We start from the raw sequence: 266,470 nt of genomic DNA on the forward strand, positions 1-266,470 counted from the left end.
ATTTTTGAATGAATGAATCTAAAACTACTCCAGAAAAATCAAAATTTCAAACAAATAAACTTTCTTCTCCAACGTCATTTTTTAGATCAAATCTTGATTTGAGATTTTGCTTTTGTGTGTATATATATATATATATATATATATATATATATATATATATATATATATATATATATATGTACATGGCCCTCCAGTCATGGTGTTGAAAGATCCGTCACTTAATTCATTTAAAAAAACAGAACATGCAAGCTCCAGAAGGGTCCACTGAAACATTTTCCTACCAGAAAAAATATAAAAAATCAAGTATGTGTCATTTCTAACACGTTTAGGTCTCCACGTTTGTATATTAGGATCAGTATAGCCGTATAGGTACATTTTCCTTCCAACTAAAATGATGCTGAAAAGTACCGCCAAAACCATCCTAGCTAGCTTGTGTCTTTATATATATATATATCGGCCTTCAATTTTTGGAGCTGATGGGTTGAAATAATCTTTTGATGACCATAAAAAGTATCAAATGTACGTGTAATATAAGCTATTTGACGGACGTTGTTGCGTCATGGGTAGAAAAAAAAATGAATATCCAAGTTTCATGACATATTTTTATATAAAAAATATTAAGTATAAATTAAAAAATAATAATAAAGTTCAATCTCCAACTAAGTCGATGTTTGAAAATAAAATAAAATAAATCTATTTAAAAAAAAACCATAAAAAATCTCCGAGTAAATTTAGGTCAATTTAAAATATCCATAAACCAAGTTGTGAGGCCAGAATTATTTCATAGAAAAAAAATCACAAATTTTAATGCTCAACAAATTTATTATCCAAAGATAAAATAAAAAATAAAAACTCATAAAATTAGTAATCAAATGAATAATAACTAAATTTAACATCTAAATTAATTTCGGAACCCATTTTGGGTTTTGGAGAGTTTCAAGCATATAAATCAAGGTGAGGTAAGAAAAAAAAATGACTTGCTAGAGCCAAACCAAAACCCCTCCATCAATACATGCTATACATGGAGGTAGATCACGGTGATTTTATTCAAATCACACCAAGGAATTGGATGCCTTAGGTTGTCGCGTGCACCAACAAAGTGCAGTTGCTTCTCCCATGCTTTTCACAATTTTTCCCTTTTTGTTCATTTCAATCCCTGAATTAGCAAGTTTTGATTTCATTACTAAAATTTTAATTGTTTTAAATATTCAATGAAATAGAATTTGTTTTTTTATTTTTAGAGAATAATATAGATCATATCTTTTGACTTCACCTGACAGTTTAAGTTATTGGGTTGAAATGGTTCTTTAATGTGGCATCAGAACCTTGATGACCGAGCGATCACGAGTTCGAATCTTACTATTCTCATTTTCAATTTCATCTCTTATTATTTTATTTTATTTTTATGCCAAACTTGATCCTTATTCGTTTTTTTTTTGTTTTAAATCCTTTTTTTAAAATTAGTTTTATTGTTTTAATTTTGTCCTTCGATATATATTTAATTGATTGAGAATCAGAATTCGTAAATTTTTTTAATACGATAATTTATGTCTCATGACCTGAGTCACGAGTGTAAAATGTTAACTCGAATTGATATTGGTCTTTTTTTCTTTTCTTTATAATGATTTTCTTTTTTAATTTCATCATTTAATATTGAATTTATTAATGATTGAGCTTCCTTGTTTTTTTATTTTCTTTCTATAAGGATAATCCAGCCTAATGCATAGTGTCGTGAATTTTTCATGCTAACTCAGATTGGCTTAGAGCTTTTACATTATTTTATTTCATTCTATTTTATTTAAAATTTTATCCCTTTTCTTTTAATTGCTTTTTTTATAGATGGATATTCTTTTTTCAATTTCATCATTCAGTATTGGACTAGTGAATAAATGGGTTTTTTAATTTTTATGTTGTCATGATCTTGGTCTCATGACCCGGATCACGAGTATGAAATATTAATCCGGATTGTTATCGGTTTTTTTTACATCAATTTTTTTATTTCATCTTTCAACATTAGATTTATTGAATATTTCGCTTTTTTATTTTTTATGATTTTACTTTCTATGAAGATATATAGTCCAGCCGCATAACCTCTGTCGTGAGTTTATAATGTTAACTTGAATTAACTCGTAACTTTTATATCATTTTATTTTATTTGATTTTCATATCAAATTTAGTCATTAGTTTTTTTTATCATTTTTTTAAATTGATTTATTTTTTGAATTTTATCATTCAATATTATATTATTAATAATTAAGTTTTATAATTTTTTTTATAACACGAATCAAGGATATGAAATATAAACTAGGATTGACATCAGTATATTTACTTTATTTACTACCATTGCTCTTTTAACTATATAATTAAATTAAACTATTTTATTAAAGTAAATAGAATGTATGACTGAAATCCTGTATTTTCTTTATGCTTTAAAACATGACAGCGACACTTAAGCATTATTCTTTTTCGAAGTGAAGAAAAAATAGACTCGGCCAGCGGTATCGTATTATATAAGACGTGTCTCTTAGATGTTCGCTAAAAATTAAATACGTGACACTTTAGGCTCAGAGGTAAGGCGCCGAAATGTCTAGCTAAATAGCGGGAATGATCTCATCCAAAGATTCACCTGTCATTTTCGGCCAATATTTCTGGTTTGGCTGAAGCCATAAAGGATAATTAGGCCAGCTTCGATTTTCTTGCATTAATTATATTTATGGTTCAGTTTTGACTCCTGTAGACTGATGAACTACGAGTCACTCCCCAATTATTTCCAGTCGCTAGGAGGGTTAGACACCACGATTGTACTCTAATTTGACATGGCAGCCATATATAGGAATGGATTAGGAGGTTTTGGCGCCTTTTCTGACTACCAGCAAAAGAGCACTAATGTCGTTGTCATGTCAATATTCATCAATCTCTTCAAGCTTCACAATATTCAAAGAATACTGTTGTTTTTCTTTATTATTGATTAGGATATTTGAAAATAAGCCAATCGAATTTATAAATAAATTGATTTATTTTCAATGTATTCATAATAAATTTATTATCAATGTGTCTGGGGAAAAAAATGATATATTTTCAAAAATCACTGTTGCTTTCACGATATGTAGCCACAATTATTGCGTGGAAGAAAAATTAGGCCCGTATTGCGCTTTCTTATCAAAACCCAAAAAAAGAAGAAGAAGAAGCAGGCAACCATTGTGCGCTGTAATGTTTCGAAGATAGTATTTGATATCATGATAGTCAATATTTTTAGTTTATAAATATATTAAAATAATATTTTTTATTTTTAAAAATTTGAAGTAAAATAAAATTATATTCCAGAAAAATACTGTGTCACCGTAAAAATAAACCCCGGGCATTAACGTAAAATTAATGGCGCGTCAAGAAACTCTTAACGTGCTATCCATCTCAGCATTAAATTGTCCGATTGGACACCCAAACTCTGTCTGTCAGTATGTGCTCAATGAAGTGTGACGAGTAAATTTGCTAAAGCATGCAGCACCGACAGATGCACCTGTCACGCGTCAGAGGAGGGGGAATTTGAGAATATGCTCAGTCCAGTTCCTGCACAAAATAAAGCTCGGGGATTCTAGAACGGTACTCCCTACCGGTTGGTGGCATATCAAGATCGTCATCCACCACCTAAAAATCGGCTTGCCGGATTCCCAAGCCTGGTCCAGTAAGAAATGAGAAAGGTGGATTTAAACCCTACTCAACAACTTGAGGGGTTTGAGGCTGTGAAGATTATGTATGTTTACCAGAACTGTGCCACTTCTATAGTCATATTAGATACCGCGATTTTATTGATAAAGAAAGGGATTAACAATTCATAAAATGAGAACACTACAACTCAAGATTTACGCATTAAACTATTTGAGCTCTTTATCAGTACTGTTACTACAACGTCGAATGTACCTTGAATTGATATTGGTATATATATATGTTGTATTAATTTAGAGATATGGTGGGAGGACAGTGAAAGCATGGTAGAGAAGGAGAGAAAACTCCGTTAAACTTCCATCTAGAAGTAGAATACGATGTGCTAGGAGAGATGGGTGGGCAGGTGGCCATTGGGTTCCAAGAATAACACAGGGACTACCTCGAGAGTTGAGAAAAAGAGCGAAATTTTCCTTCAGTCTTGGCAAACAGGCTAGGCATGCATCCTTTAATTCAGCAGTGGGAACATTGACCCGGCCGTAAAGTATCAACTCCATCAAGGCATAAAGCAACCACTGCACGTGCTCTATGGACTTGCAGAGTTTAAAGTTTGAATACTACAAATTAACCAAACCTTATATTATTTTTTTTCTTCTTTTTATGAACGATGGATACTCGAGGAGAGGGACCTCTATTAATATATTTCACGTGATACACGTTCTTTTTTTTCTTTTTTTTTAATTTACTGCTCAGTTTAATATTGTTCTTCTTCTTTTTGGCTGACAGTGAAGTCACCGCCTTCCTCATTTACTTGGAGGACCGATCGAGTACCATAATGGCCACTCCGTGTCTCCTGATGGAACCAGCATAATTAACAAGATGATAAAAACTAAAGGTTCATTTGCAAATCGTAGGTGGTTTTTGACATGAAACAGAAAATAGTTCCTAATTAATCATTTCTGAGCATACCTAAAGTTGCCCTTTTTGTCGTGAAAAGGTAGGCATGCTTATCAAGATCGTTTCTTTCATGGTTTTTTAATGTTACAATTAGAGCTAAATCTTGTTCCATCGGTGACCTTTTGGAGTGTGCTTAGGTATGATTCCAAATGGGGCTAGCTTGATAGTTGAGAAGTATCTAATTAATTAACTTTTGTCTCAAGGTTTCTCTCCTTTTATTGTTTCTGAGAAACACCGATTAATTAGGTGTATTCATACAAATTGATTAGTTACAATTAGCTATGTTGTTTAGTACTCGATCGTATAATTTAGTAGAAAATGACATGAATAACCATCCATTATTACTTGATCATGAGGTGATTCCAGGGTAGGTTCCATTACCATTACAGGCATTGATGTATTAATGAAATTTATTAATTAATTTAATTTTTGAAGGATATATAGATAAGTTGATTGTACAATTAAATTCAAGTCATGTTTTACACCCACGTATATTTAGAAATATCCAACCGCGTTTATTTTTAACGTGTTTATACTAATTAAGGTTGTGTTTATTTTTAGAAAATAGTTTTTTTTGTTTTAGTTTTCATCTCTAGTTTTTTTTCTCTTTTTGCTTTTTTTTAAATATTGGCATGAAAAGTTTTTAAAAAAAAACGTTTATTTGAGTACAAATTTTTAAAAATTAAAAACAAGGATTTTGAAAGATATATAGATAAGTTTTTCTTGTAGATAATTTGGAAAACAACTATTTGATGTTTTTCAGTTTTATAGAAATTTAAAAAAAAACCTGTGTTTTTTTTAACATAAAAGTTTATTTTAACACTTTTAGCTATTTTATTTCCTAACAAATTTTCACTGATAAGCACAGCCTAGATGTCTTTTCCTACTTTGCATTTTCTTGCAATTAAAATTTAAAAATACTAAATAGAAAGGAGACACTACGCACCCCTTTTTGGTTGGTTATTATTCTATTTCGCTTTTCTAATCATTTTATTTATTTATTTATTAACAGATAGTGTAATATTTATTATTATCTTCTCGATGTCGTACGCTTGTCGCTTTTCACTGGATCCGGAATGGCAGGCAATTTGCTAATTTTTTATTACATAAAGAAATGATGTTTCCAGAATATAAGAAATCTGAAGAAAACAACAAATGACCCTCCAAAAAAATGTACATATCCAATTACATTGCCCATACTCGAATATGATAGGCCCTTCGTGTGGAGTTGATGACATCATCACAAGTCTTAGCTGTTAAGTGTTTCCAGAATATAACCCTAGCTTCCAGTAATTATCTGTTTGGGAGATTATAGTGTTTTTTGTGTTAAAATATATTAAAATAATATTTTTTTATATTTTAAAAATTATTTTCAATATTAACATATTAAAATGATTCAAAATATAAAAAAATAAATTTTTATTGAACGTGGTTTGTTCCGCGTTCCCAAACGGTGCCTAAGTATTTAAGGTTATAGTAGTTTATGTTTTTTTTTGTTATTTTTTTAAAATGTATTTTTTTAGTATTTATTGATGATTTTTAATATGCTATATTAAAAATAAAAAAATCTAAAAATTTTAATATAATTTTATAAAATATCATGTATTACAGTACCCAACAAAAAAAAAGGAAATTACCCCTCCAAGAACCCAAAAAGAACTGGATAATGGTCTACAAGGCATTCCAATTACCAACTCTGTTTTTCATGAATTCAATTAATTATTAGAGACACTCTAATATATGCTCTGAATATGTCTTTGGTATTTTCATTTAGATATATTGAATTCAAGGAATTAAAATTCTACTTGCAAACCACTACCTGCTCGGACGTGACTGCAAGTATTCTGCAGTTTGCCTAGATAAGCAGGGAAACAAGTTGCAAGACTGAGAGTAATTGCCATTTGTTAGTATATATGTTATATACTGAATCGAGTACTGTACTTATTTATGTAACATATATAATCTTATTTATAAAAGCAATCTTTATATTTAATATATTGATTTTTTATTAATAAGTGTAGAGTAAAGATAAAAATTTTAGGATAAAAGTGTTCAAAAAATATTATAAAGTAATTATAATTATAAAAAAATTTAAAATATTGTTATTAAATATTCATAATCAATACTTTATTAAAATATAACATTAATTTATAGCCCTAGGACCGGTAAAGGGATACCATGTCAAATTTGAATTTTTCTTGAAATCTTGAAATTAATGAATTCCCATATTTAACACTTTGATCACAATTGTTGTTAATGATGCCAAGATCTAAATCAAAATTCATATTGTGAATTTCATCAAAATCTTCAACCAATTCATTATTTCTTCCATCTTCATTGTCATGATTTTTAAGATATTACAGGGACAATTATCTTCTTCCTTAAAGTTCACGCCAAAGAAAATTAATTACCTCTCTTAATTTCTTTATTTTGCCACTAGTCTCGAGATTTCTCAATTTTTTAGCATGATACTGCACATGGTATGCTCTAATGGGTCAGTATACCTGATTTGATCATAGTCATTCTTCCAAATCAATTGAGAAAGTTCGGCAAAAGATTTTCCATGCCTTTGGATGAGGTGTTGTGGGAAAAATCATGCTTATTTTTCTTAAGTTAACATTTTATGGAATGACTCCTTTTCTCTATCATAAATCTTATTCTCATCATCGCAATCCTCTTGTTGAACATTATAAATGATTCTTTTCCTCTATACAAATCTTAATAATTTTTTTATGTTTTTCGCAATCGAGGAAACTATATGTAAAAAAAGTTGAAGGGATGGTTGGGTGGCCTGTAAGGCAGTCCAACTACCAAACTTTATTTATTATGAATTCAATTGACTATTGGAGACACTCTTATAATATATGCTCTAACTATATATTCTTGGTATTTTGTTTTTAATGAATTAACTTAAAAGAATTACAAATCCACTTGCAAACCCCAACCTAAACGTGGTTGCAAGTCTACAGTCTGCCCAAATAAGCTAGGAATTAAACAAGTTGCAAGGCTGATTAATTGCTAATTCCTACTGTTTTAATGTCAATCCTACTTTCTGACGTCTATTTGCAGTTAAGTATTGATCAGAAATGAAATTAAGCGACATGCGATGTGAAAAGTAATTAAGATTGCAGACTTGAGACTTGAAGGGAACCTTGAGAGGACGAGCTCTGAGGGCTGCTTGGAGATTGCCAGTAAGTCTTTCAGTCCAAACAAATCGCCAACATTTAATTTTCTTCCAAAATTACCAAATGATGAAACGAAGATTATCCAAGATCCTAATTGTTAGACATATATAAAAATAAAAAATATATATTTTAAAAAACTTAATTTATAATTTAATTTAAGAACTTGATTCATCTTAAGCGATGAACAAAATGTCAGCTGACAAATAAATCAAAGCAGAAAGCGCACCCAAATATTGCTGATGCCACACACCCTACACAACAGCATTCCAAAATTGGCTTTATTAATCCTTATCCAAACCGGCATATAATTAGGAGAAAATTTTCTGATATTTCAGTTAATTGCACGCTCTCACGGGTTCAACAATGAACAGATTTGTAAACTATTAATTAGCAATCTTTGCAGGTGATCAGAATAAAAATGTATCGAGCCAAAGACCCTTGAATTGTCACTGTTTTCCTCGGATTTGAAATTAAAATGATACTGCGGATAGAAAAGAAAATTTACTCCCCATCTAAACTAACACGTCAAGGATTTAGCAAGTCGGACGAGAATCCACAGCTTGCAAATAAGAAAAAGTCGCACAAACTGGTACGCTAACAAAAAGGGATTTGCCGACTACTTGTTTCAAACTTTCAATCATGTAATTGCTTGAAATTAACTTCATAATGCTTAGGACAGCGATAGAAAAGAACGACAAAGAAATCGAACAGCGATTCTTTTTTAGTGGTGAGAACTTTACCACGAATAGCATTCTAAAGGAAGCATGTCGACTATGTACCTCGCCTAAGATGCGAACTAACCTGTTTTTTTATTAAAATTTAAAGTTTTTTTTATTTTAAATTAATTTTATTTTAATTTTTTTAAATTATTTTTATATGTTGGTGTTAAAAATAAAAAATATATTATTTTAAAATAAAAAAATATTTTTAAAAAATTATATATCATACTATCAACCACCCCGAGTCCATTGACACCAGGAGCAAACCGATTGGTGTAATGATAATTTTCGTGCTGATCAAATGTTTAGCCAATGAGACAGCCGCCATGTCCACTGATGAGTGCATGCATATACTAGAAAAGTTACTGAATTGACAAGACACCGTCATCGAATATTAATTGAACTTGACTTGGAATTAACCTTAATGCTGAAAAATGTTTCATCAATCTCCTTTTCTAAAGTGCGTGTCATTTAGTATTATATTATCGCTTGAAAATGAACAATCACAGCAAATCACAGATGGACACGTACGTCTTGGGGAGGGGGGGAGGCCAGAACTTGGTCATATCGGAACGTTAAAACACATAAATCTTGGTTTGTTTCTCTCTCTTAACCTTCACTGTGCCGAGTTTTTAAAACTTGTAACCAGTGAAAATGAGAGAAGTGAGATATTTTAATCTTTCTGAGTGACAAGGACCTCTGGCTTCTCGATTAGGTCAAAAGGTTAAACCTCTTTCGAATCTTTCTCTTCATCAATATCTGAAGTAACTGAGTATTTATCCATTGGGATGGGACAAAGAAATGAAATTAAGGCATTGGGCTTGTTTACGTAGAACAGCTTTAGGTGGCCCCAGCCCAGAAAAAGCTGAGCCGAATTACCCATATAATTCATGTCTTCTGCGCCGTGCCTGAACATGCAAGCATGGTATTTGGGTGCGGAGAGGAACGACGGAGCAACCATACACGAGCGATGTGCCTGATGGCAAGATTCAAGTTAGGAGGGCTAGTCATGGTACAGCCATGGTAGCGAGTTCCCCTTGGCAATCCAATGGCTCTATTGTTCAAACTTTTATTGTCGGTTCCAAGTTGAAACACTGAATTATGGCTTAAGCTATCTCCTCTTCTTTTTTTGTATTGAAGTCATAGTACGGCTAAGTGCTGTCCCTCGACAGCAGCAAAATTTCAAAAAGGTCAGTAAACAACAAATCAAACACAGTAACTATAAAACTATTTTTTTTCACTTGTCTGGTATGATAATTTACCTATCTTGGAATGTCTATAAATTAAGCGATGATCAATGATGTGATTAACGAAATGGTGCATCTGTTAAAGTGGGATTTTGGATTCAATTAACCTTAAACAATTATTAGAATATAGACATGGTTGATAAACTTTCTCGATGATTATGTGCTCTAAAGTGGGGGTAAGAAAAATCATATACAATGCATGAAATCATGTCAATTACTGAACCAATAAAATAATAAATCTGATATACAATAGTCACGATGTGATATCATATTAAATTTATATGTGAGATTTTTTTCAAAAATATCATTTCATGCTTTATTGACTCAAATGTTTTTTGATTGGCAAGTTACCATGATTTAATCCACAATAGTCTGCATGAGTTGATATTCCACTTTAATGTTTTTTACATGCTTTTCCAAAAGATTTCTTAGGTTTATCATGTTCCAACGAAGTGACAGAAAAAAAGAAATATATATATATATATATATATATATATATATATATATATATATATATATATATATATATGTATATATAAAGAAGCACAATTTGAAGCTGGCCTGCTCTCAACATGCCCCTGATCCAGTGCTAACGAGCTGACTTCTTTTGTTGTTTACTGCCTACATGGAAAGAGAGTGATTAGAGACGTCTTGGAAACCTAATCCAGATAACAGCTGCTGATATCCAATGGCCGGGCCACCATAGTATGTAGGCGTTGGGCCCATATTGCGTCATCTAATGGATGCACACGGGCCACTGATCCGGTGCTTGTCGGGCGGACTGTGGCTGCAAATCTTTTACTGCATGTAAGTGCGTGAGGTTGGAATTATTTTTAAAATATTTTTTATTTTAAAATATATTAATATGTATATTTTTTATTTTTTAAAAAGTTATTTTTCAAATAAGCATATTAAAATAATTTAAAATATAAAAAAATATTAATTAAAAAAAAAAAAAATTTTTTAAAAACACAGGTTAACCTGTATTTCTAAATGTTAGTCGGCAAGAGAAGTTTTTTATTTTAATTCTAACTGGCCTTTTGAATTTTTTTTCTTTGTTCTTTTTAATCCTTTTGCTTTTTTTTATATAATCTTATTATTTAATACTAAATTTTTAGTTAATTTTATGATTGATTATGAATTGATTTTATATTTTTTTTATAATATAACATAAAAAAATTAATTCAACTCATTATAGTCCACAACTCGGGTTACATGCTTCTTTGGCTTTATTTTTGTTTCAACTCGGTGAAATCTATAACTCGAATTGCAAGTTTTTTAGGTTGGTTAAGATAAATAAGGCTTGTTTCTTTTTATAATTTGATGTTTTTTTTTTAAACTTACTAAGTAAATAAAATTACATTGAAGGAACTTTTATGTTATTTAATTTAAAATTCAGGTTAGGTAAATAATCAGGTTATAATTTTTTAAATTTAAGATATCATACCAAATTTAATGATAATTTTAAAAAACTTGTTACGATTTAGATATTATTTTTTACTGTACAGAACATTTAGATCCAACAAGTCACAAAAATAAACTAGTTACACGCTAAATAATTTTAGGACACAAATTTTTATATGGCTAGTTTTCCTCTCTCTCTCTCTCTCTCTCTCTCTCTCTCTATATATATATATATATATATATATATATATATATATAAAAAAAAAAAAAAAACTAATTTTCTATTTAACATTACAATATAACTTTGTTTTCTTCATGTATCATTTTTAAATTTCTACGTTCTTCGTCTACTTCCCTGAGCTGTCAACACTTTTTACTCTGGAAATCTTTTATACGGAAATAAGGCGTCTTCCATGAACTCAATGACTGCGAAATAATGGAAAAGGGAACTTTCATTCTTTATCGTACTATATAAGTAACTTTTATCATTTTGATGTAATAATATTAAAAATGATTTTTATCATACTATATCAGTAACTTTGAGCACTGGAAATCGTTCAACCATATGCCTGGTTAATATTACTGTGATTTTAACTGTTTTTAGTTTAAGAATAATATTTAGCCACTACCTAATTTGTTTTAAAATCAAATTAGGTGTCATTTAAAAAAGTTCCTTTTTAAAACAAAATAGAGTGATCAACAATACATATATTTAGGCTAGTAACTCAACCAATCAATCATAAATAACATATCAATCCACGATGCATGAAACACCTAGGTTAATTAAAGATTTTTCTTTTGAAAAAACATAATTTCAGGTTTTTAAAATTTTTTATCCAAACAACCTTTTTTCCATTATAAAACTAAAATGATATTATTTTATGATAAAATTAGATGGACTTGTAGACTTGCAAGTTGACCCAACAAATTTATGATCCTTACCTTAAATTAGGTCAAACCTCATGCTAGGTTTGATAGGTACGATTCTACATAGTTATCTTTTAAATATATATTTTTTTTATCATTGATGTTATAATCTAATTTTTTATTTTGATTTTGATTTTTATAAAATAGAAGGAAAATAAAATGGAATTATTTTCTGATATTTGATAGTTGAATGAAAAATAAGTTGGAAAACACTTTCTAGTTTTTTGTTATGTCAGGAAAAATGAGTTAGAAAATAACTTCTTAACATTTTATTTTCTCAAGTTTATTAAAATAATAATAAAAAAATCTTACAAAATTAAAAAGTTGAACGAGGATGAAATTGAAAAAAAATATAATTTCATAAATTATCTCAAATAAAAATAATAATAATCAAAATAATAGAAATCAAATCTAAAAAAATAAAATAAAAATGAAAGATGAAGAAATTAAAATAATAATAATTAACATTTCATGAATTATTTCAAATAAATCAAGTAACAATTAAAAGAACGAGGACCAAATTTGATAGATAAAAAATTTCAATAAGAAAATGATAAGGGAAAAGAAAATAACAATTATAAAAATAAGGACTAAAGTTAATATTAAAATGAATTTTTAAGAGATGAAATTGAAAAATAAATATTTAAAACAAAATATATATAATAATCAAAAGTTTAAGGACCAAATTTGATATAATCAACAAATAATATGACATTTCTAAATTTTCACAACTTCCGAAAAGTGTTTTCCGTTGACCAACTTTCTTAATGACAAACAAACACATGAAAGTTTAGAAAATGATTTCCCGAAAACTACTTTCCGGGAAATAAACATGGCCTTGGAATGAATAAAAAAAATTCTGAGATTTGAGTCAAAACAACACAAATTGATAGTTTTAAGAGTTAATCAAGTTGAAATCATAATTTTGAAAGTTAATTTTGGTAGGAATGGAAAGAAATGACAAGTTTGGGGACTTAATGAAACTTTGAATGGGTTTTAATTAATGATACCAGGAGCTTAATTGAAGAATTGATAATTTTAAAAACTTAATTGAGCTTAAAATTAATTTAATTAATGAAATCTAGTTTAATTGAATAACTAATAAGTACGGGGACTTAATTAAACTTTGAATTAGTTAATTAATCAAATTAAGGCTTAATTGAATAAATATTTAAAAACTAGGGCTGATTAAGAATTAAATTAATTAAATTAGAAAAAAAAAGGCTATCTTATAAATAGCACTGAAGTATAGGGGTCTAATTATAATTCACCTAGGAGTATCATTATAAATGTTGAAACTCAAGGACCACATTGAAAATTGTCGTTCCCAACCTGAAACGACGCCATTTAAAATGTATCGTTCTTTTCATAGTTTTGAAACCCGGCCTGACAGGTAGATCCAGGACCTGACCAATCGAGGCTGAAACCGGGTCGAATTGAAAGAAAAATAGGAGAAGAAAAACCTGGTTGACCCTTGTTAAAAATTCAGTTGTAACCCATTGATTTTTATTTTTTTTTATCAAAATAATATTATTTTAATTTTTTTTTAAAAAAAAATTGATCTAAACAACCTGGTGATCCGATCAAAACTCCAAACAGCGTGTTGGATTGGGCCGGATTTGAAAAGGTTACTTCTTCTTCTTCCTCTGGAAGCTGAGGACGCCACCTGCAAAAAGGAAATTCTGCCACACAACCCCAACAAGGCAATGACATGAAGACCAAAGGCCGGACCCCGTTTCAGCCGACGTCCCTCCCCAGCCACGAGATCGCTAGCAGGCCGAGGAAACCGCCACCAACATTCCGGCATGGGCACGACTGTTGGTGCCCCAATCCGACCGAAGCACAATGTTCCCAGGCGTTATCATGGTCCTGGGGATATAAGCAGCAGGGAAGCCTATAAAAGGCAGAGGAAAAGGCAGGAAAACAAAGGGGGAGGGATTTTTTCTGACGAGAAACAGAACGAAAAGGAGAGAAAATAAAGGGCACAAAACAGGGGGAAGACACAGAGAGGATAGAGAGACCGAGAGAGAGAGAAACCAAAAACAAAAAAAAAAGAGACAAGAAATGAAACAAGAGGTCACAGGGAAGACGAACGAGGGGAAGAGCAGAAGGAAAGCTCTCCAACGCTACGCCATCATCTTCAAGCTGCGGCATCCGGTTGCAGTGAGTGCTTCGGTTTCCCTCTCTTCACAATTTAATTAACCAACGACTGTAGCACGGTGATTGAGCTCACACACGCCAGCGGGAAAGACAGCCCAACCGGTTACTGGTCTGAACCAGTAACCGGGCCGGGCTGGTTGGATCAGGCCCAGACCCCTAAAATAAACCCCAAAAAATAAGTGGGCCCGACCCATCTTACCCAGACTATGTTTATCAAGGGTATATTTAACAAAACACACCCTTATATCTTATTCATGTGTTTTATTCTATATTTTGATATGTGGTCAAACAAAGCTCCTTTTATATCATAAAATTCTTGAAAATATTTAGGACCTGTGTTGATTTTTTTGTGAGCCCCTCACGCTTAATTTTTTTCCCCTACTGCTGGCCATTTCTGTTAAATGTACACATGTTAAGGAATGCTTCTTCTTCTTTGTTTAAAAAGAGCAAATAATAAAAAGGATAAAAAAACATAAAAAAGTTGTTTTTTTCTTCACTAAAAATCCAAATTTTACGAACTTATTTATTGGCGTTAAAATCATGAATATCGTATTTTTTGAGTTGTACAATATTTGTCAACACCGGAGTTAAAAATATTTGTGATAAATGTTTACGATGCTAAAGTCGGGAATATTATATAAAGAATAAAAAAAGAAAAACAATTTTTTAATAATTTTAGACAAGACTAGCAATGCGGTCTGCTTCGGGTAGTACACTTAAAGGGTGATAACATATTTCATTTTATATAATCAGTTTCGTACTATAGAATCTCTGATATTAGGTGGTGACTTCTTGAACTATACGTTTATTCTTAAAGAACAATATGTCATATAATCTATTCTTTTCTAATTAAAATTTTTTAATTGATTGCTGCAATATTCCGGGTGTGACAATCGATTTTACTAAAATTGCTTGTCCGTATATATCTTCATCCTATATAGTTTTCTAAACTAGAGAATCACTTTCATAAAAAAAAACATGCATATTTATTATATGGAATTAACAAGTAACAGATTATTTAATATAAATAAAATATTTTTAGTATATTATAGTATTTATTGGTCACTTAACATCTCAAAAGCACTACAAAATAACCTAACTAAATAATATTTAGTTGTCTTAAACATTTATAAATACATCATGATTTTTTTCATTCCATATCAAAGCATCTAATAACATAATGATGCATTAAAGAGAAAGCTAAAACACATGAAAAAAATATTATATAAATAACTTTGTTTTTGTTTAATGTGGATTGTAATAGTGAATAATTTTTTTTCAAAAAAACTCAGAATAAATTGTTTTTTTAAAGGTAAAATGATCTTTTAAATTGGTTCATTCGTCATTTTAGAATTATTAAAGGGTATTTAAGTATTTTCATCATTTTTTTATTTGTCATGACATGACTTTTATATTTTTTTTACTATATTTCAACGCATGAGCATCATTTTTACACAAAAGAAAAATAGTTTGGTCTCGCGGAAATGCGAATACCAAGTCTAGTTTGTAATTAAAAAAGGAATCAATAAAAGAAAATAAAAAGATGAACAAGTAATCATAAAGAATACTTTCACAGCCTTGGTGATAGATTTTGACAACTTTTACTCTTTTTGTGGGGTCTTCATCCTGTCTCGCGAGAATGTGAACCAAACACATCCTCCACCACGAGATGTAACTGGACCACTTCACCTGCCTCTCAGTCCTCCAAAAAACACAAAATCTTCCCTTTCTCCACGTGCTTACCAACCTAGTGAGTGTGGGATTTGGAATGCTATCAAGTGATTTTATAAAAATGCTTTTTTATTTTTAATATTATCAAATTAAAATAAAAAAAAAAACCAAAAACTCATTAATTTAATGTTTTTTAAACAAAAAATAATTTGAAAAACATTTTAAATATTAAATCACAAAAACAAACATTACTTCATATTTACCAACAACTACACGAGCTAACACAAACATTAAACATTTGATATTATGGTAACTTCTATTTTTTACATGATTATATATATATATATATATATATATATATATATATATATATATATATAAAAGAACAACTTGGTTAGGCCAAATAACTTCTGCTTTCTACAAGGGTCTCATACATAATCATGTTTCAAACTTTGATTTTGTAAAAGTTAAAATAATATGTTTTTCATTTATAAATACTTGTTTTTTTAATTTATTTCACACATAAAAATTCATTTAATAGTAATTTGTTCCAAGCATATAATTTTTTAAATTCAATTTCTTAAACCACAATTAATATGTAGTGTTTAATTACAATTATGAGATAGAAAAAACAAAAACAACGGAGATAAAATGTGTTTGGTTGAAGAAACAAAGACAAAAATAAACAAAAAAAACTGTCTCTAAAATAATTTTGGAGTCAATTTATGTACTTTCAAAATAGAAAGTACAAAGAGAGCATGTCTTCGGAGACAATATTTATTATTTTATAAAATATCATTGTAAAAAACAACTCTTAAATTAAAAATTATTTAACTCAGGCATGTAAAGATAAAAATGATTTTTATCATAGTTTTTAAACTCAATTTTGGGGTCAAATCGAGGCAAGATCCAAGGCACGAGTGAGGTTGATCGTTGGCCTAAGTCAATATAAGGACAAAAAATAATTATTATCATATTTTTAAAATACGTCTTAGAGGTTGACTCCGGGTAAAACCCAAGTCACATGTTAAAAGAGTCAACTTGAGTCAATATAAAATAAAAGTAATTATTATTATAGTTTTAAAACTTTATTTAGGGTTCAACCCGAAGTAATACCAGGGTCACGGATTAAAAGATTCAATCGGGCTAATGTAAGAATAAAAATTGTTGTTATCATAGTTTTAAAAACTCGATTTTAAGGTCAACCTGGACATGACTTAAGTCACGGGTCGTGAGAGTTAACATAGGTTGACCCAAGTCAATGCATGAATAAAAATGATTATTATCATAATTTTAAAACTTACTTTGAGAGTCGACTCAAGATAAGGTTTAGGTTACAGGTCAGGATGGTTATCTTGGCTAACCACATTTTAAAAAATAATAATTAAAGCAACCTTGTCCTGACCAATTTTTTTCTTCAAAAAGTTCAGAGGTTTTTGGTTCGTGTTTTATTCTAAGTTGATTTATGTTTTTAAACGAGTCAAATCGAGTCAATCATTCTTTTATTTTTTAAAACTCGGATCGGTCTTGTTCTTGGATCAACCCGTCGAGTTAGCTTTAGTTTTGTAACAAAAGTTATTATAATATTATTAATTTTAACACTCGATATAAAATAAAGTGTGTGTATATATATAATTAATTTTTTAAATATACAAATTTAACAACAATATATATTAAAAATAAAATAAAATTTTGTATATTTTATTTTATTATATATATCACTATCCAACAAAATTTTATTTTCTATCTTATAATTTTATTTTCTATCTCTTTTACTATCTCATCTTTACTATCTTTATTTTTTATTTTGTTACGGACTAACCACTCTCGACATAAAAGTTTAAACCTACATTAAGAGCTCGTTTGGCTCTGTGACTGCAGCTACGTTTTATTTAAAACGCAGTTCGCAGTTGTTTGGTTAAGAAAAAACATTAATTTACTGTTCACTAGGCCCCACTTAATTTATGCGTTAGAAATGCAGGAAAGGAAAAACAACCATTTCTTAGTTCTTACCTTTTTTTTTCACTGTTCATGTTAATTACACTGTTCAATGGAGAGTGCAATTAACATGAACAGTGTATAGAATGTGTTTGGTATTGTGGTAGCGGTCGTGGTTATGGTTTGAAAAAAGTTGTTTTATAAAAAGTATTTTTAGTTGAGGTTAGTTTGGAAAAATATATGTTTGGTTAAAACTGTGGTTGAAATTGAGGTTAAACAAAAAATAGTTTAATGTGTTTGGTTAAAAAATACTTTTCAAATTGAGGTTATAAAAAAATTAAAAAAGATATATATTAATTTTGATGGTTTTTAATTTAAATATTGTAAATTTAAGTACAACTATTACATTATTAAATAAATAATACTTTATGTCAAATATTTTTTATTGTTCCATTAACTTATTTATAATTTCATCACGTATGAAATTCATCCAATAAGAATTTCAATTTTCATGGTTTTTTAACCATGCAACAAAATCAGGTAAAATATCATTAAAAATAAAATTGGAATTGTGATCAAATTCTGCAAATACTATGTTATCATACAATCTAATTCTAATTTATATAGTGTTATTGAATAATATTAAATAATATTTTTTCATGTCACACACAATTAAAAAAATATTTTCAATGGGTCAGACGGGTCCAATGCACATTGGAGACATTGTTAACGTGAATAGTGCCAAGTGAATTAATTCACTGGGCACTGTTCACTTCAATATTCTTTCTTCCATGTTTCAGATCTTTCTTTCACCACTAAAAGTTGGGAATATTAGAAGAAGCATCACTGAAGATCTCCTCAGCAGTCCGGAGCAACAAATCACGGGTTGACTAGTAAGCATCATTTTTTTTACTGTCACTCTCGCTCTCATCCGTGCTCAATTCTCCCTTAATTTTCTCGTCAGAACTATCCACCTCCATGCATGATAATCTCTTCGAATCAAAAGGAGTTTTCCTGCGTTGACGAGCCTTAGCCCTTTTCTCCATATCCATCCGTTTCTGTAAGTTGATATCTCTGCCAAATTCATCTAACTTTACTGGCAGATTTGCTTGATCTTTCAAGGCAACTAATGCAGTTGCTGCAACACTTTTCTTGAAGTGAACAGGCGGAGTGAATTAATTCCATCTGTACTGTTCACTTGAATAGTGCAGAGTGAATTAATTATCTCTACACAAACGCTAAGGAAAAAGCAGATAAATATTGCTTTCAGCGAACCGGCGTTTGAAACGTTAATTCTAGTGGGTCCTATGCACAGTAAACAACGTTTCTCATTTTACCAAACGATATGTTTCCGTGGTTTGCTTTAAACGCAGAAGCAACCACGGAAACAAACACGTTCATAGTGTACATTGTTTATGTGAACAGTGCAAAACAATTGTACTGTTCATTCAAGAATAGTGAACAATGCAATTCTCTTGTACTGTTCACTTGTCTGCGTGAAATTTTTTTTTGGTGTGTTATTTTTTCTAGTGTGTTATTTTTTTAACAGTTTTTTTTAAAAACTAGTTTATAATGAATTTTATACCTGATAATATTTTATCTAATTTTATTATATGCTAAAAATATTATGAAGACTGTAGTTTTTATCGGATGTATATGTAATGGAATTGTAAATGGTTTCATGGAATAATAAAAAATATTTTATATAAAGTATGATTTATTTCATAATATAATAGCAATAGTTAAATCTATAATATTTAAATTAAAAATCATCAGTATTAATATTTTTTTTAAAATTATTTTATAACCTCAATTTTAAAAACATTTTTAACTAAACACATTAAATTATTTTTTCTTTAACTTCAATCTCAACTACAATTTTAACCAAATATCTATTTTTTTAAACCAATCTCAACTAAAAATATTTTTTATAAAACAACTTTTTATAAACCATAACAACAACAACTATCCCAATACCAAACCCATTATTGAAGAAAATCGCAAACGAAAACGAAACCAAGAAAAAACACAGTGATATAAATTGAAGTTAGAACCAAAAACCCGTCGTCACACACGTACGCCCCCACTCGCTCTAAGCTCGGGACCTCAGCTCTCTCACTTTTCTCAAGAGCCGTCATTCCAGAGAGAGATGCAGAGTCTGGCTATTCGTTAAATTAATAAAAGCAAAATTAATATCCGACCCGGCACCCGATTGATTGCCGGAGAATCCGAGATCTTTTTAATTCACAGAGTTGATTAATTAGGGTTCTCTTTTGGTGATTGAACGATGGCATCGGAGGATGTGAAGACGAGCGAATCGGCTGTGACTACCATTGTCAATTTGGCGGAGGAAGCTAAGCTTGCTAGAGAAGGAGTCAAAGCTCCTAGCCATGCAATTCTCAGTATCTGCAAGTCTCTTGTTGCCGGTGGTGTAGCTGGTGGAGTGTGAGTTTTCATTTCCTTTTTAGCCATTATTATTTATTTAGTTTCATTGCTTCTTTTTTTTGCAATAATGTGAATGGATTTAATATTATTTGAGTAGTTGTAAAGGAATTGTTGTAGTAGGTAGAAGCTGGAAATTGGAGCTTCTTTCTTGTGCTAATTATTTATTGAAAACCATCCTTTTCAGTAATTTTTTTCAATTTTCAATTTTAGTGAAAATATTTGAGGAGAAATGGAAATGATAAAAAAAATGAAGTTTCTAAAAGAGATCAGTCTATACGAAGCAGCAAGGACACAAAAAGCTGTGACACTGTCACGTGTTAGGATTTGAAAGTTTGGTTTTCAAGAATGTTAAGAAATTAGAAATATTACAAATTTGATGATTTTGTGTTTTGGTTAACGACAGACATCAAACCAGCATAAAACTTGCAATACTGTAGATGCACTAGTCTCTACCTTTTCTATGATATTTCTCGAGCAATGAGTTGTTCCTCTTTGTTCCACTTCAAATGCAGTGAATGTGGAAAATTAAGTCGTAATTAGAATATCTATTTCAAATCCATTATTTTTTTTTCTAGTTTTGTTCAGGACTTGTGTCGCACTTATATCTAATTTGTTTTGTTTTGCAAATAAATGACTGGTTTCTTTTACACTTGCAAGATGGTTTTTGTTTTTATCATGTATGGTGGTATAGATGTTGTGTAGGTTTTGTTACCACAGGGTTACCCTTGAATGTGTGTGTGTGTGTGTGTGTGGAGACCAGCAGGGTTTGTGTGTGGATTACCCTTGAATGCATGTGTGTGCACCATTTATGATTTTTGCTGTTTCTGGTGCTGCTACATTGAATTTTCTCCAACTGAGATGATTGCGTGTGTGTTCAGGTCTCGCACTGCTGTTGCTCCCCTGGAGAGGTTGAAAATATTGCTACAGGTTAGATCTCCCATTGTTTTTCATCCATTGAATATGATTTTATTCACATCCATTGGAGCACGTGCTCACAAGTAAATTTTGCATTGATTAATTCCTATGATTTGCAGGTTCAAAATCCACACAACATAAAATACAATGGAACAATTCAAGGGTTAAAATACATATGGAGAACTGAGGGTTTTCGTGGATTGTTCAAAGGAAACGGTACCAACTGTGCTCGTATAGTCCCAAATTCAGCAGTCAAGTTCTTCAGCTATGAGCAAGCTTCTAAGTATGATTCTTTGAAAATTTTAATTCTATTGGTCTTAAAAAATGTATAGATCTGTAATACATGGAAGGGCAACTTGCTGTTGTTCTTAATGATCCTCATTATGCTTTGATCCATCAAAGCGAAAGAAATTATTATGTCTGTTCCACCGATGAATACATTGTGGATATGATTTTGACTGCTGGTAAACACATGAGCTGTGCAAATGGTTTAGAATTGATTGCACACTGGGAGAAAATGCATTTAGGCATTTTATTCTCTTTATCATCAATATATTTACAGGAGACTGATTTTTTCTACTCACACACACTTATTACAGAGTAAGCCCATCATGCTTACTTCTGTTACTGTCGAGATTTGGGCTGACATGCTCTTGTGCATATTGTGCCTTTTGGCTTGGAGTGTGGTTGGGCTTCATTGTCAATTTCTGGACCAATCTCCTCCAAAATGGCCTAAGCCATTTGGTGGTTGGTTCCTTAAGACATTTAGTGCTTTGCTTTCTTCATTTCTATTGGTGTGGGATTTTTAGTTTCCAACAGTTACACCATACTGCTTGTTCCAGGTGTTAACCTGCATCTCATTCTTCAAACATTTGAAACCACCTCCGTTCATGATTCTTAATTTATGCAAAATCCACTTGTGGAGTTTTTTTCTTATGCTGATGGGTCCTTTATACTTTATGACAGGGGAATATTGTCTCTCTATCAACAGCAAACTGGCAACGGTATGTTAATCTTTGTCATCCATCACTTTGTTTTAGAAATTCTTTGTGCATTTACATTACAGTCAACAGATATTTTCCAAAGTTTTATATCGGGCCAGAAATTTTTTATTCAGATTAGGCAGCCTGCCAGGATTATATTGTTCATTAATCGTTACTAATAAAATATAGTTCCTTTACATGTCCATCTAGTTTCAGATCAATGTAATGAAAAACAGAGTTTGGAGATTTGGTTTGCCTTATTAGTGATTTTGAATATAGAAGTCATCTTTCATATCTGTTTTCTGTTGGTATTCTCACATATATGCCACTCAATAGAGAAAACGTGAGCTATCTGAGACCTTCTCTTGTTGTTCCTGCAGAGGATGCTCAGCTCACTCCTCTTTTACGCCTTGGAGCTGGAGCATGTGCAGGAATTATAGCCATGTCTGCAACTTATCCCATGGATATGGTACGAGGCAGGCTAACTGTACAGGTATGATCACCGAGGTTCCATTGGAAAAGCCCTGGGGAAAGGATTTTTCCCTTTGTTGTATATGCTAAAAAATATTTTACTTTGATTTCAAGCCACAGGAATGCATTTTATATCTATGTAATAAGGCACGGAAATAAATTTACACCAATAAAATAATTTCTTGGAACAAATCAGAACTCATTTTTTTTAACGTGCCCTACTATTTTCTGTGACTATTTGGGGTTCTCTGCATCGGGTTTGCCACATAAGGTTTTATTTTTTCATTGTCTCATCTTTGCAGACTGATAAATCTCCTTATCAATACAGAGGAATGTTTCACGCACTTTCAACCGTGCTCCGGCAAGAAGGCCCACGGGCTCTGTACAAGGGCTGGCTTCCTTCTGTCATTGGAGTTGTAAGTCATTAGTTGCCAAATAACACTGCATATTAACATTCTCAATCTGTGAGGATAGCATAGAGAGAGATAGAGGAAAGGCCATCCATTGGTTGTTTTGTTCCCCTGAATAATTGTGTTACTTCTGGCTAGCAAGGAGATGTTATTTGAGATCTTTTTCTATAATAGGCAGCACCCTTTTCTTGGTTATCCTTTTTGACAGATCATTTCTATTATTCTATTGTAGAGTTTCTTTCTCTCTTATGTTGTCATTCCTCATAAAATGCTTGTTCTTTTGAGGTTTTATTTCTAAAAAGATACCCTTTTAAGGTATCTTTTTTATTGTATTTTGGCTCACATATATTTTAATTTCATGCAACTGATGATCTGGTATGTTCTTTTCTTTGTCTAAAGTTGGAAAGTAAAGACATTACTTTGTCTATCATGATTTATACGCCTGCATATACCACAGATATTTGTATTTCACACTTAGATGGAAAGACTATTTTGAGTCTCTTGATTTAATGATTTAAGTATGCAATCTTCTTTATACTTGGTATTATTAGCACTAGATGAGAGAATGTGGGAGCTATGTGTTGCTAAGATCAAGTTTTACTTGTGCAACTATGATGTATGCTTTGGCTTCACTCTCCCCTTCTCTCTTTCATTTCTCTTATACTTTTCAAAGGATCTTTAGGGCTTAATGCATTTAGCATTGTGTTCTTATGTTGTTTGGTGATATGTGGGAAGACAGCCCCCATTCTCCCATTTCTTTGAATGTCATCTTTGCTGGTACTGTTAATATCACTCATCAGATCTCTTATGTGACCTGAGGATCAAATTGGTTTCTTTAACCCTTTACTTATTATGCTTGTTGGCAGGTTCCATATGTGGGTCTCAACTTTGCAGTTTATGAATCTCTGAAGGACTGGTTGGTTAAAGCTAGACCATTTGGACTAGTGGAAGATTCTGAATTGAGTGTGACTACAAGGCTAGCTTGTGGGGCTGCTGCAGGGACCATTGGCCAAACTGTTGCTTATCCTCTTGATGTTATTCGCCGACGGATGCAAATGGTGGGATGGAAAGATGCTGCTTCCATTGTCACTGGTGATGGGAGGAGCAAGGCCCCACTTGAGTATAATGGCATGATTGACACATTCAGGAAAACTGTTCGGCATGAGGGCTTTGGAGCATTATACAAGGGTTTGGTACCCAATTCAGTGAAGGTGAGTCATTCTATTTTCAGTGTTTCATTCGCATATAACTTTCAGGATCGCCTTAAATTCACCTGATCATCGTTTCCTAAAAGTAGGATTTAGCAAGGATGGGAAGACAGCCAATGTTGGCTGTTAGTTGCATAGGGCTTTCATGTTATCTTGTGGCATTTTCCCCTCTCACAAATCTTGGTATCTTGAGAATCAGTGTCAAGCATCTAAAATTCTTTTCATGCTCTACTATATGGAATTGTTGCGGGGCTGCCAAATCATGAATCGCAACCCACCACATTTTTTTGTTTTGCCAATTAGGATTGGTTGGTTGGTTCTGGAGTAACTGATTTGCTTTGATCCTACTAAATAAGGATTTATGTCTGAATGCCTTGATAAACAGAATAATTGCCACCATAGTCATTAGTAGCATAAGTGACAATGATAGCCATATCAATTAATACGTCTGTTTTGCAAACATTTTACTGGAGTTCTGAATGACATGTTTACACATTTAGTTAAGCTATTTAAATCAATCCTAGAACAGGCATAGTTTAGATTTTTTTAATCTTCTTCAAGTTCAATGCAGCTTTGTTCTGTGCATGTATTGCTATTTTTTTCTTGAAATTTTGTAAGAGCTCGCATTCCATTTAATTTCTTCTTTCCTTTTCAGGTAGTCCCATCTATAGCAATTGCATTTGTGACATACGAGATGGTGAAAGACATTTTAGGAGTTGAAATCAGAATATCAGACTGAAGTCTTGGGGTCCTGCCTGATATTTGCTGAACCAGTGTGGTATTTTTGTAGGCAGGGGCACACAGAGAAGGTAAACTAGGAATTTTTTTTCCAGCTCTCTTACAAACAAGCGAGTTTAGAAACATGTCTGAGCCTGTGTTTATGTATCATTTTCCCTCGTTTCCTTTCTTTGTTTCCTTGAGAACAAGCTTAGCCTTGAGCTTCTCATTCATATGATGTGTCAATAAAGCATGTTGATGGGACAACTCATGATTTTCAATTGTACGCCGCTTCATAAGAGCTGAAAGCATCTTCTGTGGCTTGCTCTGCACTCACTGGCCATTAATTGAACTCCCCCCTATCTTTTGTGTGCATACATGGATGGCAACGATCCTCAAACAATGCTAAAATTGTACTTGCGTTATGTCTGGTGTTGCTAACAGCGTGCCTTAAGCTTTAGGTGCAAAAATCAAAGTGCTGTGGTATCTTAGGCAAAGCTCCTTCACCTACATGCACTCTAGCATGCGCCTTGGGCACCTAGGACTTATTCAAGAGAGGTGTTTTTTTGTGCCTAGATTGAAATGTTTCTTCTATTATTATTAAATTTTCTTGAGATTTTATTTTTCTAATTTTGTTTTGTTGTGGACCATATAATCATATCAATAGGATTGATGATGTTTTGCGGAATATTAGATACATTATGATTTTAAAAAATTACCCGGTTCACATTGAATTTGGATGTGCAATCGTTGTGCAAAATCATAATTGTGCTGATTATGTTAAGCCAGATGCACGCCTAACAGCTCGTGATCATGTCTAAGCAGATGCCTTCTGTTAAAAAGACTTGCGCGCGTAAGTATGCATGTAGCCTACACCTGCTAGGATAAGAATCCGGCATATTATTGATTTATGATAAGTTGACGGCTATTGAAGTAACGCTTGACAGCAATACCAGGAGAACTATAACAATTGTTTAGCGTGAAGAACCCAGGAGGATGTTTATTTCATTGTTCCTGGCGGATTTTTTCACTCTCATTGCTCCTGATACCTATCTCCTCAAATTCTTCTGCCACGCCTGCACATAAAAGGAATGTTTCATCAATGTCTTTTTAGATAAAGGCGGCTTAGAAAGAATGGATTCTATTAGTAGAGAGAACCCAAATGGCTCTTTGAAGCCTGGTCTTGAACCACAAATGGGCTGAGCCGTTTGCAATTTACTACAGCAGACAGGATTCATGAGTTGAGTCCAGAACAAGACCTAACTGCTCTGTTAAGGTCCGATCATTGATCGATCAGAAGCGCGGCGAAGTGAAAGCCCACGTTTTGTGTCCGCCAAGGGAACCTGGTGGCACGTGCGAGCCGCTAAGTAGGGCCCACGACATGAAGGCCCTACCTCGCGAAATTATATGCCACTAGTTCTCTTCCAATCCTGTGGACGTGTCGTCGCTAACTACCTCAAGTTCAAAGCACGGAAAATCGCGTATGCATAGCTGATGCCACTCTCTTTTACAGAAATTACAAGAAACACTCTCTCTCACTTGTCGCAATAATCACATTGGAATGGCATGTTGAGTAAATAATCGGTAACATCAGAGCGTTTACTAAAAACATAAAAAGAAATCCAAACGAGTGAATAAAAAAATATTAACAATATCTGAGTATCATATAATAAAAGGGCTAATTGGCTGGGAACTTAACTTAGCGACAATCTAAACAAACCAGACTCCATATAGAAATCCACTTGTCTGTGTATACTATACTATATTATTGTTATTATTATTATAAATACTAATAAAAAATTTCAAAAAAATATTGGCCAGAGAATTTGAAACGAGAGAGATTCTTTGAAAAAAATATCTAATATTTATTCACTGTACAATGCTATTCACATAATCTTAATTGATTAATGTTTTCATGTTATTTTCCAAAAATAAATATATACACATACATATACATATATATATATATATTTTTTTTTTCTTTCTTTCTTTCTTATAAACTTTAATTAATGAGAATTTAATTATGGCTTTTCTATTTCTGGAAATTGTTATTTAGAATCTCACTATGACGTAGAAAAAACGGTGAAATTCCCTCATATTCTTGCATTGGAAGATATTTACGTTTCATATCAGGTAAGTCCACCTCTCCACAGTTCTCCAGTGTTGGCATTTTTTTAAGACTGAAATCTTTTGCCTCTTTCGTTGGTAATTCGGATTTTTTTTATTTATTGCTTGCTGGAATTTGGTTGCTTTAAGGTTAACAGTTTTAATTTTGATGTTGCAGAGAAAAATTCTGGAATGTTTCTTTCTTCTTCTTCTTATTTTTAAAAATTTTTTGAAATCCAAAACTTCTTATTAGAGTATTTTATTCTGCTTATGCAGAATTGGAAGTGTTCGTGGTGTAAGCTAATGTGTCTAAGCATGATGTTACTTAATTGTGAAGATTATAGGTTTTTTATTCTAAGTTCTAGTTTGGTGTTCTTGAGCAGTACTTTTTTTTTGTGCTTCTGTTTGTGATTGAATTGCAGGGCACCACTCTTTTTGTGTGCACAATTGATGACCTAATTTCACTTTTAAAGTCTGCATGTGACCAAGTGATGAATTTGGAGTTTAGGATTGAGCTGTGATCACTTCATGTTTGATTTGTTTGAATGATTCGATTGTTTTTTGAGATTCCTATCACACTGTTATTTTCCATGAAAAACAAAATCAAGTACGCGTCCATCATCTTTGTGTGATATGCAGCGAAATTGTATATGTTTTGTTTAATGAAACTTGTTTTTCCACAGTATGGACCAAGTTGCAGAGGAGCTGGTTGCAAATGATGTACATGGGAATGCAGACCTTCAAGCAAAAGGCTATGATCCCTTGACGCTAGAACCTCGCAATGCTTTGGGATCACCAATAATGTGTGCATCCACGAGGAGTGATTGGGCGGAGAGCTCCATCACTGATTATATGGATACAAGCAGAATGGAGGAAAAGGACTTAAGTAGAAGTGCAATAACTTTGGCGGAAGCTGAACCCCCTTGCAGTATCCTTTGCTCTGTGAAGGATAGTGGGCATGTGGTTGAAAAATTGACAGTGGGAAACTATTGGACTTCACATCAAGCTTTAGGTCGAAGCCTAGACAGTAACAGGCAACACAGATGGCAAAATATATATCAATTCGTAAATGGATCAAGAGATAAGGCTCCACATAGTGATTATGTGCACGAAGACAAGGAAAAACTGCTATCAAGAGCTGGAAAGCAGTTGATGAAAATGCGTTCTGATCTGTGGAGTGGCTTGAAACCTTTGTCGACGAAGCAAATTGGTCATGACAGCAAAGCAATTTCTCCACATGCGAGGGCTAGTGACAAGAGGGTTGTATCAAGCATTATACTGCCCAATGGGGATGCTTCCTTGAAGACCTCATCCATGCCTGGCTTTTCTCAGCCACCGCTGAAGAAAGTCTTTAAAGGAAAGGGCGTTCTCTGCAGAAACCAAGAAGCTCTCCCTGAATGTGGGGGTGCCGATGCTGGCCCTATTGATGGAAAACTGGATTATGCAAGGAAAGTTGCTTCTGATGCACTAGTGAGATCAAGTTCCAATAACGATAAGAATAGGGTTGATAGGTCTTGTCCTGAATCCTTACATGAAGGGATCAGTTTGAGAGAGTGGCTGAAACCTGGGCATTGTCGAAGAGATAAAGTTGAAAGCCTGCTGATATTTAAGCAAACTGTGGAGTTGGTGGATTTAGCACACTCTCAAGGAGTTGCCTTTCAAGACTTACGTCCATCCTGTTTTAATTTATTGCCATCAAATCGGGTCATTTACACCGGTTCTTCTACCAAGACAGAACAAGGGGTTCCTATACCCTGTGCTTCTGTTAAGAAAAGGCCACTGGAGCAAGTTGCGGGTTCCTATTGTAGTTTAGTTCCAAAGAAGCAAAGATTGGGTGAAGAAACAAAATCACTTCAACAGCAGTCTCGGTATAGCTCTAGTTCTGGGTTTGGGACAAAGCCAATGGATGGAAATAATATTCATGAAACTGGTGCACAAGACTCTAGATTTGTGGAACTTCAGTCTCAGAAGCATTCTAATTACCAAAGTTCATGTATGGAAACAAGGCAACTGTCTTTTTCTTTAACTTTACAATCGGAAGAAAAATGGTATAGAAGTCCAGAACTGCTGAATGGAGGACCTATCACCCTTTCATCAAATATCTATAACCTAGGGGTCCTGCTTTTTGAGGTGACAAGATCTGGATTTTAACTTCGCATGCTGTTATTGAAATTCATTATGTGTCTTGCTGCTTAGCACACTAAATCAAATTTATGATTTTTTTAGCATGCCAGAAAATAATAGCTCAACTAAAACTGATTCCTAGTCTTGACGCTCTTGGAAAGTAGTTTTTTGAATATGTAGTAACTATTATCCTTTTTGTGATGCGTTAGAGCTTTTATTTAAACTATTTCAGTTTAGAAACTAGTCATTCTGTCATCTATAATTGCTGAGCAATATTTGTCATCATACTCTTACATAGATGAGGAAAGAATTACTTCCCATACATAAAAGTACTCCTGCTTAGTAGTTGAGCCAAAAGCCTATCCTTTCAATCTAATGTTTCTGTTGCTAGCAGTTGCTCAGCAGGTTTGAGTCATTTGAGGAAAATTCTGCGGTGATGCTGGATTTGCGTGATCGGATTCTACCACCAAGTTTTCTTTCAGAAAATCCAAGGGAAGCTGGCTTTTGTCTTTGGCTTCTTCACCCTGAACCTTCGTCTCGTCCAACAGCTAGGTATATAACCATGTCAGTATTTGATTTATCTACTGCCTTCTACTATAACTGTTAAATTGTAATGTTCTTTAATCTCAGTGATGTTATTATTTCAAGGATCTGTGTTGTTATTGTTGCAATAGATGATTCATTGAACATCGGTGATTATGAACAGGCCTGAGAGAAGTGGAGATGTATTTCCGTATTCCTTTTCTTTAGTAGCCTTCCTGGTCCTAGCATAAACCAATCCACTTCTTTTTAGTATTTTTGTAGTGGTGCCACTTTTATGCCATACCGAGCATCATTGGCAACTAATTATGGGGATCGACATGGTGAACTTGAGCCGTTTCTTCAATGGTGGCTTAGATTCTAGTTCAGCTATAATCATTCATTTGGATAGAGTTGCTGAGGTCAGCATGTAGTTCTATACATTATTGGGCTTCTTATGATTACAGTTGAATGCCAACTAAAGAGAGCAAGGGGATCTACTCATAACAATTAAGCTCTGTGTATCTAACTGCTTGTTTACATTGATAACTGATGTGTTTCTTATGCTTTTTATGTTCCTATTCCTATGTAACCCAAGATATAGCAGGTATAGCTTAAGTTATGAGATCTTTTGTGATGATCACAATCGACAAGTAAAGAAAAATCATTAAATATTATTTCAATAGCCGACTTCAATGATTCAGAAGAAGATTAAAGCTCAATATTTGTTACTTTTTAATCTTTATTTATTGTTCCTTTGGAGCCTGATGGGTTGGTTAATCTTCAACAAGGGCTTGTTTTTGCTATCTTTTTTCCAAAGTGGATTCTGTTATTTCTGCCAAACAAACATGTCCTTCCATTACGATGCCTTTTAGTCATTCTTGGTTTAATAACCTATACAACTCTAGCTGCCAGCAGTATACTGTTCGTTCTGTTTCATGTAGATTGTCAAACAACTGTGATGCATCATAATGATACATTAGTTTCTGTATGTTTTAGTATGTGAACATGTTTAAACATGATGCGTTTCAAAGTCCTCTATTTGGTGTGCAACAGGGAAATCCTGCAGTCTGAATTACTATGTCGATCCGGGGAACTATCTTCCGGGAACAATGTATCAACAGCTCCTGACAATGATGATACTGAACCGGGGCTGTTGCATCATTTTCTAAGCTTATTGAAAGAACAAAAGCAGAAACATGAGGCAAAGTTGCTTGTAGATATTGAATGCTTAGAAGAAGATATCAAAGAGGTTGAGAAAAGGCATTTATTGAGAACACCCAAAATTGTTTCTGAGATACAAGAGAGATGCCTCGATTCAAGAGAACAGGACCTGTATCCTGGTTCAGTTGCTATTTCTAGTTCGTTTTCAGTATCAAAGAAGAATGAGGCAAGGTTGAGCAGAAATATTAACCAAATCAAGAATGCCTACTTCAATATGAGATCTCAAATCCGCCATACTTCTTCTGCCCCTCCCTCTGATAAAGACTTGCTCAAGAACCGAGATAGTTTGCCTGCAGTTCAGTATAACAGAGAGGACTCAAACACAAATCAGAGATCAGATGATCCCCTTGGAGCCTTTTTTGAAGGTCTCTGCAAGTTTGCTAGTTATAGCAGGTTTGAGGTGTGTGGATCACTCAAAAATGGAGATTTTATGAGCTCCACAAATGTAGTTTGTACTTTGAGTTTTGATCGTGACGAGGATTATATTGCTGCTGCTGGTGTATCAAAGAAAATCAAGGTTTTTGAGTTTGGTGCACTTTTAAATGACTCCATAGATATCCATTATCCCACGGTTGAGATGTCAAACAAATCTAAGATCAGTTCTGTATGCTGGAACAATTACATCAAGAACTATTTGGCTTCAACTGACTATGATGGTGTGGTTCAGGTCTGTAGTCTTCGAAAAGTATTTACCAGTTGAGCATTCAATTTTCTCTTGCATCCTTCATGATATCTTATCATGTTTTGATAAATACACATCGCGCTGTTAATAATGAATATCATACTTTCCTTGTGGATTATTGTCTATGTGAAATCAGTAGCTTGAATTTATTTACCATTTTGGGTTGGAAGGCATGAATTTTGATTTGTTTTTGGAGTTGGTTTGATAATTTTGCTCTAGTTATCCTCATCTTCAGAAGAATAATGCTAGTTCATGTCTTAAGTGTTGGAGATATATTACAGCATTATTTCACAATTAGGAGCATATTTTCAAACTATGCATTACCTTATGCCCTGCAATTGCAATTGTTTGGTAGTCAATTTAAGGATATATTTATCATTGTCATATAGGTTTTATGTAAATGAAAAATAAAAAGTCCTGTCACCTGTTTGACCTTTAAATTACTGTATTCATCTGGGGATGCTATGCAAGTTACCATGGTTCGTATTTTTATGCTCATCATCTTTTCCCTTTATAAATGGTTTATGGCATTATGTGAAATTGCATGGATGGTTTCAGATGTGGGATGCAGGCACGGGTCAAATATTCTCCCAATACACAGAGCACCAAAAGAGGGCTTGGTCTGTAGACTTCTCTCTGGCTGATCCTATGATGTTTGCGAGTGGAAGTGATGACTGTTCTGTGAAATTATGGAGCATTAATGAGGCATGTTTTCTCCTCTATCATTCAATGTCTGGCCCTATTGCATCATCGATTTCATGGCACCAGCTTGCATAGCTATTTTCTCATAGCTTTCCATGTGCACCCCCACACGTTCACATATGGGGGAGTAGAAAGTAGTAGTTGTTTTCTGTCTCAATGCATGTGTCTAGAGGAATGTTTTCTGTCTGAATTATCAATTTGGTGAATCAACAGGGGAGATTTTCTTGGTCAAACTTACAGGCTGGATTGTTAGTTTGATAATTCTTTCATAACTTAAATGCTTATCCAATTGCCTTTTTGCTGACTGGGGCATCAAATCCAGGCATTCAGATTTGTTCAGTCTTTCCTGATTCTAACCACCTCATGTTCTTGCATTGAAGTTTGGATTATGTTCATTTATAAAGCTGTCAGAAAAATTTGACTATAAGTATTTTGCAGAGAAGTTCTTTTGGTACCATTGGGAACCCTGCCAACGTCTGCTGTGTTCAGTTCTCTCCCTCCTCTACTAATTTATTGGTTTTTGGATCTGCTGACTATAAGGTCTACTGCTATGATCTTCGGCATACTAAGATCCCTTGGTGCACATTAGCTGGCCATGGAAAAACTGTTAGCTATGTGAAATTTTTAGATTCAGAGACCCTTGTTTCTGCATCCACAGACAATACTCTGAAGCTTTGGGATCTCAACAAAACTAGCTCTACTGGCGTGTCCTCTAGTGCTTGCAGTTTGACCTTTGGTGGTCACACTAACGAAAAGGTTGCAATAACTAGTACTGATGTATTATAAGTTTGAACATCTACGATTTGTGTAGTTCTAACTGTTAAAAATTATGCTTCAGAATTTTGTAGGTTTGTCTGCACTGGATGGATACATAGCATGTGGTTCAGAAACCAACGAGGTAAAGCCATTTAATCTAAACAGAAACATAAATTTGAAAAATACTTTTTATCATTGTTCTTTGGTATAGCCTTCCCTACATTTGATTGATCCTGCTTAGTTGGCTGTGCTCATATGAAGCATACTAATAGCTTGGTTCCATTCTGATTCCTAGTGATCATAAATGAAGAAATTCCTGGTCAAAACGTTCCAATAATGAATTTATATTTTTTGTTTGGGTATATGGTTCTATACTTTTGTATCAAAATATATTGTCTCTGCACATATTACCCCTTTCAATAGCGCTCCAGTGCTTTTCTTTTTTGCCTGATTTTGCTTCCCATGGAATACGCGAGCCATCTTTCCAGTGTTGATTGATTTTGCGGAGTTCCCAGAGAAGATATACTACGTACTAAAAATTTGCTGCACTAAAAATAGAGCATGCTTGGAATAAGATGTTCCTTGTTCCTGCGATGAGGCATGGCCTAACTGGTAGCTACACCTCTCCTTCACAGAGGAAGTCCTAAGCTCGAATATGCCCCTCCTCAAAAGTATTGAATTATGAGAAGAAGAATGACAAAGGAAATTTGTGAAATGGACTGGGTGTTTGCATTTTATCCATCACATATTATGCACATGACTCATCAGATATCTATTGAATCATAATTGAATAAGAAAAACTGTGTTCTGCAGCACTTCCAAGATTTCTTTCCTTTGAAAACTGTGGGAGGAGTACATGTCATCCTGCACTCTTTCTCGTTTTTCTTTGCTTTCCAGAATTCTGTCGATATTTTCAACTCTTCATAAATTCCCCACCCCATCCACTATATATATATATATATATAGCAGAACTAAAATAAAATAATGAAAAGAGTGGATATCTGAAATCTTAACCATTCCCAGTTGTCTCTCTCTCTCTCAGGTTTATTGTTATTATAGATCTCTGCCAATGCCAATTACTTCTCACAAATTTGGATGTGTTGATCCTGTCTCTGGAAACGAGATTGTTGATGGTAGTGGACAATTTGTTTCAAGTGTGTGTTGGCGACGGAAATCGAATATGGTTGTTGCCGCCAACTCAAGTGGAAATATGAAGGTGTTAGGGATGGTGTGAGGGAGGTGCTGAAAAGGTGCGCATGTTCTACTTTCATCCAGGGAACTTGCTGTTTTGTGAGCATTTCTTATTTGAATGTCAGTATCAAAAACTGCCATGTGCCTTCTTGGGGTATTAGTTGGAAGCTGAAACCTGAATGGGTCAGAGTTGGAAATGGAGCTGTTCTCAACTGAAGTGACTTTGTCTCGTATATTCTCCGCAAATAATCATTAATCAACAATGGCACGGATCATACTAGTTTTTAGCTAAGCCTGTGGCGGAGTTTAATGGGTTCAAAACTCCTGACGAATTCAGCAAGAAATGTATGTAGCTGTTACATGACCAGGGTTTTGATCTGCACTCTGTTAAAAAATCGGAGGCCAAGTAAAAGATTATTCGACTGAGAGATTAAGCGAGTCCTCAAATCATTGAAATAGATCTTTGAAACAAGTTGATTTTGAAGGTTAATTTGAATAAGAAATTTTAATGGAGTTCATATTCATGTAATCATTTGACTGTTGGACTGACGTTAAATGATTGAAACTCGAAATTTGAGAAAGGCTCATTGTTATGGATTGCTTCTGGGAACTGTAAATTTATACGCCCAAGCGTGCGGTCTTTTATTGAGTGAGGCACATATGGAAGAAACAACCTGTTTTTTATACGGCTATTGTCTAGTATGATTAATTTAATTATGTTCATGCTAATAATATACTCAGCCTATCAAGTTTTGCATGTACCTGTAATTTTATCCTGACGAGACCACCCTGCTGCATGGATTTACTACTGGAAGTGTGATGAACTTTCAGCTTTATTTCTAGTTATTTTTCAATTTTCAGAGAACAAGCATTTATGCCAACGGAGATATAACTTGTGTAAACTACTAATGAATAGAGCGTCAGTAAGATTTCTATTGATGATTCTGCTCCTAAATGAGATTGGAAGCTCACTCATTACAACTGATAAGATGTGCCACTAGGATCACAGGAAAGTCATTACATGAAGTTAAATCTCCTGAGACAGGAGGCGAGGTTGTGGATTATATCAAGTCGCTCGTCACTCCTCCCAGCTGTCTACGAAGAGGGGGGCAGTCAGTGCAAGTTACAACGCTGTTATGCTGACAGACTTCTTTTCAGCTTTATCTGCAGATATGTTTTTTTTATGATTATTTGAAAGCCATACTAAACCTCATCTTCCAACAAAGCAATGATCCGGTATGTTCTGTCTAGGAGATCTCTGAATCTGATGCATGACCAGAAGATGTTCTTCTGGGTCTTGGACTGATCATCATCAACTGGCTTTCTGAACCTGTCCTTAAACTACGCGTGCACTGCAGTTGGGGAGGTCTTGAACGGCCTTTTGGTGTTCCTATATGAACAGACCACAGGATACTAGTAAACCAGAACTTAACCCTTGTCTATAAACAATTATGTGATATATCATAAGATAATCAGCAAAGACCTGATTATAAGAAGCTAGAGTTACCTGATTGTTTGATGGTTTTCACATCTGACAATCTCTTCGATATTGAAGGTCTTCTGGCCATAGTTTCAGCTATTGACAACCTTCTTTCATTAGGAGACGGGCAGGAAGGGGATGGGCAGGAAGGGGATGGGCATGGATCATCTAGGATGGCAGAATTTTCATCCCCACTATATGAGGCTTTATCGCTCCCTGATTCTGAAGTTTCTTTCTGAGTTGTTCTTGCTTTCTCTTTTTCAACAACTCTGTAAACAAACATTTGAAATGGAATTTGTGCTACCATTGATGATTCTGCTGTATCCCAAGAAGGGAATTTCCTTAAGAGCTTCGTCTCCATGTCTCCGTAGTCTATCACTGGCATTGGCGGCTCTGGTTCTTTATTATAATCAGGGTTCATAATAAGGAAGCGTTTTACATAGCGAAGGATCCTACATATGGATGAGAAGCTTGGACGTTGATTTGGGTCCGTATGCCAACATCTCTTTGTCAAGTTAGTAACATATTTTGGTGAATAAAATGGAAATAGAGGCCTCTCTCCAGCTAGGATGTTTCGGCTCATGTTGTCTCCTTGAAGATGGCTATCCTCAAATGGAACTTTCCCAGTCAAAAGTTGAAAGCAAACCATTCCAAAACTGTACACATCAGCTTTTTCTGTGTATTTAGAATTCTTTTCACTTCCTGTCTGTTCTTTCTCTTCCAAAATTTCTGGAGCATACCAGATGAATGAGAGGGTTTCGTTCTGGTTTGATGAGTTTTTTGGAGTGAAGTTCTTGATTGAAGAGAGCCCGAAACCCGAAACCTTAGCGTGCAGGTACCCTTCTGAGGTGATGTTTCTTGGTTTAACAAGAATGTTAGAAGGGTTCAAATTACCATGGTAGATTTCCTTTGAGTGGAGATATTCCATTCCTCTGGAAATTTGAAGCATAAGATCAACCGCAATGGGAAGAGAGAATGGAATGCGCTTTCTTGGGCCACAGGTTTCTCTGATGCAGCTGCAGAGGTCCCTAGTCATTAGTTCCATGACTAGAAAACACTCTTTCTTTTCCTCGTCAGTGAACCCACAAAAGAATTGCAATATATTCGGGTGGGAAAGGGATAACAATGAAGAAATCTCAGGAAATAGGGGCTCAATGTCTCCAAAAAAGTGTCTCAAGGCAAGGCTTTCACCCAGCCATAGTATCTCCTTGTACTGACTCCCACTCCCAAGGCGTCTCCTTACACTGTAGTCCTTGGACCGTACTAAGATTGAACATGGTAAGAGTTTCCCATTTACTGGCTCCGATCCTTCCAAGTTTTTCAATAGAATATCTGTAAGTTGCCGCTCTTGCTTTGTCGAGCCTGACATCTTCTTTTCCAGGATTTTGTTTAGGAGCACCCACCTGTCTTCTTTCCAAACTGTATTATACCGATTGCAAAGTTCCTGAGAAATAAGATACTGCTTTGCAAACTTCCACTGGAAAAGTCGGGGATCTTTCCATTCCTTCTGATATTTGTTCGAGTACACAAGTCTCTTCTTCTGTATCTCATCCTGATCTAATCCAGAAAATTCTCCAGCAATTTCGATTGATTCAATGACAACAGGGATACATGATAATAAGTTATGGATGTAAAACTCAACGCAATACGAGTTCTGATAGAGGGTAATGGCTTTGGCCCACCAATCCTTGGTTTCCAGGCACTGCTTGATGTAACCTTCTCCTTCTTTGAATATTCTATAAATCTGTCTCAATGGCTGTTCAAGTATTCTCCATTTCACGTTCTTCTCTTCAAATTTCAGGTTTTGTCTCATCTCTTCAGCTATTGAATCATATGCAAAACTGAATACATCAAGCAACAGACAGCATTGTCGTGGATTGATTTGTATATTGTCGCGAAACACCATCAATGCCTTCAAACTTCCGAGTACCTCTCCAATCTGCCTAAACTGCTCCATTCTGAAACTAATTAAAATTCGAAATATCTGCAAATGGGGTGTTGAGATTTAATATTATGCTCAAGCAAGAACTGAAAAACAAGAAGAAAGTTATCGGAACATAAACTTGAATTACATCAATATGAAGCAAATTGATATGACTTGCCAGATAAAAATGGAACAAATAGAAAATGTATAGCCCCTTCCAAGACCGAAAAACCAAAGTCCCGGAACATATTACAGGTTATTGATAAATCGAAGAAAATTGGCTGAATCCCCAAGAATTCCCACAAACTCAACCCGGAAGAACATCAGCAAAAATCATAGATTTCCTCCATCAACAACAAAGATAATCTAAAACATACCAATTAAGCTATTCTAAAACCAGACAAAATGGATAAAGACCATGTAAAATGTATTATCGCATAGGTAGTGGAATTTTCAGGAAAAAGGTGGCAACAAGATTGTTCTATAGCTGAATCAAGAATCACCAGATCGAAAGAATGAAAGAAAAGGAATATTTTCCCAGGAAAATTGGGTTCAGTTAAGGGAAGCTGTTAGAAAGGGGACAACAACACTTTTGTTAATGGTTGTACGGCCTTCTTGTGTACGGTCAATTTGTTCAAAAACTTTCCCGCAATCTTCGACCTCTGAAGCTCTAAATAGAACCCGCTACAAGTTTGTAATTTCTCCCTAATTAATGTGCTCAAAATCAATTTAAGTGTGGTTCAATAAAAAATCCTCCAATTATTATTTTTTTGTACGAGTGCGTTTTTTTTTTCAAGTCTTTTTTTTCTATAAACAATCTTAAAAGATTTAAAAAAAAAATAAAAAGCAAAAAAAATAATTTTTTTTATTTATAACATATTGTTATTAATATTACCACTACTATATCACCTCATCACTATCATTGCATCTGCTATTTGGTGTTTGTTTGAAAGTATAATTGCGGTTGTTTTTTAAAGTACTTTTCGTGCAGAAATGTATTAAAATAATATTTTTTTATTTTTTAAAATTTTTTTTAGATTAAAGCATCAAATTAAATGATCCAAAACATAAAAAAACTAATTTTTATTTTTTTTAAAAAAAATATGGGTTGGCTGGCAATATTTTTTAAATATTTAAGTATGTATAAGAGTGTTTTTCCACGCATTATGTTAAAAATAAATAAAAAGCTTAAAAAAAAACAAACAATAACACTTAAAATAGTTTTTGATTTTCTAAAAACAGAAAATGTTATCGAAACATGATTAATTGTTAACCCATTTATTAAGCTAGGTTTGTAATTTGTTAATCAACTTAGAGAAGAAAGTCAACGGGGCTCCTTGACCAATATTGTAAAACAGTAATGCAAACACTTCACAGCTCACCGTTTTTGCTCATATATCATTAGCTGGAGAGGCCTTAATTCTATTGGCACCCTGGTAGATCCAAAATGAAAGTTTGTGTTCAACGTGAGCCTCCGTCACATTCCAAATATCCAGGGGTGTTCCCTTCGAAAAATCTGAAGTTTTTATTTAATAATTATCATCTTTTATCTCTTCTAAATTTATTTCTTCAGGGTTTTTTTTCTTTTTTTTTTTTACGAAATGAAGGAGACAGAAAAGCCAAGCACCAGGGCGTTTGCGAGCGAACACGGCCCCGCAAATGTCACCGAGCAGCAAACTAGGAAGAGGATGATTAGAAACAAACCCTAAAGCCCCATGAAAAAGGGCTTTACTGGATCTAATTTGTGATTTTTCAAAACATTTCCTTAAGAATATCATGTATTGAATGACTGGGTCCATCCAATTCAACGGATGAAATTATTCAAAAAAAAAAAAGATTTTGCAAAGGGTTTTCCGGTAAAATTAGCATCATTTCTTTTTCCAAAATAAAAACAAAATCCTTATTTGCATGTTTTCAAGATTTAATTAACATGATAAAAATAAGGAAATTTCATAAATAAAAAACATCAATTGAAAAAAAATATTTTAATTAGTAAACACAATTTAAGAAAGTTCCAAGTAAACCAAAAAATTTTCCACGTATAAATATGTGTTGAGCCTTGGTGTTGTTAATTTTCGGGTTAACTACAATAATACCCTTAAACTATATAGCGTGTTTATAATGTTTCGCTTTCCCAATTGGTTGAATCAATTTCACTCTTAACATTGTTTGATAATTTTAATGTTACCCTTTCGTACATATTCCATTGAAATAGTTAATTTTTCTTGTTATATATAGTACATGTGACACGCATAATATGACAAAATAATCTCTTGAGAAGGAAAATAATATATAAACAATTGAGAAAGGAAAGAAAACTTCAATCCATTACGCATAATTTTTGTTTTTATTAAATGATTTTCGTAGTAGATTTTTTTTTTTTGGGTATGTGCAGCATGTTCTTTTAAAAGAAGATGCCGAACCATTTTTTAACGAAATATATAGGGACGGAAGAGCAATATTAATATTTTTAGATAACATTAATGATAAATTTCTCCAATCCGTGGATAAAAGATAACATTATTGTTAGTGAGTGTGAACGTACGGGACATTTTTATAGTTAACCCTCACTTGATTTTTCCTTAAGTTCTTAACCAGAGGCAATATGTTGAGTTTTGTTACGCATGAAGAGAACACATGGACAGAAGAGAACAGAGTATGTATGGAAAGGTGTTCAAGAGGGCAGGGAGATCAAGGAGAAGCATGCGCTTGAGCAAAGTATAAGAAAATGCTGAAGAAAATGCTGAGCAAAGTATAAGAAAATGATCAAGGAGTCAGGTTTTGAGTTTGTTTTTTAAATATTATTAGTCTGAGTAGTACAAATTTTAGAGTTATTATAGATTCATCTAGTTATTAATTTTAAAGTTTTAAAAAATTAATTAAAATATATGTAAGTTGGTGGACACCGTGGCTTAAAAAAAAAGAAAAGAAAATGCAGGGCATGAATTAATGTGAACAACTTGAGAGATTGGAGTAATGGAAAAACGACTGTATATTTAATTATATGATCTTCCACTGGATTTTGGGTCAGAACGTTTGCCTGGTATTGCAGCCACCTATCGACAGCCGTGTACAAGAAGTTAGCCACCATGTGTGGTGTATATTCCTTTCTGGTTCTTCCAAACTCTTGACAGCCAGTTATTTTACCTGTAGATGTGCTAGCTAATAATACAATGGGCCACTATAATGTGTATAGTTTCCTGCTCGTAGTGAATGCCTGCTTGATCAATAATTAATGCAGTTGCAGCCATGTCTGATTTTTATAGAGAGGAGATGATGTGTGGTGGAGAGGATTTCGAGACATAGGAGAGTTATTGCAATCCATCTAATCTACCTTAAGTTTGTGGATTTAATCAATCAATGAAAAAGTCTTGAGGAAGATCAAATCAAGCATTGATTTAATCAAGCTATCTTGGCCATCGTAATGGAGCCATCGCCATTAATGTGGTTGATGGGATTCACTTGTTGTCTTGGTGGTATAAGAAAGTTTAAGTAAGAATATATATATATATATATAGGTTTTCCATACCAGAAAATACAAAACCTACATTAATTTTACTCAAGTACTCCATTAATCCATTTGATTTTCTTGGTGAATTAAAACAATTACTCTAGCTAGAGTTTTTAGATAAAAGAATGCTTTAGTATTTTGGATGGAAATTATTATCCAAAGTCTTTATATTCGATATTATATTTATATTATTTAAATTACATTTACGATTATATTATATTACATGACATGAATTACACACATGCAATATTCAATTATTTATTATTGCTGCTGCAATCTTTAATTATGTGAATTTCTTTTGGGGTTGGCTAGATACCAATATATATATATATATGATGGGTTTTTTGGAAAGAAGATTTTTGGCCAGGGGGTTTTGGTAAATTTTTATTTCATCTCAAGATTTTCTTCTACACAAGACAGATTGTTAATATTTCAAGGGAGGGATAAGAGAAATCTACATCTAAAAACGATCCTCTTATACGAAATTAATTGATTTGTTGCATTGATTGAATCAGTTGGTGATCTGAGGGTGGAAATCCACGTATGCTTTAGCTGCTTTAACTCCTTAATCTGGTGATTTGTTCAAAGAAAAACAAAGTTGCAAAGATTAGCGTGTAATTGAGGACTAATGCTGATGTCTTCAAGCCTGTTTTTGTGCATTAATTATTCTAAAGGAAGGTAAGGCCTCGCTCACAAATAACCAGTGACTGGCCCTTGAAATGAACAATTCAATATATTTCAATTTGTCTTTTGACACTTTTTTTTTTTTTGATTTACATGGGGTGTTCGGGCCAACTTACGCGCACCACGACTATTTCCCACAGCCCGCTGGACATCCTGCAAGCCCAGGAGTAGGTAAGGCACCGCGAGGGTGACAGGCGTACACATAGAGGATCGAACCCGGGACGGAAGCGAAACAAATCACACGAATTGATCACAGCAGTTAAACCCTCAAGTACTGGATACACACGAGAGCTCGAACCAGAGCTCGAATCAGGACACTCAGGAAGCCACTGAGCTACAAGCCTCGTGTGTGTCTTTTGACACTTTTGATTGGCTGGGATATATATTGGTTTAAACGTTAGCGTTTCACGTACTGCTTCCAAATGCCTATTCGCTGTGGAAGTGTGCACGGCACTTTATTTATTTATTTATTTATTTATTTTATCAGGTTGAAGTGGGTCTCAGTACTTCAGTCAGACGCCGGCAAATTCGGTAAGTATAATGAAGGAGCCTTCTAAATTATTATTATCATGTATATTCCTCTTGCTTTTTACTTAATTGTAACTTAATTTTAAAAAAATTTAAAAACACTATTTTAATATATTTGTAATTTAAAAATATTTTCAAAAAACACATTTCAGACGTGCCTGGGCCACATCTGTAGCCTTACAGAAGACTTGGGGATTCTCCATAAATCTACTTTTCCTGAAATTTAAATAAGCCGCAGCTCGGAAGTCACAAAGCAATTATCATTGTTTTCTCACCGATAAATATTGCAACGTTACCCTACCTCGATGATGTCGTCTGGGTCCCTCGCATTCCACAATCTCTCATTAAAACCTCTATAAAAGCCACCAGCATTATACAACTAACTTGCATATTTGGCCAAGTAACTCTAGCGCATAGAAGTTGTTAGGCAAAATATAAGTGGAGGTGGAATGGAGTCAGTGCAGAGGCCAACTTCGAACATCGGCAATGGACCAAATGGGCAGCACACAAAGGAGCGGTGTGGGAGCTTTCAGATGCCACTGCACTACCCAAGACACACCCGAGCCGAATATGAGACCATGCAAGAATGGAAACTTGATTGCCTGCTCAGAGAGTATGGGTTGCCCATCACTGGGGATGTTGAACAGAAAAGAAAGTATGCCATGGGAGCTTTTCTTTGGTCCCGTTAGACTTCTAGTTTATGCTTTGGGGGCGGTCTTTGGAACAGTGTGCTGGCTGTGTAATGAACATTTAGTAGAATAACGTGGGTGTTATTATGTAATCTCTTAATTTCTCTTTTGTTGTGCGATGAACCATCACTATGATCTCCGTTCGGGTACGAGAGATATGGAAATTATTGTCTTGCACTCTTTTATTCCATTTTTTGGGGTCAAAATCACACTTTCACCCCTTGATCTTGTGACAAATGTTTGTCTTATTCCTAGTGTTTTAAATTTGGTCTATTTACATCAAAAATTGTTAAAATTTGGTCAGTTGATCCCAATCAATAATTGCCATGAATTATATAGTTATGAATAGACTGAATCAAACTTTTTCTAAGAAGTCCCAGCAACAGCTTCAACATTGCGATCTTCACCATCCAGCCAGGGTGATTTAGTGGATGCAGAGGTAAAGAGGACGCATGAACAATATTACTGTATGCAGAGGAAATTTTCCAAAAAAAAACGTTTAATTGAGCAACTATTTGTTTATAGCTAGGTTAGGTTAGCAATGAATTCATAATTTATTATTCTTGATAAAGCTAAAAAAAAACAGAAAAAAATTAAAATTTCTTAAAAAATATTTTATATTGATAAAAACTAGTGCCAACTACTTATGTTTTTTGTGATGGTCAGACATCATCTGAATAGGCACAAAGTAATATGTATAATAAAAATTCTAGACATATATAAACACAATAATGTTAAATATTTACTCTCAAGTGAAATTATTTTCATTAATTATGTAAATTCAAAGGAAATATTGTGGATCCACTAACCAAAAGTTTATTGAGAAAACTTGTATATAATTCATCAAAAGCAATGGACTTAAAGCCTTTAAAATATGAAAGAGTATGATAATAATAACCATACCTAGTTGATTGAAGATTTCAAGATCTAGGTTCAAATGAAAAACTAAATTATATAACATTTTTTATAGCACCAAGAAATTATGATTTTCTACTTATTTCTATGATGAAATAATTGTTAATTGTAGAGTGATAAAGGGTAGCATAAGCTATTAATGATTTTCATATCTTAGTACACTAAATAGAGTATAGTAGAATAATCTAAATGAAATGTTATATACATGAATGAAAAATATGGTTATTTCTTTGAGAATTTCGATAAAAACTCGATTCTCTAAAGTGCTCATGATTTCAAGAGTTATTCAGGGTCAAAATAAAGACAAAAGTGATAACCAAAAGAAATTAATCTCTATATAGAGAACTATATGAATACTATTATCTTGGTTTACATAAAAAAAAATATTATTTAGTAAAGTAAATCCGATATTATTTCACCAAGAAAGATTTAAAGCCAAAAGCTACATCACTACCAGAAAATCGATAATTACAAACGAAAATACCGAGGGAATATTTTCGTTGGTAAATTGCCGATGAATTTTACCGACGGAAATATTCCATCGGTATTTACCAAGGGAATTACAATGGGAAAAAAATAATTAAAACAAAACAAAAAAATGACGACGTGGCATTTTTACCAATGAAATTACGGACGGAATTTATTCCGTCGGTAATTCCGCCAGAAAAATCATTAGTAAACTGTTAATACTATTCATAATGTTAATTACAAAGGGAATCACTAACGGAACATTTCATCGGTATTTTACAGAGAGCTCTGGAACCATTCACTTTCCAATTGCACTGTTAATTATTGTTCTTTACAGATAAAATCACTGACGGATTGAAAAGTCGTCGATGTTATTTGACGGTTTTCTGAAAAATTTAATTTAAATTAAATATTACAGACAGAATCACCAACAGATTAAAAAGTCGTCAGTGATATTTGGCGGTTTCTAAAAATTTTTGATTAAATTCAAAATTTAAATTAAATATTACAGACAAAATCACCAACAGAATGATTAAAAATATTAATATTTAATTATCTATCGGTAAAACCGTCAGTAAACACCCGAATAAAAAGCCTAAAATCCCTAATTTCACAACAGAATCGTCTTCTTTCTTCTTCTTCTTCTTCTTCTTCTCTTCTCTCCTCAACTCCTTCTCTTCTCTTCCATGCTCAAGTATGTTTTCTTCTTCTTCTTTTTCTTATCTTCTCTCCTCAACTCCCTTCTCTTCTTCTCCATGCTCAGGTATGTCTTCTTCTCCTTTCTTATTTTTTTCTTCTTGTTTTTTTTAATTAGTATGCTTTACGAATTTATTTTTTTCTCTTCTTAACTTTACTTGCAACTACATTAAGGTAAAAAAAAATTCTTCTTTCGTGTTTTTTTAACTATATTTGTTTTTTATTTTATTTTTAATTGTTTTTGTTCAATAATTGTATGAATGTTGTTGTAGGATTTTTTTTTTCATATGAGATCAATTTTTAGTTGATTTATTTATAGGATTTTTAATTTTTTTTCATATGAATTTATTTTTTCGTGTTATTTATTTGTTGCAATTTTTTTGAGTTGATTTTCTTCTTTTTTCCAAGCATATTGAGTATTATAGAGTGTTGATTAATATCAATTTAATTATTTTTTAGTTTTGTAATATATATATTTTTTAAATAATTACCAATGGAATTACATACAGTTTGTTTCCGAGGAAATTACCGACGGAATGAAATATTTTTTTTGCTCGCTTTTTTTGTCAGCAAATTCATCAGTAATAATATTTTTTTTATTACCAATAGACTTACCGACAAACAAAAAATTACCTACAAAAGATTCACTGACGGAGACTTTCCGTTGGTAATTTTTTTATCAACAAAATGGTAGTGCAAATACCGATGAAAAATCTGTTGGTAAATCTAAAGATTTTGGTAGTGCATATCCTCATGTAGTAAGTAACCAAATTATTATCTCTTAACAAATCTTTGAGTCATTTTCAAACTAGTGAGATAGTTTTTATTTATGTGAGGGGTTGTTGGAAATTTATTTTAATTAAATAAATTATGGATGGATGGGAAACTAATCTCAAAGAACCCTTTATTTTTCTAGATTTAATTCTTAATTTATGGTGGCTAATTAAATGTTGATAATGGTAGGAATTAATTCTTTAATCTTTTAGCTTACAGGATTCACATAAAAATAGGAGTGAAGGAAGAGTTTCTAACTTGAATTTTTTAGATTTTACACACTCATCCTCACCTCGTTTTTAGTGTTTTTCTTCTCCCTTTTATGCTTTGATTTTGCTCCAAAATCCAGAGCTTAGTATGCGTGCTGGTATTATATAATGTTAAGAGATGTTTGAGTTATATAATCTTTGATTCAAATGCCTTATTTAGAAGTACATCTAAAAAAAAATGGTAGTATTGGAATATTGAGAGGTATATTGTGAACATCGTAGTTACACAAGTGAGGAGCAATAAAACCTTAAGGACACAATATTCATCGTTAATAACAACAAAAAATTCATTACTTTAAGTATTTCAAAAATTAAATATCCTTCTTGTTTTAATTTAAGTATAATTGATTTTATTATTAATATTCAAGCTAGTTTTTTATATATATTATTGCGAATTTAAATATATACTTAGTATGCATGCTTGTATTATATTATTAGTTTTGTGTTGAAAGCAATTCATGAGTAATGCTTTTATATGCTTATAGATTTAAACTTATTTAAATTCTAAATTTTTTTAAAAATCTTTCATATAGTTAACATGACTTGTTATAATAAACTAAACATCTTGAACAAAAAAGGAAGCGTGTCATGGTAGCTTTTCTTTGGCATAGTTGGACTTCTAGATTATGATATTAATAACTATCATATATTTGTGATATTGTAATGTTATGGGTTACATCACATACCTGTTGATTTGTTTTTGTCTAGCTTGGAATGCTATTAATTGCAAAGGCATGATGTCTTATGGTAGGAGTAAGTAATTAATAAATTAATTAATTTACGACGCTTGGGAAATGAATTTAGTCGTTAGATAATGTGTGAGGTCAGCCTTTGGACCAGTGTGCTGGGGAATCATGACGTTTAGTAGAATAATGTGGGTGTTATTCTGTGATCTCTCTCTCTTTTGTAGTGTGATCAACAATCATTGTGATCTCCGTTTGGGCATGAGAGAGATGGAAATTATTGTCCTACACTCCATTTTTTTTGTCAAAATCACACTTTCACCCCTTGATTTTGTGAAAAATGTTAGTCTCATCCCTTGTGTTTCAAAATTGTTAAGATTTTTGTCGGTTAATCCCAATCTATAACTGCCATGGATTATATTGTTATAAATAGACCGAATTGTTGCTTAAGAAAATATGAGTACCGGGTCAAAGATTTTCTAAGAAATTCCAGCAGCTTCAAATTATTATTTTTTTCATCTATTCATGACATTTTGAAATTCTGATGTCAAAAATAAATTAAAAAATATTATTTTAATATATTTTTAATAGAAAAACAACAATATCAGATAATATTTAAAAAATATAAGGGTAAGATTTGATTTTCTCTAAAATAATTGTTCTTGATAGCCTTATCGTCATTAGATATTGAATAAAGTAAGATAGCATCGATCATTCAAGTAAATGAAAAGGAAGGTCATTGATAAAAATACAGAGAGTTACTCGATCGAGGCTTTGCTTATGTATCAGTTAATATTCTTAGATAAATGAGTCGACAAATTAAGTTTCACTTTGCATGGTAGGATCAATAAACCATCCATGTAAAGTCCGTGGAGTGATAGAGAATCGGCTCGTGTTATAAAAAGCCAAAAAGGGACTCTGGACGTATTTTGCTTAGCAAATATATTTTTTTATTTGCACCCTTTAGCAGATTTTATCAGGCGTAAAAAAAATATATTAGTTTTGTCAGCTGTCATGGATAATATATATATATAAAAACCCATCATTGATACTAATATATAGCTAATTTTTATTTTTAAAAAAACCGAAATACTACAATTTGTTTTTTCTTTCGTTAAATACTACAAATTTTTTTTATGGTCATGGTTAAATACCGCACACAAATTAAATGCTTGATTAATTATAATTATAGGTTAACTGAAGTCTACCTGCTTTCCTTTATTTTCTTTTAAGAGATGGATTATCTTTCGTTTTTGTTTTTATGTTTTGTTACAATAAATATATTGATTTTACATCCATATTCCATATGCGATGTCTCTTTTATTTTTATGTCCAAACACGTGGAGAGGAAAACTAGAAACCCGCTATACCTATTAACACATGTTATAAGGGATTGGCTTTTCATAATATAAGGGATCTTTAAAAAAATTTAGGATTTTTTTAATAAAAAATTATTTTTAATTTTATCTTTTAATATTGGATATATTGGGTATAGGGCTTCATAATTATTTTTATTTGTTTTCTATGAAATTTTTTCGGTCTCATAATCCGAGTTGTAAATTTTACGGGTTAGTCGTGTTGACTTTAATTATTTTTTTATTTTTTTAATTAATTATTTCTCAACTCCATCCTTCAGCACTGAGCTGTTCGAGAATTAGACTTTGTAATTATTTTTTTATATGAGAATATCATGGTCTTATGACCCGGGCCACGAGTTTTGCGGATTATCTAGGCTGACTTGGGTTTTTTTTTTGTCATTTTTTAATTGAATACTCTTTTTTTTTTTAATTTTATCCTTCAACACTAGGTTGATTGAAAATTTATATTTATATTTTTTCTTTTTTTTATAAAGTTATCTTAGTCTCCTGACCTAAGTTTGACAGGTTAATCCTAGTTGACTCAGGTAATTTTTTTTATTTGATTTTTTTCAATTTAATCCTTTGATATTTAGTTGATTGAGAATTAAGTTTTATAAAAAAAAATTATTTACTTTCTATGAGATTATCACAGTCTTATGACCTAAGTCGCAGGTTAGGCCAGTTGTGTCAGGTTTTTTGTTCCTTTTAGTTATTTTTTTTAATTTAATCCTTTAATATTAATTTATTGGGAATTAGATTTCATAATTTATTTTAATTTTCACTCTATAAGGTTATTACGATCTCATGACTTGAGTCATGGGTTTGGCCAGTTGATTTTTTTGTGTCTTTTTTATTATAAACTTGCAATCATAACATAAAGTAGTATATATATAAAGCAAATAATAAATTATACATAAGATATTAAAACTAACTTCTAGTATGCATACCAAAGCATATATTTTCATCAATTTTATATTTTTCCAATTTATTTTGGTTTTTTATGTTATTAAAAAAAGAAGAAAAAAAAGGAGAAGCAGGTAAGATGGACAAGTTTGATTATAAAATAAAGCATAAAGAAAAACAAGTAAATTGAGATTTTGCGACGCTTATCAAGGGATTATATAGTTATTTTATATACTATAAGGATTAATGAATTAATTTTGGCAAACCATAAGATTTTTTAGTTTTTACGGTGTTGTGGAAATATAATCAACGAGTAAAGCTATTTTTATAAGAAAATAAATAAGAATAGATCATAATAAAAATACAAACCATCCAATCACACAAAATCAATGAGAGAATTAGTGGTTGCTTCCACCAATCTAATGGCTTATAACTTGTTTATTTATTGATTTTTGCACGTGAAGTATTATTAATAACTAATTTCCTTGGCAAATAAATGAGTAGAGAATTTAGGAATATTCAGTACAATCTAGCCGGCGTAAAGACATTGAATTAATTAATGTACCTAATTCCACCATATTGTCACCAGTTCCGGAAACGCACTCTGGTTGAATACGGCTCCCCGGGATATGTCTGGGAACGCAGATCTATCTGTTTTTAAAATGTTTTTTAAATTATTTTTTAATTTTCTGATGTAAATAATTAAAAAAATTAAAAATATATTATCTTAATATATTTTTAATTAAGAATTACATTGCACTGTATTATAAACACACAGCTAGACGTGCTTACGTCTCCTAGGCCATAGACTTGGGACTTCTCCATAATTCTAATTTTCCTGAAATTTAAATAAACCCCAACTCACAAGTCACAGGGCAATCAGCATTGTTTTCTCAACAATGAATATTGCAGCATTACCCTACCTCGACGACGTCTGGGTCCCTTGCGTTCCACAGTCTCTCATTAACCTCTATAAAAACCACCACCTTTCTACAACTAACTTGCATATCTGGCCAAGTAACTCTAGCGCAAAATATGAGTGAAGGTGGAATGGAGTCAGTGCAGAGGCCAACTTCAAACAGAGGCAATAAAGGACAAAATGGGCAGCACGAAAAGGAGCAGAGTGGGAGCTTTCAGATGCCACTGCACTACCCAAGATACACCAGAGACGACTATGAGACCATGCAAGAATGGAAACTTGATTGCCTGCTCAGAGAGTATGGGTTGCCCATCACTGGGGATGTTGAAGAGAAAAGGAAGTATGCCATGGGAGCTTTTCTTTGGTCCCGTTAGACTGCTAGTTTATGTTTTGTGGTCGGTCTTCGGACCAGTGTGCTGGCTGTGTAATGAACATTTAGTAGAATAACGTGGGTGTTATTATGTAATCTCTTAATTTCTCTTTTGTTGTGCGATGAACCATCACTGTGATCTTCGTTTGGGCACGAGAGATGGAAATAATTGTCTTGCGCTCTTTTATTCCATTTTTTTTTGTCAAAATCACACTTTCTTCACCCCTTCATCTTGTGACAAATGTTTTTCTAATCCCTCGTGTTTTAAAATTTGGTCTATTTACATCAAAATTGTTAAAATATTGGTCAGTTGATCCCAATCAATAATTGCCATGAATTATATCGTTATAAATAGACTGAATTGCTGCTTAAGAAAATACGAGAACTGAATCAAACTTTTTCTAAAAAGTCCCAGTAGCTTCAACGTTGCGATCTTCACTATCCGACCACCAACAAGGTGATTTAGTGGATGCTGAGGTGATGAGGAGACATGAACAATATTACTGTATGTAGAGGAAAATTTCCAAAAAAATGTTTAATTGAGCACCTATATCCTTAAAAGATGCAATTTTATCCTTTCTAATAGCATTATTGGTTTGAGCTAATTAACCAAAATTTTATTAATTTTGATGCCAATTTGTCCAAATTAAAAAAAACAAGGGCAAAATTACTACGTGCCACAAACACAAGGGACAAATAATTGATTGTTTCTAAAATAAAGTAAGATGGCATCGATTATTAAAGCTAATTAAAGCATCTATTCAACATAATTTTTGGATTAAACAGAAATCTATATCAAACATATAAACTAACAATTTTTTTTTAGTTTAATGTGGGTGTCCGGACCAACTTACACACACCTCGACTAATCTCATGGGCCTTGAAGTTAACGACCATGTAAGTCTTCAGTGGCCATCATATGAGTAACCACAGAGCTCGAACCTGAGACCATAGAGAGAATAAATCTCTTGATCCCAGACAACTTCTTACTTATACATCTAATTGTTAAACCAAATACTTTCAATTCATTAAACATCCATTAAGCATTCTTGATTAATCCATTTTACAATTTCATAGAATTTATTGTATTTAATTATTCATACAAATACTATTTAAATCTTTTTAACTTTATACACTTTTCATATAGAAAAACTTTAATCAATTCAAAATCTTTTTAAATAAAATTAATTCATAATTTTTGACCTTGAAATCTAGACAATAGAATAAAACTTCAATCTTTTAAGATCATTTTGTTTCACTTCCTTCTAGTGATTTTCACGTTTGTTCTCTCTAAATTATTTGATATTTACATAGCAAAGTCAAATATCTATAGGTTTTATCTTTTTTATCTTTTTTTGAGTTATACATGTTTATCAAATTATTTTAAATGTCCAATCTACCTCTCAATCATAAATAATCATAATTATTTATACAAGGGCAATTAATATCAATATCCTTTCAACCAAAACTTTTCAGGATATTACAGTAGAAACCCACCATTTCTATATTAGAACATGTTATATATATATATATATTTGTGTGTGTGTGTATTCATCATTCACTTGATTAATGGTAATATTAAATTTTTAAAAAATCAAGACAAATAAAATGTTTTTCTCATCATGAATAAACAAGGCGAATGTATTTTTTCAAACCAAGGAAAAACAGGGGAATGCACAGTCATAACTTGACATTCTCTTCTCATTTAAAATTTTAAATCTTGTTTATTAATGATTGTAATAATAGATTTTCTACTTTACCTTCATTAACTAAAAAATTTTGCATGTCACTCAAAGGTTGCATGTTTTTTTTGCATGGTTCATTAATAATTATAAAATTAACTAAGGATATCTTGGTCTTTTGAAAAACAATTACGTGGTTTAATTATTTAAATGACTTTAAAAACAAAAAGAAATTTAAAAAACCTAAACCTGGGAAAAGTATTGCAAATATACCTTAATTTATTATGAACTATAACAGTGAATTTACTATTTTTCCCTTCTCAACCAAAAAACTTTGCATGTTTTTTTAAAGTGATGTGATTTTTTCATAAAATTCATTGGCTATTATAAGATTAATAAGAAGCATCTTGGTCTTCTTAAACTTTTTTGTATAGTATAAATACTTAAATGTCTTTAAAAAAATAAACACCTTAGGGGTGTTTTTGATATTTGATATTTTATAACACAATAAAATGACTCTTTTGCTATTAAAATCAAAATTTTCTAACATTGCCTCCAAGCTCTAGTTCATACTTTCCCTTTTTATTATTATTATTATTATTGTCATGTAATCTCAAGGGCAGTTTGTTCCTTTAATAAATATAAAAAAAACAAAAAAAAAAGATGGCATGTTCGTTGAACACGTACGCCATCAAAGAAACCATCCTATCATGTTTAAAAAGTGCATGTTACGACTTGTGACAATAACAAAAATGACATTTCTTGGTGTTTTTTGATTGGTCATGGCAAGGCCTGTCTCTCTAGACATCATGTGTGGCGTAATTCCCTTTGGTTGGCTGCCAATTGGCTTCCCCTCCTTTTTTTTCTCTATCATCCGCAATTTTTGCACTATTTTTCTAAACTTTCATAGCAGCTTTTTAATTTATTTTTTTATTAGATTTAATATTTATTTTTTCAATTACTTTATTTAATTTTAATTATTTTAATTTTTTTTATTTCACCATCCTTAAATTTTTTAATCTATTATATTTGGTTTTTATTCTTTTGATTGCCATGTATTTTATCTGAGTTTTTTACGATTTCATCCTTCATTTTTTATTGCTATTTCTTTGTTTTGACAAATCTTTTAAATTGATGTTTTTTTTAATTTCATCATTCAACATTAAATTAAGCTTCTTGTTTAAGCTCAAGTTTAGAATCTAACGAGCTATGAATTTGAAAGATTAACCCGAGGTTTAGGAAATTCATCTGTACTTTTTTTTTAAGCTTGTGTTTTTTCAGTTTTATCTCTTATCATTTGATTTAATTGAAGATTGAGATCCATTAATATTTTTATTTGTTATCTATAAGATTTTTTGTTAATTTTAAAAATGACACATGTTATTCTGGATCTTTTTATTTGTTGTTTTTTTGTTAAATTTGTCTTTTAAAAACAATTATTTTTTAACAAAATCAAATAAATTGCTTAAATATAAATATAATGTACTCATTTTATAATATTTTATTTGGTTTTTATCGGAGTTGTTGCTCAGCTGCATGTGCGATTTCTTTCTTTATTTAGCCTAAAAAAACCACTTTTTTGTTATTTAACTTTTAAAAAAAAGGCCATTTCTTTTTTGTCCCGCGCTCTTGTCCTATTTGTTCCTTTTTAAATTGTTTTTATTTGATAAAAAATAAATATCCAACGTCATTGATTGTTGCGTGACTAATGAAAAATAACTTAATAAATAAAAAAGTTTTTGTTCAGCAGGATGAATGATCCATATCCCGGGAACAATAGGTTGACTTGGTTCACTCTTGTCTTTTTTTCACCTGGTATTTTTATTTTTAATTTCTCTTTTTGATAAGATGCGGTGGGTCATGCATCTTCTGGCTTGATTATTATTTTTTTTAAAAAAAAATTAATGCATTTTCAGCCCCGAGAAGTGTTAAAACAAAAAAAGAAGTGCAAAAATTACAAAAGTAAAATAGTAAATTCATGTTTTTATTGCTGCTTTTAGTAATGGATTCTACCACTAAAAGTAAATAACAACAAAAACAAATATACATTTAAAACACACATGGAACCTACTCAGGCCCAATCAAAATTCGCTAAAAAACCCCCTGGTATTAAGCCCATACAGTGAACCAGGCCCCTGAGCTTATGCTACGCATAGGACGCACATTAGCATCCGCTCCTGGCCGGCAGTCCAGCGAGGGAGTTGCTGCTTCACTTCAGTGTATAAAAGCATTGATATTAAGCGCACGCACATCCAAAATTTCGGGGATTCCCTTTTTCCCTCAAATTTTTTTCATTGCATCTTTTCAAAATCCTCTCCGCGCCAGATTCATCTCTCACATTTCCATCTCTCTCTCCGTTGATCTCAAAACCCTAATTTTCCCGAGAAAATAAGAAAAAGAGACTAAAAATGCCGAGAGAGATAATCACGCTGCAAGTAGGACAATGCGGGAACCAGATCGGCATGGAGTTCTGGAAACAGCTTTGCCTCGAACACGGCATCAACAAAGATGGCATTCTCGAAGATTTCGCTACTCAGGTAGGTCTTCTATTCTCACTCTTTATCTTTTGAAAGATTGTATTCTATTGTCTTGACCTAAATCAGGGAATTTAACTGTCTGCTTTTTATTGTTTTCCTTTTTCTGCTGTTTATTTGGAAATGTAAAATAAAAATATATAATCTGTGAACTCTAAGATGATAGTATTAATAGGATTTCGATCAATGTCTATTTGTTGAATTTGGTGTGATTCAGGGAGGTGATAGGAAAGATGTGTTTTTCTACCAAGCGGATGATCAGCACTACATACCACGAGCATTACTAATTGATTTGGAGCCTAGGGTCATCAATGGAATTCAAAACAGTGAATATCGAAATCTTTACAATCATGAGAACATCTTTGTTTCGGATCATGGTGGTGGTGCAGGAAATAATTGGGCCAGTGGATATCATCAGGTTTGTTGCCTGGCTGTCCCATGTGCTAGATAATTTGATTTCTTTCTTTTGGGATATTCAGGGTAAAAATGTTCTTACCTTTTTTAGAGTTTGGCAGTTAGGTTCTTAATGTCATCAACTGATTTTTGTATGATTTCTGTTTTCTTTATTTGTTACCGGTCAGGGAAAGGGTGTTGAAGAGGATATAATGGACATGATTGATAGAGAGGCAGATGGAAGTGATAGTCTTGAGGGTTTTGTTCTGTGCCATTCAATTGCTGGAGGAACAGGCTCAGGTTGCTTTACTTGTCAATTTGTCATTGCCTTTTCTTGTCTATTAAAGTTCTGAAGTTTTGATGCATTTGTGTAGTACTCTCACACAAACTGTATTACCGATATTTTTTGTTAGAATCTGACAAGTGGTCATGATTTAAATACTTGAATTAACACAGTTCTGGTAAGCGTAGATTGGTTCGAAGTTAGATTGCTCTTGGTTTATAATAGATAATTTGTGAACTGTACTTGATAATATTGTGGCCACTGGTCACATAATCATAATGGCTGCACAATATGTGAACTTATTGTTGCTAATATATGATGGAACCCAGATAGAGCTCCTAGTTTCTGGTTTGCTTACTTCTTGAGTGTCTGTGTTATGTATTGAAGGTATGGGCTCGTATCTGCTGGAGACTTTAAATGATCGCTATAGCAAAAAGCTGGTCCAGACATACAGTGTATTTCCTAACCAGATGGAGACGAGTGATGTGGTAGTCCAACCCTATAACTCACTTTTAACACTCAAGAGACTGACTCTAAATGCAGATTGTGTTGTTGTTCTGGACAATACTGCACTGAATAGAATTGCTGTTGAGCGCCTACATTTGTCAACTCCCACATTTGCTCAAACAAACTCTTTGGTATCTACTGTTATGTCTGCTAGCACAACTACTCTGCGGTATCCAGGATATATGAACAATGACTTGGTTGGTCTTCTTGCATCTTTAATTCCAACACCAAGATGCCATTTTCTTATGACTGGATATACACCACTCACAGTGGAGCGTCAGGTAAGATTCGAACTTGATTTCTTTATGGTTCTATTTAATTTGTTCGATAATAATACTGTTTCATTAGGAGTCTTATAATTGATTATGTGAAAAATGAGAGTCTCAGTTAATCGAAAATTAGAATCTCTTCAGTAGTTTTATGGATTTTGGTGAGACATAGTTGGATTATTTCAGATACACCAATTAGCAGCTCCATCAAATTATATTATTTTGGTTTGTCATTTCTTTATATATTTTCACTTGGCATGCTTATGCTCTTAAAGGAGGATTTGCTGATGATCTGATGCAAATAATCTCATGGCAGGCTAATGTGATTCGTAAAACTACTGTACTGGATGTTATGAGAAGACTTCTGCAGGTGAGAAATTTCATTCCTTATTGTTTAACCAAAGTGTAGTTAGGTATCAAACTGACCCTTTTTTTTTCAGACCAAGAATATCATGGTTTCCTCTTATGCACGAACAAAAGAAGCTAGTCAAGCAAAATACATTTCGATATTGAATATTATTCAGGGAGAAGTCGACCCTACTCAGGTAATAATTTCTTATAGTTTATGAACCTGTTAGAAGTCGCTTACTGTAGAAGACTGCTTGAAAAGATGAATGAACTTGTTAAGTTAATCACCATGAGGGCAGCACATTTGGGAAGTCAACCCTTAGCTGCTTCCATTTTTTTCTCTCCATGGCTGCCTCATAATTTGGCTTTAGTTATGTGATACTTTAGTTTCAGTAAGTTGGCTTTTTGTTAGGTCAGCCCAGCTATGGTGTCAGTGTGTTGATCCTGTTGTATCTTTTAGCTTTGTCTAGGGTCCCTTTGTGCTTGTTACATGGTTTTGCATATCATTACATGGAGAGGCTGCTATTAATTGAGTTGGCTTTTTGCATATCATAAGCGCAAGCAGTTTTTTCTTTTTGCACACAAGCAAATTCATCTATATTGCATTGCCTACTCTTTTATCAGGTTCATGAAAGTTTGCAGAGGATTCGTGAAAGGAAGCTTGTTAACTTTATTGAGTGGGGCCCTGCAAGTATACAGGTCTTTTCCTATAGTACAATGAATAAAACCTTTTTCTTCATTCCATTTACTCTTTTCCTCTTCTAATCAGATTATAATATCTGCTCATGTTATATTTTTTCCCTTTCTTTTTGAAGGTTGCTTTGTCTAGAAAGTCTCCTTATGTTCAAACTGCGCACAGGGTAGGAACAAAATCTGTGCCCTTACTTTCTCTGTTTTGGTTTATTTTTCATTAAAATCTTACGAAAAACATAAATCTTTGTAGAGATTATGTTATTCAGTTTCATATGTCAAATTTGAAGATGTTGAATTTCCAGTGTAATGTTTAGTGTAACTTGAATGTTATGCAAATTTTGTGAAAGAATAAATGAGCAAACTGCATTTGTAGGTAAGTGGTCTCATGCTAGCAAGCCACACTAGCATCCGCCACCTCTTCAGCAAATGTTTGAGCCAGTATGAGAAGCTGAGAAAAAAGCAAGCTTTTCTTGATAACTATCGAAAATTTCCGATGTTTGCTGTAAGTTGCCTTCCTCATGTTTCTCACATGCCTCTGGTCAGTTGTCAATACATGGATTATACTATACATTCCCTGTTTTATCTTCAGCTAGTAATCATGAAAAAGGAACCCATCTTTTAGATCAGAAACATTATGGTTTTATTGTTCATAATGCTCCATTTCAGATGAGCAACATGATTTTGTTAATCTCCACTAGCCCTTTTTGGCTGGAGTGTAGGATGCTTCGAGATAAGGTGCACTAGCTTTGTAGACTGCTTTTTTATTATCTGTTGCAAAATGTTTTTTCAGGACAATGATCTTTCTGAATTCGATGAATCACGGGACATAATTGAGAGTTTAGTTGATGAATACAAAGCCTGTGAGTCCCCAGATTACATAAAATGGGGAATGGAGGTATATGACTACTGGCCCTGACTTTCCCCAGATTACATCTTATCTGTACGCTGCTGATTTTATGTTATATTGCAGGATCCGGACAACCTTTTAACAGAAGAAGGTAATGCTAAAGGAACAGTGGATCCAAAATTGGCAATTTGAATTACCAAGTAAGTTAAAAAGTTTATGCTTCTAGGTAATTGCTATAATTATAGGTTCTATTTGTGTTTCCTCTCATTGAGAATTACTTCAGCGAGTTGAATTTTATCCGATGTGTAGTTCAGTTCATAGTTATTAAACCCGGCCCGGCCCGGCTGGTCGACCCGGGACCCGGTCTACCCGGTGGCTGGACCGGTCCGGGTTTAATAAAAGACCGGCTGTGGCAACAGCCCGGCCAAACCCGGACGACCCGGTGGGTCAACCTGGGACTTGGGCGAACCCGGATGAGACCCGGTTTTTTTTTTTTTTTTCAAATGTGAGATTTGAAATCCATTGGTATATATACTCTATATTCCCAAGAAAAAAGTCATATTTTTTCAATGTGAGATAAAAAAACCTTTTGGTTTAAATATTTCAACTTAAAAAGATAACATAATATCTTTTCAATGTGGGATTTGAAGCCCTTTCATATATATACTCCATGTTCCCATGAAAAAAGTTATGTTTTTTCGATGTGGGATTTGAAACCCATTAGTATATATACTCTATGTTCCCAAGAAAAAAATCATGTTTTTTCAATGTGGGATAAAAAACCTTTTGGTTTAAATACTTCAACTTAAAAGCATAACATAATATCTTTTCAATGTGGGATTTGAAGCCCTTTCATATATATACTCCATGTTCCAATGAAAAAAGTTATGTTTTTTCAATGTGGGATTTGAAACCTATTAGTATATATACTCTATGTTTCCAAAGAAAAAGTTATGTTTTGTCAATGTGGGATAAAAAACGTTTTTAGTTTAAATACTTTAACTTAAAAGCTTAACATAATATCTTTTTAATGTGGAATAAAATTTTTTTTAAAATATTCTTTTAAACTTCATAATATATATAATCTGTATTTACATGGATTCTTTCATATGAAATATTAAAATTTTATTTTTTTTTTAATTTTTCCGGGTTGACCCGAGTTGGCCCGGGTTGACCCATGAAACCCGAGACCCGGCCCCTTGGCCGGGTCAACCCCCGGGCCGGGTTTAATAACTATGAGTTCAGTTAGATTTTTTTGCTAATTTTTTCTATATAGAATGCCTTTCTGAAGCATTTTTTTGTAACTTTAGCATGTATGATACTGCAGGCTGTAAAATAGAACCTTTATGAATGTTTATGCAAAAAAGATTGGAAGGTCCTGTTAGCTTGTGGTAGTTTCACATTGAGTGAGTTGCTTGTGTCTTATTTTGTTGTTCTCGGATCCCTGTATCTTGTATTCTTGTCTCTGTTTCCTTTCTGCAAAAAGGTGACTAGCTTTGAATTTTACTCATTTGCAGATTGTAGTTATGATGCTGAAAGCACAGTTGAAAACTCATTGTAAGTAAATATGACAAATTTATGGTTTGAGATCTTTTTTTTTTTTGGGTGTGAAGATTGGTGATTTCGTGGTGTGTGGATTGCTTGGGTATTTGATTTTGTTAGTCTTCAAAAAAAGAAAAGGAATCCCAACCCACACCTTGCAGATTTTGAGTTTTGTTGGATCAGATTTTTCATAATCTTTCAATTATTACTAAATTTCCTGGAATCTAGAGGACAGAGACTACATTTGCAGTCAGATAATGAGATTTCCTGCTTGGATGTCTTTGATTTCCTGCTTGGATGTCTTTGATGCTTTGCAGGTTTTAATTCTATTCGGGACTAAATTTGTAGTATTGACAAGTAAAATTATTTTCGTGATTTATCACACCCTTTTTTGTGTAATATCTCAAAACATGGCATGTGAAGCATTTTCTGTGGTCCCGTCCACATGGTAGGTTGGTAATGGTCCAACAGTGTTTATTGATATGGTGGTTATCCATGCTACCGGTTGGTGTTGTGATTGTCCTGTACGGTTTGTATAAATCATGAAATTTATCTTGTGGTGTCAAAAATCCAGATGTGGTGTTTGGTGTTCCGTGCTTTCTGAATCCATTGCATGTGTTGTTATGGTGGTTTATTTCATGTGATTTTGAATCACCCGAGTTACAACTTACCCATGAATTGTGTTTGCTTTCTTCAACCTGTGCATATATGACTAGCATAGGATTGATAGAAGGGAAAACAGATGTTTGATGATTAATTGCAGCAACCAGACTGGAAACTTTTGCCTTGAATTTTGGGCTGATTCTAAGAGCCCGTATGGGAATGCGGCTGCGGCTGCGTTCCCAAAAAATTTGAAAATTTTTTTTTTGTTAAAATTTAATATGGTTTGTACGTTTTGGATTGTTTTGATGTGCTGATGTCAAAAATAATTTTTAAAAAATGAAAAAACATCGTTGACATGTATTTTGTCACGAAAAGTTATTTGAAAAGCACTCGCAACCATACTGCCAAACACGTTCTAAGTTTGTTTGCATGCAAGCAGAGCATTTAAAACAGGATATACTAACACGATAATTTTTTTATTTATTTAACCATCTCCTTCATATTTCCTAGGAAGGTGAGAATATCCTGCTTGACATTATTGATGTAGACTCAACATAAAAATTGAGAATACCTCAAGGTCATCATCCATGGACATCTATGGGTTTTTTTCTTTTTTTTTTAGATTAATATGGGTGTTCGGGTCAGCTTGCATGTATCTCGATTAATTCTACGAGTTCTGAAGATGATAATTATATAAGTTTTCAGTGGTTATTATATGAATAATTATAGGGTTCATACCTGAAACTAAAAAATAAATTTTTTAATTTTAAGTTCTTATTATTGGATTATTACCTAGATGATTCTATGAGTTTTTTTCTTGATATTGTAAGTTGTGTGGGGCAGAACGAATTAGTGAGCATTTTGAATTTGAGTTTTTTTTTTTTTTTTTTTGGCTCCCAGCCCGTCTCATCTGGAATGGCCTTGCGGGAAAAGGTGAGAGTGACAGAGCAGATGTGGCCAGGAAAGACAACCTGTACTAGTTGCTAAAATCATGAAAACCATCATTCGGCTCCCCAGTTGCTTCATTTGTTTTCCCGAGGACTGGCTTAACGAATGCAAAAATCATCATTTGAAATGTTTCGCTAAGAAACTCTCTCAATGGATGAATGTGCTTGTGCTGTGAATTATACAAGTTCGATTTAGAATTACATTTCAGGAGACATTCGGCCGCTTGAGTTTAGTTCGAAGCCAACTCTACGGTTTGCCCACCCACAAATTTGTGTGGCAATATTAGCTTAGCGCTTCTTTAACCACATACGGGCATGGTTCCGAATAAGCCAGTCAATTCCCTTTCTTTAAGTGTTAATCCAAGTTTTTTTTAAAAAAAAACATTATTTTCCATTTAATTGCAGAGCCCGTTTGGCAACGAGGTAGAGGTTGCGTTTCTTCAAAAACGCACTGGCTCAGTGTTTGGTTAAGGAAAAAAAGTTGTTCACTGTGTATGGTCCCACAACAAATTGCGTGCGAAACACTGGCAATTTGAAAGCAGACAAATGCTGTTTTTTTGCGCGGCTCTTAGAGAACAACCATGCTACACTGTTTAAACAGTGTAGCATGATACACTGTTCATTGAACAATGTATCATGCTTCCACTGTTCACTGAACAGTGGAGCATGTGAACAGTGCGAATTGCACTATTCACGTGAAATTCTTTTTTTTTCAGCCAAATAAATTTTTTTAACATTTGTATTTAAAAAAAACACTAGTATAAAATGAATTAATTAAATTCACTCGTACTGTAATATCAATTTTATACCTGATAATATTTATCTACGCTAAAAAAATTATGAAAACTGTAATTTTTATCGGATGAATTTTGTACGTAATGGAATTATAAATAGTTTAATGAAATAATAAAAAGTATTTTTTATAAAGTATTTTTTATTTCATGATGTAATAGGAGTAATTAATTTTACAATATTTAAATTAAAAATCATCAATATTAATATATATTTTTTTAAATTATTTTATAACCTCAATTTCAAAAGCATTTTTAACCAAACACATTAAACTACTTTTTCTTCAATCTCAATTTCAACCATAGTTTTAACCAAACACCAATTTTTTTCAAACCAACCTCAACTAAAAGTACTTTTTATAAAACAACTTTTTTCAAATCACAATTAAAACCGCTACCGCAATACCAAACACACTCTTAGAATGTTGGATTCTTCCTGCATGCATTCAAGTTTTTTCTATTTCAATTTCATATTTAGTAATCCACCCATATGTAATTAATATCCTTGTCAGAATTTTCAAATTTACGATTGTCGGATCGAATACAAATCTGTTGTCAATTATTATTAGCTAATGAGATTCACCAGTTTTAAAAGTAATTTTTTTATCCTAATTTCAAAAGTCATATCTAAAATTCAAATTTCCACGCTACCACATGTCAATATTAGAAAACCCCTCAGATGCCTCGCCAACGTTTCAAATCAAATTTTACAGATCTATGTATCTATCATAAATTCTGATATATATATATATATATAAATAAAAAAGTTGAAGAAATTAGCCGTTAAGTCCGTTACAAATTTAAACAACAGAAGGTGAGGTGGGGGTGGTTAGGTAGCACAAACAAAAGGGTCAAGCGACAACTCGACTGACAGGCTGTTTAAATAAAAAGAAGTAGAAAGGTCCGACCATCACATGGCGCATTGTTAGCAAAGCCAAATTTAAAAAGAAAGAAAGATACCCTCAATTTCTATGGACCCCGCACTCACTGCCCTCAATAGTAAACACTGCGACATGCCAATTCCGACTCTTATTACCAAATAGTGGCTTCCCTCTTTCCTCTCTCTCTCTCCCACCCTCACCAAGCCTTCTTTGTATTTATACTCTCCTCCCTCTATTCTCTCCTTATCCTCCCCCATCTCTCTCTCGTAAAGACGAGCACATTGTTCTTATTTCTGTTCTTTCTCTCTTTGCGAAGCTAGTTGTGGCTAGATCTCTGCTTTTTTCTTACATCTTAAGAGTTAAAAAGCATAGCAATGGCAGTTTGTGCTTCATTCAAGGCTTTTATTGCCGTTTTGGCTGTTGTTTCTCTTATTTTGGCTGTTGTCTCCCCTTCTGTTGAGGCCCAGTCTCCCGCTCCCGCTCCTGCACCTACCAGCGATGGTAATCTCCTCTTCCCTCCGCTGGCTTTGATTTTTGTGGATTTTTTCTGCTTGGATTCAAAATTACGAAACCCATTGTAGTTTCCTTGCTACCCTCCCCTCTTCTTTTAGATTCTCCATGGGGAGAGATTCTCATACATGCCAGAGATTCTCTTAGATGGTCCATTTAAAACCTAAACAGGGAGGGGTCTTCCATTAATTAAGCGTGATAGTAGTTCTCTTTGAATGGTTTTTTTTTATAGATTTTTCTTAATGTTTTTGCAGGGACTTCAATCGACCAAGGAATCGCATACCTGCTGATGCTTGTGGCTCTGGTGCTCACATACCTGATTCACCCGCTGGATGCTTCATCCTACACTTTCTTTTGAATTTTCTAGGACTTGTAGAGATGGATTGTGCTCACTTATCTGGTTTCAGAAGGAATTTCTTATGAGTGATTGATTGTGGTGGCGGCATTGTTTATCAAAAGATTGATTCAATTTTATTTTTTTCTCGAAGTTGCGTTTTTATTAAAGCTTTCAATTTGGTCTCTAAAATGTAAATACTACTCTACTCCATTGATATCAGACCGTGGTGAGTGGCCGTAAGGAACCCACTCATCGGGCAATCCATCTCATTATTATGCGTAAAAACTTGTTTAATAGGGTAACCTTTTCTCCAGATCTTTTTGCCCATACGATCACATCCTTCCAGTCCTGTATCTGGTAAGTGTTAAAAGAGGACAAAAACAATAAAAAAACAAATCAAGGCATAGTTGCATCACTAGAAAGAATTGTTGCGTGAATAAAAATCTATCCCGGGATTCCCAGGCCCCAAGAAGGGGATTCTAATTCTTATACTCTGTAGCTACCCTGTTGCCTTTTAAGCACTCAGATACGTGCCAAGTTGCCAAAGCTCACGAAATCCTTTCAATGGAGCGAGAGGATGACTCTTTTCCTATTTTTTTTTATATATTTTTTTAAGACAAGACAATCAATGTCGTACGCTGCAATCACGCTTGCCAACGTTTCTTGCAAATGGGAATCACAACATTCTCAATTGACGAACAGAATCAATGCCGAGAAACGCGGGAACCAGCTCTTGCAAACAGTCCCTTCACTCCCCCTGTTCTACAAGGAAGCTAGCAAGCTAATATCTAGAACACTTATCAGTTAAAAAGATTTCAATCAGCAATTTTTCTTCTTCGGCTTTGACTATCTGGCTCATGCATAAGTGGAGCCTAGGATATCAGGCAAGTGTGTTCCGGGCAGACATATATCACCACCTTCTCCAAATTACCCCAGATAAATCATGGAATTAATTGAATATTTCACATAAATGAAATAAAGAAATGGAAAGTTGGCCATATGACAGTCCACGCAGATTGTACGATATAATTGCTGCCATGAAAATTCAAGGCAAGAATTGATGGTAGACGTGGAGCATTCCAGTCAGCGGGAATGGACAAGGGAAACAACAAAAATGATCGGACCACTTGGTTCAAATTTGAAGTAAACTGGGAGGCACGGTTTACATCGATCGTTCCTGCGAAACTATCCCACAGATGATGCTCTCTGCAGGTGCCTATGGTGTTTTTCACGTCAGGAAACATCTGGAATAACAATTTTAGATCAGAAATTAACACTGTTCTATGCTATTTATCAGGCTCCTGATTTTCTCATTAAATCCAATTACAATAAAATAACAGCAATGAGCATACCGTATTCGATTCAAAACACGCCGTTCCACATAGATAGACCTTGGTAAGGAACTCCTGCTGCCTGAGCTTGCAACCTTGTCTACGAAGATACATAATGAATAAATCATCAATTAAAACATTATCAGTCATAGAAGAAGATTTAATTAGAAAAATGAAGAAATGAGTGGTAATAAAAAAAAATAAAAGGAAAAATTGAAGGGATTGAAATAGAATTATCTAAATTTATGAAAGTATAACAATATCTATATAAAAAAACCATACTAGTATCTAAAAGTGATGTATTATTCATAAAAAAAAAATCAAATAAGCTAAAATTATCGCTATAAATGGCCATGTATTTGAAAGAGCATTATAACTAGTATTGACCAACAAGGAAGTGTAGGTGTGAAGAAAGATGTTTTCAATGTTTTTTCTTTGAGCACAATCTTACCAATTATTTATAATTTTTTTCCTTATGAAATATTTCATGTTTAAAATAATATTGTTTTAATAAAAATAATATTCCTAGATTAATCTAATAATTTCTTCTTTTTTGCAGATGAGTCCTGAGTCGATGACAACTATATGGTTGTGAGGTGGGGAGACCATAATAATAGAAAATAGAAAATGACTGGCTCACAAAGCCGCATTAGTGGACTGGACTAAAGAAAGTGACCAGAAACTCTTTGACAATCTGGACTTGGCATTGGTTTGGTCTGTACAAGGAGAACACCGCTTAGCCCAGAAAATAAAATGCAAATCATTACATTCCACTCTTGGAAGCAAGCTGGTCTCAGGAAAAACGAATATTTTTTAAAATTAGCATAGCTTTTATTTTTTTTTAATTTATTTTTTTTAATTTTAACAAAATAATACTATTTGAAAATTTTTTTTGGGTGAAATGACATATTTTTACCTTGTCACGCTTCAAAATAACAATATTTAGTAAATATTGTATTTCTGAAACGCGACAAGGTAAAACTCCAGTCATCTGACTCAATCGGTTGGATCCAGTTGTACGAACCGGTCGGATCCATTTGTATGAACCGGTCAACCGTTTTACACAAAAACCATAATTTCATGAACTTTTCTTCCAAACATGTTTTATAAGTCAAAATTTAAATATTTGTCCAACTTATAAACTAAAAAATAAATTTCAATTAAAATCTCAAAAAGTTATTATTCACATAATAGTTATCTTTTATTTTTTAATGTCAATGATACTGTCAAGCTTGCGATAATGGGTGATTCTGAGTAGTTAGGTGCGAGTTTATCATAACTAAATAAGAATTTACTCTAAATAGATTACTTTGATGGCCTAACAGATGCATCTATCGACTGACATAATAGGTTTATGTCCAAAAGAAGATATAGGCGTGCCTGACCAGAATAATAACTCAAAAAAACCATAATTTTTTTGTCTAATTGTTGGATAACGCTTAAATATAAAAAATTTCGCTGATCCTCCTCGATTTTAGCACTTTTAAGATTTTCCTTGTTATTTTCGGAACTGATCAACCGATTTCATTGACCGTTACTAAACAATCAATTGGTTGAGCTAAATAATTTGAGTTTCACCTTATTGTACTTCATAAACACGATATTTATTAAATGTTTATATTTTAAAATGTGACAAGATTAAAATATACTATTTTACTAAAAAAATTTCTCCTATGTTAATTTTGTTTTGATTTTGTGTGCTGATTTTACAATTTATCTAAGAAATAGCCAACTTTCTTCTCCCCAACTGAACTCCCGTAAATTCCCTGAAAACATGTTTGATACCCTAATCTCGTAAAGAAAGAAAGGATGTTGCATTCTGATTGCTGTTGTGTGATTTGTTTGGCCGACTAATTGCCGTTCAATCTTCACTATTTTATTATTTTTATGGAGGTCACTGGTCAGTGTTTCTAATTGTCTATCAACTAAAGTTTCCGCTGTTTTCTTTTTCTTTTTGCTTTATTTAGCAATGAAAAGAAACCCACAGTTAATTACGTGTAAAGAACAAGGTGCTAAAGGAGTAAAGCAATTTCAGAATGCATAAAGTGGAACGTGCAATAAGCACAGCAACGTGATCCATGATCCTATACCAAGTTTTACTTTCTGTTCGATTCTAAGTAGATAAAATCATATACTATTGAGGTTGAATCGAGTAGTGGTTAACCGAATTAAGCATAATAAAATCATCCCCTGCCATAAAAAACATCTAGAGGACTGTTTGAGGGGGATAATGCTGTACTGTTTTCTTTTGTTCTTGAATATACTGGTTCAACCAATGAAACAACTTTCCTTTGTGAACAGCAACAATGAAGCCTGCCATGGCAGAATTTTACTGTAGATGAAACGCTAGCTGAAACAAAAATCAGTTTTGCTGCAACTCCAATAGCTTTTTGCCACCTCCACTGGTTGAATACCATTCTAATCCAACAAACAACAAAACCTGCAGTTGTCATCCTCTTTTCCTCTTCAACATTGGAACCATCACATTTGATCTTCCTTTTCTCACTCAACTTCCAGTCAAAAACAGTCTTTCCATTGCTAAAACAGGCGTTCAATTCTTCCACCACAGCAAGTGGTCTTCCTTGATATTGTGCCACCTTTTCCATGAGAATTAACCAGCTTCCTTCTGATCGTGTAATTGCCTCTTGCCTATCAATCGGTTGCCATGATCGTAATCTCTGCATAATGGTATTAGGGGAAGGAAGGTAAGCCTAGCAACTTCATGAGAAAAGGATATAGAGTTGTCCGCTGACATTTTGTGATTTCCAGTAAGGGAAAACAAGGAACGCTACTTTGCAGTTCATTACATCAAGAAATTTCCATCAGTATTCGATCTCAGTACCTTGACGTAGTCGGAGCCTGAAAATCAATTATGTACTCTGTATGTTTATTTCTTGTGCAGTACTTCAAGTTCGAAATAAACAAGAAATTATCGAGTAGAATCTGGTTTTTGAAAGACTGCGCCTTTATTTATGGGACCCTGGTCTGCCTGGCTAACAATTTTTCAATAGTAGTTCAAGCTGTAACTGTTAAGTACGGTGCAATGTACAACTACTATATATGAAGAATGCCAGAGGACTTGTGTGCTGTATATACAACTATCAATATTAATTACCACAGAATTTTCATTTAAGTACTTGTTGATTCGAGGCGTAATGTCTCTAACATGGGATTGAAATGTCAAATTCTGATAAATCCAAATGAAACTATCTGAAAGACTAATTTCAGCACGCTAATTCTGAGCTAGCTATCTCGAAATAAGTAGAGGAAAAGAATGATCAACGTACCTGTAAAATCATAAGCACGTTCCCTACTTCCTTTAATGAATCCTTAATGGCAATCAATCCTTCCTTCTCCTGAAATGGGGTCTCCACTATGCTATAATAACGACCATGTTCTGAACAGAACCTGCAGAAGTAGATGTTAATGTTTTTGATTTCTTCAGCGAGCCCATCATGCAAACCCCATGCTCTCTCAATGAGAGTCTGCAGGTCCCTCCTTGATTCCATCGAAGAGGAACAGCAGAGCAATTAAAACCTTCTCTTTTAGTTTTTCCAGCAATGCTCACTAACACTTTTCAGACTTTGCCGGCTTTGGTTTTATTAGGTCTGTGGTGGGAATGGAAAGCTTGAGACTATATGATATAATGGAAACTGGAAGGCAGGACTCCTCTTATTTTTTGTATGGTTGGCGATTCGGTTTCTTATCGAAACAAAACAGATCATACTGTTCCTTTTCCTTTTCTTCTTTTTTTGCGTGGGTTTGCTTTAAAGAGAAGTTTTGTTTGTAAGCGAGAGGCTTAGTTGTTTATACCCCACAACCTTGCTTTCCAGCACATGGCGCCAAAGCAATGCATCTGGGTCATCATTTGCACAGGCACCATTATATATATATATATATATATATATATATATGGATGGTTAGGGCCGAAAGACCATTAGCCAAGAAATTTGCTGTGGCAGTGCGAATTGTTCATTGGAGATCATGGAGTGTCAGCAGCAGGAGCATACTAAAATTATGGCGTCCCATCATCGATCCCTCATCATTTAACCCGAAGATCGTCCATAACATTGTTCTTTTCAAAGATTTGAAACACTGGCATCTCTTACTGAGAAGGTTACTGAGATCACTCGAAAATCAAAGGATAAAAAACGGGTCAAATCCTATAAAGCTGGAAGCAAACTCATGACAAAATGGGATGGGCTGCACTTCATTGACAGAAAATTATGAAATCTTATTACCTACTCTCTCCCTTCACGTTTTAATCTCCGCAAGATTATCTTAGCAGTAACTGGCTCTTCGCAAAGCCATAAGGCTTGGATTCTTAATTTATCACTACTAACATTTCTAGACAAATCCTTGAGATTAATCATATACTTAACCACCTCCAGTAACTTCACGGGATAATTGTTATCAATCCCAAACGAGGAAGATGGACGGAACGTTAATCCCTTGGATCTTGGCAGCCGGACAAGCCGATGACCAATAGCGGGACCACAACTATAAGGAAAGCGGACTTTTGAGTCATTGAAAACACCACGCCCATGGGCTGCGTCTGAAAATTGACTAGGCCCAAATTTATACGACGCCATTAATTCGCTTCTAGCTAAGTTTACTCATTTGAATTTTAAAAGATATTACAGTGATTGTTTTTTTTAAAATTTATTTTTTATATTAATTCATTAAAATTATTAAAAAATATTTTAAAAATATTTTTTAAACATAAAAATTAAATATAATCAAAGTGTGTTTAGCTTAAAAAAAATTTAAAAAACATTTTTTATTTTTTCAAATAATTTTGATGTGTTAACGTATTAATAAACTAAAAAAAATTATTTTAATATATTTTCAAGCGATAAACATTTATAAAAAATACCTTATAGACTTGCACCACAACATCAAACACACTTATAAAACATAATTTCGTGTCTTCTAGTTTATTATTTAAAAAAAAACCTCCATTCCTAACTCAAAATAAAATAGAAAAAATTACATTGACCATTTTATAGTTTAATTATTTTTTTACTTTATATCTACATGCATCTGTGCAAAAAAACCAATAAAAAATTTAATTATTTATAAAATTATGATTATATTTAATTTAATAACTCAATAGCCCTGTAATTGTTAAAACTACATAATTATAAAATTGTCATAAAATGTTTTTTTTTTTTTCAAGAAAATACATGTCTGCTTCTCTTCCACCCTAGCCGTCCTCACCACCTATTCTCTCATTTTCTTTCTTTCCTGAAGGCCACTACTGTCTAGCAGCCATAAACACCCCACGTCCATCGTCTTCCTTATCTCCAACGAAACATCCACCCCTGAAAGCAGAGAAACCACCAACTCCTTGTTGGCTACCTCCGGCGCCATTGCTAGAAAAGGCTGAAGAACCACCATTACCTTGTTGGTTTCAAAAAGCCCCAAATCCACCACATGTGAAATTAAATTTTCATTGCAAATCAGCAAGGGCATAGAATGCTTAAACAAAATGAGGAAAATAGAATATTAGCCAATATGCTACCTGTTGTAGCAAATTCACTACGATCGAGAAACAATTTTCTGCACTTTTTTTTATATAGTTATCATCAATCTCACATTCTTAACTACACCAAGTCCTTTTGCAGTTCGACAGTTGATACATGCGTGCTTTTGATTTTTTTGTATTATCTATGATTAGTTGGTTAATCTGCAATTTGTTTATTAATTGCCTCTCGTTGCTGTTTGGAAACATGGAAATGAGCAGAAATTGTTGCTTGCTGCCATGTTGTGGTTCTTTTTTTCCTTTCTCAAGTGTTTTGAGGCATGATGAGTGCTAGCTAGGGCAGCATCTCTTGACTTGAAATTAAAAAAAAAAAAAAAAATTGCATGATCATCAAGCCAATTTTACACATGAGTATATATATACCTAGGTAAGATTTGATTATCATCCATAAACTTTTTTGACTTGTTATCTCATGAAATTAAAGAGTTCATTAGGGCAGCTGTCCACTTCTTTACGCATCACTTGGTGAAATGTCCCTCATGATGTCTGCTACGTCCGTATCCGGCATAAGGCTCAAGTCGTAGATTTGTGAAATTAATCTCAAAACTATATCATTTTAGCTTTTTTAAATGAAAATGCTTTGTTTAATTTGGACACAAAAAAAAAAAAAAAGATTTTGGGAGTTAATGTGGTAAAGTCTCACTTAGATTTTAACATACACGGCGACTCATGTTTGTTGAGTGTTATTCTTTAAGTCCATGAGAGTTTTTTCTTCTTATTTAGATATCTATATCTTTTGTCTGAAATTAAGTTAAAAAACCGAATACCAAATTTTACTATTTTAACCCACTCTAAAAATTAATGAACTCTCATAACTTTCTATGTTCAACTACATTAATTTAATTTTTAATAAATATAATTAAAAATATATATAAGTTCACACAATATTTAACATGTCTTCTTAATTACTACGTGAAGAAAAAATCTAAGAGAATTCTCAAAACGAGAGAGAGTGTATTAACTTTCTTACCCCTCCATTCGTTACGATCAGCGTGATGGTTTGAGTATTTTTGGTAAGCAATGGGTGACTGATTTTCTTTTCTATTATTCTAGATAATTAACCCCGCGTTACGTTATATGTCGGATCAAGTTTTTTTTAAAATATAAAAATAAATATTTAGATATTACTAAAAAAAAATTCTAGTTAAAAAAATTGAATTGTGTAAGAGTTATCTCGATATAACTCGGTTGATTTTCTGGATACAAAAGCAACACAAATGACCTCTAAAAATATAGTTTAACTAAAATAAATTCAAGATGATATTATTTTTTAACATTAAAATAACAATACATTGAATTGGCTTGGGTCAACCCGGTTAACATGTCAAATCTACGACCCAAGTTGAGAGATTATGATAATCTTATAAAAAACAAATCAAATCAAATTATAAAATCTAATTTTCAATCAATCCAATGTTGAAGGATAAAATTGAAAAACAAAACTCAAATAAAGAAAGGACTTTGAAAAGAGACTCAAGTTAACATGGTAAACTCGTGACCCGGGTCATAAAGACCGAGATAACTCTATAGAAAGCAAATTGAAATAAATAACAAAATTCAATTTTTAATCAGATCAATGTTGAAGAATAAGATTAAAAAAAACATAAAAAATAACTTGAGTTAATCTATCAAACTCATAACCCGAGTCATGAAACCAAGATAATCTCGTAGAAAGAAAAAAAAAACCGACATGATTAAACCCGGATTAACTTACCAAATATGTGTTTTTTTTATCATGAACTCAGATAACCCTATAGAGAGCAAATCAAAATAAATTATGAAACTCAATCTTCGATCGATTATGTTAGATTCAATGTTAAATGATGAAATCTGTAAATCAACCGGGTTAACTGGATAAACTCGAGATCCGTGTCATGAAAATAAAATAACCTAATAACAAAATAAATTTAATATTAAATAATAGTTTTTTTAAATAACGTTAATTGATAGAAAAGAAAATCAAAGATGAGATGAAAAAAAAGAAGCACTACTCTTGAATAGTGGTGAGGAATACAGTAAAAATCCCACGTTTTTTAGGGTGTTTTTTTTTTGTTGTTGTTAATATAACTTTTCCTTCGGTACCTTTTCCCCCCCATGATTTCCATACAAATGATGATTATTCACAGCAAGAAATTCTCGTGTCCCCATACCCACGCGAGAATGTCCAGAGAATTAATCCGAGTGCTTATTTAAAACTTTCTTTTATAATTAATGGATCCAAGTTAGTTTCACCGTTAAAAAATCCTCATGCTAATACATGCGGCGGCCATCCCTGCAGGGTCAAAAAGATATCGAGCTTCTTTGCGATGCCTGTCGATATTATGTTTCTCCCACTTTTAAGTTTTCTCCTCTTCTTTATTTTCCTTGCCCGTCTTTTTGTTTCTCGTAGTGGATCCTTTCTGTCTAGCCATTTGAATTCTTGAAACAATAATAGTACTGTACATGGCCGTGTCTGTCTGTTATTAACCTTCCTTAACACCAAGGATTAATTTGAGAAGAAAATAAAGTTTAGAAAATAAAAAAGAAAAAAAAATTGAGAGAATAATAAAGAGAAGAAGTTATGTAAAACTTCGTGGAAATGTCAACTCATACTACTCCCGGAATTACACATTACAGTATCCATGCTATACATTCTAATTAACTATATTAACTAACTTTTCATTCCGACCACCTCTGATTGCCGGCTATCTACAAATCACGTGTAAACTGCTAACTCTGTTAGTGGGACCGTTTCTTTCTTCTTTGCTAGCTTCTTGATTGCTATGCGTGCCCACATCCTTTCCGACTGATGGAGTATTCAAGATTCCCTTGAAGTTAGCTCCGACCTCCCCCCCTGCCATCTGATTATTTTGCTCCATGGTCCATCAATTGTTCTTGCTATCGAGTTAATTTCATATCTAACTTTCAAATTAAAAATTACTCTCGCTGGACGATTCTGATTTCTTTTTTTTTTTTTTTGCTTATAGAAGAACATTTAACACGTGTATAATGGCTCCTGTAGGCACAAAAAATAAACCCAGAACAAGCACATCGTCCGAAAATGTTTGATCGTTACCATATGCGGGGAAGGGTTTTTTTAATCTGTACGGACTTCCGAGTCTAGGACAGAATTTGACAGATTATAATGGGTTGATTAATGATAAGAAACGCGAAGAATCCATGGGTTCTAGCAACACGGCTTCACCCGTGACTGTGCCTTTAATTTGCACTGAAACATTTGGACCAATTTTGCAGTTGCACTTAAGGATTGATTTCCAGCAATAATTAAGTTCTTCTCCTTGCGCAGTGATTTTTTCTCAACAAAAAAAATAAATTCGGATAATCTAAGTAATGGATTTGTGGTCGACATTAAGAAAATCCCAACGAGAAATGAAAAGCAGTAACTGAAATCGTCAAGATACCATGTGATGTACACTTGGCTACTGTAGGTAACTACAGTCCAGATGTCATGATAACCAGTATATAGTTTTGCCTTGCATGGTTAGGTCCTTCACAAATATCTCACCGCCCCAAGCATTTCACATGGGACGCCAAAATCTCAAGAAGCTAGACGATCGAGGAGAGAGTTCCCCACTTTCGACAACTAGCCAATGTGTCAACCGCAAGAACCATAACTGCTGGTAAAAGTTGCGGGGAGCGAGGACTGTAACGTGAAATAAAACTTGGGTAAAATTATTTCCAGAAGTGACCAAATACAGCCTTGCAAATTGCCAGTGGGTCTGAGTCTGATTTTTTCACATCTTCTTTTAGATCTCTCGTTACAGGCTTGCAATTGGGTCTCTTTTGTACACTAGAGTAATAAAAGCAAGCCTGCAATGCCAAATTACCTCACGAAACTTTTTGCAATCTTTGACCAGTGGTACGGTCAGAAGATCCCTCTTGTTCAGCAAGGAGATCCCTCTTTTGGGAGTGCGGTTTCAACGCAATTTTTAGATTTTTTTTAAAAAAATTAAATTAATAATTTTTTAGTTTTTTTATTGTTGTGATATACTTAATATTAAAAATAAAAAATAATATTTTTTAAATAAAATATACTTTAAAAAAAAACAATTTACACCACGTAGTCGAGGCACGCCGGGTCGTGATCAACATAAAAATAAAGCAAGTTAGAGGTGGCATGTCTTGGAATTTCTAAAAAGGTCACTGCTACCCGAGGCACCTACACCTTCCTTTCCGACGTGTTTTGTGGGGAAAGAATTTATGGTTCCATTAGTGCCTCGGACAGACCAAAGCTCCCTCCCGTCAGGAGAGAAGACAGTCTGTTGGTGGTTCCAGTCCAAGGATCACACTTGACCATTGTGTAATTTCAGTGGGGTCAAGTCATAGAAGTAAAAGCCAGGATTCTGTATTTTTAATTCAAAGTCCAAAGCTTGGTTTAAGTATACTGACATGTTTTATGTTTTTTTTTTAAAAAATTGTTAAAATATTATTTTTTATTTTTAATATCAACATATAAAATAATATAAAAATACCTAAAAAAATAATTAAAAACCTAAAAAAATTAAAAACATGGGATAATCTGCTAGTACGAAACTGTAGCTGGCATCCTCAGCTGGACAATCACATTTTTCCCAGAAGGATTGTCAACAATCAGTCAATAAATTATATTATTGGAGACGTTACAAACAACATACTGATTTAGACCCCAACTATATCAAATTGATGCATGATATTTTTGTAACACTATCCACTAGACACCAGGAAAGGCAAAGCACGATTATAGGCAGGAATTTGGACTTGTTATCACTACCAATGAATGGTTAACAAAACGCAGAAGGAGCGGGTGGCTCTCGAGAGTTCAAGGTGGCCAGCCGTCGAACATGGAAACCACTTTAGACATACAAAAAGTGACATAAAACAGTCAAGATTTAAACTCCCAATCCCTATTCATAATCTTGCCTGCAATCTTCGCAAACGAACACTTACCATAAAGAAACACTTAAGAGATTCAAAATCTTGAAAACATAAAGAAAGAGGAAAGGATTTACATATATTTCCAAATTGTAAGCTAAACCTTACAATCTTTAGACACAACCACTGTAACTAAAATTGAAAACAGTACTCATCCAAAACTCCCCTCGGAATTTACCAAATCATCGTATCATTATGTAGATAGCTTGACCTTAAACCCCAAATAGAGAGTAATTAAGGTTTTTATGATCCTGGAATTATGCCTCAAAATACTTGTCAACATCCCATAAACAGGAACCAAAATCACCATCTAAATGTACCGGCATATCAGCATAATCTTCTCTCAAAACAGTACCCGGCACACTACACTCCTCAAAAAAAATCGGTGCAGGACTTTCAAAGTCCCAAAACTCCTTCAAACATAGAGGATCCATCACCAAACACTCATCATCACCACCTTTCAATATTTCTTCTTGAACCACCTCTTGATTTTGTCTCCAGCAACAGTCACTCTGTACAGCAGCCTGTGACTCTGGACCCGGTTCCCCAGTGGAATGAAATCTAAGCACAGAAGTTGGAGAGCATAGACTATTATGAGACTCTTTACCAGAATCATACCCAGAAATGTTAACATTAATATCAACATCTGGGGTATGTTGTTTGCTCACCAGAGTGTTTGTGAAATTGGTCTGTGCATCAGGTCCTTTAATACGAATAGCAGCCTGATCATAAACCATGGCTGCCTCCTCTGCTGTGTCATAAGTCCCTAACCATACCCGGGTTCTCCTATAAGGGTCTCTGATCTCTGCTGCCCATCTCCCCCATGGCCTTTGTCTCACACCACGATACTTTTTCCCTTCTGGATAATAATACTGATCCCTTGAGTTTTTTTTCACAACTTGTTGTCCTGGTGATTTTTTCGCATCCTCTGCTTCCCTGTCGCTGCAATTTGTCATTCTTATCTCGTTGATATGCTTTTTAATTCTTGGATGTTGGATCTTGGGTTCCTCATTTTCATCTCCAGACGAGTCCGTTGCATTCCCGTCAGTCACAGAAATCCTTACAATTCTTGTGGCTTTTGAGTCCTCCCATCTCACCAGCTTGTTGGTCACGGTTTTATGCTCTGTGTATTTGGTAGAAAAGCGATCCATTTTTTTAATGCAATCAAGCCTCTTGTGGGTTTGGTTTTTGGGTGAAAACATCAAAGGTTTTTAAGAGAAATTTATTATAGGAAACGTTAGAAATAGGGAATATCAAGGGGGATTTATAAACACTTGAAGATATAACTGATCTGAGAATTAAAGAGTATAAGCAAAAAGCAGAGGGGGTGGAGAGAGAGTAGGCAAATGAAGTACCAACACAGAGAGAGAGGAGGACTGAGGAGATATTAGAGAGAGTTTCAGTTCCAAGGAAGAGTCAAAATGTCATTAGGCTTGTGAATCCCAGTTTTATAGGACAATAAACCGAAGAAAGCCCAGCATTTTTTTTCCTTTTTCTTTAATTTCTCAGTTTTATATATATAAATGAAATCTCAATTAGATTTATGATATAATTGGCTGATTTTTTGGATTAAAAAATGGTGCAGATATTTACAAAGGAGGAGATTAAAATGAGGGCAATCCCTAACGACTCGCCGCATTTAGAAAATTAGATGTCGGGTTGCTTACACGTGGCAAATCCGGTTGGCCTGGTAAAGGAGATGGATGAGAAACGGAGTCACCGATTGAACTTGTTCTCCAAGGAAGTCACGCGCCAACGCATTTCGTATCGAGCAAAGTTTAAACCAGACCTCCCCAAACAGACAGGGGGTTAATGCTTACCTGAGAGAATGACAGTTGTTCAATTCTCAGCCTTTTTGAATTTTGATAAGAGCGGGTGAGACTGACATGTAACAGTAAGTGTAAGGTTAGAACTGGGCAAATTGCTAAATTATCACATAAATTTAAAAAATAATAAACACAATAATAAAAAAATTATAAAATAGCATTTTTTTAATTAAAAACCATGATATTTATTAAATATTATATTTTTAAAATATAATAATCAATTGCTCACATCTTTATTTTATTAAATATTATTTTTTAAAGTGCAATAATTATTTTATTATATTTAAAAATAGTAATATTTACTAAATATCATGTTTTTCAAGCATAACAAGGTAAAAATGATGTTATTTTTCTGAAATTTTTAATTAGTAAGGTAATTTTTTTAAAAAAAAAGAAACCGTTAGAATTCTGGCTTTGAATTTAAGTCACGTGGATTGAGAGTTGAGAGAGACCAGATCTGTTGCAGACGTTGGTGAGATCGAGTGCTGGGTCACAGACATGTCAGATGGGATATTTATGACTGTCGAGTTAATCAAGGTCAAGCAGTTTTAATTCTCCAAGACAATTTTGCTTGCCAATGAAGCATCAAATATTTAATTGCAGCGATTTTCGTAATTGACTATTGAATTCATTCACCTGCTATCATGGCTGTTGTATCAATTTATTTTATTTTATTTTATTTATTTTTGGGAGGATCTTCAGTGGATGTCTGTCCATTGAATATCATGTCAAGCTCCCCTTGCATTGACTACAGTTTGGGGATAAATAAAAAGTCAACAAGCATCCGCCTTTTTTATTTTACAATTCCAAAGTACTTTTGCCGCTTGTGCGAGCCCAAACCTGTTGGAATTTTTCTTTTTTAAGTTTGAGCTTAATTAAACAAATTAATCACAGATATTATTAATAAATTTAAAATAAACAAATATTTGTACGTGAAAGAGTACGTAAATCGGGGTAAGGTAGCGACATAAAGAAGGAGGTTAATTAAAATTAATAAAATTAAAATAAACAAATTAATTGCAGTTTATGGCTTGGGGATCAAGAAACATCAAGGCATTCGTTGAAATAGTTAGGTCTCCTTCTTGCTTGTTTCTGTCACCGTTTGAACTTCATTTCATTCACGTGACCTTTACTTAATTCTCTCGTCTGTATCTGTGTCGCATGCTTTTTAAAGCTGTTCAATTTGAAATTTCAAGGATAAAAAAAAAATAAAAACAAAGGGATGCATTACCATTTTTTTATCGCTGGAATATTTATAATTAATATACTCATCCTGCAGATATTAATAATTTGAAAACACTGATAATCTCTTTATTGGAGGGGGGAAAATCATGATCAACTCAAAGCAGTTCATTTTTTATTTTTATTTTGAGTTTCGATTTTGAGTTTTATTTGAAAAAATCTATTATTTAAAATATTCCAAACTAGTTTAAAAGATGTGTGCTTAAAATTATATAAAGACTTAATTTAATTTTGATTAGCATATAAATTAAATAAAAAAATCTCTTAGATCACATATATATATATATATATATATATATATATATATATATATATATATATAAAGATTGCACCTACTCCCCTGAATTCTCCTCGACTAAAGCAATCACCATGCTAGGCATACATAAATAAATAAATAAATCACATTTATGATTTAATATGTTGGGTTAACGAATGATGCTATGAAATAGTAAACTTAGGCTATAATTGTTGTTGTCTCGTGCAAGGTACAAGTGGATAGAATAGTAAATCACAGGTCCCATGGTTAATGCGAGTGTATAAAAAAAACTCTATGATATATATATATATATATAGCTTGCGATTCACCCGAAATATTTTATGACCCTGGAGTTTGTTATTTCTATTTAATATATTACCAACGATTTTTAGTATGTTTAAATATCTTTTTAAGAATTTTTATAAATTTCTAAAAAAATATTTTAATTATTGAGTTTTTGTAGTTAATAACTGATATTTATTTTGGGAGAGTGAATACCTTTTATAATTCTATTTTAAACATTTCAATATACTAAAAATAATTTATTATTATATAGAATTTGAATACATGGAAGGTGTTTAGTAAAGAAGTTTATTTCTATATGAATTAATTTATTTACTTAATAAATATTTTTTTAAAAATAGTTTCAGTTAATAATTCCTTACATCTCCACTTTAATTATGCTGAGGATATTTCTTTACTTTAATTAAAAAGTTATGATAAAATTATTTTTTATATTTAATTATTAAAAATAATATATATTTTATAAGTAAAACAAGGGACTATAATAACATGGTTCTAGTGTAAGAATATTTTTGGAGGGATTTTAAGTTTTATTTAAGCTAGTAATATATTTAAATTTTGATTAAAGTAGAAATTATAAACAATCTCATGAATTGCATTAGATATTAGTGAGCATATAATTTATGGTGATTGTTAGTGTTAGGTTGTTAGGAATGTTGGTTGTCTCTAAGGCTAATATTAAATTTTTCATATCTTTGGTTAGTTATTTTGAGTTAGAAAATATATATTTTATACTAAATGATTTTTCTTATTAAAATATGTATTTTTTTGTAAATTAGATAAGCATGTAAATAATTTATAAATAATATTAAGTGTTTTTTGAAAGTATACTTATTATTGCAAAAGTGTTTTGAATATGATTTTAAATATGTTATGTATTTGCGAACTCATTTGTGGATTAACTATTAATATGAATTTGATTATCTATATTTTGGACCTGACCTTTGAGGGTTATACATTGACATCTATAGATATATTTGTTTAAAATTTAATATCTAGTCATAAAACAAAATATAACTCATCGTTATTGTCATTAGAGTGACTATATGCTCTAGACTCGGTCTTTTGAGGTTATATATTAGCACCTAGAAACATGTTTATTTAGAATTCGATGCTTAGTCAAAGGATAAAATATAACTCATTGTTATTGTGGTTAGAGTAACTGTACACTTTAGACCAGGTCTTTGAGGATTATATATTGGTATCTATAAACATGTTTATTTAGAATTTGATGCCTAGTTATATAGCAAATTATGACTCATTGTTATTTTGGTTAGAGTAAGCATAATTTTATAACTTTGAATATGAGCGTGTAATCTATGGTTGTGTTTAAAATTATTGATTTAATTATTTAAGTTTTTGAATTATTTACAAATGTGCTTTTAGAACTTTAAATCTTTGAAAGTACTAGAAGTAAATGAATTAATTGTAAGCTATGTGTATCAGTACGTTTTGACATGATTGGTCCAACTAAGAAGATGAAATATTATTTACTAAGTATGTAACACTCATTTCTTATTTATTTATTTATCTCTATGTTTTTTTCTTTGTTTCAAATGATTTGAAAGAATTGTATAATGTCAAAGTGTTGTTTCGAAAGTTTATAGTTGATACTTAAATTTTAATATTTCAATTACTAGATCGATTTATGATCTCGGACTTTAAAGTTAGATTATTTGATGTGAGATGATTTATATTCGGTTTAGTTAAGTCATGATTTATAATTATAATTTTTAACGGTGCATTATTTTGAATATAATATTTTTATTGAAGTTAGGATATTGTGTATAAAATATTCAGTGTTGCGGTGCAAATAAAAAATATTTTCATGATTTTTTGGTTGAAGCCAGATAAAAATTTCTCCAAGCTTGATAGTAGATCTTATATTTGTTATTCAGCAGTGTTATAATTACTTATAAATAGTAATTTCAATTACTTTTTTTTTCTATGTCAAAATAAGAAGGGAAGAAAAGTCTGCCGCAAGTGTCATTGGGGTGAAAAAAATCATGAATAAAACGACCATCGATTTCGTATTTCATTACCAAGTCATGATTTTATTTCAAGAACAAGAGAATATAAAGAAGAAGAAAAATCCATTAAATCTAAAACGAAGGAAAGGATCTTGTGCCTTCTAATATTGCTCCATTTGTAAGGCCACGATTTCACTGCCAAGCATAACAAGGCCAGACTTAAGCCCAACCAAGTTACTCAAGAAAAATGCCCAGCCCATAAATTCGTCAGCCCACGATCATCTGCCCTTGGATTTTTTAATATATGCTACTCATAATCCCACTGCAAGAAGGATTGTGGACGAGAACCTTTCTTTTGAAATGGAAAGCAGCCTCTGTGTTAATGGAGGGGTGTTTGAAACGGTGGTGGATATTATTTTTTAAAATAATTTTTTAAAAAATTTACTTTTGATATCTATGTATTAAAATGAACTAAAATTATAAAAAGATTAATTTATAAAAATTCAAGAGTTGGCAAAATTACAGTTGAACCGCTGCGCCAAAAATACCCAAGTGGGGAGGAAACATGAGGCCATTGAGTATGTAAAACTCTTTATAAGGAGGCGGGTGTTTTTAAATGAGGCCCCTGAGTTTGCCATCCTGAAAATAAAATAACATTACCAAAGCCAGTGTTTGGCATTGATTGGCTCTTGAAACGTCGCAGTATACTGTTCTATACCATTCCTTTTAAAAGTGATATTTAATTAGCTTTTATTGAATTTTTTTATTATCTTTGTAATCTTAACTTATGAAAAAAGCATAAAAAAGATTTAAACGTTGTTTGGCCCTTGTGCTTGTAAGTTAATCAGTCGTTGCTATAGGCAAAGATGTTAAAAAATAAAGTTGTATTAATAAAAATTGATGATTATTTGGTTACAATTGTTGAATTTAAAAATAAATACTGAGTGTTTGGTTAGGTAATAGTAAGAGGGGGGTTGAAAACCAATAGCAAATAAGGGCGTAAGGTATGTGTGAAAAAAATGATATGTTAAATTCAATAAAACAAGTAAAAAATAACATTTTTCAACCATTTAATCAAAACATCCAAGCTAATAAAAAAATAATATATATATATATATATAGTTTGCCAAATAAGTTTTTAAAAAAACAAAGCTACCATCAAATGATTGTTAGTATTTGCTTTGTAATTATTTGAAGATTGAAGGATAGTTTTTTCATATAAAAATAAAATCAATTGTTAATTAGGACAACATATCCTGTTTTTAAAATAAGCAAGTTAAAGATGAGAGGAGAGCTGTGATGAAAACACTGAAGAGTTTGAGGACTAGAATGTTAACATTCAAATCCACTTAAGAGGTACCATAATGTCAATTCCCTACCAGGTCATTTAAGATGCAAACAAAATTTGTGCAATTAAATCTCTATAAATTCATATTTTTAGAACTATGAAAAATTATTAATTAACTGAGATATTAATTATTTGATAAATTCTGTATATTAATTAATAAAAATAATAATTTATCAAGGTATCCTTTATTTATTTTTCTAAAACGTTATACGAATATTATCTAATTACCGAATCATTAATATTTGCAGAATAACGGGTTTCATCTCTCTCTCATGCTATATGTTCTGACTTAGCGAGGCATAAGCTGTCCATCCACATTATTTTTTAACTCCTAACCTAACTTCGAAAAAAATAAAAATAAAAATAAAAAGCTCACACGTTACGCCTTGTTTCAATTATGTTTCTTTGTTTTTCTTTCTTTCTTTTTTCCTTCAACAAAAAAAAAATCCAACTTTAAGTATGGCAACCTGTCAGCCCCACCAGGAATTCAGATTCTTCAGCAGAAAGGGAAAAAAATACAGTGAACAAGATATAAATAGAAAACTGAGCGGGTCCAGCCACCAAAAAACAAAACAAATAATTTAAATCCAACCCCATTTATGTATTTTTATGTATCCTATTACATCATAGAAGGAATCAAAGTCTAGACGAGGACCCACTTTGACTGTTGAATGATGCTCTTTGATCTTCCTCTTCCAAGTAAAGAATATGTGTATTGTAAGCATTAAAGAACATAAAACTAGCATGCTGCAGAATCCGATTTAGGTACATGTGTTTGTCTAGATTCATGAATTGCCTCGTCAACTTGATGCTACCAGTCCTTTTAATCTATACCACCAATCCTTCACACACAATAAACTGTCAGCGGATGATGATCCTGCACCCAAAGCAACAATCTTAATCAGCATTGTCAATTCATTAACCAGAATAGTAACTTCAGAGAGCAAAAATGCTGTGGTGAGGACAACTGTCGCTGTAGGCGCATTTTTGAAATGTCTACTTCCAAATGAGAAATTAGGCAATTGATACTTATTGATATGATTAATGGTATTCAGTAAGTGAAAAGATTCCTGATCCTAACTTAACCTGTGTATATGGGCAAGGGGTTAAGTCCTTTACCATGAAATATAAACATAACCTTGCAGTTTTGCAGCAGATGGATGTCCAGCAAGTGTGGTGACAACGTAAAGCCATTGCCTTATCATTTCAAGGGAAAAAAAGGAAACAGAAAAAAAAAAGAACACTACATCCTGCCCTAACAAGAAGACAGGAAGATGAAGAACATCTAACTTTAAGACCTGACATTTGGAGCTTTCTTGATGCAACGTGCTCCAAAGTGTCATCACACAAAGGTGGCCATCATCATTTCCCAGATTCTATGAGAATTTTATGCTTCAAGTTCAAAGTTAGCAATTATCTAGTAATAAACAATCTAAAACAAATTGGGTTTATGCAGTCTAAAAAAAAAAGGAACAAATACAGGGCCATCCTATTAATACTCACCAAACGAATTTTTTTAAAAAATAAATAAATCAGAATGAACTAGAAGTGTTACCATTGAAGTATTTTCATGACGCATCTTGGCATCTCACCACTTTCAGTCTCCTTCAACGTTACACCTCCGCACAAAACTTCCGCCCCCAGCAACCCTGTCTTCATCCCCGCAACACCAATTCCAACTCTTGTTTTCACATTCATCTTCACCTTCAATTTCTTGCTCGTGAACTGATGAAGAATCTTGGATCCAATTCGATCCTCAATCAGCTCATTGTTCACATTAGTCACGGTTTTCAAACTCGTCGCATTCCCTTTTTCCTGTGTGAACCTAGGCAAGCTCGTCGATCCCAAATTAACTTCTTCGTCTCCCGTTGTAGTTTCCACCTTAGACTCTCCGAAATGATATATAATTTTTTCATTAGGATTCCTAACTTCAATTCTTGCAACCATCTTGGCCTTAAGGTACGTGCCATCTGATTTCTTGGTGACGCTAAAAGTGGGGAATTTAAAAGACTGGAGGTGGAAAACGGGGAGTTTAGGATCGAACCAGATGTAAAATAGACCACCTGAGATTATCAGAAGGAGAATGAAAATGATGAGGACAAGGATTAAGTAGAATAAGCATAGACGACACCAATGCCTGGACCGTCTTTTCCTTGGCTGGAATGAAGGAGGCACTAATGTCTTTGTAGGTAGCGGTCTCCGGGCAGATTTTACCGGGTGATTGGGGTCTCTGTAACCTGGTGGTCTTGGGAGAACTGGCTTCATTGGTTTGTCTGCCATTAATTATAATGTTGAATTTTGATTCTTCTGTTTGTCAAGAAATTGACCATTAATCAAAATAACGATTTACCGACAGCAAGAAAGACTAGCTAGGACTTAAATTCAAAGTCCAAATAGATTGAGCAATACATCGTGAAACTGAAGCAGTCCCAGTTTCTAAACAAGATTCATCAGAGTGAAAATGTGCTAAGAATTGAAGATGAATTGTAGACATGCAAAGAGGCAAAATTACCTTGATAGAGAAATGGCAGGAGTAATGTTGATCAAGTTAATTTCTTCAAAATCTGGGGCATGGAGAGATCTGCAGTGGGATCTAAGAAAATGAATTTTTTCTGAGATCATTAATTAGAGAAGGAAAGTCGAATTTTGAACATTGGATCACGAGGACAGAGTCACTCTTAAATATGGAAAGCGAGAGAGAGGGAGAGAGTAGGATGGGGGTGTTGTCTCTTGTAGAAGCTTTGTGGTATCGATGGCAGGAATTCAGCATGCAAGATACACGCGCGGCGTTGCACGTGCTGACATGGCGGGAAGGTTTTTGACATTTTGTAGTTTTTTACTAAACTGGTGGCCGGACTATGCCGTGGGAAAAGAAAGATTAATATAAAAAAATGCTCAGTTACTGTGAATGTATTTTTTAGAAGCAAGAAAAGCTTGTGATAACGTAGTTCACTCAATTTGTTTTATTGAATTATATGATGTGATAAAACAACCATGGTAAATAAATTAAAATTTAAAAAATAATAATCATGATGACATGCTCAATACAATGCCTATTAATATTATAAAAACATTTATATAATCTTGCTTGATAAGAAAGCTAAAATCAAATGAATTTTGATAAATAACATATAAAGCATATCTTTAATTAATATTAAAATATAAAAAAATACATTAATTAATAAACTATTGAAGGACAAAACAATAAAAAATATTCATTTTTAAAAAAAAAACTGCATCTGAATTTTAGATTGTTTTAAATGAGCTATTGAAATTAATTTTGTTAAATCTACCATCAATATTAGATCTTCACACCAAGCTAACCAGGACTGGTCAAAAAGTCTAAGGCTAGATCAAGCTAGCATATTACCATCGATCACGCATCTAAAACTGTTGTTGGTGGTTTTCATGTTAGCTTGCTTGGAGCATCTCCTACGAAATATGTTACTTTAAGAGCTAAATTAATAAAATAATACTTTAAATAATATAAATATGACTTTTTAATTATGTATATTCTAATAAAAAAACAATTTTTAAAGCTAATTGTAGTAGAGTAAGAAAAATAAGTGTTTTAATTTTTTTTTAATGAGTTTGATGTTTTTTTTTCCATGTGACTTTATTAAATTAGCTTATTTTTTTGTTGTCCGTTGATTTTAGATTTTTTAAGAGATATATAGAAATAATATTTGTGGGGAAGAAAAGATATTTTGGCATTTTTTTAACACCCCTTGACATATAAAACAAGCATAAAAAAGTTAAATAATATTTTTTAATTTTTAGTTTTTTATTTAGCATGTGAGTTTCTCATTAAACGAGCCAAATTACTTATATCCATCATGAAAATTTTTTTTGGAGGGTGATTGTATTAGAATCTTGATTTATAATTATAATTGATGATATTTTTTAATAGTTAATTTAAAATTTTAACGATGCTATATAATATTTAAATTGTTAGTGTTAATATAATTAATATTTAATTATTTTAAATACATATCAGTATTCTATATATATATATATTGAAAAGGCACAATAGTAATGAAAAACCACAAGCAATAATCTCTCAAATGTTGAAAAGGAGGGAATTATTGACTAGTAAAACAATAAATAAATAAAATATATAGTTGATAAAAAAGATAAGAGAAAATAGGTATGGTCCAGGTCAGGGATCGATTGCCGCGGAAAAAGAAATCTAATATTTATGACCAATTCACTCTAATACCGTGTAGAAAATTAAAACAAGAGAATTGTATCAATTGATTGTTGTGGGATTTGCTACGGTTTACGTGGAGAATACAAAGAAAGACAAGGTAACAAATCAAATCAAGTTATAATCATAATTAATTTATTTTTTTAATCTCTTTTTGCTACAATCCCTGACTGTGATGATAAAATAATAAAAAAAAAAGTGTCAGGCGTCTAATAAGGCGAGCGTGCTGGTACTAATTAGTCATGCATCAATTTCCATGTAAAGGATATAGTTGTTACAGAGGTGAGTCGAGAAAGCCTGTTTCGATTTTAATATCGGCATAGTCGATGTTGAAGCAGTCTCAGGCGCATAAATCCATCATATTACGATTCCAGAATTTGCACGATAATAGTTTAGTGAGCTGCGTTGTGTTACGATCCAGTAAAAAAATATTTAACATGAAAAAATATTTATGTTATGGATTTGATGGGTCTAAAAATAATCTAAACAATCAGTGAAAAGAGTAGTTTGGTTTTTAAAAATATCAAGATGATATTTTTATTATTATTAAGATAATAATATTTTTGATCGACTTGGGTTTTGTCATTTAACCCGTCAAAGAACTCCACTAGGTTTAGCAAATTTATTTTTTAAACTATTTTTTACTTGTTGCTATGATAGAAGAAATATGCGATTATAAAATTAAGCATCAATTAAATATCAGGATGTTTGCTTAAGACTGCAATAATTTTATAGAAAACAAACTGAAATTAATTAGGATGATGAATTCAAAATAAATGAAGTATTAAAAAATAAAATTAAAAAGATTCAATTGAAATAGGTGATTACATGAATGAACATTAATTAAATATCAAAATATTTGTTTAGAATTATGATAATTTTATAGAAAATAAATTATAAAAATATATTTAAAATTAATAAAATATTAACGGATTGAATTGAAAATAAAAAACTTCGAGAGCATGTAATAATAATAAAAAAAAGGGGATAGAATTTAAAAAAAAATAAAGAAAATCCTCGTATGAACATTTAATGTAATCTAGAAAACACATGAAGAGTGAAGGAGCTGAGTTGCCCACTTATTTTAATTGAGTAGGTAACCCATTTAATGTCACAACCATCTAGAATTTTTACAATAATTCAAGATTCAAAATCACGTTTACCGATCGTAAGGAACGGCTATCAAGAAATGAATTGAAAAATCATTTCACTCCCATCGGCACTGACATCATATGGCCTTGTGCTTTGATCAATTACAAAATACCGTAGCAAAAAAGCTACCATATAAGAAAATCCAAACAAATCATATTTATATATTAATTTAATTGCTAGTTAGCTCGTCTTTTTCAAACAATGAAAACATTTTCATGTTAATTTTCATAAATTAAGATTAAATTCTTTTCTCAGTTATGAAAACTCAAAACTAAAACTTTTAAACAGAACATCCAGTCATTCAAATCTCACATGTTCATAAAAAAAAATTTAACCTCTCCCAGAATTCAAATGGTTTAAATGATAGTATGGGATGAACTTATTTATCAATTAAGGTTGACAGAAGTAGCTACTAATGGTTTAGTACTGTAGTGTACGGTGATTTAAAAAATATTTTTTAATTAAAAATATATTAAAATAATATTTTCTTAGAGTTTATTTTTTATTTTCTATATTGACACATCAAAACCATCAAAAACACTCTAAAAACCTGTTAATTTGATTTTTTCATACAAAAAATAATTTAAAAAACAAGTCATAACGTAAAAAAACCTTTCGTTAATGTAAAACTAGAATATTCTATTATACTCTGTACTAGAAGAACTGGGATGCAAGGCGCCTGTCTTGTTGTTCATGTGAATAGTCAAACATGTGTTTTTTTTTTTGTTTTTTTTAATTTAATTATTTTTCTCAATTTCATCATTAATTTTTTTTAACGATTGTTTGGATTGTCTTTAAACTAACCAATTTGATTGAATCAAGTTAGAATGATGTTTTTTTTTGTCAATTTTTTCTCAACTCCATCTCATACTTTTTTTTATTGATCTTCAAAAATTGTTTTTGAACTAGTCAAGTTGACTAGGTTACGTTGAAGCAACTCTCAAATGATTTGATTTTTAGCTTGGGCCAGGTAAGAAGTTATGTCAGGAGATTTTTTGTCAATTTTATTATTTTATTTTTTTAATTTTTTCTTTGAACTTTTTTTACCGGTCACAACTGGATTGTATTTAAACTGATTAAGTCAACTAGGATATTTTATGATAATTTTTATATAGTTTAATTTTAATCTTGATCTAGATAAAAAGTTGAATAGAAAAGTTTTAAAATTGATTTTTTGAATTAAGTTAAATAACAGTATCAGATAATTTTTTATAATTTAATTAAGTTTGAAAGAAATTCTATTCAATTTACAGTGTAACGGGGCGGTCGTTAAACTAGAGTGTCCTGTCCATACAAGGCGAGGCAAAATTGAATAGTATATCTACAAGAGTGTCATTTTATAATCCTAAAAAAGCAAAATTCCCTTCTCCTTTTTTCACGAGGAGACAGAAAATTGGCAAGAAGGTGGAACAGATTGAACAGTACACATACAAGACTGTCATTTTATAACCCTGAAAAAACAAAATTCCTGTCTCCTTTGGATCCATGCATGAAAAAGAACTTGACAAGACAACGCAATGCATTCTACGTTTAGGCTTTGTCGAGTTCAATATTGCATGTTCGTCCATGTGGGATTCGAGTCTCCCCGCTGTCGTGCCTATACTAGTATTGTATGAAATTGCTATCCAATCATGTTTTTTTAAAAATTAGATTTTTTAATTTTTAATTAATATTTTTTTATACTTTTAAATTATTTTGATGAACTGATATTAAAAATATATATTTTTCTAAAAAAATATTATTTAATATATTTTTTTAAAAATTACATTATAAAAAATGCATCTCATGTCATGTTCACCAACCACGTTATTCAAAAAGCAAAAAATATTAGTTAGACTTGCATCCTTGATTTAGTGTGTAATACATTCTGCTATTTAAAATGATTTTCAATTCAAAATATATTAAAATAATATTTTTAGATTTTTTAGATTTTTTATATTAACACATTAAAATTATTAAAGAAAACTTAAAAATTATCAATTTAATATATTTTCATGCAATAAAATAATTTCAAAAAAAAATTAAAATAAATTGAATTACGTTCCTAAACATAGATTTAATTTTATCAGGGCTCGGTGCCACCACAAATTATTTTTTTTAGTTTAACGTGGGTGTTCGGGCCAGTTTGCGTGCACCTCGACTAATCCCACGGGCCCTGAAGTTAACGACCATGTAAGCCTCCAGTGACCATCATATGAGTAACCATATAACTCGAACCTAAAACCACAAATGAAATAAATCTCCTGATCTCAATCTCTTATCACTGGACCACCATCTAGATAATTGCCTCCACAAAATATTGCTTGCAGTTGAGGTGCCCCTAGAAGTTTGGTGTTGAGGGAGGCCTACTTTGTTTGGCGATTTGATGCATGGTTTTAAAACAGAACTTGAGTTATGGATTAGGAAGATAGATAAAGTCCATCAAAAACTTTTTTATATAAAAAATTAAATTTAAATAATATTGTTCTAACAAAAAAAAAAAGTTGATAATCAAATTTTCATAAGTTAAGTACGCAAGATTTTTATTTAATTAATTGAGTTTTTTTTTTTTACCTAGATTAATTTAAATTTCAGTTCGCAGTTTATCTCACTTCACTATCCAGGTTTTAAAACAATGATTTGGTGAGGTTGGTGTTTGAGAAGTGTTTTTTTTATTAGTGTAATATTAAATAATAAAATTAAAAAAAAATACATGGCAGCAAAAGTCCAAATACAACGCCGATCTTGGAACGTGACGGTGCCAACAAAACTTTCTGTCCAATTATAATGGCTACGATTTGCCCTCCTTAACTAATAATTCGTGTCGTTTCACTTTCACTTGATTTCAAATCCGGGCAAAAAAGAAAAGGAAAGATTGGGCCATGCAAGGCCCACCATAAGTTGGCGGTACTGAAAATCAGTGGTTGTCAGGAGCACGTATGAGACACGGAGGGCAGATATTGGGTCCGAGGAAATAGCTTGCTAGTAAAGTAAAAACGAAGAGCCCTCACCTTTCTCCGTGATCATTTCTCAAACCGTTTCCTATAAAAACACGAATTATTCTGTCAATAATGCCACCTATTGTTATATATTCTTTTAAAAATATAATTATTGAAAAAGTAATGTTTATAGATGATTGAAATTTACAAAAAAACATAAAATTGTGAGATATCTTTATTGTATTTTTTTATTAAATAAATTTATTATTTATCCTTTAAACTTCGAATATCTAATTTGTTAATGTGATGTTTTTTTTCTTCTAATTGATAACAGCTAAATCACTGTAATTAAATTTATAAAATATTATCCATTCAAATAGTATTTTGTTTTTTTTTTAATTTTATCATTTAATATTATATTATTTTTGAAATTATACTTCGTAATTTTTTTAATTTTTTTTCTATTAGGTTATATACCAGTCTCTCGATTTTATCATTTTTTTTTATTTAATATGGTTCAATTAGTAAAATGATTAAAAAAATCAAAAAAATAAGGATTAAATTTAAGATAAAAATCAAATGAAACTAAATGATGAGAGACTAAATTGAAGAAATAAATAAATTAAAACAAGATAAAACTAAACAAATGACAATAAAAATAACTAGATTAATCAAGTTTATAATTGTTTAAAAAATAAAACAACACGTTATTTAGATTTTAGCTACTATAGTGGCGACTGAAAAATCCAGGCAAACCTATTTTCCTTTAAAAACTTATCTTGTATCCTATTTTAACACGAAAAAATCTCACAAACACCCTTCTAGAACACTTATAAATCAATTTATCAACTTAAAAAATCTCAAAAAACACAAAACTAAACCAAGTTATATTTTTCTTCCTGAACTTCAATGTATTTTATTTAGATAATATTAAAATTTTAAACAATTATCTTCAAGCTACTTTCATCAAAAGATACCCAAAAATACCAAAATCAACCAATTCAGTAGCTAACATATTTGAAAATAACAAGTTTCTCTCTTCATACTAGAATATGATGAAACTTTCTCTCTCATTCACAAAATAGAAGTATAAAAAATAATAAAAATGAAGTTTTATACCAAACTAAATTTAAAAAAAACATTTAAAAAGTTGTAATTTAAAAAATCAAAGGACCAAGTTAAATTTAAACACACCACCTATTCAGTGCATTTTCTAAGATACGTCGTCCTTTTAATTTTGACTCTAGCCAAAAAATACAAAATAATTGGCTATTAATTTTGAAATTAAAGAACTCAATTGATTAAAAAAAGTATGTAAACAGTATTTAGCATTGTCACAATTTGCCATATTTAAAAAAAATTAAAATATTTTTACTTCGAATTAATATTTTTTTAATATTTTGATATACTAATTTCAAAAATTTTTTAAAAAATTTAAAAAATATAATAAATTTTTAAATAAAAACATTTTAAAAAATAATTATAACCACGTTCACCGCATTCCTAAACCTTTTCATTTTAGTTTATTTTGATATTATATATATATATATATATATATATATATATATATAAAGCAACCGAGCCTATTTTCTTTACTCTTTTTTTCCTTCCAAACGGCGCCGTTTGGAATAAGGGAAGAAACCCCTAATTTCCAACCCAAGCAGCCACGCAGAAGAGAATATACACTCCCCTCTGCTCGTCTTCTCCTCTTCCCTTCACCCGACCTGCTTCTTCTCTCTAATCCACTGCTACTGCGTACAGACCTTCAATTTCAGTGCCCAACAGATCAAAGAGCTGCTGATATTTGCGAAAGTGGTGCCTACTTTCTATCAGGTTGGTTCATCATTCTTATTAACTTCTGCTATTTATCTTGAACAGATTTTCATCATAGGTTGTTCCCTTATTGATTTAGACAAATGTGTGCCTCTTTCTCTGAGAGAGACCATGATGAACATAAACGCTCGGTCGGTTGATTCATTTTTTTTTGCTGGGCACACTTTCGGTGAACTGACACTGAAAGGAATTATTGACAATTTTTTCCCATTTATGTTATTTTATTGACGTACAGATTCTAATTGTTTTAACAAATTGAGAGTTATCCAATCACACTGGCAATCCTCCTCTACACTTTTGTTTGACAAACCTGATCCCAGTAAATCAAATATCATCTTTATCCCCACCAAACAAACGGTTCCTTTTGGAACTTTCGTAGATTGCTTAGTATAGACTGCAATTGCTTAGTATAAACTGCGAACAGGAGGATCTGTAAGCCCTAAGCACTGACTGACAATACTTTTAATTTGTCAAGATGAAGGAATAAGACGTGCCGCCAACGGGTTGCTCTAGGAAACGGGCCCTATCTCACTACCCTCATTAAACTATCACTCTTTCCCCGGAAAACATATTGATACTGATGTCATTGTACAATAACAACGTCTAATCTGTTCAATAATTAATAAACAACACAGGACGCAGCTCTTGCTCATCCAATCTCGGCTGGCTTTTGGCAAAAATGGAGTTCGTGAACCCTGAAGGTCTTCGTCTCGATGGTCGCCGCCCCATGGAAGTACAATCCACTTCTCTACCTTTTTGCTTGACTCCACTGTTTCTTCTGTCTTTGCTTATTTTATTTCCCTTTTACCTATTGCAGATGAGGCAACTTAGAGCACAAATCGGTGCTGTAGCCAAAGCAGACGGGTGTGTTTAATATTTCTAACCTCGGCTTCTTAAAATCAAAACAAAAATATTGAAGTACAAAAAAAACTATCATTTGTTTTGTAGCTCTGCTGTTTTTGAGATGGGAAATACTAAAGTAATTGCTGCCGTTTATGGACCTAGAGAGGTAGCTGCTACTCCTTTTATATTATCTTTTATCTCTGTTTTTTAACTACTTATTTGCTTTGGTCACTTCTATTTTTTTTTTCAGGTTCAAAATAGGAGCCAACAGATTAACGACCAAGCACTGGTAAAATTCTTTTATTACGAATTCAGCTAGTTTAATACTTTTATTAATAAAAATGCCTTTGTAATGATGTGTATTTTAGGTGCGGTGTGAGTACAGCATGGCTAATTTCAGTACAGGAGATCGGAGGCGAAAACCGAAGGGGGACAGGTATGCTATTCTTTTTTTTTTTTTAATTTTTTGAAAATCTCTTGCTTGACTGTGCCTTTTTTTCGAGTTTTGGAATTGGTTGTTGTATGAGATTTTGAATGAGTTATTTGCTAGTGGGCAATCCAAATAACTTGAAGTTGACATCTTTGTTATTTCTGACACTGCTCTTTGGATTTTTTTGTGTCTGTCATTGTAAAGTACCAAGATTGCCTGTGAAAATGCCATTTTCAGTTGTACAGATCGTTGGTTTATGTTTGAGATGTGTTTTCGTCTTGGCTAGAATTTTTGATTGGCTCCAAGAATCACAATAAATTCTGCACTTCAAATCGATGTTACAATACACATTGTTGGGGTCTTTTGATTTGTTATAGATGAAAGCATTCGCAGGCGATCAACAGAGATTTCGTTGGTTATTCGTCAGACAATGGAAGAATGCATATTGACGAATCTAATGCCCCGTTCTCAGGTCCTTTTGCAGTTGCTTGAGATATTTTCCCAACTCCAGTGGATGCTGATTCTTCTTTTTTTTATTACCTAAATTGTTTGCATATTTTGCAGATTGATATATATGTGCAAGTTCTCCAAGCTGATGGAGGTAACTTCGAAATCATTTATGAATACCCAGCACTAACTTTTTGATGTTTGCTATTCTTTTTTGTATTTATGTGCTTCTTTGACCTCTGTGCGTAAGTTCAGATTCTGTTCATTTTATCGGTACATTAGGTGTTGCTCCTCTTTTTCAAGATTTAAGAGAAAAAGCTCCTTAAATTCAGGCCATCATATATAAATTGCAAATATTGTTGCTGGTTTTTCAGTACATGGTCTTTAGTGTAAGCAACCTACCTGCTAGTTCATGATAATAATGCCTGCAGAATTGTTAATGGTTACACTGCAACAACTTTGAAGGAAATTATTCTTCATTTATTTTACTTTTTTTCATCTGAAAAAGAAACTTAGACAGGGTTAAATAAACAGGAAGCATTAAAGAGAGCCAAGAGAAGAAAATTGGAGCAAGTCGGACCTCTTCTCCTTGTCTCCAATTGAAATAGAATACATACTTGGATATATTTGCTCTCTCCGTCAAATGTTTTTCCCTCACTCCCCAAACTCCAAACTGGCCAAAACAAATTATATGAGTCAAATAAATCAATCTTGTGCTGGTGCTAGTGCCCAGAGGCATGGACTTCAGAAACATCCATTGCTTTCTAAATAAGCTAAGCAACGCTTGAGGAGCCTGTTTCTCTAGTATTCATTATCGCACCACCACTGAAAATTTCCAAGATGCTTCACTATCTTGTACTCAATAAATTTCCATAATAATGGAAAATTTGTGTCCATTAAGCCATATGTTGTCTGCAGGAACTAGATCTGCATGCATCAATGCTGCAACTTTGGCCTTAGCAGATGCAGGTATCCCCATGCGTGATCTTGTTACTTCTTGTAGTGCTGGATTCCTCAATAGCACTCCTCTTCTTGGTGAATTCTTCATGTCTCTCATTTGAATGTGCAGTTTTCTGTTTTCTACACTACTTGCTTTTTATCATATTGAAGCTAACTTTCATTTTGGTGACCCAGATTTAAACTATGTTGAAGACAGTGCAGGAGGTCCTGATGTCACTGTTGGAATCCTACCCAAGTTGGACAAAGTGACACTTCTTCAGGTTTTTACGTGAATCTCTATTTCATATAATTGTCCCTGTTAATGTAAAACCCTTTGTTTCTTCCATGGTGATTTTAATCGTGAAAGTTATTGATCTGGACAAGTATGACTGGAAATTTTCATCATGGAAGTTACTCTTGAGTTGTGACAACAAGAATTTGTGGTGTGCAAATTTTTATCAAAAGTTGCCGTGTCATTTCTTTTCCTTCTAGCCACCTTTTGACACCCTCCTATCCCTCTAAATCTTCTTCACTGGTAAAAGGAAAAGTAAGATGAAAGCAAACACCAAATAGCCCTTGCTCTCATAGTGTGATCTGCCCCACTGTTTTGAATACAGCGTCCAGATACTTCTTAATACCACTTCTATCACTCTTCTAATACAACTCTACAATGTTTTCAAACGTGAGAATCTATCATTTGTGTTCAGCATGATCCCAGTCTTTCAACCCCGCTGCAAGCATGGGAATTAGAACACTTCTATCACTCTTCTAATACAACTCTACAATGTTTTCAAACGTGAGAATCTATCATTTGTGTTCAGCATGATCCCAGTCTTTCAACCCCGCTGCAAGCGTGGGAATTATAATTCTTACTTTTAGCAAAGCTTTTACTCCTAGATCCCTCATTTATGGTGTTTTTTTAATGCAGATGGATGCTAAGCTGCCAATTGATACCTTTGAAAATGTTATGCAACTTGCTGTTGAAGGCTGCAAGGCAATAGCAAATTACATTCGTGAAGTAAGTGATAGTTTGAATATGATTGAATGACCTATGCATCTTAACCATGTCTTAATGAAATTTATATATTGGCACGCATCTTAAACATTTTCATTATAGCTGAACTATTTATTGTGCACCTTTTGGAAGGTTTTGCTAGAGAATACCAAACAGCTGGAGTATCGACGTGGCTTGTAGTTCATAAAAAGGGTAAGAATTCTGAGCCACGTACTATCATATGCTTGTAACTTGACAAAAACAGACAGGGTTGACCGTATCTGCGTTTTTGTTCTTCAGGTATCGGGGCTCATATCCAAGCCCCAACCTTTGCCTGGTTATCGTTGGACTTTCAGTTGTCAAGTCATCACTTGAAATTTGTTGCATATACCGGAGTTGCCATCTCTTAAGTGAATTCAACTCCGTTAATTTGCTGAAGTCGTAGCTTACCGGGAGAGATAGTGGCCAGCACGTTTGTATTTATATTTTCATTTGTTGCTGGAAGTGGTTGGTTTGACCGGAAACGTTGAACTCATGATGCCTTGTACCATCATTTTTGAATTGTTGATACAATGCAGTAAATTTTGCAAGGAGGATGACATGAGGTGGTGCTGTTGTCAGTAACCTAGTAAAGGAGTTCTTGTAATTACCAGCTTTTTGACCCGCTATTCACCACGGCTGGATAAGTTTTTTTCTCAGTAAAAAAAATTAAATATATAGGCTTTGGAAATTAAATGAACCACAGAGGTAAAATCAACCTTGTTTGGAAAAATATCTTCTTTTTTCCCACTAGCTTGCAAGTTTCTATCCCGCGTTAATGGAAAAGAGGGAAATAATATGTTAAATTTGCTTGTCATTTCATCCCCTCTCTCCACCTGGAAATATATCAATATCAATCAATATTCATTATCTTTCTCTTCCAACAAATAATTTATTTTCCTTCATTCCACTTGTTATTTAATTCCAAACAAGTTAGATATAATTTTCCCGAAACAAAGACTTGGAAGCTGGAACTTGTGGCAAAATAATGTCAAGAAGCTGCCACTTGGGATTCTAAAAGATGGGGTTATAAGAAGTAGCATCTTTTGCCCTATACCCGAACCATGCTTACTACTTTGAATTGATTTTTGTGATTGGATTTTTTAACAATTCTATCATCCTTCAGTTTTTTTTTCATATCAAATTTTACCCTCATTAATTGAATTGTTAGTTTTTTATTTTAATGAACTTTTTAAATTGATATTTTTTTATAATTTTATTTTTTAACATTAAATTGGTTGAGAATTTAGCTTTTTGATTGAGCTCAAATCTAGAATTTTACAGTTACGAGCTTAAAAGATTAACCGGGGTTCTCTAAATATCAATGTCAAATTTATCTTAAGAAATTTAATTTCTATTGCAAACATTTTTAGACTCACCCAGTCATATATTAACATGCCTCAAGATAGGTTGATATACATACATGCTGAATGACTTACCATTCTAATTAGCAACTGGGATGCATTGATATAAAAAATAATTTTTAAAAAATAAAAAATATTATTTTGATACATTTTTAAATGAAAAACACTTTGAAAAGCAATCGCAATCACACTCTCAAACAGGCCAACGCTAAATAATTTTTATGTTTTTTCTAGTATAGTTAATCTTAAATAGATAATCTATATTTAAAAATGATTTATTCATAAATTATTAACTTTTAATGACACGATTAATAAGAATAAATCTCAATCATGAAAAAAAAATGGTTGGAGAATATCTCCTATGAATGAATATTTTAATCATTTATTTGAATTTAATAATTTGACTTTTGCAACCAAAACTTATCAATTACAAAAAATCTTTTAAGCAAAATGTATTATTTGTTGTCTTAGTTACTTTTCTTGCTATTATTCTATATGGACGATTAGGATTTTAGCACTCTCAATAATCTAAGGTAACATTCCATACTTACATGATACCAATAAATTAATCTCACTGCTGAAGAAATTATAACTTCAAAGCGCATGAACGTTGACAAGAAAGGAGAAGAGACGTGTCGTACAAGGGTAAACAACCAAACTAGCAATGGTCAATCAAAGGGGAGACAATCAGCAGAAAGCCAGCGATTGTTTGCCTGAAGATTATATGACGAGGGAGGGGCCTGAGCTGTTCTGCCAGTACCCAGTCCATGTGCGGAGTCAACTTTTTAGCTATGGAGCCATGGATTCAAATGGCCCGACCCGTATTACATGACGGGGCTTCACTTTACCTTCTTACTAGGTCCAAACCGGTCCTGAGGGCAGCCGCCAGCACTATGATGTCGGTGTTGATTCGTTGAATCCCATATAATTTCCTGATTATCGGTCTTTTTACGGCTCTGGACTTCAATCCCAAAGCTTTACTTTTACAAGAACAGAATACATCATCTGACCTTTTATCTGCGCTGACATCTCATCCTGTACGCAAGCCAAAAGTTTCGAGCCAATGGTGCAATCCTACTAATCCATCCACTAGAAACAAATATCAGCGTATGATGCTCTAAAGTTCCACTCTAAATTTGTATGGACTACAATGTTGTGCGAGCCTGGTACGAACGGCGTGGCGTGGGTGACCATGTTGCCTGAATCAACTCTGGATGAAGTTTAAAAACTATAGATTGAAACCATCCCTGAAAAACTGATTTGAATTTTTATGTTTTAAAAGTATTTTGTAAAAATTTGAATTTTTTTAATTTTTTTTACTTTAAATTAATTATTTTTTAATATTTTTATATAATTTTAATAGTTAAAAATAATTTTTTAAAAATAACAAAAATATTAGTTTAATATGTTTCTAAATAAAAAATTTTAAAAAGCAAACCAGTCATATTTTCAAAAATCCTAAAAAATTAGGTATCCGAAAAAGGTTTCCCAAACATTTCCTTTATTTTATCGCAAAGTGAGGCAAGTAAGATTGGGGGCATTTCAAGCAGGAGCGAGTTACTTGTTTAAAATCATCTATTGTGAATTCTCTAGTTTCTCCGGCCCGCAGATATTATAACCCTACCGGGCTAGTTACAGGCAAATCAATTTCTCAGACCAGTGATCCGATCCATTCAGGAAAACGTTTTTCTTTCCTTTTTATCACTTCACGCCTCAACTAAGCATATCCGTTTTCTAGCTAAACAGTTCCATGCATGGTCATCAGGCATGCCCACAAGGTTTTATTTTCTGTACCTCGGATACATCCACTGCACATGCCAGCATGCACGTTACAGGGACGATATGAAGAAACCCTCAGTTGGCCAGTTCTTGAAAATTTGAAATGGTGTGCCTTCGGTGACTCGCGCCACTTCAGGTTTCCAGCAAAGATGCGACCAAGTTCCACAGAGGATGCTTTCCATGATCAGACGCCCAGTACCCAAAAAACAGACAAAATCGATTTCCTGCTGTATATAAGCATATTAACGGACATCTCAAATTTCAGTCATAATTCATGATGTAAATGAGATAATAATAGCAAGAGCATGTATTGTATAGAAGCACGATCTTCTCGAGCTCATATCAAAGAGTGTCCACGTCACTATTTGATCAAATTGCACATACAGAAATATTTATAAGTCACTAGTTCCCAAACCTTCCCTGAATGAGTTTCTAATTCTCTTCAATGTACATTACCTTTCAATGGCCATCCCAGCACTGAATATTGATAAAAACGCATCAGTTCTGCCATGAGAGAGCTACCTTAACATGTTAAAATTACGAGTCTCGAGGATCGGCGCCAATCCTATTTAGATATTCTATCAACAGCTAAACTATTAACCGTAATTTTGGGCTTGTAATTATGCCAAAACTACATGGTTGCTTTGAAATATAAGATGAGGGACTGCAAGCAAACTACTTTCATCAGCCAGCAGCCACAGCATCAGCTCTGGGGCTTGCATCCATGAGTTGATGTAGCTTGGCACCAGAGTTGGAGCTTCGCTGCTCATCAATGTTGTTTAAAATCATTTCTTGCGTGGGTTGCGCCTTCTTGAGTTTCTCCTGCTAATTGAACCACTCTAGAAGTTACAACATAGATAATTAAATACCAGCAAAAAGCTAAATAAATAAACATACGACCTCCTGGACTAAAGGATTGACAAAGGGCTGAAAGGGTGTGTACCGTTAATGCTGCATTTTCAAGCCTTAGTTTCTGCGATTTCTCTGTAAACTGATCTATTTCTGATTTGAGTGTCATGTTCACTGTAGTCAACGTTTCTACTTTGTGTGCGAGTTCTTCAGCCTCGGCCTGGAGGGTCAATACAAAGCACAATTTCAGTGATAAATTGATAGTCTAATGGAGAGATTTAAAACGACAACAGGATGTCTAGGGGGGGAAATGCAGCTACAAATCTACTCTACCTGCTTCCTTAATCTTGACCTTCTAGCAGATTCTCTGTTCGATTGCTTCCTCCTCTCTCGTTTCAGCTCCCGGTCATTCTGAGCATGCCACCAGAATTCATAAGAAAATGCTCAAGACAGGGCATATATACTATTCTAATTACAAACAAAAACTTTTGACAATAGCATATGTTCAGAGAGGCACAGTAGAAATGGTTGGGACAAATTAAGAGATATTCGACAGCATATATTATACCGGTGACCAGGCTTCAGAAGGCAGCATGGCACCAGGTTGAGGAATAGTTGCAGGATTTGTCTTAGCAACATTCACACTAGGAGGGTTTCTGAGCTCCAATGCTTTGGTCATACCAGGATCAACAACTGCACCCAAAACCTTGTCAGTGGATGGATTCACCTCTCCAAGAAGAGGGCTACAATGTGTCTCTGTTTTTGTATCTCCACCTGTGGTATGATGATCTGAGTACAAAAATGATGCCCTATTTTTTGGTACACCGTGCATAAATGAAGCTTAAAAACATTAAATTCAAGACAGAATGTGGATCAGCCATATTTGGTCCATTATCTATTCCCATCCCTGGGTCGTTTCGTTTGTGCTAGAAGCCTAGAATTCATTGCTATGCATGCATAAGGTTCAATCACATGGAAAGTTTCCTCATCTAAGCATGCTGTGAGGCTTATCAACTATTGCCCTCAACAACATTGGTCATTCCTAAATAAAATATCATTATTTCAGTTTCCAAGATTTCACCTAAAAAGAAGTCATTCTTCAATTGACACTACCATATTGAATGATGAAGAGCACTACAACACGGCCCTCACATCTGATAACCATCCCTTTGCAAATGAACACTTTTTGGTAAACTGTTCTGGTCAATATAGACACTAGCTTTGTCATTTCACAACTCGCAACGTGGTCAAATGCGGTGCACACAACAGGAAAAGAACAAATGCTACTAGAAATTGAGTTTCTAGGTCAACACTCTCAGTGAAGGATGAGATTATACCAACAGTTGGTGTTCCCTCACGGCTCCTTTTCTTTCCCTAACAAAAGAAGCGGTAAAGATTACAGTTAACATTCAGAAACATATTAAATTTTGAAGCATGCAAACACTCATGAAAGATAAAAAGGCTCACCCTAGCTGTATTCCCATCACTTCCATCACTGGAACCTTCTGTCTCCATGCTGTACATGGCAAAACAATTGAAAGTCGGTCAAGAAAGTCTCTCAAAGACCACCAAATTGGTCACCCAGATAAAAAAGCTAAAGCTAAGCTAAGCTAAGCTGAAACAAAACTTGAAAGAAAATTTGGAGGGGAGTGAGTCGGTGCCAGTTTCAAACCTCTGAGGTAGCCTACTCCCACCCTCTGCACTCTCAGCATCACCATTGCCTATTGACATTGCAAGCCCATCAAACCCTTTCAACTTCTTCATTAAACCCTGATTAGTATTTCCTGAAGATTTTGTAGGTGTTTCTGCACTCAAAGGGGTATGAGCCTGCATAATTGTACAAGAATTACATATGCTTACACAGTGAAGGCAAATCAGTTTCTGTATTTTCAACTGATGCATTTCTATCTCATTTTGTTTAACTGATATTGAATACAGATAGAATTGGAATTGGAGGAGTAGAAAAGGAAATTTCCAAAGAGCAGGCTTCACTTACAGCAGGAGATGACAGAACCCCAGGACCATGCGGATGGGATCCCTGGGAATTGAATAGAATGGAACTATAAGCATGTTATAAACTCTCGAATAATTACACTACAACTTTGAGTATTCTGTTGAAACTTTGATCATAACTTATCCAGCCATTCTCTAAGTTAGAAAGCATTGTAACACTCCTTGAATAATATCAACAACCAAGTTGTTGAAAAAATGCAGACTTACAATCGGAACAGCCGGATGCGCATACACTCCTCCATGTGAATAGATTGCTGCATATGGTGCCCCATAAGTAGCCATCATAGGCTGGAAGAATTCAAAGTTAAAAGTCCATATCAGTGCTCAAGTCTTCAATTTACTTCATTACTTCTGAAGTACCAAAAAGAAATAGAAAATTGCTGGCAATCTTGAAAGAAAAATACATCCCTTCAAGAGCTTTGAGCAATACCTGCGGCGGGCCCCACATATAAGGATGGGGGGCATGGCCAGATGCCACACCCGAGTTGTAATATGGTGGGAGAGCCACTCGGGATCCATAATATGCCTAAAGATGATACAAATTCACTTAGTATCACAATTGAATTGAAAGTGTCACAAAAAAGAAAAGGCACAGCTGAATATGCTGGTGTGATGTCTCGACTCTAGACCACTAAATGATAAGGCAGAAAACAAATGCAAGCATTAAGTAGATAACCTGAATAGCTGCCCAATCAGGATACACATGTATGCTGGTCTGATCCTGCCATCACAAAAGGATTGACCAATAATCAGAAAAAAAATTGCACGTAAATCACAGCAAACTAATCAAGGCCTTATTTGTTTGGTGGAAAGTGTTTTCCTGAAAAATTCTCATGTTTAACTACATTATGAAAAATTGATCAACGAAATTCACTTCCTGGTTAAAAAAAAAACATATGTTTTAGATGAAGGAAAATGTTTTCTGATTTAAAATATTGGAAAACACTTTTCATAAAGGACCCAAAAACTAAAGGGGTACAGTACTTTATTATTATTGTTGTTGTTGTTGTTATAAACAATAATATATTAATAAAATAATAAAATATAATAATTTAAAATATAATATTATTAGAAAATAATAAATTACTAATATATTTATATAGAAAATAATATATTAGGATATATTAATATACAATATATAAGTATATTAATTTGATATATCAGTGCATACATTACTTTAATTTAGATAATATTGCTAGAAAATAAATTTGAATATAAAACATATTGTATTATACAATAATCATACATTTAAATCATATAAATTGCTACATAAAATTAGGATACATAGAAAATAAATTTATTTTCAATGTTCTCCAAACAACAAAAATTAGTTATAAGTTTATAATATTATATTTAAAATATTTATATTATATGTATAGTTACATTTTATAAAATAAACTACAAATAAATATATTACATAATAAATAAATTTTTTCTACCATTACACTTTCCATACCTTATTCTTTTATTGTAATGTGGTCAAATATTTAAATTGAATGTTTTCTATATGTAGATAAACTTAAAAAAAATTAAAACATTAATAAGTAATTTTTCAATTTATTTTTCATTGGTATAGCATTCCAACTTATTTTTCATGAAATTCTTGGACATCATAAACTAAGATTTTTTTGTTCAAAAAAAGGTAAAAGAATATGACGATATCAATTTCCACCGCTGAAACGTAAATACTTCTCAGCTTACTTGTTGGGCAGGAGAAGATTTATCAGACGCAGAAGACTTTCCCTCTTCATTGTTTCCCATGATAAAACACCAAAAAAATAAAAATCCTTACTTAATTTGGAGATGATACGCAAAAACTGCTTTAACTCTCTCACCTGCAACAAAAGGAGACAGGTTAGCAAAGGTGTGGGAGCAGAGTGTGAACATATTGAAGAAAAACAGAAGATAAAGATGGAGTCATGACACATCTAATCATTCAAATTGAGCCATTGCACAATTTCTAGATTCACTAAAGACCCGCAACTTCTAGAGTCAAGGTCTGTCAAAAAAGTCAGAAACCAGCTATCCCAATATGAAACAGCTTTGTGTAGGGGGGAAGACACCCCTGATTTTCACTTGATAAAAACTAATTTTATGTACGAATTCGGTACAGTGAAAGATAGGGTTTTCCTCAGCTCTTTTCAGACAAGGGAAAATGAAACACTGTTTAAGAAACTGTGTAATTTACAGATAAAATCAAAAAACTTTGAAAGATAATCCATTCACTGGCTTCTGTGCAGTGATACATCGGATCATTAATTATCGACAGCTGAGCACACCATAAACATCATTAAGGATGTGTTTCTGAACTTCTTTCATGAATTTCAATATTTAATTTTGTAAATATTTTCACCCTCGATTAAAAATTTCAACTCTGTTGAAAATTTTTGTGGAATCTGAGGGTATTAAAGTCTTTCCACAATACCATTGGATCACAAGAAAGTGACGCACACAAACACCAAATCCTTCACCAGGGGTATTACCCGTGAATAGAATGACTAAAATACCCCTACAAGTTTAGCTGGAAATCTAAAATCTTTCTACACCTGCACGATCAGGTTCTGGCTAATAATTTTTTCGGGACAGCTTCAGTTATAAACTATTTCGATTCTTTCTCGCAGATTTGGAGGAAAAAAAGGAGAGAAAGCAAACCTTAGAAGTACAAGAATTATTAGCAAATTCTCTGTTTCGACCCTAAACAAAGAAAATTGTGGGATCCAGAAAGTTGCTAAACTAATTCTCTGTTTGGATGATAAGAAAAGGAAAGAAAGTTTTTCCAAAAACATTTACAATTAACAAAGCAAAATTAATTCTATGTTTTATTCGTTCCCAGACTCGAAATGGAACAGCTAACATTAGTTTTGATTTTTCATGCTAACATGTCTCGAAACTTTCAGTTTCCTCGCCTTTCTTACATTTTCTCACTAACCAAGCAAAAACTTACACCATTAATAAAATAAAAAAGAAATCTTCAAAACACCACGGGATTTTAAGAAAAAGAGGAGAGAGAACTCCAGGTTCTACATACCTTCCAATTCTCAGATCATAAATCTCCTTATCCTTACAGATAACAAGCTGTGAACTCCGGAGGCTTGAAATAATGCTCACTCTGTATTCAATTTTACACGAAGAAGGAAGCAACATAGATTAGAAAACCTGTCACTAGCTTCACAGACTCTGCATTTTTTTTTCCTTCTCTTTCTTAAAAAACAGGGGGGGAAATGCAAGTTCAATTTTTTTTAGACGGAGAGAAAACAGGGAGAGAGAGATTATGGAGGGGAGGAGAAAGAGGGAGCGCCAGGGCAACATCCACGTCATGAGACACGTGTAAGATGTCAGGGAAGCGTATTAGTACAGCAGGATATACGATGGGGGGGGGGTATGGTGGTTGTTGAGCTGGCCCATTGATATTTGTGCTGGCTAAACTTATTGTTTATTTCCAACGTCACCTCCGGCCGTAAACGTGTTAGCAAATGACTCGATGTACGCGTCTCTCTAATTTAGGGGGCCCACCCTATTCCACCCGTCATGTGCCTTACGTGGTCTCTTTTTTACTTATTTAAATAAAATAATCTTTCCTTTTTTTAATTTTCCCTAAAAGAAAAGATTTAACTCTATTGAATAGATCCTTTGGAATCCACGAGTGGCCATTCATCGACGGGCTAATTGGGGGGGTTGCACCACATTTCTCAACCGGGCCCACATTTCTTTTAACTATATGCATAAATATGATATATCATATGCGATTTGCTCGCAACTTTTCCTGTGATTTGGTAATTAATTTAATCCATGAAGCTTCTTCTCTCTTATTTGATGTCACCCTTTAGCTGGACTGTGCTTTACCATCTGTAAATCAAAATACCATGTGATAAAATCAAAAGTGCATTCAGCCTGTTTGATATTTGGATATGGGTTTTTTTTTTTTAATTTTCAGCTTAATTGAAAGTTGAAGAGAGCCAAGGGAAATGGGATTTTTCGGTTTGTTTGGAATTCTACCATCCCTGTGCTCTGTGTTTTCACTTTGTAGTTATCTTCAAGAGCGTGCAGCAGAGGATAAGTCATTTACTTATGAGGTACCTTTTGTTCTTAAAAAATGCTGGATCTTTCTTCTTCCTTTTCACAGCTAGTGATGAATGATAGGTTATAGTGTATAGTCGTGAGAATAATCAAATGCATGAGAATTCTTTGACAGTGGTTTCTGGAGCATCGTTTTGGTGAAAGCTACAGTACTGTAATTGGAAAAACAAGAAAAGAGAATCCTACCAGGAATTCCATGAAGATGTTAGCTTTTATCCCTTTCATCTCAAAATTTTAGGTGTACTAATCTTTTGTTTAGCGTTCTGCTGTATTTACAAACTGAGAGCTGTATACTGATTGATGCTCTGCCGCTTGTGTTATTACTGTTAAGGATGAGCTATGATCCTAGCATTCTCTTCATCTTTACGTTGTCTAGATAAATGAGCTTCTGAACAGGTGGCAGATCGGATAAGAAAACTTGAACGTTATATATATATATACTACTTACATAACCCGCACGATGCTGCGGGTTATTTTTTTCATAAAAAATATATTAAAAAATTAAAATTTAAAAGTTTTGAGTTGTTTTGTAAAACTATACCTAAAAATCTTGGATTTAACTACAACGCCTGATCTAAAAATAATATTTATAATATTAATAATAATATTAAACTTAGATGATCCAAGTTTAACTGAACCTGATTGTAACATTGGATTCAAGAATATTGGATGTGGATCCGGCTATAAGATCGTTTCATAAAAGTGTGATAACTAAATAGATTAATTAAAAAAACCCACAGGAAGAAAAAAACTAATAAAGAAAAAGAAAAAGAATTTGAATTAGTTGGGTTAACCCTTCAAATCAAGTTAACTCGTAAAACCTGAGATTCGCGTCATGAAAGTTTGATAACTAAATAGAAAAAAAAATTGACGGGTTTACCTAGATTTAACTGGGTTAACCCATCAAACTAAGCTAACCCTTTAAACCTAAGATACGTATCATGAAAGTATGAAAATTAAATAGAAAGAAATTTAACATCAACAAACTAAACTAAATAAAAAAAATTAATTAAAAAAAAAATCCAGGTTAACTTGTCAAATCAGGTTAACCCGTCAAACCCGAGATCCGTATCATGAAAATCTGATAACTAAATAAAAAAATTAACATTAATAAACTAAATCAAACAAATAAACATTCATTAAAAAACAAAAAAAAAATAAAGACAGTTCTATAATAATAATATAATATAACAATTATAATAATATAATATATTAATAAGTGAAAGGATGTGAAAGGCGTGGGAAAACTACAGTGTTTTCCTCACGCCTTTTAGTATATTCTTAATATACACTAATACATGACCGCGCGCGATGCCGTGAGTTATTTTTTTATATAAAAATATTTAAAAAAAATAAAAATTTAAAAATCTTGGGGTTTTCTGCAAAACTATACCCAAGAATCTTGGGTTTGGCTGCAATGCCTAATCTAAAAATAATATTAATAATAAAATTAAATTTGCATGACCCAAATTTAAGTGAGCTTGGCTGCAATACCGGACTCAAGAATATTGGATGTGAGTCTGGTTATAAGGTCATGTCATAAAAATATGATAATTAAATAGATTAATTAAAAAAACAAAGAAAAAAAATCAATATGAAGGAAAAAACTAATTAAGAAAAAGAAAAAGTATTTAATTAATTGGGTCAACCCTTTAAACCAGGCTGTAGCAATCTTGTGTTTTAAAGAAAAAAATTAAAAAACTAAATTCTCAGTTAGCTTAATAGTAAAAAAATAAAATCAACAAAAATAATTATAAAAAAAAAAGAGAAAATATAAAGAAGAAAGACAATTTTGGGAAAAAATAAAAAAATAAAAAAAAAACATGGGAAAAGCTAAAGCTAAAGCTAAATTCTCAACCAACTCAATATTGAAAAAATAAATTCAACAAAAATAATTTTAAAAAAAATATGTGGGGGAAACATTGCAGCCAAACAAAAACCATGTAAGGGAAACACTGTAGTAATCCATAGTGTTTTTGTTTTTTGAAAAAAGCTACAAAACTAAGGGACCGTTTGGGAACGCGGCTGCGGCCGCGTTCCCAAAAAATTTGAAATTTTTTTGTTTTTTTTTTTTGCTAAAATTTAATATGGTTTGTACGTTTTGGATCGTTTTGATGTGCTGATGTTAAAAATGATTTTTAAAAAATGAAAAAAATCGTTGGCATGCATTTTGGCACGAAAAGTTATTTGAAAAGCACCCGCAACCACACTGCCAAACACGCTCTAAGTTTTCAACCAGCTCAATATATTAAAAAAAACAGACAAAGACTATTTTCAAAAAAAAAAAGAAGTCAATTTTGGGTAAAAGAAATGAAAAAAAACACATGTAAAAAAAAGAAAAAAAAAGCGAAAAAAAAACATGTGGGGGAAGCTATAGTGTTTTAAAGAAAAAAACAAAAAAACTAAATTTTCAACCAGCTTAATAGTAAAAAAATAAAATCAACAAAAATAATTCAAAAAAAAACAAAAAAAAAACATGTAAAAAATGATAATTTTGAAAAAAAAAATAAAAACAAAAAAAAACATGTGGGAAAAGCTAAAGCTAGATTCTTAGCCAGCTCAATATTGAAAAAATAAATTCGATAAAGATAATTTTTTTAAAAAAATATGCGGGGAAACACTGTAGCAATTCATATTTTTTTAAAAAAAACTACAAAACTAAATTCTCAACCAACTTAATATAAAAAAATAAAAGCTACAAAGACCATTTTGAAAAAAAAATAATAAATCATAAAAAAAAACAATGTATGAAAATATTATAGCAATCTATAATGTTTTAAAGAAAAAACAATATAGTTAAATTTTCAACCAGTTCAATATTTAAAAACATTTTAAAAAAATAATAAAAAAAAAAGAAGTTAATTTTGGGTAAAAAAAGGGAAAAAAAACATATAAAAAAACAAAAACAAAAAAAAACAAAATGTTACAATGAAAAACCTATGCGTTTTAGAGTTCTTTTATATATATATATATAACAGAGAACTACATAATATTATTATTAAATTCAATATAGTGATCCATCCTCAATCTTTCAATTTGATTTGTTGTTTAACCAGGATGAGTTAGTTGACACCATCCATTCATGTTTGTGTGAAATAATTTATTTGACCAATAAAAAAAATTATAAAAAAATAATAAAATCAATATAAAAAAAATTTCAACACGATTTCTTATCTAGCACATGTGTAATATAAAAATTATCTAATATTATACAATCAATTTGACTTATCTAAAAACAACTCGATTAAATAAAAAAAATAAAATTGATAGAAAAATTTTATTGATCTAATTTATTGTCTAGCCTGAATCTAAAAATAAATGGTGTGATACGTATTAATATACAAAATTATTGTAAAATATAGCATGTTGTGTAATATAGTATATTTTATAGTAATATTATATAAATTAAAGTGTGATATGCGCTAATATATAAAATTAATATAATATTATATATTGATATTTTCTTTCTTGAATGATTTATTTTCTAGAAATGATGTGTATTTTAAAATATGCTATTAATATGCTATCGTGGGCAAACAATTAAATTTTTTATCATTTTAGTTTTTAAATTCTCCATGAAGAGTAATTTTTACTATTTTAAATTATAAAATACTTTTCTCAATCCATATTTTTTTCCCTAGAAAATTAAGTTTCATTTACCATTTTTTTAAATAATGTAATCAGATGAGAAAATGCGAGGAAAGCATATTTTTTAATGGACAAACAAATACCTAAAATTAATAGTTTTATGACATTTTAATGAGAAAAAACAAATATCTTCATTTTAAAAAAAAAGGAAAGAAAGAAATAAACCTTCAATAAAAGCGGATCGCTTGGAGAAACCGTAGCTACTTCAATTAAAATTTTCTTCTTTATTTTCTAGTTATTCCAGTACCGTACATTCTTATTTCGTAGTTTTGCCCCTTGTTGTCCAGGCAACTAGCTGTTACAGCATGAACTAGTGTTCTCACAATTAGTCTCTGTCCTGTCATAAACTAATGGCGTGTGTGTGTGTGTGTGTGTGTAACGTGAAGAAAGATTGTACTGCTCTATTCTATTTTAAACAGGTGCAGTCTGCCCAGAAGAACAACATATGAAGAAACAGCGAAACGTTTCGAGATTTATTCTTTTCTTGCACAAACTTGACCTTTCGGGTTCGATTCCGATGATTCTATTATTCAATACCAAGTAGTCCCTTTATATTTTCGTTGGCTCATGCAGATTCTTTGTTTATGGTGCATTCGTACGAGACTTGTCGCCGTTGAATTTTAAACTAAAATTTCATGTTCAACTAAAACAAGTGTTTAGGATGTGATGCATTATTAAAGATCGATTACGAGAACCCTTCTTCCTATTATCGTTTTGTTTTTAAATTGTGACCGCTTAATTTTAAGTTTATGAGACTCTTTAGTTCTCTTCATGAACCTAAAAAAAATATTTTATTTTTTCTTCTTTCTAAGAAATGTTTTTACATGAAAAAAATATAAAACTAAAATATATTAAAAAAACTATTTTCATATTTGTTTTAAAAATATATATTTTATGTAATCGGAACTTTTTTTCGTTTTCTACCCATCTAAACAAGGAGAAGGAAAATTAAAATCTTTTTTTTTTTTTTGGGGGGGGGGGGTCTTCATTTTTATTCCCCTCTTTTCCGGTCCCCCCCGGTTTTGCTTATTTATCTTTTGTTGGGTTAAAAAAATCGGGTTTTCATCTTTATGGACGAATCCACGACGCCAGCATCAGTGACGATTTTGAATTGTTGGATTTAAATAAAACGATAAATAGTTCCATTAAATCCAACTGTAATGGCTCAACCAGTCTGATTCTTTACTATTAGATAATGTATTAAAAATTTTAAATAATTTAGAAACAAGGATAATTTTTTAATCTTTTAATTTTAGTAATTTAATTTATTTTTCTTTGCTAAAATAGCTGGTGCTGATTAGCAATTTTAGTTGGTTGGAATGAAATAAATTCTTGGGAGGGTCGAGAAGCCTTATGATGATAATTAAGAAATAAAATAATGACATGAATTTAATATGCTTATAAGATGAAATGAGATGTAGATAAAATGCAATATGAAAAGAGAGCTTGAAAAAAAACGTTACAATGAATTCAATAAACATAGAAAGAGTGAAAAAAATGTATTGAGATGACATATGAAATAAATGGTAAATCAATGAGTGGTTTATATTTGTAATTACAATAGTTAAATGTGTTTTATGTAAAACAAGATTTCACCGATGGTTAGAGATATTAACTTCAAAAAGATATACATTGATGTGCTTATTTAAAAGATTGATGATATTGATTTTTTCTAATAATTGTAAAAACTGGTAATCTTGATGATGTAATTACTTGTAATGATTTTATTGATCTTATGTGTTTTACAAGTACTTTATTTTGAAGGCATCAATCCTCGAAAAACAAGTTATCAAGTTACCCGATATCTTATTTTGGATAAATCTTGGTATTGATTGATGGTTGTAATTATAGACTAGTTTATGCTTGTAATTTATAAGGTATTGTAATCACACTAATATGTAAATGTAAATTATATATATATATATATATATATATATATATATATATATATATATATATATATAATGACCATTATATTAAATTGTGAGAATAATAATAAGATTACTTTTTTCTTTTTATTTGCTCGAGTCCTGTGATGGGTGGGTGGAATAATTTGTTATGTCATGTGAATTACAATTATATATAAAGGTTAATAAACCATGAATTATTACTAAATATGATTTTTGAGAAAAATTATAAATATAAGGTTTATGTAAAATCAAAATTTACAAAACCTTATTTTTTAAAAAAATTAAAAGAAGTAGTAAACTTCTAGATATAATTCACTTAGATATCAAAGATTTGGGATTTATGAAATTTAGAGGTAGAAAAAGGTATTATATTAATTTTATAGATGATTACACAATATATTGTTATACATGTTTGCCTAGGAGCAAAATTAAGACTTTTTTAAATGCTTAAACATTATAAAAATAAAATTCAAAATCATGTTAATAAAAGAATAAAGGTAATAAGAAGTGGTGGAGATATAGAATACGAAGCACAGTTTGATGAATTTTGTTTCTAAAATAGTATTATTCACTAAAATATTGCTCATTATTCACCATAAAAAATAGCATTGTGGAATGTAAGAATAAAAATATTAAAAGAAATGATGAATGTCTTGTTGATAAGTTCGAGAGAACTCGTGGGGGTAATTTTAACTACTAATTACATACCAAAAAAATATTTCATTAAAAGTTTTTAAAAACACCATATGAATCATGGAAACATTGAAGATCTTCCTACAAATACCTTATAGTGCAGGGATGTCTTACAAAGATAATAGTATTTGATCCCATAAAAGTCAACAAATGATCTAGAACTGTATATTATATGTTTATTGTATATGCTTGTAATAGTGGTGCATATCAATTTCTTATCCACAAGTTAAGTATTAAAGATATTTATCATAATACTATAACAGAATCAAGAAATGTTATATTATTTAAACATGTGTTTCCATTTAAAGAAGCACAAGAAAATCATTCAATTAACATAACAATCAAGATTAGCTCAAATAGTCATCATCAATTGAAAGAAAATAAAGTTGAGCCTATAAAGAGTAAAAGAGCAAGATCAACCAACATATTTGGTCTTGGTTTTCTAATATACTTGTTAGAAAATAAACATCAAATTCACTTCGAGGCAATGTTCTATATGGAAGTTTTCTATTGGAAAAAGACATTCAACAGTAAAATAGAATTCATTATGAATAATCATATATAGGAACTAATGGATCTTCCTCTTATAAATTGTTTGATCTGGACAACAATAAGGTATTAAATATTTTGACACGTATTCATGTGTAAATAATAACTTTTATATGAATGTTAATAGTCATTACAAATATTAACAATCTTGAAATACATTAAATGGATGTAAAAATAACTTTTTTAAATTGCGACATTGGTTAAAAGGTTTACAAGGAACAACCCAAGTGATTCGTTACTAATGGAAAATAAAAGAAAGTTTTGGGCTTTGGGCAGGGCCTAGGCTTGGGTCTATTGTAAAATAAATTTTGGTCCCACAAAAGATTATTTTTTACAACCTATATAATTATGGGCTTGTGTTTGAATTTATAATTCTTTAGCCCATGAAGAATTTTTTTGTCAACCATTGTTTTGTCTAGTCCAACTCATGAAAGTTAGAACCTGAACAATCTTTTCTAGAAGCATTTTCTGCAAGCTTAAATAGTTTTTTTAGCTAAAAAAATCTAGATTTATAATCAAAACGTTCAAGTTTAATTCAAGATCTATGGTGATTAATGAAAGTTGATAATAATGAGAATTAATTCTAGTTGTTACTATAATTATTATTATTTTTAATTTTTTTAACTTTTAAAATCCACTGTAAAAAAAGGGTGAAGGAAGAGTTTAAATAAAGTTTTTTTCCATATTTTTCATATTTTTCCTTGCCTCATTTGTGGTGTTTTTCTTCTCATTTTAAACTTTGATCTTCCTTTCAAATCTAAAGTTTAGGTTCACTTTAATAAGAGATGGTTAGTTTATTAACTTTGGTTTATAAATCTTATTTAAAAGTACATATAAACAAAGTGATAATATTGAAATATCAAGAGATTTATTGCAAATATTTTAATTGCATCAATTCAGAAGTAATAAAGTCTTAAAAATGAATAATTCATTATTGACAACAAATTTTTTATTATTATTTTAAAATATACATGCTAGGACCTTGTTTTGAAATCAATTGCAAGTTTGAATAGATATTTAATATGCATGCTATAATTATATTTGTGATGGAAATCATGTTTGCCATGATATATGTGTTTACAAGCTTATAATCTAAACCTGCATGTTCTTTAATTTTATCTACCATATCTAATTTGATTAAAATGATTTTTGTTATGTTAAACTAAACAATCCTTGCTTACTAATTTAATTAATCATAATATCTTTTGGAATACATATTTTTCCTTATAAAAAATTGAAAAACTAGGTTTTAAAAAATTGTATTGGGCATATTTATAAATTCTTTACAGTTTTTTCTTGCAAGTATTTCATTATCTTTCAAATGAAGAAAAACCATAAACAATACATTTCTTTCTTTTATTTATAAGTACATTTTAGTTTTTAGCAATGTAAAAGATTAATTTTTTTTTATTTTCATATAAATTTAATTTTTATTATGACTCTAATATAAAGATATTTTAAAGTCAATAATATAATTTTTTCATGATAATTTTAATAAAATAAAACAAATATTTTATAATTATATTGTTACAAATACATAATATACTTAATTATTATAAATTATAATTTTGATTTTTTAAATAAAATAAGTGTAATATTGATGCATTTCTGTTTGAATTTTTTATTGAAAAGCAAAACTAAACAAACATAGTTTTAAAACCCGGCCTGGCCCGGGGAGTCATTCCGAGACCTGACTGACCGGTGGCTGGAACCGAGTCAGGTTTAAGAAAAAACCAGCCAGGGATTTAGCGCAGCAAAACCCGGTCAACCCGGAGGGTTGACCAAAGACCTGTAAAACTCGTGTAAACCCAGATGAGACTTGGCTGTTTACACACACACACACAAGTAAAACGTCACCGTTTTAGCCTTTTACAGTGAACCCATTTGCAACATGAAGACAGAAAACCTAAACTCTTCAATTTGGAAAGCCACTTCAGTTTCAAAAAAGAGTAGAGGAATTTAAAATCTGAAAACCGTTTTTGCCTTTACTTTCTCCTCAAATCTTAAAATCTTCTCGGCATGTAATGGGGAGAGAGATGCAAGTCGGTTGGTAGTGGTAGACGTCGTGGGTTGGTGGATGGATGCGTTGGTGGTGTAGGGAAAGTTTGTTGAGCGGTTGTTTGGAGGGAATCAGATCTTGTGATGATAATGGCGATCTAGTTTTGATTTGTGGGTGTGGATTAAGGGCTTTCATGGTGAAAATCAGCGCACGTTGGTAAAGAAAGGATTTTGAGGGCGAAGAGTGGGAAAGATTAAAGAGAAAATGAAATAGCGGGTTTGTTGTGATTACATGCAGGTGGCAGATTAGAGTGATTAAGGAAGTAGTGCATGTTAGTCAAGCAGTGATCTTGGGGATAGAGGATAAGAGTGAAAGAAAAATGATGTTTTTTTAGTGGTGTGGTTTTGTGGATTGCTGAGAAGGTAGGTGTTGGGGATAAAAAGTGGTGTTTACCATTAATGGACAGCTTTTTGAGTTTTATCGAAGAGATTTAAAATCAATGGAATTTTATTTTTTTTGTTAACCCGGATCAACTTATTTGATCCATGACCCAATTATTATAATAGGCTGATTACCAAATTGGGTTTAAAAACTATGTAAATAAATATTGAAAATGAAAAAGAAAAACATTTTTGTGTTAGTGAACCGTATCTTTTGTAAAAAGTTGGAGAAGAAAACATAAAACCGTCATTATCTGCTAAACAACTTGCCAAATTTGGCTCCACGACTTCCCATATAAAACAAACAGCACGTGGATTTGCTTCGTGATATCCTTCGTTCACTTTTACGAAAAAGGACAGCACTAAGGTGGCCTTGTGACTAGCCTTCTTCTCCTAATATGTAATATCACTTCGCTGATCACGCAAGCATTGTAATGGCCGTCCATTATTTTCTTTTACTTTCTTTGTTTTTGCGGTGTAATTTTATTTCTGAAAAATTATATATTCATTTTATTTTAAAATATATTTTTTTGAATGTTTTAAGATTATTTTTATGTGTTAATGTAAAAATAAATTTTAAAAAATAAAAAATATTTTCAAATATTTTTAAATAAAAAAACTTTAAAAAACAATTTATATCATAATCTTAAATTCGCTATAGTAATCTTTTTTATACGCTACAGTGCCACAAGACGAGCACGGGACCACATGTATCCCGAAAGTTCATTCATGGTGCGTAGATGATTGGTTCATATGTAAATAAAATAATTATATAGTTTGAGATTTTAGATGAAGCATCCCTGTGATCGAAATTGACTGCCAACCATGTTACAAAATTAAAAGGCTATTCTACCCCTTTTTATATATTTTATAATAGGGTATTTTTTAAAAAACTCATGAAGATTTGAACTCTTAGCATGCTTGCACTAGTAGCCGGAGTATTTTGACTAACATAATAACGACATCTTTGTAATACTATCTGCGAGGTAGATTGTGTGAATGCTAAAACGCGCTGTTAACAATGACAATTTTTCGGCGGGATGGCCTTTTGGGTTGATTTTAACTTAGTCCTTGTAATTTTACAAGATGAACTAATTATTTTAGGTAGTTTCAAAATTTATATTTTAACCCTTGTTTTATTAAATATAATAAAAAATCAAGCCCCCTTTTCTTGTCAATATTAGGACTCTTTCGTCATTTTTTGTAGGTTCATTGAAAAGAAGGAGGAGTTTTTTTTTTTTGTTTTTATCACAATAAAAAAATAGTAAAGTAACATAGTAAAAAAAATAATTTCAAATCTAACACAATTTCACGAGTCGCGGATGTTATATGTGACACACAAATCAGATATATCATTTGCAACACGCAAGCCAAAGATGACACATGTGACTTCACTTTAAATTTAAACTCAAAAATCTTTTTATTCCTCTTTCTTTTTTTCCCCTCATTTCTCTCTCCCCACAACCACCTGCCCCCCTCTCAAACCACCATTTCCAACCTTTCCCTCTCCCCCCCCAACAAAAAACACACACATCAGCACTACATCACATGTCTTTCTCTAATCACATATCAACAGTCGTCTCTCTCTCTCCATCGTGATGACTCTTTTTTTTTCCTAGCCAAAACATCCATCACTAGTCACCATCACCACCCATATTTTATATTTAGAGGTATATTGAAGACTTCCCCCTGTCAATTTGATGTAATTTATGTTTAATGCGTGTTAATTGGATCTTATAAAATGTTAGGGTTTTGAATTATGGATTAGGTCAATTAGATTTAATTTAAGTTGATAATTAGCTTGTTTTGTTAAATAATCAATGATTTTGGGTTGTTGTTGATTGTGAATTAACAAAATTATATGATGGGATAGTTAGTGTTGATTTAGGTTAAATTATGGATTATACTGAATTACATATAAATTAATAATATTAACTATGAAACACATGAATTTGATTGATAATTTTGTCATGGTAGCAAATTTTGATGAATGTAGGTGTTTGTCGATTAATTTAATGATTTTAGGTTTTAGATTATTACATTATCGTTATAGGTTTGTTAATAAGTTATGTACTTTGATTAACTCTACGATATAAATAAATTAAAACTGTATTTTATTGTGTTGTGTTGTTTGACATAATATTTGATAATTTATGAATATTATGCTTATATGGTGGCATCATTGTCAATGCCGATAATGCTATCACTTATAATGAAGGAAGTCATGAATTCCTAACTACTACATAATATATGTTATTTAACAAGTTATCTAGAGTGTTATATGATTGACTTGGTTGAAATATGTTTGAAATAGAAGTTGAAATTACTTTGAGGATATTGCAAACCGGGATAAGTTAAGCTCGTTATGTCAGTGTACCAACCTACAGTGACAAGAGTATGAATTCAATGTTTGAGTTTGCGAGAATTAATAAGATTAATATGGTGGAGCTCTACTTGAATAGGAGACCTGGATGAGGAAACTCTTCTAATATGGGGTGGATCAAGGTTCCAAGTAACCCTTGAAGAACCATGCATGCATTATGAGCAGCTGATTCATTTAGGTCAGGTGTCAATGCTAGAAGACAAATGTCGGTACATGAAATTGTTAATATGGAACATCAGTTGGGTATGGTATCTGCTTTATATTGCTATATAGAATCCAAAACAAATGATGATGAGATGATCATCACATTGATAAAGTTAAGGTCGAGGGAGAATATGGGTTAGTTGAGTTTGTTAATAAATACATGGCACTTCCTACCTTTTAATTTGAGGTTGTGAGCGTGAATGACCAATACAGATGTAATGATTGAGCCAATAGTTGTACGTATTCGGGATTATTGGTGATGAATTGAAGGTCAGGAAAAGAAATCAGAAATAAGTTTGAATGTGTTAATATAGTAAAGCGGCGACATATAAAGAATTCATTTTAGTACAATGTTCATCGTTCAACAAAAACCTATGTTTATATGTAGTGTGTTCAGGAACTAGTTTGTAGATGATATTTATATGGAGGCTTGAAAAGCGTCAATGATTATCCGTGAAAGTGTCAATAAGATGAAATGTATTGTAACCAACACCACGCTTAATTTATGTTATGATGGGCTTCAAGAGCTTGTGGAGGACATTAAAGAAATATGATATTGCTTATCTAGTACGATATTTGCGACTCCAATATTGTAGATTTTCATTACGACTTGATTAATTGTGCTAGGTCTGTAAATATTTTTTTATTTGTATTATTTTACTAAAATCTTTTTTTAACTATGTAAAGTTTTCAAAACACTCGATAAAAAAAGGTGTTAGTAAGATGGAAAATCTTAATTTGAAAAGAAGATATTTTGAAACCAATACTTCTTAATAAACTATCATTTATTTTCTTACTACGAAGACTGTTACTAATTTCAACAAATTACAAGTACTGGTAATATTTAATAATTCTTTTATTGTTTTTACCGTTTTCACTTTTCAATTCACAGGTAGTCGCCAAAAAAGAAAAAAAGAATATAGGGGAGTCCAAGGAGATTCGCTAGTGGGGCCGAACTTTTAACACGCGGAGAGCACTACAGCCAGCTTTGACCGTATGACACTTCCCATTTCCAATCTTAACTGCCCCATGCTTTTCCATTCGCTAAATCGTCACCACTTTAACAACTCACCTCACAAAACGCCACGTGTACGCACCGCACACTGCCTCACAAATCACAATTACAAAATATCAGAAACAAGAAAAACATTCTTAAATCAAATCCTGGGTCCCATTCTGAAGTTACAATCCCGCGGCCACGCAGGCATTTAATCCAACAGACAAAAACAGGCCACGCCATCTTAGAATAAGAAGGTATCTTCTGCCAACAAGGCCTGCCGCTGCTTAAAAAGCACTCACCACGTACTAGCGCACATGTCCGTGTAATGTGGTCCGTGCTCTGACGTGTCCCAAGCAGGCGAATTGAGAACCGTGTGGGACCCATGAATATCCAGAGATTGCGTTACCATCTCATGTATCATGTCCCGTGTACTTTCGGAAGATCTAAAATTGTCCATGTGTCGTCGCGAATACTTCACGAGGAAGGAGGAGACGCGGTTGCATTTTATTGGATCCTGCCGTCGTCTAGCTCATCCAATAAGTGATAGCAACAGTGAGGGTAGCCCGATTAGGTATACCCATACTCGAACCTCACCACAACCCGCCCATGCTCGTGACTCATTGAGTGCCGGTTTGTCTACTGGTTGTATACGTTTCATGTAAAAAAAAAAAACAGATATTTTGGTTTGAATTACAGTTTTCACCAAGATTGTTAATTTCATTATTTTATATTTGGAATAGCCGGTAACTATTTAAAAAAATAAAACAACTCGTAGCAAATTTCATTTTGTTCTAAATCTTGGTCAATTGTGGATTTTCCAACCAAATTTTGGCTGAGATATTTCACTCTCATTCCATTTATATTTTTTTTTGTAAATAGTGCTTTTTCACTTATTTTTTTAAATGTTTATATTTTCCTTCTAATTTCATCCTTCAATACTTAATTTATTAAAGATTGAACTTTATAATTTATTATGGGTTACTTTCTTAGTGGTTATCTTAGTCAAATAAACCATATAACGGGTTTCAAGAATTAACTCGGTTGAATCAATTTTTTTTAAATTTCACCATTCAACACTTGATTGATTATGAATTAGACTTTGTCATCAATTCAGACCATTAAAAAAAGTAATTTCAATGTTAATAAATTCCATTTAATGAGAGGGTTTGATTTAAGTTTTATTTATTATTTATTTTTCATGAGTTCGACCTATAAATTGTTTAGATTCTAGTTGATTTTAATTAATTTTTTTTTTTATTTAGTTATTTGGGGCAATAAATGGGCTTGTCAAGGGTTTTAGAGTGCTTTCTAAGTTTTTTTTAATCAAAATTTGGTTAAAAATTGAATTTTAAGACATAAAACACACATGACCGAACTTTTCAAACTCACTATCTTTAAAAATTGGTTCAACAAAAGACACATGATCTCTAATGTTTTTTTTTAACAAAACGAGGTTTGGCGTGTGAGTCATGCCTTTTGTGAACAGGTCAGATATGCAAGCGCGTGTCTGGCATGTTTTTTTTTTCTTTTTTATTTTACCATCAATTTACACTTTAATCTATTTAGATTAACTAAAAAATCATTGGATTTTTTTAATTGGATGTCATTCAAATTCCAATTTTTGTTTTATAAAACCATAGCCTTTTTATACAGCCCTTTGTTGTTGTTGTTTTAGATTTTATTCGACTACTTTGTTTTTTTCATGAAATATTTAACATTATTTTTATAGCATTAGTTGGTGTAGTTTATTTTTGCAGCCCTCCAAAGTGGCTTTGACTTATGATAAAAAAAATTGATTCATAGTTAAAAAAAAGATTTTGCTGCTAATGGTTGCTCGTTATATTTTTGCTAAAAATAATATCAGACATTTAACCACTCTTTTTAATATTTATTAACTCATACAATTCTCGTATTATTTTATTATATTTATAAAAGGATTTTTTAATTTATAATTAATTATTTTAATGTCAAAATATATTAACAACATCTACATATTATTTTTTTATATTAAAAAAACTAATCCTATCCATAATCTAATGTCAAGAGTTTATCGTTTTGTTAGTGGTTTAAACATTTTGTTCGATAAATGAATAATAAGAATTTGAATAGGTGTTTTTGCCATGTTGAATCTAACATATCAGACAATTTATGCATTTTAAATTTATATCCATTATTTGTTATGAGATTTTATTCTCATAAACTTAGATAAGTAGGGTGTAAATTAGAAATGCTTGGATTTTTTTTTTACTGGAATGTTCAGTTAATCTTGAACTAGATAAATTATACTCACTGGAAATAGATATATTTTGTTAAAAAAAGCCATCATATATATCACTATTAAACTTCCAAGCATGCCTTCTTACATGGAGCACGGGGCAATCCTTGAATGATTATCTACAATTCTAAAAGAACTATGGTTTTTTTTTTTAATGTTGCTTCACTATTTATATTAATACATAAGTTTTTTTCTCACAGTCTCAAACTTTTTTGTCGCTTTAATTACATCCTTCACTATCCTAATTAGATGAGATTGACATTGAAATTAAGGTAAAAGTACTAAATCAAAAGAAATGAGACTAGACTATAAAACACAATGAATAATAAGTCTGATCCAGAATCTTTGCCGACGTTTATTATTATCAACAAGTTCATTTTATTTGTTTTTAGGTATATTGACGAGAGAGTTGCCAAAATAGAATGACAGAGAGAGAAAATAATTAGTTATCATTCTGATCATAAAAATAATCAAGTTAATTTTTAAATATAATTTTAAAATCTGACCCAATTTAAAGTTCGAGTTCTGAGTTTTGACTGGGTTATCAGGTCAGCTGGATCAATCTTTATTTTTAAAAAAATTTAAAATAACGTCATTTTAGTAAAAAAACAAAAGTCAACTGATCGCAACCGGGTTTTGCTGAGTCAACTAGGTCACACCAAGTCATGATTTTTCTTGTTTTTTCTTCAACCCGGCACGGTTCCAGTCTTGGATCGCCCTACAAGGCCGAGCCGGATTTCAAAACTATCTTTCTAAAAGTTTTATTTGACTAATTGAGTTTGATGGTGTTGTTTTCTAACATTTAAATTGGTTAAGAAAGTAGATTAGGCTTTTGAACGATATAGGGATGGAACTTGATTCTTCATTTTGTGATGGATTTTTGGCAATTTTAAAGGCATACGGGGGTTTAGTGAGTTGTATATGTTGTTTTTTATGTGTCTGGTGGTACAAAAAACTAAAAGAGAGATTTTGCCCAGTTTTCAGCTATCTGGAGTGCCAAAAATTAGATATGCAAAGAAAGCATGTTTTACATTAATTTTTTTCAAAATAAAATAAAGGGTCACATGTCATCCACTCCTTTATCCTTTAATTTCATGTTGATTTAGATTTTTTTTCATCTCATAATAAAATAAAATAAAAATTAATTGAACTTAATAAAGTTTATAAATTAATTTTTAGATTTAACAGGATAACTTAAATTAACATGAACCTTGTTATTTTTTATCCATTTGATTTTATTTCTCCTTTCACCTGTCAAGTTAACAAAATTATATATGCAATTTTCACACAATTAAATTTGATCTGGTTTAAGCAAAGAGTCAAAGTTATAAATGTTCAAGTTAGATCCAATTCACTAGTTGGAAGTAAGAGTTTGTTTGAGTTAGTGGTTCAGTTTATACGAATATTAAATAATTATATTAATTATATTTAATATAATAATTCAAATGAGAAATATTTTCTTATGATATAATTAATACCAGAAATATACTAAATGTATAATTGAGAATGTTCAATTAAATTTGAGGTTCGCTCACCAAAGAAGGAACAGCATGCGCGTGCCGATTCCCGTTGATATTAAATAGCGCGCACGTGACTGGGCCTAATGGGGTGTGACGTAAGAGTCAGAAAGCCACGTCAGAGATAAACTTGAGCCGTCGATTACCTGTCAGGACTAACGTTGATGCGCAATTTTCGGTTAGATTCGGAAAGAGATCAGTGATTGGAGGGATCTGACGTGGTGCCCTCCTTTTATATTTTCTTTTAGTTTTTTTTTTCCCAATCGGACAAGGCATTCTTACAGACAAGGTGACGTGTCTTGCAGTCACATAGACTATGCGTAGGTGGCGGGTCCCAGTTGACGTGGACCTGAAGCAATATTGGAAGATCAGATCTGGATTTTGAGTTTTTCTGCTCATGTTGCCTTGCTTACAGATGAGTTAGAAAATCCATCAACGCACGCCATTATAAAAAAAAGATTTCTTATTTATTATAATATAATTTTAATTATAAAAATAAAAAACATAAAAAGTGACCGTCAACACTTCGAATTTTCTTTTGAAGCCATCTTGCTAATGTAGATTTCTTTATTTTCCAATATGTATTGAATTAGTTGGCCTTTATAGCTCAAGTGGATAGATTCTTTTTTTTTTTTCATTTTCCAGCCTGGACATAGAGTGTAAATATATTTTATTTTCTTTTATATAGATAAGATGTTCTTATTTGATTTGTAGATATAATTAGAGTTTTATGTCCCAATGAGATTAAATCATTTGAATAAAGATTTTGAAATTCTATTTTATTATTTGGAATAGATTGAGATATATTGTTAGCGTTGAATGATTAAAATCTTTCACCAATAGAACTGGCAACACAACTCATTTCTCGTTGAAGAATTTATTTTCATGCATGGTTTTTTTCAAAAAAAACCTTGGCCATGCAAGTTTAGACTTTAGAGAATTATATTTGTTGCCCATGAAATAATTAATTAGTTGTTTCCTAAAATATTGAAATGTTATGATTCATCAACGTTATAAGGGACTTGTATCTATTTTCCTGTAAGAAATTGCAAAAAAGCATTTTATTTCGTATCAATTTGATATTAATAAAAATACTGCCTTCTTCTTGAAAAAAAGAAGAAAAAGAAGGATGAAAAAGAAAAAAAGTTTTGACTCAACCTCGTTTATTTTTGTATTTTAAAAATGTTTTTGAAAATATTTGAATTTTTTTTTTATTTTAAATTAATATTTTTTGATTTTTTAATTATTTTAATGTATTGATATCAAAAATAATTTTTTTTTAAAACAATATTTTAATATATTTTCAAATAAAAAATACTTTAAAAAATATCTACAACCATACTTTATAAACACGAATTATAATGAATTCAATTTCCCCCTGTACTGGCAACTGAGCTTGTAACCTCTGGGTGGATCCGCTGACGATAAAACATGTCATTAAATCTCATATTGATTGCATGATGAGATTATCGGTAGTTTTCTTTTAGTCTATTTAAGTTATTTTTTCTTCTGGAACAATGTGTAACTCTAAAAAAGACACAATGACAACTATAATATTATCAAATATATTTTTATATAGATTTGTAGTAGGTAAATCCTTTTTAGATCATGATCCTAGAGATCGGCCCTGTCGTGGAAAATATTTCCTTCTTCCTTTGAGTTTGAATACGAGAACCAGCATTCATATAAATTTATTATCTAAAAATGTATTAGATGGTTGTCAAAGTGCTTTTAAAATCATTTACAAATACAACTTGATCTTAATTAACGCACAAAATTGTTCAAAAATACTATTTATTGTTGGAAAAAAATCGAATGTTTAAATAAATTAGCATCTCTAACATTAAATAGAGATGGAAATGAAATTTATTTTTAATTTAATCAATTCAACATATTTATTTTTTTTATTCTAGTTAATTGAGTATAATTTGCCTAATTTTTGTTTTTTAAAAACTGCTCGAAAAAAATAATGAGATGGTAATGATAGCAATAAAATTAAAGGAAAAGTTGATAATAATGAATCGTGTAGTAATAATCAGTGCCTAATTAGTTGAGATAAATATTTGTTTTTGGAAAATTGTACTAATTGACTCAAATTGAAAATACGTGTGCTTAATAATAGAGTTTTTTATATATTGATGATTTATTGAAAATGCAAGGTGCAAATAAATAGGAGTTAAGTGGGCCTACCAGGACCATTGTTTTATTAGTATCAGTGACCCTGGCTTCTTGTGGCCCGCGATTACTGAACTTAGGCATCACTGCTTCTGTGCTGGATACATGAAAACTCAAGCCCATCAAGCTTTACAACAAATTCACAGAATGTAAGGGCCTAAAACACAGTCCCCTTTTCAGGCCCTAACCAGCTCAAGCCCATCAAGCTTTTTTCATACGATTGAGGTAGCGGACTGTTTTCTTTGATTGATTCGGCCTTCCTCTTATGCTAACCATAGGAACACATGTTATATTGGTTAGAATCTTGATTTAAAATTATAATTAATAATAACCTGTTTAGTAATTTACAAGGTTCGGTGCTTGCTTTGCCGTGTGCTGGACTATTTTCTCTACACAAAAAAAAAATCGTGTTTTTTTTTTTAAAATGAACAAAAGGGGTGATTGAGATATTTGAGGAATTTTTGTCGATTTAAAAATTCTAATGAGTTATTGTCTTTTGAAAGAGAAGTATATTATATACAAAATTAATCTTGTGCAAAGAGAGAGTTTTCTCTCTAAAAATATTGTTACTGTGTGCTAATGAGACCCTTATTTTTTTACATATTTATTTTTAGTTATAATTATTTTTATTATTTTTTTAGTTTCTGATTTAATATTAAAAAATAAAAAAATCTTGATTGCATTTATTTTTCAAATTCTTTCCGTTTTTTATTTCCTAACAACAATTGGTCTAATATTGCTTTTTGTGACATCCACGTGCCAGCTACCTTACAAAAAAAATAATTCACATTTGGTTTCCTCACCAGATCAATCATTGCCGCATCATCAAAATTAACAGGACATTCATATGCCAGTTGTCTACACTTTCTATACAAGGACAAGCCATACACTTCAATAGTTATCTACTTTCACTCTAAGGACAGGAATCATATCGCGCGAGAAAATGAGTCTCTGGTCATCAAAATGCAGCACTGTCATGTTGCAGCAATTTCTAGTTGTTTGGGTGGTGATGGTGGCAATGTGGGGTAGTGCAAGTTACTCAAAATGCGATTTTGAGGCAATCTTCAACTTTGGCGACTCAAATTCGGACACTGGTGGGTTTTGGGCGGCTTTTCCGGCACAGTCCGGTCCTTTTGGCATGACTTACTTCAAGAGACCGGCTGGTCGGGCTTCTGACGGGAGGCTCATGGTTGATTTCTTAGGTAATCTATCTTCTATCATTTTTAGGCCTTGTTTGTTTTATCTTATCATATCTGTGATATCTTGGAAAGACAATTTCACATGGTAGACAAACAATACCCCATGTATGGGTGTCGCTTAGGACTTGTTTGGTTGATTGTCTCAAACAATTTGAAATCAGAGCTCATCCATTTTGAGATGAAAAGGAACAAGTTAGAAGAAGGATTGTTTCTGTCGCGTAATCCAGCAGCCCAAGGATTTTTTTTTTTTTTTTCCTTTTTGAAGGAGCCTTCAAGTTCAAGGCTACAGTCGCTTGCGCGGAACTGGAATATTGAAAGTTGAGGTGTCAATGTTTAGAAAATAAAAATTAAGACGAGTATGAAAATAACATAATAAATTAAAAATTATAGAGATAATACATAATTTCTTGAAATGAAAATTACATATTTCTTAAGAAATAAGTCTTAATTTTAAGGGAATAAATAAAAAATCTCAAAATGTTTTAGAACTAAAATGTGAAGTTTCTCAAATTTTGAGAGTGCAGTGGCACCCTTAGCTCTAATTCCTAGCTCCGCTCCAGACAGAACCCGTTTGCACGATGATCTTTATTTGGCAATTTCTTACCACAAGACAAAACAACAACGTGGGAGATTTTGGATTACTCAAGTTGCCGACAATAACAGCCACCAATAATATACCGACGGCTACATGATATCACTTCTCCGTTTCTTTTCCTTGGGACCTTCGGCCCATGGTATATGGCTCTAGATCTCCAGGTAACACGGGCCAAACCAGAATGAGCTTTAAAAGTATATTACTGTATAATTATTTTGAAGTTAAATTAAATGATTGTTCTAAAAAGAAACTGGAAGATATAATTATCAATTCACTAGCTATGTTATGGTACATAATCATAATATTAAAAACTCGGTGCATTACGTCGTGAAATGACTTGCGATATTTCACTTGACAGCACAAGCTCTGGGATTGCCATTTCTGAGCCCGTATCTGCAATCAATTGGATCTGATTTTAGACACGGAGCCAACTATGCAACACTGGCATCTACTGTACTTTTGCCTAACACTTCCCTATTTGTTACTGGGATCAGCCCTTTTTCTCTGGCTATTCAGATCAACCAAATGAAGGAATTCAAGGCTAAGGTTCATGAATTCCACTCCGCTCGTAAACAAGGTGTGTATAGCGCACTCACCATAATTCAAGCTTCACAGTTGTGTTCTAGACTACATTACGAAACTAATTTTGGCATCTTGTCTTGTAGGATCAACACCTCTCCCATCACCGGACATTTTTGGAAAATCTCTCTACACGTTTTATATTGGTCAGAATGATTTTACTTCAAATTTAGCTGCTATTGGTATAGGTGGAGTGAAGCAATATCTCCCTCAAGTGGCTGCACAAATTGCCGGTAGTATCAAGGTTAGCTCTCCTGCAACTACGAACAAGAATGATGGCCACTAGGCCCAATAAACAACATAGCCTCAAGTAGCACTTCTGCAAACATGGCTTAATCTCATGTTAATTTATATAATCTTGAAGGAGCTATACGCATTGGGAGGGCGTGCATTTCTGGTTCTCAATCTTGCACCGATAGGTTGTTATCCTGCGTTCTTGGTACAGCTTCATCATAACACCTCGGACATGGACGCCTTCGGTTGTTTGATCTCTTACAATAACGCTGTGGTGGACTATAATAACATGTTGAAAAAGACTCTAAGCCAAACTAGAATGGAACTCCCAAAAACTTCCCTTATATATGTGGACATCCATGCTATTCTACTGGAGCTCTTCCAGCATCCCGGTTCTCATGGTATTTAACATACTTGGCACTATATTAATAAATCACTTGTTTGTTTAAACATCTGATAAAAGTTGTTTGTTTTGGAGTAGGGCTCAAATATGGTACCAAAGCATGCTGTGGCCATGGGGGAGGCCAGTACAATTTTGATCCTAAAGCTTACTGTGGAAATACCAGAGTGATTAATGGAAGCACTGTAACCGCAACAGCTTGTGGCGATCCATACAAGTATGTTAGCTGGGATGGAATACATGCCACAGAAGCAGCAAACAAGCTTGCTACAATAGCTATTCTGAAAGGGTCCTATTTTGATCCTCCTTTTCCTCTTCATCATCTCTGTGACCTCCAACCCATTAATTGATGTTTTCTCTTTAATTTTAGGAGCTAATAAATAATTAATCCATGATGTTAGCCAGGCTAACGATCTCCTAAACTTTGATTTATTATGTGTAACTGGATCCTTAAAGTTCAAGGTCGTGCCCGTCCTCCGTGATTCAGTTGTTGATGATGAAGCGAGAGTTATGATGGGAAAAAGATAGAAATACATTATAATGTTATAATATGTACATATCATATAGATTTTTTGATTAATTGAAAATTATAAGTATTGAGATTTATATATAAGATGTTGTGCAGTTTAAATTATCTGTACATATCATCCTCATCAATCATGTTTTGAACCATTTGCCCAAAGGCAATCGAAAACAAATTTCAGTGTCAAGCATCGATGCCTCAACTCATCACAAATTACAAACAACCAATTAAATAATAATAATAATAATTGTAAAATCGAAGGTATCATCTCTAGTAAATTAAGAGGAGGGAGAAATGTGCAAAGAAACTGAAATGTAGTCAAGGAACATAATCTTGCTCAAGGGTTGGCTGGGTTCTTACCATTGATGATGAAGGTATTTTACTTCTTCCAATCGATGTTGTATCAAGAGCCACCCCATTTTCAGACTCTGCCTCCATCTCTCTGAATCTCTCACTCCTCACTAGTTTAAAAGTGGTGAATCCAATCACACCCAGCAAAACCAACGCAAGACTCGCAGCTCCAAATCCAATCACCCACCATATCCAAACTCTGTTATTCTTATCTACCTCGGAGTTCTTAACAGCAACTGAAAAATGACCATCACCTTGTGTCATGCAAGTATTTTCGTTAGTTATGTTCCTAAAGTGGACCAATCCATTTGGACCAAGCTCGACGCATTTTAATAACTTAGGATCACCTTTTGTCATTAGGTTAGGAAACTTGATCGAAATGGGGTCACCCAGAACGTTAAACTTGAGTGCCTCATTACCTAATGCACTTAAATTTGAAGCATCATAAGCCATGAAGCCAACAACAGGAGCAACTAATGAATAATCAGGCACCCTGTAATAAAGAGTAGACCAATTTCCCAAGTTTTGATATACTAAAGACAGTCTCTTCACAAATGGGAATGGAGTAATCCTTGGTGGGATAAAAAAAGAAGTGAAATTGGCTCCTCTTTCCCAGAAATGACCACTTCTTAGCCTAACAACCGAGACTTCCATTCCAGAGAAATTAGCAGGGAGAGGAACTTTTAATGAAGTGCCTGTACGTTTCTTTGCTTGTGCCTTCATTGCGTATTGGTGAATCAACGCATCTAAAGACTCAGGGTCATAGCTTGTTAAGCCATGAACAGGTGAAATTAACAACAAGAACAGAGGAAAGATGTGCCAGCTGCTGTTGCACCCCATCAAGCTCGAGCCCCCAAGCCTCCTGATTTACATGTTGAATCACCCCTGATAAATCATCAATTAATGAATGCCATAATAATAATAAATCATCAATTAATGATAAATCATCAATATTATATATATAGTGCAATAGGAACCCAGAGAAATATGTTAAATAAAGGCAATGTGTGTATTGACGAAGCAAACCAAATCACCTTAATTTAACAAAGGAAAGTGGCTTCAAAATGAGATCAGAAACTCTGAATTCTTCAATGGATTGCCGTGATATCTAGGATGAGATTAGGGGCCTGGAGAAAAAGCTGCTTTGTTATGAGGGGGGATGACAGATTAGACTGGCACCACCAGAGAGAAAGGGTCCTTCTGAGTTGTTTTAAGGTCCCTTTCCAGTTTCTCTAGTGTCTTCGTGATTCCTGGTCGATTGGATTGGTTGATTAGAAATAAAAAGGTTTAGTTATGGCAAGCAACCCAACGAGGTGTCAGGGTGGATTAACCCCACAAGGGAGGATGGAATCTGGTACAATTCTAAAAATAGATGATTGTTGTTTATAGGCAAAGTTATTTTTGAAGCTATGAAATATAGTCACTTACAGAGCCACGACCTCTTTCTACGCTAGTTCTTTGTACGATTTAATAGTAGTAATTTTTGCAACTTTGAAATTGAAATAATGCAGGTTTAGATGGGTAACGCCATTGATGAATGTTACTTTATAAAATCCAAGGTGCTTGGAAATAAAATTTATGTGGTTGTATAATAAATTACTTATTTTTTTTTATTTAGATGAAAAATTGCTAGTTTTTAGTCTTGTTTCGTCTATTTCTTTTTCTGTCCTTGTTTGTGTAGATTTCTTCTCTATTTATATATTGTTTGAGCTCATCTCAAGACAAAATTTTATTTTATCTTCTTATTGAATTACGATCATTTTATATATATTTTTTCCAATCTCAACTTGATTCCCTGTTAATTTTTCCAAGAGCTTGTTCTCTATTTATTTTTTCCTCATTTAATTTCATCTCCCATTATATATTTTAGCTCTCGGTCATCTCAATCCCCTTATTCTTCCTTTCCTCTCAATTTGCACCTTAAAATTGTATTTTACACACACACACACACACACACATAGGATTTTCTATTTTATCACAAAAATAAATACATAAAAAAATAACAAAAGTTATGAAATGAAAAACAATGATTGAATTTTCAGGCATGATTAAAGGTAGAAAACACTTTCATTCCTCTCAAAAATAAATTCATAAATATTAAAATCATAGTTATTAATAGCTAGAATTTGATCACCTAAGAGCTTTTTTTCTTCCTTTTTTTAATGAGTTTTTTTTTCCTAGCAACAACCAAGGATTGAAATACAAAACAATAAAACTTCACGAATAAAATATGAAAGTTAAAAATAGCATATATCAAATATGCAAAAGATAAAATTTGAGGGATCAAATTAAAGTTTCTCATGCCTTTTGAACAATGTAAATGAAAAATGCCCATTTTTTTCATTATTATTTTAATTTATGTTTTAAAAATAACCTAAAATATAATTTCCAAAAATTGATCTATAAAAATTTAATGGTGAAGTATTCATACCAGGTTAGGGGTACGCGAGAGCATGATAATAAAAAATAATTCTAACACATGAAATCATGTTAACATAACTTGCAAGTATGAAATAAAAAAAATTAAAGTTTAGTGACTAAAGTGTAATAAGGAAACAATAAAGGGATTTAGAATAAAAAAACTAAGGAGTACAATAATATATGAACAATTAAGGACCCGTTTGTGAATAAAAAGATTTCCTTTTTGACAGGAAAAAAAAAAGCAATGGCATTGGTATTTCATTTTTTTTATTTTTTTATTTTTTTTGGTGATAATCTTTGTATTGTTTATTGACTTATGGTTTTAACTTCTCCCTTTGACGAAGTGCGACCCTCACACAATAAAACCAACCATCCATGTGGGAGAGCGCGCGCGCCATAAACGTGGATTTTCAGATAGGGAATTGACCAATCAAAACGCACACCAAATCCACGTGTTCTCATCTAATTCAATGACCGAAACACAGCACAAAAAATATCATCACTGGATAAATACACAATTAAACAAAGAACAGAGCGGATAGAAAAATAAAGTAAAACAAACACAAGAGAAAAGTCGAAAAGCAGAGGATAGGAAGCAAGAGCGCCACACATCGAAAATCCAAATGGCATCGACGGTGATTGCGGCGGCGGCATCTTCCTCCATGGCAGCCACTGCCATCAGAGCCACCCGCTGCTATGCCTTGCCTTACCTCCCTCCTCGCTCCTCCTCATCTTCCCAATCCTTTCCCATCAAACAAGTCTCACTCACAGCCTCAGGTATATCGTTATTCTTTACTCAAGTTGAATGCATGAATACACACAAGGAAGACAAAGCAAACAAAGAAAATCCCACTTGCAAACAAATGTAAAACAAACGCGGTGCATAGTAACCATAGAAAGTTTCACAATTTTCTATTAGGAAATGTCTCCTGGTAGAGTTAAACTAGTACATTATTTATTTCCCATATGTCTACAAAGTGGCAGGTTTGAGCTTACTTAACTGGGGTTTCTTTCTCATTTGCGAAACAAGTCCTGAGAGGAAGCAATTTAGCATGAATTATTAATTGTTGCTCCAAGCAGAGTATTTTGTCGTGGAATTTCCAGTTAGAGCAATGTCCTTGTAGATTATTATCATAATATTTTGTTACGTAAAGGGAAAACAAGTATTTTATTTTGAACGGGATGCAGTTGGTTCCCTGAAATAAAAGCATCAACAAGTTGAAATAGGAATGATTATATCTTTGGTGGCTTAACCATGGTAACTCTAGTATTGCTTTTGATTTCCCCACTGTGATTCGTGGCATTTTTTCGGAGAGTTGGGTAGAAAGAAAAATAGGAGGTTATGTGTAGTGCTGATAACTAGTGACTGATAATGGCAGCAAGAAAAAAAATTTATAGAGTGGATCTAATTCAATTTACCTTTCATAGCTGGTGTTCATCAATGGGGCTCAAGTTAGGGACGGAGCGAGATATGCACCTGGAAAACATGTGGCTTTCCTTTTTGTTTCTCTTCTTTTCTAGGATATACGGCATCTTGGATTACGTGGATGTTAAAAATACATTTCAGGAATATGCGAGGGTTAGAAACACATTCGCAAACCATGTTTGGGTGGCTTTTCAGTGTCTTGCATTGTTCCTCATCTTGACCACTTGTTCCTGTTTTGATTTTGAAATTATATACCAAGGTTTCTTATTCCTTTCAAACAGAGTCCCGCAGGTTTGCTCCTTTCCAGACCAGAGCCTCTTCTTCAGAAGAATCCCCAGTCGATGCTAATGAGATTTTCACAGACTTGAAGGAAAAGGTAAGAAACAAGCTTGGCACGCTACTCCCATAGACAGCTTGGCATTCTTCAGTGGTGTTTCTCTTTCTGAACGATCCCATTTTAGCCTGGCTTTCCATTCCTTTCTCGAATCCCCTATGTAGATGGACTGAAATGAGTTGCATCTGTTGTCAATTCTAGTGGGATGCGGTCGAAAACAAATCCACAGTAATTATCTATGGAGGAGGGGCAGTAGTTGCTGTTTGGCTATCATCAATTCTAATTGGTGCCGTCAACTCAGTACCTTTGGTAGGTTATTCTTGTAAACAAGTATAGAGGAGACAGATGCTTTTCCAGTTCTCATAGTTACTGACTTTCCACTTTATTAGCTTCCCAAAATCTTGGAGCTGGTGGGGCTTGGATACACTGGATGGTTTGTCTACAGATACCTTCTCTTCAAGGTAAAAGATTCAGCATGTTTAATCTGTTCGTGTGGTGGGTGTATGTATGCTTTTGAATGTTTTCGTGCAATCTGCTCCTGTCCTAGTAAGCGTCAGGTCAAGCAGAAGAAATATATATTAGGCAATACAAGCTAATAACATCAATGCCAGCCCATTTTTTATTAACTATAATTTGTTCCATGCATTCTGCATTCTGGAAATTGCTACAGGTTGAGATAATGTTTGGACAAAACCGATGACGGTCTTTAATTAGGCAGATCTTATTCGACTAAAACCCAAAATTGAATAGCAATTGGTTTTTGAACCATGTCCTTCGGGCACTTGGTAGACATTCTGCCAAAGAAATGATTATACAATGCCCCTAACCAACAAATTGCTGATAAATGAAACATTTTACTTCCTCAGTCGAGCAGAAAAGAACTTGCCACGGATATTGAATCATTGAAGAAGAAGATTGCAGGAACTGAATAAATTTGCATTGCTGGGCAGTGGATGTATCTTCTCCAAAAACAAAAAAAAAAAACAATGTATTTTGGTACTCTGCGTCCCTGCTGTAAGATGTAATTGTATCTTGTATTCTGTAATATAGAATAGGCCTTGTATGAGTTCTATTACTCTGTATTTCCCGGTTCATTATTGTAATAAGATTTGGCAATTTCATCTGTGCTTAAAGATGGATATTGATTATACCACTTACATGGTGATGATTCACAAGAGGTTACGCGCGCCCAGGTCCACACCATAAAGCTACTTCTCTAAAATGTGACAGGACTTGCAGAGTACTGCCAACGTAGTTAAATCAGTTTACCAGGGTGCTAATTTTGAATGATGACAGAAACTTCACCAAAGCCAGCACGCGTGATTGATAATAAAAGAATATTATCGTCTTGATTCCGCCAAATAATATGTTTCTTGCAGAAACACGAACACGTGATCAAGAAAGCAAGTTGGATTGGATGGAAATATCCTCCAAAAGAGTGGATCAAGCTTAATGTTCAAGAACGATATATATATAATCGTTCAAGAACTAATAATTTTATATTCATATGACCATCATGGTTAGATCCCACATACCCTAAAAAGCATACCACAATCCTCTCGTCTTGAAAATCAATATTATCATCAAGTTCTTCATTACCACCACCACCACCACCAAATGTTCCGCCAGAAACCGGATCATTCAATTTAATTTTTTCTGGCAACTCTCCATAAGCTTTCAACAACATGGCTTCATCAGGCACGTATTTCAAGATAACGTCAACCTTATCATCTTGATAATCGCTGAGCCCAACAAGAATAATATCACCAGCAGCAATCCATACTTTTTTATCATCTTTCTCTTATATGACCAAGCCTTTGGAGTCCATCAAGGCAACAGGTTTCACACCGACCGTTTCCTAACATACGTATTACTTGCGCATATTCTCGTTCGTCTTCTTTGAAGATTAACTCTCTTTTCTCGTCGTCTGCATCATTCTTTCCTCTCTTTCGATTATTGCCTCCCTTCCCCTTGTTCTTCTGCATCTTTCAAAAGAAAGTGTTTGAAACCCTAGCTTGGTATTTTCGGCAAAAACCTAGAGTTCGATGGGTGTTTTTTGCTCCAAAATATACTGGCGTTGGGTTTACGGATTTTTAAAGAGGGGTGGATAGCCGACTTTCATGGTATTTAGGCGGTTTGCCGACTTAAGACTAGGCGATTATGAGCTAGCTAGGCTTGTTGTGATTGTTCTCAGATCCAAATGGGCTCATCTCAAAGCCCAATAAGAATTTATATCAACTATATAACAATGATAAAAATAAAAATACCCAGATAACCCCCAAAAAAAAAAACATTGACTCCACAATTATCGTGCTGATTATCCTTGGTTAATTTAGAATTATCCTATATTAAATTATCAATGGTGTTCTGCAGCATTTTAGCCGTATAAAATAAATAGGATTTCCCTTTTCTTCTTTTTATTGGTTCATCACGAGAACCATGGAGCCTTGAATAATCCAATAGGACTAGTCATCCCTCATTGCATAATATTAAATAAATTAGAGCCGTTATAACTCAATCCGCTCCACTGGAGGAAGCTAAAGATGGAATAAATTTCTCGTTTTCCTTAATTAGAGAAAAAACACAGAGTGAATTTTCCTTCTTTTTTCTTTCTCTCATTCTTTGTTCGAGAAACAATAAAGCGAGTCTATCTTGATATTTACAATAGAAGAGAGAAAAAAAAACGTATATGCCTTAATTTTTATGTCATGTTTCCACATGAAAAAAGAAAAAAGAATAACTCCCTCTCTATGAAAAGGATTAGAAAGAAAGAAAGAATATATATATATATATATATATATATATATATATATATATATATATAAGCTAAAAATCCTCCTTTAAAAGACCTAAAAAAATATTATGAGCTTGGGCTAGTATGCTCGAGCTTAAGTACTACTAAGTGCATGAGCTCAGATATGGTAGACCGAGCCCGTGTTGGGCACACAACCAACATAGGCTGGGGCATGACATGCCTAGTTGGTGTAGAGCATACACCTCAACACCTTTATGAGCTCGAGCCACCACGCATGAGCTTAACGTGTTTGGATTCAATCAGTGTATCAGGACTCATTTTTTTTTTATCTCTAATTGGTTTCAACACCTTGCCTGAGCCCCACACTACTACGAAAATTTTTTCAAGACCCTACGCAGGTCCTTCAGTATTTTATACTCATTCAATGCATATTATTTTGAGTAAAATACAACTCAAAACATCACAAGGTTGAAATTACACTTTAGTCTATCCTTTCAACAAAAAGACAAAACTCATGAGCTATAAATACACCATAAATCCTTCAAATGTCAGGCTCATATTCTTTATATTTTTAGCATATATATTTTCAGAGTTTGTCTCTCTAAAATATGTTTGCACTTTCTCTCTTTACAAAGTTACTTACTTAAACATAAAAGAGTTCCCACATCTACCAAAAAAAAAAAAAAACTGTTTGCAGGTATTAGCTACCAACCACCTTAGTTTACTAAACATGAAAAACCAGTTACCAATCCCCTTATCTAGGAAAAATAGATCAGATTGCTAGAACTAAGAGATTAGCCGATTATCTAACACATAAGCCTTCTCCCTAAGCTATTTGGATGTTTTGGGACATCATAAATTGACGTTGTTTATGGATAATTGATAAAAAAACAAGCCATCAATTTCTTTCTAAAACTCATTTTTGAAATCTCCATGTAATTTTATGGTACACAACTAAGACACACTTGGGCTAGGACACGTAATGGATCTACTTGTTACAACGAGCATTTTTGCCTAACTGAACTTTCAACAACTCACTAGTCAAGTGCAAGTCCTTCCTTGGGTCGTGTTGGCAACCCAAGGGCGAAATCAAACATTGTCACCCCAACAAGTCTCGACACCTTAGCAACACATAGCACTCTAATGCCATGATCATCGATCGTACAAAGCCCCCGTAGACAATTACACTACACAAATGAGACTAGGCAAAATGACATTCATGAGAGTCCTTTAAGGAGTCGTTTGTGCCATTGTGATAACCATGCACAAAACCGATACTCTGAACGTACTCCCCCTACTTATCGTGGGATGGATATCAGTTATCGTAGTTGTTATTCCATGCCAAACTTCTTGGGCTCCCAACAACCAAACAAACAATGAAATAAGAGACAATTTGTACTGGAGCATACCCAGGAGAATGCCTACATCCCCCATCAGGTGAGAGGTTCTCTATTGTCTAAATGAGTATTGAACACTTGACTCCCTAAGGAATACATTTCTATAAAAAAAAATAAGTTTGGATAACTATGATGGTTTTACCAACTTAATGGAGCATTTGTAAAATATGTGTAGTAGCTTAGAGTTTGTCATCTATAACAATGACTCAATGTGTAAAGTCCTCCATATAACCTTCTGGGGGCTTGCACATGCATGATACAATAATTTGGAATCAATCTCCATTGAAGGGTTCAATGATCTTTATGCCAAGCTAGTGACATACTTTAACACCAACTATTTAGTGTTATCCAAGAAGAGGACAAGTTTACACAGGCATATTTAAAAAGGTTTAATGAGATACTCAAGGTAAAAAAAAATTTCTTGAGTCAATATCCATAGAGGCCTTGATAAGAGAGGTAAAAGAACATGCTCTTTAGAGAAAAAATTACACCTTACCAGACAAAAGCTTGTTCAATGTAAAACAAGTTGTAAAAAATCACATACGAGTGGAAGAGGCAAATTTGCTATGAGATAGGCCTTCTTGTTTTTACAAGAATAACCAACATGAAGGACTTTCCAAGCAAAATCATTCTTTTAGTAAGGAGCTCCCACGTCTAATAACAATGTTAGGGAGGTCACATACTTCTCATACTCTATTGACCACTCCTCAATGGGGGTTCTCATGTTCCATATCATTCTAGGAAGGTCACATACCTCCCACACTCCAATACGATCACTCTTTAATGGAGAGGCTCGTACACCCTACATCATTGACTAGGAGGCCACGAGCCTCCTATTCTTTAGTATGATATTAGATCAGTGCAGGGCTTCTGAGCCTCGTACTATTGTTGGGAACGACCCTCAGGGGGTTTCCTTTTACCCCTTAAAACTTTTCCAGTATAAGCATCGACTTGAGTTCATCTCCTCCACTCCTTAGAAATTTCCAAGTATGGTGTCACAATAAGTTTCCCCTCGACCTCTTAGAAGATTTTTTAAGTCCAGGCTTACCCTTCATAGATTTCCCCTGACCTCTTAGAAAAATTATCTAAATATGAAGTCTTTTATATCTCACATCATTTTCTTAAAAATGTTTTTAAGTATGGGTTCCTCCATGGTTCCCCTACACACTTAGATTTTTTTTTCAAACATGGTGCACGTCCTTTCACACAGGTTCTCTATTAAATAATCCCGGGGTTTCCACCCCTCGTCTCATATGAAGAAAATTTGACAAACTCGTCATGGTAACCAAGTATTTTTATAAGTCTTTGCGTATCAATATCATAAAAACTTGGGGGACTATCAATGAACCTAAGTCTAATTAGCCCAAATCCTCCCTAAAGATAATAATAATAAAAACCCCTATGGGCTCGAGCTACAATGTTTGAGCCCTATTACTACCAAGATGCATGGGCTCGGGCATTGTCGCTTGAACCCCTGCCAAACGTCTTGTCATGCCTAACTAGTGCTGGACATACATCTCAGCACCCCTATGTACTCGAGCGACTACACTCAAGTTCAACATGCTTAGGATCAAGCAGTGCAATTAGACCCATTTTTCACCTTTAATGGGCTTCAACATCTTGTCCAAGCCCAACACTTCTTTGAGAATTTTCTCAGAACCCTGAACGGTCCCATAATATTTTATATTAATTTAATATGTATTATTTTGAGTAAAATATAATTTAAAATATAACAAGGATGAAATTACACTTTAATCTCTCATCTCCACAAAAAAAACAAAACTTATATGCTACAAATACATCATGAGTCATTCAAACACTAGATTCACAATCTATTTATTCTCTATATTTTTAGCACATATATTTAAAATATCTTTACGTTTTCTTTCTCTACAATAGTACTTAAACATCTAAAAATCTACACATGTACAAAAAATAAAAAACATTTTGTAAATATCAATTATCAACAACATTAGCTTCCGCATTCTTGACTAGAAAAAATAAATCAGATTACTGAAAATATTAACTTATTATTCATTACTCAACAAATAAATCTTTTTATTACACTAATTGAATATTTTAAAACATCATCAATGTGCAGCCAGTAAGCGGCTCGGGTAATTAGCATTTGCCACTGAACGCTGCTATCTAGAACAGTCGCAGCAAACATGCATTCAGAAGCACAAGCACGAATTTAAAAACAACACAACTGCATAGCCAGATTAAGACAAAGTCGACATATTAAGCAGTACAACAGTAATCAGCTGTATTGTTCTGAAGTTGCATTCTTAACATAAAAGTGGTGACAACGGAAACCCATTCCCTGCCAAGATATAACCACATTCACATTTCCCCGCTCATTTCCGAGCACGATTCAGCCGGGAAGAAAAGGAACACCTCTAACCATATTTCAACCTTCAAACCAAAACTAAATCTGGGCATAGTACCTACTTACTACATTTCATATTTGTCTAGTTTGAGAAAGGAATCAAAAGGGTTAGGACTTCTAAGCAGAAAGCTCATAAGTGAGGGATTAAGTTAGAGTCTGATAGTAAGCTCTGCTCTAAGATGCAAGACACCATTTATGAAATAAAGACTGTCCTCAGCCATGAAGGACGTCCATGGTATGGCAAATAAGTTTCGGTACCCAACTGCCTTGCCACCAGTGAACGTGTAATTTCCCTTGTATTTGCTAACGAACTCCTCTGTTGGCTTTGATCTAGCTGCAAATTCATAGTCAACAGCAAAACTAACCGACCCCTTCTCCTGCATCCCCAGAAACAGCCCGAAGCAATGGAAAGAGCTTTGCTGGTCCATGTTGCAATGTGCTGACAAAAAAAACCCTTGTCCACCCAGGTGGAATGCCTGGGAATATACCCGTCCAGAAGGGAACAAATTTGCACATTCCTCCCGCTTCAAGTCTAGGTACACCACACACTGCTGCCTGGGTAATTCAAACTCTACCACTTTAACAGGCCGATACTTGTATGCACGCTCCACAAAACGACGATTTGAGGTGGCCGATTCCTCTGCTGCCAGGGTTCGCTGCCGATGTGGCGGCTCGCCCTTAAAAAAGAGAGCCTCAAGAACAAGCTTGGATGCGGCATCATGCTCAAAGTCAGTACAGGTTAAAACTTTCTTAAGCTTCCGGCAAGTCATGTAAGGGAAGCGAATGTAGCGTGCTAAGCGTGCGCCAAGGACTTCACGCCGTTCCTCCAATTTTGGATACTGAGCCCTTGCCCACTTCAATACAAAGTCATATACAGCATCTTCTGAAGCCACCTGCAGGTCATCACTAGATAATATTGCCTCAATTCCAGCCAAGGGCAGGGCCATTACCTCTTCTTGGAACCTGGTCAAGAGCACAGCAGTTAAAGCATAAGCCTCCCAGAAAATACTCATATAGATTCCATTCAAGAATTAGAAGCAAAATTTAGTTGATGATAGTTTTTGGTTTCTCCATTCTGATGCAATTGGCATCTTTAGGTCTTTGTATATTAAGCCACCCACCCTTCATGTTCTTAAAAAGGGATGCTACATGCATACACACATGTGATATCTGTTAAAACTTCTGGTGAATGGTAAAGGCATCATATAATCTTGCAACCAGTTACAGCTAAATAAGGAGAATTTCAAGTAAGGATAAAATTCAAGTAGAAAAGAGCTTACTTGGTCATGTCCTTGTAACGGGCTGCAAGGTATTGCTTTGCTGCGTCAGTCAATGGCTGGACAGCTTCAGCCATCAAGACACTTGATGGGAGCTCCAGATAAAGCAAAGCAGACTCTGGCGTCATGGATAGGTTACGCAACTGTCGGCTGCAATACCTCATGCATGAAGCAACCTCAAACTTGTCGGCAGCCATTAGCACGTCAAGCAATTGGGGAGCCTGAGAAGCAGTTAAGGTATTGCTGTACATAAAATTCATTAACTCCATAAGGGCAGCTTCCTCTGTTCCAGGAGAGAAAAAAAGGCAGAAAATTGTGAGAAAAACTCATTTCATTATGACGACATTTTATGACAATCTCTACAGTGACCCAGACCAATTACTGAAAACAGAGTGCGTGTTACATAAAAATGTAGTACTTAAAAGAGGCACTTGAATCCTGCATTTGACATTATTTTTTTTTTTTTTTTTTTTTGATTATCGTGGGTGTCCGGGCCAGCTTGCGCGCACCTCGACTAATCCCACGGGCCCTGAAGTTAACGACCATGTAAGCCTCCAGTGGCCATCATATGAGCAGCCATAGGGTTTGAACCTGAGACCTAAGAGGGAGCAAACCCCTTAGTCCCAAGCTCTTACCACTAGGCCACCACCTAGATGGTTTGCATTTGACATTATTGTTTGAGCTTCAAATGGCGCAGAATAAAGAGTGTGTAATAATCATGTACAAAGGAGAGAAAATGGTAACCCATGAAAATATTTTCAACAATGGGCTGATGAAAAGAAAAAAACAAAATGGAAGAATGAAGATGGTGCTTTCTATAACAAAGACAGGAAGGTTCTGATGTTTTCCATACCAGAGGCATTGATGCGTAGTGTCACGTGCCGCTGTTCTGACTCCCTCATTCCATTAGAGAAGAGCTATCCAAAGCAAGAGCATTGATTAATAGAAACACCCCAGTAATTCCAGCAAGCAAAGAAATTTTAAAAAGAAGGGGGACCTTTACCTTATAGAAAAATGGACTTTTGGCAGCTAAAATAGGAGAGCTGATGTGTAATGTTTTAACTCTCACAACTGTAGAACAATCCATGCTCCAGGATGACTCATTACCATCTCCAGCTTCATCATCTGCAGAGTTACAAGCAAATTTATGGTGGGCACAATGATAAGGGAAAAACAGAGCAGGTATGCATATACAATAACCAGCAGACTTTTCAAAGTGCACGAATTTCTCTGCCATATGAAACAAGTAGTAGTTTGTGCAAAGGAATTTACAACAGCCAAGATTCTAAATTTACCCAAAGGAATCGGACCATCTCAAAAGATTTCTCAAAGCCACAAGGTGTTGTTTGTCCTTTATATTGCAATTATATAGAATTCTATAACCTCTTCTACATCCCCAGTCTTCACTTTCCTTACTTCCATTGATTAAAAAAAACGTGTCAATGGCTTCTTCCCAGGCTCTTAATCAAGTTAGTTCTAACTTAAAGATACATCATTGTCAAGGAAACCTAACACTTCCCAAGCAACCACGCACATGTAGACAGAGGTATAACATTCAGAAGATTACATGCAAACAACTAGATTAAAACTTCGAAAACTCAATCTACCTGAAGGTGACACTTCAACCATTGCCTCTCCTTCCTCATCTTGATTGTCACCCACCACACAATCATCCATGTCAGGTTGGTTACTACCTAAAATCTGCTCCTCCGCACCTACAGATAGATCACCTGCACAAACATTGCAAGCATTAACAGCATCAGTAACCTTATGTTGGCTAAATCCAGACCAAACAGCACAAAAACATAATATAAAGCAAGAAAGAACGCACCAATTCACAATTCAGCCATGAAAAATAACACAGCCTTAAGGTATGGAAACAAATAACAGTTAAAAGCTCTTTCTTCAGTTTCCCAGGACAAAGGTATTGATACAGCGGCTCAGCCAGGCTAAATCTCTTCTCAATTTTGCAGCACAGAGGTTCAATTAGTCGCAGCCAAACAGAGGTTTATATATATATATATATATATATATATATATATATATATATAAAGAAATACCTTTCCCAGCAAACCTTAAAGGAATGCGTTCAATTTTGAAAACTGGGAATCCAAAAATATTTATATACTCGAAACCAAATAATGATAGCTTTGTTTTCATTTTGATTTGAATTCTATTTCCTGGATTTCACAGCAACCAAAATAAAAAATAAACATCGCCAAACAACCACGAAAAAGCAATCATTTTTCTCTCTTTTACCTCAATTCTCTTCGCAGCCAAACAGATTTTCCATATTTTTTAAAAAAAAAGAGAAGAAGAAATGAGTAAAAAGAGAAACGAACCGTTATTATTATCCTTCTTGATATCTTCTCTCCTCCTCTTACGATGCCTAGCCCAATCAATAATACTCGTGCACCCTTCACCATCGGCTCTACTCTCAGCCGAGCCGCCCATGATCTCGATCCGGAGAAGCCGGTCAGAGAAATTACTATCATTAAAAGCAAACCCGAAATCTCCATCGGAAGCAGAACCTCCACGCGTAGAATCGGACTCCATCTCCGTTCTTGGGTCAAATAGATCCGAATTCGACCCTCTCATCATTCTATTAAAACCCTGGATAAAGAGACCTGCCGCGATAACCACCGAAATTTTTCTCGGTTTTGGGGGGTAGTTGAAGAAATTTTCTTAATTGGAGAGAGAGAGAGAGAGAGAGTGGTTGATATTTTTTTTTGTGGTTTGCAAATATTGGATTTATTTATAGCAAGTTTTTTTTTTTTGTGGCCGGTTGGTTGCAAATCAAGAGAGAGAGGAATGGATACGGTCAAGTCAGGTGTGGTGTACTGAACTTTGAATAGCTTTTTCGGGTTAATTTTACCTTTTGAATTGATCAACGATAAAAAAAAAAAACGCTGAGAAATAAAGAGGTGGCCACAGAGAAATTCCGAAATATTTTGTAAATACACATTACCAAACAAATAAAATTATTATAAATAATTAAATTTACTCAGATCGTATATCACATTTAATAGCTCCCTCGTAATCATGAAATTAGATAATTAATAATAAATCCATTATAAAAATTAGAATCATGAAGTTTCTAATTTTTTTTAATTAAGTTTAGCAGAGAATTACAAATATGGCATGACACATTAATTGTCCTCCACTAGCAGTTGTCTTTAGATTACTTGCTAATGATCATTTATTTAATATTAGGCGTTGTAACATTTTCAATTTAGGAAGTATTTAATTTTTTCTATCCGACAGCGTCTCTGCTTCTATTAATGCTATTCAAGTTTGTGAACTCTTAATTTTTGTTTTAATCAAGAGTTTATGTTAAGTTTTGTCTATTTTATGATGATATAATCATCAGATTTACACGTGGCATAATTAAATGTCTCTTAAACGCGCATAAACTTCTTAATTTGTTTTTATTTAAGTATATGCATTTTTAGTTTTTCTTTTTTAAGAGCGATGTATAAGAAAAAAAGGTAATTTGATACTCGAAACAGTAAAAAACCATTGTATTTTTATAAGACTGAAAAAAATATATATGAGCATGAAAGTTCAATATATATAATAGTAGGATAAAAAAAAGATTCAATAGATATAATAATAATCATTTCCCTTTTATATGATATTTTCTCGTGCCCATTTCATGTATTTTTTAATAGATTTTTTTAATATCTATTTCGCATATTCATACAGGTTAGATTTGACAAAGACAAAAAAAAATTTCAAAAAATTATATATATATATATATTAAGATTATTCAAATTAAAAAAATAAAAATAAAAATAGCATACCTTAAAAGAACATATTTTAAATTTATGAAATTTCTTTAAAAAACCCACCATTATTTAATTTTTTTAAAATTATCCCATGTAAGGAAGTCAATTGGTGAAAACATTAACTATTAACTAATGAGTTTGAAAAACACTCAATTAATAAATTATTTAAAGTCGAGACACTTAAATAATAATAATAATAAATACAAACACTAAACAAAATTTAACTGAAGCCAATGTATTTTGATATAATTTTCGATCAAAGATCAATAATTGAGAAATACATAAATCCACTGATTTTATAGTTTTCTTATTGAATATAAAAGAATCGTAGCCTAATTGTTTTCAAAATGATGGATGTTTTTAATGGATGTTCTTATAAATAAAAACAGAAAAATCTAGAAAAGTTTTCTGTTCAAAATCCAAATTGAATTTGTCAAGTCGTCTTGCCAGGCAGGGTTTGGCGACCTCATCGTAGCTGTTGGCTAAATATGAAGAAGTGCAAATACAGAAGATGACATCCAAAGCGATGCTGGGAAGATAAGTATCAACAATCAAATCTTTCTATAACGTCCCTTAAAATAAACAAATGAAAAAAAATTTAATCAAATCCATTAAAGACGAAGATGGGGCCTGGTTGTTTTCAAGCACGTTCAAATCAGGAAATAGTCATTGAATTTTTTTATACAAGAAAAATAAAACGATACGTAGATTACTCAACATTTTTCAATAAAAAAATATTATATTCATATCACATCATTTATTATTAAAAAAATTGGATGAATCTAGCAATCACGAAATTAAAAAAATTAGCGAAGTGATATACGAGCAGAATATTTTGATGAAATAGTACGAATTTATTTATGTCATATTTTAGAAACACAATATTTACTAGATATCACCATTTCTAAGTGAAAATAAGATAATTGTCGCGTTTTATAATAACGATATTCGGTAAATATCACATTTTTAAAAGCGCAACATTATTAGACTGTGTTATTTTTAGCTCAATTAATTAACCGGTTCATAATGATTAGTGAAACTAGTTGATCGATTCTAAAAATAACAAGGAAGATGTCAAAACCAGGGAGCCTCGGTGAGATTTTTTATGTGTAAAGATCTGATGGTCCATGTAACGATGCAATAACTACTATAAGAAAAAACATCCTTCAAAAACTCTGGTAAAAAATTGAGTGCAATCCAATTTTTGGGTTAAATTTTATGGCTCCTTTGAGTTGTTATTTTGATTTGACGCAACCAAACTTCCTCTTGGTCTCAGACTTGTCCAATTGGTTTATAAATACATCTGTTAGGGCATCCACGTAATCTATTTAGGACACATCCTCATTTAGTTATAATATAGTCACACTTGATTACTCAAAATCACTCACTACTGTGTAAACAATAACTTTTTGAGATTTTAATTAGAGTTTATTTTTTAGTTTACAAGTTGGAGAAAAATATTTTTGACTTATAATATATATATATATATATATATATATATATATATATATATAATTTTTTTTGTAAAATTATGATTTTTGTGTGAAACAATACAATTAAATCCAATCAGTTGAGACATAAAATTAAAATTTAACCATGTTAAAAGTATGACATAGTTAAATTTTACTATTTCATCGAATCTTTATTTATCAATATTATTTTGTCTAATTTCTATGTTTAGGGTGATAATATATTAAAAAAATCCACCACATTTAATTAATCGTGTCGAGGCGTCATAGTTGATGGAACTTATGTTTAGGGTGATAATATATTAAAAAAATCCACCACATTTAATTAATCGTGTCGAGGCGTCATAGTTGATGGAACTTTCTGGTTCAGGTCATATAAAACCAATGCATGCCGTCGTGGGCTTGATGATGGTTTGTATGATTCAATTAATCCCTTAATTAGCTCTTTGAATATTAATCAACGCGTTTTAGCTCGGATGGGCATTGCATTGCTGCACACTCTGTGGGTTTTATCATTACTCAAGTCTGTAATGATTTTATTGTTGGGTGAATTGAATTAAACTTTCACCTCACAGTATTTATTAAGCTCCTCTACCAAGAAACACGAAGAACAGGCCCCGAATTATTCAGCAAGGTCTTCGAAAGTAGACATGCAATGTCATCAAGCTCCATGATCAACTGTGTTCTTACTTCTCCACGTTCCAATCACCTCTTTTTTTATTTGATTTATAAAGGATTATTACACCTTCATAACTGTTAAACACCGAGGTTAAAAAAATTAAAAATGCCCTTTAAAAAGTTGACTCGAAGAACTATGAAGTAATTAGATTAAAAATGTCCTCGTAAAGGAACTTCAATTATGTTTTGAAAACCTGCAGCGTGTGTTCAAAACAGAGTAATGCCAACAGAGGCTGCACATAATCTACAGCCCTCGGTCAAGCTACGTTTTAGAGATGCCATGCCACCAATCTGCTACCTCGTCATCTCGCTGCCTCCCATCAACAGGAGCAATTCATTTTCCCCTTTATGTTATCTAAATTTTCAATGTCATTTTATATGCCTCGCTTTTATTTCATTGCATCGAAGACAAAATGAAAGGGAAATAACCTAATTTATGAGCAAGATTTCTGAATTGGATAATTAGTTAATTTTAGTAATATGATCTATTTTTTTAATTAAAATTACTGGTATTTTGTACTTATTATTTGGTAGACCAAGTTAGCTGGCAATACCATAAAAGATTGGGTTTTACCTGAATATTCTTAAATGCCTTTTTTTTTATTATTAGGATAGGATACCATGATTGATTTGGGGGTTGTCGACCTGCTTTCTCCCTCGAATTTGCTTACCTAATGAAACATATGCGTGGGCACATAAGTTTTAATGATTCCATCAATTCTTTGGAGTAGAGAAAAGACGAAAGGGTGGGCATTGGAAACATTAATAATTATGAGGAGTAAAATTGATTGTTCAAATGGACAAGAGATAACATTCGGAATCGCGGGGGTGCACCAGTAGCTTACCTCTAGGACTAGAATCAATTTATTAATTATGCCTTGCAAGTGCAGATAACAACTGCTTTTTTCTCTTATTACAACTGTATTAATCACGATTAAATAAAAATAAAATGGTGAATTTTAATTTGCATCCATAGGGTATTTAAAACAAGAGCCTCATTTTCAGTGTAGCTATCCACTTGGTTTGTAAGGGAAAATAAAGGTATGAATTTTAATTTAGTTCTTAAAAGTTTAAAGAATATCTCAATATCATCTAATGAGTATTAAAAACTAAAAAAACACCAATATCAACATCAATATCAATTTTTTTCATTCACTAATGCTACAATGAAACAAATCCCAGTCTCTCATTCAATCTTCATGTCAAAACTCTTATCATTATCATTTTTTTTATGTGTATTTAAAAATGTGATTGCGGTTGCTTTTCAAAATGTTTTTTACTCAGAAATGTATTAAAATAATATATTTTTAAATTTTTTTTTTACATCAGCGCATCAAGATGATTAAGAAACACAAAAAAAATATTAATTTAAAGCAAATAATTTTTTAAAAAAAACACTTTAAATCCCTTTACTTTTCTTGATCTATCTCTCTGAATTCTCATAAGAGATGGTGGAGAATGAGAATGATGAAGGTTCTAACTAGAAAATTATGTTTTCTATGGGAAAGACTTTACATGAAAAATATCTTTTTATTATTTTCATTATCTTTACTTCCATCTTAATTAATAATCATCAATAATTGTAAAAAGGTTTTTTATAAGGACTAAACTGTATATTTCAAGAAAACACCAGGATAAAACTCTTAAATAAGGATCAGTAACATCAGTTTATAAATAAAATAACATATAAGAATTAAAACAACTTTTTATCAAAACTTCAGGGACTGAAATGAAATTTTATAAAAAGCCTCCATTCATGGCCAGCTAAAAAGAAAAAAGGTGGCGTGTCAGATTGAGACCATGCATTGACAGGTAGTCCTAAGACTTTTACTGCATGTTTTCTGATACCAATCAGATCGAAACCACGAACCGACAAGCAATAGGGGAAATATAGCAGTAGATAGGAACAATATTCTGAAAGATAACGAGTCACAATAAGCTGCTTAAGCATAAATTCCCACTCACTTGATCAACAAGACTCAGGCAAATTAAGCTTCATTTTTTATTACCGAAATTGGTCTGCACCCATCAACTCCTAAGAGATTCAAAGAAACCAAATGTTAGTATTGAATTCTTAAATGATCATGAACAAAACTTTATAAAATTCAAAAGCAACAAAAAGACTGAGACTTGTGGGAAAGCTTGAGATACATGTAGGAGCTCCCTTCAATCCAAGAAACGATAGGAGAAGGCAGGCAACGTCTCCTTGGTCATGCAAACCCTTAAGCTGCAGCTCTAACTAATATATCCTGCGCAACCCAGAGGTATCCATGAACAAGCAGACGAGTATACTCACTTTCTTTCCTCATTTTGAACCAAAGAAAGCTCCCAAATTTACAAGCAATATATAGCTTCGAAGTAAGAGAAGAAAAAAACGAAGTGTACACCTGTTGCAAAAGGGATAATGCATGGCGAATGGTTAACTGGAGATAGAAGCTAGATTTTGGAGGACTAAGGTTGAATACAGGGCCTTTATATGGAGAAGAAAGGGTAGGTGAAAGGCAAAGGTGAATCGAATAAGACTGAGAAATTAATAAAAGCATTAACTGGGAAAGTGAAGGAAATCTAGGGGGACAGATTTTCTGTCCATACGAGAGACGGAAAGAGGTGAGATATCTATGGGCAAGTTTTAATTTCCGGTAAAAAATATTTAAGAGGAGATTGGTTTTCGGGAGATGGGGACGGGCACGTATTTATAACTCCAACTTTTAGAGAACGGGCCATTCTTTTTTGAACTGGGGAAGTTTTATCCAGCATCGGAGGCCCATTGACATATTTAAATCGGGCTCGATTGAATATGATATAATGGACATAAATCTATCACTTTCATTTATTAAAATCTAGATTCTACCTTTTTTTTTCTTTCTTTTGAACCTATCTGGGGAGGTCCTATTTGGGAGAAACTATAATTTTTTTTTTAAATGATTCGATATAGTTTTTCTGTATTAAAATTTCGTGCAGAATAATACATATCAAGTGATAATAATAGAGTCTGGAATGGGTTGCAATCGAGCCTTGCAGGTTAATCGAGTCATTCAAGTTTTTGATTTTTTATATTTTTTTAAACTCAGCTAAATTTTAGTCCTAAATCAGCTGAGTCCGAGATCATCTTGTTAGACTGAATTTTAAATTGAATTTTAAAATTACAAGTTATCATTTTTTAATTTGATAAACAAATTGCCGCAATTTAAAACAATATCTACGTTGTTTTGCTGGTGGGAGAATCAAAATCCTTTGATCAATTTTTTTACCAACTCAACTAATTTAGAGTAGCTGAAATCAAAAAACAATATAAACAAGCTAAATCTGCAACTGAAAAGGATGCTTAACAAAATGTTCCCTAATTATTGATCTCATCTCCCGCGAATTGATGATATATTCTTAATGCCCGCCGCCATCCACAAAAACTACCAGCTGGTCCACCGTCTTCCAGGACTCATCCAAGTAAAAAACCTGAAATCAATCATATATGTGATAGTCTAATGATAAAAATTTAGGATTAAAAAATTTATTTTTTTTATGGTTTTAGGTTCGAGTTCTGTGATTACTCATATAATGGCCACTAAAAACTTACATGGTCATTAACTTCAAGGCCCATGAAATTAGTCAAGTACACGCAAGCTGACCCAAACACCCACATTTAAAAAAAAAAAAAAACCTAAAATCATCTTGATATCTAGTCCATCTAAAAAAAAAAAAGAGAAAGAAATCAAGCATTTCAAGCAACAGCGACCACAGATACCCAATATCGTGTGGAAGATTTTGTGGAGAATTGTCAATTAACTTTTAATTGCTGCTATATATTCCTTGATCCGAAGATCCCAGAAAAAACGAAAGACAGCTAAAGTGAAATAAAGCAATTTGCATTCTAGCAAGAGTAATATAAGGCTGCTAGAAAGTCCATAGGAGCTCCCTTCACCCCAAGACCAAAAAGATCAAGGCAACCACATCTCCTAGCACATGCAGACCCTTAGCCTGCGCAGCTCACCATGGCTACGTGCACACCCATGGGTATTCATGAAGTAGCAGAAGTGGTTTACTTTCACCTCCTTTCAGATCTGGAGTGAGCAAGCTCCTATTTAAAGGTACCCAAGAGTCTCTTAATCAACAACTGTTCAGAGAAGGCCCTGATTAAATACACTAAGCCTAATTAATTAACAATATGCGAAATCAAATACACTTCAATAAAAAAAGAGAGGATGTGAGTTGAGAAGCTTAGGCGAACAAGGGCAGTGGTCTCTCTCTCTATATAGGCCACGAGCATGGTGTCTAGTCATCGGGTATGCAGATATATGCAATCTACACCATTAATGCTGAAGATGTCCAAAATCTGAGAAAGGGATCTTTTTGTCCAAATCAATGAAACTTTTTATACAAAACTCAGCGAAATTAGTGCTAATGAGATTCTTTTCCTAACTTTTTATATATTGGAAAGAATTAGTTACCGTTTTTATGCTAACGTTGTACTCAAGGATGGTGGGAATCAAAGTGGTTATTGTTTTCATGGTAAGAATTGTTTTTTAAAGTATATTTTATTGGGAAATAAATTCAAATAATAATTTTTTTAATTTTTTTATATCAATACATTAAAACGATTTAAAATTAATTTTACATCAAAAAGATTTAAAATTATAAAAAAATTAATTTAAAATAAAAAATAAAAAAATTCAACAACATTTTTAAACAAAAAAACAAACAAACACACACTCACGCTTCACTGTCAAGGAGCCTATATTATTTTATAAGATAAACCATATTTTAATCCCTATAATTAATCAACATTCCACTTCTTTGTCCAATATTACTATTATAGTCTCCAAATTACCCTAGAGGCAAGTCCATTTTTTGGATTTTCTAATATTTTAAGTTTTCTATTTTTAAGATATTGTCACTTGCATGGGGATTTAGAAGGAAGATTTGAGAGTAAAATAGAAAAGTAAAAGACAGCATAAATGGGTGAGATTTCTATTAGATTCTTGTTAACTACTTAGGTGCTGTTTGGGAACGCGACTGCGGCTGCGTTTCCAAAAAATTTGAATTTTTTTTTGTTAAAAGTTAATATGATTTGTATGTTTTGGATCGTTTTGATGTGCTGATGTTAAAAATGATTTTTAAAAAATGAAAAAACATCATTGACATGTATTTTGGCACGAAAAGTTATTTGAAAAGCACCCGCAACCACACCACCAAACACGCTCTTAGTCTTCGCGGATCACATATTAAAGTTTGAAAACTAGGAGGTTGTTAATTATTAGAAGGCGGGAGTGAAATATGGGAGTGAAATATAGGTGAATTTATAGAAGCAAAAATGTTGATGGAGATATAGGTTGTTAATTTTTTTTTTATTTCAATGAAGTAAAATATTTAGGTGTTTACATCTGCCATTAATTTATAAACTACAATTGCCACATCAGTTAAACAATTAGTACATTTTTTTTTGTTGAGGACAATGTTAGTTTTTTTTTAAAGAGATATTTTTAGACTAGTTTAATATAACATATAAGGTATTACTATGTTTTTTTTTTAAAAAAAAAACATAGACTACCCAAGTTGAGATTAAAAAATTCATATAAAAAAATTACTTGTTATAATCTAACTTGAGTTTTAAATCCTGGTAATTAATTAAGAAAGGAACACAAATCTGCATCGTTAATGGTATAAATCTGCATCATTAATGGTGAATTAATATATTTTTTATACGTTAACTTAATTCAAAAAGTTAAAGGCAAGGCAATAACCTAACGTATTTAGACTTGATAGAACGTCAAACCTAAATGACATGGGCCTAATTTACTTTTAGGCTCGACATCTTTGGGTTTAGTTGCACGCCAAGTCTAATTACATGTGGGTTTGATGAGGAGTCTCACAAAACCTCATTGAATTCAGCTACGTGCTACACCCAAATACATATAAGTCTGGCCAAATATCAAGCCTAACATCCATGAGTTTAGCTATGTGTTTGGCTTAAGTACATATAGATCTGACAAAATACTAGACCTATCATCCTTGAACTTGGAATCATTCCAAACTAAATACTAGACTCATTACCCTTAGATTTAGAATCATTTCAAACTAAAAACTAGACCCAACATCTTTGAGTTTAGCTATGTGTTAGGCTCAAATACATGTAGATTTGACAAGATGACAAACCTACATGTACTAGACCCATCACCCTTGGATTTGGAATCATTTCAAATTAAATACATATAGAGTTGATAAATTTTTTAGGCCCTGTGTTGGGTCACATGGATTTATTTGTTTATTCTCATGTCTTTAATATAAAATGTTAAAAGTAAAAAATGATCATCTCTCTACATCTCTGAGTGCATAGGAAGTCTCTAAAAAACCTACCATATTTCAATCAATATTAATTTTATATAAAAGATATATATCCCTCATTAATGTTATGTAAGAGATATTTATCCTTTATTAATTCTATAATGAGAAAATGACGTTCTAACCCCTCTTTTCAAGTAACATGATAAAATTCAGAGATTATATATATCGTCTGAACTACTTAGTAAAGGATTCATTTTTTTTCTATTCAAACTTTTATTTTACAGAGCATTTATTATATATAACTAAGAACAAACACTCTTGTTCTTAAGAATTTAAAGCTCATTTTTTTATTTATTACAATCTCTTATTAAAAGTTACTGATTTTACTATAGGAGTATCTCAAAATTTCATAAAAAAAATTGTTTTATAGATGTTAAGTTTTCTATTACCAATCTTCAACTTCTTAAACTCTAAAATAAAAAATTAACATAAACTTATAATTATGTTATATCTAAACACAAAAGAAACTCTCATATATGAGTATATTGAATTTTAGAACATCAGGGAACCCCTCAACTACATTTCAAAAGTGCTGTAATCATTGAAGCCTTTTCCATACAAGTAAAAGAGGTAAGGTTCCCAAGATATTGGAAGCAGCAGGTTCCTTTTAAATGTGGTGCATGATCGATCACATCATCAAAGCTTGCAGTGGGGAATCAGTACCTTAACAAGGCATACTAACTTTAGTTAACATAATAATTTGATAGAAGTTAGAACTCGACACGATATACTCGGCTGCAATGGGAATTAATCGAGTAATTACTCTCAATTTGAATCTTATATATAGCAGTAGTAACACTGAAATAACTACCTGAGAAATAATTAGCACCTGGTAGGTAGATTATCTTCCCTGATAGAGGAGCATTGCATGCCATTGAGAAATAGAAGTTTTAAATTTCATCTTCTGTGTAAGAAGATCCATTTTTACGTATGGTATTATCCTGCATGGGTTCTACAAGTCAGAGTGGTCAAGAAACATATATCCCCGACAGACAACTCTGAGTTAATTTTGAAACACAAAAAGGCAAGTGGTTTTGGAGCCTTCTTGGCCCCCTCATGGCTGTTTTGCACTGCGTACGTTGCTATGCTATGACAGCATTACTATGTAATGCTGTGGTGTGAAATTGTGTGTTTTAAACTATTTGGGTATAATTAAGTTGTTGTGTTGTGCCGGGACTAGCTAGAATCTTGATCTGATTGTTCGATAATCTCTATTGTAATTAATGCTGTTTAAATTAAAACTACTATTAAGGATGGGATTTAAACTTATTAAAGAAAATTAAATTAACTTATTTGAAAATATACTTTGTTCACTGATAAAATGAATTTCTTAAAATAATATAATTAAAAAATAAAATAAAATAAATGAGAATTAAAATATTATATGTATTTTTTAAATATCCATAATGTTTTTGTTATCAGAGATCTTTAAAGTTATTTTTGTCTTTTAAATGAAATAAATAGCTTTGTAGTTTCAAAAAAAAAACATTAGAAGCTGATTTTTTTTTTAAGTGAAATCATTTTCTACTTCTAAAAGTTAATCAATGAATTATTAAATTCTTTACTAAACCCTTATTTAGTGATTCTAGTTGCTTTGCTCCTATAAAATTTTTAAAAATAATAAAATAAGGGGCAGACAGGTTATAGGTGTGTGAAATTACAACCTTTTTAATTTATGTTCCTTACACATATTGATCTACCAGTTTTAGACAGTACCAACAAGACTTGTGCCCAAAGGCACTAATTAATTAAGCAGTAACCAAAATTAATTTATTGAGAATAAATAAGGGGACGGCCCCGACGTCGGAGGAATCGTTACAATGTTCCCCGACGGAGGAATCGTTACAATGTTCCGGCGCAAGTAGAATCAATAATGAAGCTGATAAAACTTCGAAGAGGATATTCCATTATTCTTCCCTTGGCCAGTAGCGAGGGCAGCCTCTCCGCTGGTTGCCTTGCGAGGCGCAATCAACCTGCGGATTCTTTAATAAGGACACAACTTCTAAACTCCAATCAACAGCCGATCGATCCTTCACGTGCGTGGAGGCCACAGGCTGTGACCGCTGGTCGACCTATATCATGAAAACTGATCGAGTGAAAACATATAATGATAACTGATAAGAGGAATAGTTTTGATGTTACACAAATTCTGAAAAAAAATAAAAAAACCAAGGATCGACTTATCATAAGATCATGCGTTTTTTAATGCCATTATTTAATATTTATGGGAATTGAAAGGGGAATATTCGAAGTTGTGCTTTCTTCCAGTGGCCAGGTGGCACCTAAAACAATCGGCACCAGGAGGTGGCAAGGCATTCTGATCAAATAATTAGCAACTGCGCGCAGGCTGGTTGCAAGTTATACTATTAATTAATTCAATGCAAGAAAAATAAGGAAGTCTCTTATTTCATCAAATAACTTCATGTTGGGCATGGATCCTCGGCTAGGAAGGATAGACTAAGATGATTTTGGCACAAATATTTACGAAGGAGAGGAGATGCATTTTAATGACGTTGTAAGCACAAGGCGCTGTAACTAAGCAGGAAGAACTCCATTCTCCAGTATCTTTTCTAATTATTCGAGGTTGAGAGAAGGCATCGCATATTATTTTGCATGGTTTTCAGCTTTGTTCATTGTGTGAAAAATGAACAAAAATACTTACCTTTTCTTTTCAAGAAGGGAAATTAAAGAGTACTGATTGACAGCAATAAAATGAAAAGAGAGAAAGAAAGCAAGAAAGGGTGAAAGACCATCGAGCTCCCTTCACTCCAATACAAAAAGGGTCAGGGTAACCACGTCTCCTAGGTCATGCAGACCCTTAGCCTGCGCAACTTCGCCTGCACCGTTGCTAATTCTGCGCACCCAAGGGTATTCATGAACTAGCAGCCATGGTCTACCATCGAACTCCTTTCAGGCATGGAGTGGGGAGAGCTCCATTGAGCCTCACCAATATCCTAACCAATTTGCTACGTGATAATGCATGACAATAAATACAAGTACAGCTATGTTGATGTAATAAAGCATAGTCTAGTATATTTCACATTTATATATATATTAAGTAATAAAATATCTATGGAATCATGTTCTTGCACTTTTTCTTGGTGATGGTCATGTTTTGTACTTTGAGTGAGCGGGGGAGAGAAAGAGAAAGAAGGGGAGCAACAAAAGCAACATTGACTATATAGCAAGTGAAAACCACATTGATGGAGGGAGAAGTCGATGCTTAAGATTAGTGAACAAGAGGGATCCTTTTATAGGGCAAAAACAGGGTCTCAAGATTTAATCTGAGCCGTTGTTGTTAAGAATCTGATAATGGGGTTTCTTTGCCTAATTTATTTTGAATCACTGCAAATCTGATTGGTATTTTTCTCATTGCGTAACATTAGTGTGTAATTATTGGCTGGACTAATATGTGAATTGTGAATAATACGCATTAATATTTAAGTTGGTTCTTGATCATGGAGCATGACCGTGCAGATCGAGGGTCCTACCTAGTCTTTGAACAAAGATAGAGTATAAAACTAATTAAGTGGAATTGTTGTCGCTTAATCATTCCCTGCTTTTACCAGAAAATTGAAAAGATCGGTGTCCCACAACTGGGATGCTCATACTAAAATATGGCTTGCAAACATCACCGTGGACCAAGGTTAATTAAGGGCATGTTTGGATGCTTCCTTCATTCAAGAGGTGCCTTTGTGACTTTTCAGTTCTCTCCATCAATGGATTTTGCTATAGTATCTTGATTCCTGCTAGAAAATCATTTCAATAACATAGTTTAAGAGGCCCAATTGGTAATTTGACAGTTTAATTTTATCAAGATTATGATGGTTTGATGAAGTGATTTTCGTTTGTTCTAATTAATTACTAACAATGATTTAGAGGAAGTAAATATCTCTGAACTATCTAGGTAAAGATTCAGATTTTTTTTTAATAACTTGCATATATTTTAAAGCATTAATCATCTTAAAATACAAGAATAAATATATTTGTTCTTGAAATTTAAGTCTATTTAAGTTATTTATTGTATTTTTTATAATATTACTGACTTTATCATTATAAGATCTTTAAATCCTTCTAATTGGGATTGTTTTTGTAAGTACTTATATTTTTACAATTAATTTGATGCTTCCTGAACTAAGAAGAAGAGAATTGCTTACTCAAATAACTTAATTAATCATAATTCATAAACTAAATAACTTTTATTACTTAAATTTTTTAGGTTTTAGAATATCATTGCATATCAAATAAGTTGAAAGTGAATTCCGGGAAAGTATTTTCTAATGTTTGGTAGTGTAATGGAAAATAAGTTGGAAAATACTTTCCAGTGTTTGGTTATGTCATAGAAAATGAGCTGGAAAATAACTTATTAATGTTTTATTTTTCTCAACTTTATTAAAATAATGAGGAACAAATCTTACAAATTAAAAAGTTTAATGAGAATGAAATTGAAAAAAAATATAATTTCATAAATTATCTCAAATAAAATAAATAATAATCAAAATAATAGAGATCAAATTTAAAAAATTAAAAAAAATGAAAGATGAAGAAATTAAAATAATAATAATTAACATTTCATAAATTATTTCAAATAAAATAAGTAACAATCACAAGAATGAGAACCAAATTTGATAGATAAAAAATTTCAATAAAAAAATGATAAGGAAAAGACAAATAACAATTATAAAAATAAGGACCAAAATTAATATAAAAATTAAATTTTAAGAGATGAAATTGAAAAATAAATATTCAAAACAAATTATATATAACAATCAAAAGTTTGAGGATTAAATTTGATATAATCAGCAAATAATGACATTTCTAAATTTTTCATAATTTCCGAAAAGTGTTTTCCACCCAAATTTTTCAAGAAAACACTTTCCTGAAAACCAAACCAAATTTTTCTTTGACTGGAAAATGTTTTCCGTTGACCAACTTTTCTAATGGCAAACAAACACATAAAAGTTTGGAAAGTGGTTTCCCAGAAGGGAAACCACTTTTCGAAAAACAAACACAACAAAAAAGAAAAATATTTTTCTAGAAATCAAACCAAATTTTTCTTTGACAGGAAAGTGTTTTCCGTTGATCAACTTTTCTAATGGCAAATAAACACAGGAAAGTTTGGAAAATAATTTTCTGGAAACTACTTTCCGGAAAACAAACATGGCCTTAACATCAAATCTCCCCCCACATTTTCTTTGAGGTTGATAATTATAAAAGAAAGAGGATGGCACTTGATTTCTAGGATAATACGAAGCCATTCATGATTAGATGGTTGAATTTTAACTAGAAAAAGAAACTAATTTTCTCTATATTAAACTGCTTAAACTTATTAACAAATGTTAAAAACAAATTTCAGTATTTCTTAAGCATACTATACCCCAAGTCAACTAAATCAATCTGTCTAGTATATCCTAAAACTAAAATATAAATATTGGCACCCCTACAATACCCATGTCCATAATTGTTCGGTCCAGGTCTCTAGGAAAAACTCATTGTTAATCCATTTAATATATACCTTGGAATGATGACAAATCAGGAAAAATAATATGGATTAATACATATTAATGAGTTTTTTTAATTGATTTAATAACAAATAGAGCATATTCATCGATTCAAGTATCTCATTAAAAAAAGTTAAATGATATTGTGAAAACATTATAATTTTAGACTCATTTTTATTTTACCTTGAAATAATAATGACGATTTTGTCTCTTGAACCAAAAAACTTAATGCTAGCTATCAAGGATATTAAAATATTTTCACAAGTTACACTAGTCATTATCAAATTGATTGGAAACAAATAATTTTTTTTTATTTTTAATTGCACACTGAAATGACCAAAATATCTTTAGAAACAAAAAAAATTAAAACTAACACAAAGGACATTTTTATATTTTCACAATAGCTTTTTAGTTATTATAATATCAACTAAGAAAAAATTTAGTATTTGACCAAATATAAAAAAAATAATAAATAATTGAAAAGCACAATAAAAAGAAAAAAAATGCTTTAGAAGAAAAAAAACAATTTGATATTTGGCTAAATAAGAAAAGGACAAGCATGTGGGAAGTGCTCAGGCACTTTAGACAGTGTGTGCTGTGTCTCCTAACATTAAAAATATCATTTCACTGTTTCATTGGAATTATCATGTCCTCCTCCCTGTTAAGCAGTGCATGTCGGTATTGTGATTTAGCTTGTCACCAATTGACCTCTTTTTTCTTTTTTCCCTTCTCTTCCCTGAAAATTACAGCTTAACCATCTTTGTTATTGGTATTTCAACTTCAATCCTTATTCTTTTTATTTTTAATTTTTTTTCTTTGAACTTTTTGTGGAAGTCTTATTTGTGTTTAATTTCATCATTTAATTCAAATTTATGGTATTATATTTTTTATTTGGTTCTCATTGTTTTGATTTATAATTCTTTTTTTGGCCCTTTTGTAAACTTATTACCCTGTTCAATTAATTTCACCCTTCAATCAAAAATTTATTTTTATTTTTTATGTATTTTTATCCTCATTCTTTAGATTTTTTTTGTCCTTTTACTAAATTGATTCATTTTTTCAATTTCACCTTTCAATCAAATATAAAATTTATTTTGTATTTTAATTTTGATAATCATTCTTCTAATTTTTATTTTTGAATCCTTTTGTATAATTAAAATTCTTTTTACAATTTCATCTTTTAATATTTGATTGATTAGAAATTGAACTTCATAGTTTTTCTAGACAGAGTGCTTCAGGTCTAATGATCCGAGTCACGAGTTTGAAAAGTTAACACTAGTTCTTTTTTATATAAAAAAAGTGCTTTATAATTATCATTATTTTTTTTAATCAGATTATTCCAATCTTGTGATATGGATTGTGAGTTTGGTGGGATATCCCGGATTAGCTCGATCCTGATTACCCTGGTTGCAAGTTTATCATGGTAAATCGGGTTGAAAAAAACCAATTTTTTAGATATCAATTTTTACTGTATTTCATTCTTCTGTATGTAATGGACTGTGAATTAAGATACATCATTGTTTCCTTTTAGAAATATTTTTGTACCCAAATTGTCTTAATCACTTTTCTTTTTATATTTTATCTATTTATTATTATTTTCTATTTTTTTATCTAATTGAAATAAAACTAGTTAATTTAATTTAATTTTTTATTTTTCTAAATATATTTGCATTACCTAAATGTAAAAAAATTAGTCTAGCGAGTACAAAGACTAGTTAAGGCTATGTTTATTTTCTAAAATTCACTTTTCAAACTTTCCCGTGTTTGTTTGCCATTAGAAAAGTTGGTCAACGGAAAACACTTTCCAGTCAAAGGAAAATCTGGCTTAGTTTTCAGGAAAGTGTTTTCCTGAAAAATTTGGGCGAAAAACACTTTCCAGAAGTTGTGAAAAATTTAGAAATGTTATATTATTTGTTGATTATATCAAATTTGATCCTCAAACTTTTGATTGCTATATATATTTTGTTTTGAGTATTTATTTTTCAATTTTATCTCTTAAAATTTAATTTTTATATTAACTTTGGTCCTCATTTTTATAATTATTATTTGCTTTTTCCTTATCATTTTTTTATTGAAATTTTTTATCTATCAAATTTGGCTCTCATTATTTTGATGGTTACTTATTTTATTTGAAATAATTTATGAAATGTTAATTATTATTATTTTAATTTCTTCATCTTTCATTTTTTTTATTTTTTAGATTTGATCTCTATTATTTTGATTATTATTTATTTTATTTGAGATAATTTATGAAATTATATATTTTTTTTCAATTTCATTCTCATTCAACTTTTTAATTTGTAAGATTTGTTCCTCATTATTTTAATAAAGTTGAGAAAAATAAAACATTAATAAGTTATTTTCTAACTCATTTTTTATGATATAACCAAACACTGGAAAATATTTTCTAATTTATTTTTCATTACACTACCAAACATCAAAAAATTATTTATTTTTTAAAATTTTACTTAAATAAATAATACTTTTCAATAAACAAACGGGACTTAAGATAAGAGTCCAATACTTCACTTGAAACTAATTGTTGAAATTGAATAAATGTTTTCTTCACCGCGTGGACCAACCCTACCCCTAGGTTCAATTCATACCATGATTAACATCACCCGGTAAGAAAAGGAAAGGTGCTAACCATGATACGAATATACTGGTTATTATATTTTTGCTTTTCTATAATGGTCCACTGCATGCCTCAATTTGAAGTTTTGAGCATCTTTTTATTATTTTATTTAGCAATTCCTCTCTTGCATTCTCATAAATTGGTCATAATGCTCGAGATTCAAGGAGAAGCTTCCATTATAACCAGCAATAACTAGTTTACATGTTAGTGTTACGTTTCCACTAAAAACAAATAATAAAAAAATGTTTAGGTAATATATAAATGCTTGATATTATTATTAAACTTAGTTTTGAAATAAATTGTAAAAATTTACAACTTGATTTTTTACCTAGATTGAGTTCTGTTAGGTACCAAAATAATTCATATAACTGGTAAAAAACATAGTTTAATTAAAAAAAAGAATTTTTTTTAATATTGAGAGTAAGATATATTGTATCAACCTGGGTTATGAACTCTATTTGGTTTAAAAACTTTGTTTTTTTAAAATTATTTTTTACTTAATTATACGATAACAAAAATAAATACTTGTAAAATTGAACATAAACTAAATATCAAGACATTTATTTAATGTTGCGATAAACTCATAAAAAGAGCAACCAAAACAATTAATTAAAACAAATTCAAAATAAAAAAATATTAAATGAGGAAAAGACATAAAAATAGAGAAAAAAATGTTAAAAAAAGAGAGAAAATTATCTCCTTCAGTGTTCATATATATCAATAATCGGACTTATTTGTTTTTACGTTTCAAAATTATTTTTTTAAAAAATTAATTTTATTTATTTTAAATTAATATTTTTTTAGTGTTTCAAGATCAGCAAATATAAAAATTAATTTTTAAAAATTAAAAAATATTATTTTAAAATATTTTTAATTAAAAAACATTTAAAAAAACATTTACAGTTAGGCTTTCAAATATCGTATCGAGTTGGCACCGCAATTCTAATTGAGGAAGCTGATTAGCACTAGCCATTACATAAACAAAAACTTTGTTCGCTTATATGTAGATTGTGACCCATTGTAGGCGCTCGGCAAATTAATTTTTTAGCCTAACTCCTAAAAGGGGAGATTATTAATCAAATAAGTCGAGAAATCACAATCATGTACTTCCTCTACACCTCTCTCGTTTTCATAACGTCAGGACCTGAATCCCTGATCTCCACCCCTCCTTTCCATCGACAATGATACACACAGCAACCTAATTTATTATTTATTTAATATATTATCTCAATATCATCAATTATATCTCAAACTTTTTTATCTTATCAATTTTATTCCAAACATATGATGCTCTACACAATATCGTCTACATGTAAATGCTCTCAAATAAGGTACAAAATAAGCCCCAGTTCGCCAACAAGGCAATTTTAGAATGAAAAATCATAGCAGATTTATCTCGAATCTTCTTTTATGTCAACTAATATTCGAGAGGAATTTATTATGATTCAATGCAAGAGTTTTTATTCGGTATAAATTGGAGCTTTTTTGACGTATTAGTAATAAACACAAGCAATTATATACAGATTCGATAAAATCTCTTCAATACCGCTAATAATGGACGGTAGAGGGTGACATTAATTATATCATATCAATTATATTTGAAAAACAAATTGATAAAATAAAATATTTGAGACTCAATTGATAATGGAGTATTATATTGCACGCTAAACTTCTTTTTTTTTAAAAAAAACAACAACAACGTAATACGTGCAATATGTTTTTGTCAGACTTGGTGCGTTAAATTTTATATAGTAATTATATTGTCCTATTATTATGTATTAAAAAAATATGTTTCCTTAAAAACAAAACTCTGAGTCAGGACGGATATATAAATTAGCTAGATTAAAGATTTATTTAGAATTATGTAGTGATTGTAGTTCGAAGTATTTTTTTATTTAGAAATATATTAAAATAATATTTTTTTATTTTTTAAAATTATTTTTTATATCAGTACTAAAAATAATATTTTTTATGGAATAATGTTTTTTTTTTTTGATACTTTGTTTAGCATCTTTGTTGTGGCACGTAAAACACTCGAAAAGCTAATTTTTTATTTTTTATTTTCAATTTAGCATATCCTTGGAGATGCCCTAATAGATTCAATTTTGGCTACCGATGGACAAGCCATCTAGAATATAGTGGTGTCTCTGTCACTTCACCAACAATGGACTCCAGCGACCAGATATATATATATTCAAGGATAGCAAATACAAGCATCTTTCTCTGCCTTTAGACACTTAAATCCTTACTTATTTGCCTCTGGTGGGAAAGGGGTCATTTCTTACGCATGTTTTTTTCATAGCATCACCATGACTGGTCTTTATATATTTCATATACAAAGTTCCTTTTTCTTTTTGGTTAGAATTGTTTTTTTTTTTTGAACAACTTGCTAGCTTTCATTAAATAAAGGAAAAACCTTCTAAACCATCGCGAGAGTTCCAATGACTTGACAGATACTTAAGTCCAAATTAATGAAGATAAATGTAGATGAACGATAAGTATCCACCGCAAGGCCATCGGAGGCCGTGGACGAAGAAGTGGCTTGAGTTTCGAGTAAGAGGAGTCAAAACTCCACGTTTGTTTGTAAAATGGTGGATTTAGCAGTGCATGTCTTGACCAATTCTCAGATTGAAGAAATCTAACATGAAATTCTACGCCTAGCCAAAGATTTAGCTGGACATTGAGTCAAAACTACCCACACACAAGGATAGGATAGATGATAAAACTAAAATGAAAAACCAAGTAAAGTGTGAGGGGGCCGCTGGTTGCAGATCGGAGCAAGCAGCGGCAGCCCCAGTTGAGATCTCGAAGAAGGCTTTTTTTAGAGGAAAAAAAGAGCATTTTCGTTATAATTGTAATGTGTGTTACGTTGGATAGTGGAAGTGCATTACAGTGGATTATTACATCATTGCAGTATTTTTCGGTACGGTCAAGAGCAATTAGCTAGTGGTGATATCGAATCAACCCACCTGATATTGTACTGGGAGACAGGGTTTTATTTTTGCAGAAACCTTCGGAAGTGGCCCTGTCCCCTGTACTTGCTCGGTCTTTAAATCCTTTTTAAAATTATCATTGTAAATTAATTTGCTTTATATTTAATAATATCAGCAATCACTTACAATAAAGATCACCTGATAACTATGGTGTATTAGATCGAAGACGAGAGATGATCAGTACCAGGCGTCTGACGACATGCATAGATTTTACACTTACAAAGAAGAGACATGGACACCGACTCTATAAACTCCCTCGAGTGAAGCAAATATTGGACGGACCGTTTCTGCCCAAAGGAAAAGCAACGGAGTCGCAGATGAAAACATGTCTTTCAATTTCTCCAAAATTTATACTACTTCTTTGTATTCTTTACTCTCCCTGCACAATTACAATTCGGTATAGATTTACAACTTTAGAAAGAAAACCGGATCAACAAGCTTTGCTTATCCTACCAGCCCAAAGTTAACCTGTATCCTCGATTAATTCGGGGAGGTTTCATGCCTTTGCTTTTGCTTCTCAGGTTTTTAACGAACTGGGAAGGAGGAAACCTGGCTGGTACTGTTGCATGCTCAGGTTTTCTACTTGCAAAACAAAGGAAGAAACTGTTTCGGGTTCTTTTTGTTCCTATCTCAATTAAGAAACTTTGAATTTCAAAGTTAAATGTTAAGTTTAATATTAATGATTTGAACTCCTGACATTGTTTTTACAACTCTAAACTTGTAGTTAAAGACATTGTTATGATGTATTAAAATCTTTTAATATATAGAAAGCTAATTAAAATTTATGGAGTGATTAAATAATTTAAATGTAAAAGATAACTTAACAACTTAGGATTAAAAAACTTACATTCATTGGATGATTCTTTAAATGATTACAAACAAACACCGGAGTTTCTTCACGGAAAACATGAACTGATAAATATATTTTTAGTATTTTTTATTTAGTTTGTATGAAAACTACAAATCTACTAGATTGCAACGAAATCTGCAGGTCTACTAGCTATTACAAGGCTACAAACTATTTTACTACTAGTCATATGATTGCTAATTATCGCCAATGAGATTACAAACCTTGGTTTCGAAGATCCCGAGAGGTTGATTCAATTTTTTTTTGTCAATTGTTCCTTTTCTTCCTTCAACCCTGATTTATGTAGGAAAAATCATGGATAATCGTCTGTTAACCACCTACTTTCTCCATCGCTCCTCACTTCAAAGATGTACGATTGAAACTGCTCATTCCCATTATCTCATGTGTTTTAGTCAGTTTCTTTTACAAGTCTGGATCATGTCTTTCTCATAATCTATCTTTTCTTTCTTTTAATCCAAACTTCCTAACTTTTATATATAATATTCATTCTGGTTCAGTCCTTTATATAATTTTCTCTTTTAATTAGGCCCGAATTTATTTTGATAGTAAAAGAAAATTACTTCTCTAACTAATTTTACTATGTAACAGAAAAACATTAAAAGAGTTTATTCTAAAAAACAATTAGCAACTCCTAAATATATTTTTTTTATATTAATTTTTTTTTTATTTGATCCGGAACTTGTGACAATTATCTAATATTTACAGTACCATACAAGACTAATTACCGTCTCTTTAATTTTCCTTGTTCATACAAATCAATAAAAACATGCCTTTTATTCTAGGAGAAATTAACTCGAAAATTACTCGATACAAGTACCAGTGTGGAAATCAGTAAGAAATCCAAATCCAGTAGTAGCTACCTTCATCATTGATTCTAAATCCACCCATCGTATAATATTGAAGGTGGAACCAGACATCCAAGTGGATAGATACAGCTAAATAGTACAATCATCGTACCCAGGAAAAAAAAATCGATGGGCAAGATTTTATGGCTTGTTCCTATGAGGAGGATTTTTCAGAATTTTCTGACTGGGTGGCCTCATTAGCTATCAACTCTGAAGATAAATAACAGATTTGTAAATAATTCAGGCTGAAGCGTGATGTTGTAAGAACAAAATTATAGTCCCAGTGACTCTTACGTCGGTTGCGAATTTTGAGAAAGGAAAAATGATGGACTTCGATGTGGAGGATTTTCATAATGAGAAGAGTTGCCTTGTCTGTTTGGTTTCAGGCAATGTCATTGGTCAAGCGCATGCCTTGTTGCCATGTATTTCATGGGAACTGCATTGATAACTGGTTGCGTATGAGTCATTACTGCCATGAAGGATGGAGAATTCTGTAGTATTTTTCACATGGATGTTTGTTATGTTCTTGTGAAGCACTACTATAGATCTAAGATGGTGTATGAAGGCAAGCTGTTCTTTCACTAGATAAATCAGGATATAAAGTAAAGTTCGAAAATAACTGTGCAGTTTAATTGACGCATCGATGAAAAATCCATCATTCATACGCCATTGTCACCATTATTCGAGCCTCAATGTGTTTAGGAACAGTTCTCATATCCATCATGATGCTAAAATAGCAAAAGCCAACAGCAAAACATTTGGCCAGGCTACCGAATATAAGGCCAAGAAAAACTATTCCAATTCCAATAGAAACAAGGCAACTGGATTTTTAAAGTTAAAATGAACAGCTGTTGGTGCAGGTATCCATGCCCAGATTCAGCTCAATATGTTAGGCATCAGGTAATGGATTTACCAACCATGTAGAATCAGTATTTAGAAAGACGCTTCAGATTTCAATAATGAACAATGCAACGTGACTTTCTTTGTGCCTGTCTGTGGATCCATGAGCATGCGCTTGGGTGCATGTGTTCGCTCGAGTCCGAACCCCTACTTCGGATCAAATGCTGCAAATGCACGTAACTTCTACTTCGAAAGTAAATTTGGCCACCATTTATAAGCTTGAGGGACACCTTTCGGGTTTAGGTGGGGATAAATTCACACATTGGTGTTATCACCAGAGACACAGACACATTGACCATCTACAAATATAATGCCAAAAATTACAAGTGATAAAGAAATATAATTGACGGACCTTTTATTCTGAAAGTTGTTGAACAAAATATGCGACATGGAAGATTCTAAATTTTATTCGGAGTTTCTTATAGAGAAGATTCTAACTTAAGGCATATCAACGGTCCACCCCCCTCCATCAACCTAAAAGACAGCTTTAGAAGCCCTTATGCGAGATTTCTGGCCCTCCAATCTTGCTTCAAGCAGCTTTGCCTTCAGTGTATTTTCATTCAAGTCCCTTGTTAGTTTTGAGGAACATTCAGACTTATCAAATTCTGGGGATGTTAACTTCGACATCCATTGTCGCACTGGACTAGCATGACCACCAAATACAGGTTGAGCACAAGCATCTTCCTTGAAATCACTGACAGGATGAATTTTATCACCCTCGGATGACAAGGAGTGATTTCTTGTTAGGGTATCAAGCACATAATTTGAATTCAATCCATGGATCACCTGTTTAGTTTTCCTTTTATGGTGACCATCTTGTTTGGCTTCATATATATTGGATATACCTTGGCTCTCTCCACTTAATTCAGTGTGCCCTCTATCTGAAAATTGTGTTTTGTTTCCAGCCATGTAGTCTTCAAACTGCACCTGGAAATGGGCTGGGTTATGAAACTTAGTATTTTCCCTGGATCCAGCCATTCTCTTCGTAGAATTTGATTTCACTGTTTTTTCAAGATGAATTTCTGAAGCATTATCTGCTTGTTGTTTAGAGTTGCCTATAGTTTGTCTTTTACTTGCACTGTTTAGCTCGAAACAATGTGAATCACTGTCAGTAGAATCATCATCAGCTGCATCTTGAGGAGCACTTGCAGCCTCATTCAACAGATAGGATTCCCGTCTTGAGCAGTTTTTTATCCCCTCCTTCTCGAAGTTTCCATCTTTCTTCAATTCAATGGAGAGTCTAGCTTGGAGAAAGGTTTCAATATGGGGACCTAATTTGCCAACAGGATCGTTTTCAGCTTCTGCTAGTTCCATTTGCATCCGCTCATCAAGCCATGCTTCTGAAATATGGAGAACCAATCGGTCAGTTTTTTCCCCAGCTACACTATCCATGTCAGATTTGTGCCTAAGGGACCGCACCTCTTGCTCATAATCTCTTATTCCTTGGGCAAACTCATCACACAAATTTTCCAACAAAAAACATGTTTTCCTTTCTCTCTCGAGCTCTTTTAAAGCATTACAGAAAGAGTATTTTACCTCAGAAAGCTCTCGAGCTAGCTTCCGGTGGAGGCTCTCTGAGTGCTTCCTTAACTTCCTCTCATCTTTCAGCTCTTCTTGCACTGACTGAACAGCAGATTTGATTCGATCTTGCTCCTTCTTTTTCCTGATAACTTTATCTTCTGCAAGTTGCTTCATTAAGTGGTCCATTTCTTGTCTATTTGCTTGCTTCTCGTTCAGCAAATCCTTTATTTGTGACTGAGAATGACCCAGTTCCATCTTTAAAGCTCTTAACAACGACATATTGGATGCTTGTTGTTCTTCAAGACTCCAGATCCGATTGAGTACCTTGAGCAACTCCGTTGATGTCTTAAGACTATAACTTGACTCTCTCATCCTGTCCCTAAAATCTGAAGAACTAGTAGGGGTAACTGCAGGGTTATAAAGTGCCACCTGTGGAAAAGAGCCACTTCAAAATTTGTTACAGAAATACAAACAGGGGAAAACAAAAGGAAATAATTCAGGGAATCTAATGATAATAAAAGAAATAGTGACACTAAGCAATGGAACTTCTCATGGAGTTCAACTTAGAAACATAAACAGTGTCCTTCTCGGAAGCATGCTAGATTAAATGAGAACCATTAACAAGATAAAATGCCTAGTTCATCAATTTCCACTTCAGTATGACTACTATGATTTTGGGTCCTTGAATTTCTTCTGTTCATGAAAAGCAACAACAAAAAACAGCACGTCAGTAGTCTCAAGTTTTATTTGAACATGACTGGTAATCAGATCCTTTTTATTGTACAGATAACTTTTCTCTGGAAAATTTCAAATTACAGGAATTACATAGTTGGATATGTTTAAGTTTTAGTTAATACTGTGAGTTTTATGTAGCAATAGCATAGCTGTCTAACTGATGATTGCAAAGAGAAGATCAGTAGAGGCATTCAAGTTCATTCCGTCAGTCTATATCAACAGACAAGACAATTTCCTAATCAAGATTCCCACGGTTACTCCATGGTTCGTACATAGAGGGAAACCGTGTCCTAGAAGTCACTTTTGAACTTCCGTGGATTGCTGAATTTACAAAAACTCATGGGACACTTAATTCCCACTTCTTTTAATTTCCTATGTGCACAAAATCAATAGAAAAACTGCAGAGGGATAAAGGGAGGAGAACACATATATACCTCCATTGGGCCATCACAACTTGCAGGTGATAGAGGCCGTAGAGCATTACCATTTCTTCCATCTGGTCGATGGTGTTGTATCAATGACTTGGTAACATGTTTCCTCAAGGGACTAGCACTTGCTGGCTGGAAATATAAGCACAAGGATTAACTAATTTGTGAAAATTACAATACTCAAAGCTAATTTATCATTAAGTAAGGATCCGTTGACAAAATATGTAAAAGCCTTGTTTCCCGAAAGGAAAAATAAAACCCCCCTAGATAATGACTGCAATTCCTATGTTAAACAGTAACTCCAATGTATTCTTGCTCATCCAGTGCAAGAGGGAATTTCATCTCCAAGGAACCAAACTAAGAACATCAATGGCAAAGACATGTATTCTACCAAAACAAGAAAAAGATATCATTTATTACCTCAAAACATTTGATATATTACCAGAAGAAGGTAGACACTTCACTTCCAGCCATATAACAAGAATCAGATTTGTACGTTTTGACGCTCTTATATTAAGACTATCACAACAAGTAGCAAGCAATTTTACACTCAATGAAGATCAAAATCTGGTACTAGACAACAGCTAATCGCATAACCAAAGGAAAAAAAATAAAATATGATATGATATAATAAAAATAAAAAGAGAACCACCAAGACACCAACAAGCAGAAGCCTGATAAAATTGTCAGGAGAAGGCCCTGGTAAAATTAGGAGGCGGCATGTCTTATTGCAATTGTATTAGCTAGAAGTAAAAGGCTGAAACTATGGAAGCCACTAACACATACAGAAACTCAATTTGGAGTCCAGAAGATGAATTTAGGAAAATGAAGTCACAAGACCCCAAAGAATAAGCTTTTCAACCCAATCATAAACTACTAAATTGGAGCATGAATACAACGAATTTGTCCGTGGGCCACCAGCAAAAGAGTAGAAATCATAAGATAAATCAATTAAAATATGTTTTTAGAAGAGGCAATCTGCGAGTAACAAAGCCAAAGGCAACAAGAAAATAGGAAGAAAAAAGCAGCCAAGCCATCAGACTCGAATAATGCTCTTTTCTGCATTAATTGACAGTTCCAGTTCCTCAACTAAAATGCCAATAATATACTACAAAAAGATCAAGAAAACAGACCAACCAGAGCACAGGACAAACAAGCATGCAAGCAAAAACCCCCCAACCACCTAACAAGTAGAGGCCTACAAAAATCAATTGAAGTTGGTAATGGCAAAAAGAAAAAACAACTAGATAAACCAGCCAATCACAAATCAAAATTAATAAAAAAATCGCAATTTCTTTCGAACTTAGTCATAAATCCCATCAAAATTATATATAAAAAAAATGCTTAGAGATGGTTAAACCTGATCAGGGGGGCTATTAGGAGGATCAACTAAATGAGTACGTGGCTCAAAGGCCTTCTTATCTTGGTGGTGGTGGCTAGGGTGAGCTCTTCTACGACCAAGATTCTTGTTCATTTTAGACGCTGAGAGGTGAACTTGGGGTTGAATCTCCCAAAAATTGGCACAGAGCTTTCTAGCAGAGACAGTAGTGGTAGTGGTATTAAGGAATTCTTGAATGGGGTTGCCGTTGTTGTTGTCATTTGGAGAAGGAGAGAACTCAAGTCTCCAAGTAGGTGATGGGGTAGATGGGCCTCCTCTTTTCCCTACCTGCAGTACCATCCCTTCTTTCAACTTTTGTTTACTCTTCAATATCTCTACTTTCTTTCCTTCTCTCTCCACACCTTTTTCTTTTCTTTCCATTTCTCCCTTCCAAGTTCCTAACTCTGGGTTCTTCTCTGTTTCACTCATCTAGCTTGGTATGCAATTTCAGTCTGAGTGAAGTTTGGTCCTTGTGTTTGTGTGTTTCTATTACTGTGACTTGTAGCTACTAGCTAGAGCTGTTAGCTTGCTTCTCCTTGCTATGTTTCAAGTTCTGTCTTCAGTGTTCAGTGTCTGACTGAAAGTTTTAACTTTACATGGGACCTTCTGGCTTTTCCGTCCTTTGCCCCTAAACTCTAGCCACCTAAGCTCTCAGGCTGAGTTGGATTCCAACTCTTTCATTATAGAAATGTGCAAGATCCAAGTGGCATGCAATAGAATGAGATGCGAAAAAATAAAAACATTTGCAATTGCTTATCTGGTAATCTTTCCTAAGCTAAGGCATGAATTGCCTTATCTGTAGACAGCTATATTTCAAAATGATTCGGAAGAATGAATAGTCCTGTGCATCAATTCCGCATTCGACACAATTTATATGCTACCGATGCAAAAACTTTTAATTATGACGGTGCCTCGAAGTCAAAAAAAGGCAGAAGCATTTGTGTACAGTCAGACCACCAAAGTAAAACTTCTCATGTTACATCACTGTTTACACAATCTAAATTGTCAAACCATTTGGAAACATTTCTCCTTTCTTGTCAACATTTTTGCTCGTCCTTGGCTTGTCTGTACCATAGAGTCCTAAAACCATAGGATGTGACTTTTTGATTTTGAATGTTGAGTCAGTGTTTAATGATTAGTTCTTAATTACGTTTTTAAAATCATTCAAAAAAAATAATTTTGATTAATGTATAAATTTGTTTGAAGGCAGTAGTTACCATTGGATTAATAAAAATATATTAGAGGATATTAATAATGTTCTCAAATCATGTTTCTAAAAAGAAAAAATTATTAAAATTTAATATGATTTGTATGTTTTGAATGGTTTTAACGTGTTGATATCAAAAATAATTTTTAAAAAATAAAAAAAATCATTAGCATATATTTTAACATAAAAAAATTATTTAAAAAACAACTATTATCACAATACCAAAAATACACTAAATATACATCTATTTGCTTCCGGTCAACATTTCCTTATCATTTTTTTTATAGATTTGTTCTCCATGTTATAGACATGGCAGATCGATGTCCTGTGCTAGGCCAACTGGTTAAAAATTGCAGATGCTCTATGACCATGATTGATGGACACTGCTTTATTTTCTCCAACTCCTGTAGTCGATAAATTTAACGATTCTTTTTTAAATCAACGCAGTAAATTAAGAATTTTTTTTATAAAATAACACCATTTGAAAAGATTAACTTCATTAAAGCACACGGAATCTACTAAATGTGGACAAATAAGTGCAAAGGAACTGAATCTTCTTCCATCTTGTATACCAGATAAAAATAAAGAAAGCCCCGTCTTAGCGCCAATCATACTCTCTCGCTCTTCTTTTCAAGACTTTCATAAATACAGTCGACCAACTTCGAGCCCTTAGAGCTAAGCAAAAGCTATATTGTCTTCCAAGTAAGATCTTCCTTGATGAGGATCTTACTTGATCACAGGTTGCAGAGCTTAAACGCTTCAGAGAGCTGGTTGCGGCTGCGTGTCTTTTAGTCTATTGGCAATTACCTTAGTCATTCTCTTAAACTTTTCATGCAGATTGCCTAGTTTGCCCAAATTTAACTCATATGACATCTACGTGTCTCGTCTTGGAGAACTATCGAATTCTAACCTCATTTGAGATGCTATGACTGAAACATAGGAATAAAATCGCTGGGGTTAATGATGCCTAAATCCTTCTCTTGGAGCAGTAAGCTTAAACTTTTAACCATGCGGTTCATGGAACAGTGTGACACGCTTGACCACCTATGATGCCGAGCCTGGTTAGGATTCTAGGACGAGGGAGATCAACCTGGTTGGCTGCTTTTTAGTGCATCGGCATGTTACCCGTATAGACCGATGGAGGGCTGAGCCACAGGCCCGCAGGTGAAGAAATATCTGTGCAAGCTGTCCACCAAAAAGCCTGTCAGAGACCAAACCAGCAGCTTGTGGTCCATAGCCCTCTCGTGCTGGCGTTACAAAGCTTTTGTTTGGTTGTTTATTCTAAGGATGTACTTTGCTTAATTATGCCGTTAAGTTGCCAAATTTTCAGATTTCAAGGGACAGTTGACAGTCAAATCTGAGATTTAGGACATGCAGATTTTTATGTTTATTATAAAAATTAGAGAAGAGGAATTCACAGATTTCTAAAGAGCAAAGTAGGGGTGAGCAAAAAAATCGATAAACTGATTAAACCGAGAAAACTGGACAAAAAATAACTGAAAAAACCGAACCGAAAAAAAACCGAATTAACCGATTAAAAAATCACAAAAAAATTCTGGTTCGGTTCGGTTCGGTTTCGGTTTCCGAATTCTGAAACCGATTGAACCGAACCAAACCGAACCGGTTCAACCAGTTAGCACTTAAAAAAAAAACCAAGTATAAATACAATCTTTTCTAACCCTAGAATAAGGCATTAAGCCATCAGCTGCCGCCCCCCTCTACATCTCTCTCATTTCACTCTCACTTTACTCTACCCCCTCCCCTCCCTTCTCTGCATCTCTCTCATTTCACTCTTTGGTTGGTGGGCCGCCCCCCTCCCCTCCCTTCTCAACATCTCTTTCCCTTCACTCTCTGGCTGGTGAAAAATCAAAGCAAAACAAATTGGTCATCGTTGGCTCTACTAAGACAAAGAGTGATGAAGAAGAGTACTTGGCTGAGTTAACTCATCAAATGACTCGCTCCACCTTTAAAGATGATTTCAAGAGAAACGACCTCCCTTGTAGCACCGAAAAAACTAAGGTATGCTTCCTTTATGTTTCTTTTTAAAGTAGGACAATCTGCTCTAGTTTTTGTGATTATGTTTTTTGGGGCTAATGTTCGGGTCTTGGGTTTTTTGCCTGATTTGCAAGGTTGGGTGCAGTTGTAGACAAGGATTTGGCCGTGGAATCCCGAATGGGTCTTCACCTCCAGCAACTTGGGATTTGTTGTATGAGATTTCAGGAGAAGTAGAGAGGATCATTGGGTTTGAACCGGTTTGGAAGGGAAAAAAAACCGAACCGAACCGAACCGAAATTAATCGGTTTGAACCGGTTTTCGGTTCGGTTCGGTTCAAAAAATTAAAAAAAAAAAGTAATTCGGTCTGGTTGTTTATTTTGGTTCAAAACCGGACCGAACCGGAAATGCTTAGCCCTAGAGCAAAGTGATTGTCATACAAATCTGATAAGAAATCGTGCCGGCCGTTTCGCCCAATCAACGGTGGAAATCAATTCGTGCCTCGTTAAATCATTATTGCTAGCACAATTTAAATTTGTGTTTTCTTACATGACAGGGAAAACTAAGTTTCGGATTTAATATGTTATTATTGTCGGTTAGTGAATGACTGTTTTTTTTTAAATGATAATTATTTCTTAATCGATCTTCATTGTATAATCTTTTTTAACAAGTTGTGTGAATAAATTGACAACAGGCAACAGAATGGCATGGCATATCGCTCGGGGGAAACGACCGACTAACCCGACCTGAAGGAACAGAAAGAACCTGGATAAAGAAAATAATATATATTTGACAAACAGCTATCACGATCTGCACTTCTCACAAGCTAAACAGAAAATGAATTATTAATTATTTCATATTTTATTAATTAATAGATATATAATAGTAGATAATAAATACAGATTAGATGATAATTTATAAATATTTAAATTTATTAATCAATAAATATGATACAGAAATAAAGAAATCCGACCGCAGGGAACATTGCCATCCCGAGCCTCTGTGTTTTTGCTGTCTATCCTACCTGTCTTTCAGTATCCCTTCCCTGGCCCAGATCTGGCGTTGGCTTAATGTGCCCTTTAATTTCGGTCCCATCAGGGCAGTTGTGATTTGTTAGTTCTGATATTTTTTCTGTTTCCCTTAGAACTTTTTTGGTGCCGTGGAGGCTTACGAATTTATGGGTCTAAACTCGAACTACGATGCCATTAACTGTAAAAATAATAATAAAAAAACGTTGAAAAGAAATAAACAATGAACTGTTTAATAGAGAAGGAATGACTCTCCTCCCTTTTGCCACCAAAGCCATCTCCACCAGGAAAGCTATATTGGGGGGGAGGGGGGCTAAAATGACTCGATATTTATTGGAGAAAATTATATTTATTTTTTATCTTTAAAATTGTTTCTTTTTCTTTCATCATTTTATATAAAATACAAGATAATTTGATAAAATAGTTTTTTTCATTGGAGTATCACTTGAAAAAAAGATAAGCTAAATGACACTATTAAAATGCTGTAATAATCATTTGACTCTTTTAAATGGTTTTTGCCATTAGAGACACTCTGAACACTGTTTTAAATAAGAAAAAAGGAAATAAATCAATAATCATCCAGATATTGCAAATTGACAGAGCCATATTGCTTGGTAATGAGATCAGCTGTCCCTGTGTTTCCAAGTCATCATGTTACGTATCCCATTTCCATAATGAACGATAATTTGTCTATTATATGCCTATGCAGATGGTCAAAAACTTGCACGGCACAGAACGGTCCATAGCCCTGTAAAAAAGAGTGAAAATAATAATAATTTTATGCCATAACAAGGGGAGGGAAATCAAAAAAAGAAGAAGAAAAGGAAGCAGCAGCAGCATGGAGAGGCAAATATATTGTAAGTCTTGATTTCTATGGATCACAATTTTTAACAATGTGGTGCATGATAGGAGGAATCCAGTTGATCATGCCTGTCCTGAGAGAAATGCAATGTGAATACAACAACTAAATAAAAACAGGATAGGAATCTGGGTAATTAGGATTAAAATTTGAAAAATCCAAGCATTCATTGCTAAAAAAAAAGAAGGAAAGAATGAGAAAGTAAGCAAAAACCCTTCTCAAATTTGGTTGGTTGAGCTTGAGGCTGACTGGATTTGGATGACTGAAGGTCAGCAAGGGCTGCTTTCTTTACCTTCTCATTCAATCACATGCAGGGGCAGAATGTTGAAAATTCATGCGTTGCTAGGTGTTAGCTTTCGTATAATGAGATGAAATGCAAGAGAGCACTACAGAGGGATGTCTGATTCGGACAGTTTGGTTGGAAGTTCGGTAAGAAAGTTCTTGACTTTTCTAGAATGCACTACATCTATATGCCCACGGAATCTCCAATGAGTATGAAGAACACTGATGATAAGATATAAATCATCCTATAGACAGCACTTTGATAGTTATTCCACAAGCATGAATGTCTTACGTGCCAAAGGTTGAGAATGTCCTCATGTAATAATTCATGTGGAGAGATGGTAAAATAAACAAAACTTACCAGTTGCAAGTCCACAAATATCAGCAGTCCACAAGAAAAATTAGGCTCATAAAATCTTGGAAGCGAGAAGCATATGCCTTGGGATTCACTGTAACAATTGACTTGGAGTCGTACTTGATTGACTTGTAAGCATGTTCAAGGCGCTTAGCCAGATTGTAATTCTGAAATATATCAACAATTGAGAAATATAGCACAACGTCGGCGCACTCCAATCCTCCAGCGCTTCGAGTGGATGGCACATGTCCTGCTTTAATCAGTTTTGATCGGATAGTACGTGCTGGCATTCCCACACCTAATCTAAATTTAGAACTGCAATGGAACCATGGCAGAAAGTATTTCATCAATGAAGATACTATTTAATCCCAGATTATCAAGTTCATCTCCAGTAGACAAGTGGGGGAAAACAAAGAGAGGGCAAAACCACCCCTGGTTTCCTTTGGATAAATTATATGACAGGAGGAAAGTGGGCTCTTTCATGGACAGGCTAGTGAACTTTCCATTCTACCTGCCCTCCTCCATTTTATTTTTTAAGCAGTGGATAGTCTTTGAATAGAATAAAGTGAAATCATAATGGCACACACACATATATAAAGTATTACAATGAAGAAGCGTGTGTGTGTGTGTGTGGAGTTTTGGTTTGTTGTTTCCAGATATCTCAGTCGCTCAGATTCGAAGCAATTTACTGTCAAGTGTGTCCAAAAGAAAAGTTCAAATTCAGATTTTGAGATGAAGAAAAATCTTGAATATGATCCTGAGCTCAACTTTCATTGTTTCGGTTATTCTCTTTGCCAGTTTAAATTTTGATCTTCTTCTTGGGAAGGATGTGATCTCTGGTAAATTCAAGCTCATGTTCATCTAAATGGAACCACTCCCAATAAACCCAAACAAAAGAGACTTGCTAATGGTCAACTAAAGTAATGTAGATAGCCTATCATTCATTCTGTGAACTGCATAATTGTTGGGTGGAAGACGTTATTTACCTATCAAGCTCTTTGCTAATGTCAGAATAAATTGACTGTGTTCCCTCAACTTCTTCTGAAGAGCAACTTGAGATTCTATCGCTATCAAAACTTCTGCTATCAACTGAATTTACAGGAGAAGAATCTCCATAGCCAGTATTCTGGACATTGGAATTTCTGCTATCATTCGAATTCATAGGAGAGTGGCAGGAGGATGTAACTTCGCTATAGGAACTTCTGCTATCAACCGAATCTGTAGAAGAATAGAAGAAAAAAAATTCCTCTGTTATTTCGTTTTGTAATATGGTCGCAATTGAATGCTGTGTTAAAGTGAAATCATTTTATTCTTCATTTCATTTCTAAACTCAGATACAAACTTCTGAGTAAGGGAAACATCCTCAGAAGTAAACATGTAAAATATTTTCCCTTAAAATATTTGGCTTGAAAAATATTTTTTAATGGTGTTTGGTGGTAATTGTGATGATATGAAGGTAATGATGCATAAGGCAGTGGTGAGATGGTTGTAGTGGTGATGACAGATAAGATGATGAAAAAACAAATGACAGAGAAGGAAGTGATGGATGTAATGGAGGTGATAATGAGATGATCATGATGGTGGTGTAGGAAAAGGTGGTGGTGGTTGAATTAGTTAAAAAATATTGAAAATTGATTACTATTCACAAAATATTTTACGGAACTTCACGAGCTAATAATATTTCCTAGTAAATGAATTAAGTTTAAAGGTTAAGTATAAAATATTTTATATTGATCAGTTTCCTGTAAAATATTTTATGGCAAACAAATATAGAAAAACAATTTTCAGAAACAAACACAAAAAAATTTAAAAAACATTTAACTGTTAGATATTTTACACGAAACGAATAGACGTTAAACTAATTAACAACTTAAAATGAAACACCTCTTAGTATGGATTAAGGTTTATTTAAATTGAATTGAACATCATTTCTCTATAATATATTCTGAGAAATTATAAAAAGAGTATGAATTGAAATGCAAATTCTGCAAACAGCACATTAGTATGAACCAAGAGTGTAAGAATTGAAATGCACATTCTACAAACTACACAGATATTCTTTGTCAAATTCAGGGTGTGAAAGTGAATAACATCACAGACCACTGCTTCAGTTCAGTTTCATTAGATGGTCAATGCGTTTCTTTTATCAATAAATTTCCTATTCTCTTCTTTATCAAGTACCAAAGCAATGTAGGAGATTAGGAGGGGGGAAATCACCTTTATCTTGAGGTGGCAAAGCTATACAAATCAAAAGACTGTAATCCATTATACCCTGAGCTTCCAAAAACTCACAATCATGCTTGATTTGCCTGTAAAAGTAAAAAAGGGGATTAAAACTTAAATTCATAGATAACAAAAGGGTAAACAATCAATGCCTAAAGGCTTAAAGGTTACGCCAAATTCCGAAGGGTTTTTACAGTTTTTTAATTGCATTTAGTAAGTTTCCAGGTGGAACTACAAGTAGCTGTGTCCGTAAAATTGATCTCCACAATCTGAAAGTCCAATTCCAGATCTAGTTCACCTCGCTTTGTTCTCTCTTCAAATATTTGTTTGTATTTCAAACTAATGTGTCTAGAAAGAACTAGAGTAATTGACATACCCTAAGAGTTTTTCTTGGATCAATGGATCTAGGTAAAAACGAAAACCGAAGTCCATATCCTTTAATATGATGTTCTCTTTGGCTCTTGGTTTGTTTATTTTTCGTCCTTTCCACGAGCCTTTCAGATCAAAAACCCTGAATATGTTAGCATCTGATGGAATCACTCTGGAATAGACAGAAAAGTAAACCTGCTCACAAAAAGTCATGATTAGTGCATTGTAGCAACTCAAAAATGTTAGTTCCAAAACACAAGGGAAGATCTGTGGGAAATTTTTTTATCAGGTTTTGGCTCTTTCCACTAACTTTGTTTCTTCACCAAGGCAATAATCATGTGTAATAAAAGTGCAACCTATAGTGCCCATCATAACTTCAAGTGAAATCGGACGTCTTAGGCCACCCAGCAATAGCATTATTTTCGCTTTAAGTATTCTAATTCAATGGACAAGAAACTGCAAATGAAAACATAAGAAATTGTTTTGTAAACAGTGACATGTTTTGTGATTGTTACCGGAGAAAGGATTTTTTGTTTGGTCTTGACATGTACACACATATAAGAAACAGAGAAACACACATTTTCTAAATCGGCGGACATGAAAGCTGTTTTTTGCGTCTGTGGAGGAAACAGCAAAATGAAATGCGATAGAAGAGTACATACATCACGCACGCAAATTAGAGGATGGTGCATGACCAATCAGACGATGCATGGACCATCCATTTTCTAACTGGATTTATTGGATTTTTTACCAGGTTGAACGGTGACGGGTTTTTTTTACTTCAACGTTGTATGAGGTGTAACTAGCTTATCAACCCAGTTTAGAGTGAATTCAATTGATTTCCAGCCAGATTGACCAGGTTAAGAGGTGTCTATCAACTATGATTTCAACATCTTTGAGTTGATGTTGTTTGTTCCGCTGTTTATATACCTCGTGTGTAACAAAACGCTGTGTAATATGCAAGTAATGCTGTTTGATGTAAGAGAGTTGAAATGTTCTGTACCTTAGGACCACCAATTGGCTTCATATAGTGGATTCCATATAAGATGCTTAACAGTGAATCACGGTTCATTTCAAGATGGAAACAATAGCTTGGAAGCACACGCAGCATTACCTACAAATACAAGTGTGGTGAACTCTATACTTCTAGTATAATGGAAAAACAAAAAACTGAAGCCAGTGAATATTCATCACCATAATCAAGTTGATAACACAAATTTGAAAGCCATAACTTAATCTTCTGATGCAAAATAAAAAAAAAAAGATGAATTAGACAAAAAGAAACAAGTTTCTGCCCTGCTAATAATATTTCATTTGTTACTACACTAGCAGGACAACTCTGAAGATTAATCTCTTTACCTTCTTTTCAGATTTTGGCACGATTCCTATAACAAGGCGGTCATCAGTGCTGACAGGGATCACACGAGTATCATTTCCTGCTGACAATATCTCCCGTAGGGTCAAATCTGAACGTATCGACATCATGTAATCAGAGCGATCAATATTTCTGAGCTCCTGTATGCGTCTGTGACAAATACAATAACAGTAGTGTCAGCTCTAGACCTGGAAAGCTATAATAAGTGTCTACAGGCAGAGAGAGAGAGACCAGCAGTTGAGTGTGTGACAGTTGAAGGCCTAGATTGTTTGCATCGTATCAAAGGAGAACTGTGTTTCTTCACTAATAAATAGCTGAATTTAAGCATGGAGAAATATAAAAGAATGTATAAAAACAGACAGACAAGACAGGTATGAATGAAAAGAAAAATCTGTAAAAGAAAAAGGACAAAAAAATAACCTGAAAACATCGGGACAGTAATCCTTGCATTTATAATAACTATACACGCGATCATCAACGCGTCCGGAATCCTGTTTGCAATATCGTATCGTGTTCCTTTGAGCATCCCTGAATGCCAGAGAAGGAAGGTCTTTGAAATGCATCGCCATTTGCTGCCCTTCAAAATGCCTGTTCCGTCAATCAGAATGAAATGATCCATTTCGCATATGGGAAAGGTGTCACAGGTTACAGCAAAAGGTCAGTGAATGGGAATGTCAGAGCTAGTCAACGGTCTTTATACTCAAATCAATCAGGACAACAGCACGACAAATTCTCTATTTACCATTTTTTGGGACGATTCCCAATTTTCTACAATAACGTTGATAAACTACCGAATTACACAAGACAAGGGGGAAAACAAATCAAAATTCTGATTAAAAAAAATGGAAATTCCATAAACTAGACTGGATATCAATACCAAAAAGTCAATCTTGAATTATGATCATAATGAACCCACCAGAATTGCAAAACCCTAAAATGAATTCACTGGATTTGTCTCGCCCAAATCAACAAAAAAAAGCGAAAACCCATCAACAAAAGAATCACCAGAACGAGAAAAATACAAATTAAAAAATAACCAGAATTAAGAAAATAAATTTGCAGAGATTACCTTTAAATATATATTGCTTTTGTTTCTGAATCTCAGTTCCATATCCCTTTATATGCCCTTTTCATATAATTTGATGACCAGCTTATTTGAGTTGTGGCCGTTTTGCCACTTCCGAAATCTTCGCTTGTTTATTTAAAAATATTGGTTTTGAGGTCCTTAATAAGACTCTAAAATTCATCCTCTTTAGACGCCAGATTCTATTCTGGAAGGGTTGTTAACAAGATTCCAGCTATTCCTTTCTGTTTCAAGTTACATGTGACCATGGGCGCTAGCACAATCGTGCAGTCTGTTCTAACTTTTAAATGTTTGCCTGCCCTGCTAAATTTAACAAAATCAGATGGCTGAATCATGATAAGATGAGATAAATCCCTACTCTTAAGTTGGGTGGTTCTTATGGTTGTAAGTTGTAAATTTCCAAAGTTCTTGCAGCAAACTGCCTTGGACTATTTCCTGTCTTTGCCGGTGACAGAAGGTTAAGCAGTTATTTTATCATATGATTTTGTCGAATCATATAGATGGTGGTGTTAGTTGGGGCTGGTAAAATTAGCTCTAGCACGTTCAAATCGTCCAATATTGTCAAATAATTTGAAATGCCGTGCCCTCTTTTTTTTTTAATGTCATTGTGGGAACCATGAAATCCACTCCTGTGGTTATTGAAGAAAACAAATAAATTGAGCTTATCAACAACAGTTTGGTATTTGGAACTGTATCGTGCTTTGCTGGATATTTGAACTGATCATTACACGAGTGTTATTAATTAACTCAAATATTATGGGTTGGATCAATCTAAGTGCTCTCAAAACGTGAGACTTGGTTTGATTCTACCGGAGCTGACATCATAATTCCTTCGTATTATCTAGAATTAGTTGCAATTCCCAGTAAATATGTTAAGTAATTAATGTCTTCGATAAGAAAAACAGTCTATCATGTAATGCGACTAAAATGTTTATACCAGTTTAACCATTGAATCTGAGTTTACTAAAAAAAATTATTTTTATTTTTTGATTGAGATTTAATAGTTTGATTAACAACGGTGGTTATTTTATCGATCTCGGCATTCTGCATTCTAAATTCACCCTCGAGTAATGTACCAAGAATAGTCAACTGCTAATCTTTAACCTCTAATGCCTCGTCAATGTCGCTTATGCAAAGTGCAGCAGCAGCCGCCTTGAAAGTGATTTGTTTGTCTCTAGAGAGATTCAACAAACACTGAAGCCATGGAGAAAAACATGTTGGCTTCGCTTGCCGGATGCGGTATATTATATGCTGATACGGGTAACTTTGCTTAGGCAGATTCAACAAAGACTTCGCAGCGTAACCCGGGTACACGACTAGTTTAATGCTACAAGTACAGTCGAATTCATTAGTGTTCCCCATTCTATGAAAAGAGGGCATAATTCCAAAGACGTCGAACAGGCAAAAAGCATCAACAGTGAGTGTTGCTGGAATAAAGAGACAAGCTTACGTTAATTACACGGTGATCTTCAAACATTGCTCTCTCCTCGTTGTTGAACATGGTGACAGCATGCACAAGCTTCGGAAACTTGGTAAACTTCATGCTGGCAGACTATTTACTAGCTTGACAAGCGTGGTCCTAAAACAAAACCCAAGTTGCATTTTTCAACTCCTGCCATTTGTGGGAGAAGTTGGTATAATCAACATCGAATTGTTGGGGGGAAAAGAGAGTAACCATGAAGTCACTAGCATGGCAACCCATTACTAGATTTGACAGGTGCATTGCAGGAAAGGATGTGGTAGCAGTGCTCTAGATTTTGATGCGGGGATGGCAGAATTGCCAAAACCAGAAAAACGATTGAAGCACCATACCCCCAAAATTTTCTTTGGACTTGAAATTTGAATGAGATAATCAGAGGCATTGAACATTAATTCTACTCGATAATTTCTACTACCATGCTAAAGACAGCCAGTTAAACTTGGACCTGGGCAAATGTAAAGTTGAAACAATTCAATGTTGGATTTACATATATGAAGCTAAAATGTGACAAATCCAGGTAGATGGATATATGCATTCGATGCAGAGGCACATTCTGTAACAAGGCCAGTGCCTGGACGAATCCATGGTTAATCATTTAAGTGTTTATACAAAATGTATTGTCATTGCAAAGAATAATCCCCATTTTCATGAATTAGCAGAATTAGTTTGCAGGTACACTTCGTGTAAAACTTTTCTGAAACAGATTTCATAATGATTGAAAAAGAAGGCAGAACAAACAAAAAGAGAAATGGGGGGATATCAGACAAATTTTTCAACACCGCCACCTTAAATTCAATAACAAATTACGGTGCCATATCAAGCCTAGGTTCAAAGCAAAACCCAGTAAAAAGTTGAAGTGGGAACCTCTTTGACACTGGGCATTTCTGTGACCACTTCCATTGTTTCTGGTTAATGTCAAAAACAAGAAGCGCTGGAGCCCCGTAGCTTTGGATGTATATATGATTATTTGTACCACTGCTAGCAAAAACTTCATCAAACTCCCCAAATCCTTGGAAGAACTTGTGGGGCATACGGGCAATCTCTTGCCAGTCCTTGCCATTTAGAACCCAGATGCCAATCCCCTTTATTATGTCAGGCCGGTCTTGTTTACCAATTCCTCCCACCATTACAAGCTTCTCATTCAAATTCATCAGACGGCCACAAGTAAGAGGACAAGGTACTTTAATGAAACTTCTTATCAACAAGCCATGAGAAGATCTGTTGGATAGATTGTACCTGATTAGACCATGACGGGTTTCTGTGGCACCACCTCCTGCAGAATATATCAAAAAGTATAAAACCCCACCACAGATCACACTCTCATCGCCACCTCTCCATCCAGTCATAACCTCTGTGCAAGAAGTTACCCACATCCTCGTTTCAGAATCATAAATATGGATAGAGAGATCAGATTGGAAAAAATTTCCAGAGCCTAACTTAGACTTCACAATTGATATAGTATAACCATGTGATATCCGGTTCACAGAAATTGCAAGTGCACTGTAATCATAAACTTTTAAGCCTGGGGGCTCCTGAAGCTTCCTGCAGCGTTTGGTTATAGGGTTGCAGACATACAACTCGCTTCTGCTGTCGTTATCCATGAAGGAAACCAAGCCGCATGATGAAGCAATGAACCAGTTCGACTTTTGGATGTAGGGAAGATCAATGCCAAACCATTTTCGAAGGATAGGATCAAAAGCATAGCCAACTGGTTCGTCAGAGCTTGTAAACATAAAATACCATGGTTTTTGTGGCAGGACAGGTGAGAAGTTCCATAAAAACCTCCTTGAACTAACAATCTCGTGCCATCTTTTACACACACAGCCAGCTCTGAAGATGCTAGCAATGGGGAGACAGGCTAGAATTCGTTCTAGCAGATCATCGGGCAAGATTAAATCAACCGAAATGGCATTAACTTCTTTATTTCCTTCATCGCTATGTTCAGAAAATGAATCGAACTCACCAATGTCCCTTGTCGGGTTCTCAAAACAATTATTTACCCAAGATGTTTCACCCTCCATGATGAAAATAAAAGGGGCCTTCAGAAAAAGATCTGGCACAAGAAAGACAGCGACAGATCTAAAATGAGAAGGCCCAAATAATTTTGAAATGAAGATTTATGAGAATAAAAATAAACCCCTTGCTATCAAATATACGAGTTAATATCGCTACTAAAACCAACACACAAGATATAAATTAAAACTTGAGGAAATTGAAAGACGTGAAAATCAATCTGAAATTTATGAACCACGAACGACGCTAGAATTTACATGGGAAACAAACAAAAGAATAAGTATTGCATTGCAGAACAAATCTAATAATATCTAAAACTAACACCATGTTCAGATTCAGAGATACAAAACCCCAATGCTTTTTCTCCTATTGAGGGAATAATAGTTCCAAAACTCGGGGAAAAAATTATCAATGAACAGATATAAAAATATAATTCAACTGACTTACAGGCAAACAAGAATCAACCTTCAAGCTCGGAGTCATGCCACATCCAGATGCAAAACTGTGAAAAGCCACGACCCTATAGTGATGGTCTCAAGGGCACCTGCAAAGCAAGAACTATTTTATAGGACCAGGATCATATTCTGTCATCCTTCCACATATTTCGGATTATATATAAATTCATCTTTAAAATATCCGACTCGTAGTAAAAGTAAAAAATTCACTTTAAAAATGCAAGACTCCCAGCATAACCTACACATCAAACATGATTAAAGAACTAAAACGTTGTTAAACAAGGAACACGTGAACATGGAAGAAAGAGTTTTTAACATGATCAGTATGGTACTCAGCTTGCAGACAACCAAGCAACCACATATATATTACTTTACTAATTATAAAAAAACAATGAAATTAAAGGGGCTGACGGACAGGTTACCGAATCAAATGCAGAGCAAGATTTTAAGCCTCTGGATTTAAAACGATATCTGTGAAGTATGGATGGATGTATACCGCATTAATCGCTAGATTGTTGCTTCGGAAAGACAACGGCGCTTAAAGAGAACATGTAAAAGGAAAAATTTTGAAAACAGGAAATCTTCCAGGAATGAATCTGTTGAGCACCAACTTGTGTTTCCTTCCACACTAAAGAACAGCCTTTTATGGTTATCAAACCGTCGCAAAACTGCTTTAGAGAGCCAATAAAAATAAGAATAATTTTAGGTAAGATCAAGCCGTGCTTATCTATCAATTAAAATATCAAAACCCCACTTCCAAGCAAAAATTAAGACACACAAACAGATCACTATAAAGTATAAACCCATTTAAAAAATCTCAAGTGAGCAGAAAGCAATGAAGTCCCTTACCTCTTTAAGGCCACCAACACTCTCAACTCGGTCTTGCCAGATTTAACCAGAAAAAAATGGCATAAAATGAAAACAAAAATTTAAAAGGGGAAAAAAATAGAAACTCCTTATCGGAGGAGGCAATAAAAGAGCGTATCAAAAGCTGATGAGAAGAGAGAGCTGAAATGAGAGTAGATGAAGGTCTTTTCAAGTAATGGTAGAGGAACAATGAAATGGGTCACTTCAGATTTGGCAGGTGACTCATGCCCAAGAAACCCATTTAAGAGAGGAAAAAAGAGAGTTTTTTTTTTTTATTTGGTTTATGTTCTCTTTTCTTTTTTCGATGTGTGTGTGTGGGAGAGAGAAAAAACGACAGGCAGAGAATGAAGTGAGAAGCCGGTTTTTCTGTAGAGGGCTAAAAAGTAGGTGGTAGGTGTTTTTTTTAGAGAGAGAGAGGGAGGGAGGGAGAAGCGGAAGGGGGCGGTGTGCGTTAGAGGTGTTATTCAAGCAAACTATCGATTTCCAAGGGGAAGAGGAGAGAAAACATTTGGATTTTGATAGCGATCAAAGAGAAAATAATGATGCTGTCTTACTCATCAACCCTCGTATTTTCTTTTTCCTTTAATACTTTTTCTTTTTCTACAACCATTTTATAACTTTTGCTCGCCTCCTTACTTGGTAACTCTATTCTTTTTATTTTTTTATCAAAATATTTGTTGGGCATAAATTATATAGTGGTCGGTGATGCCAGCTTTTTTGCGGGTATCCTACGTGGCTGCCATTGATCTGCATGCATTGATAAAATTTATTAACTAGAAATGCGCGTGTAATTCCCTTTTTTTTCTTATAACAAAGAAAAGATCTAAACTCGGAATCTTTTTTTAAAAAAATATTGCTAGTTGAGCTAGATGCTCGTCACCGAGTGTAATCTCATTTGGTCGTTGGTGGAGGTGCGGTGGCAAGATGTAATAACGCGTATGGATTATATATAGTTTTATCTAAATCATGGGTGGATGGATGCTTGTAAGATTCGTCGAATAGTCTCCGTCTGTTTGTACTTGGATACATGGTAATAAATTTAATGGACACGTAAATCATGTGTAGTTTGATCTGGTCATAGGTGAATGTGCGCTGACAAAGCTTGCCGATTATTACAGTGTGATTGCCTTGCTTGGTATAAAGGCTGTCTTTCCTCCATCTCTGGGATAAGGGAAATTCGATTTTAGGTTTTGACACGGCATAAAATGACTTGTATCAGCTAAATTAAATGCATTGTGACAAGAGAGATGTCCTGGTTCTTTCCTTCTCAAAACACACATAAAATGAGCTTAAAAACTTCGGAATTGATTCGAATAATTCCTTTCTTCGAACTGCAACCCTGTTCTTCCACCTCTCTCTGTGCACTTTGTTTTCTACTTCTAGAGTTTTAGTATATACTTTGCCGAGATGCCCTGGTTGCTTGCGTTCTGGTAAATACCATTCCTCATGGGCAACATTTTCTTTGCCAAAATAGTTTTTGTGTTTTAAAATCACATCGATCGTTAAAAGTTACGTCCCATTATGTTTGATCAAATCCTGGACAGGAGTATCTAATGTTGTTAGTAAGATTCTTTGACCTGCTTAATCAAGGTAGTGAGCTGTTAAGATCGCCTGACCAGGTTTTGAATTTAATTGGTTGTGAAACCAACTTGTTGAGTCGCACAGTGATAATTTATGGGGGCACCAGCATCTCATGCACGAGTGTGCCCATTCAGAAAAGGTTACATGACTAGATGATGTAACAAGATTATTTATAAGATAGTGCATTCCAATGGGGGCAGCGCTAGCTGGCGATGTCAGCATTGCAAATTTCGCCTTTTCTTCTCCTTCATATTTCCCCGAGCAATCTTTTTTCATGCCTTTTCCCTGTCAAGGTGTGGCAATGAGAAGACTCCGAGAGATAAAACAAGGTGAGGGAATAGAACGTGTCCAATTAGGACATTCGCTTCCGTGACTACTTTCTACAAGTCCAAGCAGAACAATTAACGTTGCCAACTTAAATAAATACTAATATTATATTATTCTTAATAAAACACTAAACGACGGGGCTAAATCAGCCACACCTACAAAGTGTGTTTTATTGTTATTATTTTAATTTAATTCTTCGAGGATTCAATCTTTATTTTTTTTAGTTTTTTTTAATTTTATTTTTTAATATTATTATTTTTGGAATTGTTCTTTATATTTTATATTTTATTTTTTATTTCTTTTAAGATTATATTATGATTTCATGATTTAGTTTTTTTTAATCTTGATATCAACTTTTAATACTAAATTCGTTAAAAGTAAGGCTTTGTAAAGTTTATGAATTTAGCAAATTGCCTAGATTGATTCTATTTTTTTCTAATTGGGTTTATACAAAAAATTTTATTTATTTTTCTTGAGTTATCTTGATCTTATAACCTAATCATGAATTAAAGCTAGTCAATCAATTATTTGTTTTTTATATTATTTTTTAATTGAATATAATACAGTGATTTTGTAAAAATATTTTTTAATTAAAATATTTTTTAAAATTTTAACACTTTCATATTAAAATATTTAAAAATATATTAATTTAATATCCTTTCAAATATGTTAAAAAAGAAAAACACTGCCTAAATTTTGTTGAGTAAAACACACCGAATGTTTTAAAAAGTCATGGAAGGACATGATTGTGGTGGAAACACAACATTGAAAAGGATGTTTATCTCACTACTCACCCGAGTGGGATTTAATGGTCCATGCTATGAATAGCTTTATTCAAGACATTTTACTGGGCTAGAGCTGCTTTTTCTTTTCTTTTCTTTTTTGGCTCTGTGGCTGCTTTCGATGCCGCCCCTTGATTGTGGTTGTAATGCAGTTTTTGAACTTGGATTGCTAAAAATTAGACCCCCATCCTGCATATATATTAACCTGCCGACACTCAACCTTTAAAATCTTTTTAATTTTTTTCCAGATTTTCTCTATCCAAGCCCATCCCCCGAGTTTCCATGCCACAAGATCAAATCACTAAGCATTAGTAAGTTCTTGAAGTTTTGGGACTGATTTGTAGGCTAGAGACTAATCTGTAATGATCCTTTCGAATTTACTTTTTGTCTCGAGGTGTCAAGGACAATCTTGGCTCTGTGAAGTCACGGATTTCAGCTATCTATCGAATGATGGATACCACAAACCAGGCATGAGCATTTCGCATGCACGGCTACATCCCTTTACTGTATCTAAAAAAACACACCAACCTAAGAAGAAAATGATAAAAAAAGAGCAAGGATCTTTGAATGAATGCACAGTGCCTGTGATTTTTTAAAGAAGTGTCAGGCGCTTGATTATCCTACGAAAAAAACATTAAACTCGATTACTGTAGAGTTAATAAGATGACTCTGGCTGGCCAGGGTCTAATCGGTTCTTCGAGACAGTTTTGTTAACGTGGTTGTTACTGTATTTTAATTAAAATGCAGTTTATAATAATTTAATAATAAAAAAAGTGATTTATTATTCATGGATTCCACATAATTTTTGTGTCCGAAACACTGTTAATGAAAAGTAAGAAAATCCTGTTTTTCATGCACTATTCATGCTAATTGCACTGTTCACTGAACAATACAATTAGCATGAACAGTGTACATTGATATATTGTTCAGGCGAACATTACAAGAGAATTGCACTGTTCACTTAAAAAACAATGAACAGTGCAATTCACTTGCACTGTGTATTTTTTTTAGTGTGTTAATTTTATTAACAGTTTTTTTTTAAAAAAATAGTTTAGAGTTAATTAAATTCATTCGCACTGTGATGTGAACAATATTTTTTTCCCCGAAAAACTAGTATAGAGTGAATAAAATTCACTCGCACTGTAATATCAATTTTATACCTGATAATATTTTATCTAATTTTATTACACGCTCAAAAAATTATGAAAACTGTAGTTCTTATCAGATGAATTTTGTATGTAATAGAATTATAAATAGTTTAATGGAATAATAAAAAATATTTTACATAAAGTATTATTTATTTCATGATATAATAGGAGTAATTAATACAATATTTAAATTTAAAACCATCAATATTAATATATATATTTTTTAAATTATTTTATAACCTCAATTTCAAAAGCATTTTTAACTAAACAAATTAAACTATTATTTCTTCAATCTCAATTTCAACCACATTTTTAATCAAACACTTATTTTTTCAAATCAACCTCAACTAAAAGTACTTTCTATAAAACAAATTTTTTTCAAATCACAACCACAACAGTTACCACAATACCAAACACACTCGAGTATGAAATTCTAAGGGTGTTTAGAGTGTGAAGCGATTTGATTTTTAAAATATTTTTTATTTGAAAAAATATTAAAATATATTTTTTAAAAATATATTTTAATAAAAATACAATAAAAAAATATTAAAAAATAATTTAAAACAAATAAAAAAATAATTTCTTTAAAAAACACTCTTTTAGACGTAAAAAAGAACTGGGGGTGAACATCGGCACCTCAAACAAGACAAGGAAGAGGTGAAATGAAAGGTAGGAAGTGCAGGCCGACCGTAATCAGAAAAAAGAGACAAGACGTGGTTGAGTATCTAAAAAAGAATCGTTACCAACTCATTGGCTAAGTGATCACAATGAGTGGGATTTGTATTTTTGTAGAAATATGTCAACCTAAGTTACCCTGGAGTGCTCGTAGCAGTCTTGTGCAACATCGTGGACCGCTCAGACTGGTGGAAATATATAGGTCCACGATTGTATTCCCATCAATCACAGCACTGCTATTGAGAAATGTGGAAAAATGTGCTGCTGCCGGGGGGCTGCGATTTCCATCAATTGTGTGCATGCCAAGCAGTCGGTGGTGGCAATTTGTAGAGTCTATCAATCAAATCATCGGATATTTCTTTCTTAGATTAATTTGCAGGCGAGATAACTATGAATTCTATTAGAATTTGCTGATACCTTCATTCAATGCATGTAGAGATTTTAGTAAAATATTATAAATGAGATATTTTAAATATATTTTTTAATATTTTTTTATGCTGGTCTAACAAGTAGAGCCTTGAGAAATCTTTATATAATTGGTAAATATATATTATATATTTTTAATTTTTTTAATTGAATGAAAATTTTAAACCTTTACTGAGATTGCCAACATACTTTCATCAATTATGAGTATTTCACAATATAATTATGATTGTTTTTCAAATAATTTTTCATACAAAAATATATGTCAATATTTTTTTTTATTTTAAAAAATTATTTTTAATATTTATATATTAAAATAATTTAAAATATAAAAAATATATTAAACTTTAATAGAAAAAATTAAAATTTTTAAAATATGAATTGCACCGAGTTTACAATAATAAACTTTGTAAAATATCAAAAACGATATCATCCATGATATATCATGTCAATGATTAAGCCGAGAAGCACATGTTTTCAATCCGGATATCATAATTGTAGCATGTTCTAGAAGAAAATACTTTTTAAATCCAGTGAAACATTGCTTATTTTTCAAACTCACACTTACTTCATTGACCATTTTTCCTGTAATACACGTGTCCATGTCGTCGTTCAAAGAACACATCTCACGAGTTTTTAATAAGTATTTACCAGAGCACTGGCTTATGTTGCTATTAATAGATAAACAACTTAATTGATAAAAATTAAAAGTTGAGAGGCATAATTGTGAAAGTTAAAAATGTCCAGGCACCCGATATATCCATATCCCATCGGCAACCTTTCCCGATTCTCATCTGGATCCTAGTCTATTTTTTATCAATTACATCCCCGTTGTTTCATAAATCTTCAACCGACGAGTCTTTCCATCTAAAATCAAGGTAGATTTTTGAACATTCATCTTAAAATACCACATCTCACTGTTTCGAGATAGGCAATTCAATCAAAAGAAAAACATTAAAAAGAATTGGATGGAGGGACCTAGATAATAACTTTATATTATAATAGGGATCTTATCGATAAAAATAATAGGCTGGGGATTTGATTGAAAATTGATTATAGGATGGGGACTGGTATGAGGTTTTCTTTATCATGTCCAAAAGCCACGCATCATTTTGTAGTATATAGCAACTAGCAAGCATGACCGGAGGCGTATTCTATTTTCACAACAAAAAAAAAAAAATTAGTTTCATTATAGAAATAATTAGCTATTTGATCGGTGATTCATCTCAAGTAGAATATTTTATTATTTTTTTTCAACTAAAAGAAATTATGTAGGCATTGTGGCGGGGTCGAATTATGAGATTGAATATGCAGAGTTTGTTAATATTTTTTTAATATTAAGTAAAAAAATCAATTTTTACTTGTAATAAAATAAGATAGGTATAAAATTAATTTTTAAAAAATATAAAAAAATCTGACTCAAGTAAACTTATCAAACACTATTCATGATAAGGGGATAACCTTGCACGAGTAAAATTAATAATCCTGCTAGATATAATTTTAAGGGATATAACTCAATTGGTCAGATTCTAAATTTTCTTCATAAAAATCACTAATTCGAATCCCACAGACCTCAAGGTTACTGGAGACTTACATGACCGTTAACTTCAGGACTCATAGGATTAGCCGAGATACACATAAATTAGTCTGGATACCCATATTAATATAAATAAATAAATATATTACCTGTGAGACAAAAATGCACACACCCAAAACCTCCTCCTATCTTCACACTCTCCTAAAACCTCCCCCGTATAATTTATTTCTCGTAGGCATTCATTATATATCTCCGGTCAGCTATTAATCACTACGGTGTCAATTAATTAACCAGATCGATGATATCAAGGTTTTTCTCCCTCGAGCTTCAAAATTTAAATGCAACGAGAGAAGGAATCCATTTAATGTGATCTTGAAGCAGATAGCTTTAAATCCATGTAGGCAGCTTGTTGAAATCATGTATAACTGAAGCTAATTGGCAAGATACGAGACCTGCTAGGATCAATGATTTCCAAATTTTGATTTTTGATCCTTTTTTTCCTCGAAAGATTTAGCGTTTGTGTTTATCAGTGATTGTGATCTTGAAAGTTCCGCAGAAGTTTTTTTTGCGCATGGAATGCCATTCCGTGTGCTGTATCAAGCTTGTCTCTCTTTTCATATTCATGGAATAATTTATTTTTAGCCAGTATATAAATAAATATTTATTCATATTCCTTCAAGAGATCAGTTTCTTCTTTCTATATAGTAAATTTAATCTGTACCTTTGATGTTATTTGTTCTTGTTGTAATTTGGTAAATCTTTTTATTAGCATATTTTTACATTTCTTGATAATTGCAGAGTAGATGCATTTTTTTCCTTTACAAATAGAGGGAATCCCATATACACGTCGCCTTAAATTAGCTTCAATCAATCAATAACAATATTATCAACGAATTAATTAATCATCAGTATTAATCAATAAATAATAATAAAACACCTACCATTCCAAGTGTGTTATGTGGTTAAGATACGTGAATATCTTATATGTCAATATATTAAAAAATTTCCAATAATAATTTGTCATTTATTAAAAAATCAACAAATAGAGTAGGTCCCTCTTGTCACACACACATAAGAAAAAATAAAATAAAATAAAACACTGGTACCAAGCTGAAAAAATAGAAATCAGTGCTAGGCTAGACCCCCTAGTTGTAGAAGTCAAAAAAGTGGATGAAAAGATTGTAACTGGAACTTTAAATCATAGTTTCTTAACATAAATTTATTGTAATTTAATTTTACTTTAACCAATTTACAATACCTTTTATTTTAGGTACGGGATTTTTTTAATACATTTTTTTTTAAATATAATACAAATAAATATAATTATAATGATTACAACATTAAAGTACAATTGATATACAAATAATAAATTGATTAAAATTATTTTCCCTCCGCGAAGTTTTGTGTGCATACATATAAAATTGATGCTGTGTTAAGAGGACAAAGTTATGTTAGAAATTAGAGACTGTTTAGAAACAGGCCCAAATAACATGATATAAAATTGTGATTTTTTTAAAAAAATTAATGTTTTATAATTTTGGATTGTTATGATATAATAATATTAAAAAATTTCTTTTAAAAAAATCATTTTAATATATTTTGAAATAAAAATATTTTAAAAAATAACAGTCATTATAATAGCAAATATTATTATGCTGTATGAAAACACCGTTACTTAAGCTCATATTTAACATGCAATAAATAGAGCTACATATTTATTACACAATTTTGGTTGCATTTGAGTGTATGGTTGTGGCGGTGGGTCGGGGAAGGCGCACCAAATTGATGGCGCCTGTCAAAAGCTTTAGCAGAATGGTCTTTGCATCGACCAAGCAACTGGTTAGATGTGGTGCTGCTGTGCATATTAAGGTCAAAAGCTCATTGAGATGAAAGTTATAAATTTTTAGTGTTATTTTGAATATGTTTTACTTTTAAAAAATTTAAATTAATATTTTTATATATTGATATAAAGAAATATATTTTAACGCATTTAAAAAAAATATATGGTAAGGAGGCTATGCACGGTGGATACATCAGGTAAAAAAATGAACGGCTATGCGTCAATTGTTGGGCTCGGGGGTTCCACTCTTGAATTATATGGTCACACACAATCACATGTATTAGCAGAATCATTCTGGATCCCTTTAAGCTAGATAGGATATGTTTGGTAAGGGGCAAAGAAGATAGTTTTTGGGTTCTGTATCCTCCTCTCACTCTCTCTCTAACTTAATATTATTTTATTTTCTTTTCGCCTACTTTCGTTTTGGACCATAAATATAGATTATTTTTTATAATTATATTTAATTTAGATTTTTTCAAAAAATAGAGCAAAACAATTACAAGGTATCAGAGAGAGAAAAGTCATAGCTCTCTTACCTTAAGCAGTATTGTTCATCGAGCAACTGTTATCACAGTAAAAAAAACATGTTCTAATTCTCTTTTCACCGTCTCAATACCAAGCTAAGCTAAAATCTATTTTTTTTACGTTTTCATATTAAATAAATGATATAAATTTAAATTTATTATATATCTAATATAATTTTTTTTAGTTAACAATATAACTTTCTTATGATGAAATGAAATAAAATTAATAATTAGATTATTATTAATAGAAAATATTAAGATGATTATTGTAAATTATAGTTATGATTTTTCATGAAAATAGTTACAATCTTGATGCAATTTTTACTTTTTTAGCGAAAAAAGTCGTCTTTTTTTAATCAGTGAATATGTTTTCTAACTAATTTTTCATTAAGAAACTGAAGAAAAAAAAAAAAAGAGTTTTGAAAACGTGATAACACTCCAAAATACAGACGTGTAGAGGGCTGCAAAGTTCGGAGACATAGCCAGAGTAGAGAGGTCACAAAAGAGACAGGGAGCGGCAGAGCCGTGCGTCAGGCATCGTATCTATCCATCCTATGAAAATGAAATCTTGCTCCTACTTCCTAGTTCCTACCGCTGTAAAATCTTTATTTGCTCAACACCGATTTACCATTACCTCCAAAAATTTACTTTTCCATGCTATCTCTGGTTGGGCTACAGCTAACCCTATTGCACCGGCTGGCTTTTGTAGGTGTATTAAAATAGTAATCATAAATATTTATTTATTTATCAAATCAATCACGTCATTCACTGTGTTATCCACCTGCTACTTGGGCCACAGCTAACCCTATATGCACCAGCATGCTGCATTCTCTGCTCCTCACTACATCTGATTTTGTTCTGCTTTGTCAACTGTGCAATTTCCTTCCTCCTCTTTTTTTTTTCCCCGTAATGGCCCACTTGTTTTTTTGGTTTCATAATTTCTTTACCGAAGCCCAGCCAAAAACCAAGTTAGGGAAGGAAGCGGGGTGAGGTGAACTCCACAAAGTCGAGTTGAAAAAATAATAATAAAAAAAAAGAAGAATCTAATTTACAGTATTGAAAATTCAATAAAAAAACAAAATGCGGTTTCCAAAAAACTTTTCAGCCCAGCCCAAGTTGGTAACGGGCTATCATGCTATGGTTTGTCATATATTAGAGGTGGGCACTGGCATCAAGAGATATTGGCCCATGCCATGGAACTCTGTGTTCCTCCTCGGTCCATATGTTTATGGGTTCCATGTAGAATAAAATGGATCCATCCTCGATAAACAAATAAATTCTTTCATAGTATAAATATAATTTTTTTGATTATGTACATTCCAATGGTAAAAAGCTATTTAGAAAAGTCATTTATATTTTAATACATTTCATGTTAAATTTATTTTTATATAATTACATAACTAATTTAGATATTTTATATATAATATAATTATGATGTTATTATTTCTTTGTGATTTTTTTCTTGTATGGACATTTAAATTAGAGTATGTTAAGTCATCAATTAATTGATTAGAATCACTTGGTTGAGAGAGAATATCTTCTGACTCACTCCTAAAAAAGTTGGTGAAAGAGCTTGAAAAATTTAAATCCATCTACATTAAAAAAAATCTCAAGTTAAAACCTTATAAGAGAGTGTAAAAGAGGCGCACATTCAATGTCTAGTAATTTTGTAGTTTACATACATGTGAATTAATAACAAGCATTGCATCCTACTTGTTTTAACATTACAATTTGACTATTTTTTGGAACTAAGAGAGGATTGATATACTGGTCTAATTGCATTTTCAAGACAAAATATAATTAACCTCAAATTAAAACAAACAATCAAAAATAAATTTTAAATATGTCACTCTATATTTTTATCAATATCAACTACCATTATTACTTCATCTTAATTTTGTCAAAAATAACAACACAAATAAAAAATTATTTTCTTTAACTCATATCAAAAACATAAAATAACAAAGAAATAAAAATCATCACAAATATCAAATTAACAACAAAAGATCTACAAAATCAAGAGATATTAAAGAGTAAATATAAAAGGCTTTTAAATAAACATACCTTTTAATTTCAGCTAACTGACACAACCGATGTTATTAATTAATCAGAGAATAATTGATTTTTATTCTTCTAAATTTGAGAGAAAAGTGAGGCATAATACAAGATTAAAAAAAAAACAAATTTCTTTTTTTATTTTTAAAAAATAAATAAACATTGTTGATCAACAACTATAAAAATAACCATCAGCAACGTTAATAAAATTTTAGCTATTCTACATAAACCCGTACAAATAGCTCTTTCTAAATCATTTTATCTTTTCTGTTGCCTATTCCGTTGAAATGGTCAAATAAGAGAACAAAAGTTAAAAGTTCACATGTTTTTTAATTTGCCTCTCCATTTGCATCTTCGGTTGGAGATGCTATTATTGTATAATAAAGGTAAGCCAGGCCCGAGCATGCTTGTTAAACATGTCAACCACCATAAAAATAACCTCCCCTTACCATTGGATTTGAAAAGTCCTTCCATTAAAGTTCATATTGATGTCCATATGAAGATGCTTGAGGAATGAGAAGTTGTTGTAGTAATCCAGGAGAAGACACATTCTCTTACTTGTTTTTCTAGTAGGTGGGGCATTCCCTTACATCCCGTCGTCTCACTTGCTTTTGTAATTTCTTCCAGTATAATAAACCTTTCACTCTTTCTGTAGTTACAATACAACAAAATGAACACACGTCAGGATCCAGCTCCTTCGCCTTCACTCTTTCATCATTTTTCTGGCTATGGGTGTGTGTGACTTGGGCACCCACAGCAATGTTTGTTTCTAGAGACGACCTTGTCATATCCAAAACCTGGCTGGTCCATCGAATAATGTGGACGAGGAACAAATTGTACAGGGACAGCTTCATGATATGGAGGATATATATATCCAGAGAGCACTGATATTGAGGTGGTGGAAAATGAGAACAAGGAGGCGTTGGACTACAGTAACCAGTGAAGTTACCATGGCCGCAGCAGGCCTGGCATGGGATCGAGTACCCAAAGTCGTTCACGTGAGGCCAAATTCCATAGAAAGCAGCAGATTTGGATGGATCAACGTGCATACGAGGTGGAATAGCTAGCCCCAGAGCTTGGAAGATGATGCTGCATGGAGGGCACATGGTCTCCATTCATGGCGTGTAAGTCCATGTATCTGTGCACAGACATCATTTCCGATAAAGCTTATTCATACCAAGAAGCTTGGTAGTTCTTTATCAGGCTGAAATTCCTGACTCAGACTACCAGTGGTTGATGTGTGATGCCACTGAAAAGGAAAAACATTATAGTCAAGCTAACGGTGAACTCTCTGGAATTTTCTTGCCTAGTTTGACCATTTCTCATCGTCCACGTTTCGTGATTTCAAGTTCGATAAGCTAGAATTCTGGGTGGGCCCTTACGTAGTTTATAAGATTTTGAGTAGGCCCAGCTAATAAGATCCGATCCTTTGTTTTATTGGACACAATAGACTAAAAGTTCCCAGCCCATTGGACTTGGATTCAGTTAACAACAGGTATTGTGCAAGTACAACTTCGAAATTTATACTGACATGTCGTTTTCCTCTTCTTCCCCAACAAACAAAACAGTAACACACCTTCCCCTACTGAAGTCGTTCTTCAATCATAAAACACCATGGCTTTGAAGCTGCTGAGCAAACTCCGAAATCAGAATCTTCAAATCACCCGAAACCAAAACCACCACCGGCTCCTCGATGCCGCCAGATTCTTCTCTGAACAGCCAGTTTCGAATCTTTCGACACCAGATGATAGCAAATTTATTATTAAGAACAAACAACAAACCACCACATCATCTTTGAAACAGCACGAGCTTGCTAAATTCGCAGCCATTTCTGATACCTGGTTAGCCACAGCTTCTTTTAAAGCTTTCCGTGATTCGATCAATATCAAGATGTTGAGTTCATCTTGTTCTATAATTTATTGAGCAGGTGGGATTCAGAAGGTCCATTTAAACCATTGCATAACATGAACCCTACAAGACTCGCTTTCATTCGCTCCACACTTTGTAGACATTTCAGGTAGATTTACTGCAAGTGAGTGAATTATTATTATTTCTTGGATTTTTTTAACCTGTTTTGTTTCTTAATTTTTTGTTTGTTTACTTGCTTCAGTAAGGATCCGAACTGCGCTAGGCCTTTTGAAGGACTTAAAATTGTTGATGTTGGTTGTGGTGGTGGAATTCTTTCGGAGGTAAAGTTATTTTTCTAGAGTATTTCTTAGTGTTCTTGCTAAATTTGTATTGGCCAGTTCCGACCAGGTGCTTTCACAAAATGTGAAGCTTCATTTAAGCGATAAAATTTAAAGCAAAATTTTGAAAATTTCAAGGCTAGGCGATAGAACTCAAGTGTCTGTCTGTTGTTATCAAGGACGACTGAGTTTTCTGTTGCAACTGAAGCGATAGAATACAATGTCTTAACAAAAGAAGAATTTTATGGCTTCAACCTTATTCATATAAATCTGTTGCAACTAATGGTAGATATGCTAAGTTTTGATTAATTGAGAAATGAAAAGATTTAGATGGAATAATGCTACATGTTAGTTTTTGTTTCTCATGCTCCGTAGCTTAGTAAAGAATTCTGAAAAAAAAAAAAAAGAGTTGCAAATGCCTGTAAAATATTTCAAGTTCTTATGAACACATCAAATCATTCAATATTTTACTTAGGATTACATTCTCACACTAGAACAGAACTGCTGTGGTATTATTGTGATTTCCAATGACTGAATTCGGTACAGTCATCAGTGTGTATACTATGTTTTCTGTTTTTATGCTGGTAAATGATTGTATTTATTATTTCCAATCAAAGCCGTGATAATACTCACCCTTTCCTTTTCTTCTTTAGCCTTTAGCTAGGATGGGAGCAACCGTAACAGGAGTTGATGCGGTGGAGAAAAATATCAATGTTGCACGCCTTCACGCTGTACGATTATTTTATATTTTGAATCACTGAGATCATGTTTTGTTTAAGATGATTTTCTGGATCATTTATTTTTTGTTGTGGGGATTGCTGCTAACATAGGAAGGTCTTGGCTAATTGGTGTGGAAATAAGGGGCATGGAGCTTAATAGTTACTGGTTGAAAAACGTTCTGTTTTCACTTTTTTTTTTTTTTTTGTGAAGAAGGTAAATGTCAAAGCTCACAAAAAGACACTATTGCATGCAAGGTGTAATTGCTGAACCCTCTCCAGCTGTATGAATTGCATAGGATATTATTAGTATTTGTATGTTTGAGAATATAAACATGTGTCATGTTGTAATATATAAGAAAATATGTTGAAGTGGGGTGTGCTTCTGCCACTTGGCCCTGTAATCAGTGCTAACTCTCTCTCCACCCCTGAAATTGACTTAAACCTATACCTTCTGGGAGGGGGATGGGAGACTGGTGAGGGGTTTGAGTATTTTGGGGCAGAACTGTCAGCCCCAATGCTAGCATATCTAATGCATGCCATATTTAGATAGTATTGGAGTGGCTAACATCGAATTATAAGTTAATTGGTTTTCATAATCAAGAGTCTTTTTCTTTCTGATATTTGATAAATCAGTACTCAACTACATTTTTATGTACATTACACCACCTTGATACCCAGCTAAATGCCTGAAATGCTAAAATTCAATATCCTCAAGGCTGTTCTAAATCAGGTGGAGCACATAATGCATAATAATATTTATTGTTGAAGAAGGTATTAACTCCAGTTAAACACTTCTTGGCGGCAGATCCTGTTAGCAAATCCTACGAAGTCCAAAACTTTGTTAAGTTTGTGTCATCTCTCACCATGTGAGGTACATCCAGAGTTACCAACGAGCAATGTCCTTAGAAATGGAGTCGAGTTTTTCTTGTCATATAAAAAGAAATGATAATAACAAAAAAAAAAAAAAACCAACCCAAAAAGATCATGGCTTTATTAGTTATGTGGTGTTCAATCCCCCCCATCTTAAAATCCACACGAAGTGTTTAAATAATGATTTATTTATTCTTTTAGTTTAGATTTCAAAACTAATATTTGCTTATCTATCCTCTCAGGATTTGGATCCAGAGACTTCAGCCATTGAATACTGTTGCACAACAGCTGGTATGCTGAATTGTTTTTTTCAAATTGATGATGATAATTTTTTTTTTCTTGAATGGGAGTTGATGGTACATATGTGAGAATATAGTCTATATTCTAGCACTGTTCTTTTGCTCCTCGTAATGCTGTTTGGTGGAGAAAAGCTAAATGGATCGCACTAATTAGTCCAGAAGTTTTTATGATGCAACTTTGGTTTCCATGATTTCCAGAAGGGTAATCATGTTTTTGCAGTGCTTCCTTTACATGCCTTGATGATGGTCCATTTACATTTCATAGACAGCATGGTTTTCTTGGAAAATCTCTGGTAGTCATCTCAGATACAAAGATTTCACATGTATTTGCATTTAATGTTTATGATTTATTGAAAATACAAGTTCATGTTTGAAATTATTGATCAAACATTCCCAAAGTATTAGAATAAAGGTAATAGTCTGTGAAATTTCTCATCTTTTGTTTCCCATTTCTAATGCTGCTCCATCTGTAATCTTTAGAGTAATTTTTTACAGTAAATTTTCCTTTCTACGGTATTATCATGAAATGTTTTAGAAACAGGAGTCAATTCATCAACAGAAAAGGAAAATTATATATACATACAATTTCATGTACAGAAAAGCTAGTCGAGGAGCAGAGGAAGTTTGATGCTGTGATTGCACTGGAGGTGCTCTCTCTCTCTCACTCTCTCTCTCTCTCTCTCTCTTTCACACACACACACACAGAGAACACTCAGCATGCCATGTATGTAGATCCCATCTGGTAGTTCCTTGTGTGGGTTTCCAATCTTCCTATATTTTTTTTTAAATCTCTAATTTCTATCCAAATAATCAGGCTTTCTGATTTTCGCTCCAGGCAATAGAAGCTAACTCTTTATTGCAATCATACATTTTGTTATTCCTGTTTTTCTTTCTCCTGTCCTATATGCCCAAGTATTGATTCTGAATCTGGGGGTGGAGAACACAGGAATTTGGTGAAATCTAGAGTTGATTATTAACTCTGGCATTATTGTGAAAAATAATGGTAGGTTGGATGGAATACTACTGTCCATTCCATAATCTGGTTCAAGAAGATTATTCTCTCAGATAGCTAAGATCCCAAAGAATATTCTGCATCTAGCATAGATGTTTGCAGTTGCCTATTTTAAAGATTCTATCTATACAAATCTAGTTTGCTTAGCCGCGTGCTCAAGGATTCTCTCTTTCTCTCTTTCTAACCTTTTCAGTTTAGTTATTACCTCAGTCTGTAATGTTACTACCCTGCATATTTCCAGACTTGCAGCAATAAGGGCAGATTACTAAATTCACTATATGTTAACCATGTAGAGAACTGTCTCTTAACTTAGAACTACTTCCTGAATGCCAAATGCTTCATCGTGAAGCACGCTATCTTGCAGAGGTGGCAGGTATCATAGAGAGGTTATATTCTGCTTCTTTAATGAAAAAGGAGAGGTTGAGTTGCTTGTGCAGTGCAAGACACTCTGGATAAATTGGTTGAAGGAAATGATCTATTATCATAGATTGGGATAAAACAACTACAGTTCAGTAGAATTATTGTCTGCAAGGAACCAGAGAGTGTATAACATGCTCTCCTTTCTTGCAAGCAAAAGTAAAGAGTTAATAATGACAACAGTACGATAGTGTATCTCAGCTTTTGAATCATAACCATGCATTAGAATCCAATTGCTGGCGTGTAGAAGAAACATATTCAGCCATGACATAAATAGCATGCCCGGTTTATTAATCTATGCTGCTTGAACGTTTGGAATATCATATACCACTCATATAGGCATGGATCATATTGCTGCAAATTCAATCTTGAAATGACTTAAGAATCCTCCTGCAATTTTAGTGCATATGAATGGATTTTGGTGATGTGATGAAAACCCTTCCAAGGGATACTATATGACAAAACTCAGATATTAATGTCAGACAATTTCATCACACTCTTCTAATCATTTCAGCATTGGCAGCCAATTTGTTTGTAAGATAATTTTTTTATCTGAAGGTAATTGAGCACGTGGCAGCACCTGCTGAATTCTGCAAGTCGCTGGCAGCACTGGCTTATCCTGGTGGAGCCACTGTAATATCAACAATTAATCGTTCTATGAGAGCGTATGCAACTGCCATTGTTGCAGCAGAGTACCTTCTCAATTGGGTATGGTTCTTGCTCATTCTGGTATCTTTGTGCATGTTGTTGATTTCCATGTGAATAAGAGGTGACTTATTTTTGTAAGATAATTCTGCCATTGTTGCTCATTCTGGTATCTTTGTGCATGGAATAAGAGGTGATATAAACAGATGAGAAACCTAATCTAAAATCCCACATTTTTCACTGGTAGTGGAACTGTTCTAGCATTTTATGACTTATTTTTCCTATAGCAAAGGACTTTGTGTCTAGGAATATCCAGTGCATGCAATCTTCTTATCGCTGTAGTTGGTGGTGGAGGTGGTGTGAAGGTTTTAGTCTTCCCAAAATTTCTGGAAGTAATCTGTCGATGTATTATAGTTTGATTCTATCCTTTTGTTTGCTTTGTGTTGTTACTGATAACCAATGCTGCACAGCTTCCTAAAGGCACGCATCAGTGGTCAAGCTTTCTTACTCCTGAAGAACTGGTGCTTATCCTACAGCGTGCTTCTATCAATGTAAGATGGATAGATGCTTTCCCTTCTGACATTTTGACATGCCTACTACTGTTACTTAGCAAAAACTTATTGCTTTGGGTTTGAGCAAAAAACTTATTGCTTTGGGTTTGGTGCTCGCCAGGTTAAAGAAATGGCTGGATTCGTTTACAGCCCCTTGACTGGGCGATGGTCTCTATCTGATGATATTTCTGTGAACTTCATAGCCTATGGTACCGAAGATGGTCAATGATGAGAATTGCGTACAAAGACAGGCATGCTGATTAAAAGTTTTGCTCTTAGGTATTTTATTTACTCATTCTTTCCTTCTGTCTAGTCGCAAATAATTTCCATGTTGCTCTCTTCGTTATTAGTACTGAATGTGAGCATAAAGAAACAAAATGCTTTAGAAACTGTCCTCAAACCCAACCCAAAATTTTAAGCCATAACAAGGAGCTCTAGCCTCGAGCTTTATGACTTGCTCCAAGACATCAATCTTTCAGCACATACGACCTGGTTAAGGAGACAACAATGAAGTAGCTTTTATGTCCTTTTTACCAGACCACTTTTGGTCCATGGGTTAACTAGAGGAGCAGGACCTAGATAGAAAAATTTAAGTGGATAGACGAGAATGAAATGGGAATCACTAGGTCACTGAGAGAAATGGAAAAGGAGGTCGTGCATTTTGCAGAGAGAATACTTTGGCAATACCCTCTCTAGGTTTCACAATTGTCAGTGTTGCTATACCTAAAGCAACCTTGTCATCTTAAGGTGAGTAAAATTTACTTTCTGGTCCTCAAAAAATGATCCTGGCCCAAATATACGAAGCAAATAGCTGAATAACATGTATTTTGTTCTAAGTAGCCTCAAACAATTTGTATTTCGGAGCTACCCTTCAGTTCACCGTATGTTTCTAATTCCTCAAATTCATTGGCACGCCTGAACTCAAGGATTGGGCTGAAATAAGGCAATGGCGGGGCTTGAGCGATGCATGCTTGTGCCTCAGGTCAATTATGCCATCGTGTACATGCATGGCTTGCCACTGGTTTGAGCCATGGAATATAAGCTTGCCACCAAGGTTCTGTCTCAATTGGAAGTGGCTGGAAACCACTTCCTCTCCGCAGCCTATAATGTGCAAGGTGACTTGAGACAGGCACCGGAATTCCCCATCCCTTCGGGTGCAAATTCTTTGGTTTTATAGAAAGATGGTTCGGAATCAACATTAAACATTAGGTTTCTTTGATATAATAAAGAACAGTAAAAACTTTTGGTGCGTGTTCCCAACCCTGCCTATTTCATCGAAAATCATGTAACAGCTTGCAAAGATGGAGGATAACTTTCAAACTACAATTGGTTCCTGCATTAAAGCCAGTCATGTCAATCTGCTCCACATTAACTATCAAATTTTTTTCTATTGGGAAAACCAGGGACAAATAACCGGATCAATTCAGCGGAATACAATTCACAAGTCCCAATCCCTTTTCCCTCTTTGTGCAGTAAAAAACAGAATCAAACAATGACCAAATATAATACAACAATCACACACATCAACACCAAGATTTTTACGTGGAAAAACCCGATGCGGGAAAAACCACGGGACCGTAGTCCACCTAAAAACTTCCACTATCACAAATAATGGGTTCACAACTGTTCTTCCTCAAATTCAACTAAGGGCTACAACATATATATCATCAAGAACAACTTATTCTCGAATTACAACAAGATTAAAGGAGAATTATTTGAGAAAAACTCACAATACTGACAGCCCTGTTTTCTGTCAAAACGATCAGCTTCCACACCACCAATCTTCGATCCAACCGTCCAGAATGAAGAGGAACGTGTCTAGAAGCTGCTGTCAAAATCTTAGCCCGATCCAATGGTGAACGAGCTGGAAATCGAAGAAAGAACGCAGGCTGCTCTGCTGCCTCTTCTTCTTTTCTTTCTCTCGGTTTTCTTCTCCTCTCTTCTGTTTCTCTCTACTGCCTTCTACAGTGACTGCTTAATTTAAATCAAAGAGGCAGCCAGCTGTCTCCTTAATTAATGTGATGGTCCCCCATCACATGGTGCGGGACCACACAACAAATCTCCCCCTCACGCACCATGTGAGGGGGGGACCATCACATTAATTAAGGAGGCAGCTGGCTGCCTCTTTGATTTAAATTAAGCTGCCATTGTAGAAGGCAGTAGAGAGAAAGAAAAGAGAGGAGAAGAAAACCGAGAGAAAGAAAAGAAGAAGAGGCAGTAGAGCAGCCTGCGTTCTTTCTTCGATTTCCAGCTCGTTCACCGTTGGATCGGGCTGAGATTTTGACAGCAGCTTCTAGACACGTTCCTCTTCATTCTGGACGGTTGGATCGAAGATTGGTGATGTGAAAGCTGGTCGTTTTGACAGAAAACGGGGCTGTCAGTATTGTGAGTTTTTCTCAAATAATTCTCCTTTAATCTTGTTGTAATCCGAGAATAAGTTGTTCTTGATGATATATATGTTGTAGCCCTTAGTTGAATCTGAAGAAGAACAGTTGTGAACCCATTATTTGTGATAGTGGAAGTTTTTAGGTGGACTACGGTCCCGTGGTTTTTCCCGCATCGGGTTTTCCACGTAAAAATTTTGGTGTTGATGTGTGTGATTGTTGCATTATATTTGGTCATTGTTTGATTCTGTTTTTTACTGCACAAAGAGGGAAAAAGGATTGGGACTTGTGAATTGTATTTCGCTGAATTGATCTGGTTATTTGTCCCTAGTTTTCCCAACAAAGTGGTATCAGAGCCTTGCCCCAGAGTTAGCCATGGTGGATGAATCCTTGGAATGCCGAACGAAGGTGGTGGGCCCCAATTAGATCACGATGTAATCCATGAATCAGCTCTATTGGATAGGCGGTGTGCTCTCCGGATGCTTCATGGACGTGTCCTGACCCCAACACGGTGAAGTAGAGAATGAAGAATCCTGATTGGTAGAGAGTGGACGGATAAATAATCGTTTGAGGGGAGGCTCGGTGGTCCTTTGTTCGAGGAGAGGATTGTTGGGTATACGATCAAAGTCCCACATTGGCTAGAAGTGGGGAGGATCATGGGTATATAAGGATGAACAAATATCTCTATTGGTATGAGGCCTTTTGGGTATAGCTCAAGAACAAATCCATGAGGGCTTAGGTTCAAAGTGAACAATATCATATTAATGTGGAGATAAGTGGTGTCCATAGTCCCAATATTTTCCTATTAAGTGACCACGGCTAACTTTTTAATTGTTTTGAGAATTCGTAGTTCTCATCAAATGTTTCGTGCCTGGATTAAAAAAAAAACAAAGGGAAGACGACTTTGTTTAAAATGGTCACGGTTAATTTAACCATTATTCGTTCTTCACCCTGACCTCGGTCGCGTGATGAGAGTGTGTGGTGACGGTTAATTTAACCATTATTCTTTCTTCACCCTGACCTCGGTCGCGTGATGAGAGTGTGTGGTGACGGTTAATTTAACCATTATTCTTTCTTCACCCTGACCTCGGTCGCGTGATGAGAGTGTGTGGTGACGGTTAATTTAACCATTATTCTTTCTTCACCCTGACCTCGGTCGCGTGATGAGAGTGTGTGAACAGGGCCTCAGCCAATCCAAGAGTCAACATGGGTGAAATAAATTACAACCTACCATATTCAAAGGTATGAGATCCAACACGCGTAATTCTGTCGAGTCCTGCTTTCACACACAGGCATCATTGGTTCACAGCCAAGACATGCCCTCGTGTTCTTTTCTCTTTGGTTACAACAATGGTCACTAAACTCTAATCACGGACCGCAACCCTCTCACCTTTTGTGCTGCTTGCTTCAGTTGTCAAATCACATGCTGGAGACATAGCGGCCTATTGAGCACAAGACGAGAAGGTAACTTTCCTTTAACTTTTGGCAATGATCAAACACCTCAAATCAATTTAGCTGGTCACCGTAATCCAGTTGCCAAAAATTCTCCAAGGAGTAAAAAATTGCCAAAATCAAGGCGTTAAAATCATGCCTTCTATTGGAGGTGGTTTTATTATCCGCTGATGATGCTAGGAGTGTCGCAGACTATGGGACAACCTCCTAGGAGGACAGTCGAATTGGCGACCGCTAGGTGGAACTACCTATGCTGCACTTGCTAGAAGATTGTCCGAGCGTAGCCGAGGCGGCAAATAAGTGAACAGCTTCACCACAATGTCCGTTCCCCGATCACTGGCTCAATGGCTTACTTTCAACAGGGCTATTTGACCATGTTTGGATTCAATTTTATATGCGAGTATATTCAAGCAATCCTGACAATTTTAAGAAATCTTGGAACCTATGGACACCATCTAGTACTGCTGGTAATTTTTTTGTTGGGCTGCCAGCTTCCCATGCGGCTGCTGGCAGTGTTTACGTGCCAACAAATCCGCTCATATCACAGGTGCTACCTTTTGCGAAGGCTGCTTCAAAATATGGGTGTCATGCTTCGAGACAAGTACAATGATGATAACTAAAAAAATGCTTGGAAAATGTAAGCATCTTTTAAAAAACAAATAAAAAAAACTCAGATTATTGATTGAAATAGATTTAATAAGCTAGATTAATTTAAATAATATAAATAAAAATTAATAATGTAAAAAAACATGAAGCTCATATAAAATAAATTAAATAAAATAATGAAACTTAATTATTAAATAAGTCAATATTAAAGGGTAAAATTAATAAATTAATAAAAAAACAATAAAAAAAATTTGAGTCAATATGGGTTAATCCGCTAACCCTGCAATCTTAAACACATGATTGAGATAACTTCATAGAAAAGAAAGTGAACTAAAAAAAACATGAAGATTAATTTTCAATAAATTAAATGTTAAAGTAAGAAATTGAAAAAAAAATTAATTTTAAAAAAGGAATCTAAAAGGTATCAAAATCAATTTGTGTTAACCTTTAAAATTTGTGACCTTGGCCACGAGTTTAAAATTAACCTCATAGAAGAAAAACCTATAAAAAGAACGCAATAAAATATTAAAAGATGAAACTGAAAAAAAATACAATAAGAAAATGATCTAAATAAAAGACAAAGTAATAAAAATAAAGAGAACTAAATTTGATATAAAAATAATTTGAAATCAAATGTTGAGGGATGAAATTAAAAATAAAATTGAATTAAAATAAAAATAAAAATAAGGGATCAAATTTGATATAAAAATTAAATGAAACTAAATGATAATGAACAAAATTGAAGAAAAAAAATAAAAAAAACAAAAAAAACAACATAAATAGTAATAAAAAAATGATGATCAATTTAAATAAAAAATAAATAAAATAACACATTTATATGTCGGAAAGAAAAAGGGAGACAAGATGGAGAAGAAGAACAAAAGTCCCTTAAAGCTTAACATACACAACACCAACAGGAAAATCGCGGTGAAATGTTTTCATCATCGTTTTGGAAGATGGTGTTTGGACATGAAATAATGTTGAATGTGTTGTTTTTTTGTTGGTGCATATATAACAAACACTATTAATTTTAAAATAATTTTTAGATTTGTTGAAAGATCAAATCATTATTTATTAGCCTTTTAACAAATTTTGCATATAAAAAATTAAAAAAAATTCAAATTGCTCCCAATCTACCATTTAAAAACTTCCGTGTCGGCTTAGTTATCCATTTACACTGAATTCCAATTATTCATAAAGAATGCGGCGTTGCACTATCAAAGTTTCAAAGCTTCGATATTTGTTGTAGCCAATGCTGCTTAAAACAGAAAGAGTACATCTTAAGTGGGAGTTGATCGGACCACCTTGGAAGATGAGTCGAGAAATTGGTGTGAAAACTACGAGTGGATTTCTTGTTCGTGAGCTCCTTTTCCACAAATGTGCTGACTTGTACGCATGATCGTGGGAAGAAGTCATTCTTACAGGTTTTCGATTACTTTTCAATATAGGAGCTTCTTCCCCTACTTTCACTTGTTCTCTCCAATATTTTCCAATTTCAGTGTGAAATTGAAATTTGGAATTAATTAATGCTCTTTAGTGCTTGACCTTCATCCACCTTTCATTGAATAAGTCATCCACCATTCTTCAAGCTCAAGCTCAATGTGGATTTTTTTTTTCCCATTTATCTTGGGGTCTATTGGCTCTCGATTCCTTCCCTTTTTTTTGTGCGATTGTAACTACACCAAGGTGGTGTTAGGTTTAGGAAATTTGGGAAAAAGTGAGCTGAAAATGTAAAACCACGGAGCATTAGAGTGCTTGATTAATGGTACGGTCTCGGAATGGGAATTTCAAAAATTTTATGTCCCCAAGCGGTCTTAGTTTTCCCACGAAAGTGAAGCATATCGATGTGGGACACGTTAATTCTCACTTTCCTCGTAACTTGAAAAAAAATCAGAAACCACTCATTGAATTCCTAGTAGTAAAAACTAAAAACATGGCAGGCGTGAAATTAGTGTCAATAATAATGAATATTTGTTTGGGGTTTTAAAAATATTTTAAAAAAAATTAAAAATTTATATTTTTTTGTTTTAATATTTTCAAGTTATTTTGATGTGTTAATATTTTAAAAAAATTATTTTAATATATTAAAAAAAAAACATTTTAATATTAAACAGACTCAAAGCAATTTCCCATTTTGCTGCTTAACGGTCCTGCTACCTTCTACCCCTCGTTCTACGCTGCTGGGGAATCATGTTTGGCGTCCAAGTTTCCCTGTTCCTGCAGTGGTGGTATTTCCCCCTGTGTTCTTCGCGGACTTTTCTCTCTTCCAATGGTTCTCACTTCCACTGTGGCGCTTACTAATTCATCTTTGATTTTTCATTTTTTTTATATAGAAAAGACAGGATTGACTTCAAGTCGACTAAAGCCACGTTGGATGTATTTAAAAGTATAATAATAATTGTTTTTTAAAATATTTTTCATTTTAAAATATATTAAAATAATATTTTTTTAAAAAAATAAATTTTCACATTAACACGTAAAAATATTTTAAAAAAATAAATAAAAAAATAAAAAATAATTTTTTAAAAAATAGAATTGAAACGTATGACTGTCAATAGTAACCATGGACAAATTGCAAAAGCAATAATTGATTCCATCAATTCTCAACTCTACAAAAGGCTACTCCAGAACCCTTTTGCATCTGATCTCAGTAAAAACCTTCAATTAAATAGTTCAAAAATGGCAGCTGAATTTTCTGCAAAATCTGCATTTCTCCTCCTTGGCATACTGCTAAATCTGGCTTTCAAAACAAAAGCTGGAAGCATAGTGATTTATTGGGGCCAAGACGGGAGGGAAGGCACACTCACAAGTACATGTGCGTCACGAAAATATGGTATTGTAAACATAGCCTTCCTCTCGATTTTTGGCAATGGCCAAAAACCTCAAATCAACTTAGCTGGTCACTGTGACCCGTCCTCAAATGGTTGCCAAAAAGTGAGCAACGACATCCGTAATTGCCAAAACCAGGGCGTCAAAGTTATGCTTTCCATTGGTGGTGGAACTAGCGGCTACACCCTAACCTCTGATGCTGAAGCTAGGGGTGTAGCAGAATATTTATGGAACAACTTCCTCGGTGGACGTTCAAATTCAAGGCCGCTAGGTGATGCCATTTTGGATGGCATAGATTTTGACATAGAGGGTGGAGAACTTCACTATGTAGCTCTTGCCACTAGATTGTCCGAGCTCAGCAGAGGAGGCAGGAAAGTGTACTTAACCGCGGCACCACAGTGTCCTTTCCCCGATGATTGGCTCGATGATGCACTTGCCACAGGACTTTTTGACTATGTGTACATCCAATTTTACAACAATCGACCATGCGAGTATAACACCAATAACCCTAAGAAATTTAAGGATTCATGGAACCAATGGACGTCATCTGTTCCAGCCCAGAAGTTCTTCGTTGGGCTTCCAGCTTCTCAACAGGCTGCGGGTAGTGGTTATGTGGGAGCCAATATACTCAAATCGCAAGTGTTGCCTTTTGTCAAGGGTTCTTCTAAGTATGGAGGTGTCATGCTTTGGAACAAGTACCACGATGATCGAAATGGATATAGCTCCCAAATAAGGGACAGTGTTTAATTTCGAAGAGCCGGTCCTTGCACGTTATGACACCTAAAATCAAAGAGCAATGCCTGAGTTTCCTCTCTAGGGGAGTCCTTAATACTCTTTTTTTTTTGAAGTATGAAATAAAACGTTGCTCATTACTCTTTGTTATATGAAAATGAATGAAAAGTAAGCTTTATTATTTATACATTTAGAGCGTGTTTGGCAGTGTGGTTGCGGGTGCTTTTTAAATAGCTTTTCGTGCCGAAATGCATGCCAATGATGTTTTTTTATTTTTTAAAAATTATTTTTGACATCAGCACATCAAAAGGATCCAAAAAGTACAAACCGCACTCAATTTTAGCAAAAAAAAAAAATTTCAAATTTTGACGAAACACAGGTACAAACGTAGTACCAAACGTTCCCCTAGTCGATAACTCCTAGCCGACTACTACTATTTCTTGAGTTGAGAATTGCCCTGTTTTTTTTAGTCATCACACGCAATTCTAATTCCTACTTGCCATTGTTGTTAAAAGCGTGCGTTCACACGACTTTCTAATAAGCTTTTGAAAAATATGAAGCCTCAAATCGCTTTATATGCTATAGATTATAGTTTAGGGTGACTCCCCCCACCCCTCAAATGTGCACAAGGGCTAGTGAATACAAAGCCCAATTACAATAGAAGCTCATCAAAACGCCCAAATAAAAACAAACTCTCAAGATAACCCAACAAAACATATTACCCCAGACCAAGAAAAGATTTCTTCGAAGCCTCCTGCACAGTTTTATCACTCCTCCCTTGGACAGATTCAGTATGTAACCTCTTAAGCCCAATATAATATAAAGAGCCTGGGCTTATATACATCATTTAGGCTAAATAAAAACTCAACTGCGGGCGACTACTTTGTTTTTTCACACCGGCCCAGACAAAAGCAACTCCAGCTCCAAATTAACATAACGTCAAATTCACTATTTTAAACCATTGATTTATTTTTTTTAATCTAAACCCGCTATTTAGAAGTTTATTGAACCAGCTAATCCGATCAAACTGGATCCAAGGTTGTCAATACCGTTTCGGCAGGTGTTTCGTTTTTTCAATTGGAACGAAATGTTTCGGTTTCGGAGCGTTTCGGCATGCCGTTTCGGGGTTGTACTGTTCATATATATATATATATATATTGAAGATAAATTAATTATAAATTATGCATTACAAAGCACAAACACAATGTCAAGCAAACATAATTTTAAAATTTAAAATATTTCTAAATAGTCAAGATTAAATAACTTAAAGTCTTAAAGTAATTCAACTTAAACAAAATACAAAAATATTATGAAAGTAAAATGTTTTAACATAAAAGAAACATAAATCAAACATCATCTCCATCATTAACATAGAAATAAGGATCTTGATCTTGTGATGGTATGTAGGGAAAGTCATCAACTAGACATTCCAATAGTTGATCATTTCCACCAAGCTCATTCTCTTCATCAAAACATGTCTCTTCATCCTCTAAAGTCAAAGTAGACAAAGGTGCTTCTATAGTCTCCCAACTTATATCATCTCCATTAAGAAGGCTAGGTTCTTCACAAATCCATTCATTTAATAGATCAATGTTATCGAGGCTAATAGGATCTAAAGCATCCCTTATTTTGCTCAAATTCCTACAAAAAAACAACATGAATATAAACCACATATATATTAGTGATAAATTTAATTTTAAAAAATTAATATCATTGTTAATGAAAATAGTAATAATCATTTTCAATATTATTATTAATATGATAATATCAATATTTTACCTCTGTTGAATCCTCAAATTATAACGAACAAATACTAGATCACTCAATCTCTTGTGCTCTAGCCTATTGCGCCTTTTAGAATGAATAAATTCAAATATACTCCAATTTCTTTCACACCCAGTTGCACTACAACATTGACTAAGAATTCGAATTGCAAACTTTTGAAGTTCTTGAGTGTCATTGCCAAATTGCTCCCACCATGCAACTAGATAAGACAAAAGTTTAATAAATCAGATATTATAAATACAAAACAATATTATATTTAAAAAACAAAATGTTATTACCTGGATTTAACTTTTCTCTTTGACGAATAGCTAGAGGCATGCCAAAATCACCAGTTGCTTTCTTATACTCCTCAAGTTGGCCACTAATTACATCTTGAGTGTCACAATCAGGGACCAATCTAGTAATTGTGCTAAGCAAACCTCGAGTAACCTCCTTTTGTTTTGAAAAAGAAGGCCTAAAATAGATTCCAGGATTAAGAAAACAACCTGCTGCATGTAATGGACTATGAAGTTGCTTATCCCATCTAGCATCAATTACCCGAATATATGGTCCATATTGAGATACTCTATTTTTCAACCTTGTCTTGATGGCTTCTTTTGCTTTATCCATTGCCTCATATAAATAACCCATTGATGGTTTTTCTTCACTATCTGCTAACCGAAGAACTCGTACTAAAGGCTCACTAACTTTGACTATATGTTCACATCGAGGCCAAAAGTCTTTATCTTGTAAAATTATGGCAGTTATTTCCTTTCCAACTTTACTTTTACCATGACTTGATTCTACCCATTTCATGCAAGTAAACATTTGTCGAAGCTCTTTCTTAAACTTAAGTAAACATTGGATGCTTAAAAAATGGGTAGCAAACCTTGTAATGCCAGGACGACATAGATCATTTCCATTAGTAAAGTCTTTCCTCATCAAAGCTAAAACCCATGCATGATTATATATAAATTTGGTTATGTTTCTTGCCTTCTTAATGGTTTCATCAATCATCGGAAAATATCTTGGATCAGAAATATTTTCTAACATCAAATCAATGCAATGGGCAGCACAAGGAGACCAAAAGAAAGTGCCATACCTTTGTTGCAAAGCCTTCCCAGCAGCCTTGAATGCAGCCTCATTATCACTAACAAATTGGACAATATTTTCTTGCCCCACTTCTTTGACAACTTCATCAAACATTTCAAGCAATGTCTCTTTATCTTTTCGAAGACCCGAAGTGTCAACTGACTTCAAGAATATGGTACCTCTTGGAGAATAAGCAAGAAAATTCACAATTGGTACATTCCTTCTATTTGACCACCCATCTGCCATAATGGAGCATCCATAAAGTTTCCAATCAGCCTTGATTTCAAAGAGGTATTCATGGACATCATGAACTATATCTTTCAAAAGTGGTCCCCTTAAATCATGATATGATGGTCCTTTAAAACCAGGTCTCATTGATGCTATGGCGTCTATCATTGGTTGATAATAGTATGATTTAGCACCATTAAATGGTACATTAACATCATACCACCATCTTGCAATGACCTTCCTTGCATTATGTTCCTTCTCTTTAGAAGCCATTGCACTTTTAATGCTAGGTTGTGAACTTGGGGTAGTTCGTGGAACGAATGAAGTCATCTTTTTTCTATTTGCACTTGTGCCTTGCATTGTCAATCTTTTAGTTGCTTTTGAACCGATATCACTTAAAGTAGGATTTGCACTACCACCCTCTTCGACTTCATCATTGGAAAGTGATTGAGAATTTCCAATATCAGTTCTAAGTCTCTTTCTTTTCTCTTTCTCCATTGTTAAGTCCTCTATCAACTGCTTCATTTGCCATTTCACATCTGGAGGAACCTTTTTACAAGCTTCAACTTGGCCCTTAATACCAGCAAGGTGATACTTCAGACGAGTAATACCACCACCATTGATCCTTTTGCTACAATGAACACATATACTTGAGTTCTTTGCACCAACAACCACTTGCCCATGAGCCCATGCTGGATCATCTGATCTTGCTGGAGCTGAAGCCATAGAAGAACCACCACTTGATGAGTTTTCAGCCATGTAATTTGATCTGAAAAAAAAATAAAACACAATTAATTTCAGCTATTACAATTTACATCAACGTGATTTTTAAAGTAAAATGGATGGTAATGATACCAATAACTTAAAATGAAAAAAATGACATTTCTCAAGATACCATGTTGATTTACAAATATTATTTGTTGGCTTCACACTTTAAATTTATTATTTGATACATTCGGTTTCATATAATAATTATGTATCCTTCCTTATAATTAATCTGGGCATGGTCAAGTTAATTATATTATTAACTACCAAACCTAGCAACCTAGCAATTAATCTGGTTATTTAGTTTGTATAGGCTTATGCACATAATACAGATTCCATACCACCTAAGTCCTAAACAATGGATTCATTGCAGTAAGCCATCTCTTAATTTGATTTATATATATATATAAAACTTTCAACGTAGAAATCAAAGCCATTTATCATAAAAGACAACTTTCTAAAGTGTTTTGTCCTTTGAATTTATGGCAAGCCTAAGACTATTAACATTCTAGCAGTGTAAGTTAACAGAACTAAGTTCATGCATTTTCTATTTCCAATTTGAACTTGAAGAGAGAGAAAAAATTGCACCTTAGCTCTGCAGAGACAATTATTTGAGAAGTGAACGAAATGGATGGCCACAAAGTGAGGTTTGATGAGTCTTCTGGTTCTTTGCCAGGTTGCAGGGGGACTCCTTCTCTGTTTTGATCCCTGCAGACAATAATTTACACTTAGGCATTGCCTTAACATATAGGCCATATATATCTTGACTCGTAAATAATAGCTTAATATAAACTGGATATTGCACTTTGATATCTCTGCCAAGACTTTCAAGTCGATCCACAAGAATGGAAATATTGCTCTATCTGAAGAATATGCTAGTTTCGACATTCCTAAGAGCCCTTTCTTTGAGCATCAAAGTCTTCCTAATGATGCAGCAATTAACGAGTTCTGGGGCTATTAGAAATGAAATACATCCTGTCAATCTACTTAATTTATTTTAATTAGTTGTGTGGGTGATAACACTGTCACAAGGCATGGAAATTGAGGTAGGTCTTGCATATGAATTTGATTGTCAACATTAAATCAAGCTGTAGAATTATCTTCCACAGAAAATGAAAAATTAAAAATAGTCCACTAGCTTCATTGATATGGTTATGTGGGGTCTTAAAATCAAGAAAGGCAGGCTCTTACCTTGAGAACGAAGTTGTTGAAGATGACGTGAAAGCCTAGAAACCGATTGAGAGATGAAGCTTATGTAATAGTTTGAGAGATGATCGAACGACCAAACCAGGGAGATTGAATCAGCTGTTTGAAGTTTGAACTCCAATGGAAGGGGAGTTCGTGAAACTGAAAAACAAGATGCCGATTGTAATTGTTTTGGTTGGGAACTGCCGATTGTAATTGTTTTGGTTGGGAACTTGAGAGTTAAGTCTGCGAGGAGGAAGGAGGAAGAGAAATTAGGGATTTGGCTTAGTTTACTTTAGAGTCTTAGACTTCAGAGAAAAAGAGCGTGGGTGTACCGTGCACTGTGCAGTTAATGAAAATGAACCGGGTTTAATTTTGAGTCTTTGACTTTGACTCGGTGACTTTAACCCGAAACGGAACACATGGAATTCGGCCGGAACGTTCCGGCCGAAATTTGACCGGAATTTCCGGATCAGGCCGAGATTTTAAGCGAGGCAAAACTTGTTCCGTTTTGTTTCGTTTTTTTAACTGGTACGAGACGTTCCGGGCATTCCGGCCGAAACGGAACGGAATTAACAACTTTGACTGGATCAGCCTGTTAAAAGATAAAGCTCTTTCAATAATAATATATTACATTTACAAGACTCAAACTCAACAACTTACTTAAAAAAAATAAAAGCCAAACTATTTAAACCAATCACCATTGATTTTTAAACTAAGCCTTATCCATTAACTTAGAGTTTTAAAATAAAAATCACTCATCAATATTAAATTTAAAGACTTGTTTGAAATTGTGACTAGTTTGAAATGTATTTTTGTTTAGAAATGTATTAAAATAATTTTTTTTAAAAAAAATTATTTTTAACATTAGCACATCAAAATAATATGAAAAATATAAAAATAAATTTCATTTTAAAAAATATTTCAAAATTTTTAAGAAACGGTGCAAACATTCTCTTAGTATTGACGAATGAGATTCAAGGTGTAAAAAACTCCCCTCAACAAACGTCAGTAAGAAATTCTAGCATTCAATACCCAAGAACACGCCTACAGACGTCAATATGCTTGACTTGGGTTCAATGAAAGCGTGTTCTGATCGACGACTGTATATGAATTAGCTGTACAGAACTTTGCTTATTTCCCCCCATCATTCTTCAGCGCATGCGACAGTGAATGGTAGCAACGTAGAAATGGCAACGGCAATTATTGTTACCATCGTTTCTCACCAGCCACTTCTATAAATAGGTTGCTCTATAATACTTTATTTGCATCAAACTCGGTGAAAAGGTCAATTTTTAAAAAAATGAGTCCCAGATTTTCTGCAAAATGTGCAATTCTCTTCCTTGCAACACTTCTTGCTTTGGCTTTCAAAGCAAAAGCTGGAAGCATAGTGGTTTATTGGGGCCAAGATGCGAGGGAAGGCACGCTCACAGATACATGTGCCTCAGGGAAATATGGCATCGTGAACATAGCTTTTCTCTCAGTTTTTGGCAATGGCAAAAAACCTCAGGTCAACTTAGCCGGTCACTGTGACCCATCCTCAAATGGCTGCCAAAGAGTAAGCAGAGGCATCCATAACTGCCAAAACCAAGGCATTAAAGTTATGCTTTCCATTGGTGGTGGATCTGGTGGCTACACCTTAACTTCACCTGATGAAGCTAGGGGTGTAGCAGAATATTTATGGAACAACTTCCTTAGTGGAAACTCGAATTCAAGGCCACTAGGCGATGCCATTTTGGACGGCATAGATTTTGACATAGAGGGAGGGGAACGTCACTATGTAGTTCTCGCTTCTAGATTGTCCGAGCTCAGCCGAGGAGGCAGGAAAGTGTACTTGACAGCTGCACCGCAGTGTCCTTTTCCCGACAATTGGCTTGATAAGGCACTTCAGACGGGACTTTTCGATTATGTATGGATCCAATTTTACAACAACCCTCAGTGTGAGTATAACACTAACAATCCTCAGAGCTTTAAGGACTCATGGAACAAATGGACATCTTCTATTCCTGCCAGGAAGTTTTTTGTGGGGCTTCCGGCTTCTAGGGCGGCTGCTGGCAATGGTTTTGTGACAACTGATGTGCTCAAATCGCAAGTGCTACCTTTTGTTCAAGGTTCCCCCAAGTATGGCGGTGTCATGCTCTGGAACAAGTATAGTGATGATCAAAGTGGATACAGTTCCAGGATCAGGGATAGTGTTTGAGCTTCTTGAAAGGAGTTCCAAGTATGATATCATCATCATTAAGCCAAAATCAAAGAGCAGCGTCCTTGTAATCCTAATAAGTTGCCTCCTTAGAGTTGATTAATATCGTGAAATAAAACGTTGCTCCTTCTACTTTTATTGCAAAACGATGGGCAGTTTATGCGCACACACGCAATAAGACTTCGAGTTTTGAACCGGAGACTTTATATATATCTTTACTCAAATCCTTACCTCCTATGCGCTAATTCTTGTAGATTTATTAATGGGTTAGTAATTCCTTAATTACTATTGCTATTTCAATACCAAAAAAACATTTCTAGTGCTTTTTCTAGGGTTCAAACTCAGATTATTTTAAAGAAAAAAAATAACCAAAGAAAATTGTTTACTATTTTTTAATGATATAGGTCTTTTCTGACTAACTTTCTAAAAAATTAATGTTTAAAATTACCTTCTGAATAATAAAAATTACATAGCCAAATAAAGTGGAATCTCACGTAATGATCAATTTGTCAATGTATACCATGTTCATTATCTGATATATGAGTTAAAGATGGTAAAGCTAACTTATTTAATAATTTTTTTTTAATTAAAGTTTTTAAAATCAAGAAATGGAGGTAAGGCGATAAAGATAATCTAAATTTATATAAGTTTCAAGTTTAAAGATCTTTTACTCGAGAGAATTTAGTTTAAAATTTTCTAAGAATGATAAATCAGAAATTTAGTGTGTATTTAAAGATAAAATTAGTTTATTTAAGAATTTAAAGATTAGTGATAGAATTATTATATTATATAAAAATAAATTAACCCTTAAAAATTATAAAACAACCGGTAAATATTGAAAATTTTGATAAAGTCTTGTCTTGCAAAACTTATTTTATTACCTATAAACATATTTATATTTAAAAGGCTTATGGACATGATTTTTTTTATTTTTTAGATTTTACAAGTTAATATTTTTTCTCTCTCTCTATGTTTTCATGTTTTGTGGATTTTTTATGGGTTTTTTTTTCATAAATTTTTTAAAAAACTAAAGTTAGATTTTCAATTTATTTTTTAAAAGAGCATATGAAAGAAGAGCTCCGAAAAATGAAAGTAGATTGATCAATCATGTCTGTGATACAAAACTAAGAAATAAAATAGAAGGCACCAATGAAAAGAAAAGAAAAGGAAAAAGAAAGGTATATTCCAAAAAGAAAAAAGAAAAACAAAACAAAAGAAAAATGAAAAACAAAAGAAAGGTTCTTAGCTGGGCCAGATTCAATAGATAACCTTATTAGAGCAATCTAATACAGCGAAGCTGGGCTGGACTCTTCGGGCTCCAAATTCCTCGTTTAGGTTAAACGAAATCCCTGCGGCGGGCGACTCCTTTAAAGAAACTCTTTTCCTCACCGTCACCGACCCAAGTAAAAGAACGGTGAATCTCAGGTCGTTGCTCTCTTCCTCTGCGTATAGTATAAACCAGACTGAATATACTTTGCGGGGCAGACCATCTTTAGCGATAGGAACAGCATAAAATATTTTGTCAGTGTCTATTTGCAAACCCAACCTCTTATCTTTTCCTGTTTATTAGGGTTTGTACTGTCTTAGGTTTTTAATCTTCAAACGAAGCGATGGGGAGAGCCAAAAAAGGCCCTAAATTTGCAAAAATGAAGAAGATGATTACCTCTAAAGCAATTAAACAGTGAGCACTTCTTTCTTTAGTTCCCAGGATCTGACCTGCTGATTTTAGCTCTCTGTAACTTTCTTTATTAATTATTTTTTTTATTTAGACATAAAGAAGAGGTTTTGAATCCGAAGAAAAAAGATTTGTCCCTCGAAAAGCTTCCAAGAAATGTGTAAGCTTTCATGTCTATCACTGCTGCTGTGATTATAAATTTTCTCGAAGCAAGTATAAAAAGAATTTGGAACTGAAGTCTTTCCTTCCTTCTTTTGCCTTTTTATTTTTTATATAAATAGGCCACAGGTTTCTTCTGCTCTCTACTTCTCATACAACACAGCTTTGGGGCCGCCATATAGGGTCTTGGTGGATACTAACTTCATTAATTTCTCTATTCAGAATAAAGTGAGTGCTTAATGCAATTGGTAATTCTTAATTCCATCTGATTTTGATTAAAATAGCGATATGAGATTGGAATTTTGGCTCATATAATTTCCTGCTGGTGTTTTGTAGTTGGATTTAGAGAAGGCAATGCTGGACTGCTTGTATGCGAAATGTGAGTTCTCTAGCCTCTTCTTTCTTCTTTTTACTAGCTCTATATTGTATGCTTTTGATTTGAGTAATATCTTAATTGTCTAAGTAGTAAGACTGGTTGGGGGATGAGATGAAGTTTGGAACTTCCTCTTACTATTATGTTTATTGATATCTTCCACTTTTTTCGATTTTAAGGCACACCTTGCATCACAGACTGTGTAATGGCGGAACTTGAGAAGTTGGGTCAGAAATACCGCGTGGCTTTAAGGTATTGTTTCATGTTTCTGAGTTTTTCAATTTCTTTTCCTGATATTTTTTGTATCAAGACTTAAGTTGGTTGATTGTGTCTGTGGCAGTGGTTTCAGTCTGCTTGTAAATTTTGTTACTTGCAGTTGACATCCGCAATGTGTTTCCTTTGCAATTTGGTGACCAAAAACTGGTCCAGTGCTGTTCAAAATTTCATTTGGTTACAGGAATTCTGATGATGGATGTTCATGTCTTAACAGGATTGCTAAGGATCCACGTTTTGAGAGACTACCCTGTATTCATAAGGGGACTTATGCTGATGACTGTATTGTTGAAAGGGTTACCAAGGTACATTTTGACTATAATATCTTTGTTCTGCTATCCTTGCTGATTGTTGTTTTCTCAAAATGCTATCCACTTCGGAGATTTTTTCCAACTTGTCAGATGGATTTAGCTGCCATTAGATAGTTTATTTGAAGTATTGATTAAGAATAAGGACTAATATGGGTTTGGAAAGAAGATAATCTATCGTGTTTGTTAAGCTTGGACTGTTGATTTCAAATGCATGGTTTGGATTTTATCACTCGATGAATGTCAACCCTTTCCCACTAGTATAAAACACACTAACCACCCGCTGACTTATAAGAATAAATCTAACCGTTTCTTTTAAATTCTATGGCTCATATTTAGCAAACATGGGACCTCATGTTGCGAGGAACCTGATAGGATCAATCCAGATTTATAAATCAGCCATCTTTCTGGCAATAAAAGGAGAAAATAATAAAGCAATCACAGAAGTTGGAGGAAATTATTCTCTTAAATATTCATGTCAATCTGTTTTTGTTGTTCTATTAAAACATTGAGCTTTTACTTGGAAAAATAAGCTTGACAAAAATGGCCATAGGCAAGGAATATAATCCGTTCTGTGACTGTATTTCAAAGTATTTTACTTTGTTTTTTATATGCTGAAGTATTATCCATGACACGGCCTTTTATGTTGATTCCTTTGTGCACATTGACATTATCCAATGTGTTTTTTGAATGTAACTAACTAGATCATTTATGTGTGAACAGCATAAATGCTATATTGTTGCTACATGTGATCGAGATTTAAAGCGAAGAATCCGCAAGGTATCTTCAAGTGAATAATCTTTTGCTGTTCCTTTGAAATGAAATCTGTTCTGATCTGAAGTTGCTTGTTTGCTGGCAGATCCCTGGTGTGCCAATCATGTACATCACTCAACACAAATACTCAATTGAGCGGTTGCCTGAAGCAACAGTAGGTGGAGGTAGGCTCCTGCGACTCGTGTTTAGTAGAAACATTTATTTGATAATGCTCTGATTTGATTAGACTGACTTCTGCGTCTTTCTGATGCAGCTCCACGATATTGATAGCTTTCAAGATTGGGAGAACAGAGGATTTTGCTTGATGCTCTTGAATGTTATTTATCCTCTACCATATGGAAATATGGTTGAGATCCTTTACCATATGGTGGCTCTTTTTTAGTGTAGTTGTTTCCAACCTCGAAATGAGGGTTGAAATTTGTTGTTTCTATAATCAGAGGAAAGTCTTCACAATATGCAACTGTTTTTAGCTTTACGCCTTGTTTCATTATTCTATATCACTCTTGCAGTCTGAATTATGCTTCAACCCCTCTCAAACTTGGCCACTAAAGCTTTGCCGTTTTCCTGAATTTGATGGGTGGTCGAATTGTTTTGTATTCTCACGCCAATGCATTTATTCCCCATGAATTGGACCTCGGTGGCGTTACAGCCGGCATTGTTGATGCAGAAGATAAGGACTGATGATTTATAATTATATTTAATAGTTAATGCAACATTACGAAGAACACTGAACGAAGTTCTCAGACCAAGCCGAATATTTAGATGGGGGTAGTTTTTGTTTATTTCAGAAAATCACACCCGGATGATTTAATGGTTAATATCAGTTTGTGAATTTTTAAAATTTTAAAATTATTTTTTTAACGTAATAAAAAATATTCAGGTTATGATATTAAACTCGGGTCAATTTTAAAACTTTTCATTCTAATTTCATGCTCAACTTTGGTAAAGTTGGAGAATTAAACTGTGAAAATTGATCAAAAATGTTTTAATGGATTTAAGTGGTTTAAAAATAAACTGGATAATCGGTAAAAAAAAAGCTTGAGGATAAAATTGATAAATAAAAAAAATATTCTGAATCAATATCTTATTTAGCTCGGGTTTAAAATTAAACTAAGTGGAAGTTGTCCTAACATGACCTAGTTGACTTGATCAATCCAAAGATAGTTGACTTGATCAGTCCAAAAACAAATGAAAAACCAATTAAAAAAATTCTGAGAATAAAATTGAAAAAAAATAATGATATGAACATGGAAATACCTCGACCTGAATCCTCTCCTAACTCGGGTTTAAATTAAATCGTATAAAAGTTGTTATGATGTCATCCTTAGTGTATTTAAAGATAACCTTGATATTTGATAAAAAAAAAATAAAAAAAAAATAAGAAAAAAAGGTTGAATTAAAAATATCAACAGTTATAGAAATAATTATTACTTTTTAGATAATATCTTGTCTTGTCTATTTCGTATACTTCTAAATAGATTCCTTTAATAATTACTAAACATCTTTATATAAGTCATATTTGACCAAGAAAATAAATAAAGAATTTGAACAACAAAACAATATATATTAAATTTATTAAAAAAAAACTAGTTCACCTTAAAAAGAGAAAAATATATTTTAGATTCATTCAATTTCCTCCATTTTCGCTAAAACCAAACATATCTCCACTTTTATTTTGGTAAGTTAAGAAATTAATTGTTTTAAAAAAAATTGACAATTTTATGTACAAGTCACACTACAAGGTTTATTACGAGAATCCACCACCAATTTGTTTTTCAACTTTTTATCCTATATATTATAACAACGGGTGAAAACATGAACTATTAGCTAATTTTTTTTAAAAAAAAATTATCCTATATAATGATATCAACCGGTGAAAACATGAACTATTAGCTAATGAATTAAAAAAAAACACTCGATTAATAAATTATTGAAAAATGACACTTCAATTAAATAAAAAAAATTAAAAGAACAGGCACTCAAAAATTTATCGTGAAGATGCTATTAACTGTTAATAGAGGTGCAGGTGATAAAGAACAAACTCGAGTTTTCCAACAGGAATAAATGTTGGGGTTTCTGTTAGTTTGGTCAATAGTTTTTGTTAGTTAACACCTCCACGCTCGAGGATAATGCCTGCTGTTGCAGCTGTTGTCCTGCTTAGAAGAGGGTGAATGCGTGATCTTTCTAGACTGTCGTGTGAGAATTTAAATTACACTGTTTGTCTTGCAAGAAAAAAAGAAACCAACAGGCTTCTCTCGTCTTCAGTATGGATCGGAACAGTTCTATAACTGGCAATCAGGGCCATGGTAAATGTCGGATATTCTAAAGAGAAATCTGGAAATTACAATTTCTCCCTCGTTTTTCTGTCATGAACGCAACAACTTCTACAATGGGGTGTAAAGAGATTGAAAAGAAAAGGGAAAATTAGTATACACACTCATCAACAACACTAACGACGTAGGATGCAGCTACTTACATACAAACCCCTTCGTATAAAAGATACAAAAGCATGCATCCTATCTGCCAAATAAATGAACTGAAGAGGAAAAATCAACAATAAAAGAATGATCAAACTAGACCCTACCTCCAATGCTGCCCAGCCTGAACTTAATGCTACAAAGATTCCGACATGGACACCGTAGAGTTTGAATTTTCTATGTCCTCTGGTGGGGGCTTCACATATTTCCCCAGCACTGGTTGACGGCGTTTTTTCCTCATTCTTTGTTGTTTGTCCTTGCTTTGCTGTCTCCTCTTCTCTTTCTGATGATTCCGCAGATTTCTCTCTTTCTCAAATAATCCTTGCCATACAACCTCGCCTGTTGATGGCCATAGCCATCTTCTCTTGGGCCGATCAGAATCTGCCTCTTCAGCCAAGTCCTCATCCATGCTCTTAAGGATGCTGTATGAGAACCATTTGACCCAAATATTGCCTCTGCGACTCTTGACTGCATGCTGCTCTTGCATCAAGCCAGTCTCAGGGTTCACGTACACCATCTGCCTTGCACTGTGGTATGCCCAGACATTTATAAGCAGCTCAAGAACCCGTGAGTAGCAATGCTTATCCTGCAATACATTTAAAAAAAATAAAATTGTACGTGGTTGTAAAATGATCTCAGAGCTATCTGTCCATTTAGAGGGAACCTGAGATGAATATTTGACTGTTCCAACAGCATATCTTGCAAACAATAATCCCACACAAAAATAATTTGCCAGTCAATTATTTCACACACCAAGTGACCCAACTTGATGGCAAGGTCAATTGGATGGTTGTAGAAGTAACTTTGACATTTTATTCGTAATGAGCTTTAAGGGTAAACTGAGCTTCAGTGACCTTGATTTCAACCATAATAGTGTTGTCAAAAGCGAGAGGCACCCTAAGGCGTCAAGGCTGTCAAATGCCAAACTCAGAATATTTTAATTTAGTCATAAAAAGTTATACTGTTCAACTTTAAAAACAAAATAAGACAATTAAAAGAGCAAGTAGATTAAACTAGATAAACTTAAAATGCTAAAGTTTGGAATAAACTAGGATGATTAAAAAACAATAAACACGACAAGAAAAAAAAATCAACTTGTGAAGTTTGAAACTCAAGTTTCAAAAACAATAAACACAACTAGAAAAAAAAATCAATTGAAGTTTGATGAGTGATGAACTTGAGATTTGAGAAATATTCTTTTATTAAAAAAAAAAAGTAAAAATTGCAGCAGCATAAAACCATGGATATTTAAAGAGAGAGAAAGAGACAGGTAAAGAAGAAATAAAATTGAGAGAGGCCACATAAGTTAAGAAGAAAAAAAATAAATGAAGAAGAAACAAAAAAAAAGATGTACCTGATTCTTTGGAAAAGCATGGCTGCCAAATGTGCCTCCAACTCTATTTTGATGATCATTTTTTTCTTTTTAAACACTACTTTTTACTTTTACAGCTACACCCTTAAATTATTTTTGGCGTTGACTAGAAAAAATATGAGCAAATCAGTCAAAACACATCAATTAAAAAAAAAGAAAAAAGAACATATATTTTGACCAAGCGCTTGCTTCAGTGCCGAGTGCTTGCACTCCAGGCGAGCTAGTTAAATTGCCTTGCCTGGAAAAATAAAAGGCGCTGGGGGGGGGTGTCTTGGAGCACCCAGGCCCGCGCCTCTTGACAACACTGCTTATAATAGTATCCAAACAAAATTCCAATAAGGGACACGTTTCATGCAGGCAATAACAGAAAACTCAAAAGTTACCTTAGCTAGACTCAGATAACATCGTCCACTTTGATGGTGCTCATCATACATCTGTGCATCCAGTGCATCCACAAACATTCTGCACTCAACAGTTCAAATCAGCATCTGAACCAACTTATCCTTGAAGTTTTTTAATTACCAAGTCAGCAGGAACAATTTATCACACCTTGAAAACATTACAAACTCTAGGAAGGACCTTGTTGGCAAAGCAAAACTCAGCATGACAGACCATGTATCCCCATCTTCAGGCATGGGTGGCAAAAATTCCAAATCATGCTTGATGCCATACATCCTCTTAAGAGCCTCAGAAAAAGCTAACCTTCAACCACCAACAATTAAAAGGTGGAATCAGCTAAAAAAATTGAACGGAGAAAGGAGTGAAATTTTCAAGATTTCCATAATAAATCTTGAGATAAACAAGCATGGCTCTTACTTGCAATTTCCAGCGTTTATAGCATCACAGAATGACCAAAAGTCGCTCTGTAAGTCGTTTCTTGGATCCATGTCCATGCGAACCCAAAAGTAAAGTGAGTCCCCATGCTTTCGTGATTCTATAGCATCTACCAATGCCTTTTCAGCAATCCTAGACATAGATGCCTATTTATACCCCACAGTAAGATATAGTCCATTATATGCATGAAATAAATTATGAGATCACATTCGTTTAACTTTCACTTGCTAGCATTCCATAAATCAAGATCCAAAGGAAATAAGAGTGCTGTTCTTTTATTTAAGAATAAATTTCTAAAGGTTAAAACAATAAACTCATTACTTCCATAGATGACAGAACTGAAATGGTAACTACTCATAGTTAGGTAATGCAAGAGGAAATTAGGGACTAGAATCTCAGAAAACCTTCCATCAATCTAGCTCATTTCAAAGTAAAGGCAAATCACAACTGCAGCTATAGTTGCATGGTATGCATCGATTAATCTGTTCAGCAACCACATGAGCTCAAAAGCTTCAGGGTTGCAAGTAACCTTGTGTTAGCCAAATTTTACAGTAGAACCAAATCTATTAATGTTCTGCCAAGATCAATCTGAATGACCAAAAATGCAGAATTAAAGACCAATACCAAGTCTTGAAAACAGCATGTAAGGCAGAGCAAACATTAAATGAAAAGAACATAGGGTAGACAGAAAATAGGGAATCATGATATACCTTCCTTGCCGTTGCTCTCCAAGATTGAAACCCTATCCAAGAATTCTTATGAATACGGTCAATCCGATTTGCGATTGCAAAAAAAGCTCCATATTCACCTAGGGCATCTCGGTAGTATGGCTTGCTAAGAAGTGATAGACGGGAGGGGGCATCGATGTCATCTGTCCTGGGCCTTCGACCTTTTGTGGACTGCAACCATTGTCAGTGTAAAAAAAGAGGCAGAAAAGATAAAAACCTCTTTTATACAAGTTCCATCAAAATTTACAAGTTCTCTAGCTAAAAGCAGAAGTATAAGGCAAGACCCATAGAATAGAAACTGGAACATGGTTTAGTTACAATTGCAAAGGAGTATGTAACTAAGGGCTTCAAATTCCTTCGATGCAAGAAGAGTATAATATTCCCAGCAAGTGCCAACCAAAATCAAATCATGTTGCCGGTAAAACACACCATATGGTTTGGTTATATGTACCAGTCTTCAAATTCATTAACTATAAGTAGACGAGGTAAAACACACCATGATGCTAGGCAATATGCAAATAAGCTTACAGATACATAAATAAAGATATTATTCAAAGTGAGTTACTGCCCATTTACCTTTTCCTCAACTTGCTAAATGGCAAAGAGATTAAGATTGAAAGTTCAAGCAATAAACAGCTTTGGAAAGTAGAATCTTTAAACTTGGCATAAAAGATTTTTTTCCCATATGCTACATATTAAAGGAAGGTGGTGTCTATCATGTTGGGAACAATCATCAGATCGAACACAAAAGTTAACTTAACGAAAAACAGAGAAAATGACATGGGTTATCAGGATGAAATACAGAGATGCAAACTCACCAATCCTATTCCACGATAAAGCGAACTTTGGTGAAGAAAAGACCAGGTTCCTTCCCCAAAATACGGTTCATAAATGCATAATGGTTGCCCTGTCCTCAAAAGTTCTCCTTCATCCCTTTCATGTAAATCATTCCTGGAACGATCAGCCCTTTTGGCACTTTTATACACATCCTCCCATGTTCCATGAGGTTGATCAGTTCTATCTTTTAGCTGCCAAATATCCCAAGGGTCAAATTTTACAAAGGATGCACTTCAAGAATGGAAGACAAGAAGACCTGTTCCATCCAAAATTTACTCTTAATAAATTATCACTGCACAAACACTTACCTCTTCTTCCTCTCTTCTCTTTCTAGTATTGAGCATCATAATATTTCTCTCTTCCTCCCAAATGTCATATGAGAATGAATCATTAGTAGCAGCTATGGAACCAGAGCTCTCTTTTTGCATATAGTTCCACTGCTCCTCAACTGTTTTTAAATATCTGGAACTTTTCAAAGTTCTGTCTTCATGCGTAGAATTCATAAATGCTTTAAATAGATGCCAGCACCACTCTTTTTTCAGTTTTGGAGGAATTTCTGAAACAGCCTTTGGAGGTGTGACTTCTGATGGAAGCTCAATAACATTTTCAAGTAGTGTAGCATAGCCTTCAACAGTTTCTAGAACCATGAGGTTTTTAGCAGTATTTTTTCCGATTGACGCGATATTACGAGCCAGAGGTGATAATGTCCCTTTGGAGATCGCTTGCAATACAATCTGTGTTAGAACCTTGAGGTTTTCCTTAGGAAAAAGATAGCCATTCACCCTGTCATCAACCTAATAGTTATTGCTAATACAGTCAGTAGTTTGCTTAATAAACATAGGTGTGTAACAAGAAAATGATTCACAATAATGAAAAATAAAAATCTGATACCAATAACATTTTATCAATCATTGTGTATTTGGTATTTCGCAAAATTCCTGACAATAAATTGTTAATGCCAAAAATTATGAACTGCTAGTTTCCAGCACCACTAACTTCAAAGAAGAGCAGTAACTATATTGAACTGGACAGAACTTATGTCTCATTGTAAATTGACTGGAAGAGGGTTATTCTCTAAAAAAGAATATTAGTTTTGATGAGGTAGCAACAAGAAATATTAAAGAATGTTCCTGATGTGGACAAAGAAATGATTGGATTCTACATGAGGGTATTGAGATGAGTGACTTGTAAGATTATATAAAGTAAAACAAATCAGGCAAGTGAATAAGTTATTGCTCTGGTGAAGAGAGGCAATCTAATTCATATAAATACAAGGTCAGAATAAGGCTCATAAGAACTCGGGTTTAGGCTATGAATAAGACCTGATGGATTTATTCATCAAGATAATTGTGCCTTAATAGAGCTGAAAAAAATGAAAAACCTGAAAGACTAGTGATCCACCCTATGTAATGAAGAGAGTAGTTGAGCTGATACAACTCAGGAATATGAGATCACCTTTCAAATCATCCATTAAATCAATGAACATTGTGAATTCAATCTGCTGGTGCATGAAGACTGAAGATGAGAAATCAGTAAGGCTTACATATTTCCTGATCATGGAGAGATCTGGGGTTATGATGGGTTTTCCGATGGACATGGCTTTCACCAAAATTTCAGGAAAAGACTGCTCCTCAAGGAAGGATCCATATATCACAAGATCAGCTGCACCAAGGGGACTGCCCACATCATCATCAACAGCAAAGTGCTTTACAGTACCTCTTGGATAACTCAAGTTAGCAGCAATAGCCTGAGGAAACAAAGATATCACAGAAATTGGCATCTATTTTCAGAGGTAAGAACTCCGCAGGCAAGCATCTAAATCATACCTCAACAGCCGCACTGTAGTTGCCAGTAGGATCCCCACTTAAAATAATGATTTTGAGATGAGATTTTGAATTATTATCTAATGAAAATTCTGCAAAAAGTGGCAATAGAGCCTTCAAAACAAGTGCATGCTCCAGCCACAAACCCCTGTACAAAAATTGACTTCCCACAATTGCAATGATAATGTCATCGGGTTCATAGCCCATCTTCACATGTATTTCATCATTATACAATGCCATTGTAGTTTCTGTTTCCCATATATCAGCAGGAGAACCAGGAATAACATAATAGTTTCCAGTGTCAAATGCAGAGTACATCATCTGTTTGAAATGCAGAAATGGAGATAAATGTTAACTTCAGCTCCAATGTTAATAGCATGAGTATGACAACATCAGAACACAGTCATGTTACAAAACATTAAGTTGCTTATTGCTATTTATTGGATTATTGGTTTTTTTTTAATATAGATGAGATTTATTGGGGGGTTTCATTTTATCTGCAAGTCCAGATTAATCCCATGGAAATTTCAGACAGTGTCCATAAGGTGAAGTTATATCGTGGCCAATTACCGGAAGGACATGATTTGGGAAGACAACTACTGTAGCCCGGTTGAAAGCTTTTCTCCAATCATGCAGAAGCTCAATTTGCCAGCTTGAAGTGTACTGTCTTGAATGAGTAGCGAGTGTTCTTTCATTGATGGTCCATATAAGAGGCACAGACTTGAAAGGTTCCTGCATAAAACTGTTAAAGTGAAATCATTCATGTTAATTGAGTCACACAAATAACTTCTCGCATAAATTAACAAAAGTACACACAGCTCCTATCCTCGTATATATATTTCAACTAGAACAAAGTGACAAAGTTAAGCCCCAAGTACACTAATTTATCAGACAACACACTGAGCATTTTAATTTGCACGGGCCATCAAGTCTCAGGCATAGGGCGATTATGATTCTAGGGTAAGGACATTTCTCTAATCATTACAATACTAAATAGCCTCATTTTTAATTGACTGCTAATGAAAGACTAATCACATAGGATTGCCCAAAATAATAGAATTAATTGAAAAGAAGAAAAGGATTGAAGAAAGCATTATTTTTTGAGGTATATCTTTCATTTGAAAAAAAGATGGTAATTCATCTTACCAAGAGAAGACACTCTTCGTTTCTAGAGAATTCACAAGTATGCCATCATAGCTGCAAAAAAAATACATAAAATTAGATGCAACCAAAAGCATCCAAATCCAATGACACAAAACATGCTTGATTAATTTCAAAAACAAAAGACAACATATTTAAAAGTTGATCGTGTTTCTGAGAGGCAGTAGAGTGCCATGCATACTTTAGCCAATCAACAGCAATCTCCATTTTGTGGCTGGTTTGGATGATGTTAACTGGAGATCTCATGCTCTTCCAAATGCTTTGCGCAGGACCATCTCCTAGTGAATAAACCTGCCAAACAAATTCCAATAAATTTGATGCAAAGAAGTAAGAAGAATGGCATATCTTTGAAATTTGCTCTACAGCTTAAGGGTACTTGGGAATTGGGGTAAAATTGCAAATAAAAAGAAAGATGCACAAATTTTCGTCGAGCAATTCACTTTTTATTCACACACTCGGCATAACAATTCAAGTACCAAAATGCATACATGAATTGTGTAGCCAATCTCTTGCAATGCAGTAGCAACAGTCACCATTAACAGCTGGTGTGGATCAACCAACAGATCCGCAAATACCTGTATTAAAAAACACTATTTAGACCACAAGTCAACCCCATCAAAAAAATTTAACAAAAGGAGAACAGTGGATTAGTAAAGAGTAGTGAGAACTAACCAATGCAAGCTGGGGTTTCCTATAAGGAAAACGACTTAATGTCCTGTTACTAAATGACATATCCATCTCTCTATTTTCTTTTCGAAAATGTTGTAATATCTTCGAAGGTTGAAACTTAATATCTTCACCAAAATCTAACCCACCAATCTCCTTCAGATACCACAAATCCTTATCAACCAATTCCATTCCTCTCCATGGAGAAGAACCTAGTTCAGATTTCTCAACCACAGAACCAGGCAAAAACATCTGAAAGAGAACTACAAAGAAGAGAAAAACAGCAACAGTACAAATCCATTGAATGTAATCTAACTTCTTGAAACGCAAGAAACGAGAAAAACTTGATCTGGGTCTATACAAAAAGGGGTGTCTTTCAGTTCTACCAGCTGAATAAGAACGAATGAGAGTGTTTTTGTCTCTTTTGAAGGAGATTCCTCCCGTCTCTAATGAACCCATTTAGAGTTCCATAAAAAAATTCAACTCTTTGCCTCCTCTGTAGAGCGACATGCAGATAAGCTAATCGATGTTGAAAGAGAAAAAATACACGCAGGGCAAAGTAGTGCGACTGCAAGATGCTTGTGGCGGGGAGAGAGAGTGAAAGGTCAGGAAGGGTGTTTTTCTGTCGTTATCAACGTGAGCTGGTTTTTAGTGAGGTGATGTGAGGGACATCGATATGTAGTCCTGAAAAATCGTACAAATCTAATATCCCTCAATATTATAATGATTGTCTTAAAACATAAAGATTTTTCATTTCTTTTTCTTAATTTAATTATATTCATATTAATTACTAGCAGCATAATAAAAATAAAAATTATTATAGCAATAATAATGGAAAAAATGTTGATAGTTTATTATAGGGATACGAAAGCCCCGAAGGAAAAGGGATTTTTTTCGATGTTGATATCCTGCCAGAGTCACAGGAATCTTTTGGTTGGTTTTCTATTAATATGCAAGTGACAAGTTTATTGATTATATAGTTTGACAATCGGATTTAATTTTAAATTAAAGTCACCCCATCTATACGTGAAGGAATAAAAAAAAAAGGGGGGAAATTATTTCCTTCTCCACGGCTTGGAGTTAGAATCGTGGCAAGAATAGAAGTATCTAATCAAGGTAGTATATGCTCTTAATATGGTTAACGGGTATTTCTGATTATATTAGAAGTTGTTTTTTAAAATAATTTTTATTTAATAATCTTGTGAAAATAAATTTCAATAAAAATGATGGCAGCTTCAAATTATTGATGAGATTTGTTATATACATGCGTGTGTGTGAAAAAAAACACGTGGATTTAAATAGTAATATTTAGAAGATATTTGAGAGTGGGATAACGGTTGTTTTTTAAAGTAAATTTTACTGGAAAATATACTAAAATAATATTTATATTACTTTTAAAAAATTATTTTTGATATTAATATATATAAAAAATTCATGAAACACAATTTGAAATGACACTCTGGTGAATCTCAAACCCAAAGAGGAAAAGGAAAAAAAATAGTGATGATATTTCTAGAAGAAGAAAGTAGAGATAGTGAGTGATTTTTAATTAAATAACTAGTATTATTGTACGCTATGCGGGTATGTCAAAAAATAATGGATAAAAAAATCTTGATAGTGGTTTATTATTTTATCTAACAACAAATTTTTGGTATGTGTATTTAATTTGTTTTACTTTATATACATAATAAGTTCATTATATATTTGATATGCAAAGGATTTTTTTAAAAAAAATTATAGAGGTACTAGTTGAGTAAACAATTAAAATTTTTCATATGAATTTTTTTCTAGTCAAAATCTAATGTACCATGATATCTATTCAGTATGCGTCGTTTTATTACACTAATCTGGCCACGTTTCTTAAGATGTCACAAAATCCAATGTACCATATCCCTTGATATCCAAGATATAATTGATTGATATGCAATATTGTTTTATATTTATTAAATATCAAATTAATTTTATAATGGATGACGACTACTAATTGTTATTGATGTATGTATATAAATTAATTACTTGGCATATGAAGCTTGGCAAATAATAACGACTATCCGTAAAAGTGACAATGAGATAAGAAGTATTGTGATCAATATTATGCTTAATTTATATTGTAATGAACTTCAAGAGGTTGAGCGTCTTGAAGCAACATTAGTGAAAAATATGATTGTTTGTCGCAGGAGTGTTAAGGATGTTCGTCCATTAACAAGAGTCTCAGGCTCGCCCACGAGAGTCTCAAACCCGTCCATGAGCTAAGATGTTATTGATCATCCTCACACCTGCATGTATATTACAAACTCGTACACAAGTGCTCCAAGCACTTATACGAGTTGGGAAAATTATTAGATATAGTTACAAGTTATTACATGTTATGAGAATTATAAATAGAAGTATAGTTAGCTTAATTTCTAATAAAATGTCCTTTTTTTGTCAATCCCCAGTATAAATTTTCAAAGTGAATTGTTTTGATGCTAAAAAACTTGTTATTTATAATTGTGTAAATTGTTATTTGTTCAGGCAAGCAGTCAATAGCAGAATAGTTTGCCCTAGGATGCTTTCATTAGAAGAGTTGCAGATACCATTTATAATGCCACATGAGTTGCAATTAATATACATAGCTCACGCATTACATATGCTAATTACAACCCTCTTAAATATACTACTTCCCTATATATTCTTGCATATACAATTATTTTTATTTTTTTTAAAATATGCTGACTAATCAAAACACTTATGACCTCTTAATCATAGTGATCTTATCAACGTACCAACTTTCTCATGTCGTGACTGTCTCCTGTGACAAGGTAATACCCAGTGGAGTCAAACTAATGTCAACTCAGACATTATTTATGAACTTTCACGGGATGAATTAGTGAGAACTGCCACGTATCCAGGGATCCAACAGATGTCTCCAGAAGTGGGAGTCAATGCTCTGTACTGAGAGGAGTAAATTATAAATTAATCCTTTTAGTTTTCTAAGAATATAAAATAGTACTTTTAGTTTTAAAAATTAATTGATTAGTTTCTTGATTAGCGCTGACAGTTTAAAAAATATTTTCTTTTCTTATTAATCTTTTCACACTATCAACTTCTTTTATTTTTAAAATAAGAAAATAGATTAATTTGGAAAAGAACGTGAAATGGATGAAAGTGATTAAGTTACAAATAGATTTCATAGTGTGGAGATTGATTAATTATTTCTTAAAATTATACAAACTGCTCAACTTATTTTAGAAACAAAAGGACTAAATATTTTTATTTTCCCGACCACTAATAATTAATTTATTTCCTTTTCTTTTCTTTTTTCACGTGATCTGGAGTCAATGCCATTGCCAGCTGCAGGTTAGAGAATTAGGCTCTACTCGTAGAGATTGACATCAGGCTCTTTCGACAAATTCTGAAATCCCAGCGCAATTCGACCAGGGCAAACAAGTAAATCTCTAGAATTTAAAATAAAAAAATAAAAATAAAAGGAAATTACCATGAATATTTTACTTAAATTTTACACTTTACCTCTACTGTTTCAAAAATCATAGGAAACCGCTGAGTTGGTTTTACACTTTGCCTTTACTGTTTTAAAAATTATAATCTTTTTTGTGATTTAAAAATGTTTTTAAAAGAATTTTTTTTAATGTTTTAGTTCCTTTTGATATGCTGAGAATAATAAACTTTAAAAAATAAAAAAAATTATTTTAATATATTTTCAAATAAAAATTATTTTAAAAACCAACCACAACCACTATAACAATATCAAACCGTCCGTCGAGCAGCATCAATGCTTCTATTCACGGAGCATACGAGACTGGGAACTTCACAAATGATACAATAATTGATCTGGAAAGAGTTCAGAAGACCTGATTGATTTTGTACAGCGGAGAAAAACTGTGTTTGCATAAAAATTTATGCGAGTAGCTCGTTGGCTTAATCACTAAAGGGTGGTAAAATATGAAACAGAGATCCAACTGTGGCCGAGTGGGGAGATGAATTCCACCCAATTTGCACTTTGCACTTCCTATGTGAAATGAATTCCATCTACGAGAGAGAATATAAACCGAGCCATTTCAAAAGTAATCCACCCTTAAGCTAGCGCTCAGCTATTAACATGAAATAAATGGCAGAAAGAAAAACACTCAAGCTCCCGATCCTCCATACTGTTTATACGGTTCCATGGCCAACAGCTGATGGGCAGAAACACCCCATTTCATCCAAGGCAAAGAAAGAGTGTGATTAGCCATGCAGGCACACCAACTCAAAGGGTCTTTTGATTCATTATAATTTTCCAAGGGGGGACTCACTTGCATGATCATCCACCAACCAGAGACTATAATCACGGAAACGCTTTATCTTCTTCTCAAAACCTGTGATGTAATTGTTGTGAATGATGACATGCTTTCCCTTAGTTTCCTGCACCCATGTCTGATTCTTGAAGTATAATCCTCCTGTTGGGAATGCTGCCTGGGGCAGAAGATACAGATCCACCTGCAGACATATCATGAATACGCAAGCATCAAAACGTAATTGATGCACCATTAGAAAACCCATGGAAAACCTATGTGGCATAAATATACTATTTGTCTTCTGCATGCAAATTTGAACTCATTTCAGTTTTTTGGTTCTTCATAAATTTGAAATTTCCTCCAGCTGTAAGCCTCAATAGTCAAAGCACTGTCCACACCTTTCCAATACCTTAATTAGAATTGTTTATACCAGAAACAAAGAAAAAGGTTTCCAATAATCCAATTTGTAGAATGTGGATGCGCTAAAAGGTCAGCAAAAACCTGTCCAGCTGTTTTATTCAATGCCCAGTTAAAAGCAGGCTGATCATTGGCTTTCTTTGTTTTGGACCAAGGCTGAGCTTTAAGTTCCTCAATCCATTTCTTCATAACTAGCTTTGCTCCATCAGTGGGACGCATGAAAATCATGCAACTACATATGTAAGTGCGCCCCTTTTTACCTGGTGGTGGTAAATCATGGGAATGGTCCAGTGGCTTCACCTGGTAATGCAAAGAAAAAGGCACCGCAAATGTTTATCACAAAGATTGCTGAAACCAATTCACTGTATGGTCTAAGGTTTTCACTAACAATATAAATATCAAACTACATACGATCATGAAGAATGATGCGAAAGGATCCATGTAGCTGATGCCAGCTAGTTTGGAATCAAGGCTCTGTTGTTGCAGTCATTGTTGTATATGAATATCAAAATACTAAAAAGAAAAACGAAAACATCTACCATCAATGTCACCAGAAATGGAATTAAACTAGACTTAGCATGGAAATGATCCATTGTCAACCTGTTCATTGGCTACAAAAAGACATCTAACGATGAAGGGTTATCTCCAATAACAAGTATTAATTGGCTCAAGAGTCAGAAAGCAGGAGATCTAAAGACATGGATATCACGATTTGAGAGTTCAAGGTAGCATCTAAAATTATGAAAAATAAAGTTAACTCATGGTGTGATTTTCAGCCAATATACACCAAACCCCGTCAAACTCTCCAGTAAACATTATGCCAGTATCACACTGATTTAAATAGGGTACGCGAGAACAAGAACATGTGAGATTCAAATCAAGTTAACCACCACTGTTTTCAATAATCAGATTAAGCGGTCATAGTAAAAAATTATATGTGAATTCAAACTCAAAATCACCACAAATCAAAGCTACGAGCAGGTTAGTATGCGTACCGCAGCCATGTCATCGGTGAAGTACACATCATGGTTTCCCTCCAAATACCGGAAAGGATCTCCTAACCACACCATATCCACATCATTGTACATCACATTATACCCAAGCTCCAAAATGTGCAGCAAATGCCGAGGCCTCCTAGATGTAAAATTGAAAAATCCCTATCCAAGGAAGGCAATTAAGATCATTTCAAAAGGACAATAAATCCTATTAATCAAGCGAAAAAACTTCTTGTTGTCACTTTCAAATCAAAATTCCAAAAATAGCAAACCACAGTAATTTAATTTGCCACAAACAATAATTGTTGACTGCAATTACGAACTTAGTTAAAAATCAAAGCATTCACTTAAAAAAAAGAAGGGGGGGTGGGGATTGCATTTAGTACCTGAGAACCAAACTTATGAGCAGACTGTGAATCAGGAGCAGGAGGCACAAGAACAGCATGACCAGGCCATCTCTCATTGACATTATAAAGAGTAGCATAATCCTCGGCAATAACAAGAACCTTATCTTGATGCTTTTGTCTCGAAATACTGATCAACCAATTACTTAAAAATGGCAAGTAAGGTTGGCTAACTGCGCAAACAATCACTGTCTTGTTTTTTGCAACAAACGCCACCGCTTGGGGTAGTGTGTATTGTTGCCATTTTGCAAGCGAGGCAGGATTTGTTGCTGAGAAAAATGAGGGTGTGCCTGCCCAGGGTAAGATTACGCCTAGAATTAGGAGGAGGGATAGTAAGGCTATTAGGCCTGTGCGGCTGAAGAGTGAAATTTGTCGTTGGGAGGAGGAAGATTGGCGTGGTGATAGCGGGTAGGGATCAGAGACTGTGCCGTGGAGAGGTCTTTGGTGCAAGAATGTTGGCATTTTTTAGCTTCTGTCAAAAATTGTGGGGATTGGGAGTTGGAGGATGTATTTGATTTGACGGGGAAGAATAGGAGTGGGTTTGGTCTTACGGGGTTTTATCTGACTGGATCTGTGATTTTGGTTGCTGGTAAAAATAGCAGAGAATTATGGGGTTTTTTCATAGTTTCGAAACTCACCAGTCAGGATTCCTTCAAAACCACTTATATAGTTAACTTGTTAAACCTTGGTGCCTCAATCAAAATACATTATAAATTTTTTTCATGTTAAGATGTTGTTTTTTTAAATAATTTTTTATTCAATCATATAATTAATTATATGTGCTAATAAAACTAAAATAAAAATCATCAATGAAAAGAAATTAAATAAAACTACTAAGTCCAACTATTAAACAACTTTTTATTGAAGAGTAAAGGTTAAAAAAAACAATTAAAAAAAATGGGTCAACCTAGGTTTATTCTCTAACCCCACGACCATAGGGACACAAGATCATGATAGACTAATAAAGAGGAAAGTGAAAAAAATACGAAAATTAATTCTAAAAAATATATATATGTTGAAAGATGAACTTAAAATAAATAAAGTTAGCTTGAGCTAACTTTCAAAACTCGTGACCGGTTGCATAAAAAACAAATACAAAAAACAGTTTAAGCAAGATTCTCAAAAACACAAAAAAGCTCAACGATGAAACAAAAAAAAAAAAAAGCAATGGAAGAAAAATTCAAGTCAACTTGGGATCGGAATAACCCACATAAAGAAAAGTAAAAAGAAAAACATGAAGAATAATTTAAAGAAAAATCAATTTTGAAGGAAAAAATTGAAAATAAATCAATTTTATAAAAGATCTAAAAAATCAAAGTCAATCTATATTAAACTTCAAAACATATTACTCTGACCATGACGACAGGACTAACCTTGTAAAAGGGCGAAGACAATATTTTTTTAAAAAAATCAATTTTTGAAGGACAATATTGAAAATAAATTAATCTAAAAAAATAATCTAAAAAAACAAAAGTTAACCTGTGTTAAACTTTAAAACTCGTTATCTTGGCTATGACAACATGACTAATCCCATAGAATGAGAAAAAACAACAAAGAAAAATTCTTAACTAAAAAAAAGTCAAGGGACTAAATTAGGAAGAATTACAATAAAAAAAAGCATTCAAAATAATAAAAAAAAACAGGGACCAAATTCAACATGAAAATAAATTAAAATCAAATTTCTATTGATGAAATTGAAAATAAAATTTAATTAGTAAAAGACATGAAAATATTAAAAGAATAGGAACTAAATTTGTCATAAAAATCAAATTATATTAAATGACAAATGAAATTAAAAAAAAATCAAACAAAATAGAATTAAAAAAAAAACAAAATATAGAGTAATCAAAAGAATAAAAATTATACTAGATATACAAAATAAATGTTTGGACTCACCATACATTGGCAATAAAAAAAAAAAAAATAGAGAGGAGAAGAGAAAAGTTTATCGAGTCCCAATCAAAGCTCCGTCGCGTGCACACATTATACTATCATATAGAGGATGTTAGTGCGCTTCCAATGTCACTTTTAAATGGCATTGTTTGACAACAAGAGTTCAATGTGTGTGCGTGATGTCTACTTGTTGGCGTGTGTCCGTGCAATCAAAATTTTTTTTTATTGATATTTAATACTTATTAAAAGATCAAAGTGCCCCTAATCCCTCGTGAGAATAACAAAAAGCCAAGAAAAAAAAAACTCTTTATGGAAGCTTTAAATTTCTTGATCCTGGAGGCATCCGAGTATTTTCATTGCATATTAAAATTTAAAATTTCAATGAAGCCCCTCCACCAACTAATTATTACAGAAAAATTGTTATGAAAAATATCAAATATCTCTGGCTATCAGTGAATAAGACTTAATTGTTTAGGGGTAGTTCAGTTATTTCATCGTGCATAAAAAATTTTAAAAATGGTACCTAGGCACCGACTTTAAATTTTTTTATTCCAATGGCATAACAAACATCAAAAGATAAATATATCTCTTATCAATGTGGTAATGATAGATGGACCTCTGTTAGATGAGAAAAATACCCCATATAAATATGTATTTGGCTGGTTTTGAGAGGGGTAAAATGGGAAAAAATTATAGATTATTCATAGTGTTTTTCCCACACATTTTAGTTTTACGTATAATATAATTATTCTCAACTTCTTTTTTTTATGTTGACACACATGCAATGATGCTTAACTCTTCAATTCTATGTGTATGTTTTTCTTTTGAAAAAAAAAAAGATAGTTTTTGTGCGTAGCCTTTATCTCTTTTAGTTAGCAACTAGGTATTTAATCCGCGCTTCACGACGAACCGAATATTTTTTTTTCAATTTGTTTTTAATACACAAGCTTTTCCAACACTTTTTTTTTTACTTAAAACATCATGAATATAAATCAAAAGGATTATACATGCATTTAATTAAATAAATTAAAAACTATCTGTATTAAAAAATAAAAAAATATTAACGATAACTAAAGACGAAACTGAAAAAATTAAGAAATAGATACAAATTAAGATATTTAATCTCGCAATATAGGTCATTTATCTAGTTGTGCTTGATGATTTTGTTTATTAAAATTAAATTTTATACTGAACCAAATTATAATAGAAATAGATATACATATAAAAAAAATCAATTGAATAAAATCAAAAGAAAAAAATATTATATAAGGTTGCATATATTAAAAAAAAACAATAATTTCATGTGAAAATCAAGTAAAAACCAAATGATAGTTAACCAAATAATAAATTAAAAAGTTTAGAGATAAATGCATATGTAAATATCTAGTCTCGAAACACAAAGCATAGATTCAATTGTATTTCATAAAATTATTTTATTAAAACCAATGTTTTATTTAATAAAACAATAATAAAAATAAACATGTATAGGAAAGAGATTTAACAAAATTAAAGAGATAAAAAAATTAAGGCCGCACGGAAAGAATGCATCCTAAGATCATTTTTTTAAAATGTGTATTTGTAAATAGTAAAAAATACAAGAGAGAAGGGATAATAATTTAAATATAAATTTTAAAATTATTTTAAAAAATTACATATTAAAAATTATATCAATTAAAAAAAAAACAAGAAAGAAACTCACCTAACACATTTTGATGGGGGGCCCTCACCTGGGCCATTCTAAAAAGGCTTTGGCATGCAGACTTTTTTTTTAATCGGTAATCTCTCAAACCACTATAAAACTAAAAAATATATATATAAAAAATCACTATTTAAAAAATAAAACTAAACCAAAAGTTTAAAAAACTAGAGAGGGGATGAATTAATATTTGAATAAAAAAAACAATGCAGAAAAAAAAAATTAGCCAGGCACTTGATGGGCTTGATAGGCCAGGCCGATGAACCAAACTTCTAATAAAAAAGCCGAAACCCACCATGCATTGTTTGCTCCATTTGTTGTATATCTAGTCACCTTCGCCACAAAACACCTATAAATTCTGATTTTTTAAAATAAAAACCCAATTCATCTTTGAATATCCTTAAAAACTCAGCAAACGAGAGAGTGCAAATTGAGAGAAACGATAATTATAAAAAAGCATACTGTAACATCAAGGGATAAAACTGAAAAAACTAAAAGTCTAATGACCAAAAGAAAAGGAATGCACTGTTCAAAATAAACTCTGCAATTCACAACGAATGGATCTAGCGCTACAATAACAGGTGAACGGTGTGCACCAACTGTTTTAGTTCAATTATAATCTAACTAGTTTTTCATATCACCAAGCCAACAGATGACACCCTCAACACCATTTTTCTAAATTTTGAGGTTTTCAAGAGTAGTTGCTACAACCACAAACTCAAATAAACGGAAATGACAAAATGCATAACCTAATCAAGCGACATTAAAAAAATACAACAGTACATAACCTAATCCAATGGACAATGTAAATGAAATCATCACAATTTCAAACGACAGATGATTTTCAAATGCAGTGTCAATATAACCTGAGGGGAATATATTCACAATCACAACAATCTGCTATCATGTGAATTTGTGTCATCAATCTCAACCACCTGACATAATAATGTGCCGTGACATTAACCATAATCAGAACTAAACATTATCAACAAAGGCCAGGGGAAAAAATTTCAGCTACTAGACAATCCTTATTGTATTCATCACTGGATTTTTATGCACAATAGAGTCGAGTTAAAGCATTGGAGTGAAAAAAAATATAATTTTGATAAAATGGCTAGCTAGGAAAGAACTCATTATCAACAAGCATTGGTGACATTTACTGGCAATTCCAACGGGCACAACAGGAGAGCCTGCTGCGGGGCATATTCCACTTGCTCCACCAAGGATTCATGAGACAGAGCCAGTCTTCAACTTCAGGGTTTTCTGTTTTACAAAGAAAGCTGATAGCATGCTTTTACTGCGAACAGGGGCACGCACAATCTCATGCCTTGGATTGTCAAAAGACCTGAATGGTGTCAAAGGTATAGAACCATCCGACAATTCCTGCAAAAAGAAATTCTTATATCAGCAATCTCTCCTCTACCAGGGCAGGTTTCAAAACTGTAACAAGCATGGACATTGCAGTAGTGTAGCACACTGTTAGTCATACATGGCAGAATGGTCAGATAAACCAATCAAGCCTTAACATTTGAAATTACATCCATTTGAAGAAGACTTGCGAAAAAACAAACTGATAACAATAATCCTCAGCAAAGTTTGTCTAGCAAAGAAAATTAGATAAACGGCCAGAAAGATAGGCCAATTTCAGTCAATGATATAGCTGAGTGTGCCTTGGTAATGATTGGAAAACTAAGTAGCTAGTAATAAGCTGATGAGAATCCCTTCATTGAATATTTAAACATAGCTCACTCACCCACAAATGGACCCATAAACAGGATGGTCCTGAAACATTTATTTATCTACTACATGTACATCTGTATTGAAATTTTACAACTTGTAAAATCCAAACCTTCAAAGAAAAAACAAACTAGCATATATGAAGTCTAGCCAATAGCTGAGTGACAACGCTTTGATTTGCTTGTATAAATGAATTCCTTGAGTGAATCATATGAACCACAAATTCCCAGATGCTCGGCCATTTTAGGTGAATTTTTTATTGTGTACCTAAAAGTCCAAAGGTCTGTACTGTAACATATTCCCATTCCTTTGAAAGGTATGGTGAACACCAACACCACACTCTACTTGGCAAAAATTTATCCGCTGCACCTTTCGTTCAAGGCATGTGGTGTTAACCAGAACTTCCAGACTTAAGAGAACCAACTGCTTTTTCTGTTTTCTTCATTAAAGTAAATTCTCTCACTCGAAATCAGTAGATGCTTTTACAAAAAGGAAATTGAGCACTGATAGCTCATCAAGGTACATAAGGTTTCTCACCATAGGGCACATCCAGCCAATGATAACCACAATTATGACTATTTCTAGATTGCAGATAAGAACTCAGAACACATATCTTTGTACTATTTTGCAAACCCTGATAAAGCATTATCTTTTCTGCACTATCCTTGAATTTCAAAAGTACAGCACTAGAGCAAGGACAGATAACCAACCACAGCAATACCTATGGATCCAAACAGCTTAAAAGCTTGAGCATTTTTCAGCACTATTTAAATAATGGAGCAGCTTGCCATGATTTCCAAATGAAAGCAACTGGAGCATCCAGACCTCTGTATGGCACACTAATTTTCTCAGGCAACTTGATACTAGATTAAAACTTGTACCAGTTATTGTCCATCCTCAACTTAAAAGGCTTTTCATAACTGGATATCATAAACCACTTTATGTTGTAGTATATTCCCATCAGAGCCAACAGACACAAGCATTTTCAGAAACAGCCATAAAGGTGACAAGAAAAAGAAAACAGAGAAGGGGCTTGATAGCCAAGCATGAACTCCCCAAGGCATGGCTTTTTTGCAGAAGAGGTCATGCGAACAAGGAAATGAAGATATGACAGAAAAACTTTCCAACCAAATCTAGCACGAAGGTTTAAGAAAAATGTTACAAGAATCTCATGCAAACATGCCAACAATTGTATGAATCTCATGCAGAAGATGCCAACAAAAATCCAATATACTCTTTTTAGTTAATCACGCATGCACTTAGAAGAATGTTGGGCATGTCTGTGTTCTTGCTGATTTTGGCATTACCCTGCGTGGGACACCAAATTTTTGCATGATTGCACCAGCTGCAGGACCTCCACTTGATAGTTGAGCTGGAGCTCCCGAAGATCTTGTTTTTGCACTCTCTTCTTTATCTGCACGCATAGAATCCAAAGCATATTATTTATAATTGTACTGATTTACAGTAGCAGCATACTGTTCTTCTTATACATACCCAAAAGTTGAAAAACTACAGACGGTTTTCCAGAAGTTTTTGTATCTTCATTGCTGCATGATAAGCACATGTCAAACACCTCAACATCATATCCAGTAAGAGATTTGCAAATAGAAAAGTTCTTGCTAGACATGGTTGAAAACTCAAGAGAGAGTTTTTATGAGGTAACCTTGTCATAACATGAGTGCCTTTCAGTGTAGACTTTGTCTCGGAAGCTAAGTGCCAGGAAAGAGTTTTTGATGCTGGGGAACCTGATGCAACTTTTTGATAAGTAATTTGAAGCTTTCCATCAACAAAGAGAAAAACAAAGGCAAAAACAGTATCAAAGTCACCAAAAGTGGATGCCCCCCTCAGAAAACTTTATACCTGAAGGCTGAAGACGGGATCTTGCTTGAAAATGATTTTGTCTTGCATCAGTCTGTATTTGTGGACTAAAATGCACCTTCTTATTGACAGAGTCTAGCACAAACAAGGGGAAAAAAGGAGTGAGAAAATGATAAAATCTTCCAACACATACTAACACACTTGTAAAGAAGTCAGAAATTCAGTATCACTTTGTAAAACATAGTGCTTGTGATGTCTTGGGATGAATGCCAGCAACTGCTGCTGTCGAAGACCTTCCTTATCTGTATATGTTTGGCATGTAAGATATTGCTGATGGCAACAAATGAAAATATGTTAAAGTCCACCCATTTCTTATGATTATGATTTCAAATGCTAAGACATCCAGACAGACAAATGTTGAAAATTACCTGATTCATACAAGAAACCTTAACCTCCATGGTTGAGACTTCTAATGCTTGTTGCTCAAGAAGGTCAGTTAACTTGTAAGCCACAGTACCAAGGTGATCGACAGCATTAACAAGGGCTCGCACGGCATAATCTTTAAGGTTGTCCAGAACCCTATTCCATAGAAATAAGAGTATTTGAGAATACGAGCATAGAACACAAGTACTTACACCAAAACGAGTGTATGCACATGCATTTAATTTTTTAACTTTTAATTTTCCTAAAGCACAGCGTTAAAAACCCATGCCTTGAACATACACAGTCGGATACAATTCATGGTTAATTAATCCAGAAATATTCACCATTTCTCTCTCTTTATTCTGAAGACACAATTCCATCCTCCCTCAAAATATAAAATTCACTATATCTTTACTTTGTGTATCCTAAAACGTGGGTTGGCTACATCAATCCATCACCTCACACTTGATAGAAATTGGGTTTTTTTTAAAAAAATCTGTTCTAATATAATTTATGCATCAAGTTCTATAATTTCATAAACTCTGTAACATATATAACACAATCAAATCAGGCTTTCATAACCAATAGTCCACACATAAACTTAAATAGAAATCTAACAAAGAATCTTTACCGATTCAAGAAGTCGGAAAAATAGGGTTTCGTAATAACTTGCAGAAGGAGCTAAATAATGCAATGAATAGCGAGTACATCAATCAAATCATTAACGTGCGAAACACATGAATCCTTACGTTTGTTTCTGCTCACTATGAAGATAAGACTTCTCACAGTATTCGGCAGCTGAATACAATTGAGGCCTTAAGTTCTTCAGCTCCTATAAAAGAACAATTGCAATTAAAATCATCCATCATATTTTGCACTCGTTCAATAGTCAATACTGTCACTCAAAAAAAACACTCAATCCAACAAAGACCATTTTCGGATAAAAATAAAGACATTTAAAAAATACAGAAAAAAAATCTACAGAGGGGAAATGCGAAGACAAACCAATCAAATAATATTAAAGAATTAGTAACAGATCTGGTAACAAATTCTACAAAGATTGAACACTTATGACTCTGATTTTGATACAAGAGAGTAGTACCTGCAAGGCTTTGATGAAGCTCTTGCTACGCTCCATGGACACCTCATCGAAAGTCATGGCCGGATTCTCCGGCCTCGTTTGCTCCAATTCCATCATCTCTCTTTTTTCTCGTCTTCCAAAAAACTTCAGTTACGGGTTTCCTTAAGTATTTATTTTAATTTTAATGCTCGAACCGTAGAGCATTAGAAAATAAATGTCGAATGACTTTGTTATTAGTAGTGGCGTCTGCTTAAAAATGGTTAGATTTGGGGTTAGGTTATGGTGGGAGAAATGGAGAGAGAAAGGAAATTAGTAGAAAGCAAGAAAGAGAGAGGGAGTGAAGTAGAAGCGATTCCGAGTAGTGGGAGTTTGTAATAGTTGGAGTTGATAACAAGCGAAAATGACTCGAGAGGGAAAGGAATTTTATTTTTAGGAGTGCTGTTTTATTTGTGGGATTGAATTGACAGACTCTCTAGAGAGAGAGAGAGAGAGAGAGAGAGAGACTGGTGCTGACTGCTGAGTTCCAGGAAAAAATTAAAAAACAAACGGCAATCTCTGGTCGCTTTTAGTGGACTTGAAAAGACTGTGTTGGCCCTGCATTAAAGGGAGTAGTTCAATCCTGGTGAACTGGTCTGGTCTGGTCACCTACCAGAGGGCCATGTGAATCGTTCACTCTCACACGGTTAGGCCCATTACTAGTTACCACGCTTGAATGTTCATGGTGTGGTGGCTAACCCCCCCTGCAAAAACGAAATTTCTACTCTGTGGCTTTGTCAGTTATTGTTAAAGCTTGAATTCGAGCCTGTTAACGATTTGAAAATATATATATATATATATATAAAAAACTTGAAATCAAAAGAAATTCAAAATTGAAATGTGCTTGCTTGTTAACGAAGGGGAACGAGAAAATAAGAAAACAAAAATGGCCTGACACTGAGACCAGAAACATTAATCATGTAGTGATGATGGTCAGGGATTCATTATTTCAATGATAGATTGATAGGCAGTCATGGGACCCTTGGGAGAAGCGGTGATAAGCGGTGGAAAGGGCACCCCCCAGGACATGCCCATTAAAAGCCTATCCCCAGCTGTGAATTGATGAGCGTCCTGTCCTTCCAGCTTGAAGGCTTTGAAGCTGTTCATGTGCCCTTGATTTCCTCGGCTCCAAGCTAGTTTAGCTAATAAATAGTTGGTGGCTAGTGACTAATGATAATGGGCTCCTGCTTTTCTTATACTTTACGATGTTATTAAACATAGTAATCAACAGCTAATCAGCTAGGTTAACAGTGCATTTCATGATGTTTTGTTATGATGGCTACGTAATTGGAACAGAGTAGGTGGAGAAGCACCGCAAAAGGCACTGGGGACATTATGATGATCATTTCAAGCGGCACCGTTCAAAGGTTGCTCTCCATATTTCTCATCGTATATGCGAGCAGGAGCTACCGTATCAATCCCATGAAACCCTTGATATCTGAGAAGAGGAAACCGTTGTTTCCATGAACCAAAACTCTCGTCATGTCTTCTTTTTTTCCAGGGCTTCCACAAAAATCAATGGTGAATAAATAAATAAAAATGTCATCGGAGTCGCATCGTGTCTTCACCGGCGACACGCACAGTTGTGGGATGGTGAGGTTAACAAAACAGTTCCAAGATATGTTATTTGAAGGTCACAGCAAAAGTCGCCATCGAAACCTAACCGCCGATGGTCACAGCAACCCAGTTTGCAAATTCAAACCATAATCATAAGTCACTGCAGTCAGGGTACAAATATATATTTTTATTTTGTTTAGCTGAGAGGTGTGTGATGTGGCGGTGATCTAGAAATTGCTGATTTATGTAATAAGTTTTAAGACTTTGCAAATAGATGAACGGGGGGTCCTACCATTTAGATGTGAGGGCAATTCAGGTATTTAATCTAAAAGAAATAGATAAAGACCAGTTACATGACCCGCGTGATGCCGCGGGTCAATGATTTTTGTATAAAAAATATCAAAAAAAGTTAAGATTTAAAAGTATTAGGTATTTTTATAAAGCTACACCCATGAGTCTTGGGTGTGGCTGCAACGCCCGATCCAAGTGTAATATTTATAATATTAATAATAATATTAAACTTGCATGACACAAATTTAAGTGAGTCTGACTGCAATACCAGACCCAATAGTCTTGGATGTGGGTTTAGCTGAAAGGTCATATTATAAAAATATAATAATTAAATAGATTAATTAAAAAAAAACTAAAAGGAAGAAAAAAATAATGAAGAAAAAGAAAAAAAATATGAATTAACTGAATTAACCCTTCAAACCAGGTTAACCCGTCAAACCTTAGATTCATGTCGTGAAAGTTTGATAACTAAATAGAAAGAAAAAAATTTGACAGGTTATCTCAAAATTAACTGGGCTAACCCGTTAAACCCGGGATCCGTGTTATGAAAATTTGATAATTAAATAGAAAAAAAATTGAACATTAACAAACAAAATTAAACAAAAAAAAATAATTAAAACGAAAAAAAACAAACAAAAAAACATCAGCTTTTTCATTGTGGACTCCAGTATGCAGTCCACAGTTAAAGGCATAAAAATAGCAAAAAGAAAAACTAAAGGCATCAGTTGATAACTAAATAGAAAAAAATTTAATATTGATGAACTAAATTAAATAAAAAAATATTTAAAAAAAGAAACAATAAAAGAAAAAAAACTTATAAGAAGAAAAAAACTAATGAAGAAAAAGAAAAAAAATAAATTAATTGGGCTAACCCGTCAAACATGAGATCCATGTTATGAAAGTATAATAACTAAATAGAAAAAAAATTTAATACTAACAAACTAAATTAAAAAATTAATTAAAAGAAAAAAAGAAGACATCAACTTTTTTACCGTGGACTGCACTGTGCAGTCCATAGTGAAAAGAATAAAAAAAGCAAAAAAAAAACTAAAGGCTTTAGCCTTTTCACTATGGACTGCATACAATATTAAAAGATGAAATCGGAAGAACAAAACTAATGAGGAAAAAGAAAAAAAATCTGAATCAACCTGGTTAATCCGCCAAACCAGGTTAACCCATCAAACCTAAAATTCATGTTATGAAAGTGTGATAATTAAATAGAAAATGATTTATTATTAATAAATTAAATTAAAAAAAAAGATTAATATCGAAACTGGGATCCATGTCATGAAAAAATTTAATATTAAGAAACTAAATTAAAAAAAAACAATTAAAAAAAAACTAAAGGCGTCAGCTTTTTCACTGTGAACTGTATTGTGCAATCCACAGTAAAAGGCTTAAAAAGAAAAGGAGAAAAAAAACAAAGGCACACGCTAAGGGTTAAAATTTTTTCTTGCATAAAAATTTTCAAAAAAGGCTAAGATCTAAGAGTGTTGGGTCTTTTTGCAAAGATATGCCCAAGAGTCTTGGTTTAGCTGCAATGCTTGACCCAAGAGTAACATTTATAATATTAATAATAACATTAAACTTACATGACTCAAGTTTAAGTGAGTCTGGCTACAACACCGGACCCAATAGTCTTGAATGTAGGTATGGCTGCAAGGTCATGTCATAAAAGTGTGATAATTAAATAGATTAATTAAAAAAACAAAGAAAAAAAAAACAACAGGAAGAAAAAAACTAATGAAGAAAAAGAAAAAAAAATCTGAATTAACTGGGTTAACCCTTCAAACCAGATTAACCCGTCAAATCTGGGATTCGCGTCATGAAAGTTTGATAACTAAATAAATAAAAAAAATTGACAGGTTAACCCATCAAAGCCCGGGATATGTGGCATAAAAGTCTGATAATTAAATAGAAAGAAATTTAACATTAAAAAACTAAACTAAACAAAAAAAAATTAATTAAAAAGAAAAAAAGCAAAAAACAAATTCCGGATTAACTCGTCAAACTTTTAAAAAAGCAAAAACAAATCCAGGTTAACTCGTCAAACCCAGGATCCGTGTCATGAAAATCTGATTACTAAAAAAAAAAAACATTAACAAACAAAAATAAACAAAAAAAATCATTAAAAGAAAAAAAACACAGAGAAAAAAAGCAAAAAAAAACCATAAAGGCATAAAAAGCAATAAATAAATAAAACAAAAAAAATAGTTTAGCGTTGCACTATGGACTACACAGTGAAACACTGAACAATTTTAGTATATGTTATTAATTAAAAAGAAAAAAAAATTCAGGTTAACTCGTCAAATTAGGTTAATCTACCAAATCCGGGATTCGTATTATGAAAATTTGATAACTAAATAAAAAAATTAATATTAACAAACTAAATTAAACAAAAAAAATTCATTAAAAGAAAAATATATAAAAAAAGGTAAAAAAAACCCATAAAGGCATAGAAAACCCAAAAAAAACAAAAACAAAAAAAATGGGAAAAAAATAAAAACAGAAAAAAATGGGGAAAAATGAAAAAAAGAAAAAGAAGAAGAAGAAGTGAAAAAATGGGAAAAAAAGAAAAAAAATGAAAAAAATGATAATAAAAAAAGAAAATTGCTCAACGTTTCATTGTGACGTGCACAGTGAAACACTGAGCAGTTTTAGTTTTTTCTTAATGTGCAAATAGACAGAAGGATGTGCTCACTACAATTCCCCGTACATATCGCAGTTATGACATTCATATCTGACTCGTTCGTTTAAAACTCGAACCACATGTTTGCTGAATCAACCTGAGGGTCAGTGAATCAATTTATAGATTAATGTCTCAATTCAAGTCCATTTTAAAATAATGATGTTTTTTATAAAATAAAAAATTAATTAAATTATTTTATTTTAAAAAAAACAATACCATTTAAAAATAAATTTTTTTTAAAAATCAATCATTTCAATTAAGTTATAAGTTGACTGCTAGATCATCTTAATTTGACCATCTTAATTGAACCAAATCAACTTTTAAAATAGTTTTAAAAAATACCAACTCAAGTCATGCTTTGATTAAATAAATCAAGCCATAAGACTAAGTTTAGAAACAATAATATATACCATGGTAGTTAAACTTAATACAATGAGCTAGTCAGAAAACCCTAGAATCTAAAGCCTAATTCATGCAAGCCCAATAAAACATGAATTCATAAATTGGTTAATCTCATATATTAACACTAAGAGTTTTGTTTTTTTTAAAAAACAAAACCACATGATTTATAATTTAAGTTGTATTAAAATAATAAAAAATTTATTTTTAAAAAATAAAAGTTCTTGTGGGGGCTAAAGCTTTATTCTGGATCAGCCCTTGACCGAGCTCAAACTTTTGATAGTCTTCAAAAGAATCAAAACCATGCTTAGGGGAAGAACTTCCTTGTTTGGTTTTTGGCTAGGAGTATACAATTGTAAACTCAGGGTGTAAAGGAATTGCATCAAGAAATTGGTTTTCAACTCCTAATATTGAGACCGCTACTATGCTACTCTGACCTTGCATTTAATTCATATACACAAGATTATGCAATTCTTATACACTCAAAAATACAATATTTGCCACAGCTAAATATCACTCTCATACAGAATTTGCAATATACTAAAAAACTAATCTGAATTTTTTATACAAACAAGGGGATACCAAAAGTCGAGAAGGGGATACCAAACTCGATATATTTAGTCCATCGTATGCCAAAATTTGGTGATAACTTTGGAAACTCTAATTAGTCTTTAAAAAGGAAGGCGAAACTTCAAAATAAGTCGGTTTTGGGGTTGAGGGGTAACCAACAGACTGGATTAATTCCTCCACAGTCAGCACGTGAAACTTTGGAGGTGAATTAAGAGCAATGTTGTCGACCCGATGCTGAAAGATCTTCCCCTTGCTGTCAAGTTTGTACTCAGACAGGCCATCAAATTGAGCACTACTCTCCCATGGGACTCGTGGGACGCCATGGACTGTCCATCGAACCATAATCACATTCTCTGCAGGCTGTGACACACTAATGATATCAACCCACAAAGCCCTGAAAAATATCCTTCCATGGAAACGCAGAGCCCAGAACATTGATTTATAACTCTCAATACCACCAAAGGTATTGATCGGATCTTTATAGACAATGTCATCCCTGAAATAAGCACAGAATCCATTAAAGAAAATAATTTCCTTATAAGAGCACCTCTAAAACACCAAATAGAATAATTCTCATGCAAGTTATTTCGCATAGATCACCAAGGACCTCATTCCAGCTTTACCATGTGTTTTGTGTATCTATGTGCCCGCGTGCATTGTATCTCCTACAAATTAGGAAACCATAAAACATGTTCACGCAAACCCTTTTAAATGACAGTGAAAACTGCACCACTGCCTTTTCTCCTACCTGGTGACAGTCGCATACCATCAGCAATTATTTTGGGAGAATCATCTAAACTTTCAGGAACCTATTTGGAGCCCAATCCTATTGGAAACTAACATTAGAGATCAAGGCAACAATACTCTTCTGCTTGGGCATGCGCACCTCTTAACTTAACAAGACTATCAAAACAAACGAGCTCAACTTTTCTGGACAGATGATGACTGAAATCAGTAATATCCATCCTTGGCAATAAAAGGTAAACAATCTTTTAACCTTAGAGCCACAAGACAAGCAACACATCCCTATCCAGCGACTTCGGTTTCTACCGAAACTCTTGCAATTTGATCATTTTGGTCCAATTGCCGGTATTGATAATCCATTATTATTGTTTACCGAATGGAAAACAGGGACAAGAAATCCATGTTCAATTGTAATCTTTAGTTAAAACAATCCTAAAATTCGCAATGAAAGCCTTCCAATCACAACAGCTATATAAGAATCAGTCATGATCATAAAAGCAACACATAACACAGATTCAAAAAGGTCAAGTTCATACTAAAGAAGCAAAAACTAAATGCAATCCAAACCTGTAGATATCAAAACTGAGCTCTCTATAAAACAACCCGGGCAACTCCTCTCTCAAAGTCCTAATCGCATAACCCATATTCACATAGTAATTCTGCTTCTCCTCTTCCTCGTTAGCCCTCTTCGTTTCTTGTTTGACCGGAGCCGAAAATTGACCGTACAGCCTCACATTTTGATTCAATCCCGAAACACTGACATCACTTCTAGCCCTGACACGAACATTAAGGCTCTTGAGATTTCTAGGGTTAGGGTTAAAGAGGATTTTTGCGGTGGAGATTTCTGGTGAAATGAAAAGAGCCATTAGAAAATTGATTTTGAGTGGACCTGAGAGGAGCGAATCGAATTAGAGGAAAGTGAAAAGACAATTTTCCATTTTCCGGTAAAGCTTTGAGGGGATGCGTGAATGGACTTGCTTGGTTGGCGGGGAAGAGAAAATCTGTTTTGGATAATGATTGCGATTTTTTGGATAATTTTAGAATTATCGGTTGATTAAAACTGAATATATAAAATATCCGATTGGACACGCTGCATTGCCCTTGGACAATAAAATCTTCAAAGATGACACGCTCATCCTTCCACCGGATTTAAAATGCTGCCGTTTTCATATGAAGATTTGTTTTTATATTGTAAAAGTATTTTAAAAAAAAATTAATTTTTTTTATTTTTTATTTTAAATTAATTTTTTATGGTTTTAGATAATTTTAATAAATTAATATCAAAATAATTTTTAAAAATTTAAAATATATTATTTTAATATATTTCTACATAAAAAATAACAATAATCATCATCACAATTCCTTCTAATATTACACTAGGAAATTGAGAATTAACTCAGTCCAACGCGTGAACATTGTCCATGGTGATCTATCAAAATCATGAAAACCAGCCACCGTTGGTTCAACATACTCCGGCACTCATCTCAGGGACATGCCCTGAACTTTAGCTTGAGCCCTTCAGTCGTAATCTTTGCTTTATGAATGGAATGAATTTGAAGTATTTATATGAGTGCTAGCTTTTTTGGCTAAAAATTCTCTCATTGATACCATCATACTGTATTATTATGGATCTTCAAGGCTTCAACCAGCTGCAAGCAGAAGAAATGGCTACCAAACTCCCGCAAGTATCATTAACATTAATCAGTATTTATTCACAGGTAGCGACTGGGTATTTATGGCTTGGTTTGCTCCTAGTAACTTAGTTATTGGACATAGGTTTTCTTTTCTTTTCTTTTGTATCAATTTTAATTTTCGTGGCTCATTTGCAACGAAGCTCTATAAATGGTAAATACTGTAGAAATCTTTTTACAATATTACTCGCTGTTGCTATATATAGACACTGGGCTTTGCAAACTTGGAATGAAGCCGGGGCATGGCTGTTTTTATTACCATATATATGTGTGTTCGTGCCAATCATAGGTTTCTGCAAGAGGCAGGATATGGAAGGTACGGTAGATTTTGAAGTTGAAGAAGAAGGCCAAACTCTTACTAAGTTTGATGTTTTGGAGCCACGATTGTGATTTATAAGCATAATGTGCTATGTTTAGTTGCCAAATCCTCTGGCCGCGAATTTTCATCAGCTATCTGCCGTCACCAAACCCTCCAGACTATTTGTTGATAGGTGAAGGGCAGTCGTCCCAGCACAAAACCATGGAAGTCAATCTCTTTGGGGCAATAAGTCATGCAATTAACCTTGAAGCTATCAGGTTTTTTTTTTTTTTTGGTAATTCCAGTTTGTGGATTATCCTCTAACCAAGCAGTTCGCCGGCCTCCCATCTCGTGGAGCTTCAAGCACGTCACAAACTTCTTTTGGAGGCAATAATTTATTATCTTTTATGTTTATGTCCCATCTCCCTTGATTTTTTCTTACTCCCAACTTCTTGTGACTTGATCATTTGATGTTGAACTTGCCTCTTTGATGCGTTAAGGGGATGTGTGGAGGTGCTGGCGTAGATGGCTTTCCATTTCTCCGACCTCATTAATGGACAATGTCACATCTTTTGAAGATTCTGTCTATGGAGGATTTAGTAGTCTGTATGGGAGGCAAGAACAAGTATTTACACAATCATGAGGTAAGTGCTCTTTCTGCAAGGATATCAATTATATTCATTTTTCTGGATTTCAATCTTGAAGTCAGCATTTTGTATAGAAAATTAGAATGTAATGCATAATTATCATCATATGGTTCAGCCATGATTATTCCAGGCGAGGTGCCTTAAGGAAAAGCTACGGAATGAAGAATCTGGTTTGTCAGATGATACAATCTCAAGGCGTTTGTGGATGTCGTAGCCTCAACAGTTCTGCATTTAGAGGAGTCACCTTTCATGGAACCAAATTGGGAATTTTCTGATGAAAGGGCAAGGAGATTACACGAATCTTCTTCCTTTAATTCATAGAATTATCTTGTCTTTATGCTATTGAAAGATGCAGTATGTTCATGGTGCTTCGGTTTTGTGCAGGTAAATTATAATTAATAAACAAGACAAGATTGCAGTTTTATATTATTCTCAGCATGAACACCTTGTAAATTGTCTAGTGGAGGGATAAGTTGTAATTAAGTAGATAATAATTTGCAATGAAGGTATTATAATTATAAGGTATTCAAATAAATAATATTCATGTCATACTACATTATAAAAAATATCTTTTTTTTTACCAAAAAATTTGAGATATTAATTTGTGACCGAATTTAGTCACCGTATTTTTTAATCCGTGACAAATTTATTATTGAAATTTATGGTCACAAATTCCTCAGATTTTAAAATTTTCAACTTCTCTCCATTTTCAAAATTAAAAACTCTTGACCAAATTTGGTCACAAACGCATTTTATTATGTGTTTTTTTTTTTTGTAATAGAACTTTTTCAATCACGTAGCGTGTGCTAAGGATACTTCTGACAGCAATCATGACAGCAATAATTCTGAAAGTGAACACAGCCCTAACAGTAACAGCAATCATGGCAACAATAATTCCAGCAGTAATCACGGTAGAAGGAGCCGCAAGTCTCAGCCTGCAGTTACAGCAAGATCTCAAGCAATCAATCCAAAGAATCCTAGCACTAATGCCATGATCATTCAAGCAAGATCACAGGACATTCCAATCATTCCAGCAAGATCACTCTGGCAGTAATCACAACATGAGCTGCAATTATGTTTTCTAGCACATGACAAGCTCATTATCCTCCCAATCAACCATAATTGTAATCTCAAGTAAATGCTAAGAGAATCACTATATCAGCTTATAGATGATACTGCAAAAAATATACTTTAGAGGAAACTTGAGGCACAAATGTGTTGTTCCTCTTATAGCGTATTTGTGATAAATTTTTACTTGTTTATCATCGATTTTTCAGTGATAAAATGATTTTTTTTTTTAGTGGCAAGAAAATGACTATGGACTGACAAGGTAAATTCATTTATTGCATGGTAAAAAAAATATTTTTTAGTAATTTAATTAATATAATTAAAGTACAATTTCAACAATGAAAAGTGCCTTGTCGCTTTAGAAAAAAAAACAAATCAGTATTTCCTTTAAAAAACAAAAAATAATAATAATTCTTAAATGATTACGAACTAAAAAGCATTTACAAAATCTTGCTTCTTTCGACAGTCCTTGAGGTTTTTCTTAATTATCGTCATCGACGGTAGTTTTTTTTTTCAATGTTTTCTTTCAATAATATTAAATTGAGCTTTATACTTTTAAATTTAAAGTTTTTTATTTTATTATATCTAGTTTAACTTGTTTATTTTATTCTTTTGGGATTTTGTTTTTAGATTTTATGGTTTTTTAATTTTATTTTTACTCTTATGAAGTTTTTAGTTGAGGTTCATGCCACAGGTCTGGATAAATTAAAAGTAATTTAATGGACAACATTACTTAACAAAAAACAATGTCTACGAAGTAAGTAGATTAATGAGTGGCCTTTTTTATACTATGTAATTGTTTTGCTCCAATATTTTCTCTTTTTTTTTTATTGTAATCCTTTTTTTATTGTTTTGGATGTCATTTGAAGCTATAAAACTTACTTTTTATTACTAATTTATCAATGAAATATTTATCTTGAGAATAAAAAAAATTACCCTGTAATCATCCACATTAGCCGCCGTAGTAAAAGAACTGGGGTTTGATCTTGCTTTATATAAACAATGAACCAGCTCTTCCTCCTCCTCCTTCTTTTCTTTTAATTTAGTCCTTTAAACTATTTTTCTTTAATTTCATCCTTTTATTACCTACTTTTATAAGACTTATTTCTTTTCATTGTGAAAGATGAAATTAAAAAAGAGAGGGTTGTAATGTAAAACAGAGGGGAAACATGTGGCCATTTTTAAAGTCGATAGAAAACTGCTTTTTGACCCATCTATTTCTGTTATTCTCCAATTCTATTCCTTGCATTTTTAGAATTTTAGTTTTGATATAATTTTTATTTTATTTTTCAGTCACTAAGTTTTGGGAGATAAGAAAGAAAATCATTGAAAAATGACAAGAAAAAGAGAAATTTGTCGGCTAGCTACATTTTAATAACAAAAAAAATTGATCTTAATGTCAACAAGTTTTATTCAATGAAAAAATGTCTATTAAAATGTTTTTAGGCCTTCATTCGGCTAAAAATATACATTAGTGTTGCATAAGATTTTTTTTCAGGTTTGATTTTGTGTTTTTTTGGACCGATTTATGGTTGTTTTGAGTTGAAAAATTGATTTATTAATATGTTAAAGATACTTATTATGTGTTTTTTTTAAAAAAAATAAGTTAAAAAATATTTTTTAGATCAACAAAACTATGACCTAATTTTCCAACTATCTTTCTAGTGGTGAGGGTTGGGCAAGTAGAAGATAGGGTCGATAAGCAACTCTTTTTTTTAATCTTTAAACTTTTTTTTCAATTTAATTATTTTGTTATCTAATATTTTTATAAGATTAAGTTTTAAATTGTTGTTGAAAGATAAAATTAAATGAGATATAGCCAAAATGTAAAACACGGGGAAAACACTTGAAGAGTCTTAAAGTCGATAAAAAAGTGCTTTTCGTCCCACTTGTTTTTCTTTCTCCGATTCGGTTCTTTTTACTTTTTGAAATTTTAGTTTTGATTCAAAAATTTATTTTGTTATCTTTTCTGTCCTTATATTTGAGAGAGGAGAGAAAAAATTATTGGTTGAACACATTTCACTAACAAAAAGTTGATCTTAGAGTGCACATATTTCATTCTACGAGATAAGGTCTATTGAGATGTTTTTAAGTTTTCAATTTGCTTGAAAAGGTGGATTGGGATTGAGAAATAATTTTTTTCATTTTGTTTTTTGAACTGATTTATTAATGTTTTGCGTTGAGAGATTATTTTATTGACATAATAATAATATTTATCAGGTGTTTTTAAGTGAAAATAGATTGAAAAAACATTTTTTGGATCCAAAAAATTCCAAAATCGATTTTCCAACCACCTATCAAATATTTAAAAATTGAGAAAGTAGAAAACCCATCACTTGTTTTTTTTTTTTTTGAGAAAAAAAGGCCAAAAAGAATATTATTTATCAAATTGATTTATGTAATTAAACACACAAGTCAATTGTTCTGTTCACAATAAAAACAAATCAAGTTAAAAAACACCTTGAAAATATTGGCATTTTTTTTCTTAAAAAATATTTTTTTATCCGAACCCCCTATATAGCACAGCACGGAAAAACAAGCTGGTCTAGACTAAGCTAGTACATAAAAAAACTTTCATGTGCATTTAGGAGTGACAGAAAGGTTTTCACGGATCGTTCATGTTAAGCAGTTGGAGAGGTCACCTTCAAAATTTTATGATCCCTGTTAAGCAGTTGCTAGGAAGTTTGTTTAGACTGGTGAAGTGGACTCTCGCAGTCATGTGATGCGGGCTTGATGGACTTATCCAACGCGTGGATCACGTGCAGACCTTTCTTTAGTGGGCCGGCCCAAGGCCCAATAACAGAAAAACAGAAGTAATTACAGTATCTGAGAAGATACCATGGAACTCCCCGTGTTTTCGCTTCTCGTAATTGAGGTATAGTACTTAATTATTGGTATTAATAAAGAAGCTAATAGCAGCGAAGACGGTCCATTGTTACAAATACTTCATATGCTCTAGAAGCTGATGATGTTTCTCATCAACCTCTCGAGGACCGGTAGCTTGAAACGTGTTATATATATATATATATATATATATAACCGCCCCTTGATGAATCTTGCCAGAACAACATGTTCTAAATTTTTCCAGTCAAAGAAATTGGATCACCTCGTCATTTAAAAACAAAAAAATAAAAACAAGGAATAGCAGGAGCTATGTAGACTTTTATTCATATTCAACCAGTGGCTTGGTTCTTTGCCAGCACCTATATATCCCTTGGGCAACAAACCAGAAGTCTTCACCGTTTCAGGACTTCTTCCACGTAATAGATGTACCGTTTAACTGGGCAAGATGAAATCAAATCTGATTGATTCAAAACAATTTGAAATTCAGAGACAATTTAGAATTTAAACAATTTTTTTTCTAACTCAGACAAAGAACTAGGAAGGAAAAGTAGTTGGCGTGTATAATACACGTACTAGCATGAGACCACCACATAATTGTGGTATGCGTGGCTTCCTCCGAGATTCGAAAGTGATCTTCACTAGTACCACTGGAATCATGTCGAAGACACCTACCTTGTCATATAGCACGTGTTGAGGAAGGAGCTTCGTTGTGGTTCGGACAGTCCATTTTTCTTCTCTCTCCCCTTCTCTTATTCTCTCTTCTAATTTTTATTTTTATAATCACATCATGAAAATAAAGTTTATTTATATAAAACATAAAATAAATAAATTATAATAATCTCTTTAAAACACTAAATACATATAAAATAATTAAAAAGAAAAAATTGTTTATTTCACAGTGCTCTGTATCTGCTGTTACAGTGCTAGAAGCACCACGTCTTCAGTATTTTCTACAATGATATACCGACACTGTACAATATTTCTTTCTCCCTCTAATTCCTTCCTCAAGTAACGAGGATTCTACTTCCTCAGTTGACTCTTCTATGTCCATCGATCTATGTAATGATTTTTTAATTAAAGGACCAAAATAAAAAAAAAACAGAGAGAGATTAGAAAACAGTACCTGGCAGAGTAAACAGCCTAGGGAGGAAGAAAATAATCTACGTGCTATGTTATTTTATTGATTTCAATATAATCGGCACATTGTTTTTAGTATAATTCCCATGCATGATTCGAGTCAAACTCTCTGATCTATACATATTCCCAGTCTAATTTCACATATACAATAATTCCTAAATGACTTCTTCCACGCCTTCATTAATCTTTGTTTTTAGCTTTATTATTATGAATCCGTTTAGCAACGCATTAGCATTCGTGTTCTTTTAAAAATACACTAAAAAGATATTTGGTTACAAATTATATAATAAATAAAAAATATAGGTCTCACCATTTAAATATGACAGGAACATAATTTGCTGAAGCAGTAAAATCCTGCTTTTGTTTGAGAGTTTCAACATGTGATAGGCATACTGTTCAGTGAATTGCACTGTTCATGTGCATAGTTTTTTTTTTAAGTTTGTTAATTTTTTTAAAAGTTTTTTTTGAAAAAAAATTAGTTTAGAGTAAATTAAATACACTCGCATTATGATGTGAATAATTTTTTTTAAAAAAAATTAGTATAGAGTAAATTAAATTCACTTGCACTATAATATCAATTTTATACCTGATAATATTTTATCTGATTTTATTACACGCTCACAAAGTTATGAAAACTGTAATTTTTATCGGATGAATTTTGTATATAATGAAATTATAAATAGTTTAATGGAATAATAAAAAATATTTTATATCAAATATTATTTATTTCATGATATAATAAGAGTAGTTAATTCTATAATATTTAAATTTAAAACCATCAATATTAATATATATATTTTAAAATTATTTTATAACCTCAATTTCAAAAGCATTTTTAACCAAACACATTAAACTACTTTTTTTTCAGCCTGAATTTCAACTACAGTTTTAACCAAACATCTATTTTTTCAAACCAACCTCAACTAAAAATACTTTTTATAAAACAGCTTTTTTTAAACCACAACTACAATAGCTACCGCAATACCAAACACACTCTATATATAATAAACACATTCTAAATTAAATTGATAAAATTGTATTTTAATCCGTGAGCATCAATTAAATTGATAAAAATGTTTTTTTATCGGTGAAAACATAGGAATTACTAGTTGTAAGGTGTGAAAATCATTTTTTTACCTAATCTTGGATCCGAATTTCTTCTCAATTAGTCATAGTTTCACTTTGTAGTTCATAATCTTCGAATACACTAAAAAGGGCAAATAATCCAAATTATATTCTTTACTTACAGAACTCGTCTCATGTTTTTGTACCTTTCAACTGTTAATATAACATTATATAGTTAAAAGATGAAATAATAGTCGTCTTTCCACGCATGTTCATGAAATCGCTTATTTGCCCGTTAATTTGGCTTTAGCCTGCTTAGAAGACAAACGACATGACACGAGGACCGCACTTGAGAATCTACTTGAAATGAGACACGGTTCTGTATGCGTGGTTGATGCAATCTGACAAGAAGTCAGAGCATCTTACAGACAGCAAGCTCGCATATGTCGCTTACACGCGTTAAATCATTCCTCGCCTTGTTTTTTTGTGGCTTTTCTTCTTTCTAGCTTTCTCTACATAAAGTTATGTGAAGTCTTGGTATAACTTTTAAATGCTTTGAATAAATTTAAAGTGTTTTTTATTTAAAAATATATTAGAATAATATTTATTTTATTTTTAAAAATTATTTTTAATATTATCATATTAAAATAATAAAAAACATAAAAAAATTAAATAATTTAGAATGATCATGTGCGGTGCATGATGCCATCATATATATGACTGATATTTTTTTAAATTTAATGTGAGTATTTGGGTTAGCTTGCATATATCTTGATTAATTTTATAGATCTTGAAATTAACGATCATATAAATTTTCAAAGGTCTTGAAGTTTGTGAGACTCAAACTGATAATCTATGGAGAGCAAACTCAGGGTCTAACCAGTTGAGCTACACCCCCTCAAGCTTATGACCAATATTATTACATTGTGTTGTTGGATATTGTATTTATGTTGTAAAAATAATGATTGATAGTTAATATTATTTTATGTTTATAGACATATAAATTAACTAAATAATATTTTATTAAATTTTATTATCGTGTTTTTAAGGTATAAAATGATTTATCTATAACATGTTAAAAATACTTTAATATAAACTAAGTTAAAAAAATAATAAAAAAGCTAAATATTAACATGCATAAACACATCATTCCAATTAAATCAACAATATAAAGATATTATTTTTGAAACATAGTTAGTATCTTGATATGTTTGATTTAAAATAAAATGAATAAAACTTTCATTTTAATTAAAAAATGCAATCCTATAGTAAATTGTTCTGCTTGTAATCAAGGAAGGGGGTGCAAAATACTCTGCTTTGTTTCGAGAGGAAAACAATTTCTTTTAAAATAATATTCGCTTTGATTTCAAAGCAAAACAAGTATTAATAAATATTATTTGAAATAAAAAACTAAAAACAGTTGCACATTCAAAACATAACAAGATTAAACAGACAACTATTAAAAATGAGAATGCCTTTAGACTGACTTTTTGACGGCACCTCAATTTCACGTGGACAAAACGGCACCTAAAAATGAATTACTAGTTTAGTACATGGCCAACCGTCCACAAAATGCTATTTTTGCCCACTATAAAGTCTAAACAGACGGGGTTTGATTTTTCCGCCATACGAGGAAGCACCACCTGTCATTCGGACATAATAATGATAATAAAAATAATAATAAAGAGTATTGTATAATAGGAGTGTGGCGTTTTTCTTGTGTTCGGTAATGAGATGGAAAGTAATTTTATAAAAATATTTTTTAATTTTTAATATTAAAATTACTGAAAAGTAATTAACTCAATGTAAAAAAACAGTTTACAAGGGCTGAAACGGAAAAAACAAACACACCTGTAGCTGTCACGCTGTCATGGATGTGGGTTCTTATCACGTCCTGTGACCTTGTCCACCAGTGCCCACTAGCTGAGGGGTACCGTTCGTCGTGACAACGAACGCAGTTCCTCACGTGACCTTCCACGTGGTGGGTAGATGTGGAAGCCATGTCTCGTTGTCTGAAAAAGCAGCATATTCGAATAAATAAAGGTAAGGAAGAAAAAAAGGAAGAGGACAAACGGTTCCTATTATGGAAAACAAACTTTACGTACAGTCAAAGTAATTTTGTCATGATTTATTTGCTGACATTGCTCGCTAGCTGTTTTCCCTTTCTGGTAATCGTACACTCTGTTTCTGGTTTAAAACAAAAAAATCATACAATTTCATTGCAGTATTACGAGTGTCTTCGACTTTATCTTTTGATTTTTTTTAATAATCTTAAATTTTCTTAATAAGTTAATATTAAAAATAAATTTTAAAAAATAAAAAATTATTATTTTAATATATTCTTAAATAAAAAACTTTAAAAAATAACAACAAGAATAATCTCAAGCACCATATAATCTTTACTTTTATTGTTCAAATAGTTAAAAAGCTTGTCCATATGAATAAAATTCTTAATTAATTAATATTAAAAGATATAGTTCAACTGATTATGTTCTAAATTTATTTTAAAAAATCATTAGTTGGAGTGCTATAAACCTCAATACTATTAAAAATTTATTTGGTCATTAATTTCAAGATTTTAAGATATTAGTTAAGGTACGCATAAACTGACTTGAACATCCACAATTACCAAAATCGCTTTAGCTAGGAATCAAAAACTAACAACTTGCTTTTTGAATCAAGCTTTGTTTGCCTCGAGCCCTCTCTTTTAATTTGAATAAGGCGTTTTACTTACTTTCACCTCTTAAATGTCTGGTAACTAGTGATAAAGACAAGAGGCTGACAGGGGTCCTGATCTCTGTAAAGAAATGTTTTTTCCAGCCCTCCCTTAACAATATTTATAATTTCAATAGTAAAACAATTAAAATCTTTACCCTTGTAGAATAATTTTTTAATTTGGCTCCTCTTAATTTTATTTTATAGCTCCGCAGCCTCCGCCCTCACTGGTAATGCTTCTTCCCATTGATAGCGATTCTTCCATTTCTGTAGTTTAACAGGTGGGAAGTTCTCCGGTATGTCCAGAAATGAAGTGAAAATCAATAGGTGCTTTTTTGGCTCACACTGGGGTATGTGACATAGTCTAGTATGTGAAATGGGTGCACAAGAATATTGTGCTTAACTTGGAATCATAAATTTCAAAGCATCAGATTGGACTATCTGAAAAACTTCCATGATTGATTGGATAAATCAAGAAAACAACAATAGTCGGGCCATATGAGCTGAATATGCAACAATAATTCAAGAACACATACCCAACAAAACTCAGTTCCCACTCAAGCCCCATGTAACAAGCTACACCAAGTAAGGAGTGGAGAACAATTAGCCAGAAAATAAATAATTCTTAATCAAGGCTAGGTTTTTTTATAAGGTTCTAGGACATGTCGATGCTTGTCCATGTGCAGGAGGTTTGGAACGATAACGAGGGTGGTCTCTCCCAACATCCGTAAAACCTCACTACCAGCTCACCCACCCTCTAGGATTCAACGAGACATCCAGGTGAAGTAGATATCTTAATGATAATATGGTATTTGGCATGAATCGGGTCTTATGTGGGTTTATATTGGGCACATATCGAGGCATTCCTCCTTTTCCATATTTTTAAAAGAAATATAATTAATAAAAAGGACCTTAATCAGCATGTGATTATCCGTATCTAAAAAAAACTGATGAAATTTCATCATAAGATGAAAAGAAACTATATATACCAAAAACTAATTAAAAAAAGGAAAATCGGTTATTAATTATTGATATTTTCTTCCAAACGACAGTTACCTTTCTTTCCTTCTGGGTGGGG

At 33.2% G+C, this 266,470-nt stretch overlaps 27 protein-coding genes, 2 long non-coding RNA genes and 1 pseudogene across 48 annotated transcripts; 13 read left to right on the forward strand and 17 right to left on the reverse strand.

Annotated features, from left to right (window-relative positions):
• Positions 1–19,878: 19,878 nt before the first annotated feature.
• On the forward strand, positions 19,879–25,392 carry LOC133683131 (mitochondrial adenine nucleotide transporter ADNT1-like). The gene is made up of 8 exons (XM_062106661.1): positions 19,879–20,313; positions 21,192–21,240; positions 21,348–21,511; positions 22,195–22,232; positions 22,592–22,704; positions 22,985–23,098; positions 23,959–24,303; positions 24,956–25,392. Exons 1-8 carry the CDS (start codon positions 20,156–20,158, stop codon positions 25,037–25,039), a joined length of 1,065 nt encoding a protein of 354 aa, XP_061962645.1. The 5' UTR covers positions 19,879–20,155; the 3' UTR covers positions 25,040–25,392.
• A 1,588-nt stretch (positions 25,393–26,980) lies between these two features.
• LOC133681850 (protein SUPPRESSOR OF PHYA-105 1-like) lies at positions 26,981–35,005 on the forward strand. Of its 3 annotated transcripts, none has more exons than XM_062105015.1 (8): positions 26,981–27,150; positions 27,807–29,253; positions 29,642–29,811; positions 30,823–31,657; positions 32,231–32,377; positions 32,813–33,130; positions 33,213–33,272; positions 34,173–35,005. In XM_062105015.1, the coding sequence occupies exons 2-8, from the start codon at positions 27,808–27,810 to the stop codon at positions 34,362–34,364; spliced, it is 3,168 nt and encodes a 1,055-aa protein (XP_061960999.1). In that variant the 5' UTR covers positions 26,981–27,150; position 27,807; the 3' UTR covers positions 34,365–35,005. The 3 variants fall into 3 exon arrangements, with proteins under 3 accessions (XP_061960999.1, XP_061961001.1, XP_061961000.1); XM_062105017.1 differs by having other exon boundaries at positions 26,982–27,150; positions 29,642–29,799; XM_062105016.1 differs by lacking the exon at positions 26,981–27,150 and adding an exon at positions 27,164–27,222.
• Positions 35,006–35,240: 235 nt separating this feature from the next.
• LOC133681851 (uncharacterized) lies at positions 35,241–37,779 on the reverse strand. The gene is made up of 2 exons (XM_062105018.1): positions 35,829–37,779; positions 35,241–35,711 (listed from the first exon to the last, which is right to left on the reverse strand). Exons 1-2 carry the CDS (start codon positions 37,756–37,758, stop codon positions 35,569–35,571), a joined length of 2,073 nt encoding a protein of 690 aa, XP_061961002.1. The 5' UTR covers positions 37,759–37,779; the 3' UTR covers positions 35,241–35,568.
• Positions 37,780–54,322: 16,543 nt separating this feature from the next.
• Positions 54,323–59,989, forward strand: LOC133681373 (tubulin gamma-1 chain). 2 transcript variants are annotated; one of them, XR_009836510.1, is made up of 13 exons: positions 54,323–54,711; positions 54,926–55,126; positions 55,290–55,401; positions 55,772–56,172; positions 56,477–56,530; positions 56,601–56,705; positions 57,133–57,207; positions 57,324–57,368; positions 57,575–57,703; positions 57,992–58,096; positions 58,172–58,248; positions 59,376–59,454; positions 59,566–59,989. XR_009836510.1 is itself a non-coding variant. In XM_062104404.1 (12 exons), exons 1-11 carry the CDS (start codon positions 54,583–54,585, stop codon positions 58,238–58,240), a joined length of 1,425 nt encoding a protein of 474 aa, XP_061960388.1. In that variant the 5' UTR covers positions 54,323–54,582; the 3' UTR covers positions 58,241–58,248; positions 59,566–59,989. The 2 variants fall into 2 exon arrangements, 1 of the variants encoding a protein (XP_061960388.1); XM_062104404.1 differs by lacking the exon at positions 59,376–59,454.
• A 2,980-nt stretch (positions 59,990–62,969) lies between these two features.
• Positions 62,970–63,809, forward strand: LOC133681570 (arabinogalactan protein 20). The gene is made up of 2 exons (XM_062104653.1): positions 62,970–63,313; positions 63,577–63,809. Exons 1-2 carry the CDS (start codon positions 63,187–63,189, stop codon positions 63,678–63,680), a joined length of 231 nt encoding a protein of 76 aa, XP_061960637.1. The 5' UTR covers positions 62,970–63,186; the 3' UTR covers positions 63,681–63,809.
• Positions 63,810–64,586: 777 nt separating this feature from the next.
• LOC133681569 (uncharacterized) lies at positions 64,587–65,183 on the reverse strand. The gene is made up of 2 exons (XM_062104652.1): positions 65,012–65,183; positions 64,587–64,903 (listed from the first exon to the last, which is right to left on the reverse strand). The coding sequence occupies exons 1-2, from the start codon at positions 65,138–65,140 to the stop codon at positions 64,622–64,624; spliced, it is 411 nt and encodes a 136-aa protein (XP_061960636.1). The 5' UTR covers positions 65,141–65,183; the 3' UTR covers positions 64,587–64,621.
• Positions 65,184–67,011: 1,828 nt separating this feature from the next.
• On the reverse strand, positions 67,012–68,746 carry LOC133681568 (uncharacterized). 2 transcript variants are annotated; one of them, XM_062104651.1, is made up of 3 exons: positions 68,278–68,746; positions 67,833–67,849; positions 67,109–67,668 (listed from the first exon to the last, which is right to left on the reverse strand). In XM_062104651.1, the coding sequence occupies exons 1-3, from the start codon at positions 68,497–68,499 to the stop codon at positions 67,602–67,604; spliced, it is 306 nt and encodes a 101-aa protein (XP_061960635.1). In that variant the 5' UTR covers positions 68,500–68,746; the 3' UTR covers positions 67,109–67,601. The 2 variants fall into 2 exon arrangements, with proteins under 2 accessions (XP_061960634.1, XP_061960635.1); XM_062104650.1 differs by lacking the exon at positions 67,833–67,849 and having other exon boundaries at positions 67,012–67,668; positions 68,278–68,741.
• Positions 68,747–75,400: 6,654 nt separating this feature from the next.
• On the reverse strand, positions 75,401–76,854 carry LOC133683185 (pathogenesis-related genes transcriptional activator PTI6-like). Its single transcript, XM_062106727.1, has one exon. The coding sequence runs from the start codon at positions 76,646–76,648 to the stop codon at positions 75,704–75,706; it is 945 nt and encodes a 314-aa protein (XP_061962711.1). The 5' UTR covers positions 76,649–76,854; the 3' UTR covers positions 75,401–75,703.
• Positions 76,855–82,849: 5,995 nt separating this feature from the next.
• Positions 82,850–85,115, reverse strand: LOC133681796 (uncharacterized). Its single transcript, XM_062104946.1, has 3 exons — positions 84,904–85,115; positions 83,947–84,698; positions 82,850–83,268 (listed from the first exon to the last, which is right to left on the reverse strand). Exons 2-3 carry the CDS (start codon positions 84,669–84,671, stop codon positions 83,253–83,255), a joined length of 741 nt encoding a protein of 246 aa, XP_061960930.1. The 5' UTR covers positions 84,672–84,698; positions 84,904–85,115; the 3' UTR covers positions 82,850–83,252.
• Positions 85,116–92,282: 7,167 nt separating this feature from the next.
• LOC133681545 (exosome complex component RRP41 homolog) lies at positions 92,283–96,744 on the forward strand. 3 transcript variants are annotated; one of them, XM_062104619.1, is made up of 13 exons: positions 92,283–92,501; positions 93,137–93,234; positions 93,319–93,365; positions 93,450–93,510; positions 93,595–93,633; positions 93,713–93,780; positions 94,168–94,246; positions 94,339–94,375; positions 95,140–95,190; positions 95,356–95,441; positions 96,089–96,178; positions 96,308–96,367; positions 96,455–96,744. In XM_062104619.1, the coding sequence occupies exons 2-12, from the start codon at positions 93,181–93,183 to the stop codon at positions 96,353–96,355; spliced, it is 660 nt and encodes a 219-aa protein (XP_061960603.1). In that variant the 5' UTR covers positions 92,283–92,501; positions 93,137–93,180; the 3' UTR covers positions 96,356–96,367; positions 96,455–96,744. The 3 variants fall into 3 exon arrangements, with proteins under 3 accessions (XP_061960603.1, XP_061960602.1, XP_061960604.1); XM_062104618.1 differs by having other exon boundaries at positions 92,286–92,501; positions 95,140–95,256; XM_062104620.1 differs by lacking the exon at positions 92,283–92,501 and having other exon boundaries at positions 93,141–93,234; positions 94,152–94,246; positions 95,140–95,256.
• A 2,876-nt stretch (positions 96,745–99,620) lies between these two features.
• LOC133682717 (G-box-binding factor 3-like) lies at positions 99,621–105,520 on the reverse strand. Of its 6 annotated transcripts, none has more exons than XM_062106205.1 (13): positions 105,227–105,520; positions 103,900–104,033; positions 102,875–102,919; positions 102,629–102,724; positions 102,406–102,486; positions 102,182–102,223; positions 101,858–102,012; positions 101,653–101,701; positions 101,523–101,559; positions 100,754–100,974; positions 100,519–100,596; positions 100,280–100,405; positions 99,621–100,161 (listed from the first exon to the last, which is right to left on the reverse strand). In XM_062106205.1, exons 2-13 carry the CDS (start codon positions 103,957–103,959, stop codon positions 100,021–100,023), a joined length of 1,131 nt encoding a protein of 376 aa, XP_061962189.1. In that variant the 5' UTR covers positions 103,960–104,033; positions 105,227–105,520; the 3' UTR covers positions 99,621–100,020. The 6 variants fall into 6 exon arrangements, with proteins under 6 accessions (XP_061962189.1, XP_061962193.1, XP_061962191.1 ...); XM_062106209.1 differs by having other exon boundaries at positions 99,621–100,175; XM_062106207.1 differs by having other exon boundaries at positions 100,754–100,959; positions 105,227–105,519.
• Positions 105,521–125,873: 20,353 nt separating this feature from the next.
• LOC133681608 (GDSL esterase/lipase At4g01130) lies at positions 125,874–128,557 on the forward strand. 2 transcript variants are annotated; one of them, XM_062104699.1, is made up of 6 exons: positions 126,155–126,270; positions 126,792–127,023; positions 127,221–127,439; positions 127,528–127,685; positions 127,806–128,076; positions 128,157–128,557. In XM_062104699.1, the coding sequence occupies exons 2-6, from the start codon at positions 126,999–127,001 to the stop codon at positions 128,423–128,425; spliced, it is 942 nt and encodes a 313-aa protein (XP_061960683.1). In that variant the 5' UTR covers positions 126,155–126,270; positions 126,792–126,998; the 3' UTR covers positions 128,426–128,557. The 2 variants fall into 2 exon arrangements, with proteins under 2 accessions (XP_061960682.1, XP_061960683.1); XM_062104698.1 differs by lacking the exon at positions 126,792–127,023 and having other exon boundaries at positions 125,874–126,270.
• Positions 128,558–128,722: 165 nt separating this feature from the next.
• LOC133681609 (uncharacterized) lies at positions 128,723–130,344 on the reverse strand. The gene is made up of 2 exons (XM_062104700.1): positions 129,984–130,344; positions 128,723–129,834 (listed from the first exon to the last, which is right to left on the reverse strand). The coding sequence occupies exon 2, from the start codon at positions 129,787–129,789 to the stop codon at positions 128,917–128,919; it is 873 nt and encodes a 290-aa protein (XP_061960684.1). The 5' UTR covers positions 129,790–129,834; positions 129,984–130,344; the 3' UTR covers positions 128,723–128,916.
• A 1,552-nt stretch (positions 130,345–131,896) lies between these two features.
• On the forward strand, positions 131,897–134,263 carry LOC133681376 (protein CURVATURE THYLAKOID 1A, chloroplastic-like). The gene is made up of 5 exons (XM_062104409.1): positions 131,897–132,147; positions 133,078–133,172; positions 133,332–133,439; positions 133,520–133,591; positions 133,997–134,263. The coding sequence occupies exons 1-5, from the start codon at positions 131,994–131,996 to the stop codon at positions 134,060–134,062; spliced, it is 495 nt and encodes a 164-aa protein (XP_061960393.1). The 5' UTR covers positions 131,897–131,993; the 3' UTR covers positions 134,063–134,263.
• A 5,212-nt stretch (positions 134,264–139,475) lies between these two features.
• LOC133681607 (BTB/POZ domain-containing protein POB1-like) lies at positions 139,476–143,692 on the reverse strand. 2 transcript variants are annotated; one of them, XM_062104697.1, is made up of 7 exons: positions 143,291–143,432; positions 142,780–142,905; positions 142,556–142,678; positions 141,952–142,073; positions 141,802–141,865; positions 140,952–141,231; positions 139,476–140,634 (listed from the first exon to the last, which is right to left on the reverse strand). In XM_062104697.1, exons 3-7 carry the CDS (start codon positions 142,623–142,625, stop codon positions 139,821–139,823), a joined length of 1,350 nt encoding a protein of 449 aa, XP_061960681.1. In that variant the 5' UTR covers positions 142,626–142,678; positions 142,780–142,905; positions 143,291–143,432; the 3' UTR covers positions 139,476–139,820. The 2 variants fall into 2 exon arrangements, with proteins under 2 accessions (XP_061960681.1, XP_061960680.1); XM_062104696.1 differs by lacking the exon at positions 142,780–142,905 and having other exon boundaries at positions 143,291–143,692.
• Positions 143,693–147,712: 4,020 nt separating this feature from the next.
• LOC133681420 (uncharacterized) lies at positions 147,713–149,534 on the reverse strand. Of its 2 annotated transcripts, none has more exons than XR_009836515.1 (2): positions 149,271–149,534; positions 147,713–148,918 (listed from the first exon to the last, which is right to left on the reverse strand). It is a non-coding gene; the product is annotated as an uncharacterized LOC133681420 (long non-coding RNA). The 2 variants fall into 2 exon arrangements; XR_009836516.1 differs by having other exon boundaries at positions 149,035–149,534.
• A 17,750-nt stretch (positions 149,535–167,284) lies between these two features.
• Positions 167,285–171,751, reverse strand: LOC133681898 (uncharacterized protein At5g41620-like). Its single transcript, XM_062105085.1, has 3 exons — positions 171,009–171,751; positions 169,655–169,780; positions 167,285–168,914 (listed from the first exon to the last, which is right to left on the reverse strand). Exons 1-3 carry the CDS (start codon positions 171,453–171,455, stop codon positions 167,439–167,441), a joined length of 2,049 nt encoding a protein of 682 aa, XP_061961069.1. The 5' UTR covers positions 171,456–171,751; the 3' UTR covers positions 167,285–167,438.
• Positions 171,752–175,719: 3,968 nt separating this feature from the next.
• Positions 175,720–182,186, reverse strand: LOC133683201 (phosphatidylinositol 4-phosphate 5-kinase 10). The gene is made up of 9 exons (XM_062106755.1): positions 181,786–182,186; positions 181,137–181,304; positions 180,701–180,866; positions 180,345–180,455; positions 179,349–179,536; positions 178,967–179,058; positions 177,736–177,967; positions 176,756–177,064; positions 175,720–176,001 (listed from the first exon to the last, which is right to left on the reverse strand). The coding sequence occupies exons 2-8, from the start codon at positions 181,283–181,285 to the stop codon at positions 176,776–176,778; spliced, it is 1,227 nt and encodes a 408-aa protein (XP_061962739.1). The 5' UTR covers positions 181,286–181,304; positions 181,786–182,186; the 3' UTR covers positions 175,720–176,001; positions 176,756–176,775.
• Positions 182,187–183,897: 1,711 nt separating this feature from the next.
• LOC133682751 (F-box/kelch-repeat protein At3g61590) lies at positions 183,898–187,166 on the reverse strand. Of its 4 annotated transcripts, none has more exons than XM_062106260.1 (4): positions 186,598–187,166; positions 186,245–186,416; positions 185,741–185,837; positions 183,898–185,333 (listed from the first exon to the last, which is right to left on the reverse strand). In XM_062106260.1, the coding sequence occupies exon 4, from the start codon at positions 185,299–185,301 to the stop codon at positions 184,084–184,086; it is 1,218 nt and encodes a 405-aa protein (XP_061962244.1). In that variant the 5' UTR covers positions 185,302–185,333; positions 185,741–185,837; positions 186,245–186,416; positions 186,598–187,166; the 3' UTR covers positions 183,898–184,083. The 4 variants fall into 4 exon arrangements, with proteins under 4 accessions (XP_061962244.1, XP_061962243.1, XP_061962245.1 ...); XM_062106259.1 differs by having other exon boundaries at positions 186,171–186,416; XM_062106261.1 differs by having other exon boundaries at positions 186,171–186,419.
• Positions 187,167–199,030: 11,864 nt separating this feature from the next.
• LOC133681885 (ubiquinone biosynthesis O-methyltransferase, mitochondrial) lies at positions 199,031–204,669 on the forward strand. The gene is made up of 9 exons (XM_062105070.1): positions 199,031–199,348; positions 199,435–199,524; positions 199,618–199,696; positions 200,347–200,424; positions 201,525–201,573; positions 202,179–202,228; positions 203,569–203,718; positions 204,126–204,206; positions 204,328–204,669. Exons 1-9 carry the CDS (start codon positions 199,122–199,124, stop codon positions 204,433–204,435), a joined length of 912 nt encoding a protein of 303 aa, XP_061961054.1. The 5' UTR covers positions 199,031–199,121; the 3' UTR covers positions 204,436–204,669.
• A 3,282-nt stretch (positions 204,670–207,951) lies between these two features.
• Positions 207,952–210,442, forward strand: LOC133682325 (basic endochitinase-like; annotated as a pseudogene).
• A 345-nt stretch (positions 210,443–210,787) lies between these two features.
• Positions 210,788–212,396, forward strand: LOC133681466 (basic endochitinase-like). The gene has a single exon (XM_062104519.1). The coding sequence runs from the start codon at positions 211,193–211,195 to the stop codon at positions 212,222–212,224; it is 1,032 nt and encodes a 343-aa protein (XP_061960503.1). The 5' UTR covers positions 210,788–211,192; the 3' UTR covers positions 212,225–212,396.
• A 1,159-nt stretch (positions 212,397–213,555) lies between these two features.
• Positions 213,556–216,946, reverse strand: LOC133682997 (uncharacterized). Its single transcript, XM_062106518.1, has 5 exons — positions 216,852–216,946; positions 216,647–216,766; positions 214,273–216,062; positions 213,989–214,193; positions 213,556–213,841 (listed from the first exon to the last, which is right to left on the reverse strand). Exons 1-5 carry the CDS (start codon positions 216,944–216,946, stop codon positions 213,556–213,558), a joined length of 2,496 nt encoding a protein of 831 aa, XP_061962502.1.
• A 1,461-nt stretch (positions 216,947–218,407) lies between these two features.
• On the forward strand, positions 218,408–219,653 carry LOC133681516 (basic endochitinase-like). The gene has a single exon (XM_062104567.1). The coding sequence runs from the start codon at positions 218,547–218,549 to the stop codon at positions 219,441–219,443; it is 897 nt and encodes a 298-aa protein (XP_061960551.1). The 5' UTR covers positions 218,408–218,546; the 3' UTR covers positions 219,444–219,653.
• A 1,070-nt stretch (positions 219,654–220,723) lies between these two features.
• LOC133681994 (uncharacterized) lies at positions 220,724–223,531 on the forward strand. Its single transcript, XM_062105215.1, has 10 exons — positions 220,724–220,868; positions 221,014–221,124; positions 221,213–221,278; positions 221,400–221,505; positions 221,614–221,656; positions 221,830–221,902; positions 222,141–222,228; positions 222,955–223,011; positions 223,091–223,169; positions 223,259–223,531. Exons 2-10 carry the CDS (start codon positions 221,054–221,056, stop codon positions 223,270–223,272), a joined length of 597 nt encoding a protein of 198 aa, XP_061961199.1. The 5' UTR covers positions 220,724–220,868; positions 221,014–221,053; the 3' UTR covers positions 223,273–223,531.
• Positions 223,532–225,285: 1,754 nt separating this feature from the next.
• LOC133682365 (uncharacterized) lies at positions 225,286–233,557 on the reverse strand. Its single transcript, XM_062105683.1, has 14 exons — positions 232,910–233,557; positions 232,726–232,812; positions 232,419–232,528; positions 232,223–232,273; positions 231,647–231,818; positions 231,080–231,397; positions 230,797–231,000; positions 229,562–230,047; positions 229,235–229,444; positions 228,399–228,587; positions 227,671–227,834; positions 227,404–227,556; positions 227,238–227,316; positions 225,286–226,068 (listed from the first exon to the last, which is right to left on the reverse strand). The coding sequence occupies exons 1-14, from the start codon at positions 233,360–233,362 to the stop codon at positions 225,619–225,621; spliced, it is 3,126 nt and encodes a 1,041-aa protein (XP_061961667.1). The 5' UTR covers positions 233,363–233,557; the 3' UTR covers positions 225,286–225,618.
• A 3,153-nt stretch (positions 233,558–236,710) lies between these two features.
• On the reverse strand, positions 236,711–239,643 carry LOC133681717 (UDP-D-xylose:L-fucose alpha-1,3-D-xylosyltransferase MGP4-like). 3 transcript variants are annotated; one of them, XM_062104828.1, is made up of 5 exons: positions 238,976–239,638; positions 238,590–238,751; positions 237,679–237,894; positions 237,196–237,379; positions 236,711–237,078 (listed from the first exon to the last, which is right to left on the reverse strand). In XM_062104828.1, the coding sequence occupies exons 1-5, from the start codon at positions 239,453–239,455 to the stop codon at positions 237,056–237,058; spliced, it is 1,065 nt and encodes a 354-aa protein (XP_061960812.1). In that variant the 5' UTR covers positions 239,456–239,638; the 3' UTR covers positions 236,711–237,055. The 3 variants fall into 3 exon arrangements, with proteins under 3 accessions (XP_061960812.1, XP_061960811.1, XP_061960813.1); XM_062104827.1 differs by having other exon boundaries at positions 236,711–237,379; positions 238,976–239,634; XM_062104829.1 differs by lacking the exon at positions 236,711–237,078 and having other exon boundaries at positions 237,251–237,379; positions 237,587–237,894; positions 238,976–239,643.
• Positions 239,644–243,518: 3,875 nt separating this feature from the next.
• Positions 243,519–248,133, reverse strand: LOC133682769 (protein ABIL1-like). Its single transcript, XM_062106286.1, has 9 exons — positions 247,663–248,133; positions 247,310–247,392; positions 246,566–246,716; positions 246,368–246,467; positions 246,180–246,272; positions 245,983–246,064; positions 245,814–245,866; positions 245,627–245,733; positions 243,519–243,965 (listed from the first exon to the last, which is right to left on the reverse strand). Exons 1-9 carry the CDS (start codon positions 247,756–247,758, stop codon positions 243,810–243,812), a joined length of 921 nt encoding a protein of 306 aa, XP_061962270.1. The 5' UTR covers positions 247,759–248,133; the 3' UTR covers positions 243,519–243,809.
• A 4,934-nt stretch (positions 248,134–253,067) lies between these two features.
• On the reverse strand, positions 253,068–255,020 carry LOC133681602 (uncharacterized). The gene is made up of 2 exons (XM_062104691.1): positions 254,495–255,020; positions 253,068–253,679 (listed from the first exon to the last, which is right to left on the reverse strand). The coding sequence occupies exons 1-2, from the start codon at positions 254,791–254,793 to the stop codon at positions 253,274–253,276; spliced, it is 705 nt and encodes a 234-aa protein (XP_061960675.1). The 5' UTR covers positions 254,794–255,020; the 3' UTR covers positions 253,068–253,273.
• A 243-nt stretch (positions 255,021–255,263) lies between these two features.
• On the forward strand, positions 255,264–257,064 carry LOC133682312 (uncharacterized). Its single transcript, XR_009836659.1, has 2 exons — positions 255,264–256,560; positions 256,679–257,064. It is a non-coding gene; the product is annotated as an uncharacterized LOC133682312 (long non-coding RNA).
• The last annotated feature ends 9,406 nt before the right edge of the window (positions 257,065–266,470 follow it).

The sequence above is a fragment of the Populus nigra genome, chromosome 2 (assembly GCF_951802175.1).
Source record: "Populus nigra chromosome 2, ddPopNigr1.1, whole genome shotgun sequence".
In the NCBI taxonomy this organism is placed as follows: Eukaryota; Viridiplantae; Streptophyta; class Magnoliopsida; order Malpighiales; family Salicaceae; genus Populus; species Populus nigra.

Bases quoted from the DNA above. Each gene is read 5' to 3' on its own strand.
- LOC133683131 (XM_062106661.1), top strand. From the start codon at position 20,156: ATGGCATCGGAGGATGTGAAGACGAGCGAATCGGCTGTGACTACCATT. The intron at 21,512-22,194 runs GTATGATTCTTT...ACTTTATGACAG, and splicing joins AGCTATGAGCAAGCTTCTAA to GGGAATATTGTCTCTCTATC. The intron at 22,705-22,984 runs GTATGATCACCG...TCATCTTTGCAG, and splicing joins GAGGCAGGCTAACTGTACAG to ACTGATAAATCTCCTTATCA.
- LOC133681850 (XM_062105015.1), top strand. From the start codon at position 27,808: ATGGACCAAGTTGCAGAGGAGCTGGTTGCAAATGATGTACATGGGAAT. The intron at 31,658-32,230 runs GTCTGTAGTCTT...GGATGGTTTCAG, and splicing joins ACTATGATGGTGTGGTTCAG to ATGTGGGATGCAGGCACGGG. The intron at 32,378-32,812 runs GCATGTTTTCTC...AGTATTTTGCAG, and splicing joins AATTATGGAGCATTAATGAG to AGAAGTTCTTTTGGTACCAT.
- LOC133681851 (XM_062105018.1), bottom strand. From the start codon at position 37,758: ATGGAGCAGTTTAGGCAGATTGGAGAGGTACTCGGAAGTTTGAAGGCA. The intron at 35,712-35,828 runs GTAACTCTAGCT...CTGTTCATATAG, and splicing joins GAAAACCATCAAACAATCAG to GAACACCAAAAGGCCGTTCA.
- LOC133681373 (XM_062104404.1), top strand. From the start codon at position 54,583: ATGCCGAGAGAGATAATCACGCTGCAAGTAGGACAATGCGGGAACCAG. The intron at 54,712-54,925 runs GTAGGTCTTCTA...GGTGTGATTCAG, and splicing joins TCGAAGATTTCGCTACTCAG to GGAGGTGATAGGAAAGATGT. The intron at 57,208-57,323 runs GTCTTTTCCTAT...TTCTTTTTGAAG, and splicing joins GGGGCCCTGCAAGTATACAG to GTTGCTTTGTCTAGAAAGTC.
- LOC133681570 (XM_062104653.1), top strand. From the start codon at position 63,187: ATGGCAGTTTGTGCTTCATTCAAGGCTTTTATTGCCGTTTTGGCTGTT. The intron at 63,314-63,576 runs GTAATCTCCTCT...ATGTTTTTGCAG, and splicing joins TCCTGCACCTACCAGCGATG to GGACTTCAATCGACCAAGGA.
- LOC133681569 (XM_062104652.1), bottom strand. From the start codon at position 65,140: ATGACTGATAATGTTTTAATTGATGATTTATTCATTATGTATCTTCGT. The intron at 64,904-65,011 runs GTATGCTCATTG...TTGTTATTCCAG, and splicing joins CGTGTTTTGAATCGAATACG to ATGTTTCCTGACGTGAAAAA.
- LOC133681568 (XM_062104650.1), bottom strand. From the start codon at position 68,499: ATGGAATCAAGGAGGGACCTGCAGACTCTCATTGAGAGAGCATGGGGT. The intron at 67,669-68,277 runs GTACGTTGATCA...ACCATTATGCAG, and splicing joins ACGTGCTTATGATTTTACAG to AGATTACGATCATGGCAACC.
- LOC133683185 (XM_062106727.1), bottom strand. From the start codon at position 76,648: ATGTTTTCACCCAAAAACCAAACCCACAAGAGGCTTGATTGCATTAAA.
- LOC133681796 (XM_062104946.1), bottom strand. From the start codon at position 84,671: ATGGCAGACAAACCAATGAAGCCAGTTCTCCCAAGACCACCAGGTTAC.
- LOC133681545 (XM_062104618.1), top strand. From the start codon at position 93,181: ATGGAGTTCGTGAACCCTGAAGGTCTTCGTCTCGATGGTCGCCGCCCC. The intron at 93,366-93,449 runs GTGTGTTTAATA...TTTGTTTTGTAG, and splicing joins GCTGTAGCCAAAGCAGACGG to CTCTGCTGTTTTTGAGATGG. The intron at 94,376-95,139 runs GTAACTTCGAAA...TGTTGTCTGCAG, and splicing joins AGTTCTCCAAGCTGATGGAG to GAACTAGATCTGCATGCATC.
- LOC133682717 (XM_062106205.1), bottom strand. From the start codon at position 103,959: ATGGGAAACAATGAAGAGGGAAAGTCTTCTGCGTCTGATAAATCTTCT. The intron at 100,975-101,522 runs GTATAATCTCAT...TTTTGTACTCAG, and splicing joins TGAGGGAACACCAACTGTTG to ATCATCATACCACAGGTGGA. The intron at 100,406-100,518 runs GTAGAGTAGATT...TTGACCCTCCAG, and splicing joins GGTCAAGATTAAGGAAGCAG to GCCGAGGCTGAAGAACTCGC.
- LOC133681608 (XM_062104698.1), top strand. From the start codon at position 126,012: ATGAGTCTCTGGTCATCAAAATGCAGCACTGTCATGTTGCAGCAATTT. The intron at 127,440-127,527 runs GTGTGTATAGCG...CTTGTCTTGTAG, and splicing joins CCACTCCGCTCGTAAACAAG to GATCAACACCTCTCCCATCA. The intron at 128,077-128,156 runs GTATTTAACATA...GTTTTGGAGTAG, and splicing joins CCAGCATCCCGGTTCTCATG to GGCTCAAATATGGTACCAAA.
- LOC133681609 (XM_062104700.1), bottom strand. From the start codon at position 129,789: ATGGGGTGCAACAGCAGCTGGCACATCTTTCCTCTGTTCTTGTTGTTA.
- LOC133681376 (XM_062104409.1), top strand. From the start codon at position 131,994: ATGGCATCGACGGTGATTGCGGCGGCGGCATCTTCCTCCATGGCAGCC. The intron at 133,173-133,331 runs GTAAGAAACAAG...TGTCAATTCTAG, and splicing joins TCACAGACTTGAAGGAAAAG to TGGGATGCGGTCGAAAACAA. The intron at 133,440-133,519 runs GTAGGTTATTCT...CCACTTTATTAG, and splicing joins CCGTCAACTCAGTACCTTTG to CTTCCCAAAATCTTGGAGCT.
- LOC133681607 (XM_062104696.1), bottom strand. From the start codon at position 143,549: ATGATGAGAGGGTCGAATTCGGATCTATTTGACCCAAGAACGGAGATG. The intron at 142,679-143,290 runs GTTCGTTTCTCT...ATGTTTGTGCAG, and splicing joins CAAGAAGGATAATAATAACG to GTGATCTATCTGTAGGTGCG. The intron at 141,866-141,951 runs GTAAAGGTCCCC...TGCTTTGGATAG, and splicing joins AAAGTCCATTTTTCTATAAG to CTCTTCTCTAATGGAATGAG.
- LOC133681898 (XM_062105085.1), bottom strand. From the start codon at position 171,455: ATGAGTGAAACAGAGAAGAACCCAGAGTTAGGAACTTGGAAGGGAGAA. The intron at 169,781-171,008 runs GTTTAACCATCT...TTATATTTCCAG, and splicing joins CTAATAGCCCCCCTGATCAG to CCAGCAAGTGCTAGTCCCTT. The intron at 168,915-169,654 runs GTATATATGTGT...TCTTTTCCACAG, and splicing joins GTTGTGATGGCCCAATGGAG to GTGGCACTTTATAACCCTGC.
- LOC133683201 (XM_062106755.1), bottom strand. From the start codon at position 181,285: ATGGCGATGCATTTCAAAGACCTTCCTTCTCTGGCATTCAGGGATGCT. The intron at 179,537-180,344 runs GTACAGAACATT...TTTTGTGAGCAG, and splicing joins AGCCAATTGGTGGTCCTAAG to GTTTACTTTTCTGTCTATTC. The intron at 179,059-179,348 runs GTATGTCAATTA...TTACTTTTACAG, and splicing joins ATCCAAGAAAAACTCTTAGG to GCAAATCAAGCATGATTGTG.
- LOC133682751 (XM_062106262.1), bottom strand. From the start codon at position 185,301: ATGGAGGGTGAAACATCTTGGGTAAATAATTGTTTTGAGAACCCGACA.
- LOC133681885 (XM_062105070.1), top strand. From the start codon at position 199,122: ATGGCTTTGAAGCTGCTGAGCAAACTCCGAAATCAGAATCTTCAAATC. The intron at 199,349-199,434 runs GTTAGCCACAGC...TTTATTGAGCAG, and splicing joins GCAGCCATTTCTGATACCTG to GTGGGATTCAGAAGGTCCAT. The intron at 199,525-199,617 runs GTAGATTTACTG...TACTTGCTTCAG, and splicing joins ACACTTTGTAGACATTTCAG to TAAGGATCCGAACTGCGCTA.
- LOC133681466 (XM_062104519.1), top strand. From the start codon at position 211,193: ATGACTGTCAATAGTAACCATGGACAAATTGCAAAAGCAATAATTGAT.
- LOC133682997 (XM_062106518.1), bottom strand. From the start codon at position 216,946: ATGTCGAAACTAGCATATTCTTCAGATAGAGCAATATTTCCATTCTTG. The intron at 216,063-216,646 runs GTGCAATTTTTT...TTTTTTTTTCAG, and splicing joins ATTGTCTCTGCAGAGCTAAG to ATCAAATTACATGGCTGAAA. The intron at 213,842-213,988 runs GTAAAATATTGA...TAGGAATTTGAG, and splicing joins AATTTGAGGATTCAACAGAG to CAAAATAAGGGATGCTTTAG.
- LOC133681516 (XM_062104567.1), top strand. From the start codon at position 218,547: ATGAGTCCCAGATTTTCTGCAAAATGTGCAATTCTCTTCCTTGCAACA.
- LOC133681994 (XM_062105215.1), top strand. From the start codon at position 221,054: ATGGGGAGAGCCAAAAAAGGCCCTAAATTTGCAAAAATGAAGAAGATG. The intron at 221,125-221,212 runs GTGAGCACTTCT...TTTTTTATTTAG, and splicing joins ACCTCTAAAGCAATTAAACA to ACATAAAGAAGAGGTTTTGA. The intron at 221,279-221,399 runs GTAAGCTTTCAT...TTATATAAATAG, and splicing joins GAAAAGCTTCCAAGAAATGT to GCCACAGGTTTCTTCTGCTC.
- LOC133682365 (XM_062105683.1), bottom strand. From the start codon at position 233,362: ATGGGTTCATTAGAGACGGGAGGAATCTCCTTCAAAAGAGACAAAAAC. The intron at 231,001-231,079 runs GTATGATTTAGA...TTGTTTCCTCAG, and splicing joins ACTACAGTGCGGCTGTTGAG to GCTATTGCTGCTAACTTGAG. The intron at 226,069-227,237 runs GTAACTTTTGAG...AATGTATTGCAG, and splicing joins GTTATCTGAGTCTAGCTAAG to GATAAGCATTGCTACTCACG.
- LOC133681717 (XM_062104827.1), bottom strand. From the start codon at position 239,455: ATGCCAACATTCTTGCACCAAAGACCTCTCCACGGCACAGTCTCTGAT. The intron at 238,752-238,975 runs GTACTAAATGCA...TTCCTTGGATAG, and splicing joins CTCATAAGTTTGGTTCTCAG to GGATTTTTCAATTTTACATC. The intron at 237,380-237,678 runs GTTTTTGCTGAC...ATATGTCTGCAG, and splicing joins TGAATAAAACAGCTGGACAG to GTGGATCTGTATCTTCTGCC.
- LOC133682769 (XM_062106286.1), bottom strand. From the start codon at position 247,758: ATGATGGAATTGGAGCAAACGAGGCCGGAGAATCCGGCCATGACTTTC. The intron at 246,468-246,565 runs GTAATTTTCAAC...TGTTGCCATCAG, and splicing joins AGGTTTCTTGTATGAATCAG to CAATATCTTACATGCCAAAC. The intron at 245,734-245,813 runs GTATGTATAAGA...CTATGCGTGCAG, and splicing joins TGTAGTTTTTCAACTTTTGG to ATAAAGAAGAGAGTGCAAAA.
- LOC133681602 (XM_062104691.1), bottom strand. From the start codon at position 254,793: ATGGCTCTTTTCATTTCACCAGAAATCTCCACCGCAAAAATCCTCTTT. The intron at 253,680-254,494 runs GTTTGGATTGCA...TGCTTATTTCAG, and splicing joins CTCAGTTTTGATATCTACAG to GGATGACATTGTCTATAAAG.